At 44.7% G+C, this 288,358-nt stretch overlaps 2 protein-coding genes across 7 annotated transcripts; one reads left to right on the top strand and one right to left on the bottom strand.

Moving 5' to 3' along the window:
• Nucleotides 1–143,562: 143,562 nt before the first annotated feature.
• LOC137299764 (protein lifeguard 1-like) lies at nt 143,563–215,004 on the bottom strand. Its single transcript, XM_067968712.1, has 7 exons — nt 214,853–215,004; nt 170,669–171,010; nt 167,557–167,672; nt 160,183–160,383; nt 158,124–158,252; nt 153,235–153,378; nt 143,563–148,461 (listed from the first exon to the last, which is right to left on the bottom strand). The coding sequence occupies exons 2-7, from the start codon at nt 170,979–170,981 to the stop codon at nt 148,312–148,314; spliced, it is 1,053 nt and encodes a 350-aa protein (XP_067824813.1). The 5' UTR covers nt 170,982–171,010; nt 214,853–215,004; the 3' UTR covers nt 143,563–148,311.
• Nucleotides 215,005–236,570: 21,566 nt separating this feature from the next.
• parp10 (poly(ADP-ribose) polymerase family member 10) lies at nt 236,571–287,565 on the top strand. 6 transcript variants are annotated; one of them, XM_067968691.1, is made up of 12 exons: nt 236,580–236,791; nt 238,347–238,433; nt 247,712–247,898; nt 248,599–248,844; nt 252,837–253,067; nt 255,597–256,459; nt 256,835–257,047; nt 259,600–259,732; nt 261,641–262,792; nt 266,392–266,528; nt 282,461–282,629; nt 283,667–287,565. In XM_067968691.1, the coding sequence occupies exons 3-12, from the start codon at nt 247,721–247,723 to the stop codon at nt 283,957–283,959; spliced, it is 3,615 nt and encodes a 1,204-aa protein (XP_067824792.1). In that variant the 5' UTR covers nt 236,580–236,791; nt 238,347–238,433; nt 247,712–247,720; the 3' UTR covers nt 283,960–287,565. The 6 variants fall into 6 exon arrangements, with proteins under 6 accessions (XP_067824803.1, XP_067824792.1, XP_067824772.1 ...); XM_067968671.1 differs by having other exon boundaries at nt 236,580–236,809; XM_067968685.1 differs by lacking the exon at nt 236,580–236,791 and adding an exon at nt 236,903–237,063.
• The last annotated feature ends 793 nt before the right edge of the window (nt 287,566–288,358 follow it).

The raw sequence follows: 288,358 nt of genomic DNA, 5'->3' as shown, positions 1-288,358 counted from the left end.
TGGCTGGGTTTCCCAATGCTTGAGAAACCTGGCAGCTAAAGGGAGGCGGGAGCTGAGGGATCCAGCAAGTAACTACTTTTTAGAGCACTGCTTGTGAACCAGGAAGAGAAGGAGTGCTTCCCCCAGCCCCGCAAGCGAATCTCCTGCTGTAATCTGCCAACCCCCTGTGATCTTGAGACCCCCTCCCCCATGATCTTCAGATCCCCAGTGATCTTCAGACCCCCACGTGATCTTCAGACCCCCCCACAATGATCAGCCTCTCTCTCCGTGATCTTCAGACTTCCCCGCAATCGGCCGATCCCCCACGATCTTCAGACACCACCCAGCGATCAGCCAAACCCCCCGACGATCTTCAGACCTCCCTGCGATCTTCAGACCCACCCACCCCCCCGCGATCTTCAGGCCCCACCCCGGCCCCCACGATCAGCCTTCCTCTCCATGATCTTCAGACTTCCCCGCAATCGGCCGATCCCCCACGATCTTCAGACACCACCCAGCGATCAGCCAAACCCCCCGACGATCAGCCAAACCCCCCGACGATCTTCAGACCCCCCGCGATCTTCAGACCCACCCACCCCCCGCGATCTTCAGGCACCCCCCCCCGGCCCCCACGATCAGCCTTCCTCTCCATGATCTTCAGACTCCCCCGCAATCGGCCAATCCCCCATGACCTTCAGACCCCACCATAATCAGCTAATCCTCCCGCGATCTTCAGACCCCCCCCTCCCGGCGATCAGCCAACCCCCTCCCTCCGCGATCCTCAGACCCCCCTACGATCTTCAGACATTCCCCCCCATAGCGATCAGCCTCCTTTCCCTCAATCTCTCCCGCCCTCCCTCCTCACTGCCGCACTCAGAGCCCCCCACCATGCCCTGATCTTCTCCAATTGCAGGGGACCGTCCCCAACAACCTTCCACCACTGGCTTTCTCACCCGGCAGCCAATCAGCCTCTCAGTCGGAGCAAACAAATGCTAATGAGGTCCTAGCATTAAATTCGGCAAGACTTCCATGTTCCTGGTATTTCCAGGTTTCCCAGCCGCAAACACGCACCCCCGCTTCCTCCCCGCCTCCCCATAAATATCGGAGCCATTGTTTATGCAAGCAGCCCAGTTTCATATTCTTTCCTACGGATCTTGCACCTCAACGTGAGAAAGCTGTCAACTTTTCCAGGGTAGCTCGATTTCCCCAGATGCAAGATGCAGTCAATGTAACCAAAAATACCTCTTTCGAAAACACCATGGCCTAGAAATTCGATGGCGCCTTGCCCATTTTTTATGCACTTAACAGGCACCTACACCTATAATATTGCAGACAGGAAGTGCATGTGCACTACGAGCCAGAAATGCGTTGCCTGCCATTGTGCTGTAGGCAAAAAAATAGTCCTCTAGGGCCCGTGCCTGAAACTGGCATTAGGCCCTTTGCATTTGCAAATAAGGCATGTTTAACAAGCAATCCGCAAAGGCCGCCACCAAAAATGTAAGTTTGTAACTTACCTGAACGTGGAGCCAGGAGGACCCCGCAATAAAGCTGACAGCCACGCTCCCCAATCCCAGCCACTGCCACCCTCCAGGATCCCAGTCACCACCACCCTCCCCGATCCCAGCCTCCGCTATCCTTCCCGATCCCAGCCTCCGCCATCCTCCCCGATCCCGGCCGCCACCATCCTCCCCGATCCCGGCCGCCACCATCCTCCCCGATCCCGGCCACCGCCACCTTCCGCAATCCCGGCCACCGCCACCTTCCGCAATCCCGGCCATCACCACCCTCTACCATCCCGGCCGCCGCCACCCTCCTCGATCCCAGTCACCGCCACCCTCTTCGATCCCAGTCACCGCCACCCTCCCCGATCCCAGTCACCGCCACCCTCCCCGATCCCAGCCAATGCCACCCTCCCCGTTCCTGGCCACCGCCACCCTCCCCAATCCCAGCCAATGCCACCTTCCGCGATCCCAGCCACTGCCACCCTCCAAAATCCCAGCCATTGCCACGCTCTGCAATCCCAGCCACCACCAGCCTCTACCATCCCACCACCCTCTCCAATCCCGGCCACTGCTCCCCTCCCTCCTGGTTGCCACCCTCTCTCCCGGTCTCCTTTAAGGACTTACCTAAAGACCACTGCGGTCTTCAAGGCCTCTTCTCTCGTGAGCTGCCTGGGGACAGACATTAGGTGTCCACAGCGCGCCGGTTCAATAATGATGAGGGCCGAGCCCAATATTAGGTGCGCCTCAGGCTTATTTATTTAGGTGCGGGGATCGTTCCCTACGCCCCCATTTTTGGCCGCGAACAAATGTTTCCCCTTATGAACTTTTTCAACAGAAGAGTTTCACTCCCTTAATATGCAGCTAGTGTGCAATTACAAGCACCTAATTATGTATGTAAATGCTTGTTATACAGGAAGCTGCCACAATTCTTTTGTTTTAAGACAGGCCATAATCCCAACACAGGTGAAATGCTGTCTGGATGATGGCTGACCAAGGCCAAGGCTACCCTCTACAGCAATGGCTGATAACACCTGTGGATCCCGAGGTCCCCCAAGGAACACCAATACAATGAGGCTGATGGTGCCACCAAGATTGTCATTGAAAAGATCACAGAGATTCTGAAGGCAAATTTCAGGTGCCTGAATAGATCTCCAGTACAGTTCAGCCGGGTCTTCCACACTTTTGCTCTATGCTTCACAATTTTGTCATCCATAAAGGATTGTTGATTAATTCTCCGCAGGAGGAAAAGGAATATCATCAAGGCGAGCAGGGTCAGCAGACTGCTAAGACCCTAAATGAAGAGACCACACAGGAAAACGCTGTTAAGCCAGTCCTGCTTTCATGTCATCTTGTTGAACACATATCCATCCAATCATTCATATGCTGACATTCCTCTCTGCTGCACAACTACCAATGCTACCATTTTGGATACATTATGCTATTCTTTCTCCGGGCATTCTCCCAACTGCACATTTCATCAGTACAAGCAATTCTTTAACACACAGAAACATGTTTATCGTCCTACTGTTTTTTTGTCACTGCGCCGTACCTTGGTGCATGAAACTGTGTGCCTTTTCAAGTCTAGCCACTTACTTCTCTTCAGTGCTCCCTCAGTGACAGGAGAGTCTGAAGTGGCAGGCTGACAATTAGCAATAGTAGCCATTCATGGACGAAGGGACCCTTGTCGCAGGGCAGAGGAGGCCTCAAAATAACTATATGCTACAATTTCAATGTTGCTGCAAGGGCAGCTTGGCCTTGGCTCCTTCTGCCACATGCACAGGCATCTGAGGAGGCTAGCAGCAGGCCACTCAAGTGGTACTGTCCTAAGAGACAGCAACATCATCACCAGCTCTGTTTGGGAACTGATTAGTGAGAAACAGGCCGAACTGTACTATTCAGATCATTAGAGCCCTGTGAGATAGCCGCCTCCACATAGCATCTAAGGCATCTATGACAGAAATTACAGTTGCAGATTGTTTGGGAGCTGCCACACATGCCAAGGTTAAGTGCATGGCTGTCCATCCATCATGTGCCACAGATGCATTTAGTGGATTCCTCCAACTAAGCCATCATTTGTATTGCCAACATAAGCCAACATTCTGGTTCACAATTCCCAGGGCCTGAACATAAATTTGACATTCTTTGGCCCAAGCATCTTCTTTAAATGCTGGATCCCTGAGATCTGAGTGCCAAGGCTCCTCAGACAAGGGATGACATCTCCTGACCCTTCGACTAGCAATGACTGACTCCTCCTCTACCACCTCCAGCTCCTCCACTCATGCCCAATACATCAAACTATACAATCCCCTGAGTCTCGCTAACTAATTCCCCTGGGTTGGTGTCCCTGAGCAGGTGCTTGGAAGGTGACAGGGTTGGTGAAGAGGGGCTGGACATTACTGAAGCAAAAGGACTGGGTTTTTTTTACTAATGCTCTTCCTCTGCTTGTTGATCACCTAAAAGGGAACACTGGCTGCAGTACTTTCAATAAAATGTACCACCTTCAGCATTCATACTGTATTTTTATGACAGATATATATGTGCTGTAGAAGCAGACAAGACAGAGGATAAATGTTAGGATCAGCCTATAGCTGGTATTTCCCTTCTTACTCTCCCGCTGTATTTCCCGGATGCCTGTCAAGGAATTCCAGAGCTTCCTCCTTGTATGAGGTAAGAGACCAGAGGATAGGGGTTCCACCGTCTGTGGCTGATCTGTGGCATTGGTTATGAGCCACTTTCTCTTTTAAGAAGATGGTACATCTTTGATGAAGAAGAGGGCTGATGAGGGTAGTGCGGTTGATGTTGTGTATATGGGCTTTAAAAAGGTGGTTGATTAAGTACCACATAATAGACTTGTTAACAAGATTGAAGCCCATGGGATTAAAAGGGCAATGGCAGCATGGATACGAAACTGGCTAAGGAACAGAAAGCAGAGAGCAGTGGTGAACGGTTGACACAAATCTCGGAAAAGTAATAAAGAGTAAGAAGGATAGCAGCAGACTTCAGGAGGACATAGACGGACTGGTGAAATGGGCAGACACATGGCAGGTGAAAATGAATGCAGAGAAGTGTGAAGTGATGCATTTAGGAAGGAACAATGAGGAGAGGCAATATAAACTAAACGGGACAATTTTTTAGAGAGACCTGGGGGTATACATTCACAAATCTGTGACGGTGGCAAGACAAGTTGATACGGCTGATAAAAAAGCATATGGAATCCTTAGCTGTTTAAATAGACATAGAGTACAAAAGCAAGGAAGTTATGTTTTACCTTTATCACTGTTTAGGCCTCAGCTAGTACATTGTGTCCAATTCTGGGCACCACACTTTAGGAAGGATGTCAAGACCTTGGAGAAGGTTCAAAGGAGATTTATAGAATCATGGAATCATAAAATGGTTACAGCACAGAAGGAGGCCATTTGATCCATTGAGCCCATGCCGGCTCTGTGTAAGAGCAATCCAGCTAGTCCTATTCCACGGCTCTTTCCCCATAGCCCTGCAATTTTTTTCCCTTCAAGTATTTATCCAATTCCTTTTTGAAAGCCACGATTGAATCTGCTTCCACTACCCTTTCAGGCAGAGCATTCCAGATCATAACTGCTCACTGTGTAAAAAGCTTTTCGTCATGCCACCTTTGGTTCTTTTGCCAATCACCTTAAATTTGATTCCACCGATGGGATCAGTTTCTCTTTATTTACTTTATCTAAACCCTTTAGGGGAGTGGGAGTAATTGGATAGCTCTTTCAAAGAACCAGCAGAGGCATGATGGGCCGAATGGCCTCCTTCTGTGCAGTAAGATTCTATGATAACCCAGGAGGGATTTAAGACTTTTCAATATGGACTTTTAGTACCTGCTTTGAATGAAGATTAAAACATTGGACTTGGTAAAAGAGAATGATTTGGTTAAAAGTATCAACAACAAAAGACAGATAACTCAAATGCAATCAATACAATCGAGACAAAATTACAAGTAAACTACACATGGATGATAATTTTAAGATCAAGGCATTGCCGGACTGGGAGCCAATGTATGTCAGCAAGCACTGGTGTGATGGGTGAATAGGACTCGGTGCAAGTTAGGATATGGGCAGCAGAGTTTTGGATGAGCTCAAGGTAACAGAGGGTGGAAGGATGGACGCCGGCCAGGAGAGCATTGCAATAGTCGAGTCTGGAGGTAACAACGGCATGGATGAGGGTTTCAGCAGCAGATGAGCTGCGGCAGAAGCAGAGACGGGCAATATGATAGAGGTGGAGGTAGGTGATCTGGGTGATGGAGAGGATAGGTGATCGGAAGCTCAACTCAAGGTCAAAAAGGACACTGAGGTTGCAAACAGCCTCAGATAGTGGCCAGGGAGTGGGATGGAGGGTAATTTTAACCCCCAAGAACGGGTGGGCTAGGAGCGGGTGGTTAGTAAAAATTGTTGATTTCATCAGCGAGACCACAACCCAGCTCCAACATGCCCACTTCCGGGTTTAACCCAGGCGCATATGGAAGCGCACGCGCATCCGAAACCAAAAGTCACGTCCCCTATTAATGCCGGCGAGAGGATCGTTAAAGGGGTAATACTTCAAATACTTATGGAAAAATAAAAAAATGGACTATTTTTTTAAATGATGAGAAACTATTAAATGTTAGTGTTCAAAGGGATTTGGGTGTCCTTGTACACGAAACACAGAAAGTTAACATGCAAGTACAGCAAGCAATTAGGAAGGGGGTTGGAGTACAAGAGTAAGAAAGTCTGCAATTGTATAGGGCTTTGGTGAGACCATACCTGGAGTACTATGTGCAGTTTTGGTCTCCTTACCAAAGGAAGGATATACTTGCCTTAGAGGAGGTGCAACACAGGTTCACTAGATTGATTCCTAGGATGAGAGAGTTGTCCTATGAGGAGAGATTGAGTGGAATGGGCCTATACTCTCTGGAGTTTAGAAAAATGAGAGGTGATCTCATTGAAACATATAAGATTCTAAGAGGGCTGGACAGGGTAGATCCTGAAAGGATGTTTCGCCTGGCTGGAGAGTCTAGAATTAGGGGATATAGGGGGTTAAATTGGATAACCACCAAAACCTGGCGTGGGTAGCGCAATTCGCAATTAACCCACGCAGGGTGCTTCCTGCGTAATTTCTACAAGCAGGGGGAGCCCCAATCTCTTAAAGGGAGGATGTCAATTAAAACCTCTTGAAGATAGCCGGTACCTGTTATTTGCTAAAAATAACAGTTTGCTGTATGCACGGAGTCTGAACGGAGATCAGACATTGCACAAATAAAACAAAGATGCAGGTCCCGTCCCTATGTTTATAAACTGATGAGTTATGTTAAAACACTGAATGAAGGTTGCGCACTACTAAATCCCACATTCTCCAATCTGCATGCCAGACCTCACCAATCTGCTGATCTGAGTTTGTACCACGCCTGCGAGGGAATCAAGGGATATGGGGATTGGGTGAGCAAGTGGAGTTCAGGTCAAAGATTAGCCATGATCTTATTGAATGGCAAAGCAGGCTCGAGGGGCCGTATGGCCCACTCCTGCTTCTATTTCTTGTGTTCTTATGGGCTTCCCATTTTTTTGTTTTTAATCTCCACTCCTCCCCCGCCCATCCTGGGGGATTAAAACTCCCTCCACTGTATCAAAACACCACTGGAGCAAAGAACTATGTTAAACGTAGCAAAAATCAGAGTGCATGATACTAACATACGAACATACGCATTAAGAGCAGGAGTAGGCCATTCGGCCCCTCGAGCCTGCTCTGCCATTTGATAAGATCATGGCTGATCTGATTGTAACCTCAAACCTACTTTCCCGTCTACCTACTATAACCTGTGACTCCCTTGTTAATCAGGAATCTATCTAACTCAGCCTTAAAAATATTCAATGACCCTGCTTCCACCGCTCTCTGGGAAGGGAGTTCCACAGACTCACGTCCGAGCCCGCATGCAGCAAGACCTGGACAACATCCGGGCTTGGGCTCATAAGTGGCAAGTAACATTCGCGCCAGATAAGTGCCAGGCAATGACCATCTCCAACAAGAGAGAGTCTAACCACCACCCCATGACATTCAACGGCATTACCATCGCCGAATCCCCCACCCTCAACATCCTGGGGGTCACCATTGACCAGAAACTTAACTGGACCAGCCATATAAATACTGTGGCTACAACAGCAGGTCAGAGGCTGGGTATTCTGCAGCGAGTAACTCACCTCCGAACTCCCCAAAGCCTTTCCACCATCTACAAGGCACAATCAGTGTGATGGAATACTCTCCACTTGCTTGGATGAGTGCAGCTCCAACAACACTCAAGAAGCTCGACACCATCCAGGACAAAGCAGCCCGCTTGATTGGCACCCCATCCACCACCCTAAACATTCACTCCCTTCACCAACGGCGCACTGTGGCTGCAGTGTGTACCATCCACAGGATGCACTGCAGCAACTCGCCAAGGCTTCTTCAACAGCACCTCCCAAACCCGTGACCTCTACCCCCTAGAAGGACAAGAGCAGCAGGTATATGGGAACAACACCACCTGCACGTACCCCTCCAAGTCACACACTATCCCGACTTGAAAATATATCGCCATTCCTTCATCGTCGCTGGGTCAAAATCCTGGAACTCCCTTCCTAACAGCACTGTGGGAGAACCGTCACCACACGGACTGCAGCGGTTCAAGAAGGCGGCTCATCACCATCTTCTCAAGGGCAATTAGGGATGGGAAATAAATGCCGGCCTCGCCATCGACGTCCACATCCAATGAACGAATAAAAAAAAAGAACCTCCTCTGAACTGCCTCTAAAGCAATTATGGCCTTTCTTAAATAAGGAGACCAAAACTGCACACAGTATTGTAGATGTGGTCTCACCAATGCCCTGTACAACTATAGCAAAACATCTCTACTTTTATATTCCATTCACCTTGCAATAAATGATAACATTCCATTTGCCTTCCTAATCACTTGCTGTACCCTGCATACTAACTTTTTGCGATTCATGTACTAAGACACCCAGATCCCTCTGTACCTCAGAGTTCTGCAATCTCTCTCCATTTAAATAATATATTGCTTTTCTATTCCTCCTGCCAAAGTGGACGAGTTCACATTTTCCCACATTATACTCCATCTGCCAAATTTTTGCCCACTCACTTGACCTATCTATATCCCTTTGCAGACTCCTTATGTCCTTTCCACAACTTACTTTCCTACCTACCTTTGTGTCATCAGCAAATTTAGGAACCATACATTCGGTCCCTTCATCTAAGTCATTGATGTAGGTTGTAAATAGTTGAGGCCCCAGCACTGATCCCTGTGGCACTCTACTCGTTACATCTTGCCAACCTGAAAATGACCCATTTATGCCTACTCTCTGTTTCCTGTTAGCTAACCAATCCTTTATCCATGCTATTATGTTACCCCCGACACCATGAGCTCTTATTTTGTGTAGTAGCCTTTGATGTGGCACCTTGTCAAATGCCTTCTGGAAATCCAAGTACACCATATCCACAGAATCCCCTTTATCCAGGTTGCTTGTTACTTCCTCAAAGAACTCTAATAAATTAGTCAAACACGATTTCCCTTTCACAAAGCCGTGTTGACTCTGCATGATTGCATTGAGATTTTCTAAGTGCCCTCCAAATCCTTACTAACAGATTCTAGCATTTTCCCTGACAGATGTTAAGCTAACTAGCCTGTAGTTTCCTGCTTTCTGTCTCCCTCCTTTCTTGAATAGAGGAGTTACATTCGCTATTTTCCAATCTGATGGGACCCTTCCAGAATCTGGAGAATTTTGGAAAATTAATACCAATGCATCCACTATCTCCGCAGCCACTTCTTTTAAGACCCTAGGATGAAGTCCGTCAGGACCTGGGGACTTGTCAGCTTTTAGTTCTAATAATTTTTTCAGAACCGTTTCCCTGGTGATTGTAAATGTTTTCAGTTCCTCCCTCCCTTTCACCTCTTCATTCATAATTATTTCTAGCATGTAATTTGTATCCTCTGCAGTGAAGACGGACGCAAAATATCTGTTCAATTCATCCGCCATTTCCTTATTCTCCATTATTAATCCCCCAGACACACTCTCTGGAGGACCAATGCTCACTTTACTTATTCTTTTCCTTACTGCTTACTGTCCAGGATGTTTGAAAAGAAAAGTATTATGGAGCTTGTTATTGCTCCAAACTTTCTGAGGGAGACTGTGTAGATTTGAAAGACATTGCTAATAATGAGAGGTAAACAAGTTTAAGGAAGACAGCTATCAGCTACACCTAGAGAACTAAGGGAAACACCAGAAAGCTGTCCTGCCCAGCAACAAACTTGGAAAATAGGCTTACAATGATTTATAGGAGAACATATGCTTCGTTGAAACAAGATGGCGTAGGAAAGATACCTTCTTATTTCACAAGAGAAAGGACTTGATCAATCCTTGATTCTTGAGTTCGCTGATTGCTAGAAAGGTTGTAGGAGAAGCTGCTTCTTTCTTTCTTTCAGGTAAAAACTGTCATGTCTGAATGTCAAGTAAAATTATTTAGAGATAGGAAATAACTACAGTGCCTCAATTGATCCTTCACGAATTCTGAACGAGAGGAAAAATCCCTACCCGCCTCTTATCTGGAAGCCAGCAGGCAGCCAAAGACCGCCCGATCTTCACTTGCTGGTTGCCGCTTTGCACTTTCTTCACGTCTGTTCCAGGCGAGAAGTGGACCGGCAGCATTTAAATTAGGCCTGAGAGTTAAAATAGTTCATGCCTGAAATTGAGGCTTGCGCCACCTCCACAACCACTCAATCCCCAGGTGTTGGAAACATGTTACTACTAAAGCTTTTCCTGTTTACCTTCATGTTAGCCCATGTTAGGATGTGACTAGTGGAGTCCTGCAGGGATCTGTCTTGGGGCCTCAATTATTCACAATATTTATTAACGACTTAGATGAAGGCATAGAAAGTCTCATATCTAAGTTTGCCGATGACACAAAGATTGATGTCTTTGTAAGCAGTGTAGATGAAAACATAAAATTACAAAGCAATATTGATAGATTAGGTGAAAGGGCAAAACTGTGGCAAATGGAATTCAATGTAGACAAATGTGAGGGCATCCACTTTGGATCAAAAAAGGATAGAACAGGGTACTTTCTAAATGGTAAAAAGTTAAAAACAGTGGATGTCCAAAGGGACCTAGGGGTACAGGTACATAGATCATTGAAGTGTCATGAACAGGTGCAGAAAATAATCAATAAGGCTAATGGAATGCTGGCCTTTATATCCGGAGGACTGGAGTACAAGGGGGCAGAAGTTATGCTGCAGCTATACAAAACCCTGGATAGACCGCACCTGGAGTACTGAGAGCAGTTCTGGGCACCGCACCTTCAGACGGACATACTGGCCTTGGAGGGAGTGCAGCGTAGGCTTACTAGAATGATACCCGAACTTCAAGGATTAAGTTATGAGGAGAGATTACACAAATTGGGGTTGTATTCTCTCGAGTTTCGACGGTTAAGGGGTGACCTGAGCGAAGTTTATAAGATATTAAGGGGAACAGATAGGGTGGATAGAGAGAAACTATTTCTGCCGGTTGGGGATTCTAGGAGTAGGGGGCACAGTCTCAAAATTAGAGCCAGACCTTTCAGGAGTGAGATTAGAAAACATTTCTACACACAAAGGGTGGTAGAAGTTTGGAACTCTCTTCTGCAAACGGCAATTGATACTAGCTCAATTGCTAAATTTAAATCTGAGATAGATAGCTTTTTGGCAACCAAAGGTATTAAGGGATATGGGCCAAAGGCGGGTACATGAAGTTACATCATAGATCAGCCATGATCTTATCAAATGGCAGAGCAGGCACGAGGGGCTGAATGGCCTACTCATGTTCCTATGTTCCTATGTTAGATTGCAAGTGAAGGCATACTTGTAGGCAAAGGTATGGGGTATGAAGGGCATAAGAACATAAGAACATAAGAAATTGGAGCAGGAGTAGGCCAATCGGCCCCTCGAGCCTGCTCCGCCATTCAATAAGATCATGGCTGATCTGATCCCAACCACAAATCTAAAGAACACAAGAAATAGGAGCAGGACCCAGCCACACAGCCCCTGGGCCCTCTCCGCCACCCACAGGGCATTGACCGATCCGAACTCAGCTTCATGTCCAATTTCCTGCCCGCTCCCCATAACCCCTAATTCCCTTTACTTCTAGGAAACTGTCTATTTCTGTTTTAAATTTATTTAATGATGTAGCTTCCACAGCTTCCTGGGGCAGCAAATTCCACAGACCTACCACCCTGAGTGAAGAAGTTTCTCCTCATCTCAGTTTTGAAAGAGCAGCCCCTTATTCTAAGATTATGCCCCCTCGTTCTAGTTTCACCCATCTTTGGGAACATCCTTACTGCATCCACCCGATCAAGCCCCTTCACAATCTTATATGTTTCAATAAGATCGCCTCTCATTCTTCTGAACTCCAATGAGTAGAGTCCCAATCTACTCAACCTCTCCTCATATGTCCGCCCCCTCATCCCCGGGATTAACCGAGTGAACCTTCTTTGTACTGCCTCGAGAGCAAGTATGTCTTTTCTTAAGTATGGAGACCAAAACTGTATGCAGTATTCCAGGTGCGGTCTCACCAATACCCTATATAACTGCAGCAATACCTCCCTGTTTTTATATTCTATCCCCCGAGCAATAAAAGCCAACATTCCATTGGCTTTCTTGATCACCTGCTGCACCTGCATACCAACTTTTTGATTTTCTTGCACTAGGACCCCCAGATCCCTTTATACTGCAGTACTTTCCAGTCTCTCGCCATTAAGAAAATAACTTGCTCTCTGAATTTTCCTGCCAAAGTGCATAACCTCACATTTTCCAATATTATATTGCATCTGCCAAATCTCCGCCCACTCACCCAGCCTGTCTATATCCCCCTGCAGGTTTTTTATGTCCTCCTCACTCTCTACTTTCCCTCCCATCTTTGTATCATCTGCAAATTTTGATATGTTGCACTCGGTCCCCTCCTCCAAATCGTTAATATAGATTGTAAAGAGTTGGGGACCCAGCACCGACCCCTGTGGAACACCACTGGTTACTGGTTGCCAGTCCGAAAATGAACCATTTATCCCAACTCTCTGCTTCCTGTTCGATAACCAATCCTCCACCCATGCCAGAATGTTACCCCCAATCCCGTGATTTTTTATCTTAAGTAATAATCTTTTATGTGGCACCTTGTCGAATGCCTTCTGGAAGTCTAAATACACTATGTCCATTGGTTCCCCTTTATCCACCCTGTACGTTATATCCTCAAAGAACTCAAGCAAATTTGTCAGACATGACTTCCCCTTCATAAAGCCATGCTGACTTTGTCCTATTAAATTATGCTTATCTAAATGTTCCGTTACTGTCTCCTTATTAATAGACTCCAAAATTTTACCCACCACAGATGTTAAGCTAACTGGCATATAATTTCCAGCCTTCTGCCTACTACCCTTTTTAAATAACGGTGTTACATTAGCAGTTTTCCAATCTGCCGGGACCTCTCCTGAGTCCAGGGAATTTTGGAAAACTATCACCAAAGCATCCACAATCCCTACTGCCACTTCCCTCAAGACCCTAGGATGGAAGCCATCAGGTCCAGGGGATTTATCCGCTTTGAGTCCCATTATTTTACTGAGTACCATCTCCTGAGTGATTTTAATCGTATTTAGCTCCTCCCCCCGTAGAGTCCACTGTTTGTCCAGTGTTGGGATATTCTTAGTGTCCTCTACTGTAAAGACTGAAACAAAATATTTGTTCAGCATTTTTGCCATCTCCATGTTTCCCACCATTAATTTCCCGGTCTCATCCTCTAAGGGACCTACGTTTGCCTTAGCCACCCTTTTTCTTTTTATATAACTATAGAAACTCTTGCTATCTGTTTTTATATTTTTTGCTAATTTCTTTTCATAATCTAACTTCCCTTTCTTAATCAATCTTTTAGTTACTTTTTGCTGTCTTTTGAAGAATTCCCAATCTTCTATCCTCCCACTAAGTTTGGCTACCTTATATGTCCTTGTTTTTAGTCGGATACTATCCTTGATTTCTTGACTTAGCCACGGATGGCTGTCATTTCTTTTACACCCTTTTTTCCTCAGTGGAATATATTTATTTTGAAAGTTGTAAAATAACTCCCTAAATGAACACCACTGCTCATGTACCGTCTTACCCTTTAATCTATTTTCCCAGTCCACTTTAATCAATTCCGCTCTCATACCATCATAGTCTCCTTTATTCAAGCTCAGTACGCTTGTTTGAGAATCAACCTTCTCACCCTCTAATTGGATATGGAATTCAACCATGTTGTGGTCGCTCGTTCCAAGGGGATCCTTAACTAGGACATTATTAATTAATCCTGACTCATTACACAGGACCAGGTCCAAGGTTGCCTGCCCCCTTGTAGGATCAGTTACATACTGCTCAAGAAATCCATCCCTGATGCACTCAATGAACTCGTCCTCAAGGCTGCTCTGCCCAATTTGATTTGTCCAGTTAATATGATAATTAAAATCCCCCATAATTATAGCTGTTCCCTTATTACATGCCCCGACTATTTCCTGATTAATACTTCTTCCAGCAGAGTTGCAACTATTAGGAGGCCTATATACTACGCCCACTAATGTTTTTTTCCCCTTATTATTCCTTATCTCCACCCAAACTGTTTCATTATCTTGATGCTTTGTCCCAATATCATTTATCTGTATTACAGTGATTCCTTCCTTTATTAACATAGCCACCCCACCTCCCCTTCCTTCCTGACTGTCCTTCCTGATTGTTAAATACCCTGGCATATTTAATTCCCAGTCGTTGTCACCCTGCAGCCACGTTTCTGTAATGGCCACAAGATCATACCCATACGTAGTTATTTGTGCCGTTAACTCGTCCATTTTGTTACGGCATTGTGCTACTGAATCTCACGCACATTTCTGGTACGTTTTGATGTTCAACACATTGGGGTGAAATGTGAAACGTGTTTCTTACATTGCATTGTTGCAAACTGTGAAGAAGACACGGATTCTCTTTCAGTCCTGAGTTGCCATGCGGGGATTGGTATCGGTGACACTGACTGCCAAGCCTATCTTCTTCCATTGTGTCTTCAATGAATCTTTTGGTTGGCTTCCTTCCCATAGTGCTGAATAACTGCTCCCTCCATTCCTTTATTTAGGCCAATAAAAGTTCTATGGAGAAATCTGAAAACTTGGGGGCTCTGTGTGATTCTGCAGCACACTTAGACATGTTCCTTTGGCTTTCTGTCTATAACGTTGTGGTTCCCATGTGCAAAATGACTGGCCTGCCATTTTAAGCTATTGTAGCAAGTTAAAGAATGCCACCATGAAGAATGCTCCCAAGAGCAAGCTCTAATAGCCCGAGAAGATGATAAAGATCCCCAAACCAGGAAAACCGAATTGGGTCAGAGTGTGATTGCTCCAGCAGGCAGAGGTCCTCCCCTGACACAACTCCAGCAGTAATCCTGTCACACAGGAAAATCCAGGCCGGGGACTTTGAGGCCACTACATCAATTCAAATTACAATTGAAAACAAAGGCTTGCACTTTACATCAACTGGGATAGTACAAGGGGGTTTCCGAATGTTCTTCTGGACAAGGGTATGAATACCAAAGATAACAACATGGGTTCTAAACCAGCTCCGAGAGATCCGTGATGAGGTACAATTTTCAAATATGATAAAATTGCTCTTAAATCACGTCATTGGATTGTAACTATGTTCCTGGAATCAGTAAGTAAATGCTTTCCCTTATCATTGCAGTCTTTCAAAGTAGATACTTTTCCTGCGTAAACGGCGTTCCCACCACACGCACTTTCAGTGAAGTTATGGCTCCAAGGAAATAACCTACAACATTATTGCCACATGCTGAGAGACTATGACTGTCTAATTATAGTTACCTGCACCCGTTGGTAAAGCAGGTACAACAAGTTGAAATTCAACAGCAGGTGAAGGCACAAAGTTAGTCAAGGCTGCAGCTTTCTGTTCTGAAATGAATAGATAACAGAAGTACTTAGTCAAACACTGCACACCAAACAAATCCAAATACTGATTGGCAGCAGACACATTCGCACACCTACTCTAATCATCAAATTTAGCCAACTATAACAATAAATTCTATCCCCCCACCCTACTCCAACCAGCAAATCTAAACCCACCTTCCATTATCTATCTAAATGCAAGTTTCTCTTTCTTTCTAATTAAAAATATTGTAGGCCAGAAATTGCACAATCCTGGGAGTGCAATTCTGGGGTGCAGGTGGAAAAAGGGGAGGAATGAAAATTCACCAGCTTTCCACCCTATTCACAAGGGAAAAAAATCCGAACATTGTGATGGGGAGTGGGTGCTTCTTCTGCATACCCATTTACCTTCCATCAATACTTTGGGGTGTGTCAGGAGCATTCCCATGCTACCCAGGGAATCCGGCCAGATGCGCTCCATTAAGTCCAGCTATGAATATGGGTTAGGTTCAATTCTGGGTCAAGGTGCCAACAGCGAAAAATCCAATTACTGTTGCAGAGTGGCCCTACCATTCTGCCAAAAAAAAAAAGTAAAAATAATTAGGCTTGCCTTAATCTCACATTCCTCCTTTCAGAGTGACAGGACACTGCTCCAAGATTCTGATGTGTCTATGGGGCAGACATCTCTATTGCACTGCTATAGTCGTGCTGATCCCCCTATTATTTAGATAGCTTTGTTCCCATTACATCGTGATTTTCTCCCTTGTGTCTGTTTCTTTGTAATATTACAGCCCCGATTTTTTTATTCATTCATGGAATGTGGGCGTTGCTGGCAGGGCCAGCATTTATTGTCTATTCCTAATTGCCCTTGAGAAGGTGGTGGTGAGCCGCCATTTTGAACCGCTGCAGTCCGTGTGATGAAGATACTCCCACGGTGCTGTTAGGAAGGGAGTTCCAGGATTTTCACACAGCGTTGATGAAGGAACAGCGATATATTTCCAAATCGGGATGGTGTGTGACTTGGAGGGGAACGTGCAGGTGGTGGTGTTCCCACGCGCCTGCTGCCCTTGTCCTTCTAGGTGGTAGAGGTCACGGGTTTGGGAGATGCTGTCGAAGAAGCCTTGGCGAGCTGCTGCAGTGAATTTTGTTGATGGTACACACTGCAGCTACAGTGCACCGGTGGTGGAGGGAATTAATGTTTAAAGTGGTGGATGGGGTGCCAATCAAGCGGACTGCTTTGTCCTGGATGGTGTCGAGCTTCTTGAGTGTTGTTGGAGCTGCACCCATCCAGGCAAGTGGAGAGTATTCCATCACACTCCTGACCTGTGGCTTGTAGATGGTGGAAAGGCTTTGGGGAGTCAGGAGGCAAGTCACTCGCTGCAGAATACCCAGCTTCCAACCTGTTCTTGTAACCACAGTATTTATGTGGCTGGTCCAATTTAGTTTCTGGTCAATGGTGAACCGCAGGATGTTGATGGTGGGGGATTCGGCGATGGTAATGCCGTTGAATGTCATGGGGAGGTGGTTAGACTCTCTCTCTTGTTGGAGGTGGTCATTGACTGGAGCAAATGTTACGTGCCACTTATCAGCCTAAGCCTGGATGTTGTCCAGGTTTTGCTGCATGCGGGCATGGACTGCTTCATTATCTGAAGGAGTTGCGAATGGAACTGATCACTATGCTATCATCAGCGAACATCCCCACTTCTGACCTTATGATGAGGGAAGGTCATTGATGAAGCAGCTGAAGATGGTTGGGCCTATGACACTGCCCCGAGGAACTCCTGCAGCGATATCCTGGGGCTGAAATGATTGGCCTCCATCAATTACTACCATCTTCCTTTGTGCTAGGTATGACTCCAGCCACAGGAGAGTTTTCCCCGATTCCCATTGACTTCAATTTTACTAGGGCTCTTTGATGCCAGACTCGGTCAAATGCTGCCTTGATGTCAAGGGCAGTCACTCTCACCTCACCTCTGGAATTCAGCTCTTTTGTCCATGTTTGGACCAAACACAAGGTCTGGAGCCGAGTGGTCCTGGCAGAACCCAAACTGAGCGTCGGTGTGCAGGTTATTTGTGAGTAAGTGCCGTTTGATAGCACTGTCCGCGACACCTTCCATCATTTTGCTGATGATTGAGAGTAGACTGATGGGGCAGTAGTTGGCCGGATTGGATTTGTCCTGCTTTTTGTGGACAGGACACACCTGGGTAATTTTCCACTTTGTTAGGTAGATGCCAGTGTTGTAGCTGTACTGGAACAGCTTGGCTAGAGGCGCGGCTAGTTCTGGAGCACAAGTCTTCAGCACTACAGCCGGAAAGTTGTCGGGGCTCAAAGCCTTTGCTGTATCCAGTGCACTCAGCTGTTTCTTGATATCACGTGGAGTGAATAAAATTGGCTGAAGACTGGCTTCTGTGATGGTGGGGGTCTCGGGAGGAGGCCGAGATGGATCATCCACTCAGCACTTCTGGCGGAAGATGGTTGCAAACGCTTTAGCCTTTTCTTTTGCACTTACGTGCTGGGCTCTGCCATCATTGAGGATGGGGATGCTCACGGAGCCTCCTCCTCCCATTAGTTGTTTAACTGTCCACCACCATTCACGACTGAATGTGGCAAGACTGCAGAGCTTTGATCTGATCCGTTGGCTCTGACGATGTTCATATCAGGCGCTGTGCAGGGCGGGAGGGAAAGCCCCATGTGTGAGGTCCGGGCCATTTTAACACCGGGTCTCATTTACATTTGTCTCCATTGTGTCCCAACCAAAGCTGGCAGGAATAGCTTAAGACTGGCGGGCGGGAGTGGGAAATCGGGCAGGAAACCGATGCCGCCAGGAAACCATGGGAACAGTGAATAAGGGGCTCCGGGCCAAATGCAGCCTGAGAAGAGGGGAGGGAGAGTCTGCTGGAGAAGAGGCCCAGGGAGCCTTCAGAAAATTAAAAAAAAACACTTACCTGGGCCTCTTCTGTCTGGAGGCTGACTGCCATCAGCTTTGGCTGGCTGGTTCAGTGCTGTGTGGGCCTTCCTATCCCAGGAGTTAGCATGGCGAGTGCAACACAATGGCATCATGGGGACACAATTTCACCATTTAAATTAGGCCAGCTCTCCCACTGGGCAGGTGGACTTTCCATGCCTGATTTCAGGTAAGTTAAGATAGTCATAGAGTTATCGAAGTTTACAACATGGAAACAGGCCCTTCGGCCCAACATGTCCATGTCGCCCAGTTTATACCACTAAGCTAGTCCCAGTTGCCTGCATTTGGCCCATATGATGATGAGGCAGCAGGTATCGCGTTGGGAATGTGGCGCGAACCCACACCCGAACATCTGAACCCTCCTACCCACACCTTTCCTCCAAGCCCAGGGGGTTAAAATACCCCTGTATATGATTGTAACATTGTATGATGAAAGCATTGACATGAGAGTCTAATTTTGTTGATTGATCCATGTTAAACACACGGGGAAGGAGGATTTTCAACTGCCGATTGCCCATTTCTCACCTGAAAAACAGAAAACTGGCAGAGAAAAATCTGTTGGGCATCATGGACATCCATTGCCTTCATGATGCAATCTTCAGGTAGGCCTTTAAATGGGCACCCAGCACTCCCTCCCAAAACAGGTGGGAGGCTGTTTAAATATACAAATCAGGGATTTATGCCAGTTGTAGGAAGCCGATTGTAATTTTAATACACAAATAGGCGGAGCATGCACCGTACATGCTAGTCTCAATTGTACCAGGCACTGAGCAGCCTAACCAGTGGTCAAATGTAAGGAATCTTGCAACACCAGGTTATAGTCCAACAAATTTATTTTAAAATCACAAGCTTTCGGAGATTATCTCCTTCGTCATCTGACGAAGGAGATAATCTCCGAAAGCTTGTGATTTTAAAATAAATTTGTTGGACTATAACCTGGTGTTGCAAGATTCCTTACATTTGTCCACCCCAGTCCATCACCGGCATCTCCACATCATAACCAGTGGTCCACAAGGATTTTCATTCGTGCTACAGCGGACAGCCTATTTGGCACCTACAGCTTACTGGTAAAGTTCTAATCATGCACGAACCTGAAAATGGCTCAGGCCTCACGAATGTGGTCTTGGACAGGCACTGCAGCCACAATAACAACTTTGCACCCATTTTGAGCTAAAGTTGAAAATCCTCACTGTGATATCAAGGGGGGCAATTCTAACCCCCAAGAACGGGAGGGTTGGTGCCGGGTGGCCAGTGAAAATACCACGTTTTCAGAGCAGGACCACATCCCGGCTCCCACACGCCCACTTCTGGGTTTGACCCAGGCGGGTTTGGACATGCGGGCACAACAGACACCCGGTAGTCTCGCTAGCATGTAAAGACGGCAGGCCGATATTTAAAGGGCCAATCAAGGCTGTTGAAGCACTTAGTGAATAAAGTTTTGTGTATTCAGCCAGACAAATGATTTTAACTTTCCTTGAACGTGTCTCCCGTGGCCTCCGATACATGCCATGGAAACAGAGGCGAATTGCAGACGACGCTCATTTGGACATTTAAATCAGTGATTGACACATGAATAAAAGGTGAGCTTTTGCAGCAGGACACTGTTATCTCAGACAAACCTTTGGCTGGGAGTTCCTTGTCTTTAGACTGAGATTTCATTGTTGAGACTGAGAATTCTTGTGTTCATTGAACTGCATTTTGGACCCACTCAAATTACCAACGTCAGGGTGGGGGGGGGGCGCAATGGATCTATTCCACAGTACATCTGCAGAGGAGGCACATCACCATTCGCAGTAGGCACGGCATGTAGTTTTGGGAACTGCAGGTGCACAAGACAGAGGTGTGCCACAAGAACCTGGAGAAGTGCAGTGATGGGACCAACCGAAGGGCCGAAGTCGCAGGAGACACTACCCACGTGAGCGGGTCCACAGGCAGACGCTCAGCTTCCTGGAACTCCCTGAGCAGCAGTGTCTACGGAAGCTCAGATCCAGCCGCCTGGTGGTCTCAGTTCTGGGGTAGGAGACTCACCATCACCTTCTCAAGGGCAATTAAGGATGGGCAATAAATGCTGGCCTCGCCAGCAATGCCCACATCCCATGAACGAATAAAAAAAGAGATCTATTCAAGATGGATGGGATGCCCCTCTACAGAGCTGGGACCAATGTCCTCGCGGGGAGGTTAACTAGTACTGTCGAGGAGACTTTAAACTAATATGGCAGGGGATGGGCACCAGGATGAAAGATTAGAGAGGAGAGACAAGGTTCACAGAGGACTGGGAGGGCCAAGAATCATAGAATCATAGAATGGTTACAGCGTGGAAGGAGGCCATTCGGCCCATCAAGCCCATGCAGGCTCTCTGCAAGAGCAATCCAGTTAGTACCACTCACCCGCCTTTTCCTCGTAGCCCTGCAAATTTTTTCCCTTCAAGTACATATCCAATTCCCTTTTGAAAGCACCCACGATTGAATCTGCCACCACCCGCTCACGCAGTGCATTCCAGATCATAAACAATCGCTGCGCAAGTAAGCTTTTCCTCATGTCGCTCTTGGTTCTTTTGCCAATCACCTTAAATCTGTGTCCGCTGGTTCTTGACCTTTCCGCCAATGGGAACAGTTTCTACCTAATCTGTCTAGACCCCTCATGATTTGAACACCTCCATCAAATCTCCTCTCAACCTTCCCTGCTCTAAGAAGAACAACCCAAACTTCTCCAGTCTATCCACTTAACTAAAGTTTTTCATCACTGGAACCATTTTAGTAAATCTCTTCTGCACCCGCTCTAAGGCCTTCACATCCTTCCTAAAGTGCAGTGCCCAGAAATGGACACAATATTCCAGTTGTGGTCGAACCAGTGTTTTATAAAAGTTAATCATAACTTCCCTGCTTTTGTACTCTGCCTCTATTTATAAATGATGCGGAGATGCCGGTGATGGACTGGGGTTGACAATTGTAAACAATTTTACAACACCAAGTTATAGTCCAACAATTTTATTTGAAATTCACAAGCTTTCGGAGGCTTCCTCCTTCCTCAGGTGAATGTTGTGGAAATGAAATCCTCGAACCCTTCGCATTTATAAATCACAGAACAATACCTGTAATCACCAGGTATTGTTCTGTGATTTATAAATGCGAAGGGTTCGAGGATTCTATTTATAAAGCCCAGGATCCCCAATGCTTTTTTAACCGCATTCTCAACCTGACCTGCCACCTTCAACGATTTGTGCACATATATCCCAAGTCTCTCTGGTCCTGCACCCCCTTTCGTTTATATTGCCTCTCCTCATTCTTCCTACCAAAATATATCACTTCGTACTTCTCTGCGTTAAATTCCATCTGTCAGGTTTCTGCCCATTCCACCAGCCTGTCTGTGGCTCTTGAAGTCTATCACTATCCTCCTCACTGTTTACTACACTTCCAAGTTTTGTGTCATCTGCAAATTTGGAAATTGTGCCCGGTACACCCAAGTCCAAGTCATTAATATATATCAAGAAAAGCAGTGGTCCTAGTGCCGAACCCTGGGGAACACCACTGTATACCTTCCTCCAGTCTGAAAAACAACCATTCACCACTACTCTGTTTCCTGTCACTTAGCCAATTTCGTATCCATGCTGCCACTGCCCCTTTTATTCCATGGGCTTCAATCTTGCTGACAAGCCTTTTATGCAGCACTTTATCAAACGCCTTTTGGAAGTCATCACATCAACCGCATTGCCCTCATCAACCCTCTCTGCTACCTCATCGAAAAACTCTATCAAGTTAAGGAAAGCTGGCTTTCCTTAATTAATCTGTATTTATCCAACTGACTGTTAATTTTGTCCCGCATTATTGTTTCTAAAAGTTTCCCCACCACCGAGGTTAAACTGACTGTCCTTTTGTTGTCATGTTTATCCTTGCAACCTTTTTTGAACAAGGGTGTAACATTTGCAATTCGCCAGTCCTCTGGCACCACCCCTGTATCTACGGATGATTGGAAGATTACGACCAGTACCTCTGCAATTTCCAGCCCTACTTCCCTCAGCAACCTAGGATGCATCCCATCTGGACCTGGTGACTTATCTACTTTCAGTACAGCTACCCTTTCTAATACCTCCTCTTTATCAATTTTTAGCCCATCCAGTATTTCAACTACCTCTTCTTTTACTGTGACTTTGGCAGCATCTTCTTCCTTGGTAAAGACAGATGCAAAGTACTCATTTAGTACCTCAGCCACGGCATCTGCCTCCATTCATAGGTCTCCTTTTTGGTCCCAAATCCACCCACCCCTTCTCTTAGTACCCGTTTACTATTTTTATGTCTATAGAAGACTTTTGGATTTCCTTTTATGTTAGTTGCCAGTCTATTCTCATACCCTCTCTTTGCCCCTTTTATTTCTTTTTTCACTTCCCCTCTGAACTTTTTATCTTCTGCCTGGTTCTCACTTGTATTATCAATCTGACAGCTGTCATACGCCCCCTTTCTCTGCTTCATCTTCTCTCTATCTCTTTCGTCATCCAGGGACTCTGGCTTTGATTGCCCTATCTTTCTCCCTCGTGGGAATATACCTAGACTATACCCGAACCAGCTCCTCTTTAAAGGTCACCCATTGTTCGATTACAGTTTTGCCTGCCAATCTTTGATTCCAATTTACCCGGGCAGATCCGTTCTCAACCCACTGAAATTGGCTCTCCTCCAATTAAGTATTTTTACTCTAGATTGCTCCTTGACCTTTCCCATAGGTAATCTAAACCTTATGATACTATGATCACTGTTCCCTAAATGTTTCCCTACTGACACTTGCTCCACTTGACCCACCTCATTCCCCAGAACCAGATCCAGCAATGCCTCCTTCCTCATTGGGCCGGAAACGTACTGATCAAGAAAGTTCTCTTGAACACACTTCAAAAATTCTTCCATGTCTCTCCCCTTTACACTATTACTATTCCAGTCTATATTAGGATAATTGAAGTTCCCCATTATCACTACTCTATGGTTTTTGCACCTTTCTAATTTCCCTGCAAATTTGTTCCTCTATATCCTTCCCACTAGTTGGTGGCCTATAGAATACATCCAGTAGTGTAATGGCATCTCTATTGATTCTTAACTCTAACCAAATAGATTCTGTCCCTCCAGGACATCCTCCCTCTCCAGCACTGCAATATTCTCCTTAATCAATACAGCCACCCCACCTCCTTTCTTTCCTTCCCTATCTTTCCTGAACACTTTGTATCCAGGAATATTTAGTACCCAATCCTGCCTTTTTTTGAGCCAGGTCTCTGTTATCGCCACAATATCATATTCCCATGTGGTTATTTGCACCTGCAGCTCACCAACCTTATTTACCACACTTCGTGCATTTACACACATGCACTGTAAACCTATCTTAGACCTTCTTGTATCCTCTCTCAGTCTGATCCCACCCAGTACCGTACTATTTCTTACTCTAGTGCTATCTGTCTCACCCAATCCTTTGTGTACCTTGTTTCTCCTTTCCAATGCTACATCCTGGTGCCCATCCCCATGCCAAATTAATTTAAACCCTCCCCCACAGCACTAATGAACCTCCCCGCAAGGACATTGGTCCCAGCTCTGTTGAGGTGCAACCCATTCAGCCTTTACAGGTCCCACCTCCCCCAGAACCGGTCCTAATGCCCCAAGAATTTAAACCCTCCCTCCTGCACCATCTCTGCAGCCATACATTCATCTGCTCTATCCTCCTATTTCTATACTCACTAGCGCATGGCACCGGGAGTAATCCGGAGAGTAGTACCTTTGAGGTCCAGCTTATTAATCTCTTTCTTAGCTCCCTAAAATCTGCCTGCAGGACCTCATCAATCGTTCTACCTATGTCATTGGTACCGATATGGACCACGACCTTGGCTGGTCACCCTTCCCCTTCAGAATGTTCTGCAGCCGCTCAGTGACATCCTTGACTCTGGCACCAGGGAGGCAACATACCATCCTGGAATCACATCTGCAGCCACAAAAACGCCTGAATGTTCCCTTAACTATTGAATCCCCTATCACTATTGCTTTCTCGATCTTCTTCCTTCCCCCCCCCCCACCAATACAGCTGAGCCACCTGTGGTGCCATAGACTTTGCTCTGGCTGTACTCCCCAGAGGAACCATGGGGGCAAACGCGAGGCAGTCTATGAGATTGAAGTGCATGTGCGGAAATGCACGTAGTGTGGTAAATAAGGTTGGTGAGCTGCAGGTTCAAGTCGCCACATGGGACTATAAATATAGTGGCAATAACAGAGACCTGGCTCAAAGATGGGGAGCATTGAGTATTTATTATTCCTGACTACAAGGTATTCAGGAAAGAAAGGGAAGGAAAGAAAGGAGGGGGGGTGGCAGTATTGATTGAAGAAACTATTATAGTACTGGAAAGGGATGATGTAATTGAGGAGTCAAAGACAGAATCTATTTGGTTAGAATTAAGGAACAATAGAGGTGCTTCTAAACTACTGGGTGTATTCTATAGCCCACCAAATAGTGGGAAGGAGATAGAGGAGAACATTTGCAGGCAAATTATAGAAAGATGCAAGAACTATCGAGTAGTGATAATGGGGGACTTCAATTGTCCCAATATAGACTGGTAGAGTAACAGTGTAAAGGGCAAAGAGGGGGAAGAATTCCTGAAATGTGTTCAAGAGAACTTTCTGGAACAATGTGTTTCCAACCTAATGAGGAAGGAAACAGTGCTGGATCTAGTTCTGGGGAATGAAATGGGGCAGATGGAGCATGTTTCAGCGGCGGAGCATTTGGGGAACAGTATCATTAAGTTTAGAATAGTTATGGAAAAGGACAAGGAACAATCATGTGGAAATGCTTAACTGCAGGATGGCAAATTTCAGTGAATTAAAAAGGGGTCTGGAATCAAAAATTGGCATGTAAAACAGTAACTGAACAATGGGAGGCCTTCATGGAGGAGTTGGTTAGGGTACAGAGTAGACATCCCTATGAGGCAGAAAGGAAGGGCATCTAAAGCTAGAGCTTCCTGGATGACCAAATACATAGAGATTAAAATGAAACAGAAAGAGGAAGCTTATGACGAATGTAAGGTTCATAATGCAGTAGAGAATACAAAAAGTACAGAAGAGATCTAAAAAGGGATTAAGAGGGGCAAAGAGAGAGTATGAGAATAGATTAGCAGCTAACATAAAATGAAACCCAAACGTCTTTTATAACCATACAAATAGTAAAAGGGTAGTCAAAGGAAGCATGAGACCGATTAGGGACAAAAAAGGAGATCGTCTTGTGGAGGCATAGGGCATGGCTGAGGCACTAAATGAATACTTCTCAACCATCTTCACTATAGAAGAGGATGCTGCCATTGTAGCAGTAAAGGAGGAAGTAGTAACAATAGTGGACAGAGTAAAAATAGATAAAGAAGAGGTATTTGAAAGATTGGCAGTACTCAAAGTAGAAAATTCACCCGGTCCAGATGGGATGCATCCTAGATTATTGAGAGAAGGGTAGAAATTACAGAGGCTCTGGCCACAGTCTTCCAATCCTCCTCAGGTATGGGGATGGTGCTGGAGGACTGGAGGATTGCAAATGTTACACCTCTGGTTAAAAAAGAGGAGGGATAAATATATATTTATAACCAATCAGGCACAGGGGCTTTGAGGCCACTACATCAATTCAAATTACAATTGGAAAAACAAAGGTTTGCACTTTACGTCAAGGGGGGCCTCCAAATTTTCTTGACGCGGGCAGCAATAGCAAAGATAACAACATGGAATTTAAACAAGTTCCGACATCTGTGATCAGGTACAATTTTCAAATATGAGAAAACTCATGACTCACATGCCATTCGCTTGTAACTATGTTCCTGGCACCAGTAAGTAAATGCTTTCACTTACCATTGCAAAGTAGATGCTTTTCCTGCGTAGAGGACGTTTCCACCACACATTCAGCGAAGTTATGGTGGCAGAGCAGCTTCAAAGAAATAACTTACAACATTATTGCTGCATGCTTGGTGTATAATATTGGTACTGAGTGACTATTACTGTCTAATTATACAGTTACCTGCACCCGTTGGTAAAGCAGGTACGAGTTGAAATTCAACAGCAGGTGAAGGCACAAAGTTAGTCAAGGCTGCAGCTCCCTGTCCTGAAAAGAATAGTACTCAGTCAAACATTGCACACCAAACAAATCCAAATACTGGATGATAGCAGACACATTAGCACACCTATTATAATCATCATCAAATTAGTCAACTATAACACTACCCCACAAACTCCAACCAGCAAACCCAAACCCACCTTCTATTATCTATATAAATGTAAGTTTTTCTTTCTTTCTAATTAAAAAATATTGTAGTCTAGAAATTGTACAATCTTGGGAGAGCAATTCTGAGGTCCAGGCGGAAAAACTGGAGGAATGCAAATTCACCAGCTTTCCACGCTATTCAAAAGAAAAAAAAACACATCAGAGAATTGTGATGGAGGCTGTTGCTTCTTCTGCATGCCCATTTACCTTCAGTCAGTACTTTGGGGTGAGTCAGGAGCATTCCTTGGTTACCAAGGAAATTGTGTCAGATGCGCCCCAACAAGCCCAGTTATGAATTTGCATTAGGTTCGATTCTGGGTCAAATGAAAGCCCTAACAGTAAACAAAATCCAATTACTGTTGTAGAGTGGCCCTACCATTCTGCCAAAATGAATGTAAAAATAATTAGACTTGCCTTAATCTCTCGCTCCTTCTGTGAGTAGCAGGGTGCTGCCCCAAGATTCTGATGTGTCCACAGGGCAGGCATCGTTATTGCACTGCTACAGTCGCAGCTGTTCCCCCTATTATTTAGGTGACTTTGTCCCCAGTACATCATGATGTTCTCCCTTGTGTCTGTTTCGTTGTAATACTACTGGCCCGATTTTAACTCTGAGCATGTTCGGAGCAGGTGCTGTGTGGGAGGGAAAGCCTCACAGACTCCTCACTGAGGATCAGGTCATTTTAACACCTGGGCCTCATTTACATTTGTCTACACTGCCTCCCACGCAAAGCTGGCAGGAATAGCGTAAGAGCTGGCGGGCGGGAGTGGAAAATCGGACAGGAAACCGATGTCACCAGGAACCCAAGGGAACAGTAAATGGAGGTTCCGGGCTGAATGGAGCCTGAGAAGAGGGGAGGGAGAGTCTGCTGGAGAAGAGGCCCAGGGAGCCTTCAGAAAATGTTTTTAAAAAAACTCTTAACTGGGCCTCTTCTGCCTGGAGGCTGACTGCCGTCAGCTTTTGCTGGCTGGTTCAGCGCTGTGTGGGCCTTCTGATCCTGGGACTTAACTTGGCGTGCACAACACAATAGCATCATGGGGACACAATTTCACATTTAAATTAGGCCAGCACTCCCATCAGGCAGGTGGCCTTTCCATGCCTGATTTCAGGTAAGTTAAGATGATGAGGCAGCAGGAACATGGCACGAACCCACACTTCAACATCTCAACCCTCCCACCCATACCGTTCCCGCCAGCTCAGGGGGTTAAAATACCCCTTTGTGATTGTAATACAGTATGATGAAAGCATTGACATGAGTCTAACTTTGTTGATTGATCCATGTTAAACACATTGGGGGGGAGGATTTTCAACTGCTGATTGCTCATTTCTCGCCTGAAAAACAGAACATAAGAACATAAGAAATAGGAGCAGGAGTAGGCCAATCGGCCCCTCGAGCATGCTCCGCCATTCAATAAGATCATGGCTGATCTGATCCTAACCTCAAATCTAAATTCATGTCCAATTTCCTGCCCGCTCCCCGTAACCCCTAATTCCCCTTACTTCTAGGAAACTGTCTATTTCTGTTTTAAATTTATTTAATGATGCCCCAGCTTCCTGGGGCAACCAGATTATCCTCTGCCAGTCTTCTGTTTTTCAATCACAAAGGGGTATCATTTGCCTTCATGATGCAATCTTCAGGTAGGCCTTTAAATGGGCACCCAGCACTCCCTCCCAAAACAGGTGGGAGGCTGTTTAAATATACAAATCAGAGTCCTATGCCAGTTGTAGGAAGCCGATTGCAATTTTAATATACAAATGGGTGGAGCATACACCGTACATGCTAGTCTCAATTGTAACGGGCATTGCGCAGCCTATCCAGTGGTCCATAAAGGATTTTCAGCTGTGCTATTGTGGACAGCCTACTTGGCAACTGCAGCTCACTGGTAAAGTTCAAATCAGGCACGAATCTGAAAATTGCTCTGGCCTCACAACCGTAGTCTTGGACAGGCGCTGCAGGCACAACAACGACTTTGCACCCATTTTGGGCTAAAGTTGAAAATTCTCCCATGACATGAATCAATCCAATCCCAACACTATATTAACCAATTAGATCAATGGGGAAAAATTTGACTTCTTTTTACCTGCCATGTTTCTTTCTCTCTCTATTACTTTCTCCTTATTCACGTGCATATCTCTTGTGTTTCTGTTACTCTACTCTGTCTCTCTTTCTGTGTTTTTCCCTCTTCCTTACCATCAAACCAGAGCCACAAGAGGGAACCTAGGTCTGTGCAGCAGAAGAGGGTACCAAATGACTATCCATGGGCAGGAGAGTACAAACGTCACATAATTCAGTTGGACCATGGGTTACAGCCTCATTTTAAATATGTCACCATGGTTGACAAATCTAATCTACAAAAATTAATTGAACAATTTGTCCTTGAACATCAAGGAAAGAACTCTACACTGGTCTGACACAAAGACCCATTTGAATGGGTTATGGTCCTCTTTAATGAGGAAAATAAACTAGAGCAGGTGAGGAAGAAAGGAATAATGTCCAATGGTTACATATAACCTTCGAGACACACGACAACGCAAAATCGTCGAGCAGAAGTTGATAGCCAAGTTCCGCACCCATGAGGACGGCCTCAACCGGGATCTTGGGTTCATGTCACGCTACACGTAACCCCACCAGCAAAAAGGGGGAAAAAATTTATATGTTTTTTAAAATTCTCTCTCTCTCTCTCTCTGCCATTTTGAGTTTCTTTCTGCCTGCCTGTGTAAAAGACACAATGTATATCGAGTGTACTGGGACGTGCTGTTCTCCGTGACTGGCCTGTTTGAATAACAACGACACCTTTTGATTGGTGTGATGCTGTCCCAACATCGTATAAGATATGCGATTTGAGAACCTTTTCATTCAATCATCTGACGAAGGAGATAATCTCCGAAAGCTTGTGATTTTAAAATAAATTTGTTGGACTATAACCTGGTGTTGTAAGATTCCTTACATATAACCTGTCAGACACTAATAAAATAACTGGAACAGAGTTCAAAACATTGTAGGTGTTGTCGATCACATAAGAAATATCAGTTTAGGTAATAGAGCACGCAAGCACATGCACCCATACACAGAAAAGGGGAAGAGCTGTAGTAGCAGGCATTAGGTTTAAAGGCACTTGTTATGTTGGGCAATAAATTATTTTACCATAGTAGTTGTAGTATTTGCAAAAAAGTTCACTTGGGAAGCTTTTGTGAGAAGTGTTAGAATCATAGAATAATACAGGACTTTTGTTCCATTGTGCCTTTGCCGGTTCTTTGAAAGAGCTATTCAATTAGTCTCATTCCCCTGCTCCTAACCCATTGCCCTGCAATTTTTTCCTTTTCAAATATATAACCAATTCCCTTTTCAAAGTTACTGTTAAATCTGCTTCTACCACCCCAACGGATGAACAGACACCGCGCAACAATCGCCAGACAGGAGGGTTCCCTCCCAGTCGGGGAACACTTCAGCAGTCAAGGACATTCAGCCACCGACCTTCGGGTAAGCGTACTCCAAGGCGGCCTTCGAGACACATGACAACGCAAAATCGTCGAGCAGAAATTGATAGCCAAGTTCCACACCCATGAGGACGGCCTCAACCGGGATCTTGGGTTCATGTCACGCTACATGTAACCCCACCAGCAAACAAAAGTTATCTGTTTATAATATAACTGGTCATTTGCTGTCTTTCTCTTCCTTCCGGATGTTTCTATGTTTCTGCCTCTCTCTCTGTTTTTTTTTTTGGTTGTTTGTATATTCGGTGGCCCTGTAGGTAACACCTCTCTGTCTGCACACTGTGATTGCCTTGGCAACAGGCAGTTGGAAAGACTATCTGTAATCACCAGGTATTGTTCTGTGATTTATAAATGCGAAAGGTTCGAGGATTTCATTTCCACATTCACCTGAGGAAGGAGGAAGCCTCCGAAAGCTTGTGAATTTCAAATAAAATTGTTGGACTCTAACTTGGTGTTGTAAAATTGTTTACAATTGTCAACCCCAGTCCATCACCGGCATCTCCACATCATGTCCACCACCCCAGGCAGTGCATTCCAGATCATATCAACTCATAGGGACATAGGAACAGGAGTGGGCCTTTTAGCATCTCAAACCTGTTCTGCCATTCAATTAGATCATGGCTGATCTGTATCTTAACTCCATTTGCCCATCTTGGTTCCATAACCGTTAATAGTCTTGCCTAACAAAAACCTATCAATCTCAGTTTTGAAGTTTTCAACTGGGCTAGCCCCATTTGCTCCCAACAGCTTTGTGGGAGAGAGAGTTCTGGATTTCCACTACCCTTTCTGTGAAGAAATGCTTCCTGACATCATCCCTGAACTGCCTAGCTCTAATTTTAAGATTTCCCCTTGTTCTGGACTCCCCCACCAGAGGAAATTAGTTTTTCTCTATATAGTCTATCAAATCCCGGAGTGCATATCCACAGATCCCTGAAGGTAGCAGGACAGGTAAATAAGGTGGTTAAGAAGGCATATGGACTGCTTTCCTTTATTAGCCGAGGCACAGAATATAAAAGCAGGGATGTTATGCTGGAATTGTATAAAACACTAGTTAGGCCACAGCTTGAGGACTGTACACAGTTTTGGTCACCACATTACAGGAAGGATATAATTGCACTAGAGAGGTTGCAGAGGAGATTTACGAGGATGTTGCCAGGACTGGAGAACTTTAGCTATGATGACGGATTGGATAGGCTGGGGTTGTTTTCCTTGGAACCGAGGAGGCTGAGGGGTGATTTGATTGAGGAGTACAAAATTATGAGGGGCCTAGATAGAGTGGATATGAAAGACCTATTTCCCTTAGCAGAGGGGTCAATAATAACCAGGAGGCATAGATTTAAAGTGATTGGTAGAAGGATTAGAGCGGAAATTAGGAAAAGTCTTTTCATCCAGAGGGTGGTGGGGGTCTGGAATTCAATGCCTGAGAGGGTGGTAGAGGCAGAAACCCTCGACACATTTAAAAAAAATACCTGGATATGCACCTGAAGAGCCGTGACCTGCAGGGCTACGGACCAAGTGTGGAAAAGTGGGATGAGACTGGGTGGCTCGTTTCTCAGCCGGCGCGGACACGATGAGCCAAATGGCCTCCTTCTGTGCCGCAAATTTTCTATGATTCGATTAAATCCTTTAATCATCTTAATCACCTCAATTGGATCACTCCGTAATCTTTTATACTCAAGGGAATACAAGCCTAGTCTATGCAACCTGTCTTCATAATTTAAGCCTTTTACCTGCAGTATCAATCTGGTGTATCTGTGCTGCATCCCCTCCTGAGGTGTGGTGCCCACAACTGAACACAGTACTTGAGATGGGGTCTAACCAGAGTTTTATATAACTGTAACATAACTTTGACTCCTTTGTATTCTAGCCCCCATGAGATAACGGCCAACATTCCATTAGACTTTCAAATTATATTTTGTACCTGTCCACTAGCTTTTAGTGATTTCTGTACATAGACCCCAAAATCTCTCTGCTCCTCCACAGTTCCTAGCTTCTCACCATTTGGAAAATACTCTTATCTATCTTTCTTAGGTCCAAAGTGGATGAACTCAGACTTCCCCACATTAAACTCCATCTGCCACAGTTTTGCCCACTCACTTAATCCATCAACGTCCCTTTGCAAATTTCTGCTCCCATCTACACTATTTACTGTGCCACCTAACATGGTGCCATCAGCAAACTTGGATATGCGGCTCTCTCTTCCTATGATAAGGAAGGAGGGGTTGACAGTATTGATCAAAGAAACTATTATAGCACTGGAAAGGGATGGTGTAGTTGAGGGGTAAAAGATAGAATCTATTTGGTTAGAATTAAGGAACAATAGAGGAGCTACTATGCTACTGGGTGTGTACTATAGGCCATCAAATAGTGGGAAGGAGATAGAGAACATTTGCAGGCAAATTACAGAAAAATGCAGCGGAGCACAAAGTGAACACCTCAGAGTTTGGTGAATGTGGGAGTTTAAGGGTTAAAGGGTTAATCTCTTTAAAATCTAGTATAAATTGCTATCAACTGTTTAAGTTCAATTGCTATCAACTGTTTAAGTTCAATTTTAAAGTTTAAATTTTTAAGTTTCTGTCAGGCTTCAGCAGAGAGAGCTGCTGTAGTTAGTTAATTGGTTAGCTAGATTAAACTGGTTCCTGAAGGTGGAGCAGGCCTGACTCATCTGAGTCACAAACAGTAGAAAAACAGGGGCCTGTTGGTGCTAACCGAGCACGGAATGCTGCGGAGCTCAGAGTGAACACCTCAGAGTTTGGTGAGTGTGGGAGTTTAAGGGTTAATCTCTTTAAAATCTAGTATAAGTTTGGTGAAGTGGGGGAAGGAGGTGCTGCTTTGCCTTGCTTTTCCTAACTTTTTCCCCAGAGCGGCAGCGGACCTGAGCAGCAGAAGACTGAGAGTGGGGATAGAAGCAGCAGCAGACCTGCAACAAGAGACAACTACTGTGCAACGTCGCAGGTGAGGCAGGAGAGTCCGAGAGGTGACCACAGTATAAAAGGAGAGACCGAGAGCGGAAGGAGAGTCTGAGAGGTGAACGCAGTGTAACTCTAAGGCAAGTCATGGCAGCAGAGTTCGCACCCGTGATATGCTCCTCCTGCACTATGTGGGAAGTCATGGACACTACCAGTGTCCCTGGTGACCATGTGTGCAGGAAGTGTGTCCAGCTGCAGCTACTGGCAAACCGCATTTCGGAGCTGGAGCTGCGGGTGGATTCACTGTGGAGCATCCGCGATGCTGAGACTATCATGGATAGCACGTTCAGTGAGGTGGTCACACCGCAGGTAAAGATTATGCAGGCAGAAAGGAAATGGGTGATCGCCAGGCAGATAGAGCAGGAGTCCCCTGGGGCCATCTCCCTCTCAAACAGATATTCTGCTTTGGATGCTGTTGGGGGAGATGGCTTATCAGGGGAAAGCAGCAAGAGCCAAGTTCGTGGCACCACGGGTGGCTCTGCTGCACAGGAGGGGAAGAAGAAGAGTGGCAGGGCTATAGTGATAGAGGATTCAATTGTAAGGGGAAAAGATAGGCGTTTCTGCGGCCGTAAACGTGACTCCAGGATGGTATGTTGCCTCCCTGGTGCTAGGGTCAAGGATGTCACGAAAAGGCTGCAGGGCATTCTGGAGGGGGAGGGTGAACAGCCAGTAGTCATGGTCCATATTGCTACCAACGACATAGGTAAAAAAAGGGATGAGGTCCTGCAAGGTGAATTCAAGGAGTTAGGTGATAAATTAAAAAGCAGGACCTCAAAGGTAGTGATCTCAGGATTACGACCAGTGCCATGTGCTTGTGATTTTAAAATAAATTTGTTGGACTATAACCTGGTGTTGTAAGATTCCTTACATTTGTCCACCCCAGTCCATCACCGGCATCTCCACATCATGTGCTAGTGAGTATAGGAACAGAAGAATAGACAGGATGAATGCGTGGCTGCAGGGATGGTGCAGGAGGGAGGGATTTAGATTCCTGGGACATTGGGACCGGTTCTGGGGAAGGTGGGACCTGTACAAGCGAGACGGGTTACACCCGAGCAGGACCGGGACCAGTGTCCTCGCGGGGGTGTTTGCTAGTACTGTTGGGGAAGGTTTAAACCAGAGTGGCAGGGGGATGGGAACCTTAGCGGGGAGTCAGAAGGGAGTAAAGTTGAGAACAGCAAGAGAGGGGAAGACCCAGGGGAAATTTACAATACAAATAGGACAAACAGTTGTTCAAGAACAAGTGAAAGGGAAAAACATAGAGCAGCAGAAAGAAAGTGTACTTTAGACACGACAGATAAAGTGAAAACTAGAAGGCGTAAGGCGATTAACCCAGCATCAAAGCTGAAGGTCAGGATAGGGTTTGTGGCCCAACTAAGAGTTCTATATACAAATGCACGGAGTAAAAGGAATACATTAAATGAATGACAGGTTCAAATTCAAATTGGAAGGTATGACATGATAGCTATTACTGAGACATGGCTGCAGGATGGTCAGGATTGGGAACTAAATATACCGGGTTATAAGGTCTACAGGAGAGATAGGGAAAATGGAAGAGGGGAGGAGTAGCCTTAGTGATTAGAGATTAAATCAATTCAATGATAAAGGAGGATATAACGAGAGGTAAGCAGCCAACAGAAACCTTATGGGTTGAATTGAGAAATAGGAAAGGATCTAAGACTATAGTGGGAGTTGTGTATAGGACCCCTGGCAGCAGCTCTGAAGTGCTAAATTGTATAAATGCAGAGATTGGACAAGCGTGTAAGAAAGGCATAGTGGTCTTAATGGGGGACTTTAACCTTCACATAGATTGGGGAAAGCAGACTAGCAACTGTCAGAAAGGTAGTGAATTTCTTGAGTGTGTCCGGGATAGTTTTCTACAGCAGTATGTCCTAGAGGCAACAAGGGGGCAAGCCGTACTAGATTTAGTAATGAGTAATGAACCAGATTTAGTTAACAGCTTGACTGTGCGTGAACATCTATCCAATAGTGATCATAACATGATCGAGTTCAATGTAGTGTTTGAAAGGGAAAAAAGTGAATCAGCTGCTAAGATTCGAGACTTGGGTAAGGCCGACTTCAATGGGATGAGACAGAGACTGTCCACAACAAACTGGGCAAATCTGTTAATGGGTAAAACGACTGATGATCAGTGGGAAATGTTTAAAGAAACATTTAACGAGATACAGAATCGGTTTATACCCCTGACGGGCAAGAACTCTACTTGCCGAAAAAACAGCCATGGACAACTAAAGAGGTAAGGGACAGAATAAGACATAAGGAAAGGGCATACAAAAAGGCAAAAAATGGCACAGATCCTGGCAAATGGGAATGATACAAAGATCAACAAAGGGTCCCAAAACAGATAGTAAGAGCTACAAAAAGAGAGTATGAAAAGAAACTTGCAAGGGATATCAAAACTAATACGAAGAACTTTTATAGTCACATTAGGAAAAAGAGGGTGGTCAGGAGCAGTATTGGCCGCTTAAAAACCGAAAGTGGAGATACTGTCATTGACAATGGGGAAATGGCGGACATGTTGAATAATTACTTTGCGTCAGTATTTACATTCGAAAAAGAGGATAACATGCCGGAAATCCCAAGAAAACTAATATTGAATCGGGGTCAGGGACTCGATAAAATTAATCTAAGTAAAGCAACAGTAATGAAGAATATAATAGCACTAAAGAGTGACAAATCCCCAGGACGAGATGGTTTCCATCCCAGGGTTTTAAAGGAAGTAGGTGAGCACATTGTGGATGCCCCAACTATAATCTTTCAAAGTTCTCTAGATTCAGGAACTGTCCCTCTAGATTGGAAAATTGCACATGTCACTCCGCTTTTTAAGAAAGGAGAGAGAGGGAAACCAGGGAATTATGGACCAGTTAGCCGAACATCTGTTGTGGGGAAATTGCTGGAGTCTATAATTAAGGATAGGGTGACTGAACACTTCGAGAATTTTCAGTTAATCAGGGAGAGCCAGCATGGATTTGTGAAAGGTAGGTCGTGCCTGACAAACCTGTTTGAATTTTTTGAAGAGGTGACTAAAGTAGTGGACAGGGGAATGTCAATGGATGTTATTTATATGGACTTCCAGACAGCATTTGATAAGGTCCCACATAAGAGACTGTTAGCTAAGTTAGAAGCCCATGGAATCGAGGGAAAAGTATGGACTTGGTTCAGAAATTGGCTGAGCGAAAGGAGACAGAGAGTAGGGATAATGGGTAAGTATTCACATTGGCAGGATGTGACTAGTGGAGTCCCGCATGGATCTGTCTTGGGGCCTCAATTATTCACAATATTTATTAACGCCTTAGATGAAGACATAGAAAGTCTCATATCTAAGTTTGCCGATGACACAAAGATTGGTGGCATTGTAAGCAGTGTAGATGGAAACATCAAATTACAAAGGGATATTGATAGATTAGGTGAATGGGCAAAACTGTGGCAAATGGAATTCAATGTAGACAAATGTGAGGTCATCCACTATGGATCAAAAAAGGATAGAACAGGGTACTTTCTAAATGGTAAAAAGTTAAAAACAGTGGATGTCCAAAGGGACTTAGGGGTTCAGGTACATAGATCATTGAAGTGTCATGAATAGGTGCAGAAAATAATCAATAATAAGGCTAACGGAATGCTGGCCTTTATATCTAGAGGACTAGAGTACAAGGGGGCAGAAGTTATGCTGCAGCTATGCAAAACCCTGGTTAGACTGCACCTGGAGTACTGTGAGCAGTTCTGGGCACCGCACCTTCGGAAGGACATACTGGCCTTGGAGGGAGCACAGCGTAGGTTTACTAGAATGATACCTGTACTTCAAGGATTAAGTTACGAGGAGAGATTACACAAATTGGGGTTGTATTCGCTCGAATTTAGAAGGTTATGGGATGATCTGATCTGATCAAAGTTTATTAGATATTAAGGGGAACGGATAGGGTGGATAGAGAGAAACTATTTCCGCTGGTTGGGGATTCTAGGAGTAGGGGGCACAGTCTAAAAATTAGAGCCAGACCTTTCAGGAGTGAGATTAGAAAACATTTCTACACACAAAGGGTGGTAGAAGTTTGAAACTCTCTTCCGCAAACGGCAATTGATACTAGCTCAATTGCTAAATTTAAATGTGAGATAGATAGCTTTTTGGCAACCAAAGGTATTAAGGGATATGGGCCAAAGGCAGGTATATGGAGCTAGATCACAGATCAGCAATGATCTTATCAAATGGCGGAGCAGGAACGAGGGGCTGAATGGCCTACTCCTGTTCCTATGTTCCTAACTATCCAGTAGTGATGATGAGGGACTTCAAATATCCCAATATAGACTGTAACATTAATAGTGTAAAGGGCAAAGAGGGGGAGGAATTCCTGAAATGTGTACAATAGAACTTTCCGGAACAGTGTGTTCCAGCCCAAAGAGGAAGGAAATGGTGTTGGATCTAGTTCTGGGGAATGAAATGAGGCAGGTGGCGCATGTTTCAGTGGGGGAGCTTTTGGGAACAGTGATCATATCATCATTAGGTTTAGAATAGATATGGAAAAGGGCAAGGAACAAGCAAATGTGAAAATATTTAACTGGACGAGGCCTTATTTCAATGAGTTAAAAAGGAATCTTGCCCTGGTGGATTGGAAAAAAAATGGCAGGCAAAACAGTAATTGAACAATGGGAGGTCTTCAAAGAAGAGTTGGTTTGGGTACAGAGTAGACATATCCCTATGATGGAGAAAGGAAGTGCATCCAAAGTTAGAGTTCCCTGGAAGACTAATGTTATAGATTAAAATGAAACAGAAAAAGGAGGCTTATGACAAATGCAAGGTTCATAATACAATAGAGAACCAGGCTGAATATAGAAAGTACAGAGGAGTACTAAAAAAGGGAATAAGAGGGATAAAGAGAGAGTATAAGAATAGATTAGCAGCTAAAATAAAAGGGAACCCAAAAGTCTCTTTTATAACCATATAGTCAAAGGAAGGGTGGGCCTGATTAGGGACAAAAATGGAGATCTTGTGGAGGCAGAGGGCATGGCTGAGGTACTAAATGAGTATTTTGCATCTGTCTTCACTAAAGAGGATGCTGCCAATGTCACAGTAAAGGAGGAGATAGTACAGAAATTGGATAGGATAAAAATAGATAATGAGGTACTTAAAAGGTTGTCAGCGCTCAAAGTAGAAAAGTCCCCCCCATCCGGATGGAATGCATCCTAGGCTGCTGAGGGAATTAAGGGTGGAAATAGCAGCGGCTCTAGCCACAACCTTTTAATCCTCCTTGGCTTTGGGAATGGTGTCAGAGATTTGGAGCGCTGCAAATGTTACACCCCTCTTCAAAAAAGGAGAGAGGGATAAACTACTGGCCAGTCAGCCTAATGTCGGCGGTGGGGAAACTTTTAGAGATAATAGTCCAAAACAAAATTAATTGTCACTTGGAAAAACATGGGTTAATAAATAACAGCCAGCACGGATTTGTTAAAAGAAAATCCTGTCTGACAAATTTGATTGAGTTCTTTGATTAAGTAACGGAGAGGGTGGATGAGAGTAGTGCGGTTGATGTCGTTTACATGGACTTTCAAAAGGCATTTGATAAAGTGCCACATAATAGACTTGTTAGCAACATTGAAGCCCATGGGATCAATGGGGCAGTGGCAGCATGGATATGAAATTGGCTAAGGACAGAAAGCAGAGAGTAATGGTGAACAGTTGTTTCAGACTGGAGGGAAGTATACAGTATGTTCCCCAGGAGTCGAGATTATCACCACTACTCTTTTTGGTATGTGTTAATGACTTGCACTAGGGTACATGGGATAATAGACTACAGGAGGACATGGACAGGCTGGTGAAATGGGCAGACACATTGCCGATGAAATTTAATGCAGAAAAGTGTGAAGTGATACATTTTGGAAGGAAAAATGAGGACGTGCAATATAAATTAAATGGTACAATTTTAAAGGGGCTGCAGGAAAAGAGACCTGTGGGTTCACATACACAAATCTTTGAAGGTGGCAAGACAATTTGATAAGACTATTAAAGCATACGGGATCCTTATCTTTATAAATAGAGGCATGGAGTACAAAAGCAAGGAAGTTATGCTCAACCTTTATAAATCACTGGTTAGGCCTCAGCTAGAGTATCGTGTCCAATTCTGGGCACCACACTTTAGGAAGGATGTCAAGCCCTTGGAGAGGGTGCAGTGGAGATTTACCAGAATGGTACCAAGGATGAAGGACTTTAGTTATGTGAAGAGACTAGAGAAGCTGGGATTGTTCTTCCTAGAGCAGAGAGGGTTACGGGGGGATTTAAGAAATGTTCAAAATCATGAAAGGTTTTGATGGAGTAAATAAGGAGATACTGTTTCCACTGGCTGAAGGGTCAGTAACCAAAGTACTCAGATTTGAAGTAATTGGCACAAGAGCCAGAGGTGAGATGAGGAGAAATTTGTTCACACATTGAGTTGTTACGATCTGGAATATGCTACCTGAAAGGGTGGTGGAAGTAGATTCAATAGTAATAATAGTTGATATTTGGGAGGGAAGACTGTGCCTTGGCCTCTCAAGCCTCAACCATTTCCCCTTCTTGGCCCTTTGTGTAAGGGGACTAGCACAGATTTTTTTTAATGTTTCTCAGTCTTCGGGGGTCCAGGCAACTTCCTTGGCCTGGACCACCCCATCCTTGCATCCATCTGAAAGCCAGTATTTCTCAACTCTCTCACTAGGTTAGGGAGTCCCCACGAACAGCTTCTCCCTTTGGTGTTACTGGCCTTTTAAGGGGTGGGAGCAGGTCCCTTAAAAGGCAGACAGTGGCCTACTGGAGTCAATGAGGACCCAGCAAAACCGGGTGCCTTTTTGTGTTAGGTTCCACCAGATTCTTGCAGTAACAGCAGAGTTCATTCAGGGCCACAATAACTATCCAGTCCTTCATCATAATGTATTTAAATTCAAGTATATTTCTACTTTACTAATTTTACTATTACCTTGAATAGGCACAGCTATTGGCACATTATGTTCCTGTCTCTTTGGAGCCGCAGCTGCACCACAATATCCTGCTCCATCAGAAACTACTTTGGGATTGGGTAGGGCACAGGCTTGAGGTGGCGGACCTATAGTTGGTGCTAATGCCATCAGATTTGGGTCATCCGCAAAAGTTGAACACCACCAGTCTAATGCTAAACAAAAATGATTAGGTTTTCAGTGTATAACCTAATCATTTAAAGCAGTATATTCTCTAACAAAGCAAAAGCATAATGTGAAAAAAGTAATTATTTAGTTTTATATGGACGGATAAAAGACTTACTGACAGTTACTCATGTAAGCTGGCAGGCAGTCAGCTCACCCACTCATCAAAGCTGATAGCCCAACTCATAATTCTGAAAACTAATGTCCATTCGTTTTGCTATTCTTGACTATACTTTAATAGCAATTAACGATCTCCACACTGGGGAAAAAATAACCCAATGACACTTGAATGTCCAGGGCTGATTTTCCTAACTTTTGCCCCTGGAAAATGCACAGTTCCCTAAGCAGAAAGACTGCCTTGCTTCCCTTGCCCTTTTATGGTTCCACTTCTATGTAATGGAAGTAGCCAACGTGTCTCTAGCAATGGCTTATTTTCCCTCCCCCACATTGTCACCTCAGAAGTTTCCCAGAGGTCTACCTGTGACCCACACCTTTTCCTTCATCTATATGATGTTGGTGACATCATCCACAGACGTGCAGTCAGCTTCCATATACATACTGACGATACCCAACTCTGTATCTTCCCCCACTTCTCTCAACCCCACAGCCATCAGAGTGTCTGACAGCTTGGCCCCAATTTTAACGGTGGGGGGGGGGGGCAGGAATGGAGCGTGCAATCCCCGAAGCGTGACAAGTCCAGAAGTTCAAAGGTGCGGAGGCCTGGCCGATTTTAACGGCTGGGCCTCATTTCCATAATTTTGCCGGGTTTTCCTGCCAATTGGCGCGTCTGCAGATGTCCCGCCCACAGGATGCAATTTCCAGTGGGAATGCTGGCCAGTATTTAGAATTATAGAAGGAGGCCATTCGGCCCATCGAATCCATGCCAGCATTATGCAAGAACAATCCAACTAGTCCCACTCCCCTGCCCTATCCCCCTGGCCCTGCAAACTTTTTCCTTTCAAGTACTTATCCAGTTCCCTTTTGAAAGCCATGATTGAATCTGCCTCCACCATCCCCTCTGGCAGTGCATTCCAGATCCTAACCACTTGCTGTGTAAAAAAAAAGTTTCTCCTCATGTCCTCTTTGGTTCTTTTGCCAATCACCTTAAATTTATGCCCTCTGGTTCTTGACCTTTCTGCCAATGGGAATAGTTTCTCTCTATCTATCCTGTCTAGACCCTTCATGATTCTGAATACCTCTATCACATCTCCTCGCAACATTCGCTGTGCCAAGGAGAACAACCCCAGCTTCTCCAGTCTATCCAGGTAACTAAAGGCCCTCATCCCTGGAATCATTCTAGTAAATCTCTTCTCGGAAAGATATGAAGTACTTAAAGTGCGGTGACCAGAACTGGACACAATACTCCAGTTGTGGCCAAACCAGTGTTTTATAAAGGTTCATCATGACTTTCTTGCTTTTGTACTCTATGCCTAAAGACAGATGCAAAGTACTCATTTAATACCTCGGCCATGGCCTCTGCCTCCATGAGCAGATCTCCTTTACGGTTCTTAATCGGCCCCACCCCTCCTCTTACTATCCCGTTTACTGTTTACATGCCTATAGAGGACTTTTGGATTCCCTTTTATGTTGACTGCCAGTCTATTCTCACACTCTCTCTTTGCCCCTCTTATTTCCTTTTTCACTTCCCCTCTGAACTTTCTTTATTCTGCCTGCTTCTCACTTGCGTTATCAACCTGATAACTGTCATATGCCCCTTTTTTCTGCTTCATCTTACACTATTTCTTTTGTCATCCAGGGAGCTCTGGCTTTAGTTGCCCTACCTTTCTCCCTCGTGAGAATGTACCTAGACTGTACCCAAACCATCTCCTCCTTAAAGGCCGCTCATTCTTCAATTATAGTTTTGCCTGTACCGTGAATGCACCTCTTAAAGGGAGGCTGCATTCGCTGAGGGCACAAAGCGGAGAACGTTTAAGTTTATGTGGGAAAGTGTTTTCGTGGCTGGTAAGAAAAGTAAGGTGGCCCCCAGATTCCCAAATACCTCCTTAGTTGGCAGCAGTGAGGGCCAGAAGGGATGTCTTATTCCCAAAGAGTGGCAAGAAAAACCTTGCTCCATCACCATGAAAGTGTGGCTGAAGATTGCTGAAGAAGTGAGCAGCAGGAGTGTAATGTTGAGGGTGTGGATACAGTGCCACAAAAGATTCAATAACCTCAACAGGACAGGAAATGTCACTTCACCTCCTTCTTTACCCATCTCTTGCAGTGCACCTGCTTTCAGTCTCTCGTTCCTCCAACACCATTCACATCAATCCTCGCCCCTGCCATGCTTTTCTCACCACCAATAACATGTCACACTGTACCACCTCTGATCCTCACTGCTAACATATCTTAACCGCTCATTTCCTCCTTTCACTGCTGCCACTAACGTCATCCTCACCTCATCTGCTCTAAGTTGCTGAGCCTGTACCTCATCTCATCAAACCTTCTCAATTCACACTGTAGCAGTTACTGTACATGAATGACATTCCCACTCCCATAAAATGTTCCTTCTTTTCCCTTTCACCCATGCACATCCAGAATAGGCACACATCTTTGCTAGCCGCTCATAACGCTGTCCTACCTCTTACATGAGGAGAGCAGAGAGTAACAGGTAAAAGGCCAGGTCTGGTGGAGGACCACGATAGTATATGACAGTCACAGAGGAAGAAGCACTGGAGATAAGTCGGGCATGCAACACTGTCAACATTGGTGATAGCGAGGTTGGCGACTCGGCAGAGCAGGGTGACTAATTTAAACATATACCCCTTCATCTCCCACAAGCAACTGCACCTTCAAACAACTTCAACACCTCAACCAGTCAAGCTTTTCATGTGCTCATTTAAATCTTTTCATTCTCATCCTAACTCTACATCTATTTCCGCCAGGTTCTTCACATGAACAACAGGACCAATTTCCTCTAGATGATGAAGGCACCTCGGAGGAAGTCATCCCTCCTGAGGACACACCATCAAGTGATACATCCCTTCCAGGCACCAGCACTGAGACTGGCACGTCGAATGTGCTCCCCTGGGGCTGCGGCTCATCAGTCCTACTGGTCTGCTGGAGAACAGACTGCAGGAGATGAGTAACGCTTTGGAAGCCCCTGTCTACTCCACCCACCAGTTTCTCTAAGGTGGAGCAAAAGTTGGAGCCCAGGGTTTGTATTGCAGCAGTCTGAGCCTGTATGAAGGCTGCAAAAGCTGATGACGCTGACTCCCATTGAGGGCCCGGCTGTCGTGTCCCTGGAGGTGACCACGTGCTCCAGGTTAGATTCCAGAGTGGAAATCCCCTGCAATAACACCCTACGCATGGTGAAAGTGGACTCCTCCATCCTTCCTGCCAGAGTGGAGCTGGTGAGTCTCACAGCACAAGTGAGCAGGAGCAGATCATGGTCTCAGGGACATCCCAAGAGACAACGCACCGGAGGGCACCATCCTCTCCAAACTCTGCTCAGCAGGACAGATATGGAACTCCAGGGCCCAGCCATGAAAAGGAGAATTCTGGAGGCACAACAACAAATGTGAGGTGTTAGCAGTCCTGCCAGGAAGGATGGAGGAGTCCACTTTCACCATGCGTAAAGTGCTATCGGAGGTGATTTCCACTCTGGAATCTAACCTGGAGCACGTGGTCACCTCCAGGGACACGACATCTGGGCCCTCAATGGGAGTCAGCGTCACCAGCTTTTGCAGCCTTCATACAGGCTCAGACTGCTGCAATACAAACCCTGGGCTCCAACTTTTGCTCCACCTTAGAGAAACTGGTGGGTGGAGTAGACAGGGGCTTCCAAAGCGTTACTCATCTCCTGCAGTCTGTTCTCCAGCAGACCAGTAGGACTGATGAGCCGCAGCCCCAGGGGAGCGAGATTCACAACATGTGCGAAGTAAGTGTGGACCTCTCTCAGGATGTTAGCCTGTCTCCTCCCTCAACCAATACCCGACATTGTGCCTGAAAGCCACCTGGCCCAGACTGCCACAGCAGAAGTCGACGAGTAGCAGTCTGTAGCCGGGCCCTCATGGGGTGGAGCACTCAGACGACGGTGGCCGCAAGCATCTCAGGTGTCCCAAGAAAATGCACAGTAGCCTACCACCAGCTCTGCTCAAACCACTGGGATTGCTCCTCATAGAAGTGGTAGAGTAGTTAGGAAACCATCTGTTAAAAAGTGTACTGGGGTTGACACTTGGGTATTTAATGATTCATTCAAGAGTTTGTTTTCTTATGCACATTGAAACCTTATTCACTTTTATCACTTTGGTGAGCACATTGTTTACAAGGCAACTTCTGTGCCTGCCTTATCATTATGTCCTTGATGTGAAAGTTGGTATAATGATAGTAAGGTGATAAAATGGAGGATTAAGAAACTATTGAGTGAAGATGGAGGGAATTTTAGTGCAAGGGGGGCTGGGTGTAGAAGAATGGGAGGAGAAGGAAGTGTTTAAGTGAAGCGTTGAGCTAGCACTGCATCCCTTGTATCTCGGAGCGCAAGATGATCCTTTTTTTTAATTCGTTTTGGGGATGTGGGCGTCGCTGGCGTGGCCGGCATTTATTACCCATCCCTAATTGCCCTTGAGAAGGTGGTTGTGAGCCGCCTTCTTGAACCGCTGCAGTCCGTGTGGTGACGGTTCTCCCACAGTGCTGTTAGGAAGGGAGTTCCAGGATTTTGACCCAGCGACGATGAAGGAACGGCGCTATATTTCCTCATGCCCTTCTTCATATTATGCAGTGTGCTCTTCACCCTCCCCTTCCTCATCAGATGAGGATTCCTGTTGCCGCCTTCCTCCTGCACATCCAGTCCTCTCTGCTGTGCCATGTTATGAAGAACCCAGTGTGCCACAATGATTCGTGATACTCTGGCTAGGGAATATTGCAGGGAGCCCACGGAAGTATCAAGGCACTAAATCACGGCCTGCTCAATGACTCACCTTGTGGCGATATGGCTGCTGTTATCTGTTCCGCTATGGAGTGGAGGTGTTACAAAGGGGTGTCATCAGTCGCGGTAGAAGGGAGCATCCACTTGTCTCCAAGCAGCCACCCTCTAAGATTGCCCCCAGGTTGGAACATTGAGAGGGGGAGATATTGGACTGCCTTAAAATGAAAACAGTATGGCAGCTTTTTGGGTAGCAGGCACAGATTTGCATGAACCTCTTCTTGCGATTACATACAAGCTGCCATAACCCAGATCTGCCTGCCCTGAACCTGCCCCTCCATATGTAAATGAAAGATGGGGCACAGCTAAGTACTCCCTGATATTTTCCAGTTTTTTGCACTAAGTTTCTGCCCCCAGAAAGCACTGCCCGTACGGTGTCCCAGAGGTGAAAAAGGATTACGAAGCACAGAGCTCAGTGCATACAGATTTCCTGCAAGTGTTTGATGACTGGAATCGACTTCCATGACAGTACAACATTGTGTTATCAGGATTTAAATGTAGTTGTTGCTATTTGCAAAGAATTTAAAGGCAGAATTACCTTGTACAAAAATAAAGGTTTTCTATCTTGCCATTGTTTTATGCTTTGAGGAAGAGTTTGTCTAAGACAAGGAGAGGAGGAAAGCTTTGAAAATACCACATCATGTAGGCACCATCAGAAACAAAGATACCCACACCAGAGGATTTATAGATCAATGAGATCATATACGGAATTCTTCCAAAGTTAGCGTTTGAGAAGGCTGCAGTTTTTCTAGATGTCATCAGTGAGGTGTACCAGCTCTTGGCACCAGGGGTACAGCCATGTCAATGGCTGTTAAAGTAATAACAGCTGAAAGGTTTTATGCAACAGGATGTTTCCAGGTGAAAGGGGTCAAAGGAGGAGTCAAGAGAGATGCCATGGTGTGACCTGGTGATGAGGGCCACGCTGCCCTTTGGTTTTGGGGGGGCAGTGGAGGTAAATATAGCGAGGAGGAGAGGCTTCAGTAAGGGGAAAGTTTTGGCAGAAGCTAGGATGTCAATATAATCATTCAGAATAATATCATGGTTGGCAAGGGCCTTGTTCACGTCAGCAGACACTCTGGAGGGAAATCGGAGAGGGACATTCATTGTTGATCTGGCAGCAGAGGTTGGGGGCAGTGGTGGGTGGGATGAGCAGGAAAAGGAGGAGATTCACAAGATTAGCCACCAACAAGCACACTGGGTGAGAAGGTTGGCGAAATTGGAGGGTGGGGAAGTTAGGGTTGCTGTTCTGATGGTAACGGTGTCACAATGGGCCCATCAGAGAATGCAAAGAAAGGCACAGAGGGTAGCTGTAGGCTTATTCAAGAGAGATTCAAGCCCGTGACAGTATTCTATCAAACAGCAATTATCTGAATCGTCTTCCCATCTCCCAATTCTGACCAAACTCAATTTTTTTCTCTTGAGCCTCATCTGGGTAATTCATACTATGGTTTTGTTGCTGATTTCAACAATTTTTCTCTGGCCATTTGTTGCAAGATATTGATGCATTTCATGTGTGACTGCTGCCATTTTTGACTTTTTGGCTACCATGCACCCAATTGTAAACATTCACTTTTTGATACAAGGTTTTTAATGCTGAAAAATTAATCTTACTATTTGAAAACTGTTTGACAAGTACCATAAGTTATGCTATTTATTTGCCATGTGTTATTACTCAACATAATTCCCTATTCATTTCTACCTACATAAAATGGAAAAAAAGTCACTGCACTATTCTGTTTGATTTAAAAATATCCTTAAGAGTCAAGACCAGGAATTTCCTTGGCGGTGCTCCCGCTCTGCCGCCATAAATTTGGCAGAAACCCCTTTTACATGCATAAATGGAGTTTCTTCTGCATTTCTGGCGAGGATACGGTGGCAGAGCGGGAGCAGCTCTGAGGAAACTACCAACCAAAGTGGCTTACTCCAACTAGTTAATGCAGTCATTAGCAAAATTTACACGTGAATTTCTGGCAGCAGTTTTCTTTGTGTTATCACAGTGGAGGAAACTGGTGAACTAATTTTTAAAAGGTCAAAAATCCACCTAAATGGACTGTTCCTCTTCATAAGAACATAAGAAAATAAGAAATAGGAGCAGGAGTGGGCCATACAGTCCCTTGAGCCTGCTCCACCATTCGATTAAGATCATGGCTGATCTTCAACCTCAACTCCACTTTCCTGCACAATCCCCATATCTCTTGATTCCCCTAGAGTCCAAAAATCTATCCATCTCAGCCTTGAATATACTCAGCGAGTCAGCATCCACAGCCCTCTGGGGTAGAGAATTCGAAAGATTCACAATCCTTTGAGTGAAGAAATTCCTCCTCATCTCAGTCTTAATGGCCGACCCCTTATCCTGCGATCATGACCCTAGTTCCAGACTCTCCAGCTAGAGGAAACAACCTCTCAGTACCTACCCTGTCAAGCCCCCTCAAAATCTTATATGTTTCAATGAGATCACCTCTCATTCTTCTAAACTCCAGAGTATAGACCCATTCTACTCAACCTCTCTTCATAGGACAACCCTCTCATCTCAGGAATCAATCTCGTGAGCCTTTGTTGCACCGCCTCCAAGGCAAATATATCCTTCCTTAAATAAGGAGACCAAAACTGTACGCAGTACTCCAAAGCCCTGTACAATTGTAGCGAGGCTTCCTTGCTCTTGTACTCCAAACCCCTTGCAATAAAGGCCAACATGCCATTTGCCTTTCTAATTCTTTGCTGTACCTGCATGCTAACTTTGTGTTTCTTCTCCTCAACCCATATCTCCCCTTCCTTATTTTTCAGAAAAAGAAAAATTTTTAAGGAAATTTTTAAAATCAACAAAATAAGTTACAGCAGAAATGTGGCCTAACTCATATGATAATGAAGAAACAAACTAGTGGCATGTGCAACAGATCCTAGGACCAGTCCAGTTTAAAGTCAGAAGAAATTATACATTTGTAGCTTATCTAGTCCCTCACTTCCTCTACACCTCTCAGTATCCTCCCTTGCCTTGTTTGCCCTCCCCAAATGTGTTACCTCACACTTCTCTGGATTGAATTCTATTTGCTACTTTTCTGCCCACCTGACCAGTCCATTGATATCTTCCTGCAGTCTACAGCTTTCCTCCTCACAATCAACCACACAGCCAATTTTTGTATCATCTGCAAACTTCTTGATCAAGCCCCCCACATTCAAGTCTTTGGATGTCCTTAAGGGGGGATTCCAGGTACGAACACGTCGGACTGATGCAGGATGGAAGCATCATGGCAGCTCCCTGGGAATCTAGCACAGACCTGCATGAACTTTTTCTTATGGCCGCACATTAGTGGAATGAAATCCCTTACGGTTGACAAATATTCCTGGTTGATCTGGTGGAGCTCAGTTTGCCACGTGTGCAATCGATGGCACCCGGAACCAGTGGGAAGCCAGCCAAAAACGCAAATCTGAGAACCCGCTCATTCTAGCTATTGTCATTGCGGGGTAGGGGGGTGGTTTAAATAACTCCCAACCCTGGCAAACAATCCATCCGTCATCTGCCTTATGTGTTTATGTGCAGCCAACTAGGAGGCCCTCAATGTCTCCAGTAACGCCCTGGAAGGAGCCACAGGCAAAAAAATTGAGGGCAGTGGTGACTTCCACAGCCTCTGGTAATGCATGGCCCACCGGGTCCAGCAGGGAGCAGCTCTACATTTAGGAGGCTGCAGGTGTCTGTGATCACCTGACGTGAGAACCTGAGCCTCCGGAAGCACAGCTCTTGAGAGAGATCAAGGTAGCTGAGCCTCCGTCTATACACCCTGTTGGGTTGTGCCTCCTGCGAACAACGTCCCCTCTCTGTCGGCTCCTCTCTCGCTTCCAGCACAATATGACCTTGCTGCTGTGGGTGGTGGGTATCTTCCTCGTCCGAAATCCAATCTAAAGCAGCCATGGTGCCACCCATCGTGATGTTCTCTGTGTGAACACCTCCAAACTGTACCAATATGTCTGTCACAAGAAGAACTCTCACCAAATCGTTTTCCAGAGGGAACTGAGAAAGTAGATGTGAGTACTGAGCCTTTATCCACATCGGGACGCCTGATCTTTAACCATTCCCATGAAGTGTCGCTCAATCTCGCCTGTGTTTTACTGCCGAGATTCCAGAGTCCCAGGAAACCCAAGCAGAAGGCGTTACTTTCAAATTGCTGCCACAATCTCATGAAAGTATCCTCATTAACATATTATAATGACGGACCCCCCCAATCTCGAGTGGGTTATTCAGCCATATCCAAACCCGCCTCCATTAAAACCGGAAATGAGCGCGTTAGAGGCAGGTTTTAGATTTTTGAAATTTTAATCTACTTGCCTGCCACTGTCCCACCCGTTGTGTGGGGTTAAAATTCCCCCTTTGATGTCCTTCGAACATTGGCCAACCAAGCCACTCAATTGTAAATACAACTGCGACAGAAGGCCTACCATCACCTCAAGGCAACTAGGGATGAGTATTAATGCAACCTTTCCAGCATCACAAACATCCTGAAAAAAAATAACAAGGGTTTGCACAGCGTGTGAGAGTTACTATAGCGAAACAGGATTCCATAGAGCCTGAAACTGGTATTACAATGTTCCGGATACTGCTAGAGAGCAAAGCCATAGAATGAAAGAATCATAGAATGGTACAGCACAGAAGGAGGCCTTTCGGCCCATTATGCTTTTGCCAGCTCTTTGAAAGAGCTATCCAATTAGTCCCACTCCCCCGCCCTTCAAATATTTATCCAATTCCCTTTTGAAAGTTATTATTCAATCTGCTTGCACTACCCTTTCAGGCAATGCATCCCAGATCATAACAACTAGGAACAAGCCAGAAGGTCCTGAGGTCCAAACATCGTCCATGAGGAGGGAGAGCACATTTAGATCCTGAAGTAACTTCTTCTCTCAGTGGATCTGAGGACTGCCACAGGTACCCCCACAGACTCTCTTGAGCCTCAGAGTATCCCAGTGCAATACCTGTCAGGTTTCTTCAAGACCCATTTATTGGGATGTAACACGGATGAAATGAGGTGGGAAGCCATAAATGCCCCGTCTATTTTGGAGTGCATGCTGCAGGATTTACCAATAAGGATCTTTCATCTTCAAACTCTTAATTTAAATACCAGATGTGAATGGTGGGTACCAGTGAAAGAAACATTGTAAACTGTACAAAAAAACCATACAAAAGTACAGTGACGTTACTTATATACAACCATCTAGAACTTTCCTTAAAAATAAGTTCCAGTAACAATTCTTAAAATCAAAAGTAATTTTAGTGAATTCAAAAAAGTCTCAATTCCCAGCTAACATATATTTTAGCTGGGCTGCGTCTCTAGCCAAGCTGTTCCAGTACAGCTACAACACTGGCATCTACCCGACAATGTGCAAAATTGCCCAACTATGTCCTGTCCACAAAAAGCAGGACAAATCCAATCCGGCCAATTACCACCCCATCAGTCCACTCGCAATCATCAGCAAAGTGATGGAAGGTGTCGTCAACAGTGCTATCAAGCGGCACTTACTCACCAATAACCTGCTCACCGATGTTCAGTTTGGGTTCCGCCAGGACCACTCGGCTCCAGACCTCATTACAGCCTTGGTCCAAATATGGACAAAAGAGCTGAATTCCAGAGGTGAGGTGAGAGTGACTGCCCTTGACATCAAGGCAGTATTTGACAGAGTGTGGCACCAACGAGCCCTAGTAAAATTGAAGTCAATGGGAATCAGGGGGAAAACTCTCCAGTGGCTGGAGTCATACCTAGCACAAAGGAAGATGGTAGTGGTTGTTGGAGGCCAATCATCTCAGCCCCAGGACATTGCTGTAGGAGTTCCTCAGGGCAGTGTCCTAGGCCCAACCATCTTCAGCTGCTTCATCAATGACCTTCCCTCCATCATAAGGTCAGAAATGGGGATCTTCGCTGATGATTGCACAGTGTTCAATTCCATTCGCAACCCCTCAAATACAAGCAGTCCAAGCCCGCATGCAGCAAGACCTGGACAACATCCAGGCTTGGGCTCATAAGTGGCAAGTAACATTCGCGCCAGATAAGTGCCAGGCAATGACCATCTCCAACAAGAGAGGATCTAACCACCTCCCCTTGACATTCAACAGCATTACCATCAACGAATCCCCCACCATCAACATCCTGGGGGTCACCATTGACCAGAAACTTAACTGGGCCAGCCACATAAATACTGTGGCTAGAAGAGCAGGTCAGAGGCTGGGTATTCTGCAGAGAGTGACTCTCCTCCTGACTCCCCAAAGCCTTTCCACCATCTACAAGGCACAAGTCATGAGTGTGATGGAATACTCTCCGCTTGCTTGGATGAGTGCAGCTCCAACAACACTCAAGAAGCTCGACACCATCCAAGATAAAGCAGCCCGCTTGATTGGCACCCCATCCACCACCCTAAACATTCACTCCCTTCACCACCGGCGCACAGTGGCTGCAGTGTGTACCATCCACAGGATGCACTACAGCAACTCGCCATGGCTTCTTCGACAGCACCTCCCAAACCCGCGACCTCTACCACCTAGAAGGACAAGAGCAGCAGGCACATGGGAACACCACCACCTGCACATTCCCCTCCAAGTCACACATCATCCTGACTTGGAAATATATCGCCGTTCCTTCATCGTCGCTGGGTCAAAATCCTGGAACTCCCTTCCTAACAGCACTGTGGGAGAACCGTCACCACACGGAAGGCGGCTCACCACCACCTTCTCAAGGGCAATTTGGGATGGGCAATAAATGCCAGCCTCGTCAGCGATGCCCACATCCCATGAACGAACAATTCTTCCCGTTTTGATGAGGTAATGAAGGTGACAGCCACTGAAAAGCTTTGAGTAATCTTCATTACAGATGGCACTGCAAAGAGGATTTTTGAACAGGTTTTAGCTGCTTAATTGAAATACTTTGATACAGTGTAGCTAAGGGTCACCTCAGGCTTTAAGCATAACTGTGCCATTCTTACACTTGCATTTTTTTGTCATGAGAAACATGCTGCAAAATGCAAATTCAAACAAGTCACCCTGAACAATATCCCTTTTTAGTTATGCAATTTTCTCCCAACTATGCTCAATATGGCTCATGGTGAATATCTGATTGCAGGATTACTTAAAATTATACTATCTCCTCAGGAAGATCCATAATCATGCCATCACCAATTAAAGGATGAAATCCAAAAGCTTCTAAACAGAGATAGCTGGGGATTCACCAGTCTCTTTTGATAACTGCTGAATGACATATTGCACTTGATCAGATTTTAATATGACTCCTGAAAGCAATGGGTATACGTGGCACAAGATCGTGGTAAACCATGCGACCTTGCACATCAATACTAAAAATATTTATTCACACCAGCAACCCAATATATTGTGCCGATGAGATCAAATCCAATTTCTCCAATTTGTTCTGCAAATTAGATAAGGGGGAGCCTTTCATTCCAACTTTAAGATACAATTGGTGAGGCTAAGGCTTCCTCTTTTTAAGTTATCTTGTTCTCATGTTTAAGGGCAGACTGGTGACTGGTTTTCAGATCTCCAATAAACTAATTCTAAAACTGACCATTAGGATTTGCATAATATTTGTTTCTGATCTCAAATATCTTTGGAAGTGCCTGGCAGCAACCTTTGCCAGCATAACTAGAATCAGCATTATTGTGTGGAAGCAAACAAAATACCTAACACTCCATAGTACAACACTTAGGGGTTTTAATGAGCTGTGCTTCCTTGCCAACCTAAAAAATGGGACTTCAGCTAATGTCTGAAAATAGTCTTGAAAGAAAATCAAAGTGATACAAAAGATTTTGTAGGGTCTTCGTTATTTTTTGAAAATATTTATCCATCATACATCTTAGGAACCTGGCTAACCTTGATTGGATGGTAGCACATATAAACTCAATCTTGCATCATATAAAGCTCTTAAACCCAGCCAATTGTGCTAGTTCATTTAGACTTGATTCATGTCTGGGTTTCACAAAAAAAGTCCCAAGCAAACCTGAGGGGATTAAAAAAAAATCAAAAGAACTTGCATTTATAAAGAGCTTTTTGTGTTAAGGCACTCCACCATCCTAGCGCTGTTCCAACTAGATAGTGAAGTGTCTGGGTGGCTCCTGACAGACAAGGGCTACCTTGGCTTATGACACCTGTGCAATTTCCCACCCCACTTGACCAGAAAAGGTACAAGAAGAGCAATGCTACCAACTGGTTTATGACTTGAGTGCGTTATTGGATTGCAGGTTAAAATTGGACACTGCAGGATCCAGGTGGCTTTCCAGCTGGTAAGTAAACCCGGGAATTTTAACTGCCCACCGCCCAGTTTCCACCCGACAGGTAGGATTAAAATCGACTTCAGGGGTTTCATTCCACTGCACTTATGCTGATGAAGCAGACCACCTGGAATTGTCATAGGATTCTCATCAACTAGTGCAGCGTTGAGGGAATATTTATATTCAAGGGCCTAAAAATTCAATCGCACCTGAAAAGAGGCATGTGGGGGAAATGGATCTGTTTATGTGGTCACAGGGGCCACATGAAATTAGTGCTGCCAGCTCATTATGATGTGTCAGGTGTTGCTGGTGCTCCTCTTCATGCTGCTCTTTCTCCTCCTGCATTTCTTGCTGCCCAGATGGTGATACAGTCAGGGCTGTACTACACAGCTCCTCCCGAATGGTCCAGGCAGCGGAAGCTCGATGATATTTCTGGTGGTGACATGGCTCTCGATGTAGAACACCTCTATGGCTATGCCCAGGTTCCTGTCAGGAATCATAAGCCATGTCTGATGGGATACCTCTTGTCGGCCAGTAGGCAGCTGGTGACCTGACAGCCTGGTTGGAATAAAGGCAGCACAAAGAACTGGCGCAGGATGAATGAAACATGACTGCTACCAGAAAAATGGGCACAGACCTGCTTAATGCACTGCCTGTGGTCATAAACAAGGTGGACATTGAACGAGTGGATTCCTTTTCTATTGAGAAATATGCCTTCAGCGTCGCTGGGTCAAAATCCTAGAACTCCCTTCCTAACAGCACTGTGGGAGAACCGTCACCACACGGACTGCAGCGGTTCAAGAAGGCGGCTCACCACCACCTTCTCAAGGGCAATTAGGGATGGGCAATAAATGCCGGCCTTGCCAGCGATGCCCACATCCCATGAACGAATAAAAAAAATGGTGATGGGGAGCACACATGAAATGTGAGTGCAGTCTATGGCATTTTGCATGCTGTGGAAGCCTGCAATGCGGGCGAAGCCTAGTGTTCTTTCCTGCTTCCACTCTGCCTATTGGGAAGGCAAAGTAAGTGCTCCCCTGGTGTAGAGAACCTTTGTGATATCCTAGTTACAGTGGTACACAACAAATTGGAAGATATCGCTGATGTCACCTGCTACAGCCTGGAAGGAGCCTGATGCATACAAGTTAAGAGCCACGGTGACCTTGAAAGCCACAGGCAATGCTGTCCACATCCTAGTTTGAGGCTGGGTTTTGGCTGCAACAGGTGGCATAGCTTGGTGATAGCCTCCTTGGTGAAGCAAAGGTGCCTGACACATTGCTCCTCAGTAAAGTTGTGGTAGGAGAAGTGCTCCCTGAAGAACCAATGTAGCTATGCCCTCCTGCACACTGCCCCCCCTCCTCCCTCTTCTCCTAGCTGCTCCTGTTCTCTCCTGTCTTCTTCACTGCTCCCTCTCCTCCTCTAGCCCAAAAGGCAGACCTTGCAGGCCACACATGACTGCAATAAAACTGTTCTGAAATTAAACAAAAGCAGTCGAGCACCAGCAAAAATCTGTTAGCAGAAGTCAGAATTCAGTTGTAGAACACAGAAAAAAGGACAAAAAAATAACCAGAAGTTAACCAGCAGCCGAAAAGAACAAACCAGGAACTGACCTGTATGGAGTGGATGACCCCTTTAAATAGCGTTGTTGCAAAATCCTTGCTGCCTGTTAGTGCCATCACTTGACGAGTCAGGCGCTGAGGGAGACTAAAACATAGGACCCTTATTTAAATATTATAATCAGCATTTTTAATACTTCTAACATGCCCAGTGGACACCTATGGAGGAGCCCGATCCAATGTGGGGGAGGTGCACGTCCAGCGCAGAATAAGCCCGCCATATTGGACCATTAGGCGCCTGTTTTACGTCTGTAAAACGAGCACAGCACAATCGAATTTCTAGGCCAAGATCTTTTTAGACATGGTATTTCTCTATGTACAGGAAGCTAAATAAGATATTCTGGCTGTAGATTTTACCCGACCTGTTTTTTTAAGGTTGCTGGGGATGACTGAAATGCGGCCTGTCAACTGATGCCCTACTGATTCAGCTCCTTTTCAGGGGAAGGAGTTTTTCTGTGAATTAGTCATACCCTGTGGTCAGAAGAATAAGTTTTGTTGCCAGGGATATTTGTCTGTAATAAGTCCAGTACTGGCAGAACTGCTCCACTTTCCTCAGAGTAACTAGAGTTGCCTTTGGCTACCTAAGGGCACAGATAGACACATGGCAGCATCATATCATTGCTATAATGGAAACCTGGCTTAAAGAGGGGGATAACTGGCAGCTCAATATCCCTGGATATAGAGTTTTTAGGCAGGATAGAGTTGGTGATAAAAAAGGAGGGATAGCATTATTGGTTAAAGAATCAATTACAGTTGTGAGAAGGGATGATATGCTAAATGGATCATCAATCGAGGCCATATGGGTTGAGCTAAGAAGGAGTGTACTATAGACCCTCGAATAGCGAAAGGGAGACAGAAGAACAAATATGTAGGCAATTTTCTGAGTGCAAAAATAAGAGGGCAATAATAATATGGGACTTCAACTACCCTAACATCAACTGAGATTCAAACAGTGTGAGGGGCACAGAGGGTGCAAAATTCTTGATTGGTGTCCAGGAGAACTTTTTAGCCAGTATGTGACAAGCCCAACAAGAGGGGATGCAATTCTAGATTTAGTCCTGGGAAATGAAGATGGGCAAGTGGGTGAAGTGACAGTGGGTGACCATATTAGGGATAGTGACCACAATTCAGTTAGTTTTAGCATTATTATGGAAAAGGACAGAGTTAAATCAGGAGTAAACATTTTAAATTGGGGGAAGGCAAATTTTACAGAACTAAGAGGTGATTTGGCAGAAGTGGACTGGACACAACTACTTGAGGAGAAATCAGTGGCAAGCCAGTGGGAGGCACTAAAAAATGAAATTCTACGGGTACAATGCAGACATGTCCCCTCAAAGAAAACAGGTGGCACTGCCAAATCTAGAGCCCCCTGGTTGTCTAGAAATATACGGGCAAGATAAAGCAGAAAAAGAAAGCTTATGGCTGTCATAGAAAACTAAATACTGCAGAAAGCCTAGAGGAGTATAGAAAGTACAGGGATGACATAAAAAAGGAAATAAGGAGAGCAAAGAAAGGGCATGAAAAAATATTAGCTAGTAAAATTAAAGAAAACCCAAAGATGTATTATCAGTACATTAAGAATAAGAGGAAAGCTAAGGAAAAGGTGGGACCTGTAAGATTCTCAAAATTCATAGATCCCCCAAAACTCGGAGGAAAACCCTAAAGAAAAGGACTTGGGACTCTTTTCTAACCATTTCAGGGTGATGAAATATTGGGCCGACTCACATGCGCCGCACCAGAAAGCATCAACCAGGGAAAAGTACTTTGAGGAATCCATGTCCTTTAAGGGACTCGCTTCCTCGTAGGGGCGACTGTAAGAATTCTGGGAATTCACCTTTTCCCTGAGTATGGAAAACTTTGGCCATTGACTAAAATCCTAAGATGGAAGGATAGGTGAGAGGTCACCAGACGAATCAACAACACACACAGTGGAATGTGGGAGAATTACTGCTTCAGACATGTCTCTGTTTTAATGCAAAACCTACAGCAGGTGGTCAGCACTCAGCACTCATTCGAAAGGCAGTAGGCCACCGAAAGAGGCAACTGCTCCAGACATGGTGGGGCCATGTCTTTGTTTTAAAGCAAAACCGATCAACACCTAGGACGTTGGATACAAAAGGAAGCCTGTATACCAGGTGATCAGCAAATCGGAATTAAAACAATGACCCATTGGGAGAAGCAATTGCCACATGATGAGGGACCATCAAAAGCCATCAAAGATTCTTAAGGACTTTGTAAGAACTGTTTAAAAAAAGCACTTCATGTCTGTTTAAAGTGACGAAGACCATTGTAAGAGGATATAGAAGTGGAAACTCAAAACCTCTCTCTCTCTCTGGCTCTTGCTGGCTCTTGTGTCCTGCTTCTCTTGTTCTGCCTGTCTCTTGGAGAGCAGTTTCAAGCGAAACCAACGAACCCTACGTGAGAGAACCGGTCAGCCAGACCTGCAAGTGCAAAGGATTGTTCAGTTCAGCCAGGAGTTCGACAGCTCGGGAGACGACAGTTCAACAAGGCGAGGGGGCAACAGAGAGAAGGTCAGCAGCTCTAGACACAGGCCGACACACAAGAAGAAACCAGAGCAACAGCCCCAGTGACCATCAGACACCTCGCGGCAACAAGGGCCTTACGAAACAACCAACCGAATATTACCACCAACCAACCGGGTAATATTAGGCCACTGCGACCAAAGAAAACTAACTTGGGAGAAAACCGAAGATTCGCAAAGTTTCCACTCTACAATCTACTTCTGACTTACCTCTGGGTGAATTACTGTCAAGGATCCGTTTAGTGAGCATTATCTCTGGTCCTTTAGAGTCCAACTTAGCTAGTAAAGCGGGATTGGGAGGGGTGAGGTATCTTTCCACTGTAATTTCCCTCGTGTGTACCAAAGTGTTCCCCATTTTATTAGAGTGTTAAGATTGTTGTGTTGTATTTTCTCTCTTGAATAAAGGTCAAAGTTTCTTGCACCAAAACTAGTTGTCTGCTGCACTTTGTCACAACCCCCAAATAAGTCCAAGGTCTAGAACCCAGGGAGTGGGAGCGATTCAAACCGCTCAGAAGTCAGAGGTGAAGCTGACACACACCACCACTCCCTACAGACCTATCAGGGATGATGAGGGTAACTTTTGTGTAGAAGCAGAGGATGTGGGTAGGGTTTTAAATGAATATTTTGTCTCCATATTCACAAAGGAAAGGGATGATCCAGATGTAGTAGTTAAAGAGGAGAGGGGTGAAATATTGAATAAGGTAAACATAACGAGAGAGGAAGTACTAGAGGGACTGGAATCCTTGAAAGTTGATAAGTCACCAGGGCCGGATGGATTGTTTCCTAGGCTATTGAAGGAAGCCAGGGAGGAAATAGCAGATGCTCTGAGGATCATTTTCCAATCCTCACTAGATACAGCGGAGGTACCGGAGGACTGGAAGACTGCAAACATAGTTCCATTGTTTAAAAAGGGTACGAGGGAAAGGCCGAATAATTATAGGCCGGTCAGTCTTACCTCGGTGGTGGGCAAACTATTGGAACCAATACTGAGAGATAGGATAAACTGTCACTTGGAAAGGCATGGTTTAATCAGGGATAGTCAGCATGGATTTGTTCAGGGAAGGTCATGCCTTACAAATCTGATTAAATTATTTGGGGAAGTGACAAGGAGGGTTGATGCGGGTAGTGCAGTAGATGTTGTCTACATGGATTTTATTAAGACATTTGACAAGGTCCCACATGGCAGACTGGTCAGAAAGGTAAAAGCCCATGGGATACAGGGGAAATGTGGCGAATTGGATCCAAAATTGGCTCAGTAACAGGAAACAAAGGGTAAAAGTCAATGGATGTCTTTGCGAATGGAAATCCATTTCCAGTGGTGTGCCACAGGGCTCAGTGTTGGGCCCCTTGCTGTTTGTGGTATATATCAATGATTTGGACTTGAATGTACGGGGCATGATTGGCAAATTTGCAGACAACACAAAAATTAGCCGTGTAGTTGATAGCGAAGAGGATAGCTGTGGACTCCAAGAAGATATCAATGGGTTGGTGGAGTGGGCGGGAAAGTGGAAAATGGAGTTCAACCCGGAGAAGTGTGAGGTAATGCACTTAGGGAGGGCAAACAGTAAAAAGGGAATACGCAGTAAACGGGAATATATTGAGAGGGGGAGAGGAAGTGAGAGACCTTGAAGTGCATGTGCACAGGTCCCTGAAGGTGGCAGTACAGGTAGATAAGGTTGTGAAGAAGGCATATGGAATGCTCTCCATTATTAGCCGAGGTATAGAATACAAAAGCAGGGATGTTATGATGGAACTGTATAAAACGCTGGTAAGGTCACAGCTGGAGTATTGTGCACAGTTCTGGTTACCACATTACAGGAAGGACGTAATTGCTCTGGAGAGAGTGCAGAGAAGATTTACAAGAATGTTGCCAGGGCTTGAAAATTGCAGCTATGAGGAGAGATTGGATAGGCTGGGGTTGTTTTCCTTGGAGCAGAGGAGGCTGAGGGGAGACTTGATTGAGGTGTACAAAATTATGAGGGGCCCAGATCGAGTAGACAGGAAGTACCTGTTCCCCTAGCGGAGAGTTCAAGAACTAGAGGACATAGATTTAAGCTGATTGGAGGAAGGATTAGAGGGGACATAAGGAAAAACTTTTTTACCCAGACGGTGGTGGGTGTATGGAATTCGCTGCCCGAATTGGTGGGTGGAGGCAGGGACCCTCAACTCTTTTAAAAAGTACCTGGACCTGCAGGTAAAGTGCTGTAAGCTGCAGGGCTACGAACCGGGTGCTAGAAGGTGGGATTAGAATGGGCACCTGGTTGTTCTTCGAGCCGGCGCGGACACGATGGGCCGAATGGCCCCCTTCTATGCTGTATCTTTTCTATGGTTCTATGGTTCTACCTCTAGGTCCTCAGCTCCTTCCCTTGAGAAGTGGCCAAGAATGTCATGATCAGTGAACAACTGGAGTTTTTAGATAGTTTTTTTTAAAGAGGTTTAGGTTTGTCTTATATTTGCCATTTTGTAAATTCTAACCTGGTGAGATCGACAAATCTAGATCTAAGTATTGGGGTAACAAATTTTGGGAAATTTCCAAGGCCACCTGAAAAACAGAACGGGCTTTTTAGTTTTAAAATCATTTGACAGCAAATGAAATAGTCATTCTCTCCTCCTATCTTCAGCTGTGTCATCCATGGCCCAGTGGTTGCACTCTCGCTTCTGAGTCAGAAGGTTGTGGGTCCAAGTCATACTCCACAGCACAAAATCTAGGCTGACGCTCTGGTGTGGTACTGAAGAAGTGCTGCACTATCAGAGGTCCAATCTTTCGGATGAGATATTAAACCGAAGCCTTGTCTGCCCTCTCCAGTGGATGTAAAAGATCCCACAGCACTATTTCAAAAGATATTTATCCCTCAATCAACACCAATAAAAAACAGTGCTGTTTGTAAGACCTTGCAAATTGGCTGCTGTGATTCAACTTTACAACAGAGACTACACTTCAAAAGTACTTAATTGGATGTCAGGTGCCCTGAGGTCTTGAAAGGTGCTATATAAATGCAAGTTCCCTCTAACTTAATTGCAGAAGTGTAAATATAAACATGTACCTTCAAATGATCTGGATCTGCACATATTAGAGATTGATCCCATTCACGTAAATACCCATCTAGCAAAAATGGTGACTGGATGCCTCTATACTTTTTTCAGTCCTCTATTGTATAGTGCTCTTTGAATATATTTTTGCCCTTTGCTGGAGTCAAGGGTCACTCACAGGAATAGAACTCATCTTATTTTCAGAGTCACCCAGTTATAATCGCAGCGGCTGGAATTTTTTTCAACTACATCCTTCACTGATCATCTGCAGTTCTTGTTATGCACTGCATGCCTAATGAGACTGAGCATTTTTGTCACAGTTTTTATGAAAACTTCGACAAAGCTGTGTCCTTTAAAAAGGGTGGGTTTTACCCTTTATTTAAAAAAAAGGATTTTTTGGTTTCAATTTTATTTAGTCAAATCAACCCTGAATGAGCAGCCTAGTTCAACCAATGAAATCAAGAGAAAACACAGCTATTGAGTAACATTTTTTTAAAAATAAGCTACAATGGGAGCCAATACAATTCTAGAAGCAGAGAACTTCCGCAGGAGCTGGGATAAAAAAGTACATTTATATCAATGACAGTAGGCACAAAATAAATGATGGATACAGGCACTCTGGGAAATATGGCCCTGACACTACAAGGTCTATGAGTATAAAACTTCCTATTATCACTCAGCTGAATCTGCAAATCTGCTGGCACTATAAGTTGATTGCAGAGAACATAACAAAACAAGAAATAGGAGCAGGAGTAGGCCATACGGGCCCTCGAGCCTAATCTGCCATTCAATCAGATCATGGCTGATCTTCTACCTCAACTCCACTTTCCTGCCTGATCCCCATATCCTTTGATGCCCCTAGAGTCCATAAAACCTATCTATCTCAGCCTTGAATATACTCAACATCTCAGCAACCAGAGCCCTCTGAGGTAGAGAATTCCAAAGATTAACAACCCTCTGAGTGAAGAAATTCCTCCTCATCTCAGTCTTAAATGGCTGACCCCTTATCCTGCGACTATGCCCTCTAGTTCTAGACTCTCCAGCCTAGGGAATCAACGTCTCAGTATCTACCTGTCAAGTCCCCTCAGAATCTTATATGTATAAATAAGATCACCTCTCATTCATCTAAACTCCAGCAAATATAGGCCCATTCTACTGAACCTCTCCTCAAAGAATAACCCTCTCATCCCAGGAATTAATCCAGTGAACCTCCGTTGCACCGCCTCTAAGGCAAGGACATCCTTCCTTAGATAAGGAGACCAAAACTGTACGCAGTACTCCAGCTGAGCTCTCACCAGAGCCATGTACAATTGTAGTAAGACTTCCTTACTCTTGTACTCCAACCTCCTTGCAAAAAAGGCCAACATGCCATTTGCTTTCCTAATTGCCTGCAGTACCTGCATACTAACTTTTTGTGTTTCTTGTACCAGGACACCCTAGTCTCTCTGAACACCAACATTTAACAGTTACTCACCATTTAAATTATATTCTGCTTTTCTATTCTTCCTACCAAAGTGAATAACCTCACATTTCCCCACATTATACTCCACCTGCCACGTTCTTGCCCACTCACTTAACCTGTCTGTATCCCTTTGCAGACTCTGCGTCCTCCTCACAGCTTACTTTCCTATCTAGCTTTGTATCATCAGCAAACTTGGATACGTTACACTCAGTCCTTTCATCCAAGTCATTAATATAGATTGTAAATAGCTGAGGCCCAAGCACCGATCCTTGCGGTACCCCACTAGTTACAGCCTGCCAACCTAAAAATGACATTTTATCCCAACTCTCTGTTTTCTGTCCGTAAACCAATTCTCTATCCATGCTATTATGTTACCCCTGACCCCATGAGCATTTATCTTGCACAACAACCTTTTATGTGGCACCTTATATTTTCCCCATATCCCTTGATCCCTTTAGCATTTAGAAATATATTTATCTCCTTCTACAATACATCTAATGACTTGGCCTCCACTGCCTTCTGTGGTAGAGAATTCCACAGATTTACCACCCTCTGAGTGAAGAAATTTCTCCTCATCTCGGTTCTAAATGGCATACCCCGTATCCTGAGACTGTGACCCCTGGTTCTGGACTCCCCAGCCATCAGGAACATCCTCCCTGCATCTAGTCTGTCTAGTCCTGTTAGAATTTTATATGTTTTGATGAGATCACCTCTCATTCTTCTAAACTCAAGTGAATATAGGCCTAGTCGACCCAATCTCTCCTCATACGTCACTCCTGCCATCCCAGGAATCAGTCTGGTAAACCTTCGTTGCACTCCCTCCATGGCAAAGACATCCTTCCTCAGATAAGGAGACCAAAACTGCACACAATACTCCAGATGTGGTCTCACAAGACCCTGTATAACTGCAGTAAGACATCCCTGCTCCTGTACTCAAATCCTCTTGCAACGAAGGCCAACATACCATTCGCCTTCCGAACTGCTTGCTGCACCTGAATGCTCGCTTTCAGCGACTGTTGTACAAGGAAACCCAGGTCTCGTTGCACCTCCCCTTTTCCCAATCCATCACCATTCAGATAATAATCTGCCTTTCTGTTTTTACAACCAAAGTGGATAATCTCACATTTATCCACGTTATACAGCATCTGCCATGTTCTTGCCCACTTACTTAACGTGTCTAAATCACACTGGAGCCTCCTTCCATCCTCCTCACAGCTCACATTCCACCCCAGCTTTGTGTCGTCTGTAACATTTCCAAGTTTGCATTCAGTTCCCTCATTCAAATCATTGATATATATTGTGAATAGCTGGGGCCCAAGCACTGATCCCTGCGGTACCCCACTAGTCACTGCCTGCCACCTGGAAAAAGACCCGTTTATTCCAACTCACTGTTTCCTGACTGTCAACCAATTCTCAATCCATGCCAGTATATTCCCCCCAATCCCATGTGCTTTAATTTTGCACACTAATCTCGTGTGGGATCCAAGTACACCACATCCACTGGTTCTCCCCTATCTATTCTACTAGTTACATCCTCAAAAAAACTACAGTAGATTTGTTATTTGATAGAGGGGGAGGGTGAACAGCCAGTAGTCATGGTCCATATCGGTACCAATGACATAGGTAAAAAAAAGGGATGAGGTTCTGCAAGGTGAATTTAAGGAGTCAGGAGATAAATTAAAAAGCAGGACCTCAAAGGTAGTGATCTCAGGATTACTACCAGTGCCACGTGCTAGTGAGTATAGGAACAGGAGAATAGATCAGATGAATGCGTGGCGCCGGGATGGTGTAGGAGGGAGGGATTTAGATTCCTGGGACATTGGGACCAGTCCTAGGGAAGGTGGGACCTGTACAAGCGGGACGGGTTACACCCGAGAAGGACCGGGACCAATGTCCTCGCGGGGGTGTTTGCTAGTGCTGTTGGGGAAGGTTGAAACTAGAATGGCAGGGGGATGGGAACCTGAGCAGGGAGACAGAGGAGGGGGAAAACAAGGATAGAAACAAAAGACAGAAGGGGAAGAAGCAATAGTGGAAGGCAGGGAAAACAAGGGCGAAAAACAAATAGGGCCATAGTGCAAAATAATACTAAGATGACTGGCAATCTTAAAAAGACAAGTCTAAAGGCATTGTGTCTTAATGCACGGAGCATTCGCAATAAGCTAGATGAATTAACAGCGCAGATAGATATGATATAGTTGCGATTACGGAGACATGTCTGCAGGGTGACCAAAGATGGGAACTGAACATCCAGGGGTATTCAATATTTAGGAAGGACAGGCAGAAAGGGAAAGGAGGTGGGGTAGCATTGTTAGTAAAGGAGGAAATCAATGCAACAGTGAGGAAGGATATTGGCTCAGAAAATCACGATGTGGAATCTGTATGGGTGGAGCTAAGAAACACCATGGGGCAGAAAATGTTGGTAGGGTTGTCTATAGGCCCCAAACAGTAGTGAAGATGTAGGGAAGGCCATTAAACAGGAAATCAGAGACGCATGCAAGAAGGGTGCAACTTTAATCACGGGTGACTTTAATCTACATATAGATTGGTCAAACCAAATTAGCAATAATACTGTGGGGGAGGAATGCCTGGATTGTGTACGTGATGGTTTTCCAGACCAATACTTTGAGGAACCAACTAGAGAACAGGCGATCCTAGACTGGGTATTGTGCAATGAGAAAGGATTAAATAACAATCTTGTTGTGCGGGGTCCCTTAGGGAAGAGCGGCCATAACATGATAGAATTCCTCATTAAGATGGAGAGTGAAGTAGTCGAATCCGAAACTAGGGTCCTGAATCTAAATAAAGGAAATTACGAAAGTATGAAGTGTGAGTGGGCTAGGATAGATGAGGGAACTTTACTAAAAGGGATGATGGTGGAGAGGCAATGGCTAATATTTAAAGAACGTGTACCGGAATTGCAACAATTATTCATTCCTGTCTGGCGCAAAAATAAAACAGGAAAGGTGGCTCAACCGTGGCTGACAAAAGAAATTAGGCATGGTATTAGATCCAAAGAGGAGACATATAAAATTGCCAGAAAAAGCAGCAAGCCTGAGGATTGGGAGCAGTTCAGAATTCAGCAAAGGAGGACAAAGAGATTGATTAAGAGGAGAAAAATAGAGTATGAGAGTAAACTAGCAAGGAACATAAAAACTGACTGTAAAAGCTTCTATAAATCTGTCAAGAGAAGAAGATTAGTGAAGACAAATGTAGGTCCCTTACAGTCAGAAATGGGGGAAATTATAATGGGGAACAAAGAAATGGCAGAACAATTAAACACATACTTTGGTTCTGTCTTCACAAAGGAGGACACAAATAACCTTCCAAAATGTTAGGGAACCAAGGGTCTAGTGAGAGGGAGGAACTGAAGGAAATCAGTATTAGTAAAAAAACATAGTGCTAGGGAAATTAATGGGGCTAAAGGCTGACAAATCCCCAGGGCCTGATAATCCACATCCCAGAGTACTAAAGGAAGTGGCCCTGGAAATAGTGGATGCATTGGTGGTCATCTTCCAAAATTTTATAGACTCTGGAACAGTTCCTACAGATTGGAGGGTGGCAAATGTAACCCCACTATTTAAAAAAGGAGGGAGAGAAAAAAATAGGGAATTACAGACCAGTTAGCCTAACATCAGTAGTGGGGAAAATGCCAGAGTCTATTATAAAGGATGTGATAACAGAACACTTGGAAGACATTAACGGAATTGGACAAAGTCAGCATGGGTTTATGAAAGGGAAATCATGCTTAACAAATCTACTGGAGTTTTTTGTGGAGGTAACTAATAGAATAGATAGGGGAGAACCAATGGATGTGGTGTATTTGAATTTTCAGAAGGCTTTTGATAAGATCCCACACGAGGTTAGTGTGCAAAATTAAAGCACATGGGATTGGGGGGAATATACTGGCATGGATTGAAAATTGGTTGACAGGAAACAGAGAGTAGGAATAAACGGGTCTTTTTCCGGGTGGCAGGCAGTGACTAGTGAGGAACTGCAGGGATCAGTGCTTGGGCCCCAGCTATTCACAATACATATCAACGATTTGGATGAGGGAACTGAATGTAACATTTCCAAGTTTGCAGACAACACAAAGCTGGGGTGGAATATGAGCTGTGAGGAGGGTGCAAAGAGGCTCCAAAGTGATTTAGACAAGTTGGGTGAGTGGGCAAGAACATGACAGATGCAGTGTCATAGAGTCATAGAGTTATACAGCACGGATAGAGGCCCTTCGGCCCATCGTGTCCGCGCCGGCCATCAGCCCTGTCTACTCTAATCCCATATTCCAGCATTTGGTCCGTAGCCTTGTATGCTATGGCATTTCAAGTGCTCATCCAAATGCTTCTTGAATGTTGTGAGGGTTCCTGCCTCCACAACGCTTTCAGGCAGTGAGTTCCAGACTCCAACCACCCTCTGGGTGAAAAAGTTCTTTCTCAAATCCCCTCTAAACCTCCCGCCTTTTACCTTGAATCTATGTCCCCTTGTTATAGAACCCTCAACGAAGGGAAAAAGCTCCTTAGTATCCATCCTATCTGTGCCCCTCATAATTTTGTACACCTCAATCATGTCCCCCCTCAGCCTCCTCTGCTCCAAGGAAAACAAACCCAATCTTCCCAGTCTCTCTTCATAGCTGAAGCGCTCCAGCCCTGGTAACATCCTGGTGAATCTCCTCTGCACCCTCTCCAAAGCGTGGATAAATGTGAGATTATCCACTTTGGTTGTAAAAACAGAAAGACAGATTATTACCTGAATGGTGATGGATTGGGAAAAGGGGAGGTGCAACAAGACCTGGGTGTCCTTGTACACCAGTCGCTCAAAGCAAGCATTCAGGTGCAGCAAGCAGTTCGGAAGGCGAATGGTACGTTGGACTTCATTGCAAGAGGATTTGAGTACAGGAGCAGGGATGTCTTACTGCAGTTATACAGGGCCTTGGTGAGACCACATCTGGAGTATTGTGTGCAGTTTTGGTCTACTTATCTGAGGAAGGATGTCCTTGCCTTGGAGGGAGTGCAACAAAGGTTTACCAGACTGATTCCTGGGATGGCAGGAATGACGTATGAGGAGAGATTTGGTCGACTAGGCCTATATTCACTAGAATTTAGAAGATGAGAGGTGATCTCACAAAACATATAAAATTCTAAAAGGACGAGACAGGCTCGATGCAGGGAGGATGTTCCCGATGGCTGGGGGTTCCAGAACCAGGAATCACAGTCTCAGGATATAGGGTATGCCATTTAGAACCGAGATGAGGAGAAATTTCTTCACTCAGAGGGTGGTGAACCTGTGGAATTCTCTACCACAGAAGGCAGTGGAGGCCAGGTCATAAAATATATTCAAGAAGGAGATAAATATATTTCTTAATGCTAAAGGGATCAAGGGATATGGGGAAAAAGCGGGAACAGGGTACTGAGTTAGATGATCAGCCATGATCATTTTGAATGACGGAGCAGGCTCGAAAGGCCGAATGGCCTACCCTTGCTCCTATTTTCTATGATTCTATGATTAAGCATGATTTCCCTTTCATAAACCCATGCTGACTTTGTCCAATTCCGTTAATACCTTCCAAGTGTTCTGTTTTCACATCTTTTATAATAGACTCTAGCATTTTCCCCACTACTGATGTTAGGCTAACTGGTCTGTAATTCCCTGTTTTTCTCTCCCTCCTTTTTTTAATCGTGGGGTTACATTTGCCACCCTCGGGGAACAGACAGGCGTTTCTGTGGCCGTAAACATGACTCCAGGATGGTTTGTTGCCTCCCTGGTGCTAGGGTCATGGATGTCACTGAGCGGCTTCAGGGCATTCTCAAGGGGGAGGGTGAGCAGGCAGAGGTCGTGGTCCACATTGGGACCAACGACATAGGTAGGAAGGGAGATGAGGTCCTGCATCAAGAATTTAGGGAGCTAGGTAGCAGATTAAAGAACAGGACCTCAAAGGTTGTAATCTCTGGATTACTCCCAGTGCCACGGGCTAGTGAGTATAGAAATAGGAGGATTGAACAGATGAATGCGTGGCTAAAGAGTTGGTGCAGGAGGGAGGGTTTCAGTTTCCTGGATCACTGGGCCTGCTTCTGGGGAAGGTGGGACTTGTACAAGTCGGACGGGTTGCATCTGAACCAGAGCGGGACAAATATCCTTGCGGGGAGGTTTGCTAGCACTGTTGGGGGGGGGTTTAAACTAACTTGGCAGGGGGATGGGATACAGAGTGGAGCTACAATAGGGGGTGATGTGCAGCCAAATATTGAGAAAAAAACAAGTCAGCTTGGAAGACAGGGCAAATATGTAAGAGCAAGGCTGGATGGCATCTATTTTAATGCGAGGAGTCTTGCAAATAAGGTGGATGAACTGAAGGTGTTGATAAACACATGGGAGTATGATATTGTTGCTGTCACAGAGACATGGTTGAGGGAGGGGCAAGACTGGCAGCTCAATATTCTGGGGTACAGAATCTTCAGGCGAGACAGAGGGGGAGGTATAAGAGGAGGGGGGGGGGGGTCGCAATATTAATTAAAGAATCAATTACTGCCATAAGGAGGGATGATATATTAGCAGGTTCCTCAAATGAGGCCATATGGGTGGAGCTTAAAAACAAAAAGGGGGCAAGCACTTTGATGGGAGTGTACTATAGGCCCCCAAACAGTCAGGGGGAGATAGAGGAACAGATATGTAGGCAAATCTCAGAAAATTGTGCAAATAATAGGGTAATAATAGTGGGGGATTTCAACTTCCCCAATATTAACTGGGATACTCAGAGTGTAAAAGGCTTAGAGGGTACAAAATTCTTAATGTGCATCCAGGAGAGCTTTTTGAGCCAGCATGTAGAAAGTCCTACAAGAGAGGGGGCGGTACTGGACCTAATTCTAGGGAATGTGGCCGGCCAAGTGGAAGAAGTGCTAGTAGGTGAGCACTTTGGTGACAGTGACCATAATTCGGTGAGATTTAAGGTGGTCATGGAAAAGGACAGGGAGGGGCCGGAAATAAAGGTTCTAAATTGGGGGAAGGCCGATTTTAATAGGATAAGGCAGGATCTGGCCAAAATGGACTGGGATCAGCTGCTTGTAGGAAAATCCGCATCGGAGCAATGGGAGTCTTTCAGAAGGGAGATTGAGACCATACAATGGCAACATGTTCCCGTAAAGGTCAAGGGTGGTTCCAAGAACTCCAGGGAACCTTGGATGTCAGGGGATATACGAGAATGGATTAGGAAAAAAAGGAGGGCTTTTGGCAGATACAAAAGGCTAAGGACGGAGGAAGCCCTAGAGGAGTACAAAAAGTGCAGGGGGATACTTAAAAAGGAAATTAGGAGATCAAGGAGGGGCCATGAAATAACACTGGCGAGCAAAATAAAGGAAAATCCTAAGATGTTTTATAAGTATATTAAGGGTAAGAGGATAACTAGGGAAAAAATAGGGCCCATTAGGGACAAAAATGGCAATGTGTGTGTGGAGCCGGAACATGTAGGAGGGGTTCTAAATGAATTTTTTGCATCTGTTTTCACTATGGAGAAGGACGACGTCGACATAAAAATACGACAGGGGGACTGTGATATACTCAAACATATTAACATCGAGCGGGAGGAGGTATTGGCGGTTTTAGCAGGCCTAAAAATGGATAAATCCCCAGGCCCGGACGAAATGTATCCCAGGCTACTGTGTGAGGCAAAGGAGGAGATAGCGGGGGCTCTGACACATATATTCAGAACCTCTCTGGCCACAGGGGATGTGCCAGAGGACTGGAGAACCGCTAATGTAGTACCATTATTCAAGAAGGGGAGTAGGGAAAAACCGGGGAACTACAGGCCAGTGAGCCTAACATCAGTGGTAGGAAAATTATTGGAAAAAATTCTGAGGGACAAAATTAGTCTCCACTTGGAGAAGCAAGGATTAATCATGGATAGTCAACATGGCTTTGTCAAGGGAAGATCATGTCTGACTAATTTGATTGAATTTTTTGAGGGGGTGACTCGGCGCGTGGATGAGGGTAACGCAGTGGATGTGGTATACATGGATTTCAGTAAGGCCTTCGATCAAGTCCCGCACAGGAGACTGGTCAAGAAGGTACGAGCCCATGGAATCCAGGGTGCCTTGGCACTTTGGATACAAAACTGGCTTAGTGGCAGAAGGCAGAGGGTGATGGTCGAAGGTTGTTTTTGTGACTGGAAGCCTGTGGCCAGTGGGGTACCACAGGGATCTGTGCTGGGGCCCTTGCTGTTTGTGGTCTACATTAACGACTTGGATATGAATGTAATAGGTATGATCAGTAAGTTCGCTGATGATACAAAAATTGGTAGGGTGGTAAATAGCGAGGAGGATAGCCTCAGTCTGCAGGACGATATAGATGGGTTGGTCAGATGGGCGGAACAGTGGCAAATGGAATTTAACCCGGAAAAGTGCGAGGTGATGCACTTTGGAGGGACTAACAAGGCAAGGGAATACACAATGAATGGGAAGACCCTAGGCAAGACAGAGGGTCAGAGGGATCTTGGTGTGCAAGTTCACAGATCCCTGAAGGCGGCGGAACAGGTAGATAAGGTGGTAAAGAAGGCATATGGGATACTTGCCTTTATTAGCCGAGGCATAGAATATAAGAGCAAGGAGGTTATGATGGAGCTGTATAAAACACTGGTTAGGCCACAGCTGGAGTACTGTGTGCAGTTCTGGTCGCCGCACTACAGGAAGGATGTGATCGCTTTGGAGAGGGTGCAGAGGAGATTCACCAGGATGTTACCAGGGCTGGAGCGCTTCAGCTATGAAGAGAGACTGGGAAGATTGGGTTTGTTTTCCTTGGAGCAGAGGAGGCTGAGGGGGGACATGATTGAGGTGTACAAAATTATGAGGGGCACAGATAGGATGGATACTAAGGAGCTTTTTCCCTTCGTTGAGGGTTCTATAACAAGGGGACATAGATTCAAGGTAAAAGGCGGGAGGTTTAGAGGGGATTTGAGAAAGAACTTTTTCACCCAGAGGGTGGTTGGAGTCTGGAACTCACTGCCTGAGAGGGTTGTGGAGGCAGGAACCCTCACAACATTCAAGAAGCATTTGGATGAGCACTTGAAATGCCATAGCATACAAGGCTACGGACCAAATGCTGGAATATGGGATTAGATTAGACTGGGCTTGATGGCCGGCGCGGACACGATGGGCCTCTATCCGTGCTGTATAACTCTGTGACTCTATGACCTTCCAATCTGTAGGAACTGTTCCAGAGTCGATAGAATTTTGGAAGATGATCACCAATGCATCCACTATTTCCAGGGCCATTTCCTTTCGTACTCTGGGATGTGGATTATCAGGCCCTGGGGATTTGTCAGCCTTTAGCCCCATTAATTTGCCTGGCACTATTTTTTACCAATACTGGTTTCCTTCAGTTCCTCCCTCTCACTGAACCCTTGGTTTCCTAACATTTCGGGAGGTTATTTGTGTCCTCCTTTGAGAAGACAGAACGAGAGTATGTGTTTAATTGTTCTGATGTGGAGATGCCGGTGATGGACTGGGGTGGACAAATGTAAGGAATCTTACAACACCAGGTTATAGTCCAACAATTTTATTTTAAAATCACAAGCTTTCTGAGATTATCCCCTTCGTCAGGTGAATGAGTACTCATTCACCTGACGAAGGAGATAATCTCCGAAAGCTTGTGATTTTAAAATAAAATTGTTGGACTATAACCTGGTGTTGTAAGATTCCTTACATTTAATTGTTCTGCCATTTCTTTGTTCCCAATTATAATTTCCCCCATTTCTGACTGTAAGGGACCTACATTTGTCTTCACTAATCTTTTTCTCTTGACAGATTTATAGAAGCTTTTACAGTCAGTTTTTATGTTCCTTGCTAGTTTACTCTCATACTCTATTTTTCCCCTCTTAATCAATCTCTTTGTCCTCCTTTGCTGAATTCTGAACTGCTCCCAATCCTCAGGCTTGCTGCTTTTTCTGGCAATTTTATATGTCTCCTCTTTGGATCTACTACTATCCCTAATTTGTTTTGTAAGCCACGGTTGAGCCACCTTTCCTGTTTTATTTTTGCGCCAGACAGGAATGAATATTTGTTGTAATTCCTGCACACGTTCTTTAAATATTAGCCATTGCCTATCCACCGTCATCCCTTTTAGTAAAGTTCCCCAATCTATCCTAGCCCACTCACACCTCATACTTTCGTAATTTCCTTTATTTCGATTCAGGACCCTAGTTTCGGATTCAACTACTTCACTCTCCATCTTAATGAGGAATTCATCATGTTATGATCGCTCTTCCCTGAGGGACATCACACAACAAGATTGTTAATTAATCCTTTCTCATTGCACAATACCCAGTCTAGGATCGCCTGTTCTCTCGTTGGTTCCTCAAAGTATTGGTCTGGAAAACCATCACGTACACAATCCAGGAATTCCTCCCCCACAGTATTATTGCTAATTTAGTTTGACCAATCTATATGTAGATTAAAGTCACCCATGATTAAAGTTGCACCCTTCTTGCATGCGTCCCTAATTTCCTGTTTAATGCCCTCCCCTATATCTCCACTACTGTCAGGGGGCTATAGACAACCCCCACCAACGTTTTCTGCCCCTTGGTGTTTCTTAGCTCCACCCTTGCAGATTCCATGTCGTGATTTTCTGAGCCAATATCCTTCCTCACTATTTTATTGATTTCCTCCTTTACTAACAACGCTACCCCACCTCCTTTCCCTTTCTGCCTGTCCTTCCTAAATATTGAATACCCCTGGATGTTCAGTTCCCACCCTGCAGCCATGTCTCCGTAATCGCAACTATATCATAACCGTTAAAATCTATCTGCGCTGTTAATTCATCTAGCTTATTGCAAATACTCCGCGCATTAAGACACAATGCATTTAGACTTGTCTTTTTAAGATTGCTAGTCATCTTAGTTTTATTTTGCACTATGGCCCTATTTGTTTTTCGCCCTTGTTTTCTCTGCCTTCTGCCTTCTGCCTTCCACTATTGCTTCTTCCCTTTCTGCTTTTGTTTCTCTCCTTGTTTTCCCCCTCTCGGTCTCCCTGCTCAGGTTCCCATCCCCCTGCCATTCTAGTTTAAACCTTCCCCAACAGCACTAACAAACACCCCCGCAAGGACATCGGTCCCGGTCCTGCTCAGGTGTAACTGTCCCGCTTGTGCAGATCCCACCTTCCCCAGAACCGGTCCCAATGTCCCAGGAATCTAAATCCCTCCCTCCCTCCTACACCATCCCTGCGGCCACGCATTAATCTGGTCCATTCTACTGTTTCTATACTCACTAGCACATGGAACTTGTAGTAATCCTGAGATCACTACCTTTGAGGTCCACCGGTTCCCCTTTATCTCCCCTTTCAGTTACATCCTCAAAAAACTCTAATAAATTTGTCAAACACTATTTCTCTTTCATAAAACCATGTTGACTCTGCCTAACCATATTATGATGTTCTACGTGCCCTGTTATCACTTCCTTAATCATGGATTCCAGCATTTTCCTGACAACTGATGTCAGGCTAACTGGATTGTAGTTCCCTGTTTTATCTCTCCCTCTTTTCTTGAATAGCGGGATTACATTTTCTACCTTCCAATCCGCTGGGACCGTTCTAAAATCTAGGGAATTTTAGAAGATCATAACCAATGCATCCACTATCTCTGCAGCCACCTCTTTTAGAACCCTCAGATGTAGGCCATCAGGTCCAAGGGATTTATCGGCTTTTAGTCCCATTAGTTTCTCAAGTACTTTTTCTCTACTGATAATAATTACTTTAAGTCCCTCATTCTTAACAGTTGGTACAGTTGGTTCCCAACTGTTTCTGGTATGCTTTTTGTGTCTTCTACTGTGAAGACAGATACAAAATATTTGTTTAATGAGTCTACCATTTCCTGATTCCCCATTATAATTTCTCCTGTCTCGCCTCGAGAAGACCAACGTTTACTTTTGCTACTTTCTTCCTTTTTACATACTTGTAGAAGCTCTTACAATCCATTTTTAAATTTCTTGCCAGTTTACTTTCATATTCTATTTTCTCCCTTTTGATCAATTTTTTGGTCATCCTTTGCTGGTTTCTAAAACTCTCCCAATCCTCAGGCTTACTACTCACCTTGGCAGCATTATAGGCCTCTTGTTTTAACCTAATACTATCCTTATCATCTTTAGTTAGCCGCGGGTAGATGACTTTTCCCATGGAGTTTTTATTTCCCAATGGAATGTATATTTGTTGAAATATATTCATAGAATCAGTTATTCTGAAGGAATTTCTGTTCCTGGTAATTTGAAACTGCACTGATCACAAAGAATAAATCCTCCAGTTTGCCCCTAGTATTATGGGACTTGACCCTTCCCATCACAGGTGCAAATCATGGTTTTGCCAACCATGAACAGATCTGACTACATACATGCCTTCTGCATAGGATTGTTCCTAAAACTTTGCACAGGCTTTTTTCTCCGCCCCCAGAGATGGCAACTGGAATATAGTTCCATGGGCACCAGTCCCTCACCTAAAGTGACCTATCATGTGAAGGTCTGGACTGCATGTGTCAGTAGGCTATTTGGCTGCAAGCAGCACCACAGGCAAGCTGGGCACTGCCCTCATCAACATCCACACAACCAGCAGGAATAGCTCGATGGCAGTGGTGAATTCTGGACAATTTTTCCCCTCTTATGTTGACTTATAGTTACTTATGTCAGAATCATAGCATAGAATTGTTAGTGTAAAATTTGGGCTGTTGGGTTAAAGGCAACGATGAAGTGACTATTGGGTACATGGCGGTGGTCATTACCCTAAAACCACACCGAAATGCGCTTTGTGTAGATTAGACTAACCCTAATTAAAGCTTAAACATAACACTTGACTACTAACAAAATGGACACTACTAAACAAAATGGATTCTGTGACTGTGGGAAAGACAGTTAAAAGTGCTGAGTTTGTATATTCCAAAACTGACTTACAGTCTGGGAATACAACAGACATTTCACAACGAACTGATAAAACTATAAAACCAGACTGCGTGAAACAAAGGCATACTGTCTTAAGGTGATAACAGTTGTGTTAATTTGATTGGTTAATATGTAAACAGTCCGTTGTTGCTGTGCGGGCTTAATTGTTTAATGTGTGTAATCAAGATTAATGATGTAAAAGCTACTGAAAGTCTGTATTTTAAAGGTATAAAAAGCGTGACAACCATTTTAAAGTTGAGGAGGTAGTTGCGACACTGCGGAGTGTCCAGTTCTTCTCCCAAAGTACTTTGTCCAATAAACTGCATGTTGAATCTTTAAGTCTGACTCCGAGTGGTGATTTTCCCACAACAGAATTATAGCAAATTTACGGCACAGAAGGAGGCCATTCGGCCCATCGGCCCATCATGTCCGTGCCAGCCAAAAATGAGCCACCCAGCCTAATCCCACTTTCCAGCACTTGGTCCGTAGCCTTGTAGGTCACGGCACTTCAGCAGCACATCCAGGTACTTTTTAAATGAGTTGAGGGTTTCTTACTCTACCACCTCCTCAAGCAGTGAATTCCAGAACCCTCCCACCCTCTGGGTAAAAAAAAATTCCTCAGCTCCTCTCTAATTCTTCTACCAATCACATTAAATCTACGCCCCCTGGTTATTGACCTCGCTGCTAAGAGAAATAGGTCCTTCCTATCCACTCTATCTAGGACCCTCATAATTTTGTACACCCTCAGCCTCCTCTGTTCCAAAGAGAACAACCCCAGCCTATCCAATCTTTCCTCATAGCTAAAATTATCCAGTCCTGGCAACATCCTCATAAATCTCCTCAACACCCTCTCTAGCGCAATTATATCCTTCCTGTAATGTGGTGACCAGAACTGTACACAGTATTCAAGCTGTGGCCTAACCAGTGTTTTATACAGTTCCTGCATAACCTCCCTGCTCTTAAATTCTATGCCTCGGCTAATAAAGGGAAGTATTCCATATGCCTTCTTAACCACCTGGTCCGGATGGGATGCACCCTAGGATGCTGAGGGAAGCAAGGGGGGAAATTGCAGAGGTACTGGCCATAATCTTCCAGACACTACGGGGGTGGTGCCAGATGACTGGAGAATTGCAAATGTTACACTGTTGTTCAAAAAAGGGTGCAAACTATAGGCCAGTCAGTTTAACCTCGCTGGTGGGGAAACTTTTGGCATAGAAAATAGGAGCAGGAGTTGGCCATTCGGCACTTCAAGCCTGCTCTGCCATTCAATATGATCATGGCTGATCCTCCATCTCAATACCATATTCCCGCTCTCTCCCCATACCCCTTGATGCCTTTTGTGTCTAGAAATCGATCTAGGGTACGGTAGCATAGTGGTTATGTTATTGGACTAGTAATCTTCAGCCAATTTGATTCACTCCACGTGATATCAAGAAACGGCTGAGTGCACTGGATACAGCAAAGGCTATGGGCCCCAACAACATCCCGGCTGTAGTGCTAAAGACTTGTGATCCAGAACTAGCTGCGCCTCGAGCCAAGCTGTTCCAGTACAGCTACAACACTGGCATCTACCCGACAATGTGCAAAATTGCCCAGGTATGTCCTGTCCACAAAAAGAGGGACAAATCCAATCCGGCCAATTACCGACCCATCAGTCTATTCTCAATCATCAGCAAAGTGATGGAAGGTGTCGTCGACAGTGCTATCAAGCAGCACTTACTCACCAATAACCTGCTCACCGATGTTCAGTTTAGGTTCCACCAGGACCATTCGGCACCAGACCTCATTACAGCCTTGGTCCAAACATGGACAAAAGAGCTGAATTCCAGAGGTGAGGTGAGAGTGATAGCCCTTGACATCAAGGCAGCATTTGACCGAGTGTGGCACCAAGGAGCCCCAGTCAAATTGAAGTCAATGGGAATCAGGGGGAAAACTCTCCAGTGGCTGGAGTCATACCTAGCACAAAGGAAGATGGTAGTGGTTGTTGGAGGCCAATCATCTCAGCCCCAGGGCATTGCTGCAGGAGTTCCTCAGGGCAGTGTCCTCAGCCCAACCATCTTCAGCTGCTTCATCAATGACCTTCCCTCCATCATAAGGTCAGAAATGGGGATCTTCGCTGATGATTGCACAGTGTTCAGTTCCATTCGCAACCCCTCAAATAATGTAGCAGTCCGAGCCCGCATGCAGCAAGACCTGGACAACATCCAGGTTTGGGTTCATAAGTGGCAAGTAACATTCGCGCCAGACAAGTGCCAGGCAATGACCATCTCCAACCAGAGAGAGTCTAACCACCTCCCCTTGACATTCAATGGCATTACCATCACCGAATCCCCCACCATCAACATCCTGGGGATCACCATTGGCCAGAAACTTAACTGGACCAGCCACATAAATACTGTGGCTGGGTATTCTGAGGCGAGTGACTCACCTCCTGACTCCCCAAAGCCTTTCCACCATCTACAAGGCACAAGTCAGGAGTGTGATGGAATACTCTCCACTTGCCTGGATGATTGCAGCTCCAACAACACTCAAGAAGCTCAACACCATCCAGGACAAAGCAGCCCGCTTGATTGGCACCCCATCCACCACCCTAAACATTCACTCCCTTCACCACCGGCGCACTGTGGCTGCAGTGTGTACCATCCACAGGATGCACTGCAGCAACTCGCCAAGGCTTCTTCAACAGCACCTCCCAAACCCGCGACCTCTACCACCTAGAAGGACAAGAGCAGCAGGCACATGGGAACAACACCACCTGCACGTTCCCCTCCAAGTCACACACCATCCCAACTTGGAAATATATTGCCGTTCCTTCATCGTCGCTGGGTCAAAATCCTGGAACTCCCATCCTAACAGCACTGTTGGAGAACCTTCACCACACGGACTGCAGCGGTTCAAGAAGGCGGCTCACCACCACCTTCTCAAGGGCAATTGGGGATGGGCAATAATGCTGGCCTCGCCAGTGACACCCACAACCCATGAACGAATTTTTAAAAAGTAACAAAAATTCTCTCTTTCTATGCATTCAACTTTAGGGCAATAAATGCCAGCCTCGCCAGCGATACCCACGTCCCATGAACAAATAAAAACAAATCTATCGAGCTCCTTCTTAAGTATATTCAGTGACTGGGCCTCCACAGCCTTCTGTGGTAGAGAATTCCACAGGTTCACCACCCTCTGTGTGAAGAAATTTCTCCTCATCTCAGTCCTAAATGTCCTACCCCGTATCCTGAGATTGTGACCCCTCGTTCTGGACCCTACAGCCAGGGGAAACGTCCTCCCTGCATCCAGACTGTCTAGCCCTGTCAGAAGTTTATACGTTTCAATGAGATCCCCTCTCATTCTTCTAAACTCAAGTTAATACAGGCAGAGTCGACACAATCTCTCCTCATACGATAGTCCTGCCATCCCAGGAATCAGTCTGGTGAACCTTCACTGCACTCCCTCTATGGCAAGTGTATCCTTTCTTAGGTAAGGAGGCCAAAACTGCACACAATACTCCAGGTGTGATCTCACCAAGGCCCTGTATAACTGCAGTAAGATATCCTTGCTCCGATACTCAAATCCTCTTGTAATGAAGACCAACATACCATTTGCCTTCCTACCTGCTTGCTGCACCTGCACATTTGCTTTCAGTGACTGGTGTACAAGGACACCCAGGTCCCTTTGTACATCAACAGTTCCCAATCTATCACCATTTAAATAATACTCTGCCTTTCTGATTTTCCTTCCGAAGTGGAGAACTTCACATTGATCCACGATATACTGCATCTGCCATGTATTTGCCCACAAACTCAACTTGTCTAAATCGCCTTGAAACCTCTTTGCATCCTCCTCACAACTGGCAATCCCACCTAGTTTTGGGTTGTCAGCAAACTTGGAAATATTACATATATCATGGATATATATTGTGAATAGCTGGGGCCCAAGCACTGATCCCTGTGGTACCCCACTAGTCATTGCCTGCCACCCCGAAAAAGACCCATTTATTCCTACTCTCTGTTTCCTGTCTGTTAACCAATTTTCAATCCATGTCAATATATTACCCCCAATCCCATGTGCTTTAATTTTGCACATTAACCTCTTATGTGGGACTTTATCAAAGGCCTCCTGAAAATCCAAATAAACCACATCCACTGATTCTCCCCTATCTATTCTACCAGTTACATCCTCAAAAAACTCCAGTAGGTTTGTCAAACACTATTTCCCTTTCATAAATCCATGTTGACTTTGTCTAATCCCATTGATATTTTCTAAGTGTCCTGTTATAACATCCTTTATAACAGACTCTAGCATTTACCCTACTACTGATGTTCGGCTAACCGGTCTGTTGCTCCCTGTTTTCTCTCTCACTCCTTTTTTAAATAGTGGGGTTACATTTGCCACCCTCCAATCTGCAGGAACTGTTCCATAATCTATAGAAATTTGGAAGATGACAACTAATGCATCCACTATTTCCATGGCTACCTCTTTTAGTACTCTGGGTTGCTGATTATCAGGCCCTGGGGATTTATCAGCTTTCAGTCCCATTAATTTCTCCAGCACTATTTTTTTTACTAATACTAATTTCCTTTAATTCCTCCTTCTCACTAGTCCCTTGGTTCCCTAGCATTTCTGGGAAGTTATTTGTGTCCTCTTCCATGAAGACAGAACCAAGTATTTGTTTTAATTGCTCTGCCATTTCCTTGTTCCCCATTATAAATTCTCCTGTTTCTGACTGTAAGGGACCTACATTTGTCTTCGCTAATCTTTTTCTTTTTACATACTTGTAGAAGCTTTTACTTCTATGTTCCTTGCAAGTTTACTCTCATACTCTATTTTTCCCCTCTTAATCAATCTCTTGGTCCTTTTTTGCTGAATTCTAAACTGCTCCCAATCCTCAGGCTTGCTACTTTTTCTGGCAACATTATAATGACTCCCCTTTGGATCTAATACTATCCTTAATTTCTTTTGTTAGCCATGGTCGGGCCGCTTTTCATTTTGTGTTTTTGCGCCAGAAAGGAATGTATAATTGTTGCTATTCCTGCACTCGTTCCTTAAATGTTAGCCATTGCCGATCCACCGTCATGCCTTTTAATGAAGTTTCCCAATCTATCACAGCCAACTCACTCCTCATACCTTCGTAGTTTCCTTTGTTTAGATTTAGGGCCCTAGTTTCAGATTGGACTACTTCACTTCCCATCTTAATGAAGAATTCTATCATGTTATGGTCACTCTTCCCTGAAGGACCCCGCACAACAAAATTATTAATTAACCCCTTCTCATTGCACAATACCCAATCTAGGATTGCCTGTTCCCTGATTGGCTCCTCAATGTACTGGTCTAAAAAACCATCTCATACACACTCCAGGAATTCATCCTCCACAGTATTATTGCTAATTTGTTTTGGCCAGTCAATATGTAGATTAAAGTCACCCATGATTACTGCAATACCTTATTACATGCATCTCTAATTTCCTGTTTGATGCCATCCCCTACATTACCACTACTGTTTGGAGGCCTATAGACAACCTCCACCAGTATTTTCTGCCCCTTGGTGCTTATTAATTCCACCAAGACTGATTCTACATCTTGATTTTCTGAGCCAATATCCTCTCTCACTATTGCTCTGATTTCATCCTTTACTAACAACGCCACCCCACCTCCTTTTCTTTTTTGCCTGTCCTTCCTAAATTGGATATTCAGCTCACAGCCTTGGTCACCCTGCAGCCATGTCTCTGTAATTGCAATTATATCATATCCATTTACATCTATTTGCGCTGTTAATTAATCTACCTTATTACGAATGCTTCGTGCATTCAGATACAGTGCTTTAAAGATTTGTCTTTTTAACATTTTTAGACATCTTAACATTTTTTTGCACTATGGCCCTATTTGTCTCATTACCATTTTTTCTTACCCAGATCCTATTTGTTCATGCACTCTTTTGTTTGTATGCTTTGTCCCTTCCTGACACAATCTGGTTATCCTTACCCCAATCACTTTCCTGCACTGCTTCTTTGTCTTTTCTCTTTAGCATTCTAGATTTCTCTCCACCGGGACCCTCCCCCCACCTGATTTAGTTTAAAGCCCTACCGACCTCCCTAGTTATTTGATTTGCTAGAACTCTGGTCCCAGCACGGTTCAGGTGTAGTCCGTCCCAACGGAACAGCTCTCTCTTTCCCCAATACTGGTGCCAGTGCCCCACGAGACAAAACCCACTTCTCCCACACCAATCTTTGAGCCACGCATTCATCTCTCTGATCTTATTTACCCTATGTCAATTTGCTCATGGCTCAGGTAATAATCCAGAGATTATTACCTTTGTGGTTCTGCTTTTTAATGATAATCCGGGACAGAATTAACAATTGCTTGGACGAGTGTGGATTGATTTGGGGCAGCCAGCACGGATTTGTTAAAGGCAAATCGTATTTAACCAACTTGATAGAGTTTTTTAATGAGGTAACAGAGATGGTAGATGAGGGCAATGCAGTTGTTGTGGTGTACATGGATTTTCAAAAAGCATTTGATAAAGTGCCACATGGTAGGCTTGCTATTAAGATTGCAGCCCATGGAATAAAGGGGGCAATAGCAACATGGATACAGAATTGGCTAAATGACAGGAAACAGAGTAGTGGTGAACTGTTGTTTTTCAGACTGGAGGGAGGTGTACAGTGATGTTCACCAGGGGTCGGTGCTGGGAGCATTGCTTTTCTTGATATATATTAATGACTTGGACTTGGGTGTACAGGGCACAATTTCAAAATTTGCAGATGACACAAAGGGTAGTGAACAGTGAGGAGGATAATGATAGACTTCAAGAGGATACAGACTCGCTGGTGGCATGGGCGGACATGTGGCAGATGAAGTTTAACGCGGAAAAATGCAAGGTGATGCATTTCGGTAGGAAAAATGAGCAGAAGCAATATTAACTAGAGGGCATAATTCTAAAAGGGGTAGAAGAACAGAGGGATCTGGGGGTGCATGTGCACAAATCATTGAAAGTGGCTGGGCAGGTTGAGAAAGCAGTTAAAAAAGCATACAGGGTCCTGGGCTTTAAAATTAGAGGCATAGAGTACAAAAGCAAGGAAGTCATGATCAACTTTTATAAAATACTGGTTTGACCTTGAATTTTTTTTTTCCAGTTCTGGGCACCACACATTAGGAAGGATATAAAGGTCTTAAGAGAGGGTACAGAGGAGATTTACTAGAATGATTCCAGGGATGAGGAACTTTAGTTATGTGGATAGACTGGAGAAGCTGGGATTGTTCGCCTTGGAACAGAGAAGCTTGAGAGGAGATTTGATAGAGGTACTGAAAATCATGAAGGGTCTAGACAGAGTAGATAGAAAGAAATTGTTCCCATTAGCGGAAGAGTCAAGAACCAGAGGGCATAGATTTAAGGTGATTGGCAAAAGAACCAAAGGTGGCATGAGGAAAAACTTTTTTAGGCAGCGAGTGGTAGAGGTAGATTCAATCATGGCCTTCAAAAGGGAACTGGCTAAGTACTTGAAACAAAAAAATGTGCAGGACTACGGGGATAGGGCGGGGGAGTGGGACTAGCTGGATTGCTCGTGCATAGAGCCGGCGCGGACTCGATGGGCCGAATATATCGCAAAAAGCAAGGGACCTAGTACTGAGCCCTGCGGAACCTCACTGGAAACAGCCTTCCAGTTACAAAAACACCCGTCGACCATTCCCCTTTGCTTCCTGCCACTAAGCCAATTTTGGATCCAACTTGCCACTCTCCCTTGGACCCCATGGGCTTGTACTTTTTTGACCAGTCTGCCATGTGGGACCTTGTCAAAAGCCTTGCTAAAATCCACGTAGACTATATCAAATGCACTAGCCTCATCGACCCTCTTTGTTACCTCCTCAAAAAATTCAATCAAGTTAGTCAGACACGATCTTCCCTTAACAAATCCATGCTGACTGTCCTTGATTAATCCGTTGCCTTTCCAAGTGACGGTTTATCCTGTCCCTCAGAATTGATTCAAATAATTTACCCACCACCGAAGTTAAACTGACTGGCCTGTAATTACTCGGTCTATCCCTCACTCCCTTTTTAAACAATGGTACAATGTTAGCAGTCCTCCAATCCTCTGGCACCACACCTGTATCCAGTGAGGATTGGAAAATGATCGTCAGAGCCTCCGCTATTTCCTCCCTTGCTTCTTTTAACAGCCTGGGATACATTTCATTCGGCCCTGGTGATTTATCTACTTTCAAAGATGCCAATCCCCTTAATACTTCCTTTCACTAAGTTTATCCCATCCAATATTTCATACTCCTCCTTAACTACAATGTCTGCATCATCCCTCTCTTTTGTGAAGACAGACACAAAGTATTCATTAAGAACTATACCAAATCTTCTGCCTCCACACATAGGTTACCTTTTTGGTCTCTAATAGGCCCTATTCTTTCCTTAGTTATCCTCTTACTCTTAATGTATTTATAAAACATCTTTGGGTTTTCCTTGATTTTACTTCCAATATTTTTTCATGCCCTCTCTTTGCTTTCCTAATTTCCTTTTTAATTTCACCCCTGCACTTTTTATACTCCTCTCGGCTTTCTGTAGTGTTGAGTTCTTGGTGTCTGACATAAGCTTTCCTTTTCTCCTTATCTTACCCTGCAAGCTCCTTGACATCCAGGAGGCTCTAGATTTGGCAGCCCCACCCTTTTTCTTTGTGGGAACATGTTTACTCTGAACCCCTTGAATCTTCCCCTTGAATACCTCCCACAGCTCTGACATTGATTTACCTTCAAGTAGCTGTTTCCAGTCCACTTTTGCTAAATCACTTCTTAGCTTAGTAAAATTGGCCTTTCCCCAGTTGAGAACTTTAACTCCTGTTCTATCTTTGTCCTTTTCCATAACTATGCTAAAACTAACTGAATTATGATCACTACCACCAAAATGCTCTCCCACTGATACTCCTTCCACCTACTCAGCCTCATGTCCTAAAACTAAATCCAGAACTGCCCCCTCTCTTATTGGGCTTGCAACGTACAGGCTATTATATATTATTGAAATATTTCTTTAAATGTTTGCCATTGCTTTTCAACCATCATACCCTTTAGTTTAATTTGCCAATCTACCTTAGCCAACTCGCACCTATGTAATTGGCTTTATTTAACTTTTAGACTCTAGTTTCGGACTTATGTACTTCACTCTCAAATGATTAAGAGAAGCCCATAAAGTATTTCAAGCATAAACATAAAATATAACAAAAAAAATTTTAAAAGTAGAAATCACAAAGAAGGGTGCATTAAATTCATTTTTTTTAAGTATAATTTTTTTTAATGAATTGACTTTGCTCCAAATTTTTCTTACAAGAGCTCCAAGGCCCCAGAAACTGATTTGATATTTCTCATCTATACTCAAAGTCAATTTAGGATTTCCCGTCTATAGGAACTTGTACCAGACGGTGGTCACCACCACAAAGGGGTGAGCAGGACAACTGAAAGGTTAGTTTCACAAAAGAGAAACTTCACTGCTGAAGAAACTAATTGCGGTGCTCACCATCTTCTTTTGCTGCGCCCCTGCGTGTGTTAACGAAAGGATGGGCATTTTGATCATGAGATATTACCCGTCGGTTGCACATCTTGTTTCGTTCCCGGGCAGCTAACCTTTCAAACTCCTGTTTTATTTCCTCATCTGAATCCATTGTACCCCGATCACCGTTTACTGAACTATCTGCTGCGACGCACAGCTAACCCTCCCCAAGCGCGTCAAAAGTCAACGCTTTATGACGCGCCTTGAGAAACTCACTGATGCAATAATTAAAATGCTTCTGATTTTGTTTTACTGATAACAGAATGACGACATTGAAAAAAAAGTGTATGTGGAGGACTGGGTAAAATATGCCAATTATGTAAGATCGTTGGAAAAACCATCATTATTTTCGATAACTCATAGCAAACCACGTTGCTTCATTTATTAGTTTATTATTCAGAGCTTTGCTACTAAACAAAATTATTTCAGCTAATTAGAATTGTAAATGCAATCGGAGCTTTGAAAGGAATCCAGACTCTTTATCCAACAATCTTGGAAATGTCACAATGGGCACTGATGTCAGGTTCTCCATTCCATTCTCTCAGCGACATTGCACACTGGATTCTTAAAAAGATACGGGAAATCCTAAAATGTTAACGAGGAAGGAAAAGTAAACCGAAGTGAAAAACTCGGATGTCCAAAAGAAGGGAAGGCTGGTCTTCCATCCCCTGTGGCTATAGAATTAATTGCCAGAACAAATGGACAGTTGCAAATGCGGAGGAGGACTGGGAAACGGATCCGGATGTGATCAACTACGGTAGCGACAGAGATCTGAGATGGGGAAGGTTTAGTCAGTCTTGCAGCGTGGAATCAATATCATCAATAGCTTCAGGTGATTTGAGAAATTACAGCAAAAACCTGACGTTTGAGAAAAATTGATATCGTTTACAAAGGCAGAGACGTGTTTTGCCATTTATCAGCTATGTACATTGTATTTTTCAAATCAAATTTAAATATAAGCGTAAGTGTAATGTTACACTCATTTGTCATTTATTTTTAACGGGTGGTCAGGAACATTGGTCCACACTGCCAATTGCTCAGCACATCATCATGCAGAACTGAACCCAGGTGGAAAAACAAATTGGGGGGGGGGGGAATACTTCTAATTCACAATGGGCCAGATTTTGCTGCAGCAGAGCATCCAACGGCATTTGCCGTTAGTTACACTTGCCCCTGCACCCTGCAGCTCAAAACAATTTTGGCCACAAGGTTGTTGAAAGTGCGTGCTAAAAACGGTGCAACAAGGGAAACAGGGCATCTGGGATCTGAGTGAACAGGGCAACCGACAGGGTATCCTTAACCAATGAAATTTAAGGGTTAGGAAATAAAGACACGAAGGACTGAGAAGGAGGGTGAATTAAAGGGGGTGGATTCAATGTCAAATCAGATACAGAAAGAAAAATAAAAAGAGGGAAAGAAAGATTGGATTAAGAGAGAGAGAAAAAAAGACAGAAAGGAAAAGTAAGGGAAAACATTAAAAATTTGACATTTTTAAAATCTCCCTGAAAAATTCAAAACCTGCGGGAATGAGACTCCACACTTGTAATAGTTCATTTTCAATGCCAGAGAGGTTGATTGGCAGTCACTAACACTGATCACGTCGTTAAAAGGATACTTACGTTTGTAATGAAAAGACTTAACTTTCTGTGGCGAGTTTAATGGGCAATTAATAGGCAAATACAGCAAGTTCCTTAAAAAAACATGAAGGCTAAGGATGAGATGCCATTTTCGTGAGGCTCACAGCGGAGTGGTACAACTTAGACAGCAACTTTTGGATTTTCACATTTAACCACGCACCTGCTCCCTGCCTGAAGTTGCTGTGCCATTTACCCATAAATAATGCGAGTGCCATTAGCATTGTCGTTATTTTGACAGCAAATTCTGACTTAATATTACTGGCTAACAATGTCATATTGTCTACAATTTCTTCAAACGAATGCACCACAATAAGGTTGTATAATGGATTACTGTAAAGTATTGCTTATAAAAACATATCTACATATTCTTGTATTCATTATTTGTTGGAGTGAATGTTTGGCTTAGTGGTAGCATTCCCACCTCTAAGTCAGAAGGTGAAGGGTTCCAGCCCTACTTCAGACAGCCCTGCATGCAGTGTTGGGACTAGAATATGGTCCCCTAACACTAGGTTGGCATTCAGCAGGTTTCTTGCCTCTGGGCGGAGTGACCACTGGCTTTTTTTTATTCATTCATGGGATGTGGGCATCACTGGCAAAGCCAGCATTTATTGCCCATCCCTAATTGCCCTTGAGAAGGTGGTGGTGAGCCGCTTTCTTAAACCGCTGCAGTCCGTGTGGTGAAGGTACTCCCACAGTGCTATTAGGTAGGGAGTTCCAGAATTTTGACCCCCAGCAACGGCAATATATTTCCAAGTCAGGATGGTGTGAGACTTGGAGGGGAACGTGCAGGTAGTGGTGTTCCCATCCGCCTGCTGCCCTTGTCCTTCTACATGGTAGAGGTTGTGGGTTTGGAAGGTGCTGTCGAAGAAGCCTTGGCGAGTTGCTGCAGTGCATTTTGTAGATGGTACACACTGCAGCCACAGTGCGCCGGTGGTGGAGGGAGTGAATGTTTAAGGTGGTGGATGTGGTGCCAATCAAGCGGGCTGCTTTGTCCTGGATGGTGTCGAGCTTCTTGAGTGTTGTTGGAGCTGCACTCATCCAGGCAAGTGGAGAGTATTCCATCACACTCCTGACTTGTGCCTTGTAGATGGTTGAAAGGCTTTGGGGAGTCAGAAGACCACAGAGTACCCCAGCCTCTGACCTGCTCTTGTAGCCACAGTATTTATGTGGCAGGTTCAGTTAAGTTTCTGGTCAATGGCAACCCTCATTTTTAGGTACGCCTAGTTTTTCCCTCGTGTTAGTTCGCTCACCACATGCCGCAGGCCCAGTCTGGCAGCTATGTCCTTCAGGACTCAGCCAGCTTGATCAGTAGTGGTGCTACCGCGCCACTCTTGGTGACGGACATTGAAGTCCCCCACCCAGAGCACATTCTGTGCCCTTGCTACCCTCAGTGCTTCCTCCAAGTAGTGCTCAACATGGAAGAGTACTGATTCATCAGCTGGGGGAGGGCGGTCGGTGGTAATCAGCAGGAGGTTTCCTTGCCCATGTTTGACCTGATGCCATGAGACTTCATGGGGTCTGGAGTCAATGTTGAGGACTCCCAGAACCATCCCTCCTGACTGTATACCACTGTGCTGCCACCTCTGGTGGATCTGTCCTGCCAGGGGACAGGACATACCCAGGAATGGTGATGGAGGAGTCTGGGACGTTGGCTGGTATGATTCTGTGAGTATGGCTATGTCAGGCTGTTGCTTAACTAGTCTTAGTGGTGGTATTGCAGCCTCTAAGTCAGAAGAGATGGGTTCAGGTCCCACTCCAGACTTTCCCAGCGGAGACCGAAGTACTGGTTCTGAATATTGGATTGACATCCAAAGGGAAGTAGTTTAGTCCAATGGGAATGGGTGCCCCTCCCCCAATTATAAAGGTAAGGCTCTTCTCTAGAAGGTACTCCGAAGATAAAACCATTACGTAGGCACCAGGAAACCACCATCTCAGCTACTCTTCCCGAGTAAGTGGCTGAAGAATCCCATGTGTGAGGCTTGAGTTAGGCTCTGCCCTAGGGCAGAATTCAGCAGATGGACAAACTTTTAATAATTCTCTTTATTTTTCTCTGTTTACTTCATCCCTTTCCGGATCAATGAGTGGATAATTAAAATCTCCTGGAATAATAATTTTGATATACCTACTCATTGCCCTGGTCTGTCTACAGATTTCCTCTTTTGTTTACTTCCCAGAATTAGAGGTCTATAAAATACCCCATTAATGTAACAATCCCTTTTTTTATCTTTGATCTCTAACTATATTGGGGTAGAATTTTTACAAGCTTTTCCAATCTCACATTGTAACTTCAGCAGAAACATTTTAAATCGCTGTTTATATCGTTTCCCAGGTTTTCCATTGATCTTACACAGAAGTTAGTGGGAGATTGGGAAACATTCCCTGTGGAAATTCTATGTGACTGACTCTGTCTGAATCTCTTTCTCGTGTACATCAGTTCTCTCTGCAGCATGTATTCCCTCCATCACCAACATTGCCACCCCTCCTTTCTTACCTTTTCTGTCCCTCTTAAAAATATTATAACCCAATATATTTATTGTCTGCTCCTGCCCTGTTTGCAGCCGTGTTTCTGTTAGTGCTATTAAATCATTATCTTCCTGTGGCATAATTGCTTCTAATTTCCCAAGTTTATTTCTCACACTCTGGGCATTGTAATATGTGTATTTCATCTTATCATAGAATCATAGAATTTTACAGCATAGGAGGCCATTCGGCCCATCGTACCTGTGCCAGCTGTTTGAAAGAGCTATCCAATTAGTCCCACTCCCCTGCTCTTTCCCCACAGCCCTGCAACTTTCTTCCCCTTCAAGTATTTATCCAAATCCCTTTTGAAAGCTATTATTGAATGTGCTTTCATCACCCTTCCATGCAATGCATTCCATTGAGTTACATCGAGTCCACAGCACAGAAACAGGCCATTTGGCCCAACTGCCTCTTCATCTAACCCTATCAGCATACCCTTCTATTCCTTTCTTCCCCATGTGCTTGTCTAGTTTCCCCTTAAATGCATTAATGCTATTTGCCTCAACTACTTCTTGTGGTAGCCGTTCCACATTCTTACCACTCTTTGGGTAAAGAAGTTTCTGCTGAATTCCCGATTGGATTTATTAGTGACTATCTTATATTTATGACCTCTAGTTTTGGACACCCCCACAAGTGGAAACATTTTCTCTATATCTAACCTATCAAACCCTTTCATAATCTTAAAGACCTCTATCAGATCACACCCCCAGCCTTTTTTCTCGAGAGAAGAGCCCCAGCCTGTTCAGCCTTTCCTGATAAGTATATTCTCTCAGTTCTGCTATCATCCATGTAAATCTTTTTTGCACCCTCTCCAATGCCTCTATAATATGGAGACCAGAACTGTGCCCAGTACTCCAAGTGTGGTCTAACCAAGATTCTATACAAGTTTAGCATAACTTCTCTGCTTTTCAATTCTATCCCTCTAGAAATGAACCCCAGTGCTTGATTTGCCTTTTTTATGGCATTATTAACCTGCGTCGGTACTTTTTGTGATTTGAGGATCTGTAACCCTACATCCTTTGCTCCTCTATCCCATTTAGACTCTTATTATCCAAGCAGTATGTGGCCTCCTCATTCTTCCTACCAAAATGCAACATCTAACACTTATCTATATTGAAATTCATTTGCCAATTAGATGTCCATTCTACAAGTTTATTAATGTCCTCTTGCATTTTGACACATTGTTCCTTTGTATTAACTACAACCCCCAATTTGGTGTCGTCTTCAAATTTTGAAATTGTACTTTTGATTCCTGAATCCAAATCGTTTATGTAAATTGTGAATAACAGTGGTCCCAGCACCGATCCCTGTGGAACACCATTTTAGAAATGAACCCCAGTGCTTGATTTGCCTTTTTTATTAAATTGAATCATCCACCGCTACAGGTGAGGTGCCTGAAGATTGGAGGGTAGCAAATGTTGTGCCTTTGTTTAAGAAGGGCGGCAGGGAAAAGCCTGGGAACTACAGACCAGTGAGCCTGACATCTGTAGTGGGTAAGTTGTTAGAGGGTATTCTGAGGGACAGGATCTACAGGCATTTGGAGAGGCAGGGACTAATTAGGAACAGTCAGTATGGTTTTGTGAGAGGAAAATCATGTCTCACGAATTTGATTGAGTTTTTTGAAGGGGTAACCAAGAAGATAGATGAGGGCTGTGCAGTAGACGTGGTCTACATGGACTTCAGCAAAGCATTTGACAAGGTACCGCATGGTAGGTTGTTACATAAGGTTAAATCTCATGGGATCCAAGGTGAGGTAGCCAATTGGATACAAAATTGGCTTGACGACAGAAGACAGAGGGTGGTTGTAGAGGGTTGTTTTTCAAACTGGATGCCTGTGTCCAGCGGTGTGCCTCAGGGATCGGTGCTGGGTCCGCTGTTATTTGTTATTTATATTAATGATTTGGATGAGAATTTAGGAGGCATGGTTAGTAAGTTTGCAGATGACACCAAGATTGGTGGCATTGTGGACAGTGAAGAAGGTTATCTAGGATTGCAACGGGATCTTGATAAATTGGGCCAGTGGGCCGATGAATGGCAGATGGAGTTTAATTTAGATAAATGTGAGGTGATGCATTTTGGTAGATCGAATCGGGCCAGGACCTACTCCGTTAATGGTAGGGCGTTGGGGAGAGTTATAGAACAAAGAGATCTGGGAGTACAGATTCATAGCTCCTTGAAAGTGGAGTCACAGGTGGATAGGGTGGTGAAGAAGGCATTCAGCATGCTTGGTTTCATTGGTCAGAACATTGAATGCAGGAGTTGGGATGTCTTGATGAAGTTGTACAGGGCATTGGTGAGGCCACACTTGGAGTACTGTGTACAGTTCTGGTCACCCTATTATAGAAAGGATATTATTAAACTAGAAAGAGTGCAGAAAAGATTTACTAGGATGCTACCGGGACTTGATGGTTTGACTTATAGGGAGAGGTTAGACAGACTGGGACTTTTTTCCCTGGAGAGTAGGAGGTTAAGGGGTGATCTTATAGAAGTCTATAAAATAATGAGGGGCATAGATAAGGTCGATAGTCAAAATCTTTTCCCAAAGGTAGGGGAGTCTATAACGAGGGGGCACAGATTTAAGGTGAGAGGGGAGAGATACAAAAGGGTCCAGAGGGGCAATTTTTTCACTCAAAGGGTGGTGAGTGTCTGGAACGAGCTGCCAGAGGCAGTAGTGGAGGCGGGTACAATTTTGTCTTTTAAAAAGCATTTGGACAGTTACATGGGTAAGATGGGTATAGAGGGATATGGGCCAAGTGCAGGCAATTGGGACTAGCTTAGTGGTATAAACTGGGCGACATGGACATGTTGGGCCGAAGGGCCTGTTTCCATGTTGTAACTTCTATGATTCTATGATTCTATTGCCTTAATAACCTGCATCACTACTTTTAGTGATTTGTGTATCTGTACCCCTAGATCCTCTTGCTCCTCTACCCCTTGGATTAGGGTATGGTGCCAGAGGACTGGAAAATTGCAAATGTTACATCCCTATTCAAAAAAGAGAGGGATCAATTTCCCCAGTTTAATGTCAGTCTAATGTCAGTGGTGGGAAAAGTACTAGAGACCATTTTCAAGGACAAAATTATTTCTCACTTGGAGAAACATGGGTTAATAAGGGACAGCTAGCACAGAATTATTAAAGGCAAATTGTGTCTTACTAAACTGAGTTCTTTGATGAAGTAACAGAGAGGTTGATGAAAGTAGTGCAGTAAATGTTGTATATATGGACTTTCAAAAAGCATTTGATAAAGTACCACATAACAGACTTATTGACTTATTCGGAAAATAGAAGCACAAGGGATTAAAGGGACACTGGTAACTTGGGTACATAATTGGCTATGGGATAAGAGGTAGAGAGTAGTGGCGAACGGATGTTTTTCTGACTGGAGAGAGTAATGCATTGGGGTCCCCCAGAGGTCGATATTAGGACCATTACTTTTCTTGTTATATATAAATGACCGGGACTTGGGTATAGGGAGTACAATTTTGAAGTTTGCGGATGACACAAAACTTGGCAACATAGTAAATAGCAAGGAGGATAGTAGCAGACTTCAGGAAGACATAGGCAGACTGGTAAAATGGGAAGCCACATGGCAGACGCAACTTAATGTGGATAAGTGTGAACTGATGCACTTTGGGAGGAACAACATGGAGAAGCAGTATAATGTAAAGGGTACTATTTTGAGCTGGATGCAAGAGCAGAGGGACTTGGGGGGGGGGCATATTCACAAATCTTTAAAGGTGGCAGGGCAAGTTGATACAGCAGTTGGACTTATATACATAGGTACGAACATACAAATTAAGAGCAGGAGTAGGCCATTCGGCCCCTCGAGCCTGCTCTGCCATTTTATAAGATCATGGCTGATCTGATTGTGACCTCAACCCTACTTTCTCGTCTACCTACTATAACCTTTGCCTCCCTTGTTAATCAGGAATCTATCTAACTCAGCCTTAAAAATATTCACTGACCCTGCCTCCACCGCTCTCTGGGGAAGGGAGTTCCACAGACTCACGATCCTCTGAGAGAAAAATTTTCTCCTCATTTCCGTCTTAAATGGGAGACCCCTTATTTTTAAATTGTGGCCCCTAGTTCTAGTCTCTCCCACAAGGGGAAACATCCCCTCAGCATCTACCCCTTCAAGATCTTATATGTTTCAATAAGATCACCTCTCATTCGTCTAAACTCCAATGTATACAGGCCCAACTTGTCCAACCTTTCCTCATAAGATAACCCCCTCATCCCAGGCATCAGTCGAGTGAACCTTCTCTGAACCGCCTCTAAAGCAATTATGTCCTTTCTTAAATAAGGAGACCAAAACTGCACACAGTATTGTAGATGTGGTCTCACCAATGCCCTGTACAGCTGTAGCAAAACATCTCTACTTTTATATTCCATTCCCCTTGCAATAAGTGACAACATTCCATTTGCCTTCCTAACCACTTGCTGTACCTGCATACTAACTTTTTGCGATTCATGTACTAGGACACCCAGATCTCTCTGTACCTTCTCTGTTCTGAGAAGAACAATCCCAGCTTCTCCAGCCTCTCCACGTAACTGAAGTCCCTCATCCCTGATACCATTCTAGTACATCTCTTCTGTATCCTCTTTAAAGCCTTGACATCTTTCCTAAAATGTGATGCCCAGAATTGAACACAATACTCCAGCTGAGGCCTAACCACTGTTTTATAAAGGTTTAGCATATCTTCCTTGCTTTTGTACTCTATGCCTCTACTAATAAAGCCCAGGATCCCGTATGCTTTTTTAACAGCCGTCTCAACTTGCCTTGTCATCTTCAAAGATTTGTGTATGTGCACCCTCAGGTCTCTGAGTGGGATGCATTATAGTCGTGTGTTGTGCCCTGCACAGCATGGCACAACACAGAGGGGTGCCACTTCAGGAGGCCCCATCCACATCTGCCACCCACAATGAGGAAGAGGAGAAGGAGGCAGAGGAGGATGAGGAGAAGGCTGAGGAGGAGGACCAACCCATGGGCAGAACAGCGGCTCACCTGGCTGCTCGTGAGGCCAGGGAGTCACTGATATGTGAACGATTCTCCTAACATCAGACAATGTGAAGAGTCCAGTCCTCACCACGTGGACAGAGCAGCGGCCACACCAGCACCCCGCTCCTTGCACAAAACAGTCCTGCAACTACACATACACCCACTGTGGAGTGACCCAATGGGTGGCATCAAGTGTGGGCGTTCATGGTGAACCTCATGAAAGGGCCTTATTACAGAAGCCAGTCAAGAATGGCCAAGACATGGCAGTAGTGGTGACAATAACAATATTTAATATGCGTTTAACAAAAAGCAAACATAAATAAAAAACAAGACCAATCGTCAAACACCCTTGTGCATCCCCTTTGTGCTTACAAAACCTTCGCCTTTCGCTTCCAACTACTTCCACGTGGTGCATCCCCTTTGGCTGCAGCAGAGGTAGTGGCAGGTTGCTCTTGTTCATGCCCTGACCGATTAAATGCTTTGGGCCTACGCCCTCTGGGTTTTGGTACCCGTGAGGGCCCCTCCAAAGACTGCTCCACCTGCATCTGTGCAGGGGCAGACTCGGCCACCAGGAGAGGAGGCAGCATTGTGGTTGAGAGGGGGGCAATGGGTAAGACTGGGGGCCCGTTGAGTGGCGTCCCCACTTCAGTGTCCCCTTACGCCATCATCCCTCCCCTGGGCCAGGCCCACACCACTCCTACCATTCTGCTGGACGACAGTTTGGAGGACAGATGTGAAGCCTTGTAAGGCCAGTGCTAGAGTATCTGCCTGCCTGTTTAAGGCGGCAGAATGTTGTTCACCCTGAGTCCGAAGGGCCGTTGTCAGGGCCTGAATGGACTCATTTGTGAGCCGTGCTTGAAGCTCCATGGAGGCTAGCCTTCCCTCCATCGCAGACATTCCCGCACTTACCCGTGACAGTGTCTCAGAGATGCCCTCACGTCCCTGTGACAGTATCTCAGAGAGGCCCTCCCTTACCTGTGCCACCATTCCACTCATGCACCATTCCACTCATCCATCTTCTGCGTGATTGTGGAGAGTGCGCGTGGCACCTGTTCCAGCACCTCGCAAATGTGCTGCTGCCCCTCGATCATTCTCCTTTGAATGGATGGCCCCCAGGGTTCAGCATCTGCGTCCAGCTGAGCAGAGCCTGGAGAAGAGTGCTCCCACTGACGCGGACTCTCCACAGCTGCCCCTGCCACCAGTGTCTGCTCGTGCTCACGTGTGTGGTGACTCACCGTGTGCGACCCCAACTAACTGAGGATGGGGACCCACCGAGATGTGTGTATCTGCGCTGGTGGATGGCTCGCTCAGATGTGACGGTGCCCCCTCAGAGGCCGACAGATCCTCTGTGGAATCGCCTTCCGCTGTCACAGCGGTCACTAAAGGCCCTGTAAGAGAACAGAAGGCAATATTAAGCATGATGACAGATGTTGAGGTGCTCAAGACGGCAATGCATGTTAACATCAATTGATATTGTGTGTGCTGAATGTTAAAGTTCTGTCACCAGACGTTCATCGGGTGCCAGTCTCGGCGTCCCCGACGGACAGGCACTCAAGGATGCGGCTCAGCTCCAGCGCCTCCTGCTCCGCATCTGTGAGCATGACTACCTGTTGCGGCCCCCCTCCGGTTCTTGCCCTCTCCCGTGCATTCTGGGCTCTCTTCTCCTCTAAGGGGAGAAAGTAGAGAGGCGTGAGTGATGAGTGATGATGACGTGGCCAACTGATGAATGCACTGCGTGTGTCTGACCACGAAAGAGATGCAACAGAGGGTGAGTCATGACATTGTATGAGGATTGAGTTGAGTGGTAGTGGTGGGGTGAGTACTGGGGAGGTGAGGATGTGGTGAGTAAGTGCAGGTAAGTTGAGGATGAGCTTTGAGTGGGTGTGAGGAGTGCTGAGCTAGAGCAGTGTTGGCAGTGCAGAATGAGTTGGGGGGTGGGTGCAGTGATGTGGAAGACGGAATGTAGGAGAATGAGTAAGTGTACTCACTTTGGCTGACCTAGTTCGGTCATTGAAGCGCATCCTGCACTGGATCCAGGTACGGGAGATGTTACTGCTGCTGGTGACCTCCTCTGCCACCTCGAGCCAGGCTTTCTTGGTGGCAGAGGCAGGCCACTTCCTCCTGTCCGCCAGGTAAAAGACATCCCTCCTCCTCCTCACTCCATCCAGTAGGACCTGGAGTGAGGCATCACTAAATCTAGGAGCAGCCTTTCCCCTGGGCTGCTCCATTGTGTTATTTGGGTCTTTGCTCCAGGACCAGCCATTGGAGGACTGCCCCCTTAAATAGAGCTCCTCCAGCTGATAGACTGTGATGCGGGTGCGCAGTCCGCCAGCTGCGCAGGTTTCCAACAGCAAACCCGGAAGCCATGTTAAGTGGCTCCAATTTACCTGCGATCGCGTGGGGAACGGACGGATTTTACTGGGCGGGTTACACACGCGCTCAATCCCCCCCCTCGCTGCCATCCCGCCTCCCCGCTAATATCGGGGCCTAGTTCTTTAATATATATCAAAAAGAGCAGTAGTCCTAGTACTGACCCCTAAGGGACACCACTATACACTTCCCATTTGATTGTTCCTTGTCCTTTTCCATAACTATTCTAAACCTAATGATCTTGTGATCACTGTTTCCTAAATGCTTTCCCACTGAAACATGCCCCACTTGCCCCACTTCATTCTGCAGAACTAGATGCAGCACTGTTTCCTTCCTCGTTGAGCTGGAAACATACTGATCAAGAAAGTTCTCTTGTGCACATTTCAGGAATTCCTCCCCCTCTTTGCCTTTTACACTGTTATTTTCCCAGGCTATATTAGAATAATTGAAGCCCCCCATTATCAATATCCTATATTTCTTGCATCTTTCTGCAATTTGCCTGCAAATTTGCTCCTCTATCTCCTCCCCACTGTTTGGTAACCAATAGTATACACCCAGCAGCCTAATCGCTCCTCTATTGTTCCTTAATTCTAACCAAATAGATTCTGTCTTTGAACCCTCAAGTACATCATCCCTTCCTCGTGCTATAACAGTATCTTTGATCCATACTGCCACCAACAACCCACCCCACTCCTTTTTTCCATGAAGGAAGGGGATGATCAGTGGGAAATGTTTAAAGAAACGTTTAACGTGATACAGAATCGGTTTATACCCCTGAGGGGCAAGAACTCTACTTGCCAAAAAAAAAGCCATGGACAACTAAAGAGGTAAGGGACAGTGTAAGACATAAGGATAGGGCACGCAAAAAGGCAAAAAATGGCACAGATCCTGGCAAATGGGAAAGACACAAAGATCAACAAAGGGTCACAAAACAGACAGTAAGAGCTACAAAAAGAGAGTATGAAAAGAAACTTGCAAGGGATATCAAAACCAATAAGAACAACTTTTATAGTTATATTAGGAAAAAGAGGGTGGTCAGGAGCAATGTTGGCCCCTTAAAATCTGAAAGTGGGGATATTGTCATTGACAATGGGGAAATGGCAGACATGTTGAACAATTACTTTGCGTCAGTATATACAGTAGAAAAAGAGGATAGCATGCCGGAAAATCCCAAGAAAACTAATACTGAATCGGGGACAGGGACTCAATAAAATTAACATAAGTAAAGCAACAGTAATGAAGAAAATAGTAGCACTAAAGAGTGACAAATCCCCAGGACCAGATGGTTTCCATCCCAGGGTTTTAAAGGAAGTAGGTGAGCAGATTGCAGATGCCCTAACTATAATCTTTCAAAGTTCTCTAGATTCAGGAACTGTCTCTCTAGATTGGAAAATTGCATATGTCACTCCGCTTTTTAAGAAAGGAGAGAGAGGGAAACGGGGGAATTACAGACCAGTTAGCCTAACATCTGTTGTGGGGAAAATGCTGGAGTCTATAATTAAGGATAGGGTGACTGAACACCTCGAGAATTTTCAGTTAATCAGAGAGAGCCAGCATGGATTTGTGAAAGGTAGGTCGTGCCTGACAAACCTGATTGAATTTTTTGAAGAGGTGACTAAAGTAGTGGACAGGGGTATGTCAATGGATGTTATTTATATGAACTTCCAGAAGGCATTTGATAAGGTCCCACATAAGGGACTGTTGGCTAAGATAGAAGCACATGGAATCGAGGGAAAAGTACGGACTTGGTTAGGAAGTTGGCTGAGCGAAAGACGACAGAGAGTAGGGATAATGGGTAGGTGCTCACATTGGTAGGATGTGACTAGTGGAGTCCCGCAGGGATCTGTCTTGGGGCCTCAATTATTCACAATATTTATTAACGTCTTAGATGAAGGCATAGAAAGTCTCATATCTAAGTTTGCCAATGACAGTGTAGATGAAAACATAAAATTACAAAGCAATATTGATAGATTAGGTGAATGGGCAAAACTGTGGCAAATGGAATTCAATGTAGACAAATGTGAAGTCATCCACTTTGGATCAAAAAAGGATAGAACAGGGTACTTTCTAAATGGTAAAAAGTTAAAAACAGTGGCTATCCAAAGGGACTTAGGGGTTCAGGTACATAGATCATTGAAGTGTCATGAACAGGTGCAGAAAATAATCAAGAAGGCAAATGGAATGCTGGCCTTTATATCTAGAGAACTAGAGTACAAGGGGGCAGAAGTTATGCTGCAGCTATACAAAACCCTGGTTAGACCGCACCTGGAGTATCGTGAGCAGTTCTGGGCACCGCACCTTCGGAAGGACATATTGGCCTTGGAGGGAGTGCAGCATCGGTTTACTAGAATGATACCCGGACTTCAAGGGTTAAGTTACGAAGAGAGATTACACAAATTGGGGTTGTATTCTCGAGAGTTTAGAAGGTTAAGGGGTGATCTGATCGAAGTTTATAAGATATTAAGGGGAACAGATAGGATGGATAGAGAGAAACTATTTCCGCTGGTTGGGGATTCTAGGAGTAGGAGGCATAGTATAAAAATTAGAGCCAGACCTTTCAGGAGTGAGATTAGAAAACATTTCTACACACAAAGGGTGGAAGAAGTTTGGAACTCTCTTCCACAAATGGCAATTGATACTAGCTCAATTGCTAAATTTAAATCTGAGATAGATAGCTTTTTAGCAACCAAAGGTATTAAGGGTTATGGGCCAAAGGCAAGTATATGGAGTTAGATCACAGATCAGCTATGATCTTATCAAATGGCGGAGCAGGCACGAGGGGCTGAATGGCCTACTCCTGTTCCTGTGTTCCTATGAAAATAATTAATTAAAAATACTGGGAGTCTCATCCTAGAGAAGGTAAAATAGGGTGAAAATGCAATCACCTTTGAAAATTTAAAAATAGGCTGATCAGACTTAGTTTCTGTTGAGCGCAAGTTTACCCTCTCTTTTTCTCTCCAAGACTATACCCTTCCTATGGCCAACAGCCAATTGATCAGTTCCCAGGTTTCATGCATGCCATCCTATCAGGTCACCGGAAGCTGGTGGCTGTCAACTCTCTCTCCCTTTCTGCACAAAGCTAAGACTGACAATTCAGAGATGTGGGGAATCAAATCTATATCCTTCCACTCCATGGCACTGCATGCTGGTGCTCCAATGTGCTGCATCACTGTGCCATCTTCCTACTTATGACTTTTTAATTGAAGCACATAGATACATAGAAGTTACAACACAAAAATAGGCCATTCAGCTCAACCAGTCCATCTCGGCATTTACTGTAAGCAAATAGTCCAAATGAATTTTCCTACCCTGATTAATGTCTTTTGCTTGGGGTAACACCTTTCAAATCATTATTTGCTTATTGTTTTGTTTTTTCTAGAACTGTCAAAATCCATCAGGAATTGTGAAGGATTCAATAAGTTTCATAGCAAGACTTCATCAGTTTCTGATGTCCAACAACTAAATAGCTTAGAGTTTCCAGAATACAAGTCATGTGTCACTGTTGGAGTGAATAATTCTGTACTCCCACATGGTCAAAACTATCATCAAAATGACAGATGTCATAAATACCACAACTGTCATACAGAAAACAACTTTCATAACAAAAGAGGAAGAATATTTTACAACGGTGACAAGAATGTAGAAACTCAGAGTTCTAACCCAGGCATAAAACATAATTCTACCAAAACTCGAACTTATTCTCCAGAGAGTGGAAGTAATTCCACTTCTGAGTCTTCAGTCCACATCGATTCAGAATTGTTATTAAACAAAAACGGACATGACCGCTTCCAATCCTGTGGAAGAGATTACCATGGAGAGCTGAATCAATGCAATGCAAGTCACTTGAAACCTGAAGCTGTCAAAGCAGGTTCTTTTATTCTGGACAAATATCAAGTGGATTATAGTGAAACAGAATCAGTGATCTCAGGTATTGACCGCACATCCACTTTCAGTACCAATGCTGTGCAGAAGTTAGATACATTCTTACGTAGGAAGTTGGAGACTCAAAACAATTCCCCATATCCACTGGATCCATGTCCAGATGCTTCAAGTTTTTATGAAAATGTTGACAATCTATATGATGGTATCAACCCAAGGTGGCTGCAAGAAAGAAAACCAACTGCTTGTCAATCCAAGCAATTGGGTTCAAAGTGTGATTCACATCGCTTAGTAGCTTCACGCTCACTGGAAAGAATTCGTGAAGTCATGGACAAAACTAAGCATATTCAAAATTTGCAGGTTCATTTTGAAAAGCAAATCCAAAAGAGCAACAAACACAAAGAAAAGGAGCAAGAAACCTCAAGGAGGAAAACTGCAGAGTTTGTAAAGAAGCAGTATAACACCAAAGGCCAAACAAAAAGTATACCTACATTAACTATACCAACAGAAAGAAGCAGGGCTAGGCCCAATCAGGACAAGACTCCTCAAGAAGACAGTTGCAAATGTAAAAAGTGCAAGAGAATACTTTACAATGAGTTAGTTTGTGATTCAGAGTGTAAAGACCAGAATTTCCCACATAGTAAAACAAATTCCCAACAAAAAGTATTTGTCCCATCAGACGGTTTCAAAAAGCACAGTTTCAAATACAATGGAACTGATCAATCAATCGACAACTACATGTGCCAACATATCAGGCAGTGTGAGGCATGCCAAAATCTAAATAACTGTTCTGAAGATTCATCAACTGAGTCTTCTTTTTGTGAGGATAACAGGAATGGCAAGAAGAGCACCCTTAAGCAACATGGTTCCTATTGGATTAAAAGATCTTCAAATTTGCTAAAAGAAAAAGTAAGTCAGACAGAAAGGAAAAAATCGAGTGAAAGCAGTGATGAATGCAATGACACAGTGACAAAAAAGTTCTCACATATAGACGTTAAAAATTATAGTTCTGATAAAATGGTAAGGAGCCATCCCAATGCTGATTATTGCCAGTTATGTGCATGCGACTCCTGCAGGCCGTTTGGCAAAAAAAGTGGAAGAATTCAAAACCCACCGAGAAAAAGTATTCACAAACGTAAAGACAGTATGGAATCTGTTGGCTCCAATGTCAATTGTAGACCAAGCAAAAGCTGGCATACCTCTGCAAAAGATTCATTTAGTCAGGTTGGTTCATCTCTTGAATTATGCTCCAATTTTTATAGTTAGGTAGTAGGCCAGTAGCCTAAGGCATTCTACTTGAAGTTTGCAAACCTTGCTTCAAAAATATTTTTGTGCTCTTCAAAAGTTGGTGTAAATGTTGTTGTCAGGGTATGCCTTTTGAGAAGTACACAGAGACAACCAGGCTTGAAATCAGTTATTATTCCGTTCCAAACAAAAATTTTAAAATTAACATTCATTAAATGATTAAAAAAAACTCAATCGGATAGTTAAATGAAAAGATGTCACTCTATTATCAAGTATACTTTGAGTAAAGTAAACTTGAAGAAATTGCTTCTATTTTCGTTCCAGTCATTAACCACAATACCACTCATGTAATTACATGTTTAAAAAAATTACAAGTTAATCTCCTGTTGTGTTGCAAACGGATAGTCAAAACAAAGTGCTATTTTTAGGTCAGGCAGGGTTAGTGGGCAGGAATATAACTGGACTGAGGCACGGGGAGAGAGGGAGGAACAAGGTAGGGAGGGAAAAAATGGGAGGATAAGGGAAAGGGTGAGGGGACCAGGGCAGGAGGGTAGGAGTAGTGTTTGAAGAGGACCTGCTTTTTAACAAATCAGAAAGATGTCTGCTGTACTGATAAGTTTTTTTCATTTCTGAACAGGGACCAATTGTTCCTGAGATAAAGTGTTATTAACAATGTTAAACTTTAAAACTGAAAACCACCTACAAGCGTAACATGTATTACACATAAGAACATAAGAAATTGGAGCAGGAGTAGGCCAATCGCCCCTCGAGCCTGCTCCGCCATTCAACAAGATCATGGCTGATCTGATCCCAACCACAAATCTAAAGAACACAAGAAGTAGGAGCAGGACCCGGCCACACAGCCCCTGGGCCCTCTGCGCCACCCACAGGGCATTGACCGATCCGAACTCAGCTTCATGTCCAATTTCCTGCCCGCTCCCCATAACCCCTAATTCCCTTTACTTCTAGGAAACTGTCTATTTCTGTTTTAAATTTATCTAATGATGTAGCTTCCACAGCTTCCTGGGGCAGCAAATTCCACAGACCTACCACCCTCTGAGTGAAGAAGTTTCTCCTCATCTCAGTTTTGAAAGAGCAGCCCCTTATTCTAAGATTATGCCCCCTAGTTCTAGTTTCACCCATCTTTGGGAACATCCTTACTGCATCCACCCGATCAAGCCCCTTCACAATCTTATATGTTTCAATAAGATCGCCTCTCATTCTTCTGAACTCCAATGAGTAGAGCCCCAATCTACTCAACCTCTCCTCATATGTCCGCCCCCTCATCCCCGGGATTAACCGAGTGAACCTTCTTTGTACTGCCTCGAGAGCAAGTATGTCTTTTCTTAAGTATGGAGACCAAAACTGTATGCAGTATTCCAGGTGCGGTCTCACCAATACCCTATATAACTGCAGCAATACCTCCCTGTTTTTATATTCTATCCCCCTAGCAATAAAAGCCAACATTCCGTTGGCTTTCTTGATCACCTGCTGCACCTGCATACCAACTTTTTGATTTTCTTGCACTAGGACCCCCAGATCCCTTTGTACTGCAGTACTTATCCCATTATAAATATGGATACATTTATAATGGGATTATCCGTAGCATTGGGTTGACATGGGAGTTTTCAATGCATTTTGAAATAGAATGTTGTGACCCCATCTACCATTTTTAATATATAATAGATACAAAGGTTTGTTGACAACCATATCATTTGAATAATGCAAATCCAAAAGCAAAAAGTGTGTGAAACAAAATTGCTGCTGTTTGGTTTTCATAAAATCATAAAATCATACAGCGCAGCAGGCCATTCAGCCCATCGTGCCCGTGCCGGCTCTTTGAAAGAGCTATCCAATTAGTCGCACATCCCTGCTCTTTTTCCATAGCCCTGAAAACTTTTCCTTTTCAAGTATATATCCAATTCCCTTTTGAAAGTTACTAACTGAACCTGCTTCCACCGTCCTTTCAGGCAGTGCATTCCAAATCATAAAAACTCACTGCGTAATAAAAATTCTCATCATCCCTCTGGTTCTTTTGCCAATTATCTTAAATCCTCTATCCATGTTAATATGTTACCCCCAATCCCACGAGTCCTTACCTTGTGTAGCCTGACATCAGTTGTCATGAAAATGCTGGAATCCATTATTGAGGAAGTGGTAACAGGGCACTCAGAAATCATAATATGATTCGGCAAAGTCAACATGGTTTTATAAAAGGGAAATCATATTTGACAAATTTATTAGAGTTTTTTGAGGATGTAACTAGCCGGGTAGATAAAGGGGAACCAGTGGATGTCGTACATTTGGATATTCAAAAGGCATTCAATAAAGTGCCACATAAAAGGTTATGACACAAGATAAGGGCTCATGGGGTTGGGGGTAACATATTAGCATGGATAGAGGATTGGTTAACAGACAGGAAATAGAGAGTAGGGGTAAACCGATCATTTTCAAGTTGGCAGTCTGTAACTAGTTGGGTGCCACAAGGATCGGTGCTTGGGCCTCAGCTATTTACAATCTATATTAATGACTTAGATGAGGGAATAAAGTGTAATGCATCCAAGTTTGCTGACGATACAAAGCTAGGTGGGAAAGTAAGCTGTGAGGAGGACACAAAGGGCTCGATATTAGCAGGGTGGTGGATTCTCAGCGGGGGGGTCAACTGAGCGTATGGGTAATGCGCCCGGTGAAATCAGTGTGCTCCGCACGCAATTACAGGCTAATTGGAGCTACTTACCTTTGCTTCCGGGTTTCCCGCTGGTAAGCTGCGCGGCGGGCGGACTGCGCATGCGCAGCAAGGTCTGTCAGCTGGAGGAGCCCTATTTAAAGGGGCAGTCCACCAATGCTCCTCCTGCAGCAAACAACCAATGCTGAACCATGGAGCAGGCCAGAGGGAAGGCTGCCCCAAGATTTTCAGACTCTCACTCCAGCTGCTGCTGGATGGGGTGAGGAGGAGGAGGAAATGCCCTCCCTCCACCACGAAGAAGGCCTGGCTGGAGGTGGCCGAGGAGGTCACCAGCTACGGCAATGTGCCACGAACCTGGGTCCAGTGCAGGAAGAGATTTAATGACCTAACCAGGTCAGGCAAAGTGAGTATACTTACGCATTCTCCCACACTCCATCTTCCACATCACCTCCACCACCACACAACCCCTTCTGCACTGCCACCACAATGCTCTCGCATCACTCCTCACATCCACTCAATTATCATCCTCACCTTGCCTGCACGTACTCACTGCCCCTGTCCCCATTCGAACACTACCACGCAACCCAATCCTCATACAATATCATGGCTATGTTGCACATGCACCCTCCCATGCATCTCCCTCACGCTCAACCCCACCCACACCAATGCATGCAGCGTCTCACCATGCAACCATCACTCAATCACGTCTCTGTGTTTTGCCTTCACAGGAGAAGAGATGCCATAACGCCGGGCACGGACCGGAGGGGGCCCGCCACACCAGGTGGTCCTAACGGACACGGAGCAGCAGGCATTGGACATCAGCCGCACGCTGGAGTGCCTGTCCGTGGCGGATGCCGAGGCTGGGATTGCACAAGCGGCCGGTGACAGAAAGCTAACACTCAGCATCATGATAGCGAATGATCTTAGCATCACTTGGCATCTGCAGCACCTCAACATCTGTCCACATGCCTAATATTGCTTTCTGTTCTCTTACAGGGCCATCTGCGAGTGCCGTGACCGTGGAGGGCGATTCCTCAGAGGACCTGCGGCCTCTGAGGGTCCATCGTCACATCTGAGCCATGCATCCACCAGCGCAGATACATACACCTCGGTAGGTCCCCGTCCTCACTTAGTTGGGCTTGCACATGGTGAGTCACCACGCACATGTGAGCACGAGCAGACCCTGGTGGTAGGGGCAGCCGTGGAGAGTCCGCGTCGGTGGGAGCACTCTTCTCCAGGCTCTGCTCAGCTGGACCCAGATGCTGAACCCTGGGGGCCAGCCATGAAAAGGAGAGTCATCGAGGGACAGCAGCACATTGCCGAGGTACTGGAACAGGTGCCACGCGCACTCTCCACAATCGCGCAGAGGATGGAGGAGTCCAACTCCTGCATATGGGGAATGGTGGCACAGGTACAGGAGGGTATCTCTGAGATAGTGTCGCAGGGACGTGAAGGCATCTCTGAGATAGTGTCGCGGGTAGGTGCGGGAATGTCTGCGATGGGGGAAAGGCTAGCCTCCCTTGAGCGTCAAGCACGGCTCAACAATGAGTCCATTCAGGCCCTGACAATGGCCATTCGGATTCAGGGTGAGCAACATTCTGCCGCCTTGAACAGGCTGACATATACTTTACAGGTGGCCTTCCAAGGCCTCACACAAGTCCTCCAAACTGCTGTCCAGTAGGGTGGAAGGAGTGATGTGGGCCTGGGCCATGAGAGGGATGATGGTGACGGGGGCACAGAAGTGGGGACACCACTCAAAGCGCTCCCACGTCTCACCCGTTGCCCCCCTCTCAACCAGTACCCGCAATGCTGCCCCCTCTCCAGGTGGCCGAGTCTGCCCCTGCACAGGTGCAGGTGGAGCAGTCTTTGGAGGGGCCCTCACGGGCACCCAAACCCAGTCGGCCCAAAGCATCTCATCGGTCAGAGCATGGACAAGAGCAACCTGCCACTACCTCTGCTGAAGCCACAGGGGTAGCACCACGTAGGGGTTCCCGGAAACGCAAGGCGAAGGTTTTGTGAGCAGAAAGGGAATGCACAAGGGTGTCTGACGATTTGTCATGTTTTTCATTTATATTTGTTTTCTTTCACATGCACAATAAGTATTATTATTATCACCACTACTGCCACATCTTGCCCATTCTTGACCGGCTTGTGGAATAGGTCCCTTTCATGGGGTTCACCATGAACACGCACACTTGATGCCACCCATTGTGTCACTGCAGAGTGGGTGTAGGTGTATTTGCAGGGCTCTTTTGTGCAGATGACTGAGAGACGTCGGCGATGTCCCCGGTGGCACCCTGGAAGGATACGGAGAAGACGTTGTTGAGGGCAGTGGTGACTTTGACAGCAACAGGTAAGAAGATGGTGCTTGGGCCAGCCGGGAGCAGCTCGGCATGAAGGAGGCTGCAGATGACCACGACGACATGTCGAGTGACTCTGAGCCTCCTTGTGCACTGCTGCTCAGAGAGGTCCAGGAAGCTGAGCCTCAGTCTGTAGACCCTGTGGTGAGGGTAGTGCCCACTGCGACGCATCTCTCTCTGCAGTTGCCCTCCCTCCTGCTGTGCAGGTGGATGTGTCACAGCACTGTGTTGTGGAGCTCCACGTGTCAGAGGTGGACTGTGTGGCCAGCGAGGCTGGTGATGCTGTTCGCCCTCCGAGGAGGTCATGACTGCAGCTACGGCGGCCCCCATCCGGAAGTTTGAGGGGGTCCACAAGGTAGGTAAATGTGTCTGGACACCGGGGTAAGTGTGCAAGTTTATGCAATTGATTGTTAGGAGGAGGGTGGTGGAGGCCAAACTTTGTCCAAAGTGACAGAGTGGCCTCCTGCAATGAGTGAGGGTCTCCACCCCCACCCCCCCCCCCAACCACCTGTCAAATGGACCTTTGCAGCTGCCACAGGCTGATGGTTGCAACACGTCCATTTGAACTGGGAGTGTTTCCCCCAGTACGGGAAACAGTCTCAGTTCATTTCAAAATCCCATCCCTCCTAAAATATCAGATCAATCAGGTTTGTAAACGACCTGAAGTACCTGTTTAAGTACTTTAAGAGGGGGAGGGTGAACAGCCCGTAGTCGTGGTTCATATCAGTTCCAACGACATAGGTAAAAAAAGGGATGAGGTCCTGCAAGGTGAATTTAAGGAGTTAGGAGATAAATTAAAAAGCAGGACTTCAAAGGTCGTGATCTCAGGATTACTACCGGTGCCACGTGCTAGTGAGTACAGGAACAGGAGAATAGACAGGATGAATGCGTGGCTGCAGGGATGGTGTAGGAGGGAGGGATTTAGATTCCTGGGACATTGGGACCGGTTCTGGGGAAGGTGGGACCTGTACAAACGGGACGGGTTACACCCGAGCAGGACCGGGACTAATGTCCTCACGGGGGTGTTTGCTAGTGCTGTTGGGGAAGGTTTAAACTGGAGTGGCAGGGGGATGGGAACCTGAGCGAGGAGTCAGAAGGGAATAAAGTTGAGAGCAGCAAAAGAAGGGAAGATCCCGGGGAAATCTACAATACAAATAGTACAAACAGTTGTTCAAGAACAAGTGAAAGGGAAAAGCGTAGAGCAGCGGAAAGAAAGTGTACTTTAGGCACGACAGAAAAAATAAAAACTAGAAGGCGTAAGGCGATTAACCCAGCATCAAAGCTGTGGCAGGGGGTTGGGAACCTGAGCAGGGAGACAGAGGAAAGCGTGTCAGGAAGGGACAGAAGGTATGGAGTAAAAGGTAAAGTGTTAAAAAAGGAAAAAGCAGGAACTAAGTGTCACAAAACATATTTGAAAGTTCTTTATCTGAATGCAGGTAGCATTCGTAACAAAATGGATGAGTTAACAGCACAAATAACTACGTATGGGTATGATCTTGTGGCCATTACAGAAACATGGCTGCAGGGTGACAACGACTGGGAATGAAATATGCCAGGGTATTTAATAATCAGGAAGGACAGGCAGGAAGGAAGGGGAGGTGGGGTGGCTATGTTAATAAAGGAAGGAATCACTGTAATACAGAGAAATGATATTGGGACAAAGGATCAGGATAATGAAACAGTTTGGGTAGAGATAAGGAATAATAAGGGGAAAAAACACTAGTGGGCGTAGTATATAGGCCTCCAAATAGTTGCAACTCTGCTGGAAGAAGTATTAATCAGGAAATAGTCAGGGCATGTAATAAGGGAACAGCTATAATTATGGGGGATTTTAACTATCATATTAACTGGACAAATCAAATTGGGCAGGGCAGCCTTGAGGAAGAGTTTATTGAGTGTATTAGGGATGGATTTCTTGAGCAGGATGTAATCTGATCCTACAAGGGGGAAAGCAACCTTGGACCTGGTCCTGTGTAATGAGCCAGGATTAATTAATAATGTCCTCGTTAAGGATCCCCTTGGAATGAGTGACCATAACATGGTTCCATTCCATATCCAATTAGAGGGTGAGAAGGTTGGTTCTCAAACAAGCGTACTGAGCTTGAATAAAGGAGACTATGATGGTATGAGAGCGGAATTGATTAAAGTGGACTGGGAAAATCAATTAAAGGGTAAGACGGTACATGAGCAGTGGTGTTCATTTAAGGAGTTATTTTACAACTTTCAAAAAATATATATTCCATTGAGGAAAAAAGGGTGTAAAAGAAATGACAGCCATCCGTGGCTAAGTAAAGAAATTAAGGATAGTATCAGACTAAAAACAAGGACATATAAGGTAGCCAAACTTAGTGGGAGGATAGAAGATTGGGAAGTCTTCAAAAGACAGCAAAAAGTAACTAAAGGATTGATTAAGAAAGGGAAGATAGCTTATGAAAATAAATTAGCAAAAAATATAAAAACAGATAGCAAGAGTTTCAATAGTTATATAAAAAGAAAAAGGGTGACTAAGGCAAACGTAGGTCCCTTAGAGGATGAGACCGGGAAATTAATGGAGGGAAACATGGAGATGGCAAAAATGCTGAACAAATATTTTGTTTCAGTCTTTACGGTAGAGGACACTAAGAATATCCCAACACTGGACAAACAGGGGGCTCTGGGGGTGGGGGGGGAGGAGCTAAATACGATTAAAATCACTAAGGAATTGGTACTCAGTAAATTAATGGGACTCAAGGCGGATAAATCCCCTGGACCTGATGGCTTACATCCGAGGGTCTTGAGGGAAGTGGCAGTAGGGATTGTGGATGCTTTGGTAATAATTTTCCAAAATTCTCTGGACTCGGCAAAGGTCCCGACAGATTGGAAAACTGCTAATGTAACACCCTTATTTAAAAAGGGTAGTAGGCAGAAGGCTGGAAATTATAGACCAGTTAGCCTAACATCTGTGGTGGGTAAAATTTTGGAGTCTGTTATTAAGGAGACAGTAGCGGAACATTTGGATAAACATAATTTAATAGGACAAAGTCAGCATGGCTTTACGAAGGGGAAGTCATGTCTGACAAATTTGCTTGAGTTCTTTGAGGATATAACGTACAGAGTGGATAAAGGGGAACCAGTGGACGTAGTGTATTTAGACTTCCAGAAGGCATTCGACAAGGTGCCACATAAAAGATTATTGCTCAAGATAAAGAATCACTGGATTGGGGGTAATATTCTGGCATGGGTGGAGGATTGATATCTAACAGGAAGCAGAGAGTTGAGATAAATGGTTCATTCTCGGACTGGCAACCAGTAGCCAGTGGTGTTCCGCAGGGGTCGGTGCTGGGTCCCCAACTCTTTACAATCTATATTAACAATTTGGAGGAGGGGACCGAGTGTAACATATCAAAGTTTGCAGATGATACAAAGATGGGAGGGAAAGTAGAGAGTGAGGAGGACATAAAAAACCTACAGGGGGATATAGACAGGCTGGGTGAGTGGGCGGAGATTTGGCAGATGCAATACAATATTGGAAAATGTGAGGTTATGCACTTTGGCAGGAAAAATCAGAGAGCAAGTTATTATCTTAATGGCGAGAAACTGGAAAGTACTGCAGTACAAAGGGATCTGGGGGTCCTGGTGCAAGAAAATCAAAAAGTTAGTATGCAGGTGCAGCAGGTGATCAAAAAGGCCAACGGAATGTTGGCTTTTATTGCTAGGGGGATAGAATATAAAAACAGGGAGGTATTGCTGCAGTTATATAAGGTATTGGTGAGACCGCACCTGGAATACTACGTACAGTTTTGGTCTCCATACTTAAGAAAAGACATACTTGCTCTCGAGGCAGTACAAAGAAGGTTCACTCGGTTAATCCCGGGGATGAGGGGGTGGACATATGAGGAGAGGTTGAGTAGATTGGGACTCTACTCATTGGAGTTCAGAAGAATGAGAGGCGATCTTATTGAAACATATAAGATTGTGAAGGGGCGTGATCGGGTGGATGCGGTAAGGCTGTTCCCAAGGATGGGTGAAACTAGAACGAGGGGGCATAATCTTAGAATAAGGGGCTGCTCTTTCAAAACTGAGATGAGGAGAAACTTCTTCACTCAGAGGGTAGTAGGTCTGTGGAATTTGCTGCCCCAGGAAGCTGTGGAAGCTACATCATTAAATAAATTTAAAACAGAAATAGACAGTTTCCTAGAAGTAAAGGGAATTTGGGGTTACGGGGAGCGGGCAGGAAATTGGACATGAAGCTGAGTTCGGATCGGTCAAGGCCCTGTGGGTGGCGGAGCGGGCCCAGGGGCTGAGCGGCCGGGTCCTGCTCCTACTTCTTGTGTTCTTTAGATTTGAGGTTAGGATCAGATCAGCCATGATCTTATTGAATGGCGGAGCAGGCTCGAGGGGCTGATTGGCCTACTCCTGCTCCTATTTCTTATGTTCTTATGTTCTTACCCCGCCGGCTTTAATTGCCGGCGGGAGTCCCGCATGCGGGGGCTGCGCGCTCATGTCAGCGCGTCACTGGGGAACCCGGAAGTGGGCGGGTTGGAGCTCCAACATCTCTTGTCTCTCCATATAACTGAAGTCCCTCATCCCTGGTTTCATTCTTGTAATTTCTCCTCTGTACCCTCTCCAAGGCCTTGATATCCTTCTTAAAGTGTGGTGCCCAGAATTGGACACAATACTCCAGCTGAGGCCTAACCAATGATTTATAAAGGTTGAGCATAACTTCCTTGCTTTTGTACTCTGTGCCTCTATTTTTAAAGCTCAGGATCCCATATGCTTTTTTAACAGCCTTATCAACTTGTCCTGCCATCTTCAAAGATCTGTGTATATGAACCACCAGGTCTCTCTGTTCCTGCACCTCCTTTAAAATTGTACCAAATCTCTTTTTAAAAAAAAGCAGAAAATATTTAAACCTGCAGATTTAACCTTCAAATAATATTCTTAAGGGATGAAATTACTCCTTCAAGATTAGTAACTAAAAGATTTTTTTTCTCCACAGCCTGTTGCACAAATTTCAAGCCTTAGTGATATTGATGCATTCGAGATTCCGGTTCAGTATCCCTGCAAGTTCTGTGAAAAATGCCAAAGCCATCACAATTCAAGACATGCAGGCAAAGAGATGAGACACAAGCAAAGCAGAAACAACTCAAGACAGAGGCAATCCAGGTTGGAGGCTACATCTTCACTTGAGAAGCTAGCACCTCGGATGAGAAGGAAAGATAGGGTGAGGTTAATTGCAGAAGCATTTGACAGAAGGGACAGGAGAGACGTCGAACGTGCAGAGAAAGAAAAGATGCAGAGGCAACTGCAGGAGGAAGAATGGGAAAAAAAGAAATTGGCTTTAAGACAGGCTCAATCTAAACGCAGAAGGAAAGGAAGAGAGCCTTCCCCGCATGGAACTGCAACAGATGAAAGAACAACTAAATGCAATCCGAGACAGCATAGCCAAAACAATTGGCAACATGAAAAAAGAACAGAAAAAGCCAAAAGCAGATACCATCATGCTTCAAAAGAATATGCAGATGAACGTGTCACACAGCCCAGGCACAGAAGTCACAGGCACAGTTAGCCAATTTTTCAATGTTAAATTATGAAGATTAGTATACAATCATTGGTTCCGATAAAGGATGAAGATGGAAGATATATTAACTCAATAGTCAAGGATACATACACTAAATAAATTATTAGGGATGGGCAATAAATGCTGGCCTTGCCAGCGACGCCCACATCCCATGAACGAATAAAAAGCAAATCCAAAGATTAAGGTCAATTTTAAGAAATCACAAAGTAACAAATTATTTCCCATCCCTTTAGCTCTAAACCCATCCCACTCTACATTTCTTGCCTAATATGTGGCTGAACACAGCTCAGATAACTTGTTTAACGATCCGCCCTCGATTTTCACGTGAACAATTTGGTCTTCACTCTGTACCTCCTCCCACAATGGGTCAACTGGGAATTTTCCCTATAGCAAGATATCGGGTTAAACTCTTTGGTGCAGCGTATTGGTACACCAATCCACTGCTCCGTACATACTATAATAATTTCTAAACATAAAAAATACACTAAATACTGCTCCTAAATATTAAAGCTACTACTGTATATCAAATGCCACATTTCAGTTTTTGAGATAAAACATTTTTGTTCAGGTTGTTTCACCAAGTTAAAAATCAAGCATAAGCTGTTTGGACAGTAATAAACAAAAGTGTTTAGATTCCAATGCCAGGTGTACAAGAAACAGGTTTATATGTAAAAGAAACGTGCAGGGCCCGTATAGTTCCAGAGTCACTAGATAAATTAAAGATAAATATTTGGATATCTCACCAATCATTATGAGATGTGGATCCTTACTTTGTTAATATAAATAACACAATGCCAGAGAAACTATTAGCAGTTGTTACAAAATATGCATAAGGGTTTAATTATAATTTGTACATTTGTGCATGACTCCTGAAATTGAATGGTGCTTTGAATATTCTGGACTTTAAGGCCTGAATTTGTGTCACCTCTCAGAGCACCAGCGAAGTAAAACTTTCATTACAAGCTCCAATAGCAATAACATGAAGATTTTACTTAAGTTGGACATTCTAAATTACAGACAGTAGACTGTAGCAAGAGAACATCAGAAATCCCAGAATACTTCTGAACACATATGGCTACCAAAATTGTCTTACAGATTTTTTTAGTTGGCTAAAATGCTGATAACCTGATTTTATTGTATATTTAAATAAATTATATATTTTTAAATTAACAGGAAATGTTTGTTCATCAACTCTATAATAACTTCACATTGATAAAAAAAACTACAGGAGTGAATTTGCTCAGAATTTCTCCCACTCTGCTGCCATAACTTCAGCAGAGGCTCGGCGGAAATCCTGTTTTGGTGGTAGCTGCTGCTGTATGAAAGACCATACTAGACTGGTAGGGGATGGGTTCACAGCCACAATTTCCTTGAACAGCAAATTTCCTATCTCAGTGGTATCATCGGAGTAACCACCCGGAGACAAGGCACGTCCCATGGGAGAAAGGCAACTCTGACACATTTCTTATTGGCCTGTTGCAAAATAGCACATCTAGAAGCAGGTTGCCACTATTACATATTACATGGGGAATGTTGGGAAGGGCTGAAGCAATCTTTTAAAAGAAAAGAAGTTTACAAATTAGGCAGGCTGAAAGAATAAAACAGTCTCCTCAGTTCAGCCTTGAAGACATAACATCAGCTTGTGCATCAATCTAAACTGTATACCTAAGTGATATGGTTGTGTAGTGGTTATGCATCCTAGATTGCTGAAGGAAGTACTAGTGGAAATTGCAGAGGTGCTGGCCATAATCTTCTAATCATCCTTAGATATGGGGAGCGGTGCCAGAGGACTGGAGAACTGCAAATGTTACACCGTTGTTCAAAGAAGGGTGTAAGGATCAACCCAGCAACTACAGGCCTGTCAGTTTAACCTCGGTGGTGGGGAAGCTTTTAGAAACGATAATCCGGGACAAAATAATAGTCACTTGGACAAGTGTGCATTAATGAAGGAAAACCAGCACAGATTTGTAAAGGCAACTCGTATTTAGCTAGTTTGATTGAGTTTTTTGATGAGGTAACAGAACGGGTTGATTAAGGCAATGCAGTTGACACTGTGTATATGGACTTTCAAAAGGCATTTGATAAAGTGCCACATAATAGGCTTGTCAGCAAAACTGAAGCCCATAGAATAAAAGGTGCAGTGGCAGTATGGATAGAAAATTGTCTGAGTGACAGGAAACAGAGAGTAGTGGGGAACGGTTGTTTTTCGGACTGGTGGAAGGTGTTCCCAGGGGTCGGTACGAGGACCACTGCTTTTTTGATATATATATATTTCTTGGACTTGAGTGTACAGGGCACAATTTCAAAATTTGCAGATGACACAAAACTTGGAAGTGTAGTAAACAGTGAGGAGGATAGTAATAGACTTCAAGAGGACACAGACAAGCTGGTAGAATGGGCGGACACATAGCAGATGACAATTAACGCAGAGAAGTGCAAAGTGATACATTTTGTCAGGAAGAATGAGGTGAGACAATATAAACTAAATGGTACAATTCTAAAGGGGGCGAAGGAATAAAGAGACTTGGGGGTATATGTGTAGAGAGATATTAATCCAGCTCCGTCACACAGCTAACCATTTATTTAATAATCATTACACTCCTAATCCGATCTGGCCTACTTGTGACTCCGCACCAATGTGATTGACTCTTAATTTCCTTCTAAAGTTTTATCAAACCACATCAGCGCAACTAGGGAAGGGCAATAAATGCCAACCTTGTCAGCTACTCCCATATCCCTAGAATGAATGATAGAAATAAAACAGCATGGACCATGAGCACTGTACCCCAGTGAGAGTTGGTGCCTTCAGGGGAGCTTTGTACCCTAGTGAGAGTCAGCACCTGGGTTTGCAATGAAGTTGGGTATTGCACAGTTAAGAATGTCTTACCTTATCATGCTCCTTATCTCTGCTTAATGCTTCCCTGATAGCCAAATAACATGGAACAAAAATGCTGAAACTTTGGGGAATGCTGGGGATGTTGAAATGTCTCAAAATACAGCACAAAATGAACTGCTTTTAGAGTGCAATGACTGCAGTTATGTTGGCAAACACGGCTACTATTCTGTGCCAGCAAAATTACAAATACAGCAATTGAATTTCTGTAGTGTTGCTTGGAGGAGGAATATCGACCAGGACAAAAGAACTTCTTCCCACTAGCGCTGTGGGATCTTTAATGTCCACTTGAACCTCTAAACAGGCAGATGGGAACTTGGTTCAACATCTCATCAAAAGGATAGCAGCTCCAATAATGTAGCAGTTCCTCAATACTGTACCTCACTGTCAGCTTAGTTCATGCACTCAAATCCTGGTGAGGTTGTTATGTTTTTGGGTCTTTTCTAACATTGCACTAGATTATTTCAACTCTCATATCTTGAGATAATTCTCATGGGCAAGTTCCACATCGCCATGCTTTTTAGAGCAGCTATCTTTGCCTGGTAAGTTTTCAGTAACATGCCCTGGAAAAAAACAGCAAACCCTGTCTGGTATTTGCTGTTAGCTACTGAACTTATACTATACCTCCATGAGGACCCATTCCAACCTTCAAAAGCGGTAGAGCAGCACATCACACTTCATTTTAAGTTTAAAATATCAAGCAAATTTATTTTATGAAAGATGAAGAAGCATGTCGTATAATGGATATATATTTACAATAGATATGCTTCCACCCAAAATAATAGATTACAACTCTAAGAAATAAGCTAATACTTTGCAAGTAACTTCTAAATATGTGTTTGTTTTGCTAGAAATTGTTACAACTGTGGGGGCCCAATTAATTTAAACTGTTTCTTGGAAATTTAAAACCAATTTTTCTTACTTTCAGGAGTTTCAAACTGATCATTTGCCTCAGATTTTTGAACAGATTATTTGATTAGATCAGAACAGCTCATTAGATGAGCAAACCATACCATAGTCATATTTTTCCCTACACTCACAGAATCATAGAATCATGGAATCTTACAGCACAGGAGACCATTCGGCCCATTATGCCTGTGCCAGCTCTTTGATAGAGCTATCCAATTAGTCCCACACCCCTGCTCTTTCCCCATAGCCCTGCAATCTTCTCCCCCTTAAGTATTTATCCAATTCCCTTTTGAAAGTTACTACTGAATCTGCTTCCACTACCCTTTCAGGCAATGTATTCCAGATCATAATAACTCGCTGCATAAAGAAATTTCTTCTCATCTCAACTCTGGCTCTTTTGCCAATTACCTTAAATCTGTGTCCTTTGGTTACTGACCCTTCAGCTGCTGGAAGCAGTTTCTCCATACTTACTCTATCAAAACCCTTCATAATTTTGAATGTCTCTATTAAATCTCCCCTTAACCTTCTCTGCTCTAAGGAGAACAATCCCAGCTTCTCTAGTCTCCTCACATAACTGAAGACCCTCATCCCTGGTACCATTCTGGTAAATCTCTTCTGCACCCAATCCAAGGCCTTGACATCTTTCCTAAAGTGTGGTGCCCAGAGTTGGACACAATACTCCCGCTGAGGACTAACCACTGATTTGTAACGGTTTAGCATAACTTCCTTGATTTTGTACCCTATGCCTCTATTTATAAAGCCAAGGATCCCCTATGCTTTTTTTACAGCCCTATCAACTTGTCCTGCCACCTTCAAAGATCTTTTACACAAACCCCCATGTCTCTGTTCCTTCACCCTTTTAAAATTGTACCATTTAGTTTAGAGTGCCTCGCCTCATACTTCCTTCCAAAATGCATCACTTCACACTTGTCTGCGTTAATTTTCATCTGCCATGTGTCTGCCCATTTCACCAATCTGTCTAATGTCCTCCTGAAGTCTGCTACTATCTTCCTCACCATTTACTTTCCTGAGTTTCATGTCATCTGCAAATTTTGAAATTTTGCCCTCTATACCCAAGTCCATGTCATTAATACATATCAAAAAGAGCAGTGGTCCTAATAACGACCCCTGGGGGACACCATTGTATACTTCCCTCCAGTCAGAAAAACAACCGGTTACCTCTACTTTCTACTTTCCGTCCCTTAACCAAATTCGGATCCACGCTGCCATTGCCCCTTTAATCCCATGGGCTTCAATTTTGCTAACAAGTCTATTATGTGGTACTTTATCAAACGCCTTTTGAAAGTCCATGTGCACGACATCAACCGCACTATCCTCATCAACCCTTTCCGTTTTCATCAAAGAATTCAATCAAGTCAGTCAAACACGATTTGTCTTTAACAAATCCATGCTGGTTATCCCACATTATTGTCTCTAAAAGTTTCCTTACTACTGACATCAACTGACTGGCGTGTAGTTACCTGGTTTATCCCTCTCCACTTTTTTTGAACAGGGGTGTAACATTGCAACCCTCTAGTCCTGTGGCAACACTCCCATATCTAAGGAGGACTGGAAGATTGTGGCCAGAGCCTCCGCAATTTCCACCCTTACTTCCCTCGGCAACCTAGGATGTACCCCATCTAGAACAGGTGACTTTTCTACTTTGAGCGCTGCCAACCATTTAGGTACATCCTCTTTATCTATTTTTATCCTATCCAATTTTACTCCTTTACTGTGACATGAATGAGTACAGCTCCAACACCACTCAAGAAGCTCAACACCATCCAGGACAAAGCAGTCCGCTTGATTGGCACCCCATCCACCACCCTAAACATTCACTCCCTTCACCACTGGCGCACTGTGGCTGCAGTGTGTACCATCCACAGGATGCAGTGCAGCAACTCGCCAAGGCTTCTTCGACAGCACCTCCCAAACCCCCGACCTCTATCACCTAGAAGGACAAGAGCAGCAGGTACATGGGAACAACACCACCTGCACATTCCCCTCCAAGTCACACACCATCCCGACTTGGAAATATATCGCCATTCCTTCATCGTCGCAGGGTCAAAATCCTGGAACTCCCTTCCTAACAGCACTGTGGGAGAACCTTCACCACACGGACTGCAGCAGTTCAAGAAGGCGGCTCACCACCACCTTCTCAAGGGCAATTAGGGATGGGCAATAAATGCTGGCCTCGCCAGCAACGCCCACAGCCCATGAACGAATAAAAAAAAACATTGGCAGCATCCTCTTGTGACTACAGATGCAAAGTACCCATTCAGTACCTCAGCCATGCCCTCTGCCTCCACAAGAAGATCCCCTTTTTGATCCCGAATCGGCCCCACCTTTCCTTTAACTATCCTTTTACTATTTATATGTTTATAAAAGTCTTTAGTGTTCCCTTTTATGTTACCAGCTAATCTATTTTCATACACTTTCTTTGCCCCTCTTATTTCCTTTTTCAGTTCTCCTCTGCATTTTCTGCATTCAGCTTGGTTCTCTACTGCATTATGAACCTGACATTTATCATGAGCCTCCTTTTTCTGTTTCATTTTAATCTCTATACCTTTAGTAATCCATGGAACTCTAGCTTTCGATGCCCTTCCTTTGCCCCTGGTGAAAATGTTTCTAGTCTGTACCCGAACTAACTCCTCTCTGAAGGTCTTCCATTGCACATTTGCTGTTTATCCTGCCATTCTTTGATTTCAATCCACCAGGGCCAGTTGCCTTTTCAACTCACTGAAATTAGCCCTCCTCCAGTTGAGTATTTTTACATTTGATTGTTCCTTGATATATAATGCAACATGCCTTGTGTCTAAACACGAGCCTTAAATCAAAAGTCCATTTACTGTAAAGTTACGCAATTTAAATCTTTCAGGATAATTTCATTCACACTTTTGAAACAGGAAATTACAGAGAGGTGCAAAAGCTATAGAGTAGTGATAACTGGGGACTTCAACTATCCTAATATAAATGTAAGGAATCTTACAACACCAGGTTATAGTCCAACTGTTTTATTTGAAAATCACAAGCTTTCGGAGGCTTTCTCCTCCATCAGGTGAGTGTCGGATTCCATGGAAGGTTACCGCATTTATAGTTAGAGAACAATACCTGGTGATTACAGGTAATCTTTCCAACTGCCCGTTGTCAAGGCAATCAAAGTGTTCAGACAGAGAGATGTTACCTACAGGACCACCAAATATACAAATGGCCAGAACAAAAGACAGAGAGACAGTCTTGTTCTGGCCGTTTGTATATTCGGTGGTCCTGTAGGTAACATCTCTCTGTCTGAACACTTTGATTGCCTTGACAACAGGCAGTTGGAAAGATTATCTGTAATCACCAGGTATTGTTCTCTGACTATAAATGCGGTAACCTTCCATGGAATCCGACACTCACCTGACGAAGGAGAAAGCCTCCGAAAGCTTGTGATTTTCAAATAAAACAGTTGGACTATAACCTTGTATTGTAAGATTCCTTACATTTGTCAACCCCAGTCCATCACCGGCATCTCCACATCATCCTAATATAGACTGGGATAACAATAATAATATAAGGAGCAAGGAGGGAGAGGAATTTTTGAAATGTGTTCAGGATAACTTCCTTGACCAGTACGTTTCCAGCCCAACGAGGAAGGAGGCATTGCTGGACTTGATTCTAGGAAATGAGGTGGGCCAAGTGAAGCAAGTGTCAGTGGGGGAGCATTTAGGGAGCAGTGATCACAGTATCATTAGGGTTAGAATAGCTATGGAAAATTCACGGACAACTCTAAAGTAAAAATACTCAATTGGAGGAGGGCCAATTTCGATGGGATGAGAACAGATCTGGCCCGGGTAAATTGGAATCAAAGATTGGCAGGCAAAACTCTAATTGAGCAGTGGGCGGCCTTTAAAGAGGAGATGGTTTGGGTACAATCTAGGCACATTCCCACAAGGCAGAAAGTTAGGGCAACTAATGCCAGAGCTCCCTGGATGATAAATGAGATAGTGAGTAAGGTGAAATGGAAAAAAGGGACGTATGACAAATGACAGTTTGATAACACAATTGAGAACCAGGCAGAATATAGAAACTTCAGAGGAGAAGTGAAAAAGGAAATAAGAGGGGCAAAGAGAGAGTATGAGAATAGACTGGCGGCCAACATAAAAGGGAATCCAAAAGTCTTCTACAGGCATGTAAACAGTAAACCGGTAGTGAAGAGGGGTGGGGCCAATTAAGGACCAGAAAGGAGATCTACTCATGGAAGCAGAGGGCATGGCCGAGGTACGAAATGAATACTTTGCATCTGTCTTTACCAAGGAAGAAGATGCTGCAAGAGTCTCAGTAAAGGAAGATATAGTTGAGATACCGGATGGGCTAAAAATTGATCAAGAAAAGGTACTAGAAAGGCTAGCCGTACTTAAAGTAGATAAGTCGCCCAGTCTGGATGGGATGGATCCTACATTGCTGAGAGAAGGGTGGAAATTGCGGAGGTACTGGCCATAATCTTCCAAACATCCGTAGATACGGGGTGGTGCCAGAGGACTGAAGAATTGCAAATGTTACACCCTTGTTCAAAAAAGGTTGTAAGGATAAACCCAGCAACTATAGGCCAGTCAGTTTAACCTCAGTGCTGCGGAAACTTTTAGAAACAATAATCCGGGACAAAATTAACAGTCACTTGGACAAGTGTGGATTGATTAGGGAAAGCCAGCACGGATTTGTTAATGGCAAATCATATTTAACTAACTTGATAGAGTTTTTTGATGCGGTAACAGAGAGGGTAGATAAGGGCAATGCAGTTGATGTGGTGTATATGGACTTTTAAAAGGCGTTTGATAAAGTGCCGCATGGTAGGCTTATCATCAAGATTGCTGCCCATGGAATAAAGGGGGCAATAGTAAACATGGATACACAATTGGCTAAGTGATAGGAAACAGAAAGTGGCAGTGAACAGTGGTTCTTCGGACTGGAGGGAGGTGGTATTCCCCAGGAGTCGGTGCTGGGAGCACTGCTTTTCTTGATATGTATTAATGACTTAGACTAGGGTGTATAGGGCACAATTTCAAAATTTGCAGATGACACAAAACTAGGAAGGGTAGTAAACAGTGAGGAGGATAGTGATAGACTTCAAGAGGATATAGACAGGCTGGTGGTATGAGCGGACACCTTTGGCTGCTGGCTGCAAAGTTCACATACACTCCAAAGTTTCTCCTTGACTTTAGGAACTACGAATATAAATCTGAGAGATGATCAGAGGGGGCTCCAGCCAAATATGGGTCCGACTCTCTCCTCAAAGGACTTAAACAGTTGTCAATTAAAGTCACCACCCCAAGCAGTGGCCTATCCTTTGAACTGTAACCAGGGGGCCTTCAGAGGTTTAATTGGCTGTGTGTATTGCTGGATAAATTAGATGGAACATCATCTTAAACAATAAGATATCACAAAAGGTAGTTTTGACAGCCCGTTTTTGACAATAGCACAATATGTTTGGGATTGCAAATAACGGCTGAGCAGAACAGCTCATTTTTATATCGGGGAAGAGAATTGTTGTGACTTCCTGGATTTTGAACATCCCACCCCTCCAAATTTAAAAGGAGCTGCCAGTCATATACTAATTGAGCCAATCACACAAAACTTTTGAATTATAACATAATATAATATCCATAACCAACAAAACTTGCAATTATAACATAATATAATATCCATAACCAACAAAACTTGCAATATCAGGATAGGCTTTGATCAGGAATCTGTACTAGTGTGTTAAAAACCTTCCAAGCAATGTGACTGAATTTAAAGGAATGGCTACTCAATCAAAACTAATAAAAAATCCTCATTCTTGTCATTGGTTCAAACTCTCAACCTTCTGACCCAAAGGTGAGCTTGCTACCAAGTGAGGCAAGCTGAATATCTTACTATCAATGTATGGTGATTCAACTGATAGCAATGCAAAACGCTTTCATGTAAATTTGTTTCAACAAATTGTTTAGAAATTCACATCTTTACAAGAGGAAATTATTTTTCCCAGTCAATTAGAAACATCAGGGGAATTAAATTGGATAATCCCCAAATTCACTTCACAGGAGCGATTATCAAACAAAATTTGACACCTAGCCACATAAGGAGATATTATGACAAGTGACCAAAAGCTTGGTCAAAGAGGTAGGTCTTAAGGAGCATCTGAAAGGGGGAGAGAGAGGTAGAAAGGCAGAGAGGTTTAGGGAGGGAATTCCAGAGCTTAGGGCCTAGGCAAGTGAAGACACGGCTACCAATGGTGGAGCGATTAAAATCAGGGATGCGCAAGAGGCCAGAATTGGAGGAGCGCAGTGATCTCGAAGGGTTGTAGGGCTGGAGGAGGTTACAGAGATAGGGAGGGGTGAGGCCATGTAGTGATTTGAAAACAAGAGTTTTAAAATCGAGGTGTTGCCAGACCGGTAGCCAATGTAGGTCAACGAGCACAGGAGTGATGGTGAACAGGACCTGGTGCGAGTTAGGATACCGGCAGCCGAGTTTTGGATGAGCTTAAGTTTATGGAGGGTGGAAGATGGGATGCTGGCCAGGAGAGCATTGGAATAGTAACAAAAGCATGGATAAGGGTTTCAGTTGCAGATGGGCTGAGGCTGTGGTTGAAACAGGCGATATTACATTGGTGAAAGTAGGCGGTCTCAGTGATGGAGAGGATATGGGGTCGGAAGCTCAGCTCAGGATCAAATAGGATGCCAAAGTTGCAGACAGTCTGGTTCAGCCTCAGGCGGTGGCCAGGGAGGAGGACGGAATCGATCACTAGAGAACGGAGTTTGTGATAGGGTCGAAGGCAATGGCTTTGGTCTTCCCAATGTTTAATTGGAGGAAATTTCAGCTCATCCAGAACTGGTTGTCAGACAAGCAGTCTGACAACACAGAGTCAGTGAAAGGGTAAAGAGGGTTGGTGGTGAGGTAGAGCTGGGTGTCATCAATGTACATGTGGAACCTGGCATTGCGTTTTTGAATGATTTCGCCTTAGGACAACATATAAATGAGAAATAGGTTTGGGCAAAGGATAGATCCTTGGAGGACTCAAGGTAATAGGAAAGAGAAACCATTGCAGGTTGATTGGACCTCATGTTCAGATTATATTGGTGGTGCATGCTCAGATGAAGGAGCACTTGGAGCGCTATTTTTCTGGTTAGTGGCACTGGGGCAAACCTGTGCCATTCCTATTGATCTAATCAAAAATAGGCTAAATTCCATCTTGGTGCCATTCTTCCTTACCAGTACTTCTTTCATCCTGACTACTTCATGTGGTCCGAATCCCAAATCCTGACAGCCACCATGGAACTTGACTGAATTTATTGAGCAGGTAACAAGGAGGGTGGTTGAGAGTAACGGGTTTGATGTAGTGTACATGGATTTTAGCAAGGCTTTCGACAAGGTCCCACATGGCAGACTGGTCAAAAAAGTAAAAGCCCATGGGATCCAAGGGAAAGTGGCTAGTTGGATCCAAAATTGGCTCAGTGGCAGGAAGCAAAGAGTAATGGTTGACGGTTTTTTCTTGACTAAAAGGCTGTTTCCAGTGGGGTCCCGCAAGGCTCAGTACTGGGTCCCTTGCTTTTTGTGGTACATATTAATGGTTTGGACTTGAATGTGGGGGGGGGCGGGGGGGGTGTTTGATCAACAAGTTAGCAGATGATACAAAAACTGGCCATGTGGTTGATAGTGAGGAGGAAAGCTGTAGACTGCAGGAAGATACCAATGGACTGATCAGGTGAGCAGAAAAGTGGCAAATGGAATTCAATCCAGAGAAGTGTGAGGTAATGCATTTGGGGAGGGCAAACAAGGCAATAGAGTACACAATAAATGGGAGGGTACTGAGAGGTGTAGAGGAACAGAGGGACCTTGGAGTGCATGTCCACAGATCCCTGAAGGTAGCAGGACAGGTAGATAAGGTGGTTAAAAAGGCATACGGGATACATTCCTTTATGAGCTGAGGCACAGAATATAAAAGCAGGGAGGTTACGCTAGAACTGTATAAAATATTGGCTAGTCCACAGCTTGAGTACTGCGTGCAGTTCTGGTCACCACATTACAGGAAAGATGTGATTGCACTAGAGAGGGTACAGAGGAGATTTACGAGGATGTTGCCAGGGCTGGAGAATTTTAGCTATGAGAAAAGTTTGGATAGGCTGGGGTTGTTTTCTTTGGAACAAAGGAGGCTGAGGGGAGATTTAATTGAGTTATATAAAATTATGATAGGACCGAGATAGAGCGGAAATAGGGAGGACCTATTTCCCTTAGCAGAGGGGTCAGTGACCAGGGGGCATAAATTTAAAGTAATTGGTAGAAGGATTAGAGGGGAGCTGAGGAGAAATGTTTCATCCAGAAGGTGGTGGGGGTCTCGAACTCACTGCCTGAAAGGGTGGTAGAGGCAGAAACCTTCAACTCATTTAAAAGTACTTGGGTGTGCACTTGAAGTGCCGTAACCTACAGGGATAAGGACTTAGTGCTGGAAAGTGGGATTAAGCTGGATAACTCTTTTTCGGCCGGCACGGACAAGATGGGCCAAATGGCCTCCTTCTGTGCTGTAACTTTCTATGATTCTATAACCAATGTCTTCATCCACCAATGGAATTGAACAATAAAGTCAATTTTTGATTTTTTTTCTCAACATATATATATTATAGATAGAGAGAAAGAAACTATAGCAATGTGAAAATAAAAATATAAGCACCAGTGAGTGGGGTCCACGTTCATACTTCCATCACTCCTGAAAACCAGAATATCCTGTTGTGCTCTTTTCACCTTGTTTTTTTTTCCAAATCTTTCTTCTCCATTATTCTGTGGCACAATTTATTAAATTTCCCACCTATGCTGTCCATTTTTATTTTGCTTTCTCGATATGGCTTTCGTCCCCAAACCATCTCTCGATCATTCTTTAACGTTTCATTCTCTTCAATTTTCTTTCCTTCTTCTTTTACCATTCTCTTTGTTTGTCTCCCTTCCTCAGTTTCTTCACACACCTTCGCCATCTTCTGTTTTCTACTCTATGCCCTTTCACAAAGACTTTAACAATCCAGAAAAAAGGGCGCTCATGCTCACCAAACGCTCACGCTTGATCTCCACACTATAGATTCTCTTTCAGCGGCCGGGTTCACACAGACTGGAGGGAAGTATACAGTGGTGTTCCCCAAGGATCAGTTTTAGGATCTTTTTGATATATGTTAATGACCTGGACTTGAGTACACAGGGTGTAATTTCAAAGTCTGCAGATGATACAAAACTCGGAAATGTAATAAAGAATGTGGAGGATTGTAACAGACTTAAGGAGGACAGAGACAGACTGATGGAATGGGCAGGCACATGGCAGATGAACTTTAATGCAGAGAAGTGCAAAGTGATACATTTTGGTAGGAAGAATGAGGAGAGGCAATATAAACTAAAGGGTACAATTTTAAAGGGAGTGCAGGAACAGAGACACCTGAAGGTATATGTGCAAAAATCATTAAAGATGGCAGGACAAGTTGAGAAGGCTGTTAAAAAAGCATATGAGATCCTGGGCTTTATTAATAGAGGCATAGAGTACAAAAGCAAGGAAGTTATGCTAAACCTTTATAAAACACTGGTTAGGCCTTAGCTGGAACATTTAGTTGAATTCTGGGCACCTCACTTTAGGAAAGATGCCAAGGCCTTGGAGAAGGTGCCGAAGGGTGCAGAATGGTACCAGAGATGAGGGATTTCAGTTATAGAATCATAGAAGTTTACAACAGGGAAACAGGCCCTTCGGCCCAACATGTCCATGTCGCCCAGTTTATACCACTAAGCTAGTCCCAATTGCCTGCACTTGGCCCATATCCCTCTATACCCATCTTACCCATGTAACTGTCCAAATGCTTTTTAAAAGACAAAATTGTACCCGCCTCTACTACTGCCTCTGGCAGCTCGCTCCAGACACTCACCACCCTTTGAGTGAAAAAATTGCCCCTCCGGACCCTTTTGTATCTCTCCCCTCTCACCTTAAATCTATGCCCCCTCGTTATAGACTCCCCTACCTTTGGGAAAAGATTTTGACTATCGACCTTATCTATGCCCCTCATTATTTTATAGACTTCTATAAGATCACCCCTTAACCTCCTACTCTCCAGGGAAAAAAGTCTCAGTCTATCCAACCTCTCCCTAGAAGTCAAACCATCAAGTCCCGGCAGCATCCTAGTAAATCTTTTCTGCACTCTTTCTAGTTTAATAATATCCTTTCTATAATAGGGTGACCAGAACTGACCAGTATTCCAAATGTGGCCTTACTAATGTCTTGTACAACTTCAACAAGACATCCCAACTCCTGTATTCAATGTTCTGACCAATGAAACCAAGCATGCTGAATGCCTTCTTCACCACCCTATCCACCTGTGACTCCACTTTCAAGGAGCTATGAACCTGTACTCCTAGATCTCTTTGTTCTATAACTCTCCCCAACGCCCTACCATTAACGGAGTAGGTCCTGGCCCGATTCGATCTACCAAAATGCATCACCTCACATTTATCTAAATTAAACTCCATCTGCCATTCATCGGCCCACTGGCCCAATTTATCAAGATCCCGTTGCAATCCTAGATAACCTTCTTCACTGTCCACAATGCCACCAATCTTGGTGTCATCTGCAAACTTACTAACCATGCCTCCTAAATTCTCATCCAAATCATTAATATAAATAACAAATAACAGCAGACCCAGCACCAATCCCTGAGGCATACCGCTGGTCACAGGCCTCCAGTTTGAAAAACAACCCTCTACAACCACCCTCTGTCTTCTGTCGTCAATCCAATTTTGTATCCAATTGGCTACCTCACCTTGGATCCTGTGAGATTTAACCTTATGTAACAACCTACCATGCGGTACCTTGTCAAAGGCTTTGCTAAAGTCCATGTAGACCACGTCTACTGCACAGCCCTCATCTATCTTCTTGGTTACCCCTTCAAAAAACTCAATCAAATTCGTGAGACATGATTTTCTTCTCATAAAACCATGCTGACTGTTCCTAATCAGTCCCTGCCTCTCCAAATGCCTGTAGATCCTGTCTCTCAGAATACCCTCTAACAACTTACCCACTACAGATGTCAGGCTCACCGGTCTGTAGTTCCCAGGCTTTTCCCTGCCGCCCTTCTTAAACAAAGGCACAACATTTGCTACCCTCCAATCTTCAGGCACCTCACCTGTAGCTGTCGATGATTCAAATATCTCTGCTAGGGGACCCGCAATTTCCTCCCTAACCTCCCATAACGTCCTGGGATACATTTCATCAGGTCCCGGAGATTTATCTACCTTGATGCGCGTTAAGACTTCCAGCACCTCCCTCTCTGTAATATGTACACTCCTCAAGACATCACTATTTATTTCCCCAAGTTCCCTAACATCCATGCCTTTCTCAACCGTAAATACCGATGTGAAATATTCATTCAGGATCTCACCCATCTCTTGTGGTTCCGCCCATAGATGACCTTGTTGATCCTTATGAGGCCCTACTCTCTCCCTCGTTACTCTTTTGCCCTTTATGTATTTGTAGAAGCTCTTTGGATTCTCCTTTGCCTTATCTGCCAAAGCAATCTCATGTCCCCTTTTTGCCCTCCTGATTTCTCTCTTAACTCTACTCCGGCAATCACTATACTCTTCAAGGGATCCACTTGATCCCAGCTGTCTATGCATGTCATATGCCTCCTTCTTCTTTTTGACTAGGGCCACAATATCCCGAGTCATCCAAGGTTCCCTACTTCTACCAGCCTTGCCCTTCACTTTATAAGGAATGTGCTTACCCTGAACCCTGGTTAACACACTTTTGAAAGCCTCCCACTTACCAGACGTCCCTTTGCCTGCCAACAGACTCTCCCAATCAACTTCTGAAAGTTCCTGTCCAATACCATCAAAATTGGCCTTTCCCCAATTTAGAATTTTAACTTTTGGGCCAGACCCATCATTCTCCATAGCTATCTTAAAACTAATGGAATTATGATCACTGGTCCCAAAGTGATCCCTCACTAACACTTCTGTCACCTGCCCTTCCTTATTTCCCAAGAGGGAAATATATGGAGAAACTGGAGAAGCTGCAGTTATTCTCCTCAGAGCAGAAACGATTAAGGGGAGATTTGATAGAAGTGGTCAAAATACTGAACAGTTTTGAATGAGTAAATAAGGAGAAACTGTTTCCAGTGGCAGAAGGGTCGGTAACCAGAGGACACAGATTTAAGGTGATCGGCAAATGAGCCAGAGGCGACATGAGGAAACATTTTTTTTTATGCAGTGAGTTGTAATGTGTTGAATGCACTGCCTGAAAGGGTGGTGAAAGCAGAATCAATATTAACTTTCAAAAGGGAACTGGATAAATACTTGAAGAGAAAAAATGTACAGGGCTATGGAGAAAGAGCAGGAGAATAGGACTAATTCAAAGAGCCAGCACAGACACAATAGGCCAATTGGCCTCCTCCTGTGTTGTACCTACTGTGATACATCACTAAAATCCATCTTCCTCTGCAACCAGTGAGGTAGAGCTGGATATCATCCACATACATGTGGAACCTGACATGTTTTTGTATGATTTTGGCACAGGACAGCATCTAAATGAGTAATAGGAATGGGCAAAGGATAAATCCTTGAAGGACTCGAGGTAATGGAAAGAGAAACCATTGCAGGTTAATTGGACCTCATATTCAGATATTAATGGTGCCTTCTCAGATGAGGGGGCACTTGAAGAACTATTTTTCTGGTTAGTGACACTGGGGCAGCCCAGTGCCACCCTTGTTGATCTGATCAAAAACGTGCTAAAATCCATTTTGGTGCCATTCTTCCTTACCAGTACTTCTTTCAACCACACTGCTTCTTGTGGTCCAAATCCAATGGCATCCAAGACTTGACATCCACCCTTACCAATGTCTTCAGCCATCAATGGAATTGAACCAAAAGTCATTTTTTATATATATTAGAGAGAGAGAGAGATAAACTATAGTAATGTGCAAATAAAAGTATAAGCACCAGTGAGTGGGGTCCACGTTCATACTTCCATCACTCCTGAAAACCAGAATATCCTGCAGTGCTCTTTTCCCTTTGTTATTTTTCTCCAAATCTTTCTTCCTTTCCATTATCCTATGGCACGATTTATTAAATTTCCCACCTATGCTGTCCGTTTTTATTTTGCTTTTTCGATATGGCTTTCGTGAACAACCTCCGCCCTATTTTTCGTCAACGGTTCATTCTCTTCAATTTTCTTTCCTTCTTCTTTTACCGTTCTCTTCGTGTGTCTCCCCTCCTCATTTTCTTCACACGCCCTCGCCATCTTCTGTTTTCTACTCTATGTCCTTTCACGAAGACTTTAAGGAAAAAATAAGGGCGCTCAACCTCACCAAGCGCTCGCACACGACCTCCGCACTAACGGTTTTTTTTCGGCGGTTGGGCTCACTCGGGTGAGCATGCGTACTTGGTCCCAGAGCAAGGCGGTTGGTGCTGTCGGCGCGCGGCACCTTTTGGTTTTCCCGCCTCTGGATTGCAGACCTGCCGCCATAACGTATCAGGAATGGGTCAGCTTCCAAAATCATTCCAGCACTCGGAGCTGTACTTAACTTTTAAAAGATCGGCACAGTTCAAAATGTTTAAACCATTGTGACTATTTGGCATGAAAAGAGCTGCCTGGCAGTGGTGGAAAAGAGAAGATTATCATAGAATGGTTAGAGCACAAGAGGAGGCCATTCGGCCCATCGAGTCCGTGCCGAACAGTAAAAAAATAACTGAAGAGGCTACAAGAGGAAGAAAAACGAAACGAGAGGAGAAAAAACGAATTTAGAATAAAACTTTATGTAAACTTGAGTGACTTTAAAAGAAATTGTGTGCCAGGAAATAATCTGGAGACAGTAAAGCTTCCTTCAACGTTCTTCTGTGGGTTGATATTTCTGCCAGTCCAACAGCAGTAGCTATACTATAGGTTTCAGTATCTTAAACACTGCCTGACACATATTTAAATTCTCCCTGCCTAAGAGACCTTTGGCTATCTACTTGCAAGCGTGGACACAACTCTGCTACCAACCATCAAACTTTAAAGCGGTGGTGTGTCCACCCTCAATAATTTTGAGAGCTCAGGAGGTATCTCCCAGCGCGTAAAATGCTGTTACACCTCAGGCTTTCTTCCCACCACTTTTAATTGTGGTCATGGCAAAACGGCAGTTTCACCAGCAGAGTGTCCTACTAACATTAAGATTAACAGTAAAAAAAGAGGCCGCAAGAGAAAGAAAAACAAGCAACAGGGAGATAATGCAGTAAATGTAATATATTTGGATTTTCAAAAAGCCTTTAATAAGGTACCGCATTGTAGACTCATGACTAAGGTCAGAGCATTTGGAGTCAGGGGAAAGGTAGCAGACTGGAGAGCAAGTTGGCTACAAACAGAAAACAGAGAGTAAGGGTTAAGGGTAGCTACTCACTGTGAGATTTTACTCTCGGTTGCCGTAATTGACCTGACTCCAATTTGGTAAAAAGGTGCTTTATTGAAATTCACAAAAGGGACCAACTCACAGTGTTGGGGCAGTGGTTTACAATGCAGAGCAAGAGATTATATCACCCGGTCCGCACTGGGTAGAGTTGTGTCCACCTCAGGAGTCTTGAAGAAAGCGCACTTCCCACCCCGCCTGGGGTATCCTCGTCGATTCACACGTCTTCTGCCCTACCAAGGGTGACCTCTTGGACTCCTTGTCCTCAGTCCTGCTCCGCCTGGACCCTCTTCTCGCTCTTTGGTGGGCCTCCAAAGTCAGCCGTAGTCACCTTATTCTTGCTAAATCTCTACAACCTGATATCAATGCGAGGTGCTCTTTTATGCCACTTTTGGGGTGGACCCAGGGTTAGCTATTGACAAGGGTCCTTGCCCTATTGGGGTCTCCCAAAAACGCGAGGTGTCCAATGGTGCCTTGAGTTCTTTTTCTCTTTGAGAAAAAGGGGTTAGCCTCCCTGTTATCTTCCACCTTTCAGGGGACTGCAAAAGCAGCTTGTGTCCCACCCCTGGCCTTAGCCAATCATGACTTTACACAGTGGCTCGAGACTGTTTGTGCCTCACCTTATCAGGTCTTGCCCCTTTGTCAAGGCTGGGAATCCATGGTTCCCCCGGCCTCCCCTGACTCCCTCAGATTCCAGACCAGGTCCTCCCTTGACTCCTTCAAATTCCAAGCCAGGTTTTGTGGGCCTGCTTTGTAAGGCTCTATTATTTATGTATCTGAGAAGGGTCTCAGCTCCAACTGAATCAAGAATCTTTTAGCCTATACACATAAACGAGCCAGAAGGTGGAATGCGGAGGCTGGGTGCCTTTCTTGCAAGTTGCTGTAATCCAAAAGCCCCCTGCCCTGATATCAGTGATGCTCGATTCATACATCCAGCACCTGAGTATTTAATTACATACAATCATATAAAAGAAAAAGATACATGTGCAGATGCCATTATAGCTATTTCACTTGCCCACTGTACTATGAGCAAGGATACAATCTTATATCACACTGGCAAAAGGTGGGAAATGGTGTTCACAGAATCATAGAAAATTTACGGCACAGAAGGAGGCCATTCGGCCCATCGTGTCCCTGCCGGCTGAGAGACGAGTCACCCAGCCTAATCCCACTTTCCCGCATTTGGTCCGTAGTCCTGCATTCACTCCCTTTACCACCGGCGCACCATGGCTGCAGTGTGTACCATCCACAGGATGCACTGCAGCAACTCGCCAAGGCTTCTTCGACAGCACCTCCTAAACCTGCGACGTCTACCACCTAGAAGGACAAGGGCAGCAGGCACAAGGGAACAACACCACCTGACAATTCCCCTCCAAGTCACACACCATCTCAACTTGGAAATATATTGCCCTTCCTTCATCGTTGTTGGATCAAAATCCTGGAACTTCCTACCTAACAGCACTGTGGGAGAACCTTCACCACACAGACTGCAGTGGTTCAAGAAGGCGGCTCACCACCACCTTCTCAAAGGAAATTAGGGATGGGCAATAAATGCTGTCCTTGTCAGCGATGCCCACATCCCCATGAACAAATATATAAAAATAAAAGGTCACGGCTCTTCAGGTACACATCCAGATATTTTTTAAATGAGTTGAGGGTTTCTACCTCTACCACCCTCTCAGGCAGTGAGTTCCAGACCCCCACCACCCTCTGGGTGAAAAAATATTTCCTAATTTTTGCTCTAATCCTTCTACCAATCACTTTAAATCTATGCCTCCTGGTTATTGACCCCTCCGTTAAGGGAAATAGGTCCTCCCTATCCACTCTATCTAGGCGCGTCATAATTTTGTACAACTCAATCAAATCACCCCTCAGCCTCCTCTGTTCCAAGGAAAACAACCCCAGCCTATCCAATCTGTCATCTTAGCTAAAATTCTCCAGTCCTGGCAACATCCTCGTAAATCTCCTCTGCACCCTCTCCAGTGCAATTACATCCTTCCTGTAATGTGGTGACCGGAACTGTGCGCAGTACTCAAGTTGTGGCCTAACTAGTGTTCTATACAGTTCCAGCATAACAGCCCTGCTTTTATATTCAATGCCTCGGCTAGTAACGGAAAGCATTCCATATGCCTTCTTAACCACCTTATCTACCTGTCCTGCTACCTTCAGGGATCTGTAGACATGCACTCCAAGGTCCCTCACTTCCTACACCTCTCAGTATCCTCCCATTTATTGTGTATTCCCTTGCCTTGTTTGCTCTCTCCAAATGCATCACCTCACACTTCTCCGGATTGAATCCATTTGCCACCTTTCCTAACAGCACTGTGGGAGAACCTTCACCACACGGACTGCAGCGGTTCAAGAAGGCGGCTCACCACCACCTTCTCAAGGGCAATTAGGGATGGGCAATAAATGCTGGCCTCGCCAGCGATGCCCACATCCCATGAACAAATAAAAAAAACACCAATGGAATTGAACTAAAAAGTCAATTTTTGATTTTTTTTAACATATGTATATACATATCTGTATATATATATATGTATATATATATATATATATACAGATATGTATATACATATATATATATATAGAGAGAGAGAGAGAAAGCGGGCGAAATGGCCTCCCTCTGTGCCCTAACTTTCAATGATTCTATGACTATGAGGAAGCTTGACAGGGTAGATGCTGAGAGGTTATTTCCCATGGCTGGAGAGTCTAGAACTAGGGGGCATAGTCTCAAGATAAGGGTCGGCCATTTAAGACTGAGATGAGGAGGAATTTCTTCACTCAGACTGTTATGAATCTTTGGAATTCTCTACCTCAAGAGGGCTGTGGATGCTGAGTCATTGAACATATTCAAGGCTGAGATAGACAGATTTCTGGACTCTAGGGGAATCAAGGGATATGGGGATCGGGCAGGAAAGTGTTAAGGTTGAAGATCAGCCATGATCAGATTGAATGGTGGAGTAGGCTCAAGGGGCCGTGTGGCCTACTCCTGCTTCAATTCCTTATGTTCTTTAGTTCTGGGGAATGAAGTGGGGCAGGTGGAGCATGTTTCAGTGGAGGATCATTTGGGGAACAGTTATCATAAGTTTTAAAATAGTTTTGGAAAAGGACAAGAAACAATCAAATGTGAAAATGCTGTGAATTAAAAAGGGATCTTGCCCTGGTGGATTGGAATGAAAAATTGGTAGGCAAAACAATAATTGAACAATGGGAGGCCTTAAAGGAAGAGTTGGTTTGGGTACAGAGTAGACACGTCCCTATGAGGGGGAAAGGAAGGGCATCCAAAGCTAGAGCTCCCCGGATGACTAAAAATATAGGGATTAAAATAAAACAGACAAATGCCGAATGTAAGGTTTATAATACAGTAGAGAACCAGGCTGAATACAGAAAGTATGGAGGAGATCTAAACAAGGAAATAAGTGGGGCAAAGAGAGAGTATGAGAACAGATTAGTGGCTAACATAAAATGGAACCCAAAGTCTTTTATAAACAGATAAATGGTAAAAGAGTAGTCAAAGGATGGGTGGGACTGATTAGGGACAAAAAAGATCTTGTGGAGGCAGATGGCATGGCTGAGGTACTAAATTAATACAGAAGAGGATGCTGCCATTGTAGCAGTAAAGGAGGAGGTAGCAGCAATATTGGATGGGATAAAAATAAAGAGGAGGTACTTAAGGTACTTAAAAGATTGGCAGTACTCAGTAGAAAAGTCCCCAGGATCGGATGGGATGCATCCTAAGTTACTGAGAGTTGTAAGGGTGGATATTGCAGAGGTTCTGGCCACAATCTTCCAATCCTCCTTAGATATGGGGATGGTGCCGGAGGAATGGAGGATTGCAAATGTTACAGCCACTGTTCAAAAAAGGGGAGAGGGATAAACCCAGCAATTAGAGGCCAGTCAGCCTAACATCGGTGGTGGGGAAACTTTGAGAGACAATAATCCGGGAGAAAATTAATTGACACTTGGAAAAGTATGGGCTAATAAATGAAAGTCAGCACGGATTTGATAAAGGAAAATCGTGTTTCACCACTTGAGTTCTTTGATGAAGTATTGGAGAGGGTTGATGAGGGTAGTGCGGTTGATGTGTATATGGAGTTTCAAAAGACATTTGATAAAGCACAACATTTTGATACATATAAAATTCTAACAGGACTAGACAGACTAGATGCAGGGAGGATGTTCCTGATGGCTGGGGTCACAGTCTCAGGATACGGGGTATGCCATTTAGAACCAAGATGAGGAGAAATTTCTTCACTCAGAGGGTGGTGAACCTGCGGAATTCTCTACCACAGAAGGCAGTGGAGGCCAAGTCATTAGATGTATTCAAGAAGGAGATAGATATATTTCTTAATGCTAAAGGGATCAAGGGATATGGGGAAAAAGCGGGAACAGGGTACTGAGTTAGACGATCAGCCATGAGCGGGCCCAAAGGGCCGAATGGCCTGCTTTTGCTCCTATTTTCTATGTTTCTATGTTTCTGTAAACTTGTTAGCAAAATTAAAGCCCATGGGATTACAGGAACATTGGCAAAGTGGATCCAAATTGGCTAAGGGAAAGAATGCAGTGACTAGTGTTGAATGGTTGTTTTTCATACTGGAGGGAAGTATACAGTGGTGTTCCCCAGAGGTCAGTATTAGGACCACTGCTCTTTTTGATATATATTAATGACCTGGACTTGGGTATAGAGGGTATAATTTCAAAGTTTGCAGATGACACAAAACTCGGAAATGTAGTAAACAATGTGAAGGATAGTAACAGACATCAGGAGGACAGAGACAGACTGGTGAAATGGGCAGACACATGGCAAATGAAATTTAACGCAGAGAAGTGTGAAGCGATGCATTTTGGTAGGAAGAATGGGTACAGACAATATAAACTAAATGGTACAATTTTAAAGGGGGTGCAGGAACAGAGAGACCTGGGGGTGCACACATGCAAATCTTTGAAGTTGGCAGGGCACAATGAGAAGGTGGTTAAAAAAGCATATGGGATACTGGGCTATATTAATAAAGGCAGAGTACAAAAGCAAGGAAGTTATGCTGAACCTTTATAAAACACTGGTTAGGCCTCAGCTGGAATGCTGTGTTCAGTTCTGGGCACCTCACTTTAGGAAGGATGTCAAGGCCATTACAACGTGCCGCGCTGGAGGTCCCGGTGAAGGGGGGTCTCTGCATATCTAATGCTCCTTCTCCTTTTCCGCATCTCCCTCCTCCCATAATCTTTTCTGACTCACGTGCTGCACATGCTGTCAGCACACAACCCTGACTTGCTCCTCTCCCCACTCCACAACTCAACCTGTTTCCCTTTGTCATTGCAGATACCCAAGAACACGTGACGGCACCCGAGAAGGAGGACACTGAAGCCACACCGTCACTTGATCCATAGAACCATAGAAAAGATACAGCACAGAAGGGGGCCATTCGGCCCATCGTGTTCGCACCGGCTCGAAGAGCAACCAGGTGCCCATTCAAATCCCACCTTCCAGCACCCGGTCCATAACCCTGCAGCTTACAGCACTTTAGGTGCACGTCCAGGTATTTAAAAGAGTTGAGGGTCCCTGCCTCTACCACCAATTTGGGCAGTGAATTCCATACACCCACCACCCTCTGGGTAAAAAAGATTTTCCTCTTGTCCCCTCTAATCCTTCCACCAATCAGCTTAAATCTATGTCCTCTAGTTCTTGAACTTTTCGCTGGGGCAAACAGGTACTTCCTGTCTACTCTACCTGGGCCCCTCATAATTTTGTACACCTCAATCAAATCTCTCCTCAGCCTCTTCTGCTCCAAGGAATACAACCCCAGCCTATCCAATCTCTCCTCGTAGCTGCAATTTTCAAGCCCTGGCAACATTCTTGTAAACCTTCTCTGCACTCTCTCTAGGGCAATTACGTCCTTCCTGTAATGTGGTGACCAGAACTGCGCACAATACTCCAGCTGTGGCCTTACCAGCGTTTTATACAGTTCATAGGAACATAGGAACAGGAGTAGGCCATTCAGCCCCTCGTGCCTGCTCCGCCATTTGATAAGATCATGGCTGATCTGTGATCTAACTCCATATCCCTTAATACCTTTGGTTGCCAAAAAGCTATCTATCTCAGATTTAAATTTAGCAATTGAGCAAGTATCAATTGCCGTTTGCGGAAGAGAGTTCCAAACTTCTACCACCCTTCGTGTGTAGAAATGTTTTCTAATCTCGCTTCTGAAAGGTCTGGCACTAATTTTTAGACTGTGCCCCCTACTCCTAAAATCCCCAACCAGCGGAAATAGTTTCTCTCTATCCACCCTATCTGTTACCCTTAATATCTTATAAACTTCGATCAGATCACCCCTTAACCTTCTAAACTCTAGAGAATACAACCCCAATTTGTGTAATCTCTCCTCGTAACTTAACCCTTGAAGTCCGGATATCATTCTAGTAAACCTACGCTGCTCTCCCTCCAAAGCCAATATGTCCTTCCGAAGGTGCGGTGCCCAGAACTGCTCACAGTACTCCAGGTGCGGTCTAACCAGGGTTTTGTATAGCTGCAGCTTCTGCCCCCTTGTACTCCAGTCCTCTAGATATAAAGGCCAGCATTCCATTAGCCTTATTGATTATTTTCTGCACCCGTTCATGACACTTCAATGATTTATGTACCTGAACCCCTAAGTCCCTTTGGACATCCACTGTTTTTAACTTTTTACCATTTAGAAAGTACCCGGTTCTATCATTTTTTGATCCAAAGTGGATGACCTCACATTTGTCTACATTGAATTCCATTTGCCACAGTTTTGCCCATTCACCTAATCTATCAATATCGCTTTGTAATTTTATGTTTTCATCTACACTGCTTACAATGCCACCAATCTTTGTGTCATCGGCAAACTTAGATATGAGACTTTCTGTACCTTCATCTAAGTCATTAATAAATATTGTGAATAATTGAGGCCCCAAGACAGATCCCTGCGGGACTCCACTAGTCACATCCTGCCAATGTGAGTACCTACCCATCATCCCTACTTTCTGTTGCCTTTCGCTCAGCCAACTTCCTAACCAAGTCCATACTTTTCCCTCAATTCCATGTGCTTCTATCTTAGCTAACAGTCTCTTATGTGGGACCTTATCAAATGCCTTCTGGAAGTCCATATAAATAACATCCATTGACATTCCCCTGGCCACTACTTTAGTCACCTCTTCAAAAAATTCAATGAGGTTTGTCAGGCACAACCTACCTTTCACAAATCGTGCTGGCTCTCTCTGATTAACTGAAAATTTTAAGGATGTCACCCTATCCTTAATTATAGACTCCAGCATTTTCCCCACAACAGATGTTAGGCTAACTGGTCTATAATTCCCCGGTTTCCCTCTCTCTCCTTTCTTAAAAAGCGGAGTGACATGTGCAATTTTCCAATCTAGAGGGACAGTTCCTGAATCTAGAGAACGTTGAAAGATTATAGTTAGGGCATCCGCAATGTGCTCACCTACTTCCTTTAAAACCCTGGGATGGAAACCATCTGGTCCTGGGGATTTGTCACTCTTTAGTGCTATTATTTTCTTCATTACTGTTGCTTTACTTATGTTAATTTTATCAAGTCCCTGTCCCCGATTCAATATTAGTTTTCTTGGGATTTCCGGCATGCTATCCTCTCTTTCGACTGTAAATACTGATGCAAAGTAATTGTTCAACATGTCCGCCATTTCCCCATTGTCAAGGACAATATTCCCACAAATCATCATTACATCCCTGCTTTTGTATTCTATACCTCGGCTAATAACGGAGAGCATTCCGTATGCCTTCTTCACAACATTATCTACCTGTACTGCCACCTTCAGGGACCTGTGCACATGCACTTCAAGGTCTCTCACTTCCTCTACCCCTTTCAATATATTCCCGTTTACTGCGTATTCCCTTTTACTGTTTGCCCTCCCTAAGTGCATTACCTCACAATTCTCCGGGTTGAACTCCATTTGCCACTTTTCCGCCCACTCCACCAACCCATTGATATCTTCTTGGAGTCTACAGCTATCCTCTTCACTATCAACTACACTGCCAATTTTTGTGTCGTCTGCAAATTTGCCAATCATGCCCCTTACATTCAAGTCCCAAATCATTAATATATACCACAAACAGCAAGGGACCCAACACTGAGCCCTGTGGCACACCACTGGAAATGGATTTCCATTCACAAAGACATCCATTGACTTTTACCCTTTGTTTCCTTTACTGAGTCAGATGAAGACTTCGATGGATCAGGCTACAGAAGACGGCTGATGGGGGTACTCCAACAAATGCATGGGGTACTGGAAAGCCTGGCAGAAAGCCTGCGCACAATGAGAAGGGGCATGGAGGAGTCCAGCTCCAACTTGGTGCAGGGCTTTGCGCAGAGCTTGGAGCCCATCCTTTCCAACATGGAATGGGTGGTCACCTCCATCAGCACACCTGTGGAACACGCCATGATGCAACGTCTGATAACTGATGTCACAGCATCTATTGCAGCACAAACATCTGCCATCCAAGGTGTGACAGCTGCATTTGCAGCTCTGACTGCTGCCGTGGAAGCTCAGACTGCTGCTATCGTGGCTCTGGGGACCACTGTGGATCGGGGCTTCCAGGGTGTCACAGCACTCCAGCAATCCGTTCTCTAGCCGATCACCAGGATTACTGAGGCGCTGCCCCGGGAGAGTGGCAGTGGCGCCATGGCAGTCGAACTTGCTGTCCTCTCTCAGGTCCACAGCATTCCTGCTCCCACCCCTGCCACTCCACCAGTGCCCCTGTTGTTGCCTCTCGGCCAGCCAGGCCAGATTGCTGCGGCCTATCCTGAGATGGTGCAGTCTGAAGCCGGGCCCTCCAGGCCCAGAGCTGCTCGAGGTCGTCCTCCAAGGCCATCTAGACGTTCCTCCATTGAAAGCCAGCAGCCTCCCACCACCCATGTTCCAGCCTCTGGGGAAGCATCTCATAGGAGCACTAGGATAGGTAAAGGCACACGGACAACAGGCACTAAGGCAATGCACAAGGGTGAATAGTTCTGTTATGTTTGCGTAATTTCAGTTATTAATCCATAAATGAAAGTTTGATTTTGCATTTGGTGGTGGTTTTTATTTATGCAATGAGCTGGGAGGGACACCAATGTGCAATCAGATGGAGGGCAATTTGATTGTCTTGTGGGAGGGGAAAGGTGGGGAATGTAGGACTGTTGGTGAGTTGGGGGATGTAGTTCCAATTATTGATACTGGGCATGGATCAGGCGAGCACGCAGAGCCCTTGCAGACAAGGCGTATGGTTCCTGCTGCACCCTTGCGTCTTTCTCCACTTCCTCTTCCAGCTCCACCCCCTCGTCCTCCTCCTCCTTAGCCTCTTGTTCCTCCTGCTCCTCATCCTCCAACTCTAGCTCAGGATCTTCTGCAATCATTGGTGGCAAAGGCTGGGCCCTCATGTTGGCGAGGTTGTGCAGCATGCAGCAGACCATCACAAATCTGTCCACCCGCTCAGGGGAGTACTGCAGGGCTCCTCCAGACCGGTCCAGGCAGCAGAAGCGTTATTTGAGGCCTATGGTGTGCTCCACGATGTTGCGTGTGGCAGAATGGCTCTCATTATAGGCCTGCTGCGCACGTGTGCGTGGATTCCTGACCGGTGTCATGAGCCACGTCATGAGGGGATAGCCCTTGTCGCCCAGTAGCCAGCCTTTAACTTGCTGAGTCAGGTAAAAGATAGCCGGATGTTGGACTGCTGCATGACGAAGGGCATCGACCTCCATGATGCGATGCGTGTGGTCGCTCACCAGCTGCACGTTGAGGGAGTGGAAGCCCTTTCGGTTGATGAAGACAGTTGAGTTGATGTGCGGGGCACGCAGGGCAATATGTGTGCAGTCAATGGCACCCTGCACCATGGGGAAGCCAGCAATGTGGGTGAACCCCCCATGCTTGCTCATTCTGATTGTCTCTGTGGAGAGGGAAGGTGATGAACCTGTTCTTCATGTGGTACAGTGCGTCTGTGACCTCCCTTATGCAGCAGTGCACTGCATAGTGCGAGATGTTGCACGTCGCCAGCAGAGGCCTGAAATGATCCTGAGCCGTAGAAATTTAGCGCCACGGTGACCTTCACAGCCACAGGCAATGCTGTCCTCGCCCTGCTCTGAGGCTGCAGTTGACAGCTTCCTTGGTGAACCTCAGGCATCGGATGCAATCCTCCTTGATCATGTTGAGGTAAGAGAATTGATCCCTGAAGGCCCTCCTGCTCAGTGCCCAGTGCCTCCTCGTCCTCCATCTCCTCACCCCTTGACCTGCTGCACGTGGCCTCTCTGCATGCTCCCAGTTATGCTCCATGCCCAACCTAGCACACTGCCCATTGTTGGCAGGAATGTTGTTCCACCAGGGTTGTAACTTTCCGACCCATAAGGCAGTACCTGCCGAAGCATGCTCAAAAGTAGTGTAGGAACTCTCAATAATAGGGAGCTTCAAAACACTTCCTACTCCTCCAGCAGCCAGAAGCAATAATCCAGCAACTAACCTGCAACACCTGCATGGCCCCTTTAAATAGCGCTGGTGGCGGGGGTCCTTCAGGCAGTGTAAGAAACGTTTAGATGGTCGGGGATAAGACTGTGCATTGAGTTAAACATTAAGGTCGAAAATGGTGTGTATCACTTTAAATCAGCGTTGCACACTGATTGCATTTTCTCCCGAATTTATAAGCTTCCAGCGTCCGGTATTTACACATACGTTAACTCCTATGCCAAGATGGCATCTGGCGCACATCACACAGGAAACGTGCGTGCGCATCCAAGACACCATCTTGGATGTCAGAGGCCTCGTGTAGCACCGAAACAATGGGCGCTACACAGCCCAATTTAGCGCCCGAAGTGTTTAGTCGTGATGGTCTACCATCATACTGTGGAGCAGTCTTTTCCTCCCTGTTAATTTCATATGTTTGATGTCATTCTTTCCCTTTATATATTCTTTCTCTGCTGTCGCCTTTGCAAGAGAATTCCTTAAACTCAGATAGATCTCCATGTGAAGAACAACTTTTCAAATAAAAATCTCACCATCAAATAGAAACCTTTGTTACGTCAAGTAAGCAGGCTGCAAGATAACTTAGATTGTGAAGTTTTAACGATATCAGGTGTGCATTGCACAGCTGAAAGTGTAGGAAGCACGAATGAAGGTACTATAGTATTACAAGTTTTTTCTTATAAAAGGAAATCACAAAGTGGCTGGATAGATGAACTAATAAGTACAGAAAGCAAAGTTTCCAACAGAAGCAAGACCATGCGGGAGAGGCTTAACTAGGAGGCCCGAGATAGAGAGTTTGAGCAGTGGGAGGGAGGCTTAAAGATAAGGCAGAAAAGGAAAGCTTATGTTAGACACCAAGAACTCAACACTACAGAAAGCCTGGAGGAATATAGAAAGTCAGGGGTGAAATTAAAAAGGAAATTAGGAAAGAAAAGAGGGCATGAAAAAATATTGGCAAGTAAAATCAAGAAAAACCCCAAGATGTAATATAAAAACATAAAGAGCAAGAGGATAACTAGGTTAAGAGTAGGGCCTATTAGAAGTCAAAAAGGTAACCTATGTGTGGAGGTGGAAGATGTTGGTATGGTTCTCAAGGAATACTTTGCGTCTGTCCTCACAAAAGAGAGGGACGATGCAGAGATTATAGTTAAGGAGGAGGAGTGTGAAATATTGGATGGGATAAACTTAGAGACAGAGGAAGTATTAAGGGGATTAGCATCTTTGAAAGTAGATAAATCACCAGGGCCGGTTGAAATGTATCCCAGGCTGTTAAAAGAAGCAAGGGAGGAAATAGCAGAGGCTCTGACCATCATTTTCCAATTCTCTCTAGATACAGGCATGGTGCCGGAGGATTGCTAACATTGTACCATTGTTTAAAAAGGGAGCGAGGGATAGACCAAGTAATTACAGGCCAGTGTCTAACCTCGGTGGTGGGCAAATTATTGGAATCAATTCTGAGAGACTGGATAAACCATCACTTAGAAAGGCATGGAGTAATCAAGGCCAGTCAGCATGGATTTGTTAAGGAAGGTCGTATCTGACTAACTTGATTGAATTTTTTGAGGAGGTAACAAGAAGGGTCGATAAGGGTAGTGTGTTTGATGTAGTCTACATAGATTTTAGCAAGGCTTTTGACAAGGTCCCATAAGGCAGACTGGTCAAAAAAGTACAAGCCAATGGGATCCGAGGGAGAGTGGCAAGTTGGATCCAAAATTGGCTCAGTGGCAGGAAGCAAAGGATAATGGTCGACAGGTGTTTTTGTGACTGGAAGGCTGTTTCCAGGGGAGTTCTGCAAGGCTCAGTACTGGGTCCCTTGCTTTTTGTGATATATATATTAATGACTTGGACTTAAATGTATGGGGCATGATTAAGAAGTTTGCAGATGATACAAAAATTGGCTGTGTGGTTGATAGTGAGTAGGAAAGCTGTAGACTGCAGGAAGAAATCAATGGGCTGGTCAGGTGGGCAAAAAAGTGGCAAATAGAATTCAATCCAGAGAAACGTGACATAATGCATTTGGGGAGGGTAAACAAGGCAAGGGAGTACACAATAAATGGGAGGATACTGAAAGGTGTAGAGGAAGTGAGGGACCTCAGAGTGATGTCCAAAGATCCCTGAAGGTAGGACAGGTAGATAAGGTGGTTAAGAAGGCATATGGAATACCTTCCTTTATTAGCCGAGGCATAGACTTTAAGAGCAGGGAGGTTAGGCCACAGCTTGAGGACTGTGTACAGTGCTGGTCACCACATTACAGGAAAGATGTAATTGAGGGTACAGAGGAGATTTACGAGGATGGTGCCAGGGCTGGAGAATTTTTGCTATGAGGAAAGATTGGATAGGCTGCAGTTGTTCTATTTGGAACAGAGGAGGCTGAGGGGTGATTTAATTGAGGTGTATAAAATTGAGGGGCCTAGATAGAGTGGATAGTAAGGACTTATTTCCCTTAGCAGAGAGATCAATAACCAGGGGGCATCGATTTAAAATGTTTGGTAGAAGGATTAGAGCAGAAATGAGGAAATATTTTTTCACCCAGAGGGTGGTGGGGGTCTGGAACTCACTGCCTGAGAGGATGGTAGAGGTAGTAACCCTCAACTCATTTAAAAAATACCTGGATGTGTACCTGAAGAGCCATGACTTTTTTTTAAAAATTCATTCACGGGATGTGGGCATCACTGACAAGGACAACATTTATTGCCCATCCCTAATTGCCCTCGAGAAGGTGGTGAGCCTTGAACTGCTGCAGTCCATGTGGTGAAGGATCTCCCACAGTGCTGTTAGGTCAGGAGTTCCAGGATTTTGACCCAGCGACGATGAAGGAACGGTGATATATTTCCAAGTTGACCTACAAGGCTACGGACCAAGTGCTGGAAAGCTCATTTTCGGCCGGAACGGACACGATGGGCCGAATGGCCTCCTCCTGTGCCATAAATATTCTATGCATTTAATCACCTGTGTGTACACAAGATTCAGTTTTTCCTCTGACTGCAAAATCTACATTTTTCAAAACTGGAGAATTAACAGTTGGTTCAGAACCTCTAGTTTTCAAAAGGATGAAACTGCTATAGTGCATGAAAACTTTATTCATTTAATTACTGCAACAGTGATTCAGTTAATTCAGCAATACAGAACACATCTGAAGTCAAAAGTGCATTTAACTACAGAGCTCTGGCAGCCACATTTTGAGTTTCATCAGCTAGGCATCTATTTTTGGTAACAGTAAATACTGAGTTTAGAAAACTGGACAGTTCAGAGTGGCTTTGGCCCTCATTATAGCCAATTTAATACATTACTGGACGATAGTCAACATTTCCCTAGGTGCAAAGCTTGTGTCAAACTCGCATACATCCGAAACTCACTCTTCTACCCAACAGTCAAAATGGAAGAGAACATTAAAGATAATATGGGTGCTACAACTTCAGTTGCTTGAGGATTAAAAAAAAGCATTCAACAGTGCCAAGTTAATTCCAGAAGAAGCTTTACTAAATCTTGAATGTTCATGTTAATTTAATATATGTATATATATCTCCCCATTAGCCTGTTTTTAAAAGTTATTTTTAAAAGAATCCCAAAGGTTGCAATAAACAGGTTTAAAGGTCATGCACAAAAGATTTGTGGTAATAAATATTCTCAATCTTATAAATACTATACATCTAGGACCATCTGTTTAGTTGAAAGCTGCATTAACAACTGAAATGAGGGATGTAAACAAAGTTCAGAGAATCAAAGTTGTACAAGGGTTCTTCTGTCTTGTTTTTAAAGACAAGTCAAATCCTTCAAATGTGTGTGAAATACTCAAGAAAATAGTACCCATGTAAATGATTGCTTAATTCAATATACTAAATGCTGAGAGATCAAATTCCCAAAATAGCAGCCAATCTGGATTAAATGAATTACTGTAAATGAGAATCAATTTGAGGCAAATGAAAGATCTTATCTATGTGGTGCTGAAATTGCTCAACACATCTGGAATGTGTTCCATCATCTTGCAGAGACATGAAGAAATTAGACCCACACAATGAACAGGTTCAGGAAGTGAGATGATAATGTAAATTTCAAATCAAAATTCCCTCAATTGCTGAATTGCAAAATATTTTTTTAAAGAAGTATTTTTTTGGTAAATTTTTGTGCTCACCATACTGAGGACTATTTGCATGGTGATCTCAAGGGGCACACACATAGAACACTTTCCCATTGGGGTGGTAAATGTCAGCATTATATACTGCTAGGGAAAGTAAAACAAGTTATGTGCAGAATAAAGCTCCCCCACTCTGCCTCAATAACATGACTCATCCCCAACCTCATAAGGGCAGCTTTTGCCATACCAGTCCGATATTTTCCTTCACTACACCGAACATCCTTGCAGCTGGAGTGAGATTGCCTTCTTGGTGCCAAAATAGATAGTTTTCATAGGTCCACTAAGAACCATGTGGAGATTGCCCATACATTTCACACAAAAGTCTTACAACCAGAAGAGGTGAGACATTCATTCCATCTTTCCAGGTTAAATTAGGAGGCAAGGACCCAGAGGTGAAAGGAAAATGTACTAACTCACTACACCTAAAAAAAAATCCTTGTTGTACTTGAATTATATCAACTGTACTGCAAATGAGATTGTTGGATTCCCAGATATTACATAATTCCAATCCACATGATCTCTAGCTTTTACATCACCTCATTGAGCAGGTTTTACTAAGCCCTACCAGGCTGTTTGACAAACACACAGTTCCAAAGGAAAGGATGAGAAAGACAAGTAGGATTATAATTACACCAACTTTAGCAATGCCACATCAACAGAAGTTCAAAAATCCAGATTTAAACATGATATAGAAGGCAAAAGAAAAGGAAGTAGCCTTTTGGATTTATTTTTGGGTTGGGGAAAAATGAACAGAAAAATGTAATTTTAATTTGGACTTAGTCAGTAATTAATTTTAGATGTTAGTTTCTTGATATTTACCCACCCTAGAAGTAGTTAGAGAGAGTACATGGCGATGCACAAGGTCTCAAAGGGCCAGATTTTCTTTTCTCATCCCACCCTTTTCTTGTAGTCTTAAAAGGATGGGATGAGAAAAGAAGGATGTGATGATCGGGTGAGGTGAGCTAGGATGGGAGGAGGCTCGTGTGGAGCATAAACACCGGCATAAATCTGTTGGGCTGAATGGCCTGTTTCTGTGCTGTAAAATTCTACGTAACAATAAGGGCTATGTGCTAAACTTGGCATGTGGCCTTAACTGGAGCCACGGTAATGCTTATTTGCAGTATTTTCCACCATCTTTACCTAAAAGAACTATATATCACTGTGGTTTTATATTAAATTCATGACAGGAAGGTAAGGCTGTGGGGCAAGCTAATTCCAAAATGGTAGCGTGAAAATGTTAGTGAGCCTTCAGGCCAGCAGTATAAATTGATGAGACAAAGCGTGGACAATTAAAAAGTCTTACAATTTTCATTCCATGTCTCATGTCCTTTGAATATAGGTTTTTTTCTTAGTGCTATTTTTCAAAACTAAATCCTTTTTGAAAAAACAAATATTTGTCTGGAAGCGGGTTCTTAGCTTTCTCGTGTCAAGATAAAATACCTCAGTGGAATTTAAATTATCCTTGCAGTTTGATATCTGCAAAATTAAAATATACGCAATACGCATCCTTGTCCTTAGTTTACATCCCCATTGAGATCAAACTGTTTCCTGCAAGTCTCTATAAATGGTTTTATATATAATGGACAATAGAAAGAAATACCTAGAATGAACATTGGAAAGAAATATCTAAATCTCAACCTCTTCAAGTACTACAGCAGACTGCTCCAAACACCATTACTCAAAACTAGTTTTACTCATGCATTTTTGAACAGCTGTACAAGTTCTGGGTTCACAGTCAAAAAACATTTTAGAAATTTAAACACAATACATTCTTCTCACTTTCATTTGACAAAAACATAGTAAACTATTCCCTTAAAATGCAAATTGTTTGGACCCGCCTCCTTCATAGCACTCAATTTTAAACAGATCACATCCTTGACTACCTCATTCTTTTTAAAGCATTCTATTTACAGAAACTTTCCCACCTATGTACATGCAAATCTGAATCGTTCAAAGAAGTCATTACTAATACATGGTCCCATCACTGATCACACTAATGCAGTTGTAGCGGATACAAAAATGTACATTACAGTTAATCCTACATGATAAGTTTCACTGGAGGAGTTAGGTGCATCACACAAACATAACATTAACATTTGTTGTCCTATGCAGAGTTCCCCTTCTTGTTCCACCAACCTCAAAATATAATTAGCAACTCCTAATTTCTTTGGAGGTTTCTAGTGGTCTAAAGTTGGTTTAGAAATGAGGAAGGGGCAGGACAATAACTTAAGCTGAGGTCTTAAGTGTTGGATCGTGAAACCTATTTCTTGACGAGAGCACTAAATAACAAAAATAATAAATGTCAAAAATCCACAAAACCTAAGACTGTTGAGCTAAAAGCTACATTCAGGATTTAAGGTGTTTGTAACATGCATTCCGAAAAGCCTGCACTCTTTTATCCGATGTGCCTAATAAGTACTACAGTGGAAAAAAAATCTTATCACAAACTTCCTCCTTCATGTACGTGCCATAAATCCTTAAAAGGGTCAAAAATTTTGTGAGCATGCTATGCTAAGCATAACACTAAGCAACAATACTTGGGAGCTCTAGGCAATTTCCCCAACAATGCAGCTTCTACTCAGAGCACATACCATTCCCCAAGGCAATATTTCCACTTTTCAATCAGATCAAAGATCAAAACAGCACTTTTATGTTACTAACCAAATAGAAATATGCTACTGAGGGACCTTCCTTCACTTGGGTTGAATTCTAACTTAGTTTTGGAAGCAAACCCAAAGCTCTGCACATTGGTAAAAAGAACCTGTTTCTATTTGAAAAAGGCCAATTCTTTATGCTTAACAAATTTCAATAACCAAAAAGTGTTGGCTTCATTCAAGGATAAAGGCTGGTTTCCAGAATTTGTATTAAATTAGTTCCCCAAAAAGCCACTATAACTATTGCATTTAGACTCACAGTTTGCCATCGACTGTCATTCAAAACAACAGTGGCTCCTCTCCTTACACCACCCCCCCCCACCCCCAAATTTAAAAGTCTATTCACATTTTTATGTATATATGGCCTGCATAGGTCAACAAGACTGGTACATTAAAGCCATAATTTTTCCTAAATCAAATGCCATGATTCACAATTTTACAGGCTTCACATCTAGAAAGTTATTTAATTTCACTGATTTGCAAATTGTGTACGTGCAAATTGAGGTTCACGAGATTATACAGACCCAGAACTAGAATTTTGCATGTTTACAGACAAACGGATATTTTTTCTTGAGTTAGTTTAAACTCAGAAGCAAATACCTCAATTTAGAATGACCTTAATAAAGTGTCCAAGTGGTGTTTTGCAGTGTCAATCTCACTCTTCCACAAAGAAATTCCCAATTATTTTTTAAAAAATGAACTATTAGCAATTAATCTTCCAACTTTTGATTTGGAAAGATGAACCCTTAAGCTCGCTGGACTATATTAGTGGAAGGGAACATCAAATGTCTGGATAAACCTGATGCAAAAAGCAACTGAGATTGAATGCACTGATGGCCACAGTGAAGCTGTTACGTTCACATTTGCCCATCCATGCAAACATGCTTATTCACAGGATGGCATTACAACTGTACCAGTCGAAAGGATTATTCCTTAACCTAGACTACACAACAAAGGAAAGATGGCTTCAGGTTAGTTCTTCACTGCACTAGGAGCACATTTCTTCCTTGTCTGCTGACATCTCACTCTCTGGTATTCCCAATGATGGTCATGATGAACATAAAGATATTGATGATATCAGTATAAAGGTTGAGTGCTGCAAAAATGTATTCCTCTGGACTGATAACCAGCTGTTTGTTCCCCAGGATCATCTGTGTGTCAATGGCCAAAAACTACAGAAGAATAAGAAAAGAGTTAGTTTGGACAGCTCACCTCCTTTAAATGCACATTCCCTATGAAATTATTGTGTAAAATTAGCCAATGCAAGTTTCTGTTTTCCTCCCCAGACCGACTGGCTCACTGAATTGTATTCACACTATAGCTGAAAATGGTGTTTGTTCAAATTAGGAATTGCAATTGCCCAGACCTTTCTCGTTGTGCTAGGCTCTGCTGGACCTGGCAGTTGGATACAATGACAATTATTCTAAGCTGTCTTAATGAGTCATGTGACAACTTTCTCACCTACTCACGTGGAGTGCCAGAGAAAATTAACAAGCGCTGACAAAAAAAAAAGGAAAATAAAAAAGGTTTTCTATGGGCACATTAGCAGTAAGACAGTCAAGGTAGGATAGGCCTGCTACTGCATCAAGGAGGCAAGCTTGTAGTGGAGTGTGAGGGAATTGCAGAAATAAGTCCTTTGCCTCTGTTTTCACAGAAGATTGCAATACTAGAGGTGGGTATAGTACAGTGGAAGTTAATATTCAAAGAAATGACTCAAACTTAAGGTAGACAAAAATCACTGGAATCTGTTTACATCCAAGGATCCATGGGGAAGTGAGGGAAGAAACAGCAGACTTGACTGCAATTTCCAAAATTCCATGGGAAGGAAAATTACAAAAAATCTCCCTAGTAGATCTCGTTAGCAAGTGAGATTGTAAAGTGACATTTTAGTGAACAAGTCTGCTTTGTATTATATACAGGCCTGTCTAAGATAGAGGACTTAAGATTTTGAATTAAAAATATCATGTAAACTACTGAACTTTTGAATTGAAGTTTACCCTTATAACATCAGACGTTTAATTACCATTTTTTTTGTGTTAACAATCCTATGATAAACATACAACGGCTTTGGAAACGTCTAGATCCAAAGTGCCGCGAGACAGTGTGGCTGCTCCCAATCGATCAATTCTCCCAGCTTCACAGGGATACAGGAGATGTGTGACATCTTTACGATAGCTAGGTGCCATCAGGTCAAGGTGACGTGATAAACTCACAGGAAGAAATGTATTGCGTACATCCATAAACACTGCCTTGTTGTCAAATTAATTGGGAAACCATATGGTTTAGCAGTTTATAGTTTCAATTAGTTCCAGAAGCTCAGCATTTAATTGTGGGAAAAGGATATACTGCAGAATTGTTAGCTACAAAAACAAACTTACAAGGTCACCATCTTTGGGTGGAATATAATACTGGATAAGAAAAGATTCACTCCTGCAATTAGACTGAAGGTCTTTTTCAGCTCATTAGTTTACCCTGTGTAAGAATGTTTTCCATAACTTTCCGTTGGTATAATGATGTGGCTGGCAGATGTATCAAGAGTCACGTTGACCATAGTTTCATGCCTTAAATAGAGGGGCAGTTAGCAGCTTAGTTGAATTTGTGCCCCCAGGACAAAAAAAGCTGATAGTTACAGTCAAGGTGGAATTTCTTCTGGTGCCTCCCAGATTTGGCAACTACCAATCTGTTCAGTTTACAGACATAGCTTGTTACATGAAGAACTTTACTACACATATTGTCTCATTATATGAATTTTATACAAAGTTAATAATTTTTGTAGAATTTCTTGCATAGTAAATATTTTGGACTTGTTTTAACATATGAATTATATTGCTGTGGAATTACGTTTTAAAAATAAAGTCTGAACTTAGGACAAATGTGTGTGGAGTGTTCCATTGAAGATCTTGAACCAAAATCAGAAATATAAGTGGACCTTTTAAATATAGTCTAACAACCTCTAACATTTTCCACTTTTTTTTTGAAGGGAGTGTATTGTAGGTAGGGTTTCAGTGCTGGTCACATGCACTTTTCTCTACACTTCACTGACACCAGACATCTCCCTCCAGATGTATTTTTGCACCTCCTTTGGCTAAATCCTGTAATGATCGCTAAAACCAATGAGTGAATCTAGAGATCGGGAACTGCCTTTTTTAATTAATGTTTTCATCCCTCCTTGCAAGAAAGGCGCCAGCCTTGGCTGAGTGGTAACACTCGCGCCGATAAGTCAGAAGTTTGTGGGTTCAAGTCCCCCTCCAGAGACTTGAACACAAAATCTAGGCTGACACTCCAGTGAAGAACGGAGGGAGTGCTGCACTGTTGGAGGCGCAGTCTTTCAGATGAGATATTAAACAGGTGCCTTCTCAGGTGGATGTAAAAGATCACTATTTCGAAGAGCAGGGGAGTTCTCCCCGGTGTTCTGGCCAATATTTATCCCTCAACAAACATTAAAAACAGATTATCAGGTCATTATCACATTGCTGTTTGTGGGACGTTGCAGTGTGCAAATTGGCTGCCGCGTTTCCTACATTACAACAGTAACTACACTTCAAAATACTGTTGCACAGACTCGATGGGCCGAATGGCCCCCTTCCGTGCTGTAACCTTTCTATAATTCTATGCTTCATTGGCTGTAAAGCCTTTGGGACATAGAAAATAGGAGCAGGAGTAGGCCATTTGGCCCTTCGAGCCTACTCCGCCATTCAATATGATCATGGCTGATCCTTTATCTCAATACCATATTCCCGTTCTCTCCCCATACCCCTTGATGCCTTTTGTATCTAGAAATCTATCCAGCTCCTTCTTAAATATATTCAGTGACTTGGCCACCACAGCCTTCTGTGGTAGAGAATTCCACAGGTTCACCACCCTCTGAGTGAAGAAATTTCTCCTCAATCTCAGTCCTAAATGTCCTACCCCGTATCCTGAGATTGTGACCCCTCGTTCTGGACCCCCCAGCCAGGGGAAACATCCTCCCTGCATCCAGTCTGTCTAGCCCGGTCAGAATTTTATACGTTTCAATGCGATCCCCTCTCATTCTTCTAAACTCGAGTGACTAAAGGCCGAGTCCACCCAATCTCTCCTCATATGACAGTCCTGCCATCCCAGAGATCAGTCTGATGAACTTTCACTGCACTCCCTCTATGGCAAGTATATCCTTTCTTAGGTAAGGAGACCAAAACTGCACACAATACTCCAGGTGTGGTCTCACCAAGGCCCAGTATAACTGCAGTAAGACATCCTTGCTCCTATACTCAAATCCTCTTGCAATGAAGGCCAACATACCATTTGCCTTCCTAACTGCTTGTTGCACCTGCATGTTTGCTTTCAGTGACTGGTGTACAAGGACACCCAGGTCCCTTTGATCAACATTCCCCAATCTATCACTATTTAAATAATACTCTGCCTTTCTGTTTTTCCTTCCGAGGTGGAGAACTTCACATTTATCCACATTATACTGCATCTGCCATGTATTTGCCCACTCACTCAACTTGTCTAAATCGCCTTGAAGCCTCTTTGCATCCTCCTCACAACTCACGATCCCACCTAGTTTTGTGTCGTCAGCAAACTTGGAAATATTACATTTCGTTCTCAGGTTGTGAAAAGTGTTATGTAAATGCAAGTCCTTTCCTTTCTTTTTGTCAACCTGACACTAAGAATCAAGAACTCACTAAGGGAAATTGGGGTGCGAGCCTGTGTCTTACTATTTCATATCATGATGCAAAAACACAAAAAAGGACATCTTTTACTGCCTGAGTATTCCAGTATGGTGAGACACAGGCTCTTCATTCAAGCAAGTTATTCTAAAATCTAGAAACATAGAATGGTTACAGCACAGGAGGCCATTCGGCCCATTGAGCCCGTGCCGACTCTTTGTAAGAGCAATCCAGGTAGTCCTATTTCCCCGGCTCTTTCCCCGTAGACCTGCAAATTTTTTCCCTTCAACTATTTATCTAATTTCATTTTGAAAGCCACAATTGAATCTGCTCCCACCACCCTTTCAGGCAGCGCATTCCAGATCATAACTACTTGCTGCAGAACAAGGTTTTTCCTCATGTCGCCTTTGGTTCTTTTGCCTACATAAAATCTGTGTCCTCTGGTTCTTGACTCTTCGGCCAATGGGAACAGTTTCTCTTTATTTACTTTAAACCCTTCATGATTTTGTGCACTTCTATCAAATCTCATCTTAACCTTCTCTGCTCTAAGGAGAACAGCCCCAGCTTCTCCAGTCTATCCACATAATTGAAGTCCCTCGTCCCTGGGACCATTCTAGTAAATCTTTTCTGCACCCTCTCTAAGGCCTTTACATCCTTCCTAAAGTGCGGTACCCAGAATTGGACTCAATACTCCAGTTGTGGCTGAACCAGTGTTTTATGAAGGGTTCAACATAACTTCCTTGCTTTTGCACTCTATGCCTCTATTTATAAAGCCCAGGATCCCATATGCTTTTTTAAACTGCTTTCTCCACCTGTGCTACCACCCTCAACGGTTTGTACACAGGTCGCTCTGTTCCTGCACCCCCTTTAGTTTATATTGCCTCTCCTCATTCTTCCTGCCAAAACCTATCACTTTGCACTTCTCTGCCTTAAATGTCATCTGCCACGTGTCCACCCATTCCACCAGCCTGTCCATGTCCTCTTGAAGTCTATCACTATCCTCCTCACTGTTTACTACCTTTCCAAGTTTTGTGTCATCTGCAAATTTTGAAATTGTGTCCTGTACACTCAAGCCCAAGTCATTAATATGGTCAACATAAAATCAACAGGCAAGACATTGATCCTTAGAGAGGTAAAGGCAGTTACAAAAATAGAAGTTACCCATAAAACCTGGTACTGTGCCATGAAAGGTGCAACCAGCTTTAGCCTCTTCGCTCTGAAAGGTTTAGGGGGAGCACTCTCATCTACTTGTATGATTAAAGTTGTTTTTTTAAAGAAGGAAGTATTCACACTTACCACTGTGAAGATCAGGGCACCAATAGATGCATAAACAATCTGGAGAATCCGGTTCCGGATAATAATGCACAGAATTCCAAAGAAAAAGAGCACGACCACAGACACCAGCATCACACCCATACAGGAAGTAAAGTCATACTTTGTCTGTGAAGAGGGAAAATATCCATTAGCAGGGCGACAAATTAACACTACAGTCATCAGGACAGGTGACAAATTACTAATCCACAATAAAATCTACTGTGGCTGGAAGTAAATGCATTATTACGTCTGGAAGCCATTAGAAGAATTAGCTAAATGGGATTATATTAAGAGTATGCCTTGAAGTAAATTCACTAGTCCAGCCACACTCCCCTAATCTGTTCGTCTAGTGTACTATTATGAGCTTCAAAAAAGTTAATTTGTCCTTTCAAAAAAACTGATCCTTTATTCCCACATATTTCTTTGAAACTGCCGTTTCCTTTTAAGAACTCAAATGACTTAGTATCGATTTCCCCATTTTTAGTGAACAGAGAGGTGATAGGTTTGTGTACTCCTACATACTAGAACCAATTTCTTTATTCAACTGTTCTATAAACCACTATGTACTGGTGTAAATTTCTTAGGTTGCCACAGCAGCACCTACAAATGATTCACGATTTATGCAGTAGATCCTTGTCAGGATAAAGATCACCCCAACCAATTTCAAATTATAAGGACAACCTTCACTATCGGTCTTGGCTGGATTTCAGCATTGTTGAAAAGCTAGAGAAGTTGGGTTCCCTGATGGTTCAGTAGGTGCACAGGCACCAGATTAGATTGCTCTTATTGAGTAAGCTGATCTCAGCCGGGGTGACAATGAAGGAACTGGTCTCAGTGTCCCTAACAAGGATTGCTACCCCTGATCCAGTGGTCCCTGATGGAAAGTTTCACACATATACCAGGTGAGGTTCAGATCAGCCATGTGATGGCTGCCATCCTCTTGCCACCAGTAAAATAGCTGACACTCAAGGTCTAGCCTTAAGATCACTTGAGTGAGGTACTTGTAAAACCTTACCGCAGATTGAGAGTCCGGAAGGACAAAAACGCTACCTGTTAAATAATGTCACAGTTCAATTTAATGTAAATCCCGCCTCTACTTCTCCCCCTCCTCCTTCCAGTCCAATTATTCTCTCCCCCCCCACCCTCTAATCCTGCCTGACCTGAATAATGCACTTGGTCTTGACTCCCCGTGTGCAACACTATGGGAGATTGACCAGCATTCACTAAATTTAAAACCTCTTCTTCAAATCTCTCCATGGCCTTTCGCCGCCTGACTTCTGCAACCTTCTCCAAAAACAACCACAACCAACAACTTGCATTTATATAGCACCTTTAACGTAGAAAGTGTTTCAAGGCGCTCCAGAGGTGTAATCAGACAAAAATGGACACTGAGCCAAAGGAGGAGATATTAGGAGGGGTGACCAAAAGATTGTTTAAAGAGGTGGGACTTAAAGAGGAACTTAATGGAGGAGAGTGGCAGAAGGCATTAGGAAGGAAATACCCAAAGTACGGGGGCTAGGCGGCTGAAGGCACAGCTGCCAATGGTGGCGTAAAGGGTGGGAATGCACAAAACGCCACTGTGAGAGGAACGGAGAGTTCAGGGAAAGGGGTTGTAGAGCTGGGAGGAGGTTGCAGAGATAGGGAGGGACAAGACCATGAAGGGATTTAAACACTAGGATGATAATTTTAAATTGGAGGCATTAGGGGACCAGAAGCTAATGTAAGTCAGCAAGGACAGGGGTGACAGGTGAGCACGAAAGGATACGGGCAGCAGAGTTTTGGATGAGCTGATGTTTAGAGAGGGTGGAAGATGGTAAACCGGCCAGGAGAATACTGGAATAGTCCAAGGCTGGAGGTGACAAAGACCTTCAATAAGGTACCACATAGTAGACTCATGACTAAGGTCAGAGCATATGGAGTCAGGAGACAAGTAGCAGAATGAATAGCAAGCTGGCTACAAAATGAAAAAAAAGTAGGGGTTAAAAGGTAGTTACTCAAACTGGCAAAAGGTGGGACGTGTTGTTCCACAAGGATTGGTGCTGGGACCACTGTTGTTCACCACTTATATAAACAATTTTTGTTCGGGAATCGGAAGTACAATCCCAAAATTTGTGAATGACACCAAATTGTGGGGTGGGTGGGGGGGGGGGGGTGGGTGGGGAGGGTATAGTTAATACTGTGGAGGACTGCGACAAAATACAGGGGAAGACATTAATAAACTTGCAGAATGGGTGTGTAACTGGCAAATGAATTTCAATAGAGCTAAGTGTGAGATGGTACATTTTGGTTGGAAGAATAAGGGGGCCACATACTCCTTGGAAAATAAGAGTCTAAATAGGGTAGAGGAGCAGAGGGATCTGGGGGTACAGATACACAAATCACAAAGTGGTGATGCAGGTTAATACGGCCATGAGAAAAAGCAAACAAAGCATTGGGGTTCATTTCTAGAGGGGTAGAATTGAAAAGCAGAGAAGTTATCTTCAATGTGTATAGAACCTTAGTTAGAGCACACAGAGAATTGTGAACAGTTCTGGTAAGAACATAGAAATAGGAGCAGGAGCAGGAGCAGGCCATACAGCGCCTCGAGCCTGCACCACCATTCAATCAGATCATGGCTGATCTTCGACTTTCCCACCCGATCCCCATATCCCTTGATTCCCCTAGAGTCCAAAAATCTATCGATCTCAGCCTTGAATATATTCAATGACTGAGCATCCACAGCCCTCAGGGGTAAAGAATACTAAATATTGACAACCCTGAGTAAAGAAATTCCTCCTCATCTGTCTTAAATGGCCAACCTTTTATCCTGAGACTGTCCTAGTTCTAGACTCTCTAGCCAGGGGAAACATCCTCTCAGCTTCTTCCCTGTCAAGCCCTCTTAGAATCTTATATGTTTCAATGAGATCACCTCTCATTCTTCTAAATTCCAAAGAGTATAGGCCCATTCTACTCAAATCACTCCTCATAGGACATACCTCTCATCCCAGGAATCAATCTAGTGAACCTTTGTTGCACCGCCTCTAAGGCAAGTATATCCCTGCTATGGTAAGGAGACCAAAACTGTACACAGTACTCCAGGTGTGGTCTCACCAAAGCCCTGTACAATTGCAGCAAGACTTCCTTACTCTTGTACTCCAACCCCCTTGCAATAAAGGCCAACATTTATTGCCCCTCCTTAATTGCCCTTGAGAAGGTGGTGGTGAGCCACCTTCTTAAACCACTGCAGTCCGTGTGGTGAAGATTCTCCCACAGTGCTGTTAGGAAGGGAGTTCCAGGATTTTGACCCAGCGACGATGAAGGAATGGCGATATATTTCCAAGTCGGGATGGTGTGTGACTTGAAGGGGAACGTGCAGGTGGTGGTGTTCCCATGTGCCTGCTGCTCTTGTCCTTCTAGGTGGTACAGGTCGCAGGTTTGGGAGGTGCTGTCGAAGAAGCCTTGGTGAGTTGCTGCAGTGCATCCTGTGGATGGTACACACCACAGCCACGGTGCGCCACTGGTGAAAGAAGTGAATATTTAGGGTGGTGGATGGGGTGCCAATCAAGAGGGCTGCTTTGTCCTGGATGGCGTCGAGCTTCTTTGGAGCTGCACTCATCCAGGTAAGTGGACAGTATTCCATCACACTCCTGACTTGTGCCTTGTAGATGGTGGAAAGGCTTTGGGCAGTCGGGAGGTGAGTCACTCGTCGCAGAATACCCAGCCTCTGACCTGCTCATGTAGCCACAGTACTTTTGTGGCTGATCCAGTTAAATTTCTGGTCAATGGTGACCCACAGGATGATGATGGTAGGGGATTCGGCAATGGTAATGCAGTTGAATGTCAAGGGGAGGTGGTTAGACTCTCTCTTGTTGCCTGGCGCGAATGTTACTTGCCACTTATCAGCCCAAGCCTGGATGTTGTCCAGGTCTTGCTGCACTGACTGCTTCATTATCTGAGGAGTTGTGAATGGAACTGAACACTGTTCAATCATCAGCGAACATCCCCATTTCTGACCTTATGATGGATGGAAGGTGAAGATAGTTGGGCCTAGGACACTGCCCAGAGGAACTCCACAGCGATGTCCTGGGGCTGAGATGATTGGCCTCCAACAACCACTACCATCTTCCTTTGTGCTAGGTATGACTCCAGCCACTGGAGAGTTTTCCCCGATTCCCATTGACTTCAATTTTACTAGGGCTCCTTGGTGCCACACTCGGTCAAATGCTGCCTTGATGTCAAGGGCAGTCACTCTCACCTCACCTCTGGAATTCAGCTCTTTTGTCCATGTTTGGACCAAGGCTGTAATGAGGTCTGGAGCCGAGTGGTCCTCGTGGAGCCCTAACTGAGCATCGGTGAGGTTATTGGTGAGTAAGTGCTGCTTGATAGCACTGTCGACGACACCTTCCATCACTTTGCTGATGACTGAGATTAGACTGATGGGGCTGTAATTGGCCAGATTGGATTTGTCCTGCTTTTTGTGGACAGGACATACCCGAGCAATTTTCCACATTGTCGGGTAGGTGTTGTAGCTGTAATGGAACAGCTTGGCTAGAGGTACGGCTAGTTCTGGAGCACAAATCTTCAGCCAGGATGTTGTTGGGGCCCGTAGCCCTTGTTGTATCTAGTGACTCCGCCATTTCTTGATATCACGTGGAGTGATTTGAATTGGCTAAAGACTCGCTTCTGTGGTGGTGAGGATATTGGGAGGAGGCAGAGATGGATCAAGTACTTGTTTTTATTGTTTAGAATCTCAAGTAAAGTCAGATAATTTATGCACTGGTTTATGGACATCATTCCCTCCAAATCATTTTCCTTTAATAATTATCTCTAAGCGGCCAGCTCATCAAGATCACGTGTGCGCACAACATATTTTTCACACCTTTCAGGCTTACCTGCATAGAGAAGAGGACAACAGTAAAGCACACAGCTGCAGTGATCCCAATAGCCATCACTACAGAGTCCGTATTGTAGAAACTGGCAATCATTCCAACCATGTACGACATACTCAAAGTCAGCACAGACTGTGGACAGAAAAGCAACAGCAAGTAAGTAAATTGCATATACAGTGTTATGGGTTTGGATCAGACGTAAATACCTTTTTGGGTTCAATGGTGCCAGTCGCTCTCAACCGGTCTGATAGCACAACGGAACAATAGCATCCCCGTATGATTTGAACTAGATAATTGTGTCTTTTGCATGAATCATTGAGCTTTTTTTCCCCCCCACAGAAACATGAACATACTAAGCAACCGTTATGATCAGATTCACTTAGTTTAATTAGTACACCTTAACTTTGTGTATTGATACAAAACAGAGAACGTGCCACAATCCCCATTAGTGGGTCGTCTTATTTAACTCAAACAAAAAAGTCTCAAATATTCCTCCAACATTTGACTCTGAGCCTGCCTCAACTTTCTCTCAAGCTCTCAACTTTTAAAAAAGCCGAATGCTCACAAGAGTCTTTGCTCACCTCCTTCCTGTCCCCACAGGAAGTATGGCTTGGTTCCCAATCCCTCCCTCTACAGCAGTTGGCTTGAAGAGCTGATAATCAAACCTGCTGCTGTATCCGCTCCCTTTGAAACTAGCTTCATACAAAGCTGAGCAGGAGGGGACATCGCTATGAACGTCTGCTGGGACCCAGGAATGAGATAACTCCCATATTGTTTGATCGTTCTGGCGAAGCATCAATGTCTAGTTTTAATATGCATTCAGCAACTGCCTAAAATTGTGAAAATCCACCTTTAAAACCCAACATTTAAAAGTAATTTATTCCCAAATCCTTCCTATGGAAAAGTGGTTTAAAAAAATCCTTGTGTTTTTTAATTTAAAAAAATGGGGAGCAGGAAAATGGTGTTTAACTCAAGCAACAGACTGCCACTATTGACACTGCATGGCTACATCATTCATTCCCAGATCAATAAAGTTTCCTCTATCCCGAGTCTGAACAGCACTCAACTGCAGAGAGAGATTTTATTTCCCATTTCCAATACCAGCAACTATTAGAATCTATGAACCAGTGACAATTTGAGGCCAATTTGTGCAGTGACTCCGTGCTCTAAACTGGACTAAGACTGTCGCCTATAAAATCTATGCTAGATTCAAACTTTGGCCCTGGAGAAGAATGAACAGCAATTAACACTATACTCAGTGAACGATTTATCTGGCTACAGTTCACACATTTTCCCATTTCTCTCCTTCCTCCTACTTAAGTGTTTAATCTGAAGACAATTAAAATGTATTAATGGTATAATACTGCTATTTTGCTCTATATAATGTGTTGATTTTTATATTTTGTTTTTGTTCATTTCAAGGGCTGGACAAAAGGTTGAAGTATTTAAAATGTGATAGGCCACAACATTAGAAGACAAGTCTACAGCAGTTGTGCTAATGGTGTATAATGCATTGGCCAGACCACATTCGAATGCAATGTTCTAGTTTGGGCCATCACTTAAATATATAGTGGCATTCGAAAGGGTACAGAAAAGAATAAGACAATTCCGAATGCAACGGGAATGAACTCTGAAGAGTAGAGAAGCTTAAGAATTAGTGTAGAAAAGAGTTAGTTCAAGAGGAAGTCTTTAAAGTATATTAACAATATGGACATTAAACCCATGATTATTTCTCCAAAATAAGCTGAGAAACAATCAGAGGACAAGTAGAAATTAGTGAAAACATACCAGGAAAAATTTCTTCACTCGAGATAAATGTTTGTAATCTATCAAGCAAGGTAACAGAGGCAAAGACATTTCAGTTAATCAAAATACAGTAAGATGCCATGATGGGAGACTTAATGCACTAGAGGGATGAGCTTCCATTGGCCAAATTGCAAATCCACATCCTGAACCAGTTCAGAGTTTGTTTCTCTTTTCCCCCCTCTCCCATCATACAGCTCCAGTTTACTTTGGAGTAAACCTTGGCAGGGCAATATAATTAATGACACTGCTTACATACCAAAGCAATGAGGTTCCAGGGATGCTTTCGTCTGAATTCTCCACAACAGCTGAGAGCAATAAGTGAGATGAAGAATACACCGTAAGAGGCATAGTATATCCAAGGAGTGCGTCTCACAAATTTCTTGGCATCAGAAACGAACGTACAAACGCACACAAAGGTGAAAGTCACCAGTAGCTGAACAGTCAAAACCATGTAGACCTGCAAGGGAAAAAAAGCAATAATCATTCCTGTGTGTTCATCAGGGAAGAGATGGCAGTGGGCATAAATCAGCAAGTGCCAATGGTCAAACCATACCATCTTCTGAGAGAATAAAAGGATACCTGCCCATAAATCCCACTCCTTCCAACAAACATAATTATTAGGCTTGTTCATTTATTCGGCTGAGGGAGATGAACATGCAAACTTCCAAAATTAAAAAAAATTCTCCCATCCTCCCAGAGTATTTGATCATCTATATGTATTCTTATTTTCCTTTGCCTGTAGATTTGGCAGAGGAAAGGTGGGGGGTGGGGGAAGAAAGGAAAAATCCTGTAAACTGTGCGAGAACTTCCAGCCAAAAAAGACCCAGTCAAACCACTTATCCAACAGTGGAATCTCCAGTTTGAATTATTTCACCCTCTCCAGTTCAGAATGCTAAGTTCAACACAAACACAGGTTCAGAAAGACAATATGGGTCTCCAAGAAACTGAATATTTAGCTGCTAGTGCATTTTCCAGATTTAATCTGCCTAGTCCAGTGTGTTAACATCCACTGAAAGGAGTTACTGCACGATGCAGATAGATCTTCGCTTTATCATCTCGTTGCTGTTTGTGGATCTTTGCTGTGCATAAATTGCCTGCATTTGTTGACATAAAAAAAGTAATCCATTGGCTGTGAAGTGCTTTGGAAGATCTTGCAGACATGAAAGGCACTATACAGATATAAGTTCTTCCATTCTCTTTATATATCAGAACAGTTGAGGAAAAATGATTGAAAATGGCATATCTTCATTAAGTAGCAAATTAATATTTGAGAGGTCACATTTATTACTACACCTTAAAAGAGTGAGTTGAAGAATTAGTTACAACAGAAATTATAGCTCCTAGGCTCTCCTTATCCTTTAAGGTGTCACTTACTGTCATTTATCATTAAGTGCAGAGCAGTGGGCTGGGGTTGCTATTTTCAAACCAAGATTCGTTATAACCAACGTTTGCAAATTATCTGAAGTGTGAGTCAGCTAGAGATGCACACAAATCTTAATGTCTTTTTACTGTCCTATAAAGCACAAGTTCTCTGTCTTTTCATCTGAAGAACAGATTCAATTGTGGAAGTAGATGCATTTGGAACATTTACAGCAAACATATTTCATGAGATTTTACCAAGTTTTTAAAAATTCTTTAAATAATAGGAGTGCAGGCTTTTCACAGCAGAGGGTGCAAGAGGGAGACTAGCTGAGGCCCAGTGCACAGGTGAAAATCTCGAGAGATATTAAACCAGATCCTCCACACAATTCATAACCAGTTCTTTAATGTCATCAACACTCAATAAACTCCTTATCCAATCATGCCTAAATGTGACTCCAGTCCCACACAAACATTTGTAAACAATTTTACAACACCAAGTTATAGTCCAGCAATTTTATTTTAAATTCACAAGCTTTCGGAGATTTTCTCCTTCCTCAGGCAAATGTTTCAAGATCTCCTTGAAGCCTACGCATTTATACATATTGAACAATAATACATGGTGTTTACAGACTGCCCCTGCAACTGCCCGTTGCCAAGGCAATCACCGTGTTCAGACAGAGAGGTGTTACCTGCAGAACCTCCGAATACACATTCAACAAAAAAACAAACAGGGAAAAAAAACAGAGAAAAAAAAAACACAGAGAGAGGCAGAAACATCCGGAAGGCAGAGAGAGCCAGCAAATGACCCATTATATTAAAAACAGATAACATTTGTTCGCTGGTGGGGTAACGTGTAGCGTGACATGAACCCAAGATCCCGGTTGAGGCCGTCCTCATGGGTGCGGAACTTGGCTATCAATTTCTGCTCGACAATTTTGCGTTGTCGTGTGTCTCGAAGGCCGCCTTGGAGTACGCTTACCCGAAGGTCGGTGGATGAATGTCCATGACTGCTGAAGTGTTCCCCGACTGGGAGGGAACCCTCCTGTTTGGCGATTGTTGCGCGGTGTCCGTTCATCCGTTGTCGCAGCGTCTGCATGGTCTCGCCAATGTACCATGCTCTGGGGCATCCTTTCCTGCAACGTATGAGGTAGACAACGTTGGCTGAGTCACAGGAGTATGAACCATGCACCTGGTGGGTGGTGTCATCTCGTGTGATGGTGGTATCTGTGTCGATGATCTGGCATGTCTTGCAGAGGTTACCGTGGCAGGGTTGTGTGGCGTCGTGGACGCTGTTCTCTTGAAAGCTAGGTAGTTTGCTGCGAACGATGGTCTGTTTGAGGTTGGGTGGCTGTTTAAAGGCGAGTAGTGGAGGTGTGGGGATGGCCATAGCGAGGTGTTTGTCCTCATTGATGACATGTTGAAGGCTGCGGAGAACATGGCGTAGTTTCTCCGCTCCGGGGAAGTACTGGACGACAAAGGGTACTCTGTTGGTTGCGTCCCGTGTTAGTCTCCTGAGGAGGTCTATGCGATTTTTTGCTGTGGCCCGTCGGAACTGTCGATCGATGAGTCGAGCGTCATATCCCGTTCTTACTAGGGCGTCTTTCAGCGTCTGTAGGTGTCCATCGCGTTCCTCCTCGTCTGAGCAGACCCTGTGTATTCGCAGGGCCTGTCCATAGGGGATGGCCTCTTTGACGTGGTTAGGGTGGAAGCTGGAAAAGTGGAGCATCGTGAGGTTGTCCGTGGGCTTGCGGTAGAGTGAGGTGCTGAGGTGCCCGTCTTTGATGGAGATTCGTGTGTCCAAGAAAGAAACTGATTCTGAGGAGTAGTCCATGGTGAGCTTGATGGTGGGATGGAACTTGTTGATGTTATCGTGTAGTCTCTTTAGTGATTCCTTGCCGTGGGTCCATAGAAAGAAAATGTCGTCGATGTATCTGGTGTATAGTGTTGGTTGGAGGTCTTGTGCAGTGAAGAAGTCCTGCTCGAACTTGTGCATGAAAATGTTGGCGTATTGGGGTGCGAATTTGGTCCCCATGGCTGTTCCGTGTGTTTGGGTAAAGAACTGGTTATCGAAGGTGAAGACATTGTGATCCAGGATGAAGCGGATGAGTTGTAGGATGGCTTCCGGAGATTGGCTGTTGTTGGTGTTGAGTATTGATGCTGTCGCAGCGATGCCGTCATCGTGGGGGATACTGGTGTATAGTGCCGAGACGTCCATCGTGGTGAGAAGTGTTCCTGGTTCAACTGGTCCGTGGGTACTGAGTTTTTGTAGGAAGTCTGTAGTGTCACGACAGAAGCTGGGGGTTCCCTGTACGATGGGTTTCAGGATGCCCTCGATGTATCCAGAGAGGTTCTCACACAGGGTTCCGTTGCCTGATACGATGGGACGTCCGGGTGTGTTGGCTTTGTGTATCTTTGGGAGGCAGTAGAAGTCTCCCACGCGGGGATTACGTGGGATGAGAGTGCGTAGGATGCTTTGAAGGTCTGGATCGAAGGTCTTGATCAGTTTGTTGAGCTGGTGGGTGTGTTCTTTGGTCGGATCTGCGGGTAACCGTCTGTAGTGTTCCTGGTTGTCCAGTTGTCGGTATGCTTCTTTGCAATAGTCTGTTCTGTTCTGTATGACTATGGCTCCTCCTTTGTCCGCTGGTTTGATGACGATGTTGCGGTTGGTCTTGAGAGCGTTGATGGCGTTGCGTTGTGCTCGGGTGACATTCTGGACTGTCTTCTGAGTGCGGCTGATGAATCTGGCATTGACGCATTTCCTGACAGCTTGAGCATACATGTCCAGCTGAGGGCAGCGACCCTCCGGAGGAGTCCAGTTTGACTCTTTCCTCTTCGGTTGCTGTACCGCGGATCCCTCTGTCTGCTGTTCCGGATCGTCGATTGTCTCATTGGGTTCGCTGCTGAAATCTTGGGGTTTGTGGTAGAATTCCCGGAGCCTCATTCTCCTGATGAATTCCTCTGTGTCCGCCGCGAGACTAGTGGGGTCCATTTTGGTAGTGGGGCAGAAATTGAGCCCTCGGCTGAGAACTTCGATTTCGTCTGGTTGAAGGGTGTGGTCGGATAAATTGACAATAGACTTCCCTGTGGTTGCAACCGTGGTACCAGGGGAAGCTTGGTCGTTGCTGGTGGTGATGCCGAGTTTCTCAAGCTTCCTGCTCTTGGTTTTCATGTAGGCAGCGTAGTTCCGTTGCCTCGTCTGTTTGGCGGTATAACGTAGCTGGTCTGCTGTGTCCTGAGTACAGGTTGAGAGTATGGACTCTATCTTGGTTTCGAGGTTGTGGCGTCTGCTGTAGAGTTGGTGTATGAGATGGTTGCGGAGTGTGCGAGAGGTACGGCGGCAGAGTCTCTCAGCGTAATCCGAGTTGTATGTGGACTTGAGTGGGTTCGTGATCTGGACCCCACTAGTCTCGCGGCGGACACAGAGGAATTCATCAGGAGAATGAGGCTCCGGGAATTCTACCACAAACCCCAAGATTTCAGCAGCGAACCCAATGAGACAATCGACGATCCGGAACAGCAGACAGAGGGATCCGCGGTACAGCAACCGAAGAGGAAAGAGTCAAACTGGACTCCTCCGGAGGGTCGCTGCCCTCAGCTGGACATGTATGCTCAAGCTGTCAGGAAATGCGTCAATGCCAGATTCATCAGCCGCACTCAGAAGACAGTCCAGAATGTCACCCGAGCACAACGCAACGCCATCAACGCTCTCAAGACCAACCGCAACATCGTCATCAAACCAGCGGACAAAGGAGGAGCCATAGTCATACAGAACAGAACAGACTATTGCAAAGAAGCATACCGACAACTGGACAACCAGGAACACTACAGACGGTTACCCGCAGATCCGACCAAAGAACACACCCACCAGCTCAACAAACTGATCAAGACCTTCGATCCAGACCTTCAAAGCATCCTACGCACTCTCATCCCACGTAATCCCCGCGTGGGAGACTTCTACTGCCTCCCAAAGATACACAAAGCCAACACACCCGGACGTCCCATCGTATCAGGCAACGGAACCCTGTGTGAGAACCTCTCTGGATACATCGAGGGCATCCTGAAACCCATCGTACAGGGAACCCCCAGCTTCTGTCGTGACACTACAGACTTCCTACAAAAACTCAGTACCCACGGACCAGTTGAACCAGGAACACTTCTCACCACGATGGACGTCTCGGCACTATACACCAGTATCCCCCACGATGACGGCATCGCTGCGACAGCATCAATACTCAACACCAACAACAGCCAATCTCCGGAAGCCATCCTACAACTCATCCGCTTCATCCTGGATCACAATGTCTTCACCTTCGATAACCAGTTCTTTACCCAAACACACGGAACAGCCATGGGGACCAAATTCGCACCCCAATACGCCAACATTTTCATGCACAAGTTCGAGCAGGACTTCTTCACTGCACAAGACCTCCAACCAACACTATACACCAGATACATCGACGACATTTTCTTTCTATGGACCCACGGCAAGGAATCACTAAAGAGACTACACGATAACATCAACAAGTTCCATCCCACCATCAAGCTCACCATGGACTACTCCTCAGAATCAGTTTCTTTCTTGGACACACGAATCTCCATCAAAGACGGGCACCTCAGCACCTCACTCTACCGCAAGCCCACGGACAACCTCACGATGCTCCACTTTTCCAGCTTCCACCCTAACCACGTCAAAGAGGCCATCCCCTATGGACAGGCCCTGCGAATACACAGGGTCTGCTCAGACGAGGAGGAACGCGATGGACACCTACAGACGCTGAAAGACGCCCTAGTAAGAACGGGATATGACGCTCGACTCATCGATCGACAGTTCCGACGGGCCACAGCAAAAAATCGCATAGACCTCCTCAGGAGACTAACACGGGACGCAACCAACAGAGTACCCTTTGTCGTCCAGTACTTCCCCGGAGCGGAGAAACTACGCCATGTTCTCCGCAGCCTTCAACATGTCATCAATGAGGACAAACACCTCGCTATGGCCATCCCCACACCTCCACTACTCGCCTTTAAACAGCCACCCAACCTCAAACAGACCATCGTTCGCAGCAAACTACCTAGCTTTCAAGAGAACAGCGTCCACGACGCCACACAACCCTGCCACGGTAACCTCTGCAAGACATGCCAGATCATCGACACAGATACCACCATCACACGAGATGACACCACCCACCAGGTGCATGGTTCATACTCCTGTGACTCAGCCAACGTTGTCTACCTCATACGTTGCAGGAAAGGATGCCCCAGAGCATGGTACATTGGCGAGACCATGCAGACGCTGCGACAACGGATGAACGGACACCGCGCAACAATCGCCAAACAGGAGGGTTCCCTCCCAGTCGGGGAACACTTCAGCAGTCATGGACATTCATCCACCGACCTTCGGGTAAGCGTACTCCAAGGCGGCCTTCGAGACACACGACAACGCAAAATTGTCGAGCAGAAATTGATAGCCAAGTTCCGCACCCATGAGGACGGCCTCAACCGGGATCTTGGGTTCATGTCACGCTACACGTTACCCCACCAGCGAACAAATGTTATCTGTTTTTAATATAATGGGTCATTTGCTGGCTCTCTCTGCCTTCCGGATGTTTCTGCCTCTCTCTGTGTTTTTTTTTTCTCTGTTTTTTTTCCCTGTTTGTTTTTTTGTTGAATGTGTATTCGGAGGTTCTGCAGGTAACACCTCTCTGTCTGAACACGGTGATTGCCTTGGCAACGGGCAGTTGCAGGGGCAGTCTGTAAACACCATGTATTATTGTTCAATATGTATAAATGCGTAGGCTTCAAGGAGATCTTGAAACATTTGCCTGAGGAAGGAGAAAATCTCCGAAAGCTTGTGAATTTAAAATAAAATTGCTGGACTATAACTTGGTGTTGTAAAATTGTTTACAATTGTCAACCCCAGTCCATCACCGGCATCTCCACATCATGTCCACACAAACATGGCTGACTTAACTGCCCTCTGAAATGGCCGAGCACGCCACTCAGTTGTATTAAACCGCGAAGGGTTCGAGAAGGCGGCCCGCTTCCGCCTTCTCAGGGCAACTAACGCCGGCTTTGGCAGCAACGCCACATCCAGAGACTGAAAAAAGAATCTTGTTGGGAAGGGGTGAGAGAAAGAAGTCTGCAACCACCTTTCCTTTTTTAAAAAAAATACAGATTTCAAAAAATTTAAATTTAAAAAGAGTATCACAATTGCTCTTTATTTTTAATTTGCATGTTACTTACAATTATTCTGTGCACAGAGTCTTACCTTTCTAATAAATGCTCGGCGGATGTTTTTGTCTTCAAAGTTCGATGCAGTGAATTCCTCGTTGTCATAATAAGATGGAGGGACGTCATCATGATAGCCAGGGCTTCCCAAGGCAACTGCAGTAAAGCAAATAAATTCCTTACCATTAGGTGGCATGTTTTGATACATAAGATTTAGAATTTTGTGGATCACAATGCATCTAAAGTACATATTCACAATACAGTCAGAGTAACAAGAGCTGCACATGATGTGCACCAAAAAGTAGAATACTTACAGTAATATAGGATTACCTAATAAACGGCCCGTTCTTTATTGATATTAACCCTACTTTCACACCATTTTTATTCCTTCTCTCAGAAATGAATCTGGTCGTCTTTCAAACCCATTTATATTATTTGCTTTAATAATATAACTTGGTCCATATGCTTATTAAACATTTGTGCAAAACATTTTTCCTAATGCCCTATTTGGGGTCACAATCTCAAGTTACGTAAACGTAGAACTAAGTTGGATGTTAGGAGGTGGTTCTTATTGGAGATTACTGGACCTGCGGAACAGGCTACTGGCTTGTGCAGTGAACGCTGATCCACTGAATTATTACATACTCCCAAATTTTAAACAATTATTGGTGTGAATCCTCTTAATTTTGTAAAAAAGCTAATTTTTTCACCTAAGTTTCATCCTTTCCAAGAACCGACGTTTTCTTTACCTTTCTCATAATTGCAAATACTTTAAACTTGCACTGCTCCCTTCTACATGCCAGATTCGTTTGCAGATCAGATCCATCATTCCAAGAGATCTTGATCTCAACCACAAAATAGGGGAGAAAATTTATACAAAGAAATAGTTTTTCAGTATTCAACATCTCAATCATGCTTGATGTCACGTATTCACAACCATTAGATCAAGAGTTCAGTTACTGGACTGCCCATTGCTCCAATTCACTTAACTCTTAAATAGTTTACTTATAGCCAAGTACTGATGTACGGCACATATATAGGAAACCAAAAATACTTCCATCCCATCACATTTGACTTATGCCTGCTAACTGTGCTTCCACCATCCTTTCAGGCATTGCATTCCAGATCATAACACGCTGCATAAAAAAATTCTCATTTTGCCTCGGATTCTTTTGTCAACTACTTTAAATCTGTGTCCTCTGGTTACCGAGCCTTCTGCCACTGGGAACAGTTTCTCCTTATTTATTCTATCAAACCCTTCATGATTTTGAACACCTCTATTAAATCTCCTCTTAACCTTCCCTGCTCTAAGGAGAGCAACCCCAGCTTCTCTAGTCTTACGCGTAACTGAAGATCCTCATTCCTGGTACCATTCTAGTTAATCTCCTCTGCACCCTCTTCAAGGCTGTGACATCCTTCCTAAAATGTGGTGTCCAGAATTGGACACACTACTCCAGCTGAGGCCTGACCATTGATTTATAAATGTTTAGCATAGATTCCTTGATTTTGTACTCTATGCCTCTATTTACAAAGCCAAGGATCCCCTAAACTTTTTCAAAAGCCTTCTCAACTTGTCCTACCACCTTCAAAGATTTGTATACATACACCCCAGGTCTCTCAGTTCCTGCACCCCCTTTAAAATTGTACCATTTAGTTTATATTGCCTCTCCTCATTCTTCCTTCCAAAATGCATCACTTCGCACTTCATAGAATGGATACAGCACAGGAGGCCGCCATTCGGCCCATTGTGTCCATGCCAGCTCTTAGTAAGAGCATTCCAGTTAGTCCCATTCCCCCGCTATGTCCCCATAGCTCTGCAAATTTTTTCCTTTGAAGTATTTATCCAATTCCTTTTTGAAAGTCACAATTGAATCTGCTTCCACCACCCTTTCCAGCAGCGCATTCCAAATCATAACTACTCGCTGCATAAAAACGTTTTTCCTCATGTCACCTTTGGTACTTTTATTAATCGCCTTAAATCTGTATTAAATTTTAATCGGCCAAGTGTCCACCCATTTCATCAATCTGTCTACATCCTCTTGAAGTCTGCTACTATCCTCCTCACTGTTTACTATATTTCTGAGTTTCGTGTCATCTGCAAACTTCGAAATTATGCCACTGAATAATTCCCTCCAGTCTGAAAAACAACCGTTCACCGCTACCCTCCTCAATTCTTTTCGTTACTTCACCAAAGAATTCGGTCAAGTTTGTCAGACACCATTTGCCTTTAACAAATCCGTGCTCGCTGTTCATTTATCAATCCATGTCTTTCCAAGTGGCAATTAATTTTGTCCTGCACTACAGAGTCTCAAAGTTTCTCCTTCACCGACATTCGGCTGACTGGCCTGTAGTTACTGGATTTGTCCCTTTCTCCTTTTTGAGTAAGGGTGTAACATTTGCAACCCTCCAGTCCTCTGGCATCACTCCCATATCTAAGGAAAATTGAAAGATTGTGGCTAGAGCCTCCACTATTCCACCCTTACTTCCCTCAGTAACCTAGGATGCATCCCATCCAAACTGGGTGACTTTTCTACTTTGAGTGCTGCCAACCTTTTAAGTACCTCCTCTTTATTTTTATCCTATCCAATTTCTCTACTACCTCCTCCTTTACTGTGACATTGACAGCATAGTCTTGTTTTTTGAAGACAGATGCAAAGCACTTATTCAGTACCTCAGCCATGCCCTCTGCCTCCACCTCCACAAGATGATCTTTTTTGTCCCTAATCGGTCCCACCCTTCCTTTGACTACCGTTTTATTATTTATATGTTTGAGACACTTTTGGGTTCCCCTTTGTTAGCTGCTAATCTATTCACATACACTCTTTGCCCCTCTTCTATTTGTTTTGGTTCTTCACTGTACTTTCTGTATTCAGTTTGGTTCTCTACTGTATTATGAGCCTAACATTTATTATTAAATCGGCCCCATCCTTCCTTTGACTCTCCTTTTACTATTTATACGTTTATGTCTTCTGTGGACATCGACAGAGTAATTCATCCAAATGAGCCATCATGTATACATTTGCCCACAGAAAACTGGAGATTGTGCAACTGCACTCCACTTAAAAATGCAGTTCAAAGCCAAGAATCCTTGAAAGAAAGAAAAAAAAGGAAAGGAGAGATAAAATGGGTGAAGCATTTAAGAATAGCCTTACCATTTGAATGCATCATTGGAGGTGGAGGCATGGGCGGCTGCTGGAATGGACCCTGTGGATACACAGCCTGTGGTGGCTCTCCATACGATGCTGGTGGAAAGGCAGGCTGCCCATAGGCAGACTGTGGAAAAGGGGGCTGCATGTACGCAGCTGGTGGAAAAGGGGGCTGCCCATAAGCAGCCTGTGGAAAAGGGGGCTGCCCATACGGTGGAGGCTGTTGTGGGTAATTGTCATTTCCATAAGACATCTCATTATGCGGATAAGGAGGCTGCTGTGGATCCCCCGAGACCAGGTATGCCTTTTCCTGTGACATGATCAACGATACAATTCCTTATTCTTGACCTATAAAGCAAAAAAAAGTTTAATAAATAGGAATAGAGACATTAAAACAAACAGAAGATTTGCAATTTGTGTTGTATTTGGCTTGGGGATACTCAGTCATTGGTTGCAAATAAAAAAAGTCAGATCTCAAACAGAAAGTATTGGTTAAGACACTGAACGGTAACCAAATGGTCATTGGACCTTGAACTGAATTTTTATTGGTATCACAAACATCCTGGATATTGTGTTCAATTCTGGGCACCACACTTTAGGAAGAATGACTTCAATTATGTGGAGACTCTGGAGAAGCTGGGGTTGTTCTCTTTAGAACAGAAAAGGATAAGGGGAGCTAAGGTGTGCAAAATCATGAACAGTTTTGACGGAGTAAATAAGGAGAAACTGTTTCCAGTGGTAGAAGGGTCGGTAACCAGAGGACACAGATTTAAGGTGATCGGCAAAAGATCCAGAGGTGACATGAGGATTTTTTTTTAAAAATGCAGTGAGTTGTTATGATCTGGAATAAACTGCCTGAAAGGGCGGTGGAAGCAGATTGAACAATAACTTTCAAGAGGGAATTGGATAAATACTTGAAGGGAAAAAAATTTACAGGGCTACAGGGAAAGAGCAGGAAAGTGGGACTAATTAGATAGCTCTATCAAAGAGCTGGCACAGGCACGATGGGCCGAATAGCTGCCTTCTGTACTATATCATTGATATTATCCTCATTACCGCATTTCATGGTTTAAAACTGGTGGCTAGGCAGAAAGTAGAATTTTTTCTCCACTAAATTTAGGAAGTGGAAGGAGCTTTAGTTTGAGAGAACCATACACAAAATGCATGCTTTGGTAATTTATCTGTCCAAGTATAAAACAAAGGTTTGATCAAGTGTACATTACTGCCACTTATAACATTAAGGATATAGAAGTTCAACTTTCCCCTTCAATACAGTCTATTTCTCTAAACTGCTATAACATAGTTTACAGCCGACAGCTTTCCTACATTGCAGGAGTGACTACACTTCTAAAGGGTGCAGGGACAGAGAGACTTGGGGGTATATATGCACAAATCTTTGAAGGTGGCAGGGCAGGTTGAGAAAGTGGTTAAAAAAAGCATATGGTATCCTGGGCTTTATAAATATAGGCATAGAGTACAAAAGCAAGGAAGCCATGTTGCACCTTTATAAAACACTGGTTTAGCCACAACTGGAGTAGTATCCAATTCTGAGAACTGCACTTCAGGAAGGATGTGAAGGCCTTAGAGAGGGTGCAGAAGGGAGAGGAACTTCAATTATGTGGATAGATTAGAGAAGCTGGGGTTGTTCTCCTTCGAGCAGAGAAAGTTAAGAGATTTGATAGATGTTTTCAAAATCATGAAGGGTTAAAGTAAATAAAGAGAAACTGTTCCCATTGGCGGAAGGGTCGAGACCAGAGGACACAGATTTAAGGTGATTGGCAAAAGAACTAAAAGGTGACATGAGGGGAAAACGCAGCGAGTAGTTATGATCTGGAATGCACTTCCTGAGAGGGTGGTGGAAGCAGATTCAATCATGGCTTTCAAAAAGGAATTGGATAAATAATTGAAGGGAAAAAATTTGCAGGGCTATGGGGAAGAGCAGGGGAATGGGACTGAGTCGGCATGGACTCGATGGGCCGAATGACCACCTTCTGTGCTGTAACCATTCTATGATTCAAAATTATTTAATTGGCTGTAAAGCGTTTTGGGACATCCTGAGGTCATGAAAGGCGCTGTATAAAAGCATGTCTTTCTTTAGCTCACTTCTCGACCTGCATCCTCTCCACTCACAGTGACTCCTCAAATGGCATCTCTCACACTGACTTCCACTTCATAAAGTTCATGTGCAGACATAGCAAATTAAGAACTTTACGGAGCAAGAGTCAGTTAGAACTACGACTTGAAAACGGATCAGAACCTGGGGAGGAGGAGGGAGGGAGACAGCTGTGAAATTGTTCTGCCCAGAGCTCCCTCTCAAAAAAAAGTCCTGCATGCAACAACCTCTGAACTTAAGTCAGTAGGATAATGCTCTGGAGTTAGGAGTACTTCTCTACCTTCAGCACAGGCAACAAAAACAAGGGGGAACCGTTGTGATTTTCCGTTACTGAAAGCATACATGCCAACTGCCAGTGGTCCACATTTTAAGAAATTCATTCTCTGGTCATGGGTGTCACTAGCAAGGCCAGCATTTGAGATCTTGGTGCAACAGTCTGAAATAAAATGAGCTTGGGTAGGATCAATCTAGTTCCAAGTGAGTCTCTAGCACAAGACGGTCCCTAGCTAGGCACCTGTAAAATTTACTTCATCTTCTCTGCTACTCTTTTTAACCTTTGCATTGTCCTGCACAAGAGGCCTTGGTCATTTACCTGGGTTTGTTTCATTTGAGAAATATATTTTCATCTTGATTTTCTGTCTAGTTGCCAAAATTTAAGTTGACAAGTAAAATCTTTTTGCGCCTGCATCTCCTACTGCAATAATTTGCAATTCAAGGCAAGGTATGACGCATCTTATAATAAGACCATATGCCATTGTGGCACAACAGGAAAAATAACTAAGCAATGGCCCAGGAAAGTGCTTTGCTAAATATCACAAGGCAGGCCAAGTCCAGAAACCATATCAATGTGAAAAAGCAACAACATCCCTGAAATTTTTTTCCATTCCCAATGGAAAATAATCTAGAGCTATACAGAAATCAATTGAAGCAGAAAGCCAATTAAACATTCTAATCTGCAGAGTACCAGTTCATTGAGTCACATGAACAGACTGAATTTACACACCCATGGAACAATGGGTCACGTGTATGTTAAACTTTGTACATATTGTACATTGGAATTAGAGAAACAGTGGCTAAAAAGATACATTTCACATGGCCAAAGCTGTAACACAAAAGCTACGTAGGAATCATGCCACGATCGGGGCCTTGGATGGGGGGGGGGGGGGGGAAGACAGAGGGAGAGAAAAAAAAAGTCTGATGCAAGGGAGGCCCAAGGCTTCCTTGTAAAGCCTGAAGGGGCACTCCTGCTCCTTAGCCCACAAGGAAGCTTGAAAAATGAATTTTTAAACTTACCTTCTGGTCCTCTTCTGGCTCAGGATCTGGCTCCTGGCAGGTCTTGCCTGACGGGGAAAGCCAACAACGCCCCCACCCATCTCCCCCAGGCCTCTGGTTGATTATGTAGATCGGGTCCTGATGACATCATGGGACCCGCTCTGCATATTTAAAACAGGACCCCGCTTCCTTCCTGCGGGATCGGTGGGGGGGGGGGGGGGGGTCACGGACGCCCGTTATTTTAAATGTCCCCCCACCGCCCAGATTCCGCCAGGCGGCGGCAGTTAAAATCGAGGCCAATGGGTCAGAATCTGCTGCCAAAAATAATGGTGTTCAATGCGCACGCTGTTATTGTGTAAATCGTCCAGAAACTTGTGGAGAGAGACACCCTGTGAATTGCCACGAATGGCTGTACAATCTGCAGCACTCTGTTAGCCTCGCGAAAACGGCAGCTCGCCCTCAACCTCCCCGTGAGTTTCAAGAAATTGCTGCATTTGCACATCAACTGCCAATTAAACTCACCGCTGAAAGTTAGGGCTGGTATTTAACAACAAAGCTAACCTTTTAATGATGAGGTTTATGTTCCTGCAATGTCAGTCAACCTCTCCAGCCCAGAAAGGGAACAATTGAAACTGAGTGTCATTACTACAGGTAGTAAATTAAGAGATTTTTAAAATGTAATTTTTTTAAAATTTAAGAACTTGTTTCTTGCTTTTTCTTTGATTTTTTTCTCTCAATAGAAGCGTAGAAAGGTTACAGCACGGAAGGAGGCCATTTGGCCCATCGAATCTGCACCGGTTCTATGCAAGAGCAATCCAGATAGTCCCACTCCCCTGCCCTATCCCCGTGATCCAATCTTTTTTTCCTTTCTGTACCTGATTTGACTCTAATTCGCCCTATTTCCTTCTCCATCGTTCCCGTTTCTTTATCTCCTGAGATTTAAGGATTGATAAACTGTTGGTCCTGTTATTCACGAAGGACACAGACCCACATCGTTATCAACTCGCATTTCCAGCGACTCAGTGCAAAATATTTGAGCTGAAGGGTGAGAGAAAAAGTCTAACTAACGGGGCACGTCGCGAGATGCACTGCTCCAGCAAATTCATAGCCAATATCTCTCACTTGAATCTTCATTCCCCCGCTATATACTCCATACCCTCTCCATCAATTCCATCTTCCTTCCCAACCATCATCTCAGACTGAACCAGACTGTTCACAATCGTGGCATCCTATTCAGCCCGGGCTGGGCTCTCCATCACAAAGGCTGCCTACTTCCACCTCCGTATCATCACTCACTTCAGTCCACCTGTTGCTCAAAGCCTCATCCATGCCTTTGTCACCTCCATACTTAACACTCTCCTGGCTGGCCTCTCATCAACAATGCTCTAAATTTCAGCTCATCCAAAATTCTGCTGCCCATATCTTATCCCACACGAAGTCCCACTCACCCAACACCTCTGGCTTGCTGATCTACATAGGTTCCTGGTCCCCCAACACCTCCAATTTAAAATGCTCATCCTCTTGTTTAAGTCCCTTCATGGTCTGGCCCCCTTTCTCCTCCTCCCACCCCTCAAATCTCTAACCTCCTCCAGACCTACAGCCCTCCATTAACTCTGTTCCTGTCTCTAGCTTCTTGTGCATCCTCCCCTCCCTTCATCCAACCTGGGATTCCTTCCCGAAACCCCTCCACTGCTCTCTCCTAAGATCTTCTTTAAAACCCACCTCTTTGGGCAAGCTTTTGGTCACTCCTCCCAGCACCTCCTTCTTTGGCTCAGTGTCCATTTTTGCTCAATTACACCTCTGAAGCACATTGGGAAATTTTTCTACCTTAAATGTGCTATCAAAATGCAACTTCTTCTTGGTTCCCAATTGTACTCCTGCATAACATCAGTTCCCAATTCTCAGACCACTTCACCTCCAAAGAAGTCCCCCATGACCATGCAAAGACCATTGTAACCAGGAGGAACCGATCTGCACTCTTTCCTCCTGCCTCTGAAAACAGATTTCGCTCAGTTATTTTGGTTAATTTTCAACCTTGTCTCTGTGCATTCTATCCAATATCAGTCCTACGACATATTTCTTCAGTCTGGGTGTGCACAAGCATGTCCTTAAATCGATGAGTGGTTCTGATAGCAGTAACACTCGTTTATGAACCTCTGAAAGAGAGGCATTTGATTTTTTTTTAAATTCGTTCATGGGATGTGGGCAGCGTTGGCAAGGCCAGCATTTATTGCCCATCCCTAATTGCCCTTGAGAAGGTGGTGGTGAGCCACCTTCTTGAACCGCTGCAGTCCGTGTGGTGAAGGTTCTCCCACAATGCTGTTAGGTAGGGAGTTCCAGGATATTGACCCAGCAACGATGAAAGAGCTGTAATATAGTACCAAGTCGGGATGGGGTGTGACTTGGAAGGGAACGTGCAGGTGCTGGTATTCCCGAGCCTGCTGCCCTTGTTCTTCTAGGTGGTAGAGGTCGCGGGTTTGGGAAGTGCTGTCGAAGAAGCCTTGGCGAGTTGCTGCAGTGCATCCTGTGGTGAATGTTTAGGATGGTGGATGGGGTGCCAATCAAGCAGGCTGCTTTGTCCTGGATGGTGTCGAGCTTCTAGAGTGTTGTTGGAGCTGCACTCATCCAGGCAAGTGGAGAGTATTCCATCACACTCCTGACTTGTGCCTTGTAGATGGTGGAAAGGCTTTGGGGAGTCAGGAGGTGAGTCACTTGCCACAGAATACCCAGCCTCTGACCTGCTCTTGTAGCCACAGTATTTATGTGGCTGGTCTGGTTAAGTTTCTGATCATTGGTGACCCCCAGGACGTTGATGGTGGGGGATTCGGCGATGGTAATGCAGTTGAAGGTCAAGGGGAGGTGCGTAGACACTCTCTTGTTGGAGATGGTCATTGTCTGGCACGAATGTTACTTGCCACTTATCAGCCCAAGTCTGGATGCTGTCCAGGTCTTGCTGCATGCGGGCACGGACTGCTTCATTATCCGAGGGGTTGCGAATGGAACTGAACACTGTGCAATCATCAGCGAACATCCCCATTTCTGACCTTATGATGGAGGGAAGGTCATTGATGAAGCAGCTGAAGATGGTTGGGCCGAAGACACTGTCCTGAGGAACTCCTACAGCAATGTCCTGGGGCTGAGATGATTGGCCTCCAACTACCACGACCATCTTCCTTTGTGCTAGGTATGACTCCGGCCACTGGAGAGTTTTCCCCGATTCCCATTGACTTCAATTTGACTGGGGCTCCTTGGTGTCACACTCGGTCAATTGCTGCCTTGATGTCAAGGGCAGTCACTCCCACCTCATCTCCTGGACTTCAGCTCTTTTGTCCGTGTTTGGACTAAGGCTAAAATGAGGTCTGGAGCCGAGTGGTCCTGGCGGAACCCAAACTGAGCATCAGTGAGCAGGTTATTGGTGAGTAAGTGCCGCCTGATAGCACTGTCGACGACACCTTCCATCATTTTGCTGATGATTGAGTGTAGACTGATGGGGCGGTAATTGGCCAGATTGGATTTGTCCTGCTTTTTGTGGACAGGACATACCCGAGCAATTTTCCACATTGTCGGGTAGGTGTTGTAGCTGTAATGGAACAGCTTGGCTAGAGGTACGGCTAGTTCTGGAGCACAAGTCTTCAGCACTACAGCCGGGATGTTGTCGGACCCATAGCCTTTGTTTTATCCAGTGCACTCAGCCGTTTCTTGATATTACATGGAGTGAATGGAATTGGCTGAAGACTGGCTTCCGTGGTGGTGAGGATAGCAGGAGGAGGCAGAGATGGATCACCCACTCGGCACTTCTGGCTGAAGATGGTTGAAAACGCTTTAGCCTTGTCTTTTGTACTCATGTGCTGGATTCCGCCATCTTTGTGGATGAGGATGTTTACAGAGGCTCCCCCTCCCGTTAGTTGTTTAATTGTCCACCACCATTCACGACTGGATGTGGCAGGACTGCAGAGCTTTGATCTGATCCGTTGGTTGTGGAATCGCTGAGCTGTCTATAGCATATTCGTTCCGTTGTTTAGCATGCATGTAGTCCTGTGTTGTAGCTTCACCAGATTAGGACGACATTTTTAGGTACGCCTGGTGCTGCTCCTGGCATGCTCTTCTACGCTCCTCATTGAACCAGTGTTGAGCCCCTGGCTTGTTGGTAATGGTAGAGTGAGGAATATGCCAGGCCATGAGGTTACAATTGGAATTTGTTGGAATACAATTCTTCTGCTGCTGGTGGCCCACAGCGCCTCATGGTTGCCCAGTTTTGAGCTGCTAGATCTGTTCTGAATCTATCCCATTTAGCACGGTGGTAGTGCCACCCAACACGTTGGGAGGTGTTCTCAGTGCGAAGACGGGACTTCGTCTCCACAAGGATTGTGCGGTGGTCATTCCCACCAATACTGTCATGGACAGATGCATTTGTGACAGGTAGATTGGTGAGGACGAGGTCAAGTAGATTTTTCCCTCATGTTGGTTCGCTCACCACCTGCAGGCCAAGTCTGGCAGCTATGTTTTTTTTTATTCGTTCACGGGATGTGGGCGTCGCTGGCAAGGCCGGCATTTATTGCCCATCCCGAATTGCCCTCGAGAAGGTGGTGGTGAGCCGCCTTCTTGAACCGCTGCAGTCCGTGTGGTGACGGTTCTCCCACAGTGCTGTTAGGAAGGGAGTTCCAGGATTTTGACCCAGCGACAATGAAGGAACGGCGATATATTTCCAAGTCGGGATGGTGTGTGACTTGGAGGGGAACGTGCAGGTGGTGTTGTTCCCATGCGCCTGCTGCCCTTGTCCTTGAAGGTGGTAGAGGTCGCGGGTTTGGGAGGTGCTGTCGAAGAAGCTTTGGCGAGTTGCTGCAGTGCATCCTGTGGATGGTGCACACTGCAGCCACAGTGCGCCGGTGGTGAAGGGAGTGAATGTTTAGGGTGGTGGATGGGGTGCCAATCAAGCGAGCTGCTTTGTCCTGGATGGTGTCGAGCTTCTTGAGTGTTGTTGGAGCTGCACTCATCCAGGCAAGTGGAGAGTATTCCATCACACTCCTGACTTGTGCCTTGTAGATGGTGGAAAGGCTTTGGGGAGTCAGGAGGTGAGTCACTCGCCGCAGAATACCCAGCCTCTGACCTGCTCTCGTAGCCACAGTATTTATATGGCTGGTCCAGTTAAGTTTCTGGTCAATGGTGACCCCCAGGATGTTGATGGTGGGGGATTCGGCGATGGTAATGCCGTTGAATGTCAAGGGGAGGTGGTTAGACTCTCTCTTGTTGGAGATGGTCATTGCCTGGCACTTGTCTGGCGCGAATGTTACTTGCCACTTATCAGCCCAAGCCTGGATGTTGTCCAGGTCTTGCTGCATGCGGGCTCGGACTGCTTCATTATCTGAGGGGTTGCGAATGGAACTGAACACTGTGCAGTCATCAGCGAACATCCCCATTTCTGACCTTATGATGGAGGGAAGGTCATTGATGAAGCAGCTGAAGATGGTTGGGCCGAAGACACTGTCCTGAGGAACTCCTACAGTAATGTCCTGGGGCTGAGATGCTTGGCCTCCAACAACCACTACCATCTTCCTTTGTGCTAGGTATGACTCCAGCCACTGGAGAGTTTTCCCCCTGATTCCCATTGACTTCAATTTTACTTGGGCTCCTTGGTGCCACACTCGGTCAAATGCTGCCTTGATGTCAAGGGCAGTCACCCTCACCTCACCTCTGGAATTCAGCTCTTTTGTCCATGTTTGGACCAAGGCTGTAATGAGGTCTGGAGCCGAGTGGTCCTGGCAGAACCCAAACTGAGCATTGGTGAGCAGGTTATTGGTGAGCAAGTGCCGCTTGATAGCACTGTCGACGACACCTTCCATCACTTTGCTGATGATTGAGAGTAGACTGATGGGGCGGTAATTGGCCGGATTGGATTTGTCCTGCTTTTTGTGGACAGGACATACCTGGGCAATTTTCCACATTGTCGGGTGGATGTCAGTGTTGTAGCTGTACTGGAACAGCTTGGCTCGAGGCGCAGCTAGTTCTGGAGCACAAGTCTTCAGCACTACAGCTGGGATGTTGTCGGGGCCCATAGCCTTTGCTGTATCCAGTGCACTCAGCCGTTTCTTGATATCACGTGGAGTGAATCGAATTGGCCGAAGACTGGCTTCCGTGATGGTGGGGATATCGGGAGGAGGCTGAGATGGATCATCCACTCGGCACTTCTGGCTGAAGATGGTTGCAAACGCTTCAGCCTTGTCTTTTGCACTCACGTGCTGGACTCCGCCATTATTGAGAATGGGGATGTTTGCAGAGCCTCCTCCTCCCGTTAGTTGTTTAATTGTCCACCACCATTCACGACTGGATGTGGCAGGACTGCAGAGCTTTGATCTGATCCGTTGGTTGTGGAATCGCTTAGCTCTGTCTATAGCATGTTGCTTCCGCTGTTTAGCATGCATGTAAGTCCTGAGTTGTAGCTTCACTAGGTTGGCACCTCATTTTTAGGTAGGCCTGGTGCTGCTCCTGGCATGCTCTTCTACACTCCTCATTGAACCAGGGTTGATCCCCTGGCTTGTTGGTAATGGTAGAGTGAGGAATATGCCGGGCCATGAGGTTACAGATTGTGCTGGAATACAATTCTGCTGCTGCTGATGGCCCACAGCGCCTCATGGATGCCCAGTTTTGAGCTGCTGAATCTGTTCTGAATCTATCCCATTTAGCACGGTGGTAGTGCCACACAACACGTTGGATGGTGTCCTCAGTGCGAAGACGGGATTTCATCTCCACGAGGACTGTGCGGTGGTCACTCCTACCAATACTGTCATGGACAGATGCATTTGCGACAGGTGGATTGGTGAGGACGAGGTCAAGTAAGTTTTTCCCTCGTGTTAGTTCGCTCGCCACCTGCCGCAGGCCCAGTCTAGCAGCTATGTCCTTCAGGACTCGGCCAGCTCGGTCAGTTGTGGTGCTACCGAGCCACTCTTGATGGACATTGAAGTCCCCCACCCAGAGTACATTTTGTGCCCTTGCTACCCTCAGTGCTTCCTCCAAGTGGTGTTCAACATGGAGGAGGACTGATTAATCAGCTGAGGGAGGACGGTAGGTGGTAATCAGCAGGAGGTTTCCTGATGCCATGAGATTTCATGGGGTCCAGAGTCAATGTTGAGGACTCCCAGGGCCACTCCCTCCTGACTGTATATCACTGTACCGCCACCTCTGGTGGGTCTGTCCTGCCGGTGGGACAGGACATACCCAGGGATGGTGATGGAAGAGTCTGGGACGTTGGCTGAAAGATATGATTCTCTGAGTATGGCTACGTCAGGCTGTTGCTTGACTAGTCTGTGGGACAGCTCTCCCAATTTTGGCACAAGTCCCCAGATGTTAGTAAGGAGGACCTTGCAGGGTCGACTGGGCTTGGTGTTTTGCCGTTGTCGTGTCCGGTGCCGGGTGGTCCGTCCGGTTTTATTCTTATTATGACTTTTCGTAGCGAGATTTTACAACTGAGTGGCTTGCTAGGCCATTTCAGAGGGCAATTAAGAATCAACCACATTGCTGTGGGTTTGGAGTCACATCTTGGCCAGACCGGGTAAGGGCGGCAGGCTTCCTTCCCTAAAGGGCATTCGTGAACCAGATGGGTTTTTATGACAATCCGGTAGTTTCATGGCCATCATTACTGATACTAGTATTTTAATTCCAGATTTTTTTTTATTTAATTAATTGAATTTTTTAATTAATTAATTGAATTTAAATTCGCCAGCTGCCGTGGCGGGATTTGAACTCATGACTCTGGATTTTAGTCCAGGCCTCTGGATTACTAGCCCAGTAACATAACCACTATGCTACCGTCCTTCAGGATCCGGCCAGCTCGGTTAGCAGTGGTGCCACCGAGCCACTTTTGGTGATGGACATTGAAGTCCCTCACCCAGAGTACATTCTGTGCCCTTGCTACCCTCAATGCTTCCTCCAAGTGGCGCTCAACATGGAGGAGGACTGATTCATCAGCTGAGGGAGGACGGTAGGTGGTAATCAGCAGGAGGTTTCCTTGCCCATGTTTGATCTGATGCCATGAGATTTCATTGGGTCTGGAGTCAATGTTGAGGACTCCCAAGGCCACTCCCTCCTGACTGTATATATCAATGTACCGCCACCTCTGGTGGGTCTGTCCAAGGATGATAATGGAAGTGTCGGAAACTTTGGCTGAAAGATATGATTCTGAGTATGGCTATGTCAGGATGTTGTTTGACTCGTCTGTGGGGCAGCTCTCCCAATTTTGACACAAGTCCCCAGATGTTAGTGAGGACGACTTTGCAGGGTCGACTGGGCTTGGTTTGCCTTTGTCGTGTCCGGTGCCTAGTGGTCCAATGCCGGGTGGTCCGTCCGGTTTTATTCTTATGACTTTTTTTTAAAAGCGAGATTGTACAACTGAGTGGTTTGCTGGGCCTTTTCAGAGGGCGATTAAGAATCAACACATTGCTGTGGGTCTGAAGTCACATACAGGCCAGACCGGGTAAGGACTGCAGATTTCCTTCCCTAAAGGACATTAGTGAACCAGATGGGTTTTTACGACAATCCGGTAGTTTCACGGCCACCATTATTTAATTAATTGAATTTAAATTCCCCAACTGCCGTGACAGGATCTGAACTCATGATTCCAGATTATTAGTCCAGGCCTCTGGGTTACTAGTCGAGTTACATAACTACTAGGCTACCGTAACCGCATTCTAACAATGGTCTCCATTTACCAATCTCCAGAAAAAGTGAATATCAAACATGGTAAACAAACAGCTTATTCACAACTTTGCTTACAATATTGTCCTCCATATTTCACTTAATGGGTCAAATTAATCCCCCCAGATAATTCAGTTATCAGTGATAAAATGTACCTCTAGTCAGGGTAAGAATAGAACATCTTAGGCACCTATTGAATCTTGTGTTTAATCCATCTGCTGGATAACACCACAAAAATGAAAATTGCTCATGTTATTCAGTCAAATCTTCCAATTAGATAAGTAACTTATTTTCTTTCTTACTCTCCTAAATTCCATTGGCCCAGCAGCCCTCCAGTACATCACCTACACGGCTTCTTTTTTAAAAAAGAGCCTGGATAGTAAATGTTAGTAAGCTATTCAAATCACAAACACCCATTCTGTCTTTTATTTGTGCACCTTTTCCAGCAAGTTACCACATTGCAATTAAGAGTCCAAACCCTGACCAATTATAAAGCTCCAACTGCTGTCCTAGCTAAAATGAGTTAAGTCAACACAGACCAGGTATCAAACCTGGGACATTTTGCTCTGTGGGGCTTAGTACTGCACTGGTTGGTGCCTTTATTGCTCGGAGAGGGGGGAAAAAAAGGGACTTAAATGTCACAATTTAACATTGGTCTCAAATTCCCGTTAGGATGGACTTTAGACCTCAGAGGATAGTTGTGAGAGAATGGGATAGAATTTAAAACTGGCTGGTTAACCATCCTACACCTCAAATTAACTTTTCCCAGCACTGCAGTGAACACTTAGATGCAGACAGCATACTAATTAGTTCTGTATTTCTTGCAGTTTTCCAGCAGAGAATTGTGTTACTGGATGCATTATTTAAATGATGGCCCTGTTGCAGTCAGCTCAATTCATTTTTCATTCAATTCGAACAACGAGGTGATGGCAGTTTTCAATAGCCCATTAGGAGGAAACCTTTTAACAAAAAAGTTCTGTTGCTGAGTAGAAGGAAGTCTGGAACTGTTTCAGGCCATTTCAATCAAACGCTTCACACAACTAGATGAAAACACATTAAAATTATGAAGGTGCTTCACTCAGTTAGATATTGATTACACTAAATTTTATATTTCAGGAGATGATACATCTTCACATTCTCATTTATAGAACTATTTTTCTTGAACATTCTCTAATATTTCAAGTCATAAAGGTCTAACCACATTCCATAGTGTCTCGTTAAGCATTGGAGTCAAATACGCTATTAAACTCTTAAAAGAAAATGCTACTTAATTTTTTTTTTGAAGTACAAAGACTAAATTATGAAGACCCGATCCCGACATTTAAATGCCACTCACAGCACTGACCACAACTCCCTTTCCCATCAAGGCACAAGAAAAGCATGCCCAGGGAGCTTGCCCGGCAACAAACTTGGTTGGGGATTATAAAATCTGGCACGGCAGCAGTTTTTCATCTAATCCATGAGACCTCCCTCCTGCTACTTTAACCCCATTCCCAGTAAACTGCTGGTCACCCAACTTCCCTTCCTCACCCCCATGCTAGCGGACATTAAAAATGGTTCCTTCTCCTCAGGTACTATCCTCCTCCATCTCAAAACAATCATCACTCCCTTTCTCAAAATAAAACACCATCGACTTTGCAAACTAACACCCCATCTGAAACCTCCCTTTCTCTCCAAAGTGTTTGAACACGTCACCTTCTAAATTCGTGATATCAAGAAACGGCTGAGTGCACTGGATACAACAAAGACTATGGGCCCTGACAACATCCCGGCTGTAGTGCTGAAGACTTGTGTTCCAGAACTAGCTGCACCTCTAGCCAAGCTGTTCTAGTACAGCTACATCACTGGTATCTTCCAGACAATGTGGAAAATTGCCCAGGTACATCCTGTCCACAAAAAGCAGGACAAATCCAATCCAGCCAATTACCGCCCCATCAATCTACACTCAATCATCAGCAAAGTAATGGAAGTTGTCGTCGACAGTGCTATCAAGCGGCACTTACTCACCAATAACCTGTTCACCTAAGCATAGTTGGGGTTCCGCCAGGACTACTCGGCTCCAGACCTCATTACAGCCTTGGTCCAAAAGAGCTGAATTCCAGAGGTGAGGTGAGAGTGACTGCCCTTGATATCAAGGCAGCATTTGACAGAGTGTGGCACCAAGGAGCCCTAGTAAAATTGAAGTCAATGGGAATCAGGGGAAAAACTCTCCAGTGGCTGGAGTCATACCTAGCACAAAGGAAGATGGTAGTGGTTGTTGAAGGCCAATCATCTCAGCCCCAGGACATTGCTGCAGGAGTTCCTCAAGTCAGTGTCCCAGGCCCAACCATCTTCAGCTGCTTCATCAATGACCTTCCCTCCATCATAAGGTCAGAAATGGGGATGTTCGTTGATGATTGCACAGTGTTCAGCTCCATTCGCAACCCATCAGATAACGAAACATGCAGCAAGACCTGGACAACATCCAGGCTTGGGCTCATAAGTGGCAAGTAACATTTGCGCCAGCCAAGTGCCAGGTAATGGCCATCTCCAACAAGAGAGAGAATCCAACCACCTCCCCCCCCTCGGCATTACCACTGCCGAATCCCCCAACAGCCTGGGGGGTCACCATTGACCAGAAACATAACTGGAGTGGCTACAAGAGCAGGTCAGAGACTGGGTATTCGGCGGCGAATGACTCACCTCCTGACTCCCCAAAGCCTTTCCACCATCTACAAGGCACAAGTCAGGAGTGTGATGGAATACTCTCCACTTGCCTGGATGAGTGCAGCTCCAACAACACTCGAAGCTCGACACCATCCAGGACAAAGCAGCCCGCTTGATTCGCACCTCATCCACCACCCTAAACGTACACTCCCTTCACCACCGGCGCACCATGGCTGAGGTGTGTACCGTCTACAGGATGCACTGCAGCAACTCGCCAAGACTTCTTGGACAGCACCTCCCAAACCCGCGACCTCTACCACCTAGAAGGACAAGGGCAGCAGGCACATGGGAACACCAGCACCTGCACATTCCCCTCCAAGTCACACACCATCCCGACTTGGAAATATATCGCCATTCCTTCATAGCCATTGGGTCAAAATCCTGGAACTCCCCATCTAACAGCACTGTGGGAGAACCTTCACCACACGGACTGCAGCGGTTCAAGAAGGCGGCTCACCGCCACCTTCTCAAAGGCAATTAGGATTGAGCAAAAAACGCTGGCCTTGCCAGCGACGCCCACATCCCATGAACGAATAAAATAAAATCCCTGCCCATCTTTCCCACAATTCCATGTATGAATCTCCCCAACAAGATTCCATCCCTGCCACAGCAGTGAAACGGCCCTAACCAAAATCACAAATGACATCCTCTGTGACTGTGACCATGGTGCAATATCTTTCCTTGTCCTCTGACTTCTCTGTTCACCATTCTCCTCCAACACCTCTACATCATCCAGCTCAGTGGGACTACCCTAACATGTTTCAACTCAGAGCTATTCAATCGCAGCCAGATGATTTCCAGCAATAGCTTCGCTTCCTGCCCTTGCACCATTACCTCTGGAGTCCCACAGGAATCATCCTTGGACACATCTTCCTCAACTACATGATGCACCTTAGCAACATCTTCGGCAAACATCGGGTCAGGTTCCATATGTACACTGATGAAACCCAGCTGTACCTCTCCACCACCTCTCTTGACCCCTCTTGTGTCTCTGTTGTCAGACAGCTTGTCCAACAGCCAGTCTTGGATGAGCTGCCATTTCCTCCGTTAAACATTGGGAAGATCAAATACATCGTCTTAGGCCCCTGTAACAAAATCCGTATCCTTTCCATCCATTCCATCCTCCTCCCCAGCCACATCTTAGGTTGATCAAGTGTTCGCAATCATAGCGTCCAATTTGACCCCAAGCCTAGCTTCTGACCCCATATCTTCTCCATCCTAAACACAGCCTATTTCCACCTCTGCAACATCGCCCATCTGCTGCTGAAACCCTCATCCATGCCTTTGTCACCTCCAGACAGACTATTCCAATGCTCAACCTAGCCAGCCGTCGTAGGCTGTACGGATGGAGGACAGAGAGGTTTAAGAATTCCAGAGCTTAGGGCCTAGGCAGATGAAAACACAGTGAAGACACAATGGAGGAACAAAAGAATTCGGAGATGCACAAGAGGCCAGAATTGGAGGAACGCAGAGTTCTCAGAGGATTGTCGGTCTGGAGGAGGTTACAGAGATAGAGAGGTGTGAAGCTACAGAGGGAATTGAACACATTGATGAGAATTTTAAAATCAAGGCTTTGCTGGACTGGGAGCCAATGTAGGTCAGTGAGCACAAGGGTGATGGGTGAACAGGACTTGGTGCAAGTCAGGATATGGGCAGTAGAGATTTGGATGAGTTGAAGTTTAGAGGGTGGAAGATGGAAAGCCGGCCAGGATAGCATTGGAATAGTCGAATCTGGAGGTAACAAAAACGTGGACGACAGTATCAGCAGCAGATTGGCTGAGGCAAGGGCAGTGACGGTCAATATTACGTTGGTGGAAGTCGGCGGTCTTGGTGATGGAGAGGATATGGGGTCGGAAGCTCAGCTCAGGGTCAAATAGGATACCAAGGCTGGCAACAGTCTTGTTCAGCCTCAGACAATGGCCAGGGAGGGGTGGGAATCGGTGACTGAGGAATGGAGTTTGTGGCAGAGGCCGAAGACAATGCCTTCGGTCTTCCCCATCTTATACCACCATTTTATTCGTTTCACAGTACCATCGCATTGCATTTGTCCACATTAAAACATAATTTTTTAAAAAATTCGTTCATGGGCATCACTGGCGAGGTCAGCATTCATTGCCCATTCCTAATTGCCCTTGAGAAGATGGTGGTGAGCCGCCTTCTTGAACCGCTGCAGTCCGTGTGGTGAAGGTTCTCCCACAGTGCTGTTGGGGAGTTAATTTGTCAACCGAATCATCTAACCAACCCACAACCCTCTATTTGTCAACTTGTTCTGTTATTCAAGGTTATTTTTAAAAATAAAAGAAAAAGTGCACTGTGCCCATTTATGAGAAAGCCCAACCCAGATCTTATCCTTAAGGTCACAGGAGAGTCCCAAAACCAAGGAATTTTAGGGAATTGTTGCTGGAGTCAGAAGTGTGAGAAAGAAAGCCAGTTTGGTTAAAGGCTCAAATTATTCTGAAGGAATTTCTGTGCCTGGTGATTTGAAACTGCTCTAATCACAAAGAATCAATCCTCCAGTTGGCCCCTAGTATTATGGGACTTGACCCTTCCCATCACAGGTGCAAGTCATGGTTTTGCCGACCATGAACAGATCTGACTACATACATGCCTTCTGCATAGGATTGTTCCTAAAACTTTACACAGGCTTTTTTCTCCTCCCCCAGAGATGGCAACTAGAATTTGGTTCCATGGGCACCAGTCCCTCACCTCAAGTGACCTATCATGTGATAGTCTGGACTGCATGTGTCAGTAGGCTATTCGGCTACAAGCAGCACCACAGGCAAGCTGAGCACTGCCCTCATCAACATCCACATAACCAGCAGGAATAGCTAGATAGCACTGGTGAATTCTGGACAATTTTTCCCCCCTTATGTTGACTTATAGTTACTTACGTTAGAATCCTGACACAGAATCATAGCAAATTTACGGCACAGAAGGAGGCCATTTGGCCCATCGTGTCCGCACCAGCCGAAAATGAGCCACCCAGCCTATCCCGCTTTCCAGCACTTAGTCTGTAGCCCTGTAGATTACGACAGTTCAGGTGCACATCCGGGTACTTTTTAAATGAGTTGAGGTTTCTGCCTTTACCACCCTCTCAGGCAGTGAGTTCCAGACCACCACCACCCTCGGTGAAAAAATTTTTCCTCAGCTCCCCTCTAATCCTTCTACCAATCACTTCAAATCTATGCCCCCTGGTTATTGATATCTCTGCGAAGGGAAATAGGTCCTTCCCATCCACTCTATCTAGGCCCCTCAATTTTGTACACCTCAATTAAATCACCCCTCAGCTTCCTCTGTTCCAAAGAGAACAACCCCAGCCTATCCAATCTTTCCTCATAGCTAAAATTCTCCAGTCCTGGCAACATCCTTGTAAATCTCCTCTGTACCCTCTAGTGCAATTATGTCCTTCCTGTAATGTGATGACTAGAACTGTACACTGTACTGTACACAGTACTCAAGCTGGGGCCTAACCAGTGTTTTATACAGTTCCAGCCTAACCTCCCTGCTCTTATATTCTATGCCTCATCTAATAAAGGAAAGTATTCCATATGCCTTCTTAACCACCTTACCTACCTGTCCTACTACCTTCAGGGATCTGTGGATATGCACTCCAAGGTCCCTCACTTCCTCTACACTTCTCAGTATCCTCCCATTTATTGTGTATTCCCTTGCCTTGTTTGCCCTCCCCAAATGCATTACCTCACACTTCTCTAGATTGAATTCCATTTGCCACTTTTCTGCCCACCTGACCAGTCCATTGATATCTTCCTGCAGTCTAAGCTTTCCTCCTCACTATCAACCACACAGCCAATTTTTGTATCATCTGCAAACTTCTTAATCATCCCTCCTACATTCAAGTCCAATTTGTTAATATACATCACAAAAAGCAAGGGACCTAGTAGAGCCCTGCAGAACCCCACTGGAATCAGCCTTCCAGTCACAAAAACACCCGACCATTATCCTTTGCTTCCTACCACTGAGCCAATTTTGGATCAGACTTGCCACTTTCCCTTGGACTTGTACTTTTTTGACTAATCTGCCACGTGGAACCTTGCCAAAAGCCTTGCTAAAATCCATGTACACTGCAGCAAATGCACTACCCTCATCAACCCTCTTTGTTACCTCCTCAAAAAATTCAATCAAGTTAGTCAGACACGACCTTCCCTTAACAAATCCATGCTGACCGTCTTTGACCATGCCTTTCGAGGTAATGGTTTATCCTGTCCCTCAGAATTGATTCCAATAATTTGCCCACCACCGAGGTTAGACTGACTGGCCTGTAATGACTCGGTCTATCCCTCGCTACCTTTTTAAACAATGGCACAACGTTAGCAGTCCTCCAATCCTCCGGCACCACGCCTGTATCCAGGGAGGATTGGAAAATGACGGTCAGAGCCTCCGCTATTTCCTCCCTTGCTTCTTTTAACAGCCTGGGATACATCTCATCCAGGCCCGGTGATTTATCTACGTTCAAAGATGCCAATCCCCTGAATACTTCCTCTCTCACTATGTTTATCCCATCCAATATTTCACACTCCTTAACTACAATCTCTGCATCGTTCCACTCTTTTGTGAGGACAGATGCAAAGTATTCATTAAGAACCATACTCCGCCTCCACACAGCGACCAAAATGGTAACTTAATAGGCCTTACTCTTTCCTTAGTTATGCTCTTAATGTATTTATAAAGCATCTTTGGGTTTTCCTTGATTTTTCTTGCCAATATTTTTTCATGCCCTCTCTTTGCTTTCCTAATTTCCTTTCTAATTTCACCTCTGCATTTTTTATATTCCTCTGGGCTTTCTGTAGTATTGAGTTCTGTGTCTGACATGAGCTTTCCTTTTCTGCCTTATCTTACCCTGTATGCGTCTTGACATTCAGGGGGCTCTAGATTTGGCAGCCCCACCCTTTTTCTCTGCACCCCTTGAATCTCCCCCTTGATTCTGGAAAGATGGAATTCACTAGATTCTGGAAAGGTCCCAGCAGATTGGAAAACCGCAAACATAACACCCCTTTTCAAGAAGGGAGTGAGACAGAAAGCAGGTAACTATAGACCAGTTAGCCTAACATCTGTCATTGGGAAAACACTAGAATCCATTATTAAGGAAGTAGTAGCAGGACATTTGGAGACTCAATGCAATCAAGGAGAGTCAACATGGTTTCATGAAGGGGAAATCATGTCTGACAAATTTATTAGAGTTCTTTAAGGAAGTAACGGGCAGGGTGGAGTATATTTGGATTTCCAAAAGGCATTCGATAAGGTGCCACATAAAAGGTTACTGCACAAGATAAGAGCTCATGGTGTTGGAGGTAATATACTGGCATGGATAGAGGATGGGCTAACTAACAGAAAACAAAGTTGGGTTAAAAGAGTAATTTTCAAAATGGCAATCTATAACTAGTGGGGTGCCGCAGGGCTCAGTGCTGGGGCCTCAACTATTTACAATATATATCAATGACTTGGATGAAGGAACAGAGTGTCTTGTGGCCAAATTTGCTGATGATACAAAGATAGGTGGAAAAGCAAGTTGCAATGAGGACAAAGTGTCTGTAAAGGGATATTGACAGGTTAAGCAAATGGGCAAAAATTTGGCAGATGGAATATAATGTGGGAAAATGTGAAGTCATCCACTTTGGGAGGAAAAATAAAAAAGCAAAATATTATTTGAATGGAGAAATACTACAAAATGCTGCGATAGAGGGATCTGGGTGTCCTCGTACAAGCAGCACCAAAAAGTCAACATACAGGTGCAGCAGGTAATCCGGAAGGCAAACGGAATATTGGCCTTTATTTCTAGGGGGATGGAGTATAAAAGCAGGCAAGTCATGCTACAACTGTACAGGGTGCTGGTGAGACCACACCTGGAGTATTGCGTACTTTTCTGGTGCCCTTATTTAAGGAAGGACATGCTTGCATTGAAGGCAGTTCAGAGAAGGCTCACTAGGTTTAATCCAGGTATGGAAGGGTTGTCTTGTGAGGAAAGATTGAACAGGTTGGGTCTATACTCACTGGAGTTTAGAAGAATGAGAGGAGATCTTATTGAAACATATAAGATTCTGAGGGGACTCGATAGAGTAGATGGTGAGAGGATGTTACCCCTCATGGGGGAATCTAAAACTAGGGGGCATAGTCTCAGAATAAGGGGTCGCCAATTTAAGACTGAAATGAGGAGGAATTTCTTCTCCCAGAGGGTCGTGAATCTTTGGAATTCTTTACTCCAAAAAGCTGTGGAGACTGAGTCATGGAATACATTCAAGGCTGAGTTAGACAAATTTTTGATGAGCAAGGGAGTCAAAGGATATGGGGAAAGGCGGGAAAGTGGAGTTGAGGTAAAAATCAGATCAGCCATGATCTCATTGAATGGCGGAGCAGGCTCAAGGGGCCGAATGGCCTACTCCTATCTCTTATGGTCTTGAATGCCTCCCACTGCTCTAATATTGATTTTCCTTCATGTAGCTGTTTCCAGTCCACTTTTGCTAAATCACTTCTTTGCTTAATAAAATAGGCCTTTCCCCAATTGAGAACTTTAACTCCTGTTCTATCTTTGTCCTTTTCCATAACTATGCTAAAACTAACTGAATTATGATCACTACCACCAAAATGCTCTCCCACTGATTCTCCTTCCATCTGCTCAGCCTCATTTCCTAGAACTAAATCCAGAACTGCCTCCTCTCTTGTTGGGCTTTCTCCTCTCTTACTGGCAAAAAAGTTTTCCTGAATGTAATTTAAGAATTTTGGGCCCTCTATACCCTTTGTGTCCCAGTTAATATTAGGGTAGTTGAAATCCCCTATTACTGCCCTACTGCTTTTGCACCTCAAATTTGCCTACATATTTTCTCTTCTATCTCCCTGACTATTTGGGGGTCTATAGTACAGTCTCAGTAGTGTGACAGCCCCTTTTTTGTTCCTTAGCTCAACCCATATTGCTTCATTTGATGATCCTTCTAGCATATCATCCCTCCTCACAGCTGTAATTGTTTCTTTAATCAATATTACCACCCCCTCCCTTTTTTATGCCCTTCTCCAGCTCGTCTGAAAACCCTATAATCAGGAACATTGAGCTGCCATTCCTGCCTCTCTTCAAGCCATGTTTCTGTAATAGCTAAGATATGCCATGTGTCTATTTGTGCCTTCAGCTCATCTGCCTTATTGACTATACTCCTTGCATTGAAGTATATACCTTTAAGCACTGCAAAACTCCCTTGCTGTTTATTTTCTAACCTTTGTTGCCTCTGCCTTCCTAAGTCACTTACTAATTTTCTGCCTTCTATCTCCAGTTCTGATTTTGTCCCATCTGAATCGACACTCAGGTTCCCATCCCCCTGCCAAGCTCGTTTAAACCCTCCCCAACAGCACTAGCAAACCTCCCCATTGAAAACAACTAAATATATTTTTGCTTTTGTAAAATATTTACAGTATTAAGAGCTACACAGAGCTTAATTTTGGTATATTTTCATATCCACAGATAATTACATGTCTCTTTCAAGCAAAACAAATTCATCTACATTTCATAACGATGTGCTTATATCTGGACAAAATGGTAAACTATGACAATGCCAGTGCTTGCCCTGCTCCCCATTCCAAATGGAACATTCAAAGTTCATTTTGTCCTATTTTAAATGAAACTGCGATCAACTCCTAATCAAATATATTAAAATTGAAATGCAGTGTACGCAACAGCTGAGCCCAAGCAACAATTTCTAAATTTGCCATGGCCGGAGAGAGATAGTAGCTGTTTTCTGAATGATCCAATACTGTCTTTGTACCAATAGGAAGCAAGTGTCAGAATTAGAGGCACATTATACAGTGTTGCATTGACAAAAACAAACCAACAGAAAAAAGATTTAGTAAGCTACAAGGAATATTCAATCAGCTTAAGATTAAAGGGGTTTAAAGTATTTTGCTCTGGATTTCTCTCTCTCAAGCCCAGGCCTTACATTACTGAACTTTGCTTTTATACCGAGGCAACAATTACTGTAATCACTTGTTCTGCATGACCCACTTAGGTTACTTCATGTCACATGATTTTGTTCGAAATCCCTGAAAAAGCCAATGGCCTAGTGCATAAATCTGGAAAGTCAGCTGACTGAAATATAGAATTAGTTCTATAACAGAAATTCGTCCCATCGTGCCAATGCCGACTCTCAAAGAACTACCCACTTTGTCCTGTTCCCCTGATCTTTCCCCACACCCTTTTAATTTTTTTCTTCAAATATTTATCCTCTTCCCTTTTAAAAGCTATTATAGATTCTATTCCCACCACTGTTTTTGGCATTCCATGTATTAACAACCCACTGCACAAAATGTTTTCTCCTAACTCCTCCCTTTGTTCTTTTGGTGATAAATGTATGCCTTCTAGTCAAGAGACTCACTGACCAATGGAAATAGCTTTTTCCAAATTACCTGATCAAAGCTTCTCATAACTGAACAGCTCCAGCAGATCTTCTCTTAACCTCTTGTTCTACTGAAAAGAGCCAACATTCTTGCCTTATAACCGAAGCCTCTCATCCGTGGGATCATCTAAGTGAATCACTTCTGTACCGTTTCCACAGCCTTGACATCTTTCTGAAAGTAAGCTGCCCAAAATTGGCCACATAAGCCCAGATTTTCCTGGGAACTTGTGTTATTATAATGGCCCAGCTATGTTGTGGGGACTCTTGAACAGCACAAAAGAGAAAATTTATGGATTAAGTGACTCACGCCATTAATTATGCTACTCCATATTTCCTAGAACTTTTGTGCCACGCCATTTCCCTCGCCAAAAAGTTAGAAGGTAATAATATCTCCACACTATTAACGTCAACGGTGATCATGATTTTCCTGCATTTAAGCCTGTTTTTACGCCGCTACCACGGAGACTTCAAAATAATGGTGCTGGCGGCCTGGCAGCGGTTTAGTTTATTGTTCCAAGATCAAGTTTAAACTCCCAGTGGTTAAAAATGTATTACTGTTACAAAGATTAAACAACTAGGATCTTTGAGCATCCAATTTAGTGCACCAGGGATTTTCAATTGTAATATTGCCCCACCATATCTCCACAGAGCCCATTCAAGTTACAAGACTGTTTTCAGAATTTAATTGACCCCTTCTATGTTTTCCCACAACACTCAACCTTACTAATGCCCACTAACTCAATAAACATATCTTTTCTAACAACTCTAATTTTCTTATTAATCCCTATTGTTTCAGTTATGAGTAAATTGATATACATATAATCTTTCAAGCCCATCTACTCCGAGGAAAGTCAGCAAGTCATTATGTAAATATTTACTGCCCACAAGATTTGTGCTCGTCTCAAACAAAAATTGAAACTTTTCAATGTTGAAAATTCAAAGTTAGCTTTGAATTTTATGCCCGCGTAATTCATGAAAATATAAGTCAATAATTGTTCCATTAATAATTTATAATGTAGTGACTTGAAGTGGCCTGAATTCATAGATATCACAGCAGTGAAACTGACAAATCTCAAAACTTGGAAAAATAGGGACACTACAGTTTAAAATAATTGTCGATTAAATTTTACACTTCCATTCACCAGTGGCTTCAGATGGTGAATGTGTCATCTCCTCAGCTTGTAGATTGGGACCAAATGCCTGATTTGCCACTATGCTCGCTGCGGGGTATTAGAAAATAAGCAACATTTGGAACAAGTTAGAAACGGCAAGATCAGCATGCTGGAAGGCAAGATTTACAGTATACATTGCCAATCTCACTGTTGCAGGAAAATCTGGGCCGATATTCTAACTGCAGCCTAGCCAATAATTTGTAGAAGTTTAGCATTACTTCTTTGCTATTGTACTCTGTACATCCATTTATAAAACTTAGGATCAAATATACTTTTTTAGTCCTCATTTTTAAACAATTGTGTGTCTGAAACCCTAAGTTTCTGCTCCTCTACTTCTTTTAAAGATTTGTCATTTACTGGATATGTTCCCTCCTTACCTTCCAAAATGTATCACATTACACTTCTCCACTTTAAATGTCATCTGGCATATCTGCCCAAACTACTAACCTGTCAATTATAGCCCTACCCATTTTTGTGCCATCTGCTAACTTTGATATTGCACCCCACCCCAAATCTAAGTCCACATCAGTACCACACTTGTGAAAGCAAAGTACTGGTTTAATATCTCTGCCAGTCCTTTGATCTCCATAAGAATTCCATTTTTTCATTTTTAAAATCAGCCCTACTCTAATCATTCTTTTTAAGCAATGTAAACTGAACAGGACATTAGGTCCCTGAATATCAACATTTACATGACAGTTTGTTGCCAACACTCCATGGAGTGTCTCTTTCTCAGCTTATAAACATTCTACTCAATTTGAACAAAACAGGCTGAGAATTACTTATCAAAAAAAAATGACGAGGGCAAAGACATTTTGTTTAAATGTGTTTCAAACTTAAAAGAGCTGCCAAACATACACCAAATATTTGAATTGGAATAGCTTGGTCCCTCCCTTGCATACCTGGTCAGACACTGTCTAAATTCTGCAGCTATTGCATCTTTTGCTTGAATCTGATTTTCACCATCATATGTATTGCAACATAAAAAAGCCAATAGCATGATACACTACAGTGAAAAATGTTTCATTTTTCATCACATCACAAAGACCTGTGTGTTACCGGCACGTGATGTTTATATTTGCCACTATCACTTTTGGTTGCAGGCATTAAGTGTAAGCCCCATTCCAAGTAAGCTTTGCTGCCTCCAACACCTAGAGCATCAGACAGCTTATATAGGTTATCTTCACTATAGGTAGCTGCTGTTCGATAATAAATTTAGATGTTATAAACTAGAATGGAAAGGGTTAATCAGGGCAACAGTGGAATTTAATGGAATTTGCTAGTATAATATTGAAAATGCTTTGTTTTGTGTATCATAAGGTCACTAAGCATATCGTAGCTGTGTGAACCTTTAACTTTTCATTTGAGAAACGATCATACGGTTTTAGGCCACGATATTTTCAAACAACTAAATCAATGTCTGGAACAAGCAAGGTAGTGTAGAAATGCTCTTGTTTTAAGTGATGAGGTTGGATGTATTAGGGGGGGGTGTGTGTAGACCTGTGGAGACCCAAGGTTGAATAGTTCAGAGAGGGAAAGCATGGACTAGGCCAAAGGTAGTTGATATTTACTGGTAATAATTGCAAGGATGTCAGTGTTATTTCAACAAAAAGAGCACCATCTGCTTAGACAAGTGAAATAAAGTTCAAGTAAAAAACAAAGCAATGTAGCAGTGATAAAGGGAAAGGGGCTACACCTAGGCAGGGAGCTAGTGAATCCTCCACCGAAGAAAGAATCTCCGGTTGACGTAGTTACCAGCATAGAAATAATGATTGTGGCCTGTTGGCAAGGTTGGCCCACAGTGGTATATAGTGCAATGTCTTCGTGGTCATGTTGCTGCATTGCTGGTATATTTGTCTGTCATAAATGAAGATTGAACTGATTTTAAATACATATATACATAGTAGTGTCTGCTTTGACAGGCCTGAACCCAAATTTTACTTAGAAACACGGGGCCTGATTTACTGCAGTACAAGGAGACACGTATAAACAGCAACGAGGGACTGACAGCTTCTCTGTACTCCTATAATGTTGAGTACAAAGAGGCCAGGGAAGTAGCAGAGAATCCCTCGTTACTGTTCATACTTCTGCCTTTGTATTTCTTCCTCTCCTTTCCTTCCTTCCCTCCCTCACCCCCCCAACGGAATGCAAGAACATAAGAAATAGGAGCAGGAGTAGGCCACATGGCCCCTCGAGCCTGCTCCACCATTCAATCAGATCATGACTGATCTTCAGCCTCAACTCCACTTTCCTCCCCGATCCCCATATCCCTTGATTCCCCTAGAGTCCAGAAATATACATCCACTGGTTGCCCTTTATCTACTCTGCCAGTAACATCCTCAAAAAACTAATAAATCTGTCAAACAGGATTTCCCTTTCATAAAACCATGTTGACTCTGCCTAATCATACTATGATACTCTACGTGCTGTTACCACTTCCTTAATAATGGATTCCAGCATTTTCCCTGACGACTGATGTCAGGCTAACTGGCCTGTAGTTCCCCATTTTCTCTCTCCCTCCTTTCTTGATTAGCAGGTTTACATTTGCTACCTTCGAGTCCGCTGGGACCTTTCTGGAATTTTGGAAGATCATAACCAATGCATCAACTATCTCTGCAGCCACCTCTTTTAGAGCTCTCAGATACAGGCCATCAGGTCCAGGGGATTCAACAGCTTTTAGTCCCATTAGTTTCTCAAGTACTTTTTCTCTACTGATAATAATTACTTTAAGTTCCTCACTCTCATTAGACCCTTGGCTCCCCACTATTTCTGGTATGCTTTGTGTGTCTTCTATACTTGACCACCTAATACCATGTTGAAAGGAGGTGCAATGGACAATTCCTCCTACTTTTTAAGTACAGTCTTTTACCCACTAGCAGTCCCAAGTTGGTGTAATTCTAGGGCACCTGCTTCCCAGAGGTTGAGTTGCCAGCAACAAATCAGAAAAGATTAGAGTTGCTGGTTTTCCAGTACATAGACTGGCTGAAAGACAGAACACTCGCAGAATAAGTGGAGCACAACTGCTGCTTCATACTTAACATGCACTGGTAATGTACACATTTTCCAGGTAAAGTTTCCATTTCCCATCACAAGACCTTACTGCATCAAGAGGAGTCATAACATTGGAATCTACTCCAGCAGGTCACAGAATCCTAAACAAAACTGGTCTATAAATAGTAGCATCAGTATATTTAAAACCTGAAATGGGACAGTGGAGAAAGTAAATGGTCAGCATTTTTTATCTTAGTACACTGCATCGCCATCATGAAGGGGGCTACTCTATTTCAATTACAGCAGCTTCATGAATAAAATATTTGTATTTATACAGCGCCTTATCACCTCAATATCTCAAAGCATTTCACACAATGAAGTACAATGAGTTACATATGATATTCAATTCAGTGCCTCTGAAGTCCCCCAGCCATTCGATGATCAATTAATCTGGGGAGGGAGGGGAGGCAGAGGGGGTTGGTGGTACACAATTGTTTGGGGGGAGGAAGGTTGGCTAGAGCAATGAAAAAGCTCACTGCTTATCTTCAAATAGCACCACAGAATGTTTAACATTTTTACTTAAATTACAACACTTCCATCCTAGTGCTGAAATGCATATGGGAAGTTCAGTGCCCCCTGGGGCTTTACTAGCTGCAGTTGTCAAAATAATGCTTTTTGTGAGTTGCTTCTTTGACAAAGTGGAGAAAATCTACTCGGAATTTCAACAAATTTTATCTGTCTTTCACATACAAATAAAGTGTACAAAGTCAGCATCACATCAATACTTATAGCAGCAGTTATATGAAAAAAGCATTTTGAAAGCTAAACAGAAATTAAGTTTGGTTAGTACCAAATAATACATATCCAACTTGTGCAATTTAGGATAAGTTCCTTTGCCCCTAAAAGTATCAAAAATATAGATCAATACCAGAATGCAATTACAGTACTATTTGTTCTAAGCATTGCTACTCAGTTCTAGTTTTTAATAAAGAAGTTTGCAATACTACAAGTTCTAATGGGAACATACAAACATTAGTGTGGATACCGCATACACACATTTATGCACAAGATATACTGCCATTTATGCAACTTCTGTACTCAGACCAGATACTACACAAATGAGTACCATGCTCATCCATCACCAGTTTCGCTGCTCATACATAGGCATGTACATGTGCAAGCCACAGTACTAGTCGGAAAAAATTTAAATGTTAGAACAGCAAAACCTAATTTCCAAGCAGAGGCGTTCATAGAAAGGGCACTGATTGCAGCACTGATAATGCCAATTACTATTGTGTTAATTAATGCATATTTTAAATTTCATCTAAAACAAAGCCCCCTTATTTGCCTAATCTCCAGGTCTCAGCTGGCCAAACTCTGGTCTGCATTTTAAAATTCAGTGAAGACAGCTTGCATATTAGCCTGTTTTAAGTATGCCTCAACACAAATACCGTAACTCGCTTTCTTCCCTAAATTTGTTACCTTTATGAATTTGTCCAGAGATTTTTTTTGGAAAATTGAAATGAAACATGATTGATGGTATTGAGTATACTCTCATTAGCTATCCGTTGATATGTACCTCGCTGTAATCCCTAAAATGCCCTGCAAAATTCTATAATCTCATGTAATTAAAACAAGATTTCACTTAATCACAACAAAATAGTGGCTCAAATTCTAAACAGATAGAATCACAGAACGTGATAACCAAAGTGCCCTATAAATTCTCAGAATCCCTTGCAATAAAAATTGAATTTGATTTATTCAATTCATCAACAACAGGTGGCCTGGCTGATGACCCAGTTTTGGGCAGATCTAAAAAAAATCAGAACACTGCAATGCAAAGCAAATATTCAATAATACATTTCATGTTCAAGTTACCATTTAGCTAAATTGTTACTAGCTGAAGAAATAGATGACAGCAGGGCTGACATTTAAACTTTCTTCTACTGGAAGAATAATTTTGCTAGGGATTCGAACAAGAGAATTTTAAAAAAAAAATTCTCGTGGCATTTCTTCACATGAATCCTGAAGTTTCTGATAATCTGTAGCAGATGATATCATACACATAAATGGGCACTAGAGCTAACAGCACAAAAACAAGATCACAAAAGAATCTGTTTCTAAAGAATACATTCTGTGCTTGGTGTGTATGTACTTCTCCAACTTTTAAACTGGTATCCCTTAATTTACAACTTACTATCAAAGGGAGCTGATATAACTCCAAAGCAAGTTATATCTGCCTTTTCTAATCAGTTAATGGAAATACATAAGTAGATGCATCATAAAGTCTGATCTTTGGTCACCTTCCACTTATCAATTATAGTTCCTTACTCCAAAAGTCCAAATGAGATCATGTTACACAGCCATAAACACGATTGGATTACCAAAACCTGCTTAACAAAACAAAATGGTAAGCATAGCATGTTTGGGAGGAACACATGACTTTGGACCTATGGCTCCCAAAGCTCTCCACCACTGGGGTTTTCCTCGCACATGCACATGTAGACTAACTGATAGAGACGGATTGCAATGACTAGTCAACAACTCCATTATCGTTGTATCATGCGACTACAGGATGGTGGAAGACAAACTAGATGGACCTTGGTCTTTCTCATCCAACAATTCCTACGTTCCTAAAACACTTCCGGTAGCAAAAAAATGAGTTGGATGAAAGACAAACAGATTCTCAACCCTATTTTCCAAAATGTCATTACTGACCAAGAGATACAGTCTTAATTAAAAATGAGAATGTCAACATGATATATATGAATTATAAATAGAAAGGGAATGATTTCAAGACTAAAATCCTGGGGTTGGACTTTCCATGATCAGATAAGCATTGCTTTTTACATGATTTCAGCTCCTCAGATTAGTTTTAATTAGTTCCTGTTCCTCATTCCAATGAAACATTTGCATTATCTACATATATGTGACAACATATCTATAAGATAAGTTCTTACCAATAAGTATACAGAAAAGTCAGCTCAGCGATGTCCAACTATAGGTTTAGGTGAATGAATACAGTAACTATAAAAACAAATTCCCCAATTCCTCCTGAAGGCTCAACACGTTAATCCCACGAGTAGCTGAAACACAGAAACCAGAAAAGTCCAGGGTTCAATATCCAGTCTGTGCTGAGGTAGCTGATCTCAACCAGTGAAGCGGTGAGGGCACTACAACTGGATTGGACTCAGCACCCGTGTGTTTTGCGGAGGTGTGGGGGGTGAGAGGAGAAGAAAGAGAACTAGGGCAACCTTATTCTTCATCAGTGAATTGCACGTGAGCATCACACAAGTGCATGATCAGGTCACAGATGCAATGACAATCACAACTCATACACTAATAGTCTACTTTTAACTTAAAGGTGCTTAATTTTAATTTTTTTAAAAGCACTGAATAACCACTTTTTAAAAAAAGCTTGCTTAAAAACAAGTATCTAATATTATGAATTGAATGCAAAAATACTTTACACTGTAGTGATAGTGACCACTTGGGTGAACTACCAAAGAGGGCAATTGCTGTTTGGAATAGTACGCCAGCAAGAAAACTGGAGAAAGAAAAAAGGGAGCAAAAAAAACCAAACAATTTCCCTAAGCATCCATTAAGGAACATGGATATCTGTCCAAAAGTGAAACTTAAAACAGCTTATCCAGAAATATTGACAATCCACAACTCCCAGAGATCCTAATCTTTCCCATAGAGACTTTAGAGAAATGCTACCAATTAGGTTACATAATTACTGGGTCAATGATAGCACAACGCTGGTTTGAATAGAAGCACTGCATATGTGCTCCCCATCTTTGATATCCAAGCACTTCTTTATAGACCAGGGGAGTTCTGGACTCAAACACAATGTTTAAAACTAAGCTGCTATTATATTGGTGTCAGTGTCAGTTTGTACCGCAGATTCCTAAAACATGCAGTAAAACAAGCATTCCTGTTTCCAGTGAAAAAAAACTGAAATACTACAAAAAACATTTCAAAATAGTACAGGATTACAGAACATTTTATCCCCTATAACTAGCTTACAATTGAGCTGAGTCATAGTGTATGTAGCAGCCAGATAACAGGCAGCCTTGCCTGACAACTTTCACAGAACAAAAAAGTTGCTTTATGGCCTTTAGCTCAAATTGGGTGGGGGACTTCAATGACCAGCACCACTACTGACCGAGCTGGCTGAGTCCTGAAGGACAAGCTACCAGACTGGGCCTGCGGCAGGTGGTGAGACAACCAACACAAGGGAAAAACCTACTTGACCTCGTCGTCACCAATCTACCCGTCGCAGATGCAACTGTCCATGATGGTATTGGTAGGAGTGGCCACAGCACAGTCCTCGTGGAGACAATGTCCTGTTTTCACACTAAGGACACCGTCCATCATGTTTGGTGGCACTATCACCATGCTAAATGGGATAGATTCAGAAAAGATTCAGCAGCTCAAAACTGGGCATCCATGGAGGTGCTATGGGCCATCAGCAGCAGAATTGTATTCCAGCACAATCTGTAACCTCATGGCCCGGCATATCCCTCACTCTACCATTACCAACAAGCCAGGAGATCAACTCTGGTTCAACAAGGAGTGTAGAAGAGCATGCCAGGAGCAGCACCAGGCATACCTAAAAAATTAGGTGCCAACCTAGTGAAGCTACAACACAGAACTACATGCATGCTATAGACAGAGCCAAGCGTTCCCACAACCAACAAATCAGATCAAAGCTCTGCAGTCCTGCCACATGCAGTCATGAATGGTGGTGGACAATTAAACAACCAACAGGAAGAGGAGGCTCCTTGAATATCTCCTTCCTCAATGATGGCAGAGCCGAGCATGTGAGAGCAAAAGACAAGGCTAAAGCGTTTGCAACCGTCTACAGCCAGAAGTGCTGAGTGGATGATCCATCTTGGCTTCCTGCCGAGATCCCCATCATCACAGAAGCCAGTCTTTAGCCAATTCCATTCACTCCATGTGACATCAAGAAACGGCTGAGTGCACTGGATACAGCAAAGGCTATGGGTCCAGAGAACATCCCGGCTGTAGTGCTGAAGGCTAGTGCTTCAGAACTGGCCGCATCTCTAGCCAAGCTGTGCCAGTACAGCTACAACAGTGGCATCTACCCGAGAAAGTGGAAAATTGCCTAGGTATGTCCTGTCCACTAAAAGCAGGACAAATTCAATCCGGCCAATTACCACCCCATCCGTCTACTCTCAATCAGCAAAGTGATGGAAGGTGTCGTCGACAGTGCTATCAAGGGACACTTACTCACCAATAACCTGTTCACTGATGCTCAGTTTGGGTTCCACAAGGACCACTCGGCTCCAGACCTCATTACAGCCTTGGTCCAAACACAGACAAAAGAGCTGAATTCCAGAGGTGAGGTGAGAGTGACAGCTCTTGACATCAAGGCAGCATTTGACCGAGTGTGGCACCAAGGAGCCTTGGTAAAATTGAAGTCAATGGGAATCGGGGAAACTCTCCAGTGGCTGGAGTCATACCTAGCACAAAGGAAGATGGTAGTGGTTGTTGGAGGCCAATCATCTCAACCCCAGGACATCGCTGCAAGAGTTCCTCAGGGCAGTGTCCTAGGCCCAACCATCTTCAGCTGCTTCATCAATGACTTTCCCTCCATCATAAGGTCAGAAGTGGGGATGTTCACTGATGATTGCACAGTGTTCAGTTTCATTCGCAACCCCTCAGATAATGAAGCAGTCCGTGCCCGCAAGCAGCAAGACTTGGACAACATCCAGGCTTGAGCGGATAAGTGGCAAGTAACCTCCGTACCAGTGCCAGGCAACGACCATCTCCAACAAGAGAGAGTCTAACCATCTCCCCATGACATTCAACGGCATTACCATCAACGAATTCCCCACCATCAACATCCTAGGGGTCACCATTGATCAGAAACTTAACTGGACCAGCCACAAATACTGTGGCTACAAAAGCAGGTCAGAGGCTGGGTATTCTGCTGCAAGTGACTCCGCAAAGCCTTTCCACCATCTCGAAGGCACAAGTCAGGAGTGTGATGGAATGCTCTCCACTTGCCTGGATGAGTGCTGCTCCAACAACACTCAATAAGCTCAACACCATCCAGGACAAAGCAACCCATTTGATTGGCACACCATCCACCACCGGCACTCCGTGGCTGCAGTGTGTACCATCTGCACGATGCACTGCAGCCACAGAGCGCCGGTGAAGGGCGTGGGTGTTTGGCCGAAGCAGCATCCTGCAGACCATATTTTGTATCGCTGCACTGCAGCAACTGGCCAAGGCTTCTTCGACAGCACCTCCTAAACCCATGACCTCTACCACCTAGAAGGACAAGGGCAGCAGGCACATGGGAACACCACCACCTGCACATTTCCCTCCAAGTCACACACCATCTTGACTTGGAAATATATTGCCACTGGGTCAAAATTCTGGAACTCCCTACTTAATAGCACTGTGGCAATACCTTCAACACATGGACTGCAACGGTTCAAGAAGGCGGCTCACCATCACCTTCTCAAGGGCAATTAAAGATCGGCAATAAAAACTGGCTTTGCCAGCAACGCCCACATCCAACGAATCAATAAAAAGAGATAAGCAGAATTCAGCATACAACAGCTGAATTAGAAATTTCAGAAACTCACTGCTCTTGCCTCCCTGAAATAAACACACAAACCATACATTTCCAGTAATTGACTGATCACATGTAATTACACCATAATCATAAACCCTTCAGTTTAGGGCACACTAGCCATCAGCGATTATAAAAGAACTCACTCCATTGCTTATTACAGTAAATGGTGGAACTAGTCCAAATTAAGAGTCCAAAACAATGTCTTGGACACAAGGAGCTGGCACTGTCAAACAGCTGGCTCTTATTAATATCTGAGTGTTAATCCCATTAGGAGCTCTTAATATTCACAGCACCGTTCTAAAAAAACAGAAGTTTCAAAATGGCATCTGTGTGAATAAGGCTTTCTAAAGTTTGATGCTACTTTCTAATTCATACAAGTATGAGGTCAAGAGTTTACCTTGTTTTTTTTAAAATTTGGTTTTCCCCCCAGACACCTCTGCCCGCTTCTGTGCTACAGTAGAAGCCCTATCTGACCACCCATCCTCACTTCATGAGAAGACATAAGCGTTGCTGAGTTCTGAATTTACATTCCTGTAACTCTTTAAAAAAAACTCAAATGTTTTTCTTGTAAACGGGGTAGAGGAAAACAGGTTGATGCTGAGCACAAGAAAAAGCTTGGTTAAAAGGGGCTTTAGGAGGCTTTTGAAAGCATGAAAGGATTTAGAAAAGTACAAGTATAGTGACAAAGAACAGCCATCAATAGTGGAGCAGAAGGAATGGGGAATGATCCAGTGTTACAGCAGCAAACAATGAGAAAGCAGAAATTACAGCAGGAACATACAGCTGAAGGCAAAATTGGGAGCAACCACATCAGGATTTCAAAGTCAACTTGCTGTGGCACAGGGAGCAAGCGGCATTTGGCCAGAACAGGGGACATGGAGTCGCTTTGTGTACAAGATTTGAAGTTTGTGCAGGCGGAGAGCATTAGAGAAGTCAAACTTCAAGCGGACAATGGTGTAGATTAAGGTCCCAATGGGAAGTTTGGGATGTCCTGAAAGGTGCTATACAAATGCAAGTTCTAAGTTTCTTTCCAATAGGGTAGAGAAAGAGAGTTAGGTTGGAAGAGAACAATGTTTGACATCAAAGAAAGCAACTTTGGCAATAGATTGGAAGTAGGGAAAGAAGCGTAGCTCATTATTAAGGGTAAGGAATCTTACAACACCAGATTATAGTCCAACAAATTTATTTTAAAATCACAAGCTTTCGGAGATTATCCCCTTCGTCAGGTGAATGAGTGAAAAGGTTCTCAAATCGCATATCTTATACTCTTATAATATTCTCTCTCTCTCTGCCATTTGGGTTTCTTTCTGTCTGTGTAATTGACACAATGTATATCCAGCATACTGGGACGTGCTGTTCTCCGTGACTGGCCTGTTTGAACAACGACGACACCTTTTGATTGGTGTGATGCTGTCCCAGCCTAGTATAAGATATGCGATTTGAGAACCTTTTCACTCATTCACCTGACGAAGGGGATAATCTCCGAAAGCTTGTGATTTTAAAATAAATCTGTTGGACTATAATCTGGTGTTGTAAGATTCCTTACATTTGTCCACCCCAGTCCATCACCGGCATCTCCACATCATTATTAAGGGCACAAAGGTTCTGCACCTCCAGACTTAGCCTAAAATGGCAGCTGGGGAAGTTACTAAGAGTTGTGGTCAGAGGCGGGAGCTGAAGAGGATAGCTTTTGTTTTACCAGCTAGAGGAAAGTGCAACTCATCCAGTTGGAAAGTGCAGCAACAGCTTTGGAAATGAATGGATCTGGGAACTGTGCAAAATGAGTGCAATCAAATGCTAACTCCCACTGGGTACTGGAATTCACACACTATTTACCACATAAAAGGGACTGTGCTCCACTGCATGAATACCTCCAAAAAAACCACATGTAAATATACTTGTAGCTGATGTCTGTCTGCAAGCTAATTAACAGAACAATTATTTTGATAAAGAACTGCTTTGCCACAAAATCTTTGTTCAAGTCAGAATACCAAGTAACTGCAGACAATAGATTAAAAAGTCAGCTCATTTAATCATTGAACTAAATCAATCTGAACAAAAAAACATTTCACAGAAATAATTAGACTATTAGACTTGTAAAACATTGCTGTCTCTGGTCAACAGTTGACAGTGAGCTCACTATATTTAGTGCCATCAGCATTAACATTAAAAATAAAAGCAGAATACTGCAGATGCTGGAAATCTGAAATAAAAGCAGAAAATGCTGGAAACACTCAGTGGGTCAGGCAGCATATTCAGAGAAAGAAAGAGTTAACGTTTCAGGTCGATGACCTTCCCAACCTCCCGCACCCAGGCTCTGTACTTGCTTAAAGACTGTCAAATCTTTATTTCTCCCAGTTCTGACATAAGTTCATCAAACTGAAACATTAACTCTTTTTCTTTCTCCACCGATGCTGCCTGACCTGCTGAGTGTTTCCATTTCAGATTTCCAGTAAATGCAGTATTTTGTTTTTGAATTAATATTGGAGAGTTAGGGAACAATTTACATTTACCTCAGGAGTTCCACATGATCCAGTGTCATGGGGGGGTGAAGAGTAGTGCTACTTCAGCAGATGCCTGTGAAAACCACCTCTTTTGATGGGTCTCAGACTCCTTCAGACACACTGCTTCCTTTACTGCCCTGTCACTGGTGACAGCACAGTATGCATATTAATTATTTAAATCAGAAGCCATGCAGGAATACATCATTTTTTTGGAGGCGCAAAATCTTCAGGGGGAGAAACAGAAAGAACCATAAGGGTTTACAGCACAGACTGGGACCATTCGGCCAATCATGCCAACTCTTTTCTAGAGCAACTAAAAACTAATCCTACTGCCCTGCTCTATCCCCATAGGCCTGTATCATTTTTCCCCCCTTAAAAAAATACAGGCCTTAACTGCTTAACTACTTGCTGTGGCAAAGCATTCTATGCTCCACCACCATTCAATGGTAGTATCCTCACCTCAGTCAAAAAGTCATTGATTCAGGTCCCACAACCAACATTTGAGCACATAGTCTAGGCTGACACTTGTAGTACTGTGGGAGTGGCTGCTTTGTTGGAAATGCTGATTTTCAAATAAGCCATTAAACCAAAGGCCTGCTTGCTGGTCTGATGAATGCAAAAGAGCCCATGGCGCCATTTGCAGAGCAGGGAGTTCTGATCAACATCCATCTCTTCACCGACATTACAAAGCAAATTATCTGGCCATTTTTCTCACTGCTGTTTGTAGGACCTTGCAGTGCGCAAATTGGCTACCGCGTTTGCCTCTGGCTACGAGGTGTTTGACACATCCCAAAGATGTGAAAGGCACTTTATAAATGCAAGTTCGTCCTTTCTCTACTAAAGAATTACCTTAATTCCCACTCCTTTCTCCCAATGACAATTTTAGATTGATCACCCCTCATCAACTAACTCCCTAACCAGAGAAGAGCGATGTTTACTGCCCTGATAGATCAGAAACAAGTAGTCTTACACAACACAATGTGAAATGTCAAGTTTGTAAGAAACAAATGGCCAAGATACAAAGGTGTCAGTTAACCCTATCTCAGTTGATTTACCCAGTCACCAATGCAAAAACACCAGTTGCTGTTAAAAGCCTGGGTCTTGCGGCCCACAATGGGGCAACTGCAGAGCTTTTATTAGTGGCTCCAAAGATCTAGGCTGTGACGCTAAGGAGAGGGGTGGGTGGGGGAAGAAAGATTAAAGGAGATTAAATGGGCTACGGCAAAAGAATTATTTTGTGGGCTAATTGAAGGCAGAAATTCAGATACAAACGAGGTGAACACCCTCTACTTCAAGATCGTTTTACATAAAGAAATGCAACCACATAAATGTTCCTTCCAACCTGCAGTGAACTGATAGCTCGAAGACTCATAAAATATACATCAATAATGCTGTTTGTATAAAAACCACCTGCTCCAGGAAAGTAGAGACAGTGAACCAGTCTTAGGTATTCCAAATGCATGTTTTTCTAGATTTATGGGAATATTGAGACAGGTTCAACGCTTATCATCATGAATGTTTCTTTTCCATTTCCTTCATACACTGGCATGTTTATTTATACACCACTGGCAGGAAAAAAAGTCATTCCAAGATGACACCAGTGGCAGAATGAAGAGTGGTTCCCACAGAAACCATGTCAATATTACATTTTATGAAAGGTGGTCTATTTTGTTGATGGTGCTCAAACAGAATCTACCCATCTCAATGCAGTGTACATAAGAGACATCTGGAGATGAGTAAAGAAGGTAACAAAGCAGTTGCTATCCCAAGACATAAATTTAAAACACTAGGAACATGAGTAGGCCATTCAGCCCCTCGTGCCTGCTCCGCCATTTGATAAGATCATGGCTGATCTGTGATCTAACTCCATATACCTGCCTTTGGCCCATATCCCTTCATACCTTTGGTTGCCAAAAAGCCATCTCTCTCAGATCTAAAATTATGATGTGGAGATGCCGGTGATGGACTGGGGTTGACAATTGTAAACAATTTTACAACACCAAGTTATAGTCCAGCAATTTTATTTTAAATTCTCAAGCTTTCGGAGGCTTCCTCCTTCGTCAGGTGAACGATGTGAAATTTCACATCGTTCACCTGACGAAGGAGGAAGCCTCCGAAAGCTTGAGAATTTAAAATAAAATTGCTGGACTATAACTTGGTGTTGTAAAATTGTTTACAAGATTTAAATTTAGCAATTGAGCTAGTATCAATTGCCGTTTGCGGAAGAGAGTTCCAAACTTCTACCACCCTTTGTGTCTAGAAGTGTTTTCTAATCTCACTCCTGAAGGACCGGCTCTAATTTTTAGACTGTGCCCCCTACTCCTAGAATCCCCAACCAGCGGAAATAGTTTCTCTCGATCCACCCTATCTGTTCCCCTTAATATCTTATTAACTTTGATCAGATCACCCCTTAACCTTCTAAACTCTAGAGAATACAACCCCAATTTGTGTAATCTCTCCTCGTAACTTAACCCTTGAAGTCCGGGTATCATTCTAGTAAACCTACGCTGCACTCCCTCGAAGGCCAATATGTCCTTCCGAAGGTGCCGTGCCCAGAACTGCTCTCAGTACTCCAGGTGCGGTCTAACCAGGGTTTTGTATAGCTGCAGCATAACTTCTGCCCCCTTGTACTCTAGTCCTCTAGATATAAAGGCCAGCATTCCATTAGTCCTATTGATTATTTTCTGCACCCGTTCATGACACTTCAATGATCTATGTACCTGAACCTCTAAGTCCCTTTGGACATCCACTGTTTTTAACTTTTTCCCATTTTAGAAAGTACCCTGTTCTATCCTTTTTTGATCCAAAGTAGATGACCTCACATTTGTCTACATTGAATTCCATTTGCCACAGTTTTACCCATTCACCTAATCTATCAATATTGCTTTGTAATTTTATGTTTTCATCTACACTGCTTACAATGACACCAATCTTTGTGTCATCGGCAAACTTAGATATGATACTTTCTATACCTTCATCTAAGCCGTTAATAAATAGTGAATAATTGAGGCCCCAAGACAGATCCCTGCGGGACTCCACTAGTCACATCCTGCCAATGTGAGTACCTTCCCATTATCCCTACTCTCTGTCGCCTTTCGCTCAGCCAACTTCCTAACCAAGTCCGTACTTTTCCCTCGATTCCATGGGCTTCTATCTTAGCTAACAGTCTCTTATGTGGGACCTTATCAAATGCCTTCTGGAAGTCCATATAAATAACATCCATTGACATTCCCCTGTCCACTACTTTAGTCACTTCTTCAAAAAATTTGTCAGGCACGACCGACCTTTTTTAAACTGAAAATTCTCGAAGTGTTCAGTCACCCTATCCTTAATTATAGACTCCAGCATTTTCCCCACAACAGATGTTAGGCTAACTGGTCTATAATTCCCTGGTTTCCCTCTCTCTACTTTCTTAAAAAGCGGAGTGACATGTGCAATTTTCCAATTGAGGGGGATGGTTCCTGAATCTAGAGAACTTTGAAAGATTATAGTTAGGGCATCTGCAATGTGCTCACCTACTTCCTTTAAAACCCTGGGATGGAAACCATCTGGTCCTGGGGATTTGTCACTCTTTAGTGCTATTATTTTCATTACTGTTGCTTTACTTAGATTAATTTTATCGAGTCCCGGTCCCCGATTCAATATTAGTTTTCTTGGGATACGCAAAGTAATTGTTCAACATGTCCGCCATTTCCCCATTGTCAATGACAATATCCCCACTATCAGTTTTTAAGGGGCCAACACTGCTCCTGACCACCCTCTTTTTCCTAATATAACTATAAAAGTTCTTCGTATTGGTTTTGATATCCCTTGCAAGTTTCTTTTCATACTCTCTTTTTGTAGCCCTTACTATCTGTTTTGTGACCCTTTGTATCTTTCCCATTTGCCAGGATCTGTGCCATTTTTTGCCTTTTTGTATGCCCTTTCCTTATGTCTTATACTGTCCCTTACCTCTTTAGTTGTCCATGGCTGTTTTTTTTGGCAAGTAGAGTTCTTGCCCCTCAGGGGTATAAACCGGTACTGTATCACTTTAAATGTTTCTTTAAACATTTCCCACTGATCATCAGTCGTTTTCCCCATTAACAGATTTGCCCAGTTTACTGTGGACAGTCTCTGTCTCATCCCATTGAAGTCGGCCTTACCCAAGTCTCGAATCTTAGCGGCTGATTCACTTTTTTCCCTTTCAAACACTACATTGAACTCGATCATGTTAAGATCAATGAAAGATCCTAAGCTCAGTCCCTCTAGCTGCACAGGTAGGAGGAGAATGGTCAGCAGTAAATACTAGAAAGATATGCCTGGCAACAGGAAATTAGGCAGCATTCAACAGAAGAAAATTAATCCTTTAATACTGTTTCAGCTTTTTCCACAGTCAAGCTAAAGCTGACAACAGCAGTGAGCACTGGTCCACACCCACATTAGAAAACGTGATAATTCACATTTGTCCCATGCAGGCATATAACTCACTTGATGTACACAGCTAGAAAGGATGTCCAATTAAAGGAATGACACTAGATTGTTGATTATCCAGAGCATAAAAGCAGTCACCCTAACCAATACATCACTGACATTCTCTATTCTGGTGCATTGCATCACTTTACTGTGCAGGCCTGCAGTTGCACACTGACCAGAATGGATTATCTGGCGCAAAAGAAAAAAAGATCCTCCCCTAAGTTATCACCAAAGGGCAAAATACATTATAATCAAAAAAGGACTGCATTAAGGTGTCTTTCACCTTTGGATGAAAATGTAAGGCTAGTGGTAGGGCAATGGGATTAGTTTTGGATTGCTTTAACAAAGAGCCAGATGAAAGGCTGAATGGCCTCCTTCGGTGCTGTAATCTTCTAAGGTTCCTTCAACAGTCTCAGAATCCCCCTATGGAACAGAGAAGGTTAAGGGGGATGCAAGAGGTTTGCAGAGGGTAAATAGATTTTGCCTACCAGTGGAAACATTGGTAACCAAGGGGCAAAGATGCAGGATTACTAGAACAAAGGGAGCAAGTTAAAAAAAATCTTTTCTTGAGTTATTAGAACATGGAACACTTTACCACAAGTGGCTACCAAGGCAGACTACATAATTTAAAAGGGATTTGGATAAGTATTTGGAAAAGGAAGAACTTTGAGGGTGGGTGTAGAGGGTTGTTTTTCAAATTGGAGGCCTGTGACCAGCGGTGTGCCTCAGGGATCGGTGCTGGGTCCGCTGTTATTTGTTATTTATATTAATGATTTGGATGAGAATTTAGGAGGCATGGTTAGTAAGTTTGCAGATGACACCAAGATTGGTGGCATTGTGGACAGTGAAGAAGGTTATCTAGGATTGCAACGGGATCTTGATAAATTGGGCCAGTGGGCCGATGAATGGCAGATGGAGTTTAATTTAGATAAATGTGAGGTGATGCATTTTGGGAGATCGAATCGGGCCAGGACCTACTCCGTTAATGGTAGGGCGTTGGGGAGAGTTATAGAACAAAGAGATCTAGGAGTACAGGTTCATAGCTCCTTGAAAGTGGAGTCACAGGTGGATAGGGTGGTGAAGAAGGCATTCAGCTTGCTTGGCTTCATTGGTCAGAACATTGAATGCAGGAGTTGGGATGTCTTGTTGAAGTTGTACAAGACATTAGTTAGGCCACACTTGGAATACTGTGTACAGTTCTGGTCACCCTATTATAGAAAGGATATTATTAAACTAGAAAGAGTGCAGAAAAGATTTACTAGGATGCTACCGGGACTTGATGGTTTGACTTATAGGGAGAGGTTAGACAGACTGGGACTTTTTTCCCTGGAGAGTAGGAGGTTGAGGGGTGATCTTATACAAGTCTATAAAATAATGAGGGGCATAGATAAGGTAGATAGTCAAAATCTTTTCCCAAAGGTAGGGGAGTCTATAACGAGGGGACATAGATTTAAGGTGAGAGGGGAGAGATACAAAAGGGTCCAGAGGGGCAATTTTTTCACTCAAAGGGTGGTGAGTGTCTGGAACGAGCTGCCAGAGGCAGTAGTAGAGGCGGGTACAATTTTGTCTTTTAAAAAGCATTTGGACAGTTACATGGGTAAGATGGGTATAGAGGGATATGGGCCAAGTGCAGGCAATTGGGACTAGCTTAGTGGTATAAACTGGGCGACATGGACATGTTGGGCCGAAGGGCCTGTTTCCATGTTGTAAACTTCTATGATTCTATGAAGGGTACAGAGAAAGGGCATGGAAATGGGATTGTACCAAATGAGTAGATGGCACAAGTGCAATGAGCTAAATATCCATGCGTCCCAGCCCAAACCCTCTGTTCCACTGATTCCAGCACCGGAGGTCGATGGTTCAGCTGTTATGTCCTCTAGAACTCTTCCAAAACAATTTTAGCTTGCTTTAGCCCTCCTTTAAAAACGTCTTGAAAAAAAACGAACTTGCTTTTTGTTCCCCGACCCATCCCCAAATTAGGGATTAAAAATTCAATTGAGTTTATCAAGGACTCAAGTTAACATGGAACCCTTACAACCAGCAAAGGGAACTTTCATCCTATCCATCTGGTTTCTCTTTTACTGTTTCACTTTCACCGAGCACCATTAATAAATTGTTTCCCATTCGTATGAAACCTACCTTCTCAGCTGAATGCAGCACCACTGTTAACGCACATCAGGCCATGTGATTATGGCCAGTCGGGCTCATTGTGCCTAACTGGTGACAACAATGCTACAAAATACCTGGCCTCTGATTTATAACCATACCCCTAACCACCACCCCCTCAGCAGGATTGTGTCCTTGAATAAATAACAAGACACGAGACCAAATAGCAAGCAATGGAGCGTAACCTGAAAGCAGTGATCTGAATCTTAAATGGAAAATGCAGATAAATGATTTGTCAGCAAATGCACTAAACGTCAAACTACAGCAGTCACATAATGAGAAATTAAAGACAGCGCATTTCTACAAGTACCAATTGTAATGTTCCACGAATTAAATGCTAATGAAAAACCCGTTGCTATGAGCAGCGCTGGATCAGCAGAGTCCACTACAATCCACTGATTTCCAAAACATCAGCATTTGATAAAAGCACAGCACTGAAACGCACGGCCATAAATCCTGGCAAACATCATCTGCCCAAACACACCGAGTCAACGATGGCGTCGGCTTCAATTACAATAATGAAAGAAAACGCTGTGGCGTCGAGAATGATGCCAACCCGCGACTCCAACCCCACCATCTTGTCAATCTTCACAACTCCCCCACCCCACCACCGTAAACAAAACCACTAAATAATCTCAACCCCCCCCCCTCCTCTATTTAATCTAAAACCGACAGCTTTCCTCCTCCTTCCCCTCTCGCCCCAAGAATCTAATTATCATTTTGAGCAGCGCGTCGCAATCCTCTCTCTCCTCGCCGCCTCTGACGCACCAAGGAAAAGAAGTTATCAAAAAAACCCCCGCGTTTTATACGAGACAAATACTGATTAATTTTTTTTCCCGCATTTTCCCCGCGAGTGTCGATGGGTTTTCGGGGTTTGACTCCCTCTCTGCGGCTGCGGCCCCAGCGCCATCATTTAATTTATACAACATACATTTTTCCATGAATTAAACGAAATTGAGACAATTTTAAATATAAAATAAAAGAGAAACGTGAAATGAGGCTTTAAACCCCAAACATCAGTCTAATTTACCCAATCCCTCTCTCTCTCTCTTCCCTCCCCCCCCGAGCTCGACCAAATGCCCTTCCTCGACCCCCCGATCCCGATCCGCTGTGTGTTCACCTCAGGATACCAACGGCGTGGTTAGTTTTTAAAGTGTGGTCCTCTCTTTTTAATTCTTCCGTCTCTGTTTGCAATTTAACGCCGAACTCTTCACCAGATTCTCCTCCTCTTACTCCCCGTCTTCACCCTCAGCTCAGCTCGGATCAGAATAGCTGCGCACGCAGTCACGTGTTGACATCGTCAATTCACCGGCTGAATCACCAGCCGGCCGCTAGGGGGGGGGGGGAGAGAGGGGGAGGAGGGAGAGGATAGAGGGAGAGGATAGAGAGTAGGGAGAGAGGGAGGGAGAGGATAGAGAGTAGGGAGAGAGGGAGGGAGAGGATAGAGAGCAGGGAGAGAGGGAGGGAGAGGATAGAGAGTAGGGAGAGAGGGAGGGAGAGGATAGAGAGCAGGGAGAGAGGGAGGGAGAGGATAGAGAGCAGGGAGAGAGGGAGGGAGAGGATAGAGAGCAGGGAGAGAGGGAGGGTGAGGATAGAGAGCAGGGAGAGAGGGAGGGTGAGGATAGAGAGTAGGGAGAGAGGGGGAGGATAGAGAGTAGGGAGAGAGGGAGGGAGAGGATAGAGAGTAGGGAGAGAGGGAGGGAGAGGATAGAGAGCAGGGAGAGAGGGAGGGAGAGGATAGAGAGTAGGGAGAGAGGGAGGGAGAGGATAGAGAGTAGGGAGAGAGGGAGGGAGAGGATAGAGAGTAGGGAGAGAGGGAGGGAGAGGATAGAGAGTAGGGAGAGAGGGAGGGAGAGGATAGAGAGTAGGGAGAGAGGGAGGGAGAGGATAGAGAGCAGGGAGAGAGGGAGGGAGAGGATAGAGAGCAGGGAGAGAGGGAGGGAGAGGATAGAGGGGGAGAGGATATTATTAAGGAAGTAGTAGCAGGACACTTGGAGACTCACAACACAATCAAGGAGAGTCAACATGGTTTTACGAAGGGGAAATCATGTCTGACAAATTAATTAGAGGAATCTGACAACACCAGGTTAGAGTCCAACAACTTTATTTTAAAATCACAAGCTTTCGGAGATTATCTCCTTCGTCAGGTGAGTAGTGAATGAGAGGTTCTCAAATCACATATCTTAGATTAGGCTGGGACCCCATCACACCAATCAAAGGTGTCGTTGGTGTTCAGACAGGTTACCCACGGAAAACAGTAGGTCCCAGTATGCTGAATGCACAATGTGTCAAATTACACAGATAGAGAGAAAGAGACCCGAAAGGCAGAGAGAGAGAGAATTTCCAGTTGTATTAAAAACAGATAACTTTTTTTTCCTTGCTGGTGGGGTTACGTGTAGCGTGACATGAACCCAAGATCCGCACCCATGAGGACGGCCTCAACCGGGATCTTGGGTTCATGTCACGCTACACGTAACCCCACCAGCAAGAAAAAAAAAGTTATCTGTTTTTAATACAACTGGAAATTCTCTCTCTCTCTCTCTGCCTTTCGGGTCACTTTCTCTCTGTCTGTGTAATTTGACAAATTGTGTATTCAGCATACTGGGACCTACTGTTTTCTATGGCTAACCTGTCTGAACACCAACGACACCTTTGATTGGTGTGATGGTGTCCCAGCCTAATATAAGATATGCGATTTGAGAACCTCTCATTCACTACTCACCTGACGAAGGAGATAATCTCCGAAAGCTTGTGATTTTAAAATAAAATTGTTGGACTATAACCTGGTGCTGTAAGATTCCTTACATTTGTCCACCCCAGTCCATCACCGGCATCTCCCCATCAAATTAATTAGAGTTCTTTGAGGAAGTAACGGGCAGGGTGGATAAAGGGGAACCAATGGATGCAGTATATTTGGATTTCCAAAAGGCATTCAATAAGGTGCCACATAAAAGATTACTGCACAAGATAAAATCTCATGGTGTTGGGGGTAATACACTGGCATGGATAGAGGATTGGCTAACTAACAGAAAACAGTCAGGATGAAAGGGTCATTTTCGAATTGGCAATCTGTAACTAGTGGGGTGCCGCAGGGCTCAGTGCTAGGGTCTCAACTATTTACAATATATATCAATGACTTGGATGAAGGAACAGAGTGTCTTGTGGCCAAATTTGCTGACGATACAAAGATAAGAGTAAAAGCAAGTTGCGATGAGGACACAAAGGGCCCGATGTTAGCAGGGCTGTGGGTTCTCAGCAGGGGGGCTATCGGGCGGGTGGGTAACGCGCCCGGTGAAATTAGTCAGCTTCCCGCGCGATCGTAGCATCCAATCCACTAATTGGATCCACTTACCTGCTCCTCTGGGTTCCCCACTGCTGATCTGCGCGTTGGGCGGGCTGCGCATGCGCAGTAAGATCTGTCAGCTGGAGGCGCTCTATTTAAAGGGGCAGTCCTCCACTGACTGATGCTGCAACAAATAGCAAAAATTACAGCATGGAGCAGCCCAGGGGGAAGGCTGCTCCCAGTTTAATGATGCCTCACTCCAGGTATCAATACATGGGGTGAGGAGGAGGGGGAGGACAGAGATCTTCCTCCCGGCGGGCGGGAGGAAGCGGCCTGCCTCTGCCACCAGGAAGGCCTGGTTCGAGGTGGCAGAGGAGGTCACCAGCGCAACCAACATATCGCCCACCTGCATACAGTGCAGGAGGCGCTCCAATGACCACAGTAGGTCAGCCAAAGTGAGTACACGTAGTCTTTCCCCTACACTCCGTCTGCCACATCACTGCCCCCAACCCACATCTCCTTCGGCACTGCCAACACGACTCTGTCACATCACCCCTCATACTCACTCAAACCTCATCCTCATCTTACCTGCACCTACTCACCTCGCCAGTACTCACCCCGCCACTACCACTCAACCCAATCCTCATACAATCTCATGGCTCTATCTCATACTCACCCTCTCGTGCATCTCTTTCACGGCCAGCCTCACTCAACCTGCCACTACCTGTGCTGCAGCCACAGGGCATGCATCACATATGTGCAGTAGGCAGCATAAGGCAAATGTGTCGTGAGCATGAAGGGGATGCACAAGGGTGTTTGAGGGTTTGTCATGGGTGTTACTTATATTGAATTTCTGAACAACTCACATTACATATTATATTGGCACCACTACTGCCATGTCCTCGCGAATCCTGTCTGGTTTGTGCAATAATGCCCGCTCCCGAGGATCACTATGAGGACCCACAACTGATGCCACCCATTGGGCCCGATTTTAGCACCCGCTACCGGGTGCGTTCTCGGCGGGGGGGCCCCGAAAATCCCGAAATCCCAGAGCGGGACCGGATCGTGCCTCGATCCCGCCCACGTCCGGGTTCCGCGCTGACGTGCGGGGGTGCGTGCGCAGCCCCCGCTGGTGGGAATCCCGCAGGCAATTAAAGCCAGCGGGATGCCACTTGAGTGTATTTACTTTGGTTGTTCAGGTCATTAACTGACCTGATTAAGGGACTGTGTGTTATTTTGGATAAACATGGGACTGTTTCACACACTGGGGGAAACAGTCCCAGTTGAAATGGACGTGTTGCAGCCGTCAGCCTGTGGCAGCTGCAAAGGTCCATTTGACAGGTGGGGTGGGGGGAGACCCTCAGCCATTGCAGGAGGCCGCTCTGTCACTTGGGACAAAGTTTGGCCTGCACCACCCTCCTCCTGATGGTCGAAGTCACCAACCTGCACACTAACCCCGGGGTCCGGAGACATGTACCTACATTGCGGACCCCCTCAGATGTACATCTTGCGGAAGGGGGCCGCCGTAGCTGCAGTCATGACCTCCTCGGAGGGCGAACAGCATCACCAGCCTCACCAGCCTCGCCATCCACGCCGTCCACCTCTGACACGTGGAGCTCCACAACAGAGTGCTGTGACACACCCATCTGTACAGCAGGAGGGAGGGCTACCGCAGAGAGAGATGCGTCGCAGAGGGCACTACCCTCGCCACACGTTCCACAGACCGAGGTTCAACTCCTGGACCGCTCTGAGCAGCAGTGCACACGGAGGCTCAGAGTCACTCGACATGTAGCCGTGGACATCTGCAGCCTCTTTCATGCCGAGCTGCTCCTGGCTGGCCCGTGCACCATCTTCCTACCTGTCGCTGTCAAAGTCACCACTGCCCTCCCGAACTTCTGCTCCACAGCCTTCCAGGCTGCAACCGGGGACATCCCCGATGTCTCTCAGTCGTCTGCGCAGAAGAGCCCTGCAAATACACCTACACCCACTCTGCAGTGACACACTGGGTGGCATCAGTGGTGGGTCCTCATAGGGATACCCAGGAGCGGGCATTATTGCACAAACTGGACAGGATTCGCGAAGACATGACAGTAGTGGTGCCAAATAATGTGTGATGTGAGTTGTTCTTTAATTCAATAGAAGTAAGAACCATGACAATCCCTCAAACACCCTTGTGCATCCCCTTCATGCTCACGACACGTTTGCCTTACGCTGCCTACTGCACATATGTGATGCATGCCCTGTGGCTGCAGCACAGGTAGTGGCAGGTTGAGTGAGGCTGGCCGTGAGAGAGATGCACGAGAGGGTGACTATGGGATAGAGCCATGAGATTGTATGAGGATTGGGTTGCGTGGTAGTGGCAGGGTGAGTACTCGCGAGGTGAATAGGTGCAGGTAAGTTGAGGATGAGGTTTGAGTGGGTATGAGGGGTCATGTGACAGAGCAGTGTTGGCGGTGCCGAAGGAGATGTGGGGTGGGGGCAGTGTTGTGTCAGGCGGAGTGTAGGGGAAAGACTACATGTTCTCACTGTGGCTGACCTACTGAGGTCATTGGAGCGCCTCCTGCACTGTATGCAGGTGGGCGATATGTTGGTGGCGCAGGTGACCCCCTCTGCCACCTTGAGCCAGGCCTTCTTGGTGGCAGAGGTGGGCCGCTTCCTCCCGCCCGCCGGGGGGAAGATCTCTGTCCTCCCCCTCCTCCTCACCCCATCTAATGATGCCTGGGGTGAGGCATCATTAAACTGGGAGCAGCCTTCCCCCTGGGCTGCTCCATGCTGTAATTTTTGCTGTTTGTTGCAGCATCTGTCAGTGGAGGACTGCCCCTTTAAATAGAGCGCCTCCAGCTGACAGATCTTACTGCGCATGCGCAGCCCGCCTGACGCGCAGATCAGCAGCGGGGAACCCGGAGGAGCAGGTAAGTGGATCCAATTAGTGTGTTGCCTGCTACGATCGCGCGGGCAACCCACTAATTTCACCGGGCGCGCTGGCCCACCCGCCGAGAACCCGCACCCCTGGTAAAATCGGGCCCATTGTGTCACTGCAGAGTGGGTGTAGGTGTATTTGCAGGGCTCTTCTGCGCAGAAGACTGAGAGACATCGGCGATGTCCCCGGTTGCACCCTGGAAGGATGCGGAGGAGAAGTTGTTGAGGGCAGTGGTGACTTTGACAGCGACAGGTAAGAAGATGGTGCTCGGGCCAGCCAGGAGCAGCTCGGCATGAAAGAGGCTGCAGATGTCCACGACTACATGTCGAGTGACTCTGAGCCTCCGTGTGCACTGCTGCTCAGAGAGGTCCAGGAGGCTGAGTCTCGGTCTGTGGACCCTGTGGCGAGGGTAGTGCCCTCTGCGACGCATCTCTCTCTGCGGTAGCCCTCCCTCCTGCTGTACAGGTGGATGTGTCACAGCACTGTGTTGTGGAGCTCCAAGTGTCAGAGGTGGACAGCGAGGCTGGTGAGGCTGGTGATGCTGTTCGCCCTCCGAGGAGGTCATGACTGCAGCTACGGCGGCCCCCATCCATAAGATGTACATCTGAGGGGGTCCGCAAGGTAGGTACATGTCTCCGGACCCCGGGGTAAGTGTGCAGGTTGGGACTTTGACTGTCAGGAGGAGGGTGGTGGAGGCCAAACTTTGTCCCAAGTGACAGAGTGGCCTCCTGCAATGGGTGAGGGTCTCCCCCCGCAACCTGTCAAATGGACCTTTGCAGCTGCCACAGGCTGACAGCTGCAACACATCCATTTGACCTGGGAGTGTTTCCCCCAGTGTGGGAAACAGTCCCAGTTTGTTCTAAAATCCCACCCCTCCTCACATAATCCTTTAATCAGGTCAGTTAATGACCTGAAATACCTAAATAAATGGCTTCAAGTGGCATCCCGCTGACTTTAATTGCCTGCGGGATTCCCACCAGCGGGGGCCGCGCGCGCACGCCGGCGCGTCAGCGGGGAACCCGGAAGTGCGCGGGTTCGAGGCGGGCTCCGGTCCAGCTCCGGGATTCTCTGATTTTCGGAGCCCCCCCGCCAGGAACGCACCCGATAGCAGGTGCTAAAATAGAGCCCAAAGTGTCTGCAAAGGGATATTGACAGGTTAAGCGAATGGGCAAAAATTTGGCAGATGGAATATAATGTGGGAAAATGTGAAGTCATCCACTTTGGGGGGAAAAATAAAACAGCAAAATATTATTTGAATGGAGAAATACTACAAAATGCTGCAGTACAAAGGGATCTGGGTGTCTTCGTACATGAAACACAAAAAGTCAACATACAGGTGCAGCAGGTAATCCAGAAGGCAAATGGAATATTGGCCTTTATTTCTAGGGGGATGGAGTATAAAAGCAGGGAAGTCATGCTTTTTTTAAATTCATTCATGGGATGTGGGCGTTGCTGGCGAGGCCGGCATTTATTGCCCATCCCTAATTGCCCTTGAGAAGGTGGTGGTGAGCCACCTTCTTGAACCGCTGCAGTCCGTGTGGTGAAGGTTCTCCCACAGTGCTGTTAGGATGGGAGTTCCAGGATTTTGACCCAGCGACGATAAAGGAACGGCGATATATTTCCAAGCCGGGATGGTGCGTGACTTGGAGGGGATCATGCAGGTTGTTCCCATGTGCCTGCTGCTCTTTTCCTTACAGGTGGTAGAGGTCACGGGTTTGGGAGGTGCTGTCGAAGAAGCCTTGGCGAGTTGCTGCAGTGCATCCTGTGAATGGTACACACTGCAGCCACAGTACGCCGATGGTGAATGTTTAGGGTGGTGGATGGGGTGCCAATCAAGCAGGCTGCTTTGTCCTGGATGGTGTCGAACTTCTTGAGTGTTGTTGGAGCTGCACTCATCCAGGCAAGTGGAGAATATTCCATCACACTCCTGATTTGTGCCTTGTAGATGGTGGAAAGGCTGTACACGGTGCTGGTGAGACCACACCTGGAGTACTGCGTACAGATCTGGTGCCCTTATTTAAGGAAGGACATATTTGCATTGGAGGCAGTTCAGAGAAGGTTCACTCGGTTGATTCCAGGAATGAAAGGGTTGTCTTATGAGGAAAGATTGAACAGGTTGGGTCTATACTCATTGGAGTTCAGAAGAATGAGAGGAGATCTTATTGAAACATATAAGATTCTGAGGGGACTTGATAGGGTAGATGCTGAGAGGATGTTACCCCTCATGGGGGAATCTAAAACTAGGGGGCATAGTCTCAGAATAAGGGGTCGCCCGTTTAAGACGGAAATGAGGAGTAATTTCTTCTCCCAGAGGGTCGTGAATCTTTGGAATTCTTTACCCCAAAAAGCTGTGGAGGCTGAGTCATTGAATACATTCAAGGCTGACTTGGACAAATTTTTGATCAATGTAAGGAATCTTACAACACCAGGTTATAGTCCAACTGTTTTATTTGAAAATCACAAGCTTTCGGAGGCTTTCTCCTTCGTCAGGTGAGCAAGTGTGGGATTCCATGGAAGGTTGCCGCATTTATATTCAGAGAACAATACCTGGTGATTACAGATAATCTTTCCAACTGCCCGTTGTCAAGGCAATCAAATTGTTCAGACAGAGTGATGTTACCTACAGGACCACCGAATACACAAACGGCCAGAACAAAAAAGACAGATAGAGAGAGAGAGAGAAACATCCGAAAGGAAGAGAAAGACAGAGAATGACCTGTTGTGTTAAAAACAGATAACTTTTTTTCGCTGGTGGGGTTACGTGTAGCGTGACATGAACCCAAGATCCCGGTTGAGGCCGTCGTCATGGGTGCGGAACTTGGCTATCAATTTCTGCTCGACGATTTTGCGTTGTCGTGTGTCTCGAAGGCCGCCTTGGAGAACACTTACTTGAAAATCGGTGGCTGAATGTCCCTGACTGCTGAAGTGTTCCCCGACTGGGAGGGAACCCTCCTGTCTGGCGATTGTTGCGCGGTGTCCGTTCATCCGTTGTCGCAGTGTCTGCATGGTCTCGCCAATGTACCATGCTCCGGGGCATCCTTTCCTGCAACGTATGAGGTAGACAACGTTGGCCGAGTCACAGGAGTATGAACCATGCACCTGGTGGGTGGTGTCCTCTCGTGTGATGGTGGTATCTGTGTCGATGATCTGGCATGTCTTGCAGAGGTTGCCGTGGCAGGGTTGTGTGGTGTCATGGACGTTGTTCTCCTGAAAGCTGGGTAATTTGCTGCGAACGATGGTCTGTTTGAGGTTGGGTGGCTGTTTAAAGGCGAGTAGTGGAGGTGTGGGGATGGCCATAGCGAGGTGTTCGTCGTCATTGATGACATGTTGAAGGCTGCGGAGAACATGGCGTAGTTTCTCCGCTCCGGGGAAGTACTGGACGACGAAGGGTACTCTGTTGGTTGCGTCCCGTGTTAGTCTTCTGAGGAGGTCTATGCGATTTTTCGCTGTGGCCCGTCGGAACTGTCGATCGACGAGACGAGCGTCATATCCCGTTCTTACGAGGGCGTCTTTCAGCGTCTGTAGGTGTCCATCGCGTTCCTCCTCGTCTGAGCAGACCCTGTGTATTCGCAGGGCCTGTCCATAGGGGATGGCCTCTTTGACGTGGTTAGGGTGGGAGCTGGAAAAGTGGAGCATCGTGAAGTTGTCCGTGGGCTTGCAGTAGAGTGAGGTGCTGAGGTGCCCGCTTTGATGGAGATTTGTGTGTCCAAGAAAGAAACCGATTCTGAGGAATAGTCCATGGTGAGCTTGATGGTGGGATGGAACTTGTTGATGTTATCGTGTAGTCTCTCTCAGCAAGGGAGTCAAAGGATATGGGGAAAGGGCGGGAAAGTGGAGTTGAAGTAAAAATCAGATCAGCCACAATCTCATTAAATGGCGGAGCAGGCTCGAGGGGCTGAATGGCCCACTCCTGCATCTATTATGGGTAGGGGAGGGTTTAAAGGGGGAGAGGGTAAGGTGGGGGGTGAGGGGGCAGAGAGAGTAAGGAGGAGGTGAGAGGAGAAGGAAGGGGAGGGGAGGAGAAGGAAGGGGAGGGGAGGGGAGGGGGATGGAGGGGGAGGAGAGAGAGAGGGTGGGAATGGAGGGGAAGGAGAGAGAGGGGGAGTGGGGGGGAAGGGGAGGAGAGAGAGTCAGGGAAGGAGGGGAGAGAGAGGGAAGGGACAGCAAGAAGAGGAGGAGAATGAGGGGAGAAAAGGGGAGGGGGAGAAGAGGGGGGAATGGGGAAGGGGAAAAGGGGAGGGAGGGGGGAAGGGGAAAAGGGGAGGGAGGGGGAAGGGGAAAAGGGGAGGGGGAAGGGGAAAAGGGGAGGGAGGGGGGAAAGGGGAGGGAGGGGGAAAGGGGAGGGAGGGAGGGGGAAAGGAGAGGGATGGAGGGGGGAAAGGGGAGGGGGAAAGGGGAGGGAGGGGGGAAAAGGGGAGGGAGGGGGAAAAGGGGAGGGAGGGGGAGAGAGAAAAGGGGTGGGGGAGAGGGGAAGGGGAAGAGGGGGAGAAAAGGAGAGGGAGAGGGGAAGAAAAGGGGAGGGAGAGGGGGAGAAAAGGGGGAGAAAATGGGAGAGGGAGGGAGGGGGAGAAAATGGGAGAGGGAGGGAGAGAAAATGGGAGGGGGAGAAAATGGGAGGGGGAGGGAGGGGGAGAAAATGGGAGGGGGAGGGGGAGAAAATGGGAGGGGGAGGGAGGGGGAGAAAATGGGAGAGGAGGGAGGGGGAGAAAATGGGAGGGGGAGAAATGGGAGGGGGAGGGAGGGATGAAAATGGGAGGGGGAGGGGGAGGGAGGGGGAGAAAATGGGAGGGGGAGAAAATGGGAGGGGGAGGGAGGGGAGAAAATGGGAGCGGGAGGGATGGGGAGAAAATGGGAGGGGGAGGGAGGGGGAGAAAATGGGAGGGGGAGGGAGGGAGGGAGGGGGAGAAAATGGGAGGGAGGGGAGGGAGGGGGAGAAAATGGGAAGGAGGGGGAGAAAATGGGAGGGAGGGGGAGAAAATGGGAGGGGGAGGGAGGGAGGGAGGGGGAGAAAATGGGAGAGGGAGAAAATGGGAGGGGGTGGGAGTGGGGAAGGGAGGGGGAGAAAATGGGAGGGGGGAGGGAGGGGGAGAAAATGGGAGGGGGATGGAGGGGGAATGGAGGGAGGTAGAGAAAATGGGAGGGTGAGGGAGGGAGGGGGAGAAAATGGGAGGGGGAGGGAGGGAGGGGGAGAAAATGGGAGGGAGGGATAAAAGGGGGGAGAAAAGGGGGATAGGGGGGAGAAGAGAGAGGGGTCAGGGAGTAGAAGGGGGGAGGGGAGAGGAAGGTGGAGAAGACAGTTGGGTAGAGAGTGAGGGAAAAGGGCGACAGAGGAAAAGGAGAGCAAGGGGGGAGAAGGAGGAGGAAGACAGAGGGGAAAGAGGAGGAGGGAGGGGAGAGGCAGAGGGAGGAGGAGGAACATAGGAACAGGAGTAGGCCATTCAGCCCCTCGAGCCCGCTCCTCCATTTGATAAGATCTGTAATCTAACTCCATATACCTGCCTTTGGCCCATATCCCTTAATACCTTTTCGTTGCCAAAATGCTATCTATCTCACATTTAAAATTAGCAATTGAGCTAGTATCAATTGCCGTTTGCGGAAGAGAGTTTCAAACTTCTACCACCCTTTGTGTGTAGAAATGTTTTCTAATCTCACTCCTGAAAGGTCTGGCTCCAATTTTTAGACTGTGCCCCCTACTCCTAGAATCCCAACCAGCAGAAATAGTTTCTCTCTATCCACCCTATCTGTTCCCCTTAATACCTTATAAACTTCGATCAGATCACCCCTTAACCTTCTAAACTTGAGAGAATACAATCCCAATTTGTGTAATCTCTCCTCGTAACTTAACCCTTGACGTCCAGGTATCATTCTAGTAAACCTACGCTGTGCTCCCTCCAAGGCCAATATGTCCTTCCGAAGGTGCAGTGCCCAGAACTGCTCTCAGTACTCCAGGTGCGGTCTAGCCAGGGTTTTGTATAGCCGCAGCATAACTTCTGCCCCCTTGTACTCTAGTCCTCCAGATATAAAGGCCAGCATTCCATTAGCCTTATTGATGATTTTCTGCATCTGTTCATGACACTTCAATGATCTATGTACCTGAACCCCTAAGTCCCTTTGGACATCCACTGTTTTTAACTTTTTACCATTTAGAAAGTACCCTGTTCTATCCTTTTTTGGTCCAAAATGGATGGCCTCACATTTGTCTACATTGAATTCCATTTGCCACAGTTTTGCCACTTCACCTAATCTATCAATATCCCTTTGTAATTGTATGTTTCCATCTACACTGCTTACAATGCCACCAATCTTTGTGTCATCGGCAAACTTAGATATGAGACTTTCTATGCCTTCATCTAAGTCGTTAATAAATATTGTGAATAATTGAGGCCCCAAGACAAATCCCTGCGGGACTCCACTAGTCACATCCTGCCAATGTGAGTACCTACCCATTATCCCTACTCTCTGTAGCCTTTCGCTCAGCCAACATCCTAACCAAGTCCGTACTTTTCCCTCGATTCCATGGGCTTCTAACTTAGCTAAGTCTCTTATGTGGGACCTTATCAAATGCCTTCTGGAAGTCCATATAAATAACATCCATTGACATTCCCCTGTCCACCACTTTAGTCACCTCTTCAAAAAATTCAATCAGGTTTGTCAGGCACGACCTACCTTTCACAAATCCAAGCTGGCTCTCTCTGACTAACTGAAAATTTTAAGGATGTCACCCTATCCTTAATTATAGACTCCAGCATTTTCCCCACAACAGATGTTAGGCTTACTGGTCTATAATTCCCTGGTTTCCCTCTCCTTTCTTAAAAGCGGAGTGACATGTGCAATTTTCTAATCTCGGGGGACGGTTCCTGAAACTAGAGAACTTTGAAAGATTATAGTTAGGGCATCTGCAAATCTGCTCTCCTACTTCTTTAAAACCCTGGGATGGAAACCATCTGGTCCTGTGGATTTGTCACTCTTTAGTGCTATTATTTTCTTCATTACTGTTGTTTTACTTGTGTTAATTTTATTGAGTCCCTGTCCCCGATTCAATATTAGTTTTCTTGGGATTTCCGGCACGCTATCCTCTTTTTCTACTGTAAATACTGACGCAAAGTAATTATTCAACATGTCTGCCATTTCCCCATTGTCAATGACAATATCCCCACTATCAGTTTTTAAGGGGCCAACACTGCTCCTGATCACCCTCTTTTTCCTAATATAACTATAAAATTACTGGATAGACATCATGCCTGATGCAAGCTTGGTTAAATTCTCATAGGCAAAGGGTTGTCATTAATGGGAGTGGATCTGAATGGGGCCTTGTTACAAGTAATGTTTCACAAGCCTCTGTGTTGGGACCGTTGCTGCTTATCATTTTCATTAATGATTTGGATAAAAGAAAAATAAACACATTGGTAAATTTGCATGAAAATGTACATGGGATGAACTGCTCAGATCAAATGAATATACTCCAGGTTGATTTAAGCAGGTTGGTGGAATGGGTCCGTGTATGCCAAATGTTATTTGTCAGTCTGTGTGTATATCTCCTGGGAGTCTATGGATAGGTTGAATACATCAGTCTGTGTGTATATTTTCCTCCTAGTCTATGAATATGAGTCTGTGTGTTTATTATACATAATAACATTTTGGGATGCAGTATATGAGTAATTTGAGACATGACTTGTGGTAAGTGTGGTATGCTTGGGAGGAACTGGTGACTTGGGACTTACCAAAGCTCTCCACCGCTGGGATTTTCCCCATGTCATGTCTGGGCCCATTGTAGACAAATTAATGGAGATTGATTGCTATAATTCATCAACAACTCCATTATTATTGTACCAGGATGGTAGAAGGTGAACTGGATGGAGTTTGGTCTTTTTTCATCCAGCAATTCCTATGTTCCTATGTCCTATGTTCTTATCATTGTGTATATATAGGTCTATGCGTATATTTCGCTGGCAGTCTCTCTGTGGTGTGTGTTCATCTACTTGTAAGGGGTTCATATATCAATCTGTGTATATTTCCCTGCCAGTATACGTGTGGGGTGTGTTTATCTTCTTGTATGTGTGTGTGGTGCATACAGAGTCTGTGTATATTCCCTGGCAGTGTATGTACGAGGTGCATACATCAATTTGTGTATATTTCCCTGGCAGTTTGTGTGTGGGGTACATCCATCAATCTGTGTATCATATTATAGTAGGTATGGCACAGGTGGAGGCCATTCGGTCCATCGTGCCTGTGCCGACTCTTTGAAAGCTATCCAATAAGTCCCATTCTCCTGCTTTTTCCCCGTAGCCCTGTAAATTTTTTCCCTTCAAGTATTTATCTAATTCCCTTTTGAAAGTTACTATTGAATCTGCTTCCACCACCCTTTCAGGCAGTGCATTCCAGATCATAACAACTCGCTGAGTAAAAAAAAATGTTTCCTCTTGTCGCCTCTGGCTCTTTTGCCCATCACCTTAAATCTGTGGTTACCGACCCTTCTGCCACTGGAAACAGTTTCTCCTTATTTACGCTATAAAAATCGTTCATGAGCTGTGCCGCAGCTTGAGTATTGCGTACAGTTCTGGTCACCACATTACAGGAAAGATGTGATTGCACTAGAGAGCGTGCAGAGGAGATTTACGAGGATGTTGATTTTAGGACTGGAGATTTTAGCTATGAGAAAAGATTGGATAGGCTGGGTTTGTTTTCTTTGGAACAGAGGAGGTTGAGGGGTGATTTAATTGAGGTGTACAAAATTATGAAGGGCCGAGATAGGGTGGATAGGAAGGTCCTATTTCCCATAGTAGAAAGGTCAATGACCAGGGGGCATAGATTTAAAGTAATTGGTAGAAGGATTAGAATGGAGCTGAGGAGAAATTTTTTAACCCAGAGGGTGGTGGGGGTCTGGAACTCACTGCCTGAAAGGGTGGTAGGGGCAGAAACCCTCATCACATTTTAAAAATACTTGGATGTGCACCTGAAGTGCTGTAACCTACAGGGCTACGGACCAGGTGCTGGAAAGTGGGATTAGGCTGGGTAGCTCTTTTTCGACCGACACAGATACGATGGGCCGAATGGCCTCCTTCTGTGCCACAAATTTTCTATGCTTCTATGAATTTGAACACCTCTATTAAATCTCCCCATACCCTTCTCCAGCTTCTCCAGACTCTCCACATAACTGAAGTCCCTCATCCCTGGAACCATTCCAGTAAATCTCTTCAGCACCCTCTCTAAGGCCTTGACACCTCTCCTAAAGTGTGGTGCCCAGAACTGAACACAATACTGCAACTGAGGCCTAACCAGTGTTTTGTAACAGTTTAGCATATCTTCCTTGCTTTTATAATCTATGCCTCTATTAATAAATGTAAACAATTTTACAACACCAAGTTATAGTCCAGCAATTTTATTTTAAATTCACAAGCTTTCGGAGACTTCCTCCTTCCTCAGGTAAATGTTTCAGGAGCTCCTTGAAGCCTACGCATTTATACATATTGAACAATACATGGTGTTTACAGACTGCCCCTGCAACTGCCCGTTGCCAAGGCAATCACCGTGTTCAGACAGAGAGGTGTCACCTGCAGAACCCCCGAATACACATTCAACAAAAAAACAAACAGGGAAAAAAACAGAGAAAAAAAACAGAGAGAGGCAGAAACATCCGGAAGGCAGAGAGAGCCAGCAAATGACCCATTATATTAAAAACAGATAACATTTGTTCGCTGGTGGGGTAACGTGTAGCGTGACATGAACCCAAGATCCCGGTTGAGGCCGTCCTCATGGGTGCGGAACTTGGCTATCAATTTCTGCTCGACGATTTTGCGTTGTCGTGTGTCTCGAAGGCCGCCTTGGAGTACGCTTACCCGAAGGTCGGTGGATGAATGTCCATGACTGCTGAAGTGTTCCCCGACTGGGAGGGAACCCTCCTGTTTGGGGCTGCGCGCGCACGCTGGCGCGTCAGCGGGGAACCCGGAAGTGCGCGGGTTCGAGGCGGGCTCCGGTCCTGCTACGGGATTTCACAATTTTCGGGGCCCCCCCGCCAGGAACGCACCCGATAGCGGGTGCTAAAATGCTGCCCAAGGAGTCTGCAAAGGGGTATAGATAGGTTAAGTGAGTGGGCAAAAAATGTGGCAGATGGAGTATAATGTGGGAAAATGTGAACTTGTCCACTTTGGCAGGAATAGAAAAGCAGTATATTATTTAAATGGAGAGAGATTGCAGAACTCTGAGGTACAGAGAGATCTGGGTGTCCTAGTACACGAATCACAAAAAGTTAGTATGCAGGTACAACAAGTGATGAGGAAGGCAAATGGAATGTTATCATTTATTGCAAGGCGAATGGAATATAAAAGTAGAGATGTTTTGCTACAGTTGTACAGGGCATTGGTGAGACCACATCTAGAATACTGTGTGCAGTTTTGGTCTCCTTATTTAAGAAAGGACATAATTGCTTTGGAGGCGGTTCAGAGAAGGTTCACTCGACTGATTCCTGGGATGAGGGGATTATCTTATGAGGAAAGGTTGGACAAGTTGGGCCTGTATACACTGGAGTTTAGAAGAATGAGAGGTGATCTTATTGAAACATATAAGATCCTGAGGGGACTTGAAGGGGTAGATGCTGAGAGGATGTTTCCCCTTGTGGGAGAGACTAGAACTAGGGAACACAGTTTAAAAATAAGAGGTTTCCCATTTAAGACGGAGATGAGGAGAAATTTTTTATCTGAGGGTCGTGAGTCTGTGGAACTTCCTTCCCCAGAGAGCGGTGGAGGCAGGGTCATTGAATATTTTTAAGGCTGAGTTAGATAGATTCCTGATTAACAAGGGAGTCAAAGGTTATAGTAGGTAGATGGGAAAGTAAGGTTGAGGTCACAATCAGATCAGCTATGATCTTATCAAATGGCAGAGCAGGCTCGAGGGGCCGAATGGCCTACTCCTGCTCTTAATTCATACGTTCGTATGTATGTCCTCTTTTACAGTGGCTTTGGCCATTCCTTCTTTCTTGTTAAAGACTGCTGCAAAGTACCCATTTCGTACCTTTGCCATGCTCTCTGCCTCCATGCGTATATCTCCCTTTTGGTCCCTAATTTGGCCCCACCCCTCCTCTTACTACCCATTTACCATTTATATGCCTATAGAAGACTTTTGGATTCCCTTTTATATTGGTTGCCAGTCTATTAACATAAGAACATAAGAAATAGGAGCAGGAGTAGGCCAATCGGCCCCTCGAGCCTGCTCTGCCATTCAATAAGATTATGGCTGATCTGATCCTAACCTCAAATCTAAATTCATGTCCAATTTCCTGCCCGCTCCCCATAACCCCTAATTCCCATATTCTCATACTCTCTCTTTGCCCCTCTTATTTCCTATTTTTACTTCTGTTGTGGGAAAATCACCACTCGGAGTCGGACTTAAAGATTCAACATGCAGTTTATTGGACAAAGTACTTTGGGAGAAGAACTGGATGCTCCGCAGTGCACGCAACTAACTTCTCAACTTCAAAATGGTTGTCACGCTTTTTTATACCTTTCAAGTACAGACTTTCCGCAGCTATTACATTATTAGTCTTGATTAGTTACACATTAGCCAATTAGGCCCCCACAGCAACAATTGACCTCCAATCACATTAAAACAACTGTTATCAACTTAAGACAGTATGGTCTTTGTCTATCCAGTCTGGTTCTGTAGTTTTTATCTTTGTAACTCCAGACTGTAAGTCAGCTTTCTAAACACACAAGCTCAGCATTTTTTAATGTCTTCTCACACAGTCCATCTTGAGCAGAATCCATTTTGTTTAGTAGAGTCCATTTTGTTTCGTAGTACACTAATTTGTCATATGTTATGTTTAAGCTATTAATTATGGTTAGTCTGGTCTGCGCAAAGCGCATTTCAGTGTGGTCTCGGGGCAGTGACCGCAGCCATGCACACAATAGTCACTTCATCTTTGCCTTTAACCCAACAGCTTAAATTTTACTTTAACACTTCCCTTCTGTACTTTCTATACACAACCTGCTTCTCACTGTATTAACAACCTGACATCTGTCATACACCCACTTTTTCTGCTTCATCTTGCTCTCTATCTCTTTCGTCATCCAGGGCGGTCTGGCTTCGGTTGTCCTACCGTCCCCCCTCATGGAAATGTATCTAGACTGTACTTGAACCATCGTTTCTTTAAAGGCCACCCATAGTTCAATTACAGTTTTGCCTGCCAATCTTTGATTCCAATTTACCCGGGCCAGATCCGTTCTCAACCCACTGAAATTGGCTCTCCCCCAATTAAGTATTTTTACTGTAGATCACTCTGTGTCCTTTTCCACAGCTAATCTAAATCTCATGATACTATGATCACTGTTCCCTAAATGTTCCCCCACTGACACTTGCTCCACTTGACCCACCTCATTCCCCAGAACCAGATCCAGCAATGCCTCCTCCCTCATTGGGCTGGAAACATACTAATCAAGAAAGTTCTCCTGAACACACTTCAGAAATTCTTCCCCTTCTTTGCCCTTTACACTGTTACTATCCTCAATCTGTGTATATTTCCCCGGCAATGTGTGTATGGGGTACGTACATCAATCTGTTTATATTCATTGGCAGTGTGTGTACGGGGTGCATACATCAGTGTGTGTATACTTGCCTTAGAGGCAGTGCAATGGAGGTTCACTAGAATAACTCTCGGGATGAGAGGGTTGTCCTATGAGGAGAGATTGAGTAGAATTCGCTGGAGTTTAGAAGAATGAGAGGTGATCTCATTGAAACATGTAAGATTGTGAGGGGGCTTGACAGGGTAGATGAGGAGAGGTTGTTTCCCCTGGCCGGAGAGTCTAGAACTAGGGGGCATAGTCGCAGGATAAGGGGTCGGCCATTTAAGACTGAGATGAGGAGGAATTTCTTCACTCAGAGGGTTGTGAATCTTTGGAATTCTCTACCCCAGAGGGCTATGGGTGCTGAGTCGTTGAGTATATTCAAGGCTGAGATATATAAATTTTTGGACTCTAGGGGAATCAAGGGATATGGGGATCGGGCAGGAAAGTGGAGTTGAGGTAGATCAGCCATGATCAGACTGAACGGCGGAGCAGGCTCGAGGGGCTGTATGGCCTACTCCTATTTTTTATGTTTTAACATTTCCTGACAATGTGTGTGTGGGGTGCACATATCAATCTGTTTATAGATCTCTGGCCGTGTGTGTATGGGGTACATACATCAGTGTGTGTATATTCCCCAACAGTGCATGTATGGTGTACGCACGTCAGTCTGTGTATATTCCCTGGCAGTGTCTGTGTGTGGTGAGTGTGTATGTCAATCTGTGTATATTCCCTGGCAGTGTCTGTGTGGGGTGTGTTTACCTGCTTGTGTATGGAGGGTGTGTACATCAGTCTGTGTATATTCCCTGGCAGTGTCTGTGTGGAGTGTGTTTACCTGCTTGTGTAGGGAGGTTGTGTATATCAGTCTGTGTATATTCCCTGGCAGTGTCTGTGTGGGGTGTGTACATCATTCTGTGTATATTTCCCTGGCAGTGTCTGTGTGTGGAGGGTGTGTATGTCAATCTGTGTATATGCCCTGGCAGTGTCTGTGTGGGGTGTGTTTACCTGCTTGTGTAGGGAGGGTGTGTACATCAGTCTGTGTATATTCCCTGGCAGTGTCTGTGTGTGGAGGGTGTGTATGTCAATCTGTGTATATTCCCTGGCAGTGTCTGTGTGGGGTGTGTTTACCTGCTTGTGTAGGGAGGTTGTGTACATCAGTCTGTGTATATTCCCTGGCAGTGTCTGTGTGGGGTGTGTACATCATTCTGTGTATATTCCCCTGGCAGTGTCTGTGTGTGGAGGTTGTGTACATCATTCTGTGTATATTCCCCTGGCAGTCTGTGTGGGGCGTGTTTACCTGCTTGTGTAGGGAGGGTGTGTACATCAGTCTGTGTATATTCCCCTGGCAGTGTCTGTGTGTGGAGGGTGTGTACATCATTCTGTGTATATTCCCTGGCAGTGTCTGTGTGGGGTGTGTTTACCTGCCTGTGTGTGGAGGGTGTGTACATCAGTCTGTGTATATTTCCTGGCAGTGTCTGTGTGGGGTGTGTTTACCTGCCTGTGTAGGGAGGGTGTGTACACCAGTCTGTGTATATTCCCTGGCAGTGTCCGTGTGGGATGTGTTTACCTGCCTGTGTGTGGAGGGTGTGTACACCAGTCTGTGTATATTCCCTGGCAGTGTCTGTGTGGGGTGTGTTTACCTGCCTGTGTGTGGAGGGTGTGTACATCATTTTGTGTATATTCCCTGGCAGTGTCTGTGTGGGGTGTGTTTACCTGCCTGTGTGTGGAGGTTGTGTACACCAGTCTGTGTATATTCCCTGGCAGTGTCTGTGTGGGGTGTGTTTACCTGCCTGTGCAGGGAGGTTGTGTAGACCAGTCTGTGTATATTCCCTGGCAGTGTCTGTGTGGGGTGTGTTTACCTGCCTGTGCAGGGAGGGTGTGTACACCAGTCTGTGTATATTCCCTGGCAGTGTCTGTGTGGGGTGTGTTTACCTGCCTGTGCAGGGAGGGTGTGTACACCAGTCTGTGTATATTCCCTGGCAGTGTATGTGTGGGGTGTGTTTACCTGCCTGTGCGGGGAGGGTGTGTACACCAGTCTATGTATATTCCCTGGCAGTGTCTGTGTGGGGTGTGTTTACCTGCCTGTGCGGGGAGGGTGTGTACACCAGTCTGTATATTCCCTGGCAGTGTCTGTGTGGGGTGTGTTTACCTGCCTGTGCGGGGAGGGTGTGTACACCAGTCTGTGTATATTCCCTGGCAGTGTCTGTGTGGGGTGTGTTTACCTGCCTGTGCGGGGAGGGTGTGTACATCAGTCTGTGTATATTCCCTGGCAGTGTCTGTGTGGGGTGTGTTTACCTGCCTGTGCGGGGAGGGTGTGTACACCAGTCTGTGTATATTCCCTGGCAGTGTCTGTGTGGGGTGTGTTTACCTGCCTGTGCGGGGAGGGTGTGTACACCAGTCTGTGTATATTCCCTGGCAGTGTCTGTGTGGGGTGTGTTTACCTGCCTGTGCGGGGAGGGTGTGTACACCAGTCTGTGTATATTCCCTGGCAGTGTATGTGTGGGGTGTGTTTACCTGCCTGTGCGGGGAGGGTGTGTACACCAGTCTGTGTATATTCCCTGGCAGTGTCTGTGTGGGGTGTGTTTACCTGCCTGTGCAGGGAGGGTGTGTACACCAGTCTGTGTATATTCCCTGGCAGTGTCTGTGTGGGGTGTGTTTACCTGCCTGTGCGGGGAGGGTGTGTACACCAGTCTGTGTATATTCCCTGGCAGTGTATGTGTGGGGTGTGTTTACCTGCCTGTGCGGGGAGGGTGTGTACACCAGTCTGTGTATATTCCCTGGCAGTGTCTGTGTGGGGTGTGTTTACCTGCCTGTGCAGGGAGGGTGTGTACACCAGTCTGTGTATATTCCCTGGCAGTGTCTGTGTGGGGTGTGTTTACCTGCCTGTGCAGGGAGGGTGTGTACACCAGTCTGTGTATATTCCCTGGCAGTGTCTGTGTGGGGTGTGTTTACCTGCCTGTGCAGGGAGGGTGTGTACACCAGTCTGTGTATATTCCCTGGCAGTGTCTGTGTGGGGTGTGTTTACCTGCCTGTGCAGGGAGGGTGTGTACACCAGTCTGTGTATATTCCCTGGCAGTGTCTGTGTGGGGTGTGTTTACCTGCCTGTGCAGGGAGGGTGTGTACACCAGTCTGTGTATATTCCCTGGCAGTGTCTGTGTGGGGTGTGTTTACCTGCCTGTGTGTGGAGGGTGTGTACACCAGTCTGTGTATATTCCCTGGCAGTGTCTGTGTGGGGTGTGTTTACCTGCCTGTGCAGGGAGGGTGTGTACACCAGTCTGTGTATATTCCCTGGCAGTGTCTGTGTGGGGTGTGTTTACCTGCCTGTGCAGGGAGGGTGTGTACACCAGTCTGTGTATATTCCCTGGCAGTGTCTGTGTGGGGTGTGTTTACCTGCCTGTGCAGGGAGGGTGTGTACACCAGTCTGTGTATATTCCCTGGCAGTGTCTGTGTGGGGTGTGTTTACCTGCCTGTGTCGGGAGGGTGTGTACACCAGTCTGTGTATATTCCCTGGCAGTGTCTGTGTGGGGTGTGTTTACCTGCCTGTGTGTGGAGGGTGTGTACACCAGTCTGTGTATATTCCCTGGCAGTGTCTGTGTGGGGTGTGTTTACCTGCCTGTGCAGGGAGGGTGTGTACACCAGTCTGTGTATATTCCCTGGCAGTGTCTGTGTGGGGTGTGTTTACCTGCCTGTGTAGGGAGGGTGTGTACACCAGTCTGTGTATATTCCCTGGCAGTGTCTGTGTGGGGTGTGTTTACCTGCCTGTGTGTGGAGGGTGTGTACACCAGTCTGTGTATATTCCCTGGCAGTGTCTGTGTGGGGTGTGTTTACCTGCCTGTGTCGGGAGGGTGTGTACACCAGTCTGTGTATATTCCCTGGCAGTGTCTGTGTGGGGTGTGTTTACCTGCCTGTGCAGGGAGGGTGTGTACACCAGTCTGTGTATATTCCCTGGCAGTGTCTGTGTGGGGTGTGTTTACCTGCCTGTGCAGGGAGGGTGTGTACACCAGTCTGTGTATATTCCCTGGCAGTGTCTGTGTGGGGTGTGTTTACCTGCCTGTGCAGGGAGGGTGTGTACACCAGTCTGTGTATATTCCGCCCTGGAAATCCCCGGCTGTGGGTGCCGCCGGCCCGAGGTCGCAGCGATCGCTGAGTTTGGAGAATATTCGCGGAAGTTTGTGGCGGGTCCGGAGCGGGGGGACAGAGTCCCGGCGACAAAAAGTGACCCTGAGCCCGGGACAGGGCCGGTCAAAGTTCTTGGTTTCCGTCCACCTCCCGCCTTGGTCAACGGAAGGAAATATTAATCGAGTGAGAAGTAGCTGGGAGGTGAATTTGTGAAGTGTGGTCTTATTTGTGATCGGGTCGGGGGGGGTTTCTCATTCTTTGGACACCCCCCCCCCCCCCCCCGACCCCCTCATTTCCAGCAGTTCCTTTCGGTTCCGTTTCTCTCCTCACCGAGTCCCGGGGCGAGATTCACGATCTCACTCTGGGTTTTATGGAAGCAGCAAACGGTGAAACTGCATTTTTGGATCATTTTTTTAAAACCATTGTCAGTTCGGTTTGAAGTGAATCCCCGCTCGGTGAGTTTTTTAAATCGGAAAAGGCGGCGCCGTCATTATTTTTGGTGCGCGCGGCTCGTGGGCTCCTTGAACCCCCCGTTTACTTCCTGTTGTCGGCGACACATCTCCTGGATCCATGGCCTCCTGCGGCACAGCCCGACAACGGCTCGACTCACCGCACTGACATTCAGCTAGGGGTTGGCAACTGCGGCCGGTGCGAGTACCAGCGGCTCTCCAGAATCGGGTCAGTGCTGTCAGTCCGCTCCATTCGTCCCACCATTGTGGGCTCTGCCCTCAGCCGTCTAGGCCCTAAACACGCTCCCTCTCCCTCAACACTCTCCCTCCCCCTAAACCCCCTCCCTCAACACTCTCCCTCCCCCTCAACACTCTCCCTCCCCCTCAACACTCTCCCTCCCCCTCAACACTCTCCCTCCCCCTCAACACTCACTCTGAACCCCCTCCCTCTCCCTGAACCCCCTCCCTCTCCCTGAACCCCCTCCCCCTCCCTGAACACTCTCTCCTTTAAGACGCTGCTTAACATTTACAACAACAATAAGTTGCATTTATATAGTGCCTTTAAAGTAGTAAAACGTCCCAAGGCGCTTCCGAGAAGCGATTATCAAACAAAAAATTGACACCAAGCCACATCACGAGCTATTGGGACAGGTGACCAAAAGCTTAGTCAAAGAGGTGGGTTTTAAGGAGCGTCTTAAAGGAGGAGAGAGGTAGAGAGGCGGAGAGGTTTAGGGAGGGAATTCCAGAGCTTAGGGCCTAGGCAGCTGAAGGCACGGCCGCCAATGGTGGAGCGATTAAAATCGGGGATGAGCAAGAGGCCAGAATTGGAGGAGTGCAGAGATCTCGGAGGGTTGTAGGGCTGGAGGAGGTTACAGAGATAGGGAGGAGTGAAGCCATGGAGGGATTTGAAAACAAGGATGAGAATTTTAAAATCTTATCTTTGACCAAGCTTTTACTTACCCCATCTAATATTTCCTTCTTTGGCTCGGTGTCAGTTTTTGTCTGGCGTTCCTGTGAAGTACTTTGGTATGTTTTCCTACATTAAGGGCATTATATAAATGCAAGTTGTTGTTTATTAACCTTTGCCCAATTCCAATTTAAAGATGGCCTGGTAACCTGATTGCATCAGTCAAACCAGCAAACTTCATTCATTTACCTTTTGGTCTGTAGAAACCAGCTTTAAAAAGATTACCTCTGTACATGTAATTTGACTGTTGATACTAATGCTGTTGCTGTGTCATCAATGATCAGCAAAATATAACTGTTTCTCAAAAAAAATGTTCCCACAGGCTGGAATTCCATCGAGGGATTCAAATAACATTACAGATTGTGACACTGAGGATTAACTGGTTTGAATCCACCTCCTAAACCCTGAGGTTAGAACTGAGATTTGTCAGATTTCAGTTTTAGTTGTACATGGGTTTTAAAAAAAAATAGTTTTGTGCTGGCATGTGGCAGTTGTACATGATCAGTAAGAATTGTGATGCCAATTCTGCAGGTTTAGCCTTGGGTGATAGATAAGAAACTGTCTGATGGAGTAACGGAGCGAGGAGTTATGTTGGGGTGGGGGAGTACTCAGTGGGTTTGTCACTGCAGTTACTTTCTCATTTGCATAAATAATCGGGAATCAGATGCAAAGTGGTGAAATTTGGAGATGGCATCAAACTATGGCAATGGGATCAGAGGAAGTTAACTCAAATTAGTGAGTTGGACAAAATATGTATATAGACAGAAAAATAGCAGATTAAATTTTATCCAGACAAATGTACTGAACATGGGAAGGAAAAATGGATGATACATGTATTAATGAACATCATTGAAATAACTAAGGATGAATTGATAAAATGTCTGTACATTCGATGCTAAACTTTCAATGCAGAGCAACAATCAACAAAGCCAGTAGAATGTTGAAGGGAACGGAAAAGTTAAACGTGGACTTTTAATATACATGCTAGAATAGGACAAGGGGGGCATAGGTTTGAGCTGGTGAGCCAGTGAAAGCAAAATTTACGATTCATAACAAGAATTGTCAGCCTTGGACCAGTCCAGAGACTTGAGCATTTAATCTAAGCTGACACTCCAGTTCACTACTGAGGTAGCGCTGTGCTGTCGGAGGTGCCATTTTTCAGATGAAATGTTAAACCGAGGCCCCACCTGCCCTCTTAGGTGGACATAAAATATCCCATTGCAATATTCAAAGTAATAGAGGGGAGTTCTCCCTGGTGTCCCTCAACCGATGTTACCAAAACTGATTATCTGGTCAGTTACCTCATTGCTGTTTGTGAGACTTTGCTGTGTGCACATTGACTGCTGCATTTTCTTACATGACTACACTTCAAAAATGCTTAATTGGCTGTGAATCACTTTGGGACATCCTGAGGACATGAAAGGCCCTGTAAAAATCCAAATGTTTTCCTTCCATCTACTTCTATATACAGAGTGATCAACACAGAGACGGGACTCTGGTTAGAGTGATGGAGGTGGAAACCCTGGAATCATTTAAGGATTAATTGGATGCTGCAATGCGATGGATGAATTACGATTGGCCTTCCTCATCCATAATATTATCTTGTGATCCTCTGATTCTGGCAGAGATATTAAATAAATATTTTGAATTTTTTTAATATAAATGTTAGTGGAAGTAGGAATTGTAGGTGGAGGAGAATATAGAACTATTGTTAGAGGTAACTGTAGAAAATTAATTGGTTCTGAAAAAAAACTAACAAGTAGAATGCAAGGTGGATAAGTAACTGGACCCTGATGGATGTACCCAAGGCTGTTCAGAGAAGTCAGAGAGGTGACAGTAGAGGCGCTGGCTACAAAATTTCAATCTTTTTTAAATATGCAAATAGTGCTGAGAGTAAAACCCTTGTTCAAGAAGGGAGAGAAGGATAAACAAGGTAACAGGGCATAATAAAATTAGAAGCACTTTTTCAAACAAAAGGTAGTGGAAATCTGCAACTCGCTCCCCAAAAGGCTGTGGATGTTGGCTCATTTGAAATTTTCAAGTCTGAGATCGATAGATTTTTTTTGTTAGGTAAGGGTATTAAGGGATATGGAACAAGGGTGGGTAAATAAAGTTGAGGTACAGATCAGCCATGATCTAATTGAAAAGCAAAGCAGACTTGAGGGGCTGAATGGCCTATTCCTGTTCCTCTGTAAATATAGACCAGTTAGCCTATCTTCAGTTGTAAGCAAACTCTTAGAATCCATAATTTGAGATAAAATTAGTAAGCGTTTAGAAATGCAGGTGTTAATCAAGGACAGCGGGCATGGATTTGTTAAAAGCAAGTTGTGTTTGACAAATTCAGTAGAGTTTTTTTCAAATGAGTCACTAATTGGATAGTTAAAGGGAATGCAGTAGATGTAATGTATACTGTATCTGGATGTTTGATAAGGTATCTCACGAGACAAGAGGCATTTGATGTAAGAGGAAATGTAGCAGCCTGGATAGAAAGTTAGTTGGCAGACAGGAAAGAAGGATTTAATATACATAATATATTTTGGGTGGGAGATACAAGGAATTGGAGTATACACTTTATGGAAAGGCACTGAAGGGTGTGGATGAACAAAGAGATCTAGGGGTTCAGATACAGATTCCTTGAAAGTGTGAGTGTGGGTAAATAAAGTAATAAAAACCAACATCGTTTTAGGTTTTATAAATAGGGGCATAGAAAACAAGAGTAAAGAAGTAATGATAAATTTGTACAAAACTTTGCTAGGCCAAACTTAGATTCCTGGGGCAGGAGGGACCTGTACAGGTCGGATGGGTTGCACCTCAACCGATTTGGGACCAATGTCCTCGGGGGGAGGTTCACTAGTACTGTGGGGAAGGGTTTAATCTAATTTGGCAGGGGGATGGGTACCAGAATGAAGCATTAGAAAGCAGAAACAAGATGCACAGAGGACTGGGAGAGACAAATAGCACTAGAGTGAAGAATAGTTCAGAAATAAGAGGGATCGAACAGGGAGTGAATCCGAGGCAGTCTAAGATGAGTTTGGAATGCATGAGCGTAAATGCAAGTAGAGTGGTAAATAAGGTTGGTGAGGTGCAGGCACAAGTCGCCACATGGGACTATGATATAGTGGCAATAACCAAGACTGGCCTCAAAGAAGGGGAGGATTGGGTAACTAATATTTCTGGCTACAAGGTATTCAGGAAAGATAAAGTTAGAGATGGAAAGAAAGGAGCGGGTTGGGGGAGGATAGCAGCATTGATCAAAGAAACTATTCTAGCACTGGAAAGGCATGATATCAAAGGCATGGAGTCAAAGATAGAATTTATTTGGTTAGAATTAAGGAACAATAGAGGAGCTACTATGCTATTGGGTATATAATATGGGCCTCCATATAGTGGGAAGGAGATGGAGCAGCAAATTTGCAGGCAAATTACAGAAAGATGCAAGAAATGTAGACTAGTAATAATGGGGGACTCCAGTTATCCCAATACGGACTGGGATAATAACAGTGTAAAGGGCAAAGGGGGGGAGGAATTCCTGAAATATATACAAGGGAACTTTCTTGATCATTGCATTTCCAGCCCAACGAGGAAGGAAGCAATGCTGGATCTAGTTCTGGGGAATGAAAAGGGGCAAGTGGAGCATATTGAGAAAGTAGTTTTAAAAAAAAATACAGGATCCTGGGCTTTATAAATAGAGGCAGAGAGTACAAAAGCAAAGAAGTCATGATGAACTTTTATAAATCACTGGTTCGGCCACAACTGGAGTATTGTTTCCATTTCTGGGCACTGCACTTTAGGAATTATGCGAAGGCCTTAGAGAGAGTGCAGAAGAGATTTACTAGAATGGTTCTAGGGACCAGGGACTTTATTTACGTGGATAGACTGGAGAAGCTGGGGTTGTTCTCCTTGGAATAGAGAATTGCGAGGAGATTTGATAGAGGTATGCAAAATCATCAAGGGTCTACTAGACAGAGTAGATAGAGAGAAACTGTTCCCATTGGCAGAAAGGTCAAGAACCAGAGGATGTAGATTTAAGGTGATTAGCAAAAGAACCAAAGATGACATGAGGAAAAACTTTTTTACACAGCAAGTGGTTAGGATCTGGAATGCACTGCCTGAGGGGGTGGTGGAGGCAGATTCAGTCATGGCCTTCAAAAGGGAACTGGATAAGAAATTGAAAGGAAAAAGTTTGCAGGGCTACGGTGATAGGGCGGGGGAGTGGGACTAGTTGGATTGCTCTTGCATAGAGCCGGCACGGACTCGATCAGTCAAATGGCCTCCTTCCATGCTGTAACCTTTCTATGATTCTTCCTGTGTTTCAGTGAGGGAGCATTTGGGGATCATTGATCAGGTTTAGAATAGTTATAGAAATGGACAAGGAACAATCAAGTGTAAAAATACTGAATTGGAGGAGGGCTCTTTTCAGTGAGTTAAAGAGGGATCTTGCCCAGGGGATTGGAATCAGAAACTGTTAGGCAAAACAGTAATTGAACAATGGGAGGCCTTCAAGGAGGTGATGGTTCGGGTACAGAGTAGAGACATTCCCACAAGGGGGAAAGGAAGGGCATCCAAAGCTAGAGCTCCCAGGATGACTAAATATATAGAGATTAAAAAGAAACAGAAAAAGGAGGCTTATGATGAACGCAAGGTTTATAAAAAGGTAGAGAGCCAGGCTGAATACAGAAAGTACAGAGGAGGTTTTAAAAAAGGAAATAAAAGGGACAAAGAGAGAGTATGAGAATAGATTAGTGGCTAAAATAAAAGGGAACCCAAAAGCCTTTTATAAACTGAGAAATAGTAAAAGGGAAGTCAAAGGAAGCATGGGACCAATTAGGGACACAAAAGGAGATTGTCTTGTGCAGACAGATTTTGGCTGAGGCACTAAATGAATACTTCGCAACGGTCTCACTAGAGAAGAGGATGCTGTCAATATAGCAGTAAAGGAGGAGGTAGTAGTGATATTGGATAGGATAAAAAATAGATAAAGAGGAGGTACTTAAAAGGTTGGCAGTGCTCAAAGTAGATAAGTCACCCGGTCCAGATGGGATGCATCCTAGGTTACTGAGGGAAGTAAGGGTGGAAATTGCAGAGGCTCTGGCCACAATCTTCCAATCGTCCTTTAGATGTGGGGCGGTGCCAGAGGACTGGAGGATTGCAAATCTTACACCCCCTGTAAGATTTCATAAAAGGGGAGAGGGATAAATCCAGCAATTGTAGGCCAGTCAGCCCAACGGTGGTGTTGGGGAAACTTCGAGAGACAATAATCCAGGATAAAATTAATTGGCACTTAGAAAAGTCTGGGCGAATAAATGAAAGTCAGCAGGGATTTGTTTAAGGAAAATCATGTTTGACTAACTTGATTGAGTTCTTTGATGAAGTAACGGAGAGGGTTGATGAGGGTAGTGCGTTGATGTTGTGTATATGGACTTTCAAAAGGCATTTGATGAAGTACCACATAATAGACTTCTAAGCAAAATTAAAGCCCATGGGATTGAAGGGACAGTGGCAGCGTGGATACAAAATTGGCCAAGGGACAGAAAGCAGAGAGTAGTGGTGAACGGTTGTTTTTCAGACTGGAGGGAAGTATACAGTGGTGTTCCCCAGGGGGTCAGTATTAGGACCACTGCTCTTTTTGATATATATTAATGACCTGGACTTGGGTATACAGGGTATAATTTCAAAGTTTGTAGAGGACACAAAACTCGGAAATGTAGTAAACAATGTGGAGGATAGTAACAGACTTCAGGAGGACATAGACTGGTGAAATGGGCTGACACATGGCAGATGAAATTTAACCCAGAGAGGTGTGAAGTGATACACTTTGGTTAGAAGAATGAGAAGAGGCAATATAAACTAAATGGTATAATTTTAAAGGGGGTGCAGGAACAGAGAGACCTGGGGTTGTTTGTACACAAACCTTTGAAGGTGGCAGGACAAGTTGAGAAGGCTGTTAAAAAGCATATGGGATCCTGGGCTTTATTAATGGAGGCAGAGAGTACAAAAACAAGGAAGTTATGCTAAACCTTTATAAAACACTTGTTAGGCCTCAGCTGGATTATTCTATTCAATTCTGGGCACCACACTTTAAGAAGGATGTCAAGGCCTTAGAGAGGGTGCAGAAGAGATTTACTAGAATGGTGCCAGGAATGAGGGACTTCAGTTAAGTGGAGAGATTGAAGAAGCTGGAGTTCTCCGTAGAGCAGAGAGGGCTAATTGGAGATTTGTTAGAGGTGTTCAAAATCATGAAGGGTTTTGATAGAGTAAATAAGGAGAAACTGTTTCCAGTGGCAGAAGGGTCAGTAACCAGGGGACACAAATTTAAGTAGATCTGAAAGAGCTAGAGGCGACATGAGGAAACATCTTTTTACACAGAGTTGTTATGATCTGTAATTCAGTGCTTGAAAGGGTGTTGGAAGCAGATTCAATAATAACTTTCAATAGGGAATTGGGTAAATACTTGAAGGGAAAAAGTTTAAAGGGCTATGGGGAAAGAGCAGGGGAATGTGACTAATTGGATAGCTCTTTCACAGAGTCATCACGGCACGATGGGCTGAATGGCCACAGAGAGGGAGGTGCTGGAAGTCTTAACGCGCATCAAGGTAGATAAATCTCCGGGACCTGATGAAATGTATCCCAGGACGTTATGGGAGGTTAGGGAGGAAATTGCGGGTCCCCTAGCAAAGATATTTGAATCATCCACCGCTACAGGTGAGGTGCCTGAAGATTGGAGGGTAGCAAATGTTGTGCCTTTGTTTAAGAAGGGCGGCAGGGAAAAGCCTGGGAACTACAGACCAGTGAGCCTGACATCTGTAGTGGGTAAGTTGTTAGAGGGTATTCTGAGGGACAGGATCTACAGGCATATGGAGAGGCAGGGACTAATTAGGAACAGTCAGCATGGTTTTGTGAGAGGAAAATCATGTCTCACGAATTTGATTGAGTTTTTTGAAGGGGTAACCAAGAAGATAGATGAGGGCTGTGCAGTAGACGTGGTCTACATGGACTTCAGCAAAGCATTTGACAAGGTACCGCATGGTAGGTTGTTACATAAGGTTAAATCTCATGGGATCCAAGGTGAGGTAGCCAATTGGATACAAAATTGGCTTGACGACAGAAGACAGAGGGTGGTTGTAGAGGGTTGTTTTTCAAACTGGATGCCTGTGTCCAGCGGTGTGCCTCAGGGATCGGTGCTGGGTCCGCTGTTATTTGTTATTTATATTAATGATTTGGATGAGAATTTAGGAGGCATGGTTAGTAAGTTTGCAGATGACACCAAGATTGGTGGCATTGTGGACAGTGAAGAAGGTTATCTAGGATTGCAACGGGATCTTGATAAATTGGGCCAGTGGGCGGATGAATGGCAGATGGAGTTTAATTTAGATAAATGTGAGGTGATGCATTTTGGTAGATCGAATCGGGCCAGGACCTACTCCGTTAATGGTAGGGCGTTGGGGAGAGTTATAGAACAAAGAGATCTAGGAGTACAGATTCATAGCTCCTTGAAAGTGGAGTCACAGGTGGATAGGGTGGTGAAGAAGGCATTCAGCATGCTTGGTTTCATTGGTCAGAACATTGAATGCAGGAGTTGGGATGTCTTGTTGAAGTTGTACAGGGCATTGGTGAGGCCACACTTGGATTACTGTGTACAGTTCTGGTCACCCTATTATAGAAAGGATATTATTAAACTAGAAAGAGTGCAGAAAAGATTTACTAGGATGCGACCGGGACTTGATGGTTTGACTTACAGGGAGAGGTTAGACAGACTGGGACTTTATTCCCTGGAGAGTAGGAGGTTATGGGGTGATCTTATAGAAGTCTATAAAATAATGAGGGGCATAGATAAGGTCGATAGTCAAAATCTTTTCCCAAAGGTAGGGGAGTCTATAACGAGGGGGCACAGATTTAAGGTGAGAGGGGAGAGATACAAAAGGATCCAGAGGGGCAATTTTTTCACTCAAAGGGTGGTGAGTGTCTGGAACGAGCTGCCAGAGGCAGTAGTAGAGGCGGGTACAATTTTGTCTTTTAAAAAGCATTTGGACAGTTACATGGGTAAGATGGGTATCGAGGGATATGGGCCAAGTGCAGGCAATTGGGACTAGCTTAGTGGTATAAACTGGGCGACATGGACATGTTGGGCCGAAGGGCCTGTTTCCATGTTGTAACTTCTATGATTCTATGATTCTATGATTCATTGGGCCAGTGGGCCGATGAATGGCAGATGGAGTTTAATTTAGATAAATGTGAGGTGATGCATTTTGGTAGATCGAATCGGGCCAGGACCTACTCCGTTAATGGTAGGGCGTTGGGGAGAGTTATAGAACAAAGAGATCTGGGAGTACAGATTCATAGCTCCTTGAAAGTGGAGTCACAGGTGGATAGGGTGGTGAAGAAGGCATTCAGCATGCTTGGTTTCATTGGTCAGAACATTGAATGCAGGAGTTGGGATGTCTTGTTGAAGTTGTACAGGGCATTGGTGAGGCCACACTTGGAATACTGTGTACAGTTCTGGTCACCCTATTATAGAAAGGATATTATTAAACTAGAAAGAGTGCAGAAAAGATTTACTAGGATGCTACCGGGACTTGATGGTTTGACTTACAGGGAGAGGTTAGACAGACTGGGACTTTTTTCCCTGGAGAGTAGGAGGTTAAGGGGTGATAGAAGTCTATAAAATAATGAGGGGCATAGATAAGGTCGATAGTCAAAATCTTTTCCCAAAGGTAGGGGAGTCTATAACGAGGGGGCACAGATTTAAGGTGAGAGGGGAGAGATACAAAAGGGTCCAGAGGGGCAATTTTTTCACTCAAAGGGTGGTGAGTGTCTGGAACGAGCTGCCAGAGGCAGTAGTAGAGGCGGGTACAATTTTGTCTTTTAAAAAGCATTTGGACAGTTACATGGGTAAGATGGGTATAGAGGGATATGGGCCAAGTGCAGGCAATTGGGACTAGCATAGTGGTATAAACTGGGCGACATGGACATGTTGGGCCGAAGGGCCTGTTTCCATGTTGTAACTTCTATGATTCTATGGCCTCCTTCTGTGCAGTAACATACTATGTGCAGTATTGGGCACCCCAATATTGAAAGGGCATTGAAGCCATAGAGAGCATACAGCATAGATTCATGAGGATGAGAAACTATACTTGTGTGGGGAGACTTGAGTCGCTGGGACTATTTCCACAGGAATAGAGGAGGCCAAGAGGAGATTTAATAGAGGTTTTTAAAATTATGATAGTGAATAGGGAAAGACCATTCTCTCTGGCTGGAGAACCAATAAGGAGGGGGGTGGGGGTTATCAAATTAAAATTGTCACTTCGGAGTAGGGGGGAGGGGTCTGGAGAAATGTCTTTTCACAGCGAGTTGTTGGAGCAGAGACTATTACACCTTTTAAGGGAATAGTGCATAGATATTTGAAGGAGATGATGATGATACAGGCCTGTGGGGCAGTGGGATTAGTTTTGGATTGCGATAGCAAAGAGCTGGCATAGACATGATGGACCAAATGATCTCCTTTTGTGCTGCAATGCTTCTACAGCCTGTACCTACTTGAAACTGGATTTAATGGTGATCTTTGCTCGGTTACCACTCTCTGCTTTCAAAGGACATTTTTGTTTCCTGCTTGAATTTCAAATGTTGGCAAGGCAAGGCCTGTTTTTTTTTCACCTAAAGTTTTCCTTCTTGCCTGTCTGTCTGTCACAGAAAGCTAAGATGGAGCAACAGTGCCCCACAGATGATGCCATCCTGGAGGTGCATGGCATCACCGACGAGATGCCTATGGACATTCTAACCATGTATTTTGAGAGTAATCGCCGGTCAGGGGGAGGAGCCGTGGCGTCTGTCGAACGACACGGTGACTATGCTGTGCTCACCTTTGAGAACCCAGCAGGTAAAGTGGCAAATGGTCGGAGAGAGGGCGTGCGGGGGGGAGGGAGGAGCAGAGGGGGAGGGGTCAGAGGGAGGGGCGGAGGGGGGAGCGAGGGCAGGGGGAAGGCAGGAGGAGCGGAGCGGGGTGGGGGGAGGGGGGGGAGGGAGGGAAGGCACGCAGTGAGAACAAGTGTACGAGCCACCATTAAAGATTTATTTTTGTGGCGTTTCTGCGATCCTAAGGAAAGGGAGGGGGCTGTACTACTGCAAAATGGAACCTTTTTGCACCCAGTGCCAGCAGCACAGACTCCCAGCGCCGGTGTGGTGTACACTGATTCAATACTACGTGTCTTAACACCAACTTCAGAAGAGTGTCCCTGCTGCACTGGAGTGATGTTTTCCATCTCCCCTCCAGGTGTCACAATGGGTGCCTGGCACTTTCATATTGGTCAGTGCCAATCGTTGGAAGTGTCGGCCCACTAGAAACTGTTGACATTATCCCAATCCCGTTTTAGCATTCAGAGCCTTGCAGCCAGCAGGTTCAAAAACCCCCATCGGTTTTTCAAAAATGTGTTGGGATTCCTTCATTTTTCCAGTTCACCCCTGCTCTCTTTCCCCCACTTTTTTGCTTGAAGTTCCTCTAGCTTCAAGTGTCTGAAGTTTAGCTCTTTTTTTTGTAGTCCTGAAGCATTCTTCCCATTGTTTTTTTGTGCTGATTACAGATGCTCAGCGTGTTCTGTTGAAGCCAGCACACAAATTCCAGAATGTCGATCTTGTAGTGAGGAGGGTGCCGCCAAAGGACCCGAGGAAGATTGTGCTCCGTGGACTGAAGCCACAGATCTTGGACGATACTCTAATACTCTACCTGGAGTTCATCACTGACCTCAGCAGTGAGCAGTTCACAGTCCACTACGACCCAGACAGAATTCAGGCACTTGTTCACTTCCACGAAGCTCTATCTGCAGAAGGTGCGTGTATATGCCTGAGTGTGGGCTCCTGTTTGTGTGCGTGCAACATTCCCCTCCTCCCATGAAGGCACTTGATTATGGATCATGCTGAGACAGTGGTGTAGTGGGCTAGTAACCCAGAGGCCTGGATTAATAATTCAGAGAATGCAAGTTGAAGTCCCACCGTGCAAGTTTGAGAATTTGTGTTCAGTTTAAAAACTAATCTGGAAATAGTATTGTAGTAGGTACAGCACTGGAGGAGGCCATTTGGCCCAGCGGGCCCATGCCGGCTCTTTGAAAGAGCTATCCATTTAGTCCAATTCCCCCTGCTCTTTCCCCACAGCCCTGTAAATTTTCCCTTTTGAGTATTTCTCCAATTCCCTTTTGAAAGTTACTATTGAATCTGCTTCCACCGCCCTTTCAGGCAGTACATACTGCATACTAGATCATTAAAGCTCGCTGACTTTTTAAAAAAATATGTTTTCTCATGAAGCCGCTGGCTCTTTTGCCGATCGCCTTAAATCTGTGTCCTCTGGTTACCGACCCTTTTTCCACTGGCAGCAGTTTCTCCTTATTTACTCTGACAAAACCGTTCATGATTTTGAACACCTCGATCAAATCTCTCCTTAACCTTCTCTGTTCTAAGGAGAACATAGAATCATAGAAAATAGGAGCAAGAGTAGGCCATTTGGCCCTTCGGGCCTGCTCCGCCATTCGAAATGATCATGGCTGATTGTCTAACTCAGTACCCTGCTCCTGCTTTTTCCCCATATCCCTTGATCCCTTTACCATTAAGAAATATATCTATCTCCTTCTTGAATACATCTAATGACTTGGCCTCCACTGCCTTCTGTGGTAGAGAATTCCACAGGTTCACCTGTGAAGAAATTTCTCCTCATCTCGGTTCTAAATGGCATACCCTATATCCTGAGACTGTGACCCCTAGTTATGGATTCCCCATCCATCGGGAACATCCTCCCTGCATCTAGTCTGTCTAGTCCTGTTGGAATTTTATGTTTCGAGCTTCCAGTTCGAAACATATAAAACATCCCCAGCTTCTCCAGTCTCTCCACATAGCTGAAGTCCATCATTCTAGTAACTCTTTTCTGCACCCTCTCTTAAGGCCTTGATGTCCTTCCTAAAGTGTGGTGCCCAGAATTGGACACAATACTCCAGCTGAGGCCGAACCAGTGTTTTATAAAGGCTTAGCATAACTTACTTGTTCTTCTAATCTATGCCTATGTTAGTAAAGCCCAGGATCCCGTATGCTTTTTATCAGCCTTTTCAACTTGTCCAGCCACCTTCAAAGATTTGTGTATGTGCACCCCCAGGTCTCTCAGTTCCTGCACCCCCTTTAAAATTGTACCATTTAGTTTATATTGCCTCTCCTCATTCTTCTGACCATAATGCATCACTTCACACTTCTCTGCATTAAATTTCATCTGTCATGTGTCTGTCCATTTCATCAGTCTGTCCATGTCCTCCTGAAGTCTGTCACTATCCTTCACATTGTTTACTACATTTGAGTTTTGTTTCCTCTGCAAACTTTGAAATTATACCCTCTATACCCAAGTCCAGATCATTAATATATATCAAAAAGACTAGTGGTCCTAATACTGACCCCCTGGGGAACACCACTGTATACTTCCCTCCCGTCTGAAAAACAACCGTTCACCACTACTCTCTGCTTTCTGTCCCTTAGTCAATTGTGTATCCACACTGCCACTGTCCCTTTAATCCCATGGGCTTAACCAGTCTGTTATGTGGTACTTCATCAAATGCCTTTTGAAAGTCCATATACACAACATCAACCGCACTACCCTCATCAACCCTCTCCGTTACTTCATCAAAGAACTCAATCAAGTTAGTCAAACATGATTTTCCTTTAACAACCCGTGCTGACTTTCATTTATTAGCCCATACTTTTCCAAGTGCCAATTAATTTTGTTCCGGATTATTGTCTCTAAAAGTTTCTCCATCACAGACGTTAGTCTGACTGGCCTGTAATTGCCGGGTTTATTCCTCCCCTTTTTTGAACAGGGGTGTAACATATGCAATCCTCCATTCCTCCGGCACCGTCCCCATATCTAAGGAGGATTGGAAGATTGTGGCCAGAGCCTCTGCAATTTCCACTCTTACTTCCCTCAATAACCTGGGATGCATCCCATCTGGACCGGGTGACTTTTCTGCCTTCAGTACTGCGAATCTTTTCAGTACCTCCTCTTCATCAATTTTTTAAAATCTTATCCAATATCACTACTACCTCCTCCTTTACTGTTACAATGGCAGCATCCTCTTTTCTAGTGAAGGTGGATGAGAAGTATTCATTTAGTGCCTCAGCCGTACCCTCTGCCCCCACAAGAAGATCGCCTTTTTTGTCCCTAATCGGTCCCACTACCCTTTTACTATTTATATGTTTATAAAAGACTTTTGGGTTCCCTTTTTTTTTAGCTGCTGAGCTATTCTCTTACTCTTTGTCCCTTTTTTAGATCTCCTCTGTACTTTCTGTATTAACCTGCTTCTCCATTGTATTATGAACCTTACATTTGTCATAAGCCACCATTTTTTCTTTTTCATTTTAATCTCTATATCTTTAGTCATCCAGGGAGCTCTAGCTTTAGATGCCCTTCCTTTCCCCCTCGTGGGAATGTGTCTACTCTGTACCTGAACCAACTCCTCCTTGAAGGTCTCCCATTGTTCAATTACTGTTTTGCCTGCCAATTTTTGATTCGAATCCATCTGGGCAAGATCCTTTTTTAACTCAACGAAATTTGCCCTCCTCCAGTTAAGCATTTTCACATTTGATTGTTCCTTGTCCTTTTCCATAACTATTCTAAGCCTAATACTATGCTTACTGTTGCTCAAATGCTCCCCCACTGAAACATGCTTCATTTGCCCCATTTCATTCCCCAGAACTAGATCCAGCACTGCTTCCTTCCTGGTTGGGCTGGAAACACACTGTTGCAGAAAGTTCTCTTGAACACAGTCCAGGAATTCCTCCCTCTCTTTGCCCTTTACACGGTTACTGTCCCAGTCTATATTGGGATAATTGAAGTCCCCCATTATCACTACTCTATAGATCTTGCATCTTTCTGTAATTTGCCTGCAAGTTTGCTCTTCTATCTCCTTACCAATATTTGGTGGTCTACAGTATACATCCAGAAGTGTAATAGCTCCTCCATGATTGAATATCACTCATGATCTTATTGAATGGCGGAGCAGGCTCGAGGGGCTGTGTGGCCTAACTCCTGCTCCTATTTCTTATGTTCTGTGGTTCTTTAATTCTAACCAAATAGATTCTGTCTTTGACCCTTCAACTACATCATCCTTTTCCATTGCTATAATAGTTTCTTTGATCAATACTGCCATCCACATCCTTTCTTTCTTTCCCGAATACGTTGTAGCCAGGAATATTAAGTACCCAATCCTCCCCTTCTTTGAGCCAGGTCTCTGTTATTGGGCGATATCAGTAAAAGTGACCATGAAGCTGCCGGATTGTCGTAAAAACCCATCTGGTTCACTAATGTCCCTTTAGGGAAGGAAGCCTGCCGTCCTTACCCGGTCTGGCCTATATGTGACTCCACAGCAATGTGGTTGATTCTTAATCGCCCTCTGAAATGGCCTAGCAAGCCACTCGGTTGTAAAATCTCACTCAAGAAGGCAGCTCACCACCACCTTCTCAAGGGCAATTAGGGATGGGGCAATAAATGCTGGCCTTGCCAGTGACGCCCACATCCCATGAACGAATAAAGAAAAAATTATGATAGGATTGGGAGATGCGGCTTTGTGTTTACGTCTCGCTGCACAGTGAGATCCTTGTCTGACGTTGAGATGGGAAGAGATAGCAAGGGAAAGCCAGATGTTGCTTGTATAGAAAACGGTGGGGGGGGCAGTGAAATTGGACACCCAGTAACGTTGTTAGATACCTAGAGCACAAGTTCTCAGCTATTTGGACTCTGGGGACTGCCTTGTATGTGGAAAGCTCTTCAAGTTGTTTTTAAAAAAAATTCCAGCCCTTGAGGAAGTGAAGAAAAAGGCCGGAAACCGATGTTTGCAGGGCGCCGTCATAGAACTCGAACAGCTCCCCCGAACCGACCGCATTCTGGTGGAAAACCTCAGTCCTACAGATGATGAGGACTTCTTGACCCTTTACTTTGAGAGCCGGCGCAGCAACGGAGGGAATGTACTCAATGTTACCATGATTCCCGGAGGAAAAGCCATCGTCGTGTTCCAGGAATGGGAAGGTATTTATTAACGGATTGAATTATTCATTATGCAGGCTATGAGATAAGCTATCGTGTATGGGTACAGTAGTGTTGTGGTATTAGACTAGTAACCCAAAGGTTGAATGGCCTGGCTCTAATTTTAAGGTTATGCCCCCTTGTTCTGGTCCCCCACAAGAGGGAATAGTTTCTCTCTATCAACCCTATCAAATCCTCTAATCATCCCAAATACCTCAATTAGAATCTTTTAAAGCTTTCATAGCAGCAAGTCCCCCAAAGCCCACAGGACAATGCCTGCAGATAAGGCAGAATGGACAGTTAGCACTTGATCCCTTTCCGATCTGCGAAGAACTCCAATTCCATTCAGAAAGAACGGGGAGGGCTCTTATACGGATGATACACTAGGTGGCACATTGGGTAGCGCTCACTGTCCTTCCACCCCCTACATGTGACTCCAGTCCACACTATATGATTGACTGTCAATGTCCTCTGAAGTGACCTAGCTCAGTCACAAGCTCAGCTGTAAAACAATTGCTGGAAGGCCCCCTGATCATCCTGGGGTATTAAATGTGGCCTAAGTGCATTGCCTAGCACTGACATCACTTGCCTTAATCAGCACACAAGTTTACAATGTGCTGCCCAGAGAGTGGAATGATGCAGGTTGACCCTGTGACCCTTCCTATGTGGCGTCCCAGAACTGGGAAGTCAGGGACAGTTGGCAAGTGAAGAAGTGGCTCGGGCTCGAGCTCGAACTTTTACCAAAATATTTTGTTTGCAGCTGCAAACATCAGTATTCTGTTGAAAACTAAATTCAGCTTAATGAATGGAGAGTTAACTAAATAGCAATCCCTTACCAATAATGCACAACCCATTACTCCTGACAGGAATGAAAGAAAGAACTTGCATTTATATAGCGCCTTTCACAATCTCAGGACGTCCCAAAGAGCTTTACAGCCAATGAAGTACTTTTGACAACAAAGTCACTGTTGTAATACTCACATTGGCCAAGACACAGGACTTATCAGGACTGGCATATCTGTGGGGGGGGGGGTTAGGGGGGTGGTGTCTAGAGAGGTTTGTCTCATTCAGATCAAATTCTAATCAGGGTTTCCTTTGCATGCAAGACTCATAAGAACATAAGAAATAGGAGCAGGAGTAGGCCATACGGCCCCTCGAGCCTGCTCCGCCATTCAATCAGATCATGGCTGATCTTCGACCTCAACTCCACTTTCCTGCCCGATCCCCATATCCCTTGATTCCCCTAGAGTCCAAAAATCTATCCATCTCAGCCTTGAATATATTCAAAAACTCAGCATCCACAGTCCTCTGAGCTAGAGAATTCCAAAGATTCACAACCCATGGGGCTCATAGTGAGTAATTTTGTTTTTGGGCGATAGCGCAGGCTGATTCCTGTGATAGATTTGTCAGGGTCAGGTTTTGCAAAATCTGGAGACACGTATAATGGGTAGCTAATTCGATATTGCATGCTTTACACTATCGCCCAAAGTCAAAATGACCCCCTTGATGTGTTTGATTTGCCAGCCAAAAGGTTGAATAAACCCCTTCTCCTGTCGATGCTGATCCTGACACTCCCATTTCAAGGGTCAGTCTGCATCAACTCACCAATGAAGACTGATTTTTTTTTTTAATGTACTTTTTTAAAAATCGATTCCCACTTGTGCCCAAGGTAGTAAACACAACATGCTGCATTAATTGTTTTTTAAATCTGACCCCGGGATGTGGGCCATACTGCCTTTTATTGTCCACCTCAGCAATTATTTTCCTAACTGACTGGTTTGCTCCACCACTTCAGAAGGCATTGAGAGTCAATCACTTAGTGCGTGACTGGAGTCCCTTGTAAGGGTGACAGGGTCCTTGCCTGATTTCCTGACAATCATGGTAATTTTCTTTCCTCCTGTGCTAACTCTCAAATGTTTTCACAAAAGATTTACAAGGAGGATATCAGAACTGAGAGGTTATATCAGGAAGGACTGAACAGGTTGGGGCTCTTCTCTCTAGAAAAGAGGAGGCTGAGGGGTGACCTGATAGAGGTCTTTAAAATTATGAAAGGGTTTGATAGGGTAGATGTTTTCATTTGTGGGGGAAACCAGAACTAGGTGCCATAAATATAAGATAGACACCATCAAATCCAATAGAGAATTCAGGAGACACTTTTTTTTTTACCCAGAGAGTGGTTAGAATGTGGAACTTGCTATCACAAGTAGTAATTGAGGCGACTAGTACCGATACATTTAAAGGGAAGCTAGATAAACACATGAGGGAGAAAGAAATAGAAGGATATGCTGATAGGGTTCGATGAAGTAGAGTGGGAGGAGGCTCGCGTGGAGTATAAACATCAGTATAGTCCGAATGACCTGTTTCTGTGCTATAAATTCTGTGTAAATGACCAGATTTATTAAATTTCACAACTTGCTACGGTGGGACAACCTCTGGGTTGCTCATCCAACACCACAAACCACTATGCTACCACACCCTCTTAAAATGTCACACAGCATGTTATTGTACATCTGTTGTTTGTCTGTCATGCAGCTGTGGACCGGGTTCTCCAGAAGTGCCAGAAACTGCAGGAACGCGAGTTGGTCGTTTATCCTTATTACGATTTTCTCTGCCCGCCTGGCACCAACCCACAACATGACAGGGAGACGGCAGAAGCCAAAGCTGAGGTGCCGGTAGAACTGTCGAGCATGATAAATGTCCCTGACAAGGTGAAGCTAAATATCTTGGGTTCCAGCACGTTCCTGCAAGACCTGAGGAACGAATGTACGGAACTGTCCGTGAAGGTCGATGACGATAACAATGTCTGCGTTTGTGGAAGGGATCTCCTCCAGATTGAGAAGACAAGAAGCCGGATTCTGGAATTCCTGAGCAACATAGCCCAGGTGGATGTCCCCATCAATCAGGACCAGTCAAAATTCCTTTCCAGGGGCGACATTCGGGATTACTTGCAGAGCTTGCTGTGTGAGAAGGACTTGTCAACTTGTTATTCCATCTCGAACTGCGTGATGACGGTCACCGCCCCTTCGGTTCCTGTGGCCCACGAGGTTGCCCATCTGATCGAGCAGCAGGTGTGCCAGTTTGGCATCTCAATAACAGACCAGCTGCTCCATGTGCTCACCTCTTCTGACTGGGAGAAGCTCCTTTTGGCCTTGAAGTGCTGTGAGGCCCGGGTGTCTGATGTTGGGGACCAGGTCTACTTCGTCACCCTCAAATGTTTCCGAGCTGAAAACGAGAAACAGGTGGAAGATTATTTGAAAGAAGCTGTTCTCCAGGAGTCTGTGATAGCGATGGAACCCGGCAAATTGAGATACCTGCAGGATTATGACCAAGATCTGCTAGCTGGGACTGGACAGGTTTCGATTTTCCCATTAGAAGGCGATGTCACAGGGCTAAGGGTAGGCCTGTCCTTTATGTATGTAACTTTTTTTCTTTCTCTTCCTTTACTGAAGTAATGATGCATGTTAGGGTCCAATTTCACGATCACCAGCAGCCCAAATTGCCAGTCATGATGACCCTAGCCCAGACTCGTTTTCAAGCCATGGACCGTGAAATATGGAACCCCGCCCCCCCCCCCCCCCCCCCGCCTCCCCAACACCTCTTAAATCACAGGGAGAACCCCCCCACCCAAAAAGAAACAACTCAAACCACAGGGATCCCTCCTTTCCCCCCAGCCCCCCCCCCCCCCCCCCCCGGCCTCAATAAAAGCTGTGGACTATGAAGATGAATGGAATAAACTCCCACTGTCTATCTCTTGCACGTGTCTTTCACAGATCACCGGGGAGACGAGGTCCTGTCAAGCCGTGGACGAGCTCCTCCGCAGCGTAATCTCGACCATCAGCTCCAGGACGGTGATGCTTCTGGAACCCGGTATCTCTCGCTTCCTGTTGGACAAACGCGGGGCCAACATTTTGAAGCAACTGGAGACAAAATACAAGTGTACAATTGGGCTGGAGAGAGTGCGTTGGATAATGCTGCAGTCTGAGGTACACAGTCATTCATAGCATCATGGGGACAATTTTAACCTAACTCGCTGGGCGGGAAACTGACAGGATCGGACGCAAACAGAGAGTAATATTGGGCAGGGTGTAAAAAACCAACGTTCCACCTGATCCTGTGGGTTTCCTGCCCCATGAGTTAGGTTAAAATTATCTTACAGCACAAAAGAAGGCGATTCGGCCCATCGTGCCTGTGACAGCTCTCTGAAAGAGCTATCCAATTAGTCCCATGCCCATGCTCTTTACCCATTACCGATCATAACAACTCACTGTGTAAAAAAAAATGTTTCCTCGTGTCGCCTCTGGCTCTTTTAGCGTTCACCTTAAATCTGTGTCCTCTGGTTACCGACCCTTCTGCCACTGGAAACAGTTTCTCCTTATTTACTGTCAAAACCGTTCGTAATTTTGAACACCTCTATTAAGTTGAACACTGCGCGGTCACATGATTGCAGCTTATAAAGCCAGCACCGCGCACCAGTCACCGAGTCGCCCGCTTCTTCACTGTTCTAATGTTAATCCTTGGGATCAATGAACTAGTTTGATGTGTATTGACCATGATATATTCTATGATCAACTACAGTGGGTGCATAAAAACTATCAAACTGGGTCCACTTCAACTGTGAAAAGCACCAGCTGTATAATTAGCTTCTTTCACATTTGGGTTCATGGGTCAGCACCTCAGGTTGATGAGGCCATTAAAAAGAAAAGCTGATGGAATTCTAGGTTTTATCACAAGATATAGAATATAAAAGCTAAGAGATAACGTTGAGCCTATATAAAACCTTAACCAGACCTCAGTTGTGTGCAATATTGGGCTCCACACGAGAGGAAGGCTATACTGAGAGAGGACACAACTCGGATTCACTGGGATGCTGCCTGGCAGGAGGAAATACAAATATGAAGAAACACTTGAAAAGTTGGCTCTTTTCTCGTTAGAACAATGTGGATTATAGGGCGATATGATAGTGTGTGAAATTCTGAAAGGATGTGACAGGGTAGAATTATATAGAATGTACAGCACAGATACAGGCCATTCGGCCCAACAGGTCCATGCCGGTGTTTATGCTCCACATGAGCTTCCTCCCTCCCTACTACATCTAACCCTATCAACATATCCTTCTTTTCCTTTCTCCCTCATGTGTTTATCCAGCTTCCCCTTCAATGTATCTATACTAGTCGCCTCAACTACTCCTTGTGGTAGTGAATTCCACATTCTAACCACTCTCTGGATAAAGAAGTTTCTCTTGAATTCCCTGTTGGATTTATTAGTGACTATTTTATATTCATGGACCCTAGTTCTGGTCTCCCCAACAAGCGGAAACATTTTCTCCACGTCTAGCCTATCAAATCCTTTCATAATCTTAAAGACCTCTATCAGGTCACCCCTCAGTCTTTTTTTCTAGAGAAAAGAGCCCCAGCCTGCTCAATCCCGGTATCATCCTAGTAAATCTTTTTTGCACCTTCTCCAGTGCCTCTATATCCTTTCTATAATATGGAGACCAGAACTGTGCACAGTGCTGCAAGTGTGGTCTAACCAAGATTCTATACAAGTTCAACCTAACTTCTGCTTTTTCAATTCTGTCCCTCTAGAAATGAGTCTTAGCGCTTGGTTTGCTTTTTTCTATTTTTTTAATGGCCTTCTTAACCTGTGGTAGAACAGAAGCAGACTGTGTCCATTGATTGAGGGGTCAAGAATGAGAGGCCGTAGATAAAAGATTAAATGTAAGAGATTTAAAACTGAGGGCAAGACATTTCTTCACGGAGTGTTGTGAGGCTGCGGAATTCACTTCCAAGGTTAGTGGTTGAGGCAGAAACTGTCAACTTTAAAGATTAGATTGGATAAATGGATGAAGGGACACGGGAACAGGGTAGGTAAACGTGATTAGGAGTACTTGCATGGAGGGCAAACGCCAACACGGACTATTTGGGCAAAATGTTTGTGCTGTAAATTCTATATATTTTTGTGTGTTTGGAGCGAGTATCTTGAGCTGTATGACACTAGGGTGAAGTACTGTTTTTTGCGGGTCTGTCACTGGCAGTGTTAGTGCTGAGAGTGCTTTGAGGTCATGAATTCCAAATGTTGTGCAAGGAGTGTATTATGCAACATTGAAGCGTAATATCTCCTATTGCATATTGGTATCAGTACGCTAACTAACCGGAAATACAGCACCGATGAGTATTGGTATCATAGAAACATAGAAAATAGGAGCAGGAATAGGCCATTCAATATGATCATGGCTGATCCTCTATCTCGATACCATATTCCCGTTCTCTCCCCATACCCCTTGATGCCTTTTGTGTCGAGAAATCTATCTAGCTCCTTCTTAAATATATTCAGTGACTTGGCCTCCACAGCCTTCTGTGGTAGAGAATTCCACCGGTTCACCACCCTCTGACAAGCTTGAGGCTCCGTACTGGTGCTGTGGCTTGAGATAGGAATTCACTACACTTAGACTGGAAAAAGCTCGTGTAGCAGGGTCGCTGAGTTATGTCCCTCTCACTTTGCTATTGCTAATGCCGACTTTACCTTTTCTAATCAGCATCCCCTGGAAATACAAAGCAGCCAAGTAACACCGAGTTTTGAAAGAGATGTTTCCGTCGGCACGGAGTACCCAGCGCAGCAGCAGCAGTCGGTGAATGTTACCGATCCAAATGGGAATATCCCGGATCTTGGTAAGTGCAAGATACCTTGTTTTAATCGCTCCACCACTGGTGGCCGTGCCTTCAGCTGCCTAGGTTCTAAGCTCTGGAATACCCTCCCTAAACCTCTCCTCCTTTTAAGATGCTCCTTAAAATAAATGCAAGCTATTGTTGTTGCACCTGTTGAAACATATTATAAACATGAATATTGAGCTATGAGAATTGTGTTGCTTCTTGGCCATTCAGCTCTACGTACACTCTGCAGCGTTAATGGGTTTGAGGAAAAAATGACAATTAGATTTGGACTTGCCTCGTCATTCAATAGGGAGCATGCTGGCACGTAGTTGGTGAGTCAGTGCACAGTGGCACAGATTGGCAGCGCACGGTGTGCTCCCAACGGACGATACCGAATCGGAAGCCCGTTTTACACTCCGATAAAAGAAAATCGGGCAGAGTGCAAAACGGGCCGACCATTTTGCGCAATCCCTGCCCAAAGAGAATTTATACCCCAAGGGGTCATATTTACAAATTTGAAAATAGAAAATGCAGGAAGAACTTTTTTTTTCCTAAAAGGGTGGCAAGTATGTGGCATGGGTGGCGGAACAAGAAACCCCAATGGGTTTCAAGAAGGAATTAGACAGGTTCTTGTCAACAAATGGGATTCAGCGTTATTAGAAATTCATCAAGGGAAACACTGTGGATAAGAACATAAGAAATGGGAGCAGGAGTAGGCCCCTCGAGCCTGCTCCGCTATTCAACCAGATCATGGCTGATCTTCGACCTCAACTCCACTTTCCTGCCCTGTCCCCGTATCCCTTGATTCCCTTAGTGTCCAAAAATCTATCGATCTCTGTCATGAAGATACTCAATGACTCAGCATCCATAGCCCTTTGAGTGAAGAAATTTTTCCTAAATTGGTCCTAAATGGCCGACCTCTGATCTTGGGACTATGACCCCTAGATCTAGACTCCTCAGCCAATGGAATCTGCCTCTCAGCATCTACCCTGTCAAGCCCTCTTAAGAATTTTATATGCTTCAATGAGATCACCTCTCATTCTTCTAAACTCCAGAGAATATAGGCCCATTCTACTCAATCTCTGCTCACAGGACAACCGTCCCATCCCAGGAATTAATCTAGTGACCCTTCATTGCACCGCCTCTCAGGCAAGTCTATCCTTCCTTAGGTAAGGAGACCAAAACTGTACACAGTACTCCAGGTGTGGTCTCACCAGAGCCCCATATAATTGCAGCAAGCCCTCCTTACTCTTGTATTCCAACCCCCCTTGCAATATAGGCTAACATACCATTTGCTTTCCTAATTGCTTGCTGTACCTGCATGTTAACTTTGTGATTTGTGTACAAGGACATCCAAATCCCTCTGACTACCAACATTTCTTAGTCTCTCGCCTTTTAAAAAAATTTCTGTTTTTCTATTCTTCTTACCAAGGTGCATAATTTTAGATTTCCCCACATTATACTCCATCTGCCACCTTCTCGCCCACTCACTTAACCTGTCTATATCCCTTTGCAGAGTCTGTGTCCTCCTCACAGTTTACTTTTCCACCCAGTTTTGTATCGTCAGCAAACTTGGATACATTACACTTAGTCCCTTCATCTTAGTCATTAATATAGATTGTAAACAGCTGAGGCCCAAGCACTGATCCTTGTGGCACCCCACTAGTTACAACCTGCCAACCCACAAATGACCCGTTTATTCCTACTCTCTGGTGGGCTAGATGGATCAAAGGTCTTATCCTGCCTGAAACTGTTAACTATGTTACTGTCTTGGTGTGAAACTTATACTACTTGTTTAGTGATCCTCTTTTGGCCTTAAGCAACAGAGTGTAATTATATGGAGACTGGGGCCTGTGATGTGGAGCAAAATTAGCACAAACATAACTTTCTTGCACATTTTACATGCTGATGAAATATTTCTTTCAGATGAGATCCGGAATTTGCTCGCATCAATCGGCGAGCCTGCAGCTGCATCCGGTAAGAGAAGAAGGAGCGAAGATGGGAACGTCTTGATTTCCCATAGAGTATCTGATAACAGTGAATGTCTTTTAACTGAAGAAGATCTCTATACCGACCGCCCAGCTGCTGTGTGCTCTGGTGCTATTAATGAAGTAGACGAGGAGGAAGCTCTCGTTGACGTTGACGTTGACGTCAAGAGGCAGCAGGAAGAAAGTGGAAATAATGACGAGGCTGGTGCAGGTGATGGTAGCACTTTGGAAGGTTCTGGGATGATGGCTGTAGAGGATAAAGACCTTGAGTTAGCAACAAAACTGTCGGCGCAGACCTTCAAAGTAGAAAGCAACGTGGATGATGATGCCCAGTTTTATCTTGCCCTACAGTACTCCATGGACAGCAGACACCAGCAGACAAGGGAGGAGGAAGAGTTTCAGAAAGTCCTTCAACTTTCAAAAGAAATGGCCTCAAGCCAGCAGGAAAACCATCTGGAACTTGCCATTCAGATGTCCAATATGGAGACCTCTGAGGCCAGCCTTGAGAACGCCATCAATATGTCCATGGCAGACGCTGCACGGACCTCCAATTCTGCCCAGTTAACAATCTATGGCAATTTTGACTTGGCTATCGACCGATTAGTAGATGAATTGGAGAGGACCATCCAGTCACACCTGCGTGAAGAAGTAATGAAGCACAATTGCTTCCAAAACTTGCCCAAAGATTACAAAAGTTACCTGGAATATCTTCAACGGAAGCATGCTGTCACCATCACTTTACAAGGGATTGAGGTCAAGGTTCGCGGGTTTGCGGACTACCCTATGCACGCTAAGGAAGACATTACTCAACTCACTCACTGGGTTGTCAAAGATGAGCTGTCAAAGATTGAAGAAGCTGCGATATTCAGATCTGTCCAGTGGGTGAGGCGTAGTCGGCAGGGTGTCACGGTTCCTTATACGCCGAAAGCGACTGCTTTCATAGAGAAAGCATTTCAGCAGAAGCAGAGGAAGATCAATGTGATGTTCGACAACAAACCGTACACAATTAACTTGGAACAAATGGAGGAATACAACTTGGGAGCAGCAGAGTCCCTTCCAATTGAGAGGAAGTCTCTTAACGGTCCAATTGGTAATTATATTCTCAATGTCTATTTTTTACAAAAAAACATAGAAAATAGGAGCAAGAGTAGGCCATTCGACCCTTCGGGCCTGCTCTGCCATTCAAAATGATCATGGCTGATCGTCTAACTCAGTACCCTGTTCCCGCTTTTTCCCCATATCCCTTGATCCCTTTACCATTAAGAAATATATCTATCTCCTTCTTGAATATATTTAATGACTTGGCCTCCACTGCCTTCTGTGGTAGAGAATTCCACAGGTTCACCACCCTCTGAGTGAAGAAATTTCTCCTCATCTTGGTTCTAAATGGCATACCCCGTATCCTGAGACTGTGACCCCAGGTTCTGGACTCCCCAGCCATCGGGAACATCCTCCCTGCATCTAGTCTGTCTAGTCCTGTTTAGAATCTTATATGTTTCGATGAGATCACCTCTCATTCTTCTAAACTCTAGTGAATATAGGCCTAGTGATCCTCATACGTCAATCCTGCCAAAAGTACATTAAGTACATGACAATGCATAAAATGTGTAAACACAATTTAACCAATTACCATGCTCCTTTTGCGGCCCTATTACAAACTCCACCCCTCCCATTTGGTTGTCTGAAGGACAGCTCTGTATAAATAATTCTTGATCTCCAAAGATAATTGAACAAGGCTCTAGAATGTTCATCCACCCTGGCCTGCTCCCCCTCTCTTCCCCCCCCCCCCCCCCCCCATCCCAACAGCACAAGGACCATCCCTGGAGAGAAATCCCTGGCGGATAGTGGATTTGGTCTATGAAAAGGCTTGTTAGGCCTAATGGCCTTTTCCTGCTCCCCAAAGTTCCAGATTCTTAATATGCCCTGTGGGGTATTTTATGGAATCATAATATGAGTAATTCGAGATGTGATAAATGGTAAGTATAGCATGCTTGGGAGGAATAAGTGACTTTGGACCAAAGCTCTCCTCCAAATCTGGGTCTGTTGTACAGTAATAGACCGAGATTGATTGCTTTGATTAGTCAACAACTCCATTATTGTGTATCATGCGACTGCATGGTAGATGGCGAACTAGATGGACCTTGATCTTTTTCCGTCTAGCAATTCTTATGTTCCATTAAATATACAGCAGCGAAAAAGTCCATGTGGCCCATCACATCTGTGCTTATGTTAACTTTTTTTAATTGGAGCCATCTACTGTAATCACATTTCCTTTTATAGTGTCTTCAAATACCTATCAATTCTCTCTGAAATGCTGTTCTAGTCTCTGCCTCAAGTCTCACTTGTGGTGAAGCGTTCCATGTTATAATAACCACTGTGTGGAAAAATAAATTGCCCATTGCTTCTATTTCGTTCTTCTGGGGATAATACTCAGTTTGTGCCCCCAAGTTATCAATTTATCAACCGGTGGAAATGGTCTCTTGCTATTCATCCACTCAAATCCTTTTTAGTATGTTAACATGCAGATACAGCAGGCAGTTAGGAAGGCAAATGGTATGTTGGCCTTTATTGCAAGGGGGTTGGAGTACAAGAGTAAGGAAGTCTTACTACAGTTGTACATGGCTTCGGTGAGACCTCACCTGGAGTTTTGGTCTCCTTATCTAAGGAAGGATATACTTGCCTTAGAGAGGGTGCAACAAAGGTTCACTAGATTAATTCCTGGGATGGGAGGGTTGTCCTATGAGGAGAGGTTGGGAAGAATGGGCCGATACTCTCTGGAGTTTAGAAGAATGAGAGGTGATCTCATTGAAACATATAAGATTCTGAGGGGGCTTGACAGGGTAAATGCCGAGAGGTTGTTTTCCCTGGCTGGAGAGTCTAGAACTAGGGGGCATAATCGCAGGATAAGGGGTCGGCCATTTAAGACTGAGATGAGGAATTTCTTCACTGAGGGTTGTGAATCTTTGGAATTCTCTACCCCAGAGAGCTGTGGATGCTGAGTCGTTGAGTATATTCAAGGCTGAGAATAGATAGATTTTTGGAATCAAGGGATATGGGGATCGGGCAGGAAAGTGTAGTTGAGGTAGAAGATCAGCCATGATCTGATTGAATGGCAGAGCAGGCTCGAGGGGCCATTTGGCCCATTCCTGCTTATATTCTTATGTTCTTTTCTAATTTTGAAAGTTTCTATTATGTCCCTCCAGCCACTCTTTGTTTCAATTAAAAAATGCTAAAAAGTTGGGGCTTCCTTCATAACTAGAACCACTTGTTCCCGTTATTCTAGTGAGTCACCGCTGCATCCTTTTTACCTGGCCAGTGATTGTCAGCAAATTCTCAGCAAAGTGAAACCATGCAGCCACATTGGCCACTAGATGGAGCCAGTGTACTAATCTAAAAAGACTTGCATTTATATAGCGCCTTTCCCAACCTCAGGTTGTCCCAAAGCGCTTCACAGCCAATTAAGTACTTTTTGAAGTGTATTTTAATGTAGGAAACACGGCAGCCAATTTGTGCTCAGAAAGCTCCCACAAACAGCAATGAGATAAATGACCAGATAATCTGTTTTTTTGTGACATTAGTTGAGGGATAAATATTGGCCAGGACACCAGGGAGAACTCCCCTGCTCTTCAAATAGCGCCGTGGGATCTTCTGCGTCCACCCGGGAGGGCAGATGGGGCCTCAGTTTAACGTCTCATCCAAAAGACGGTACCTCCGACAATGCAGCACTCCCTCAGTATTGCAGTGGCGTGTCAGCCGAAGTTATGTTCTCAAATCTCTGGAGTGGGGATTGAACCCACGACCCTGCGATTCAGAGACGAGAGTGCTACAACTGAGCCAAGGCTGACATTTAATAAAATTATGCAAACCATTGGTTTGTATATATTTTTAAAAAAATGCCTGTTGGAATAGCTGGTGTGGAAAAGATGCCACTCATGCTAGAGGTTGAAGTGACACTGTGTTGTGCCTGGGTTTTTTTAGTGACATTCACCCTAGCACCGTTGGTGTATTTTCCAGAAACCATCCCTATTAGCAGAGAGAAGGTAAGACAGCAATTATTTTGATGGAACTTTGGGTGATTAGTACAACTGTATAAGAGTCTCTGACCATAATCTATCAAACATCCTTGGATGTGGAAGTAGTGCCAGAGGATAGGAGGATTGCCGATGTTACATCTCCGTTCAAACAGGAAGAATGGGGCAAATCAGAGACCAGTCAGCCTAACTCACATAGACATAAAGAAAGAAGAAAGGATGAACTTGCATTTATATAGCGCCTTTCACAACCTTAGGACATCCTAAAGGGCTTTACAGCCAATGAAGTACTTTTGAAATGTAGTCACTGCAGAAACGCGGCAGCCAGTTTGCACACAGCATGATCCCACAAACAGCAATGAGATAATGATCAGATGAACTGTTTTCAGTGATGTTGGTTGAGGGATAAATATTGGCCAGGACGTCGGAGTGGGCTCCCCTGCTCATCTTTAAAATAGTTTCATGGGATCGCTATCTATAATGATCTGGACTGGCGTATAATATCAAAATTTGCTTACAATAGAAAAATAGGTCATGTAGTTAACTGTGAAGAGGACTATAGTGACTTCGGCCGGGAGGGACGGCATAGAGAGGTTAGACGTCACATAATCAGACTCTTGTACATTTACTAATTGGGAACCCGATATCATTTTCCCAGGTACAGATGTGCCGTCTTTGGCCTCAGGCCGGATCGAGCTAGTCCCGTTGAATCAAGCGTCCGAGGAATATGCTAAAATGATCCGACATTTTTACGACACCCTGCAAGACTTGCACAATAAAATCCGCATTATAAAGGTCAGAATGAAGCACTTTCAACTCGCACTTTTTTGCCACACCTGCTCACTGCTAAAGATGATTGTCATGGGGCAATGGGCAAGGACGAACTGGGTCGTGCACGCTGTCATTTCATTTCCAGGATGTGGGCTTGAATTTGGCCCCAGTAGATGGGGTGAAAGTTCACTCATGAAGTTTGCACAGAGTGTGGGGCAGTTCAATCTTTTTCACTCACCCAGAAGACAAGTGACGCAGGTTCAGTAGCGGCTGACTGTAAATTTGCAATCTCACTGGGAACCATCGCCACCATTGGCAGAAGGGTATAATTACAGCTGACAAGTTTACATAATGTCATCGTAGCTACAGCACAGGAGGAGGCCATTCGGCCCATCGTGCCTGTGCTGGCTCTTGGAAAGAGCTATTCGATTATTCCTATTGCCCTGCTTTTTCCCCATTGCCTTGTAAATTTTTTCCCTTCAAGTATTTGTCCAATTCCCTTTTGAAAGTTACTATTGAATTAGCTTCCACCATCCAGTCAGGCAGTGCATTCCCGATCATTACAACTCACTGCTTAAAAAAAATGTTTCCTCATGTCGCCTCTGGCTCTTTTGGCGATCACCTTAAATCTGTGTCCTCTGGTTACCGACCCTTCTACCACTGGAAACAGTTTCTCCTTATTTACTCATTCAAAACTGCTCATGATTTTGAACACCTCCTATCAAATCTCCCCTTAACCTTCTCTGTTCTAAGGAGAACAATCCCAGGTTCTCTGATCTCTCCACATAACTGAAGTCCCTCATCCGTGGCACCATTCTAGTAAATCTCTTCTGCACCCTCTCTAAGGCCTTGACATCCTTCCTAAAGTGTGGTGCCCAGAATTGAATACAGTAGTCCAGCTGAGGCTAAACCAGTATTTTATAAAGGTTTAGCATAACTTCCTTGTTTTTGTATTCTATGCCTCTATTAATAAAGCCCAGGATCCCATATGCTTTTTTAACAGCCTTCTCAACTTGTCCTGCCACCTTAATAGATTTGTGTATGTGCACCCCCAGGTCTCTCTGTTCCTACATCCCCTTTAAAATTGGACCATTTAGTTTATATTGCCTCTCCTCATTCTTCCTACCAAAATGCATCACTTCACACTTCTCTGCATTAAATTTCATCTGCCATGTCTCTGCTCATTTCACCAGTCTGTCTATGTCCTCCTGAAGTCTGTTACTATCCACCATGTTGTTTACTACATTTCTGAGTTTTGTGTCATCTGCAAACTTTGAAATTATCCCTCTATACCCAAGTCTAGGTCATTAATATATATCAAAAAGAGCAGTGGTCCTAATACTGACCCTGGGGGAACACCACTGTATACTTCCCTCCAGTCTGAAAAACAACCGTTCACCACTACTCTCTGCTTTCTGTCCCTTAGCCAATTTTGTATCCATGCTGCCACTGTCCCTTTAATCCCATGGGCTTTAATTTTGCTAACATGCTTTTTATGTGGTACTTTATCAAATGCCTTTTTGAAAGTCCATATACACAACATCAACCGCACTACCCTCATCAACCCTCTCCATTTCTTCATCAAAGAACTCAATCAAGTTAGTCAAACATGATTTTCCTTAAACAAATCCCTGCTGACTTTCATTTATTAACCTATATTTTTCCAAGTACCAATTCATTTTGTCCCGGATTATTGTCTCTAAAAGTTTCCCCACCACCAACATTAGTCTGACTGGCCTGTAATTGCCGGGTTTATTCCTCTCCCCTTTTTTGAACAGGGGTGTAACATTTGCAATCCTCCAGTCCCCTGGCACCAATCCCCATATCTCAGGAGGATTGGAAGATTGTGGCCAGAGCCTCCACAATTTCCACCCTTACTTCCCTCAGTAACCTAGGATGCATCCCATCTGGACTGGGTGACTTATCTACTTTGAGTACTGCCAATTTTTTAATTACCCCCTCTATTTTTATCCTATCCAATATCGGTACTACCTCCTCCTTTACTGTTACAATGGCAGCATCCTCTTCTCTAGTGAAGACCGATGTGACATACTCATTTAGTGCCTCAGCCATGCCCTCTGCCTCCACAAGAACATTTTTTTTGTCCCTAATCGGTCCCACGCTTCCTTTGACTACCCTTTTACTATTTATACGTTTATAAAAGACTTTTGGGTTCCCTTTTATGTTAGCCGCTAATCTAGCCTCATACTCTCTCTTTGCCCCTCTTATTCCCTTTTTTAGATCTCCTCTGTACTTTCTGCATTCAGCCTGACTCTCTACTGTATTATGAACCTTACATTCACCATAAGCCTCCTTTTTCTGTTTTATTTTAATCTCTATATCTTTAGTAATCAGAGCTGGGACCAATATCCTCGCGGGGTGGTTCACTAGTGCTGTGGGGGAGGTTTTATACTCATTTGGCAGGGGGATGGGCATCAGGATTGTAGCATTAGAAAGGAGAAGCAAAGTGCACAAAGGATTGGGAAAGACAGATGGCACTTAAGTAAGAATTAGTACAGTATTAGTTGGGATCAGACTAAGAGAGAGTACAAGACGGTATAAGATAGGTTTACAATGCATGTGTGTGAATGCACAAAGTGTAGTAAATAAAGTTGGTGAGCTGCAGGCGCAATTATCCACATGGGAATATGATGTAGTGCCGATAACTGAGATCTGGCTCAAAAAAGGGCAGGATTGGGTACTAAATATTCCTGGATACAAGGTGTTCAGGAAAGATAGGGAAGGAAAGAAAGGAGGGGGGGGGGTGGCATTATTGATTATGGAGAATATTGCCCTGCTGGAGAGAGAGGATGTCCTGGAGAGGTCAAGGACAGAATCTATTTGGTTAGAGTTAAGAAACAATAGAGGTACCATTGCACTATTGGGTGTATTCTATAGGCCACCAATTAGTGGAAAGGATACAGAGGAGCAAATTTGCAGGTGCAAGAGCCATAGAGTAGTGATAATGGGGGACTACAACTATCCTAATAGAGCCTGGGGTAGTAATAGTGTAAGGGGCAAAGAGGGGGAGGAATTTTTGAAGTGTGTCCTGGAGGGACAGAATCTATTTGGTTAGAGTTAAGAATCAATAGAGATGCCATTACACTACTGGATGTATTCTATAGGCCACCAACTAGTGGGAAGGATATAGAGGAACAAATTTGCAGGGAAATTAGAAAGGTGCAAAAACCATAGAGTAGTGATAATGGGGAACTTCAATTATCCTAATATAGACTGGAATAGTAATAGTGTAAAGGGGAGAGACATGGAAGAATTTTTGAAGTGTGTTCAAGAGAACTTTCTTGATCAGTATGTTTCCAGCCCAACGAGGAAGGAGGCATTGCTGGATCCGGTTCTGGGGAATGAGGTGGGTCAACTGGAGCAAGTGTCAGTAGGGGAACATTTAGGGAACAGTGATCATAGTATCATAAGGTTTAGATTAGTTATGGAAAAGGACAAGGAGCAATCTAGAGTAAAAATACTTAATTGGAGGAGGGCCAATTTCAGCAGGTTGAGAACGGATCTGGCCCAGGTAAATTGGAATCTAAGATTGGCAGGCAAAACTGTAATCGAACAATGGGTGGCCTTTAAAGAGGAGATGGGTCGGGTACAGTCTAGGTACGTTCCCACAAGGGGGAAAGGTAGGGCAACTAAAACCAGAGCTCCCTGGATGATGAAAGAGAGAGTAAGATGAAGCAGAAACAGGGGGGGCTTTTGACAGATTTCAGGTTGATATTATAAGTGAGAACCATCAACCCCATATATAAGGGGTTGTTTTCCTTGGAATTGGGGTTGTTTTCCTTGCAACAGAGGAGGCTGAGGGGTGATTTGATTGAGGTGTACAAAATTATGAGGGGCCCAGATAGAGTGGATAGGAAGGACCTATTTTCCTTAGCGGAGGGGGTCAATAACCAGGGGGCAGAGATATAAAGTGATTGGTAGAAGGATTAGAGCAGAAATGAGGAAAAGTTTTTTTACCCAGAGGGTGGTGGGGGTCTGGAACTCACTGCCTGAAAGGGTGATAGAGGTAGAAACCCTCAACTCATTTAAAAAGTAACTGGATGTGCACCTGAAGAGCTGTGACCTGCAGGGCTACGGACCAAATGTGGGAAAGTGGGATTGGCTGGGTGGCTCGTTTCTCAGCCGACGTGGACACGATGGGCTAAATGGCCTCCTTCTGTGCCGTAAATTTTCTATGATTCTAACCAGGCTGAATACAGAAAGTACAGAGGAGAACTGAGAGAGGAAATAAGAGGGGCAAAGAGAGAGTGTGAGAATAGACTGGCAGCCAACATAAAAAGAAATCCAAAAGTCTTCTACAGGCATGTAAATAGTAAACGGGTAGTAAGAGGAGGGATGGGGTCGATTGGGAACCAAAAAGGAGATCTATGCATGGAGGCAGAGGGCATGGCTGAGACACTAAATGAGTACTTTGTATCTGTCTTTACCAAGGAAGAAGATGCTGCCAATGGCACAGTAAAAGAGGAGGTAGTTGAGATACTGGATAGGCTAAAAATTGATAGAGGAGGTACTAGAAAGGCTGGCTGTACTTAAAGTAGATAAGTCACCCAGTCCGGATGGGATGCATCCGAGGATGCTGAGTGAAGTAAGGGTGGAAATTGCAGCGGTGCTGGCCATAATCTTCCAAACATCTGTAGGTACAGGGGTGGTGCCAGAGGACTGGAGAATTGCAAATGTTACACCCTTGTTCAGAAAAGGGTGTAAGGATAAACCCAGCAACTACAGGCCAGTCAGTTTAACCTCAGTGGTGGGGAAGCTTTTAGAAACAATAATCCGGGACAAAATTAATAGTCAGTTGGATAAGTGTGGATTAATAAAGGAAAGCCAGCACGGATTTGTTAAAGGCAAATTGTGTTTACCACACGGACTGCAGCGGTTCAAGAAGGCGGCTCACCACCATCACCTTCTCGAGGGCAATTAGGGATGGGCAATAAATGCCGGCCTTGCCAGCGACGCCCACATCCCGTGAACGAATATTAAAAAAAAAACTTGATTGAGTTTTTTGATGAGGTAACAGAGAGGGTTGATGAGGGCAATGCGGTTGATGTTGTGTATATGGACTTTCAAGGGGATGTTCGCTGATGATTGCACAGCGTTCAGTTCCATTTACAACCCCTCAGATAATGAAGCAGTCCGTGCCCGCATGCAGCAAGACCTGGACAACATCCAAGCTTGGGCTGATGAGTGGCAAGTAAGATTCGTGCCAGGCAATGACCATCTCCAACAAGAGAGAATCTAACCACCTCCCCTTGACATTCAGTGGCATTACCATCGCCGAATCCCCCACCATCAACATCCTAGGGGTCACCATTGACCAGAAACTTAAGTGGACCAGCCACATAAGTACTGTGGCTACAAGAGCAGGTCAGAGGCTGGGTATTCTGCGGTGAGTGACTCACCTCCTGACTCCCCAAAGCCTTTCCACCATCTACAAGGCACAAGTCAGGAGTGTGATGGAATGCTCTCCACTTGCGTGGATGAGTGCAGCTCCAACAACACTCAAGAAGCTTGACACCATCCAGGACAAAGCAGCCCGCTTGATTGGCACCCCATCCACCACACTAAACATTCACTCCCTCCACCACCGGCGCACTGGCTGCAGTGTGTACCATCCACAGGATGCACTGCAGCAACTCACCAAGGCTTCTTCGACAGCACCTCCCAAACCCACGACCTCTACCACCTAGAAGGACAAGGGCAGCAGGCACCTGGGAACAACACCACCTGCACTCTCCCCTCCAAGTCACACACCATCCCGACTTGGAAATATATCGCCGTTCCTTCATCGTTGCTGGGTCAAAATCCTGGAACTCCCTTCCTAACAGCACTGTGGGAGAACCTTCACCCCACGGACTGCAGTGGTCCAAGAAGGAAACTCATCACCACTTTCTCAAGGGCAATTAGGGATGGGTAATAAATGCTGGCTGTGCCCACATCCCAAGAACGAATAAAAAAAAAAATTTGATAAAGTGCCACAGAATAGGCTTGTCAGCAAAATTGAAGCCCATGGAATAAAAAGGGCAGTGGCAGCATGGATACGAAATTGGTGACAGGAAACAGAGTCGTGGTGACCGGTTGTTTTTCGGACTGGAGGATGGTATACAGTGGTGTTCCCCAGGGGTCGGTACTAGGGCCACTGCTCTTTTTGATATGTATTAGTGACTTGGACTTGGATGTACAGGGTGCAATTTCAAAATTTGCAGATGACACAAGACTTGGAAATGTAGTAAACAGTGAGGAGGATAGTATTAGACTTCAAGAGGACATAGATAGGCTGGTGGAATGGGCGGACACATGGCAGATGATATTTAATGCAGAGAAGTGCGAAGTGAGACATTATGGCAGGAAGAATGAGGAGAGGCAATATAAACTAAATAGTACAATTCTAAAGGGAGGGGCAGGAACAGAGAGACCTGGGGGTATATGCACAAATCGTTGAAGGTGGCAGGGCAGGTTGAGAAAGCGGTTAAGAAAGCATATGGGATCTTGGGCTTTATAAATAGAAGCGTAGAATACAAAAGTAAGGAAGTTATGTTGAAACTTTATAAAACGCTTGTTCGGCAACAACTGGAGTATTGTGTTCAATTCTGGGCATTGCACTTTAGGAAGGATGTGAAGGCTTTAAGAGAGGGTGCAGAAGAGATTTATATGGATGGTTCCAGGGATGAGGGACTTCAATCACATGGATAGACTGGAGAAGCTGGGATTGTTCTCCTTGGAACAGAGACGGTTGAGAGGAAATTTTTGATGGAGGTATTCAAAATCATGAAGGGTTTCTCTAAAATAAATGAAGAGAAACTGTTCCCATTGGCGGAAGGGTCGAAAACCAGGACACAGATTTAAGGTAATTGGCAAAAGAACCAAAGGCGACATGAGGAAAAACCACTTCGTAGAGCAAGTCGTTATGATCAGGAATCCGGGGAAAGAGCGGGGGAGTGGGACTAATTGGATTGCTCTTACAAAGAGCCGGCATGGGCTTGACAGGCCAAATGGCCTCCTTCTGTTTTGTAACCATTCTATGATTCAGTGACCCAAGGAGCTCCAGCTTTGGGTGCCCTTCCTTTCCCCCTCATAGAGATGTGTCTACTCTGTACCCGAACCAACTCCTCCTTGAAGGCCTCCCATTGTTCAATTGCTGTTTTCCAGAATCACAGAAATTTACGGCACAGGAGGAGGCCATTCGGCCCATCGTGTCTGTGCCGGCAGAGAAAGACCTATCCAGCCGACTCCCACTTTCCTTGGTCCGTGTCCCTGTAGGTCACGGCACTTCAAGTGCTTAATCCAAGTACTTTTTAAATGAGTTGATGGTTTCTGCCTCTACCACCCTTTCAGGCAGTGAGTTCCAGACCCCCACCACCCTCTGGGTGAAAAAAATTCTCCTCAACTCCCCTCTAATCCTTCTACCAATTACTTTAAATCTATGGCCCCCGTTATTGACCTCTCTGCTAAGGGAACCAGGTCCTCCCTATCCACACTATCTAGGATGTGGAGATGCCGGTGATGGACTTGGGTGGACAAATGTAAGGAATCTTGCAACACCAGGTTATAGTCCAACAATTTTATTTTAAAATCACAAGCTTTCGGAGATTATCCCCTTCGTCAGGTGAATGAGTGAAAGGTTCTCAAATCGCATATCTTATATTAGGCTGGGACAGCATCACGCCAATCAAAAGGTGTCATTGTTATTCAAACAGGCCAGTCACGGAGAACAGCACGTCCCAGTACACTGGATATACATTGTGTCAATTACACAGACAGAAAGAAAGAGACCCAAATGGCAGAGAGAGAGAGAATATTAAAACACACAACTTTTTTTTCCCCTTTTTGCTGGTGGGGTTACGTGTAGCGTGACATGAACCCAAGATCCCGGTTGAGGCCGTCCTCGTGGGTGCGGAACTTGGCTATCAACTTCTGCTCGACGATTTTGCGTTGTCGTGTGTCTCGAAGGCCGCCTTGGAGAACGCTGACCCGAAGATCGGTGGCTGAATGTCCTTGACTGCTAAAGTGTTCCTCGACTGGGAGGGAACCCTCCTGTCTGGCGATTGTTGCGCGGTGTCCGTTCATCCGTTGTCGCAGTGTCTGCATGGTCTCGCCAATGTACCATGTTCCGGGGCATCCTTTCCTGCAACGTATGAGGTAGACAACGTTGGCCGAGTCACAGGAGTATGAACCATGTACCTGGTGGGTGGTGTCCTCTCGTGTGATGGTGGTATCCGTGTCGATGATCTGGCATGTCTTGCAGAGGTTGCCGTGGCAGGGTTGTGTGGTGTCGTGGACGCTGTTCTCCTGAAAGCTGGGTAATTTGCTGCGAACGATGGTCTGTTTGAGGTTGGGTGGCTGTTTGAAGGTGAGTAGTGGAGGCGTGGGGATGGCCTTAGCGAGGTGTTCATCGTCATCGATGACATGTTGAAGGCTGCGGAGAACATGGTGTAGTTTCTCCGCTCCGGGGAAGTACTGGACGACGAAGGGTACTCTGTTGGTTGCGTCCCGTGTTTGTCTTCTGAGGAGGTCTATGCGATTCTTCGCTGTGGCCCGTCGGAACTGTCAATCGACAAGTCGAGCGTCATATCCTGTTCTTACGAGGGCGTCTTTCAGCGTCTGTAGGTGTCCATCGCGTTCGTCCTCGTCTGAGCAGATCCTGTGTATTCGTAGGGCCTGTCCATAGGGGATGGCCTCTTTGACGTGGTTGGGGTGGAAGCTGGAAAAGTGGGGCATCATGAGGTTGTCTGTGGGCTTGCGGTAGAGTGAGGTGCTGAGGTGCCCGTCTTTGATGGAGATTTGTGTGTCCAAGAAAGAAACCGATACTGAGGAGTAGTCCATGGTGAGTTTGATGGTGGGATGGAACTTGTTGATGTTATCGTGTAGTCTCTTCAGTGATTCTTCGCCGTGGGTCCATAGGAAGAAAGTGTCGTCGATGTATCTGGTGTATAGCGTTGGTTGGAGATCCTGTGTAGTGAAGAAGTTGTGCTCGAACTTGTGCATGAAAATGTTGGCGTATTGGGGTGCGAATTTGGTCCCCATGGCTGTTCCGTGTGTTTGGGTAAAGAACTGGTTATCGAAGGTGAAGACATTGTGATCCAGGATGAAGCGGATGAGTTGTAGGATGGCGTCTGGAGATTGGCTATTGTTGATGTTGAGTACTGAGGCTGTTGCAGCGATGCCATCATCGTGGGGGATACTGGTGTAGTGCCGAGACGTCCATCGTGGTGAGAAGTGTTCCTGGTTCAACTGGTCCGTGGGTGCTGAGTTTTTGTTGGAAGTCTGTAGTGTCGCGACAGAAGCTGGGGGTTCCCTGTACGATGGGTTTCAGGATGCCCTCGATGTATCCAGAGAGGTTCTCACACAGGGTTCCGTTGCCTGATACGATGGGACGTCCGGGTGTGTTGGCTTTGTGTATCTTTGGGAGGCAGTAGAAGTCTCCCACGCGGGGATCACGTGGGATGAGAGTGCGTAGGATGCTTTGAAGGTCTGGATCGAAGGTCTTGATCAGTTTGTTGAGCTGGTGGGTGTGTTCTTTGGTCGGATCTGCGGGTAACTGTCTGTAGTGTTCCTGGTTGTCCAGTTGTCGGCATGCTTCTTTGCAATAGTCCGTTCTGTTCTGTATGACGATGGCTCCTCCTTTGTCCGCTGGTTTGATGACGATGTTACGGTTGGTCTTGAGAGTGTTGATGGTGTTGCATTGTGCTCGGGTGACATTCTGGATTGTCTTGTGAGTGCGGCCCCGGAGCATGGTACATTGGCGAGACCATGCAGTCACTGCGACGACGGATGAACGGACACCGCGCAACAATTGCCAGACAGGAGGGTTCCCTCCCAGTCGGGGAACACTTTAGCAGTCAAGGACATTCAGCCACCGATCTTCGGGTCAGCGTTCTCCAAGGCGGCCTTCGAGACACACGACAACGCAAAATCGTCGAGCAGAAGTTGATAGCCAAGTTCCGCACCCATGAGGACGGCTTCAACCGGGATCTTGGGTTCATGTCACGCTACACGTAACCCCATCAGCACAAAGGGGAAAAAAAAGTTATGTGTTTTAATATTCTCTCTCTCTCTCTCTCTCACTGCCATTTGGGTCTCTTTCTTTCTGTCTGTATAATTGACACAATGTATATCCAGTGTACTGGGACGTGCTGTTCTCCGTGACTGGCCTGTTTGAATAACGACGACACCTTTTGATTGGTGTGATGCTGTCCCAGCCTAATATAAGAGATGCGATTTGAGAACCTTTCACTCATTCACCTGACGAAGGGGATAATCTCCGAAAGCTTGTGATTTTAAAATAAAATTGTTGGACTATAACCTGGTGTTGTAACACACTATCTCGGCCCCTTGTAATTTTGTACACCTCAATTAAATCTCCCCTTAGCCTCCTCTGTTCCAAAGAGAACCCCAGCCTATCCAATTTTTTCTCACAGCTAAAATTCTCCAGTCCCGGCAACAGCCTCGTAAATCTCCTCTGTACCCTCTCTAGTGCAATGACATCTTTCCTGTACTGTGGTGACCAGAACTGTACACAGTCCTCTAACTGTGGCCTCACTAGTGTTTTGTACAGTTCTAGTATAACCTCCCTGCTCTTATGTTCTATGCCTCGGCTAATAAAGGAATGTATCCCGTATGCCTTTTTAACCACCTTATCTGCCTGTCCTGCTACCTTTAAGGGATCTGTGGACATGCACTCCAAGGTCCCTTTGTTCCTCTACATTTCTCAGTATCCTCCCATTTATTGTGTATTCCCTTGCATTATTTGCCCTCCCCAAATGCATTACCTCACACTTCTTCGAAATGAATTCCATTTGCCACTTTTCTGCCCACCTGACCAGTCCATTGGTATCTTCCTGCAGTCTACAGCTTTCCCCCTCACTATCAACCACACAGCCAATTTTTGTATCATCTGCAAACTTCTTAATCGTGCCCCCTATGTTTAAATCTAAATCATTGATATATACCACAAAAAGCAAAGGACCTAGTACCGAGCCCTGCGGAACCCCACTGGAAACAGCCTTCCAGTCACAAAAACAGCCTTTGACCATTACCCTTCGCTTGCTGCCACTAAACCAATTTTGGATCCAACTAGCCACTTTCCCTTGGATCCCATGAGCTTTTACTTTTTTGACCAGTCTGCCATGTGGGACCTTGTCAAAAGCCTTGCTAAAATCCATGTAGACTACATCAAACACGTTACCCTCATCGACCCTCCTTGTTACCTCCTCAAAAAATTCAATCAAGTTAGTGAGACACGACCTTCCCTTAACGAATCCATGCTGACTGTCCTTGATTAACCCATGCCTTTCTAAATGATGATTAATACTGTCCCTCAGAATTGTTTCCAGTAATTTGCCCACCACCAAGGTTTGGCTGACTGGCCTGTAATTACTCGGTCTATCTCTTTCTCCCTTTTTAAACAACGATATGTTTGCAGTCCTCCAGTCCTCTGGCACCATGCCTGTAGCTGGGAAGGATTGGAAAATGGTGGTCAGAGTCTCTTAACTGCCTGGGATATATTTCATCCGGGCCTGGTTATTTATCTACTTGCAAAGATGCTAAACTCTTTAATATTTCCCCTCTCACTATGTTTATCCCATCCAATATTTCACACTCCTCCTCTTTAACTTCAATCTCTGCATCGTCGCCCTCTTTCGTGAAGACAGATGCAAAGTTTTCATTAAGAACCGTACCCTCATCTAGGTTATCTTTTTGGTCTCTAATAGGCTCTACTCTTTCCTTAGTTATCCTCTTGCTCTTTATGTATTTGTAAATCATCTTTGGGTTTTTCTTGATAGTATCTTTGCTTTATTAATTTCCTTTTTAATTTCACCCCTGCACTTTCTATACTTCTATAAGCTTTCTGCAGTATTGAGCTCCTGGTATCTGACATAAGCTTCCCGTTTTTGCCTTATCCTACCCTGTATGCTCCTTGACATAGAATCATAGAATGGTTACGGCTCAGAAGGAGGCCATTCGGCCCATTGAGCTTGCGCCGGCTCTCTGCAAGAGCAATCCAGCTGGTCCCACTCCCCTGCTCTTACCCCGTAGCCCTTCAAATTTTTCTCCTTCAGGTACCTATCTGACTCCTTTTTTGAAAGCCACAATTGACCCTGCTTCCACCACCCCCTCAGGCAGTGCATTCCAGATCCTAACCACTCGCTGCGTAAAAATGTTTTTCCTCATGTCGCCTTTGGTTCTTTTGCCAATCACCTTAAATCTATGTCCTCTGGTTCACGGCCCTTCCACCAATGGGAACAGTTTTTCTTCATTTACTTTGTTTGGACCCTTCATAATTTTGAACATCTCCATCAAATCTCCTCTCAACCGTCTATGCTGTAAGGAGAACAATCCCTGCTTTTCCAGTTTATCCACGTAACTGAGGTCCCTCATCCCTGGAGCCATTCTAATAAATCTCTTCTGCACCCTCTCTAAGGCCTTCACATCTTTCCTAAAGTGCGGTGCCCAGAATTGGACACAATACTCTAATTGTGGCTGAACCAGTGTTTTAAAGATTCAACATAACATCCTTACTTTTGTATTCTATGCCTCTATTTATAAAGCCCAGGTTCCCGTATGCTTTTTTAACCGCTTTCTCAACCTGTCCTGCCACCTTCAATGACCTGTGTACATATACCCCCAGATATCTCTGTTCCTGTACCCATTTAGAATTGTAACCTTCAGTTTATATTGCCTCTCCTCGTTCTTCCTACCAAAATGTATCACTTCACACTTCATAGAATCATAGAAATTTACGGCACAGAAGGAGGCCATTCAGCCCATCGTGTCTGTACCGGTCAAAAAAGAGCTATCATGTCTAATCCCACTTTCCAACACTTAGTCCGTAGCCTTGTAGGTTACGGCACTTCAAGTGCATATCCAATTACTTTTTAAATGTGATGAGAGTTTCTGCCACTACCACCCTTCCATTCAGGCAGTGAGTTCCAGATCTCTACCACCCTCTGGGTGAAAACATTTCTCCTTAGCTCCCCTCTAATCCTTCTGCCAATTACTTTAAATTACCGTCCTAAAAATCTTTTGAGGCTTCCCCTCTATATTAAGAGCATGATGTCTGAGTTTTTCTTCGGCTTGAAGCTTGCATTCTTCATTGGTTTGCCGCCATCTGTTCTCCCAGGCCAGCTGTCTGACCACCTGATGTGGTCATTAGTTATACTGATGCAGCCACAGTCAAGATTCACATTCCTGGACTCCAACTGTGTGCCTCTCTGAAACGGCCTAATCCCAATGCTGACAAATTTCCTTCTCTTGCTCAACACCCAACATTTGTGGAAATGAATAAAAGATATACTATTTGCAGGAGCTTGAATATCCTGTGGTTCAACCCCACCAATTTCTCCCCTTTAAGAGTTGTGCCACCTATGACAATCCCATAGTATAAAAAACTGACATTTTTTGCCAGTGGAGGAACAGATGTTTGATTTGATGCCTCTGACCAAAAATTTGCATTGGGTCACCATGTCAGCTTACCCACACACCCTGTGTGTGGGTAAGCTGACATCTCGGGTCCCCCATCCTTCCCCCTTACATTACAAGCCAACACTTGAGGGTAGACAGACAATGTTAACAAATAATTTGATTATAAAGGAGATCAGAGCTAAATTCAATCCTGTACCACACATACAGATTTCCCAGCAGGAATCACTAGATAACAATCAGAATTGGGAACCCTTCTGAATTTTTTTTATACCTTTTAAAGTTTGTCTAGCTTCCTTTGCTTTAGAAATTAATTTGTTGAGATGGAACCTTACAAAATGGATGCATCTAAAGTGTTTTGACGGTCATTTTTTAATGACTTGCTGGCCAACCGCCGCCTTCTTCGTCCCCATGCATCTGGACTTCATATGATTTTTCTGATCCCATCAGAAGGCCAGGATTTACTAATCAGTCATGATCTGCAGGCTGTCAATAGTGCCCAGACATCATCAATGGCATTTTATCCTATTGTACCTCTTTGTCAAATAGCCCATTGTCTGTTGATATACTTGGATGGTATCACTTCAGTGTTAAATTTCATCTGCCACGTGTCCACCCATGCCACCAGCCTGTCTATGTCCTCTTGAAGTCTATCACTATCCTCCTCACTGTTTGCTACACTTTCAAGTTTTGTGTCATCTGCAAATTTTAAAATTGTGTCCTGTACACCTAAGCCCGAGTCATTAACATATATTAAGAAAAACAATGGTCCCAGCACTGACCCATAGAACCATAGAAAAGTTACAGCACAGAAGGGGGGGCCATTCGGCCCATCGTGTCCGCGCCAACTCGAAGAACAACCAGGTGCCCATTCTAATCCCACCTTCCAGCAACCGGTCCGTAGCCCTGCAGCTTACAGCACTTTAGGCGCAGGTCCAGGTACTTTTTAAAAGAGTTGAGGATCCCTGCCTCTACCACCAATTCGGGCAGCGAATTCCATACACCCACCACTCTCTGGGTAAGAAAGTTTTTCCTCATGTCCCCTCTAATCCTTCCGCCAATCAGCTTAAATTTATGTCTTCAAGTTCTTGAACTGTCTGCTAGGGGAAACAGGTACTTCCTGTCTACTCTATCTAGGCCCCTCATAATTTTGTATGCCTCAATCAAGTCTCCCCTCAGCCTCCTCTCCTCCAAGGAAAACAACCCCAGCCTATCCAATCTCTCCTCGTAGCTGCAGACCCCTGGGGAACACCACTGTACATCTCCCTCCAGTCCGAAAAACAACTGTTCACCGCTACTCTGTTCCCTGTTACTTAGCCAATTTCGTATCTATGCTGCCACTGCCCCTTTTATTCCGTGAGCTTAAATCTTATTGACAAGTTTATTATGTGGCACTTTATCAAATGCCTTTTCAAAGTCCATACACACATCATATATACAGAGTGTGTGTGGACAGGATCGGCTGTCATGCAGATGAATAGCATGCCAGACATGCACTGTGTGGCCCTTTGGACTGGCACCAGACAGAATGATTAATTGGTTTGCAGACATCTTTTAGGAGGGGAACCTGCCAGTCCCACTTGGACTGGCCTACATGTGTGCAGTTCCCATTATAATGCGAAGTGCAGGCAGATGTAAAAATCTTAATACATTGTAAATAATATCAAATATTACATAAATATAAAGACAGAATATATTTTTTAAAATGAAGACAGAATTAGGTCATGGTCTAATAGTCCCCCACCCTTTAATCCCACTTTACCTGAAGACTACACTTGGTCTTTACTCCCTGTGTGCAACGTCACGGGAGACCGACTAATGTATAACGTCAAAATATCTGAGAGTGCTTCACACAAGAAAGTACTTTTCGAGCGCAGGGAGCGGTATTCTGTAGAGCAACACAGCAACCATTCTGCACAAACAACGTACCACGACAAAGCAGTATGATGAATGACGAGTTAAACTGTTCTTGGAGGTACCAGTGGACATCGTGTGGGAATGGTAGCCTGGGGTCTAGAGTAGGACTGATGTTTAGCTGCTGTTATGGCCTGTGCCTTTATTTACAGTCCCTAATTGGATAAATTCAAGTCATTGCAATTGGTTGTATGCTGCTGAGGTCATTCACGGCTCACAAATTTCAGGCTCCTGGACCGTGATTGGTTTTCACTGCTTTAAGACTGTTTTCTATTTGTAACGAGGTGTGCGCCCAATTTGTGAAGGACGCTTACTACAGCAAGGTTGGTTTTTTGCTGTCTGTACCGGTGGCTTTTCCATGGTACGGTGAGTCAGAGATTTGCCATTTTATTTGCCAATTTGCGTAGAGATATTATGCCTCGTAATGTAGAATATATTATTGAGGGCTACTGGTTTATGGTGAATGAGTAAGTCAAAATTGTGTTTTAATTAAATGGCACTCTGGGATCAAACAGTGCCACTCATGTTTGTTTGGAGACCGAAACCTTCTCTGATTGAAAGATAGACTGGGGTTAACTTGAATTTGTCCCTGACTGTTGGCTCAGGTGGAGAAGGTGAATAACCCCCTGCTGTATCAACAATACATGCTGAAGAAGACCAGCATGCTGACCACACAGGCCAACGTCGAACGAGTCCTCTACCACGGGACGAATGAGGACAGCGCCAAAGAGATCTACGTGCATGGTTTCAACAGGAGCTTCTGTGGGAAGAACGGTAAGGATCGGTAAACTCGTTGGCAGGTAGGTAATACTCGGAGGAGGAGGCGCCAGGCGGCCACGCTGAGTGGAATCTGATTACTCCTTAATTTATACCCTGTCATGTAATTTTTCAAATAGATATATACAGAGTGTGCGTGGACAGGATTGGCTGTCATGCAGATGAATAGCATGCCAGACATGCACAGTGTGGCCCATTGGACTGGCACCAGACAGAATGATCGTGAAAGCTGCTGGACTGTTGTTATAAACCCAACTGATTTACTGACATCTTTCAGGGTGGGAAATCTGCCACTCCTACTTGAACTGGTCTACACGTAACTCCAGTCCCCCACAACTTAGTTGAGTCAGGGCAACTAGGGTTGCGCAATGCATGTGGCCTTTCCAGTGTTGCCCACAGCCCGAGAACAGAGTATCATTGGAACAGGAGGAGGCCATTCAGCCTGTTTCGCCATTCAATTAGATCATGGCTGATCTGTATCTCAACTCCATCTACCCGCCTTAGCTCCATATCCCTTGATACCCCTACCTAACAAAAATCTATCAACCTCAGTCTTGAAACTTTCAATTGAGCCAACATCCACAGCCTTTTTGGGGAGTGGGGAGTTGCAGATTTCCACTACCCTTTGTGTGAAAAATTGTTTCCTGATTTCCATCCTGAATGGCCTAGCTCTAATTTTAAAATAATGCCCTCTTGTTTTGGATTCCCCAACCAGAGGGATTAGTTTCTCTGTATCAATGCTATCGAATCCCTTTATGGTTTTAAAGTCTCGATTAACTGACCCCTCAAACTTCTAAACTCAAAAGGAATACAAGCAAAGTTTATGCAACCTGTCCTCCTAATTTAGTTTAACCCTTCAAGCCCCGGTATCATTCTGGTGACAGCTGCGCTGTACCCCCTACAAGGCCAAAATATCCTTCCTGAGGTATTGGAGTGGCCCTTTGTAGAACTGTACCCCAGCAAGAATTGGTGCTTTTGGGAGGGAGGGGGAGAAAAATAAAAAGACTGAAGTGTTTCATGCGATTATCTTTCAGCGACTGTCTATGGGCAGGGTGTTTATTTTGCGGTAAACGCTACCCTGTCGGTACAGAACCAGTATTCCCCACCCAACGCCAACGGACATAAATTCGTGTTTGTGACGAACGTGCTGACCGGAGCCTACACCAATGGGAAGTACGAGATGAAGACCCCGCCACTGAAGGAGAACAGTGAGATGCCGCTCAGATACGACTCCCTTGTTGACGATTGCAAGAACCCTAAAATATTTGTCATCTTCAATGACACCCAGGCATACCCTCAGTACCTCATCACCTGCCAGAGGAACTGATGCTTCGCTACAACTCTTCCTAGTGAAGATCGCTGTGCTGTAACATTCTAGTGTTTACGGATTATTCTGCTGCAGTTTTAGTCTCGTTGAACCTCTCTTTCCCCCCCCCACCCAGTATCATTTCAGTGGCAGAGTCAGGTAGTCCTTGGACCTGTTCTGTGCTGTCAACTGCATTCTGAGTGAGCTGCCGTACTGCCATGTTTCAGTTCATTTTGGGGGATTAAAGGCTGTAAATTGTATTATGTGTTTACACTTGTGTATTTTTTTTTTAAAACCCACATTTTTAGAATTAAGGCTTGGGGAACAATCTTTTTTTGGGGTGGGGCTGTTTACCTCCCACCCCCACCCCTGCCGCCCCAGAGACTGGTAAGAGTCCACAATTTTATCACAATCATGAGCCCTGAGCTTGGTTTGGCCGGGAGGGGGGGGGGGTGAAGAATGGCTGGTGTTAGGGGCTACTGTACACTCCCTCCCCTGGGTTTACTGCCCCTAACCTGATGACTCTTGCGGTCAGTCATGGTACTGGAGTTGCCTCTTAACCGCCCTCTGAAGTGACCAAGCAAGCCACCCTGTTGTATCGAACCGCTACAAAAAATAACAAGGGATTGCAGCTGTTCATGAAGATGACGGCCCACGATCACCTTCTCGGGTCAACCAGGGATGGGCAAAAAAGAAATAAATAATGAATGAACGAATTATAACATTTTTTTCTTTTAAATCAAAAATGTCATGGAACTGTTCACACTGAATCTCCTTTTCCCCTCCCTCCCCTTGGGTACAATTTTATTGCACTTGATTAACACAAGAAGTGGTGCAAGGTATAGGAGGACTTTGGTATAGGAGGACTTTGCTGCACTAATTGTCGTCAGAGCCTCTGTTATTATCTCTCTGACTTCCCTTAACATTCTGGGATATATCAAATATTTACAGTTTTATCAAATTGTCGTCCTTTTTATTTAAAAAAAAAAGTAAATGGGACCCTAGATTTTATCCAGTACAAAAGTAGAGAGATAATACTAACCCAGTACAATCATTGGTAAGGCTGCAGTTACAATATTGTGTCTCGTTTGGGAACTTTACTTTAGGAAACAGGGCAAGGCCGTAGAGGAGGAACAAAGGAAATTCATTAAGGGAATACCAGAGATGAGAAGGTTTAACGATGAGGAGAAAACTGGGTTTTTTTTCTATTTGAATAAAAGGTTAAGAAGAGATCTGATCGAGGTGTTTGTGATTAAACCAAGAACAACTAATAGGAACAGGAGGAGGCCATTCAGCCCCTCAAGCCTGTTCCTCCATTCAATTAGATTGTGGCTGATCTGTATATTAACTCCATCTACCTGCCACGGTTTCGTAACCCTTGATACCTTTGCCTAACAAAAATTTACCAATCTAAGTTTTGAAATTTTCAATTGATCTAGCCTCTTTTTAAAAAAAAACTAGACAATAATGAAATACCATGGATAACTAAAGAGATAAGGGTAAAATTGAAACTAAAGAAAGAGGCATATTCCAAGTACATAGACAATAAAGGACAGGATGACAAAAGGGAATACGAGGAGGTTAAGAAAGAAGTCAATAAAACAATTAGGGAAGCAAAGAGGAGCTACGAGATTAAATTATCAAGGAATATAAAAAGAAATAGTAAAATATTCTACCGACATATAAATAACAAAAGAAAAATCAGGATAGGAATGGGGCCCACTAAGGGAGGCACAAGATAAGCTCACAGGTAATGACAGTGAGATGGCAGAAATATTGAAGAGTTACTTTACCTCAGTATTTACCAGGGAGACTAACATGGTGGGCATGACATTAGAAGATGAGATCAAAAAAGATATAAAGACATTTAAGATAGAAAGGGGGGGAGATAATTGATAAACTAATTACATTTAGAGAGGTTAAAACCCCTGGTCCAGATGGATTGCATCCACGCATATAAAAGAAGTTAGGGAGGTGATAGCAGAGGCACTCTTACATATATATAAAAATTCATTAGAAAAGTGAATAGTGCCAGAGGACTGGCAGACAGCTAATGTGATTCCTATATTTAAAAAGGGAGAAAGAACAAGTCCAGGGAACTATAGACCAGTTAGCTTAACATCGGTGGCAGGAAAGATAATGGAATCTTTACTCAAACGTGTAATAGAAAAACATCTAGAAACTGAAAATATAATAAAGAATAATCAGCACGGATTTCAGAAGGGAAAGTCATGCTTGACCAACCTTATTGAATTCTTCTAAGAAGTAACAGAAAGAGTAGACAAGGGCAATGTAGAAGATGTAATATATTTGGATTTTCAAAAGGCCTTTGATAAGGTACTGCATTGTAGACTCATGACTAAGATCAAAGCATGTGGAGTCAGGGACCAATAGCAAAATAATTAGCAAGCTGGCTACAAAACAGAAAACAGAGAGTAGGGGTTAAGGGTAGCTACTCAAACTGGTAAAAGGTGGGAAGTGGTGTTCCACAGGGATCGGTGCTGGGACCATGTTGTTCACAATTTATATTAACGATTTGGACTCAGGAAACAGAAGTGCAATCTCAAAATTTGTGAACGACACCAAATTGTTACATCGTGTTACATCGAAATTACAACACAGTAAAAGGCCATTCGTCCCAACTGGTTTATGCTCCACACGAGTCACCTCCCTTACTTCATCTAAACCCTATCAACTTTCCCTTCTATTCCTTTCTCCCTCTTGTGCTTATCTAACTTACATTAAATTGATACATTTGAGGGATCATACATAGATGTATTTAAGGAGAAGCTAGATAAGCACACGAGGGAGAAAGGAATAGAAGGGTATACTTAGATGAAGTAGGGAGGGAGGATGCTCGTGTGGAGCATAAATGCCAGCATAGACCAGTTGGGCCGAACGGACTGTTTCTGTGCTCTAGTCTCGATGTAACTCAGCAGCTTTTTAGGGGAGAGATTTCCAGATTTCCACTCCCCTTTGTGTGAAGAAGTGCTTCCTGACATCACCCCTGAACGGCCTAGCTCTAATTTTAAGGTTCTGCCCCCTTGTTCTGGACTCCCCGATCAGAGGAATTAGTTTCTCTGTATCAATGCTATTGAATCTCTTTATGGTTTTAAAGACCTCAATTAGATCACCCCTTAATCTTTTATACTCAAGGGAAAACAAACCTAGTCTATTCAACCTGTCCTCGTAATTTAATCCTTTTAGCCCCGGTACTCCAGATGGAGTCTAACCAGAGCTCTGTACAGCTGTAACATAACTTCTACCCTCGTATTCCAGCCCCCTATGAGATAAAGGCCAACATTCCATTAGCCTTTTAAATTAATTTTTGTGCCTGTCCACTAGCTTTTAGTGAAATCTTGCCTCTCTATGTAATGTTGGTGAATGGTTTAAGCTGCCTCATGTCCAAACTCTGAATGTTCACAACAGGAGCTGAACGACTGCTTTACTGCCTTTAGTGGCTGAAATCCTTTGTTTTCAAAGCTGAGACGTCAGCGGTTACCAAGCCATGAACTGTTGGAGTCTCTCTGTGCAGTATCTGCATTCCCTTGGCTACGTGGGCCATTCTTCCACATTGAAACCAATCTAATTTGATTGATTTATTAAAGGTTTTTTTTCCAAAATAAATTGTGAATGCTTTGTGGGATATTTGCATTTTTTTCACACCTGGGTCATGTTATCTGGACTAAGATGCTTCTGCTTTGTTGTGAAAAGGCTTTCAAGGGTAACTAGGTGGCACTGGGAGCGATTCACCTCCTACTCACTCAAGCTGGTGAGTTCTTGAGCTCAGTGTGGCCTGAGGGAGAGGTGGCCTTGGAGAGGCGGAGAGGCTCCCTCCTGTAAGTCCCAGCAAGCGACTGTAAGGTGGCCCTGGGAACAGGTCAGTGGCTGTGATGGGCTTGACGGTTGGTGCTGTAATAAGCAAAAGACGACGGGAGAAAAGCAAAACGCCTTTGAACAAACTGCGCCGCGTGCTCCAGGAATCCGAGCCACGCAGACCTGGACGGCTCCAGGTTCTATCCCTAGTCTGTGCTGAGTTAGCTAATCTTGGCCGGGACACTACAGTTGGCCTTAGGGTTAGGGAGGAAAATTGCCTGGGGCTCGTGCTGTCCATCATCCAGTGACCTATGGCAGAAGTATATGAGAATAGGAATCAGGATAGACAGTGGTGGTTGAATAGTCTGCACTGCTCACTGTCGAGGCTCACACTTGGCCAGGTTATACCCATAGCATCAAGGAATCTTGTAGCACAGAAGGAGGCCATTTGGCCCATCATGCCTGCTGATTCTTTGAAAGAGCTGTCCAATTCACCCCACTCCCTCTCCTCTTTTTCCATATCCCCATAAATCCTTTTCAAGTGTATATCCAGTTCTCTTTTAGTTACTATTGTGTCTTCCTCCACCACCTTTCAGGCAGCGCA

This window comes from Heptranchias perlo, chromosome 2, assembly GCF_035084215.1.
Source record: "Heptranchias perlo isolate sHepPer1 chromosome 2, sHepPer1.hap1, whole genome shotgun sequence".
Classification (NCBI taxonomy): domain Eukaryota; kingdom Metazoa; phylum Chordata; class Chondrichthyes; order Hexanchiformes; family Hexanchidae; genus Heptranchias; species Heptranchias perlo.
Note: the sequence above shows the minus strand (reverse complement) of the source record. Positions and strands in the feature narration are given on the sequence as shown.

Coding starts and splice junctions, on each gene's coding strand:
- LOC137299764 (XM_067968712.1), bottom strand. CDS start 170,981: ATGTCACAGGAAAAGGCATACCTGGTCTCGGGGGATCCACAGCAGCCT. Junction 160,384..167,556: donor GCCGAGCATTTATTAGAAAG/GTAAGACTCTGT, acceptor TTTCCCTTGCAG/GTCTACATGGTTTTGACTGT. Junction 148,462..153,234: donor GTGCCCTGATCTTCACAGTG/GTAAGTGTGAAT, acceptor ATTCTTCTGTAG/TTTTTGGCCATTGACACACA.
- parp10 (XM_067968691.1), top strand. CDS start 247,721: ATGGAGCAACAGTGCCCCACAGATGATGCCATCCTGGAGGTGCATGGC. Junction 259,733..261,640: donor TGGGAATATCCCGGATCTTG/GTAAGTGCAAGA, acceptor TATTTCTTTCAG/ATGAGATCCGGAATTTGCTC. Junction 282,630..283,666: donor GAGCTTCTGTGGGAAGAACG/GTAAGGATCGGT, acceptor ATTATCTTTCAG/CGACTGTCTATGGGCAGGGT.